Source organism: Vulpes lagopus, chromosome 11 (assembly GCF_018345385.1).
Source record: "Vulpes lagopus strain Blue_001 chromosome 11, ASM1834538v1, whole genome shotgun sequence".
Classification (NCBI taxonomy): Eukaryota; Metazoa; Chordata; class Mammalia; order Carnivora; family Canidae; genus Vulpes; species Vulpes lagopus.
Genome location: NC_054834.1, coordinates 58,957,292 through 59,183,969, shown reverse-complemented (window position 1 = coordinate 59,183,969; position 226,678 = coordinate 58,957,292). Strand labels below are relative to the sequence as shown.

The following is a 226,678-nucleotide window of genomic DNA, read 5'->3' as shown; positions in this document are numbered from 1 at the left end:
CTTCCCTATTAAAATGTAGATCCTTGGGCTCTTAAGATTCAGAATCTCAAGAAGAATGATCAGGTGAGGTTGGAAAGCCAAGAATCTGCAAAGCTCTCTAGGTGATTCCTACATACAATAAGGTTTTAGGACAGCCATTACACATATGTAAATCACACATTCTCGTTGCATATGTTACAATGGGAGACATTCAAAAGTTATAAGCAGGACAATCAGAGTTGCTTTTGCAATTTTTTTTTTTTTTGTAAATAGTATCATCAAAAACTCTAAACACAGGTGCTTACATGGGCTTATCATGTGAGATCAATGACTCACGCAGGCAAGATGTAACAACAGGGAGTAGTAAGACCTGTGGCAAACCCAGAAGCACAAGCCTTGGCTAAAGGAACAGCCACTGTGCAGTTTCAGTCAATTGTTAACAAGTAAGAATTTTTAACCCAGTGCTGTCAGACTGTTGTTCACTTTTGAAAATAAACTGGATCATCCATATTTTAATGTAAAATTCCCTAGTGTTTAAATGGCAACTATGCCAGTAAGGTACTTAGTGGTAAGGATCAGAAAATGATTCTAGATGACTAAAGCAGAAAATACATTTTTTTAAAGCCCCAGGCAGGGCTTGAAACTGTGACTCTGAGATCAAGACTTGAACTGAGATCAATCAGAGTGGAATGCTTAACCGACTGAGCCAGCCAGGTGCCCTGAGAAAAATATATTTTTTGAAAACGATATTTAACAAAGTAAAGCCATTTTGGAAAATTGTTTGGCAAACATTATATATATATATATATATATATATATATATATATATATGCCTTGTGTTTCCAAGAACTTCTTCCCAAGATATATACTGAAATGTGTAGGTATGTTCCCCAAAAGACACATACTAGAATATTCACACAGTGTTATGGATAAATCTTACAAACATAATGTTGAGGAAAAGAAGCTAGAAGCCAAAGAGTACATACTGTGTAATTCATTTATATTTAACACAAAAACAGGCAAAACTAATCCATGCTGTCTGCGATCAGAACAGTGGTTACCCTGCTTCTCCCTCTGCCTGTGTCTCTGCCTCTCTCTCTATCTCTCTGTGACTATCATAAAAAAATAAAAATTAAAAAAAAAAAAAAAAAAAAAAAAGGGATCCCTGGGTGGCGCAGCGGTTTGGCGCCTGCCTTTGGCCCAGGGCGCGATCCTGGAGACCCGGGATCGAATCCCACGTCGGGCTCCCGGTGCATGGAGCCTGCTTCTCCCTCTGCCTGTGTCTCTGCCTCTCTCTCTATCTCTCTGTGACTATCATAAAAAAATAAAAATTAAAAAAAAAAAAAAAAAAAAGAACAGTGGTTACCCTTGGGAAGGAGTGTTGTGATTGGAGGAAACCCAACAGGATGTTTTGAGATTCTCAAAATATTATCTCTTTATCGGTTCTGAATACACTGGTATGTTCAGTTTGTGAAGATTTATTGGGCTATACATTTATGATATGTGCAGGGTGTCCCCGGGGTATTTATTTATTTCTTATAAGAATTTATTTACTTATTTATTTATTTAGAGAGCATGATTCAGGAAGGGGAGGGTGCAGGCAGAGCCAGAGGGAGGGAGAGAATCTCCAGCAGACTCCCAGCACTGAGTGCAGAGCCTGGCACAGGGCTCAACCCCACAACCCTGAGATCATGACCTGAGTGGAAATCAAGAGCTGGACAGTCATCTGATTCAGCTACCTAGGCACAGCCCTAGTGTATTTATTTATTTATTTTTCATTTATTTTATTTATTTATTTATTTATTTATTTATTTATTTATTTATTTATTTATTTATTTATTTTAAGGATTTTATTTATTTATTCATAGACACACAGAGAGAGAGAGGGGCAGAGACACAGGCAGAGGGAGAGGGAGAAGCAGGCTCCATGCAGGGAGCCCGACGTGGGACTCCATCCCAGGTCTCCAGAATCACACCCCAGGCTGCAGGCAGCGCCAAACCGCTGCGCCACCGGGGCTGCCCTAGTGTATTTATTTTTAAACAACGTCCTCCTCCCCATGACAAAATACATTTCAGTAATAATCACAAAATAAAAAAATAGGGGATCCCTGGGTGGCGCAGCGGTTTAGCGCCTGCCTTTGGCCCAGGGCACGATCCTGGAGACCCGGGATTGAATCCCACGTCGGGCTCCCGGTGCATGGAGCCTGCTTCTCCCTCTGCCTGTGTCTCTGCCTCTCTCTCTCTCTCACTGTGTGCCTATCATAAATAAAAACAATAATAATAATAAAAATAAAAATAAAAAAATAAAAAATAAAACTAAAGTAATAATAGCTCTAAAAGAAACATAGATGGTGAAATCCTTTTAAGTTAAATTTTACATGCATGTGTGTTTGTGCGTGTATGTGTATGTATATATGAATGATTACACACATGCACATTATATGTAAGGTTTTAAATAATTGTGATATTGTGATTTATAATAAGAAATAGATGTTTTGGTCTTCAACCCCCCTTTCTGGCATAGAGCTCCTAAAACCCTTGGAATTTCCTGTGATCAGAGGGATAAAGGTGTCTCTTGTTATGTTAATGAGGTGACCTACTGGCTAGGGGATGGTTGCTTGGAGAACCAACCAAACGATTAGAAGATTTGAACTTCCAGCCATCCTCCCACCCCACTTCCTGGGAGAGGAGAGGGGCTAGAGATTGAGCCAGTGGTGTAATCAATCATGCCTTTGTAATGAAGCCTCCATAAATCCCCAAAAGGACTGTTGTTCAGAGAGCTTCCGGGTTGCTGAACCTGTGGTGGTGCTGGGAGAATGGGGTGCTCAGAGAGTGGAAGCTCCTTGCCCTTTCTCTGTACCTTGTCCTACCCATCTATTCATCTGGCTGCTCCGGGGTTATATATCTCTTTATGCTAAACTAGTGATCTGGTAAGTCAAATGTTTCTCTGAGTTCTGTGAGCCACTGTAGCAAATTAATTGAACCTGAGGAGGCAGTCACTGGAAACTCCAATTTATAGGTGGTTGGTCAGAAGCCTGGACTTAGAATTGGCATCTGAGGTGGAGGATGGGGGTGGGGGGTAGTCTAACAGGACTGAGCTCTTAACCAGTGGAATCCAATGGGTAGGTAGGTGGTGTTTAGGTATTGTTTGCTGGTATAAGGAAACCACCCTCTCCACGCTTACATATACACATACACACAAAATTGGTATCAGAATGATATTAATACTTAACAATGTTTAAAAAAAGAAATTTCAGCATTAAAGACATTATTCAAAGTCAGTAAAATCTATTACATATGGGGTAAAATTTGGAAAGTAAAAATTTATGAAAGTATCTTATAGTCTCCTTGGTTTCACTGTTCAAATTTCAAGAACAAAGTAAAACTTTCTTAAAGTAGTCATGGATTGACAGAATTGAAATGATTTAAGTTCTATTTCTCTGTCTTTATGTTCCCCACACTATCAGCTGTTTATTTTGAACCTCTTACTTAAACACAGAAATATGTAGGATTGCAGGAGTCAGAAACACAATCTGTGAGGAAAGGCTGCTCAAAAGATTTCAGACCTTTAAGAGTTACTCTTGAAATGTACACATGTAGCTGAGCCCACATATATCAGGGTCCAACTGTATAACTAGATGTCCTCCAAATTAAATTCCTTATAGAATATAATGCTGTTTTTTTAAAAGATAGATTCATTCATTCATTCAAGAGAGACCCAGAGAGAGAGAGGCAGAGACATAGGTAGAGGGAGAAGCAGGCTCCCTGTAGGGATCCCCATGCAGGACTCGATCCCAGGACCCTGGAATCACGACCTATGCCAAAAGCAGACACTCAACCACTGAGCCACCCAGGTGCCCCTAGAATATAATGCTTCTTAAAAAATAAGAAATAAAAGTGTGCTAATTATCATATATATATAATATATATACAAATTTATCTAATGTTTAAAAATACACATAGTAGCACCAGAATAATATAGCAATGTATTTATACATAAATTAATATATTATTCCAGAGGTTGATATATATAATATGTAAATATATGTATACTTAACATATATACATATTTAATTCAATAATAGCAACACTTATTGCTTAAAACTTCACCACCAAAAGAGTTTTTCAAGGAGGACTATTCTATCCTTGACATTATTTAGAAGGAGTTGTACATGGCAGTATTAAAAAGCAGAATCAGCTTTGTTATTGTTTTAAAATCATCTACAAACCGTGTACTTCCTTATTGTATGTACCTGGGGGTGGACCTCTCCCACGACCCCACTCTTGATATGTTGCCAAATATGTATGCTTTTCTGCATGCATATTATGTTTCAAAAAGTAAAAAGAAAGAGAAGGTATATCTGGGGCAGCTCACAGAAATGTTGGGTGAACTGGACAAATAGACTTGAGGTTGTTCTTAAAACAACACCCCAAACTACATGGCCCTCCTGGCCTACAAAAGCCATTAGAGCTGCTCCTGCCCTAGGGGACATATGAGGACAGGCCAATGGCACTGTAGCCCCTGAAAGTCAAAGGTCTCTGCCACCCCCTTTGCTGAGCAGATTATGCATAGAGTTTTCTTCTTCGAGATATGGGTTCACAAACATTAGATTCAAGTGGGTCTATCTAACTGATGGAGCCTAAGGTCAAAAGTTGGGGAATTTGTTTCCTGAATTCCCCCTCAGGGGAGATAGCAATCAGAAGCCTGGAAATCACAACAAGGATGTCCAAAAAGTGATACATAGTGGGAAATATGAGAAAATCCACTACAACATGCTTCTCAGCTGTTTAATATCGGTATGTCCTTGTTCTATACCCAATAACAACACATGAACAATGACAATAAAATTCTCCTAAGGAACATAATGCAAATATCTCTCATGCAAGTAACATGCTACCTCTCTGTCCAAAAGGGAGAACCTCTTTAAAAAAAAAAAAAATCCATCCAAGTACTACATACATACAGTTCAGAATCTTAGCCTTGTTGATGTGCAGTGTCAGATGTGTCTCCTGGGGGCCATGTGACCTTAACACTAAAAGATATAGGATATAGTGACTACCTCCAATTCACTGAATATGCAATAGAGAAAGATTGGAATGTCTGTAACAACTTCAGTTCAGGAAAGAGGAGAATGGGAAATACCATGACAATCAGCAAACATCAAACACAGTGTTCTGGTAGGGGGATTGAAGACTTCTTGCCTTGGTGGTGGTATAGGATCTTGATGAGCACATCTGATAGCTTCTGGTTCTGCCTTCTGGAGAAATCCTCCTAGTCCATTATCATCCGTGGCAGCCTACGAGAAGAGCTTTGGAAAGGATGCCTTTCCAGGGGTCCTCACAGAACTTCATAGCACACTTCTATCTCGTAGATGTGAGTTTAGGGTCCTGGGGTGGCCTTAGGGGTTGAACAGGTAGAGGCTGTTGCCAGACAAGCCTAGAATTTCTTTGACAATATATTGTTGTGAGACAATTTTTGTTGGGGTTCATGCATCTGCACATATCTTGTATTCAGAAGCACCTGTGGTCTTCAGTTTCCAACTATCTTTTCAAGGGTGTTTGTGTAGAAAACAGTTGTGGAAGATAACAATAGTGTTTCCCTCCAGAACAAGGTCAAGCATGTTCACAATCCCTTATAAAATAGTTGGGTTCCCTAAGCTTGGGGTTCCTCTCCTGTGATGTGCACATTGAACACACACCTGGGCCCATCCACATAATCTGAATTCACCCCTATCCTTTGGCTCTTTGCAGAAAGTGGCAGGAAGTAACCAGCATGTGTCAACATGAATTATATCTACTCTTTTCCTCTAACAACAAGATAAAACACCAGGGTTTATGTCCCAAGAAACAAATGGAGAGAGAATTCCATGGAGAATGTTTTGACATCATATAACAAGGTTCATGCTTTTTCTCGCCTACAAAATCTGTTGTCCCCATTGTCAAAGCCTTCCTTCTCTAAGCCATTACCATATTTTAGGTTCTCTTAATGAAAGCACTCTGCTTCTGGTACCATATTTGTTCAGATTGGTTCCAAGTTCCAAGTAATAAAACCAAACTGCCATACAGTGGTGTAAACAAATAAGGGGTGAATTTCACTCACAAAACTAGAAAATTAGAGGTAATTTTTCCCAGGGCAGAAAAGGTGGTTCCATAATGAACCAGATCCCAGGCTCCTTCTAGCTGTCTTACCCAGGCCTGCTAGCATGTAGAGTTCATCCTCAGCTTGTTACCCTGGGGTTGCAAAGTACTTGGCCCACCTTTAGCAACATGCCTACAACCAAGATAGCAAGAAAGGAAAAAGGCAAAAGCATAAGGGCTCCTGTCAGTCAGATATGCCTCCATTTAAAGAACTGTTGAGAAAGCCCCACATGGTAGCTTTTTTTTTTCAGCTTATCAGTGGAAACATGTCACAGCCCCACCCCCAGCAGCAAATAGAGGCTGGAAAACACAATTCTTTAGGTGGCTGTAGTGCCACCCTGAACAAAAGGAGGGTTCTGCTAGTAGAAGTAAAAAGAGAAAATATGTATTGGTTAAGTTACCAGCAGCGTCCACCACAGCAATTTATTTTTCAAAAAATGCTAATGCTATATAGGACAAAATCTATCTTTCAGCTATACCTGTACAACCTGAGTACGATCTCAGAGAATCAGTGGCCAGACAGTGAAAGTGGATATAGGGAGAACAGATAGGAGATGCCTTCAATAATCTAGACATTATGAGGATCTGAGTAGAAAAGTAAATAAGAAGGATAGAAAAGGTGTTCAGAATTGGAGGATATGGTTCCTCCCTATGCCTGATGTTTCCTTCCAAGTGCAGAGAGCTCTACACCATGTCCCTCTGGTCTCGGCTTCTGCTTGTATTTAATGTGCCTCTGCCCAATGGACAGGGAGTGATTTTTCTGATCAGTGTGTGGGGGAAGAGCAATGAGGCTCATTTCACATCCAGCATTTTCTACTCAGGAGCCAGCCTCTCGTGGTGTGCAGCACCTCCTGTGTTGGCAAACTGGAGGTGTCTTTCTCCACTAGGCCTGCACAGTGGGAAACCAGTCTGTTACTGCCTCTTTTTTCCTCTTGGGCAGGTTGACCATGGAGAGCATAAGTTCAATGCTCCTCTGTGGAGTGAGTCTTACTATGTCTGAGGCCTCCTCATCCAGTCTTGCCTGTGGCCAGGTAGGTAAATCTGCCTAATTCTGGAGTTGAGGTTTACCCAATATATCTAGTTAGCAAGTCAAAAGCCATATGACCTACTTCTATTAGTAATGAAAATGCTATTTTGTCCCCCATCTGCCTCTCCTGGGCATTATTTTATTTCCTTTAAAAAAAAACAATTCTGGGGTGCCCGGGTGGCTGTTGGTTGAGCATCTGCCTTTGGCTCAGGTCATGATCCCGGGGTCCTGGGATCAAGTCCAGCATTGGGCTCCCTGCTCAGCAGGGAGTCTGCTTTTCCCTTTCCCTCTTCCTCTCCTCCTGCTTGTGCTCTCTCTCTCTCTCTCTCTCAAATAAAAAAAATCTTTAAAAAAAAAACCCCACAATTCTGTTGATATAATCCTCATACGATACAATGCACTCATTTCAAGTCTATATTTCAGTGAATTTTAAGTTCATATATTCACGGTGTTGTGCAGTCAGTACCACAGTGATTTGTGGAACACTTTCATCACCCCACAAAGAAATCTCTCACCTTTTAGTTATCACTCCCCATTCTTGCCCCCTCCCCTACCCATGGACTCACACAATATGTGCTGTTTCTGTTTACTGACTTCTTTCACTTAGCATAAGATTTTCCATGTTTACTCATGTTGGAGCATGTATGAGTCCTCCTTTTTACTGCCAAATAAAATTCCATTGTATAAATAGTTCACATTTGGTTTATCCATTCATCAGCTGATGATCATTTGGCTCTTACGAATGTTTTTGGCTGTTATAAATAATGCTGCTATGAACATTTGTGGACATGTTTTTATATGGACATACGTTTTTAATTCTCTGGATATATATTGAGGAGGGGAATTGGTGGGTCATATAACTGCATGTTTAATCTTTTTTAAGAAACTGCCAGACTGTTTTCCAAAGTACCTCCACCACTTTACATTCTCCTCCTCAGTGTATGAGGGCTCCCAATTCTCTACATCCTCATCAACATTTATTACTTTTTATATCATAGCCATTCTAGTGGATGTACAAGGGTATTTCATTTTGGTTTTAATTTACATTTACCAGGTGGCTAATGAATGCTCTTTTGTTGATCTGGATGGTGGTTATATGTGTGTGTTCACAGTGATGATTCATCGAAGTCTGCACTTGTGATTGGTGCATCTTTCTGAACATATACAAAAGTTTACCTAAAAGTATATATTCTGGGGCAGCCTGGGTAGCTCAGCAGTTTAGCGCCGCCTTCAGCCCAGGGTGTGATTCTGAAGACCAAGGATTGAGTCCCATGTTGGGCTCCCTGCGTGGAGCCTGCTTCTCTCTCTGCCTGTGTCTCTGCCTCTCTCTCAGTCTGTGTCTCTCATGAATAAATAAATAAATCTTTTAAAAAAAAGTATATATTCTGCTTCAGGAAAAGATTTCTTACATTCTATTGAAAAATGACATCATCACCAACCAACAAAAAAGAAGAGATAGCTTTAAGGTGAGACAGACTCAGATCAGAATCCATGCTGACCGGTGCTCTGTGTCTCCTGGTGGCAAAGCTCCCTAACACTTCCGAGCCTCTGTTGCTTCATCTTTAAATACAATTTTTTTTAAAAGTAGTAATACTTCACAGTGTTGTGGTTAGTGTGGCTCATGTATGAGCTCAAAATAATGAGTTTAAAAAAAAAACATAAAACTTATCAGCTCATAAAGCTCATTTTGCATTTGCATTGTTTGCAGCTGATAAGCCTCTTGACTAGTGAGTGCATTTTCCCCCTCTGGTATAGACATGCCTTTCTGAAGTTATTAAAAAACATAAATGATGAGTGCGTCTTCCTTAGATTTAATAGATTTATGCATGTTTCAATAATTGGTCATGTCATGTGAAGTGAAGAAGTTAACCTTGTGAATTTTGTCTTACTGCAAACCCTAATGGGAAGATTAATGTTTTCTAATGGTCAAGGTGTTTGAGATTTAAGGCGCTGTATTAGTTTTACTGCTCAATCTATAGCTCAGGTGCAATGCGTTCCAGTGAGTCACCAATCAACTGGCTTTAAAGGCTGTTTCACCTATAAAGTCACTATAATCATATGTTGCATCACTAGCATAAAATTTAATTATTAGCTGTAAATCTCTGAGATCCTAAGATGATAGTGCTTTGCAAATTCAGTGTTACACCACAACAGCACTAAAAGAGATTCAAAGATTCTCACCATACAAACTACAAAAATTTATGAACTTGTACGTATGTAAACTTTTTATTTACAAAATTATGATTTTAGATTTTTTTCTCTCTGTGTCAGTCAAGATTAGGTTCAGCTGCATATAAGAGACATCCAATATAATGATGGACTAAACAAGTTGCAGGTTTCTTTTTGTCTTAAGTAAAACAAGTCCAGAGGTAGGCAGACATGAGTAAGCACCACATCTTTCTGAAGTTAACAGGGACACAGACTCCTTCCATCTTTCCTCTCCATCATGGCTTCCAATATTAAGGCCAAGTCTTGGTTTTAGTTTGGTTGCTGCAATTTCCACCATCAAGTTCATGTTTTAGGCACAAGGAGGAGAAAGGGGCAAGGGCAAAAGAATCAGCTTCCAGGCCAAGTCTGCTCCTTTATTAGAGCTTTCTGAAAAGGTACTCTCAAAATCCCATTTACAGCTCACTGGCTATCCCCAGCCATAATCAGGCTGATAAACTTAGTTGAATAGAAGGGTACATTGCCACCTCTATGCTACCAAGGAGTAAGAAGATGGATAGCAGGTTGACAAGTAGTAGTCTCTGCCACATTTATTTTGAACATTTTTACGTCTTTCTACAATGTTATAATCATCTATTTTTTAATTCACAATTAAAATTTGAAACAATTATCAAGTTTATTACAAATCAGTTTAGCTAACTTTTGTGGTATAACTCACTAAAATAAAAAATATTGAATTTTCTTTGTATCTAACACTTTGATAAGGGAAGAGATGCAAGAACACATCTCACCTTCTTAGATGTCAATGTACATTAATTTAGTAAAAGGATAATGATTATTAATTTAAATGATGCCCATTTCATATAGCTCATCCTTTATAATGTAGTATTACTATTAGTCAAATACATGCACTATTTTAACATAAAAATATACTTTCCTAAAAATATACTTTTCCTTTATCAGATGAATAATTCTACAGTGTTGAGATGCCTGCTGTGGACTTGAAGATAAATTTTAGATATCAGTATGCAAAGCATTCTCCTTAGAGAAAAATTACAGTTTTGGTCCAATAATTAAATTTCAGGTGAATATATTAATATGGCCCTGGCAAATGTGGAGGCTGAGAAAAATTAAGGCCATTCCACCTCAAGTTTAGCATTAGCACAATACAGCCATCTTAGGTCCCTGGGAATAAGAGCTGAACTTTACAGGAAAAACTGCAGATGTCCTAGGCAGGGAATCCCATATCAGAAAGACAATAAAGCTCAGAATACCCTCAGCAGAGAATCCTGTATCAGATCTTAAGAAACTCCCCCACCGTTTCCCCCATATTGGAATGGAAAAAATTCCTCCACCCCTTCTGAAGATCCCCTAGACCAGCCCATAAAAAAACCCAGCTGTAACCCACTTCGGGGTCCAAGTCCCTGCTCCGCTGTGTCAGGTATACTTGGACCCAAGCTCGAGCTTGTAAATAAACCCTCGTGTGTTTGCATCGGTTTTGGCTCCTTGGTGGTTTCTCGGATTCACAATCTTGGGCACAACAGCAAATAGAATAATTAAAAATATAACTAAATCCATGTTTTCTAGAATGTTTAATCAGAAAGAACAAAGAGATAGCACTAGAGGAAAAGCAGACAAATTAAATAATAAAGAACTATAAATATTTTTATTTTTCAGGTAAAAAAATTAGCTAAGAGAATATTTATTGTCTTACGGAAGATTGGAGTCTTGTTCAACTTCTTGGCAATTCAGTTTTTGAAAGTTTCTAGGTATATTTTTAAGAAACTCTAAAGAATATGATAACAGGTTGTTACTGTGGTGGTATAAATGACAACTCTTATTTTATTACCTTTAACACACTAATGACCTGTATTTTATTTCAGGCTTAAGATCAGGTTGAAATCGGCCAGCTCCAATTTCAACTGGTTGCAAATTTCTTTAACTGGCTCCAAATTTATCTTAAATATTTGGAACATATGGAACATGTCATATATAGAAAAATAGACAATATTTCTTATATCACTTGTCTAAGTTAAGGAGACTTAAGTGAAAAAGAAAAAAAGTCCATAGAATACTTATTTTATTTAGCAAAAATAAAGCTGCAAAATTTTTCCTTCCTTTAAAAATCAATCTGATTCGAGATATCTCTTTTTTTTTTTTTTTTAAGTAGGCTCCATGCTGGGTGTGGAGCCTAAAGCAGGCCTTGAACTCAAGATCCTAAGATCAAGAGTCAGCTGCTTAACCAACCAGGTGCCCCATTTCTAAATGACTATAAACCATAGGAATATATAATATATATCTTTTCTCATGAGGTTGATCCCTATCTCCTACTTAAAAGTGGTTCTTTTACCCAGTAGCTATTAGAAATGGAACCTAATTCGCTGTTTTAAAAATTAGGAGGAAAGTTTAGAAAAATGGATTTCAAGCTGAGGCATATAAGCTTCCTATCCCCATTCAAGATGCATCCTTTGATTTTATTCTTTCTGGTATCCCACATACCTAAACAGTACCTGGTACATCATAGATGTAAATACGTATGAATGAATGAATGAGTGAAAGATTAAAGTTTCAAATGATTTTGCCTATGTCCTTCCACCATCTCTCTCTCAAGAACTTCCCTTGAAAGGATGTTCTTTTACTTCATGGACCATAGAATGAAGAAAAGTGGTAAAAAGGAAAAGACTTTGAAACGTTTGATGAAATGGTACATGTATTTTTTTGTATTCTTAGAACTTCTTGGTATTCTTGGGATATAATAAGGTATCTTGGAGGAGGAAGCCAGGGACTATTCTTTCTGGATCAACATATATCTATAGACTACCTGCTGGGTGCTGGGCACTGAGGTGTGAGCAAGGAATGTAGTGTAAACATGACACAGTTCCCTGCCATCAGGTCCAGTTTCTACATCATCAAAGATATTCCATGCAAGAATGAATCCTTTTAAGTTTGGTGTAGCCAACAGTGCCTGGGTGGCTCAGTCAGTTAATGGCTGCCTTCAGCTCAGGTTGTGATCTCAGGCTCCTGTGATGGATCCCTGCATCTGGCCTCTGCTCAGTGGGGAGTCTGCTTCTCCCTCTCCTGCTCCTCCTTCTTAGGCTCTGTCAAATAAATAAAATCTTTAAAATAAAATTTTTAAAAATTTTTTAAAAGTTTGGTCTAGCCAGATTTTTCTATACTTCCTAGTCCTCCTTATTTCCACCTTTACCTGCCATTTTTTATATTGGCACATAATCATGATACCAACAAACTAGATCTTTCAAATGTACTTGATAAATCTCATATACGCTTACAACCACGACACAATCATCACAATCGAGATAATGAACATATCCATACCCGCCCCCCCAAAGCTTCCTTTTTGCCCCTTGGTAATCTATCTCTCCCTCTCCTTGCCTAGTCCCGTGCACCTAGGCAGTAACCATCTACAGTGCTGCTACTTTAGGTTTGTTTGTATTATTTAGAATTTGATATAAATGGAATCATATAGTATGTCTGGTTTCTTTCATGCAGCAAAATTATTTTGAGATTCATTCATGTTGCATATATCAATAGCTCATCTTTTTAAATTGTAGAGTAGTATTCTATCACAGGGATATACAATATTTTTTAAAAATCTATTCAGCTGTTGTAAGAAATTTTGGGTTGTTTACCATTTTGGGCTATTACATATAAAGCTGCTGCCTTTTTGGAAACTAGTTCCTCAAAAAGCTAAACATAATTACCATATAACCCAGCATTCCACTCGTAGGTATTTGCCCAAGACAGATATAAACCTATGTCTGCACAGATTCTCATGCATGGATGTTCATAGAAGCATTATTCATAATAGCTAAAAAATGGAAACAACCTAAGTATGCATCCCCTGATGAATGGATAAATAAAATGTTATAACAATGAAATACTGTTAAGCAATACAAAGGAATGAATGACTGATAGATACAACTTTGAAAGCATTTTGCTAAAACAAAGAAGCCAGACATAGAAGACCATATATTGTATGATTCCATTTATATGAAATGTCCAAAATAGACAAATTCACAGAGACAGAAAATAAAGTAGTAGTTGCCAAGTGCAATTATTCTAGTACCATTTGCTTAAAAGACTAAAGTGCATTTGGATCTTGTCAAAAGCCAACTGAGCACATGGGAATGTTTCTATGCTCTTTATTCTTTTCCTTTCATCTTTGTCCATTCTGGATCCATATCTGGATCCCTATCAGCAATTTATTAGAGTTCTAGTTGCTCTACATTCTTACAGCACTTGATATTGTCAAGTTTTTTCTTTTAATTAGTTATTACGGCAAGTGTGTAGTGGTATCAACATGTTTTAAATTTTCATTAAAATTGGGTTGTTCTTTATCTTATTGATTCTTCCATTATTTTAAAAAAATTTAATTTTCCCTGGACGTCTGGGTGACTCAGCAGTTTAGCGCCTGCCTTCAGCCCAGGGCATGATCCTGGAGTCCCAGGATAAGAGTCCCACATCGGGGTCCCTGCATGGAGCCTCCTTTTCCCTCTGCCTGTGTCTCTGCCTCTCTCTCTCTCTCTCTGCCTGTGTCTCTGCCCCTCTTTCTGTCTTTCATGAATAAATAAATAAAATCTTTTTAAAAAAATTAATTTTCCCTTGCTTCCTAAAAAATAACCCTCCCAGGTGTGTATCATGGCCTTGTTTTCTTGCATTTTCAAGTAAGAGGCAAGCTTGTAATTACCCTAAGTAGTTTGTCCCAGAATATTAGAAGGCATTGGCTTGAATTCAGGACAAAACTTTGGAGTCACCTTGACTTTCTCTTTCTTCCACACCCCACATCAGATCTGTCATTAAATCTTACCAGCGTTACCACTAAAACATCCAGAATTCAGATTCCTACCACCACTCCATCACCTTCTCTCACTCTGCCTTCTGTAATAACTTGGGAGCTGGTGTCACTACTTTGACTAGGGCCCAAATTACCTCAAATTGCAATACCCCTGCCAGGGTGATCCTTTGCCAAAAAAAGTTAAGTTTGATCTCCTCACTTTTCTGCTCAAAACATGTCAGAGACTTCCCAATTCATTAGCCGACACAGCCAAAATTCTCATTTCGGCCTAGAAGACCATGATCTGGCTGGCCATGGCTATTTCATTTTTTTGCTATTCTCTTACTTAGATCCAGCCCACAGGCCTGCTTGCCCCTACCTTGCATCCCTTCCTGGCTGTTCTTAGGATGAAACACTTTCCCACAGGTTTCTTTTTTTTTTTTTTTTTTTTTAAAGACTGTTTATTTTTTTTAATTTTTTTTAATTTTTATTTATGATAGTCACAGAGAGAGAGAGAGAGGCAGAGACACAGGCAGAGGGAGAAGCAGGCTCCATGCACCGGGAGCCTGACGTGGGATTCGATCCCGGGTCTCCAGGATCGCGCCCTGGGCCAAAGGCAGGCGCCAAACCGTTGCGCCACCCAGGGATCCCTCCCACAGGTTTCTTAATTCATACTTTCCTCAATATGAATTGAGCAACTTTTTTCCCTTAAGATTTTATTTACTTATTCATGAGAGACACCACAGAGAGAGGCACAGCTACAGGCAGAGGGAGAAGCAAGCTCCCTGCAGGGAGGCCCAAAGCAGGACTCAATCCCAGGACCCAGGGATCACGCCCTGAGCCAAACAGATGCCCAACCACTGAGCCACCCAGACGCCCGAATGGAGCAATTTTCTTCCATCATCTTATGCACACAAACTTATACACTCCCTGGTTTTCTTTCTTTTTATTTCTTCCCCCCTTCCTCTTAGGCTTTTGCCTTGTTGGCAGTGCTAGTTAAGGTAACATGCAGTAATTCTGTAGTAATAGCTAGTTGCACTCAGGACTCACATTTTTTAAGTGCTTTATCTGCTAAATTACTTAAACCTCCCAACACCGAGGTAAGTACTTAATTATTCTTATTTTTCCAAGAGGAGGCTGAAACACGGATGTTAAGCCATCGCCCTACATCGCACGCCCATCAAAGGGTGCAGGGCGGGGATTCCATCCCTAGGAATTCTAATCCTGAGGCCAGGCTGTCAAAGTCGATGCCCAACAAGGGCTGCCTTTCTCATTACTTGGAGATGTTGGTGTTCCGTGCGCTCGCTGGAATGCAAACTGCAATCCGGAGCTTCTAGTGGAAACTACGGTTATCCCCGGCGCACAGCAAGTCCCCCAATAAACGCGGAAAAGTAGGATCAATGTTAGCTCGGAAAAAAAATCGTCGAGCTCAGAAAAAAAAAAAAAAAGTACACCCTGAAGGCTGTTTTTGCACCGTCCAGAGCCAAGGCTCGGTGGCCGGGGCAGCAACGGAGGCACCAGGCAGCGTGGCCTGGACGGGCTGGCGGGGGCGTGGCTGCAAAGGAACAACTATTTTGAGCACAACTGTTGACCCCGCAAGCTACAGATTTGCGCGGGGAGCTAGGCTAACTGAAGCACAAGACGCGAGCTCAGCGAAGGACGGCAGGCGACACGGTTCCGAACCATGGAAGCGACAGGTGGAGCCAAGACCCGGCGCCGTCGAAGGCGCCCGTGAGGCCCGCCCACGCGCGTGCGCCCCGCCCCCAGCGCGAGGTGGGATTGGCCCCCTGGTCCCGCCCATCTCGGTGACCCCGCCCCGCAAGACGGGCGCAGGGTAACCCGGAAGCGCTTGTGAGGCCGCCCCCCCGCCCCCTTCCCCGGCCCGCCCGCGCGCGCTGCTGCCGCTCTCTTTCCGGTCGGCGTGGGTTTGCGAGCGGAGCGGCCGCCGCGCCCGGGTCTTCGCCATGAGCGTCCCGGCCTTCATCGACATCAGCGAGGAAGATCAGGTGGGCTCCCAGGCCACGCGTGCCTCCAGGGGGGGCGGTTAGGGGAGCCTCGAGGCTGTGAGGGGCCGAGCCTGGACCCCGCGAGCCCGCTCCGGGGCTGAGAGGCGCAGCTCACGCCGCCCTCGCGAGAGTAGGGAGGAGTCCGCGAGGCGAGGCGCTAAGGCCTGGCCTGGAGCCGCGTTAGCTCTCGGAGCGTGGGCTCGGGCGCCGGGCCCGCCGAGGTTTCGCGGCCGGCTTCCTGGTTGGCGTCGCCCTCCCAGGCCGTGTCACTCCTGGTGACACTACTTTCTGACTGACTGGGGATGGTGTCTGCTTCCGTCTCCCCAATGCAGCCACATCCGGAGTGGGAGGTGGCGAATCTCCAGACGACGTAAGCAGTCTCAGGGAAAAATGATTTCGTATTGAAGACGAAATGGTTTTATTATATGATCCCACAGGCAGGGGTGACCCCCTTTTAAATGAACGAAGGCCCTAGAGTGAGGGTTCTGAAACCTGAAAAACAGAACGTCAGTTTCATCCTCATGCTTTGGGGCATACACATGTGGTGAACCATCCTAGTATTTTTTTTTTTTTTTGCAACTCCAACTAACATAAAAATTTGGTTTCCATAGAAGAAAACACCATTACTATTCGAAGATAACTCTTAGAATTACAGATGTTGATTTTTTTTTTTTTTTTTATCCCCCATGGTAGAAGGGCAAATCCTCAGTCTGAAGAGGAGAGGAAGAAGGGGAAATGAAAGGGTGGGGGAGGGGATTAGGGGAGGAGATAAGGCTAGGAAAGGAGTTGAGCTCATTGGAAAGGAAAATGTGGAAGACAAGGGAAAAAAGCATATATGGTTATTAATGGAATCATGTTATCAACAAATTGGCTATTAGATTGCCTCAAAAAAGTATTTGATTTATTTTTTTAAATATTTATTTATTTATTTATTTATTCATGATAGAGAGGCAGAGACACAGGCAGAGGGAGAAGCAGGCTCCATGCAGGGAGCCCCACGTGGGACGCGATCCGGGACCCCAGGATCACTCCCTAGGCCAAAGGCAGGCACCAAACTGCTGAGCCACCCAGTGATCCCCTCAAAAGTATTTGATTTAACATAAAGAAAGAACTTTAGATGTAAGATGTTCTTGTCGTTGGCCTTATTTTAGTGTCATTTCTAGTTAGGTTATGCTCCTCTTGTAATATATCAGTTTGACACCAGCCATTCCTTTCAGGTGGATACGTGACTGCTTCAAAGTTTAACTTTGGCGAAATTCTGTGTTTGATTAGAGTAGGAAATGGGAGTTCAGAATTTTGTCTTTTCCTTTACTTGTCCTACTCCCACAACCACTTGTAGCCAGTGAAGCTGACCGATACAAACTGTTGATTTAATGGTTCTTTTTTTTTTTTTTTTTAAGATTTTATTTATTTATTCATGAGAGGGAGAGGGAGAGAGAGAGGCAGAGACAGGCAGAGGGAGAAGCAGGCTCCATGCAGGGACTCGATCCCGGGACTCTAGGATCACACCCTGGGCTGAAGGCGGCGCTAAACCCCTGAGCCACCTGGGCTGCCCCGATTTAATGGTTCTTAGAAAAAGTTTGCTTTGTATCTACAAAGCAGAAGCTGAACAAATGCTTTTTTGGACCATATTATGTTTCCTGCATAGAAAAACATGTTCCCAGCGGTGTTTTTATGTTCTGACATGGTGACACTTGTTTCATGAAATCTTGTTTGTAATGCAACTCATAGGTGAAGTTATCTGCAAGGATAGCGCCATCAGGGCTACGGATTTAATGTACTTCCTGTAGGTACCCAAGCGTGTTTGTGGGTTTAGAAAATGTCATACCTGTGCATTTACTAATGGTATCCTTTCATCTCCCTGCTTAAGTTTTTCATATTATTATCTTAAATACCATCTACATTCATGTTTGGCTGCCATAAATACCAAGCCCTCAAAAGAGCACCTTACTAAATATATATATATGCATTAGACTAGAAAATGTCTGAATACCTATGTTCAGACCACAATACCTGTGCTACTGTAGTTATGTTTTTTTAGGTCCAAGGGTGCTTTCTGATCCAGATAGGTATTCTAAAAGACTAATTACCAAGTAAATCCAATTTGAAAAGTATTGTATTCAAGACAACATTCAAAGGCATTTTTTTTATCTTTGTGTCCTCCCAAAATGCTTGTCTCAGATAGATTCTCAAACATTTTATTAACAAATAATTACCTTCTTGCCAAGGTAGTGGCAAATGTCTGTAGCTTTTTTAAGTAGCTCTATTATGTACACTTGAGAGCAAAAATATTTCATTTCTTTAAAACCAGTTGAATTTGCTAGGTCAGATTAATTTTCCAGCATACACAGCTCCCTCAGAAACGCTTTGGGATATATTAGAAGCTTTTGCTATGTACTGGAAGTTCAGCAGCATATAGGTGATATGAGAGAAATTCTAAAGGTGATCCATGTGGGCCATAGTGGGTTTGTGTAGTCACTTGGTCTTGTAGAGGAAAACCTGTGGCTTCTGTGGGGTGGTGATGGGGTCTCAGGAGGAGAGGTACTTCAGCATGATAATTTAAAGCTGTTGTTAAGTGAAGTATTCTTATTTTTTAAAAAACAATGGTTTGAGATCTTGAATTTTGGCATTGTCCATTTTATAGATGTATAGCAATCTTATTTGATTCAACAGGCTGCTGAGCTTCGAGCTTATCTGAAATCTAAAGGAGCTGAAATTTCAGAAGAGAACTCAGAAGGTGGACTTCATGTAGATTTGGCTCAAATTATTGAGGCCTGTGATGTATGTCTGAAAGAAGACGATAAAGGTTTGTTTTTAATTTTTTGTGTAATAACTTTTACTACTTATAAAGGACCTACTTCTCCCCCTGCCCCCGGTCCCCCAAGATTTTATTTATTCAAGCCCCTGAGTGGCTCAGTGGATTAAGTTTCTGCCTTTGGCTTAGACCATGATCCCAAGGTCCTGGGATCAAGTCCCATATCAGGCTCCCTGCTCCTCAAGGAGCCTGCTTTTCCCTCTCCATCTGCTGCTCCCCCTGTGTGTGCTCGCTCTCTTTGTCAAATAAATAAAATTTTTTGGGGGGGAAATTATTTATTTGAGAAAGAGAGAGAACGAGAGCACGTGCAAGTGGAAGGGCGGGTCTCTCTTCTAGGACCCTGGATCATGACCTGGAAGGCAGATGCTTAACTGACTGAGCCACCCAGGTGCCCCATAAAGGACCTACTTTTAAATTTTTCTTGTAAATTATATTTGTTTTAGAACTGTTAAGCCTTGTTTTTAATTTAGCTTTGCACATGCTTGAGGTTACTCTCATCTGTTCTGTGAATTAAACCTATTTTGAGAAAACCTTTTTTATGTCATGTTTTTTAAGCATTGTATTTGTATACATTCAGTACTGATAATTCAGAATGAACTGAAGAAAAGTAAAGCTCTTTCCTTTTCATAGGTTTACATTAATATCAAATGGGATATAATTTCAGGTAATCTAAAAGATATTGAATTATTTGGCTGGTTCCCTGTTTATTGACCTAAAATGGGAAATTTTGAAAATTGGGACTCATGTAAGGTTGAGATTGAATCTGTTATATAATTACTATCTTAGACTCAAAAAATAGTGACCCAGCCAGGAATTTGACAACTTTCATTTCTCAGTAATTTTCTATTTGTATGTAAAAGTTTTCTTCAGTTGGGAAAGCATTCTAACCTAAGACCTAACCAATAACTTCCAAATAATTGAATATCTTGCCAGTAAAAATTGAAATCACTTCTCTGTTTTACAGGTTGAAAACCAAATCTTAGATAATGGTTTTCCTTTTCTTTAATACAATGTACAACAGTGCTTTCTGGATGTTAGCTATACAACATAATTGGTTTCATTTGAATTCATGTGTAATATATTTTTAGCATAATGCACACCATTGAAGGAAAAGGGTCCTCTGGAACTGTTTTATAGTAGCCAGCTTGTATCTTTCTAAAGTATCTTAAGTTTAATGGTCTTTGATATATTAAAACACTGGAAATACATACTTAATTGCACACTAGGTATATGATAGCGTCACTATTGTGTTATCCATACATGTGTAGATGTTGAAAGTGTGATGAACAGCGTGGTATCCCTCCTATTGATCCTGGAGCCAGACAAGCAAGAAGCTCTGATCGAAAGCCTATGTGAAAAACTGGTCAAATTTCGGGAAGGTGAACGCCCATCTTTGAGACTGCAGTTGTAAGTTAAGAACTGAAAGAGGCTCAGTTTTTCAAGAGTCTCTTTTTATATCTATGTCATTTAATGGTTGAAAGCAAGAATTCTGGGGCTTGACTGTCAGCTGTGGCTCTTACTAGTTTTGTGATGTTTCTTTGTTAATCAGGCTAAGCAACCTTTTCCATGGGATGGATAAGAATACTCCTGTAAGATATACAGTATATTGCAGCCTCATTAAAGTGGCAGCATCTTGTGGGGCCATCCAGTATATTCCAACTGAGCTGGATCAAGTGAGTTATTATGTGGAATACTTATTCTGCTTATAAATGTAGGTTTATATTATAACTAAAATAGGAAATATGTATGTCCTAAATATTACCTCTTAAATGATGTAAGTATGTTCAGCTGTGTCACTAAATTTCCTCCTTTTGTCAATCCTATAGGTTCGAAAATGGATTTCTGATTGGAACCTCACCACTGAAAAAAAACACACCCTTTTAAGGCTCCTTTATGAGGCACTTGTGGATTGTAAGAAAAGGTATTCAGAATTAATATACTACCTTAAAACTTAACAGGCAATAAAGGTAGTTGAGGCTGTTTAAAAACAAGTAGGGTAAGTGATTTTGCTCTATTCTCCAAAGAATTGCTCTAAATGTATTTCTGTAACTTTCACCTAAGTTAAACATAACTGCAAAGTTTAAAATAGTTTTCCCCATCCTTAAACTTTTTCAAAAGCAAAACTTGCTTTTATTCTAAAAATGGTACAACTGTTAATCCAAAAGCTTTATGTAACTTAAAAGATTAAGTTATTTAATGATGCTTTGATGTCTTAGAATGGGGTAGTGCTACCACTTTTGTTTAATGATAGTTAGGATCTATCAATCATAGTTTCCACAAAGGCTCTTATATTAACAGTACTCCCAGAATTAAATTTTGCAGTAGACTCTACTAACTGAATACCTATTGGGCCTCTACAAGGTTTTAGGTTTCTAAGGCTTGTAATTCAGCCTAGCAAACTTCATGCCCCAAATACTTATTCTATATAACCAGTTTTAGGATGCTTACTAAGTGATAGGTTTGGCTTAGTTTTCAGAACTAGATAATCTTACCCTTTTTTGACCTAGCTTTTCTATTTCTCTTTTCATGTAGTGATTAAATACTTGTAAAAACAGTAAATAGTCTTCCCTTTAGTTTTATTACTGCACAATTTTTATACTGGCTTTTAATGCTGGGTATTTAATGTATTAGGGTCAGCAAGGTTAATATGTTTCTGTTAATTAATGTAAACTTTTTGCAACTACTTAAATTTAACAGTATAAGGAGAAATTTTTCTTGTGAAAGTTGGAATGTTTTATCCTAAGAGAAGAGAAGCAGGGGATCTTGCATTAATAGCTGTTACATTCTGATCAGTGGTTACTGTCTGTTCATGTTAGCAGACTAATGACAGCATTCTAGCCAGTAGTCAGTAAAGTTTTAAGAATAAATAGTTTAGGGCAGCCCAGGTGGGTCAGCGGTTTAGCGCCGCCTTCAGCCCAGGGCGAGACCCTGGAAACCAGGATTGAGTCCCACATCAGGCTCCCTGCGAGGAGCCTGCTCACTCCCTATGCCTGTCTCTCTGCCTCTTTTTCTCTCTGTATACACACTCTTGTGAATAAATAAATAAACTCTTAAAAAAAAAAAAAAGAATAAATAGTTTATAACAGAGGCCATTTCAAATGGAGAGAGCATTAAAAGCTGTTAGAGAAAGAATCCTTATTTCATTCACACTTCAAATGGGCAATCTGTGGAGCCAGATCACTGAGATTCAAGTCTTGGCTTTCCTACTTATATGACAATAAATTACTTACCATCTCTGTAACTCAATTTCCAATTTCACAGTGGAAATAATAGTAGTAATTAGCTCATAGGGTTGCTGAAAAACAACATAATATTCATATACTTTTTAACACAGTGGCTTCATTATTGAGATAGCACTCAGTCAGATTTGGAAGTTCTCACTATCTTCATTTTTCTTTTTTTTTTTAAGATTTTATTTATTTACTCATAAGAGTCACAGAGAGAGAGAGAGAGAGAGAGAGAGAGAGAGAGAGAGAGAGGGGCAGAGATGCAGGCAGAGGGAAAAGCAGGCCCCATGCAGGGAGCCCGATGCGAGACTCGATCCCAGGACCCCAGGATCATGCCCTGGGCTGAAGGCAAGGCGCTAAACCGCTGAGCCACCCAGGAATCCCTTCTTCATTTTTCAAGCTAACTTTTAAGAAGTTAGTCTTTTTTTCTGACAGAGTAAGAGTTTTTAGGTTTCTCTCTGAATGTCTAGTGTTTATCAGAGATGATGACTACTCACTGGATGATTTCTCTAATTGCTGTTTAGTAGGTTCTCTGTCTGCTATATGTAAAAGAGAAATGACTAATGTTCTAAGGAATTCCAAATCTAATTTTTAGAGAAATGGAAATAGAACATCAGTAGCCATCTATACTCTTACTGGACAGGTCCTAATATTAACGTACTAGAAAATACCTGCAGCATTTGTCACAGATGATCACCTTTTTCCTTCTTGAAACACTTTTCTTCAGTTGGTTTTTGGGGCCTCCTTCTCTTCCCCTCTTTTATTGGAGTGTAGTTGACATACAGTATATTAATTTCAGGTGTACAACATAGTGATTCTACATTTATCTACAAGGGGCACCTCTCTCGATTATTCTCTTTTTTATAGATTTATTTATTTATTGAGAGAGAGCATGCATGAGTGAGAGTAGGGGGTGGGCAGAAGAAGACAGTCTTCAGACTCCCCACTGAGCATGGAGCCTGATGTGGGACTCCATCTCAAGACCCATGAGATCATGACCTGAGCCAAAACCAAGAGTCACATGTTTAATCAAGTCAGTCAGATGCCCATCAATTCTTTTCTTCATTCACAGCTTCTTTGTGGGTTCCTTCTTCTCTCTACATTAGGATGACTTATTCCTGGGACTTTCTCTGCTCAGTTTTATTCATTCCTGATGCATGTTTGTTTGTTTTTTGCTGTGAGTTTGGGTGAGGCTGAGTACCAAATGCAGGACAGTTTTTTTATATTGCTAAGTTGTTAAAGTTTAGTATGAGATACTTCACATCCCTGTCCTCACCTACTAAAATGCCAGTGGTGCTTCCCGGTTTCAAGAACAGCTATAACAGCTCACATGCACTTGCAAATGCTCTGGAGGGCACATGGTTTTAGAGCCACTGCGACCTAAGTGCACTCATTCAGTCATGTGCCTTTAAATACTGTTTATATGCTAGTGATTTTCACATTTATGTCCTGTATTTCTCCGCTGAATTCCAAGTATCTATATTCAATCATGTGCCTTTAAATACTGTTTATATGCTAGTGATTTTCACATTTAGGTCATGTATTTCTCCTCTGAATTCCAAGTATCTATTCCTTTTTAACATCTCCATTTAGATACTCAAAAGACATCTCAACGTCTGCAAAAGTGAGCCATTGATTTTTCTTTCTTAATCTGTTTTACTTTCTCCCAACTCAGGAGATGCCATTTCTGTGCTTCCATCTGCCCAAAACTCAAAGCTGGGATTCCTTTATGATTCCTCCATATCTTAATCCAGTATCAAATCCTGTCAGCTCTGACAAATCTGAAGTCAGTCTGACTTCTTACCACTACCATTGCTGTCTTGTGGTCTAAGGTACCATTATTTCTTATTTAGATTTTTGAAGTAGCCTCTTAAATGTCCCTTTTGGGGTCTTGTCCCCTCTATAGCCTGTTTTAGTACAGCTGCCAGAAAGTTTTGTTTAATATGGAAGATCAGATTATGTTTCTCTTCTGTTTCTCTTCTATTCAGAACCCCTCAGTGGCTTCATTGGGAATAAAAGGCAAAGCTAGCTCCAGAGTCTTTAATCCTTCAAATCTGTTCCCTTGTTACTTCATCAGGAAGGTCTTTGGCTGTCTGTATATGTGACAATATTCCCTCCTACACCCTTGCATTGTTTTTTGTTTCTCTCATCCCTATTTCATTATTTCCCCCTTGCACTTCTTACTAACAGACTTAATTATATTTTAATGTTTAGTGTCTGTCCCTGCTAGAATGTAAATTTCCTAAGGGTAGGGATTTTAATTCATTAGTGTCTAATGTACGGTAGGCACTCTGTATTTGTTGGATGAATATTTCCAAAATATGTTAAAGAAGCAGAGATGTGAAAAAGCACATCTGAATTCCAAGTATCTATATGAAGTGGTAGTTTATGGAACTAGAGTATATGCCCTTCCCAAAGGCTTTTAGATTAAAAAATGTTGAAACACCTGTCAAGTATAAGATCCCTGGCTTTTTCCCCGATTTCTGTTTTGGAAATTAGTTTCCAGTATTTGAGTGTTGTTGGTTCTTTGATTTCCGTGAACAGATACAGTCCACTGGTCACTCTATAATTTCTGTTTTCCTTGACCTCTCAGCGCCATGTGACCATGATACCTACTTATAGAAACTTCTCTTGACTTCGGTGACACTTCTCCTTGCTTTTCTCCAGTCTCTTCGGCAGTTCATTCTCCGACACCTTTGTAAATTATTCTTTCTTTGCTCCATTAAATACCTCTATTAAATCAAGATTGTGTCCTGGGTAGGACCCTTTTTCTCACTCTCTCTGCCTGGGTCATCACCTCTGTTCCTGTGGCTTCGTCTTCTACTCTGTGGACATCCATGTCTTTAACTCATGCTTCTCTTCTGTGTGTGGATTTTTATATTCAGCGTCTTTCAACATTTTTCTGAGTGTTTCCACTGAGACACAGCTGCCTCAAACTCAATGTGACCATAAAGAATTTGTCATTTTCTCTCTCTAAATTAGTCTCTGTTCCTTAGCGAGACATCTTGAGGTGTAATCTTCTATTTTCCCCTGTCTGCAATCATAATGATTTTGTGAAATACAAGTTTCATCACATTTTTCTTTAGGACATACTAAAAAATCCATAGCATGTAAGACCTTTCTTACATGGGTTCCTACCTACTAAGGTAGCATGGGCTTGGTGAATGTAGTGATAATCATGCCATTTTTGTATGGTATGTTGACAAACTACAGAAACTTTGTTTAATGGATATTTCTTCCCTCCATTTCCCCCCAATACATAAACCCTTCTTCTTGCTTATCACACCTGAGAGACAGTAAACCTGTGTCTGCTACAAAAGCACCCCGGTCTTTCCCAATCTGAACCAGGGGCTAGCACCTTTTTTGTGTGGTCCACAAGCTAAAAATGGCTTTTACAATTTTAAGTGGTTAAGAAAGAAAATCAAAGGGAGAATAGTATATCATGGCATGTGAACAGTATATGAAATGCAAATGTCCGTCTCCATAGGATTTTGTTGGAACATAGCCATTCTTATTTATGTATTGTCTGTGGTTGTTTTTGCCAAGACTAGTTGCATCAGAGTCTGTATGGCCTACAAAGCCTAAAATATTTACTGTCTGACCCTTCACAGAAAGTTTGCCTACCCCTGATCTAGACTGTTTACATTTAACTTCGTTTCTGTGCCTAAAACACTAGTCTCATGTTGAGGTTAGGTACCTCTCTTCTCCAGCCTTCTTTTATCATGGCACATAACAAACACCCTTTATTTTTATTTTATTTTATTTTTTAAGATTTATTTATTTATTTATTCATGAGAGAGAGAGAGGCAGAGACATAGGCAGAGGAAGAAGCAGGCTCCATGCAGGGAGCCTGACATGGGACTCCATCCTGGGTCTCCAGGATCAGGCCCTGGGCTGAAGGTGGCGCTAAACCGCTGAGCCACCCAGGCTGTCCCATAACCCTTTATGAAGAGGTTTGTGAGGTTGTACCCACAGTGAAGGCTAGGAACCTGATCTGTCAACCTGGATGAATAAACGATACCCACCCTAAGGAAGTAGAAGAGGATGGCTATTTTATTTAAATATTAAATTTCTGTCACACAACTGATTTAAATTTTAAGATTCGGTTTTTGCCCAATACACATAAAATGTAATTTTCTTTCCTGCCTCTGGATTAAAATTCTGAGATTCACCTTGCCCTTTTATTTTTTTTATTATTATTTTTAAAATATTTTATTTCTTTATTCATGAGAGACACAGAGAGAGAGGCAGAGACACAGGCAGAGGGAGAAGCAGTCTCCCCACAAGGAGCCCAATGTGGGACTCTGGTCCTGGACCCTCCGGATCATGCCCTGAGCCAAAGGCAGATGGTCAACCACTGAGCCACCCAGGCATCCCATCACCTTGCATCCCATCAAGCTAACTTTTAAGAAGTTAGTCTTTTTTTCTGACAGAGTAAGAGTTTTTAGGTTTCTCTCTGAATGTCTAGTGTTTATCAGAGATGATGACTACTCACTGGATGATTTCTCTAATTGCTGTTTAGTAGGTTCTCTGTCTGCTATATGTAAAAGAGAAATGACTAATGTTCTAAGGAATTCCAAATCTAATTTTTAGAGAAATGGAAATAGAACATCAGTAGCCATCTATACTCTTACTGGACATGTCCTAATATTAACGTACTAGAAAATACCTGCAGCATTTGTCACAGATGATCACCTTTTTCCTTCTTGAAACACTTTTCTTCAGTTGGTTTTTGGGGCCTCCTTCTCTTCCCCTCTTTTATTGGAGTGTAGTTGACATACAGTATATTAATTTCAGGTGTACAACATAGTGATTCTACATTTATCTACAAGGGGCACCTCTCTCGATTATTCTCTTTTTTATAGATTTATTTATTTATTGAGAGAGAGCATGCATGAGTGAGAGTAGGGGGTGGGCAGAAGAAGACAGTCTTCAGACTCCCCACTGAGCATGGAGCCTGATGTGGGACTCCATCTCAAGACCCATGAGATCATGACCTGAGCCAAAACCAAGAGTCACATGTTTAATCAAGTCAGTCAGATGCCCATCAATTCTTTTCTTCATTCACAGCTTCTTTGTGGGTTCCTTCTTCTCTCTACATTAGGATGACTTATTCCTGGGACTTTCTCTGCTCAGTTTTATTCATTCCTGATGCATGTTTGTTTGTTTTTTGCTGTGAGTTTGGGTGAGGCTGAGTACCAAATGCAGGACAGTTTTTTTATATTGCTAAGTTGTTAAAGTTTAGTATGAGATACTTCACATCCCTGTCCTCATCTACTAAAATGCCAGTGGTGCTTCCCGGTTTCGAGAACAGCTATAACAGCTCACATGCACTTGCAAATGCTCTGGAGGGCACATGGTTTTAGAGCCACTGCGACCTAAGTGCACTCATTCAGTCATGTGCCTTTAAATACTGTTTATATGCTAGTGATTTTCACATTTATGTCCTGTATTTCTCCGCTGAATTCCAAGTATCTATATTCAATCATGTGCCTTTAAATACTGTTTATATGCTAGTGATTTTCACATTTAGGTCATGTATTTCTCCTCTGAATTCCAAGTATCTATTCCTTTTTAACATCTCCATTTAGATACTCAAAAGACATCTCAACGTCTGCAAAAGTGAGCCATTGATTTTTCTTTCTTAATCTGTTTTACTTTCTCCCAACTCAGGAGATGCCATTTCTGTGCTTCCATCTGCCCAAAACTCAAAGCTGGGATTCCTTTATGATTCCTCCATATCTTAATCCAGTATCAAATCCTGTCAGCTCTGACAAATCTGAAGTCAGTCTGACTTCTTACCACTACCATTGCTGTCTTGTGGTCTAAGGTACCATTATTTCTTATTTAGATTTTTGAAGTAGCCTCTTAAATGTCCCTTTTGGGGTCTTGTCCCCTCTATAGCCTGTTTTAGTACAGCTGCCAGAAAGTTTTGTTTAATATGGAAGATCAGATTATGTTTCTCTTCTGTTTCTCTTCTATTCAGAACCCCTCAGTGGCTTCATTGGGAATAAAAGGCAAAGCTAGCTCCAGAGTCTTTAATCCTTCAAATCTGTTCCCTTGTTACTTCATCAGGAAGGTCTTTGGCTGTCTGTATATGTGACAATATTCCCTCCTACACCCTTGCATTGTTTTTTGTTTCTCTCATCCCTATTTCATTATTTCCCCCTTGCACTTCTTACTAACAGACTTAATTATATTTTAATGTTTAGTGTCTGTCCCTGCTAGAATGTAAATTTCCTAAGGGTAGGGATTTTAATTCATTAGTGTCTAATGTACGGTAGGCACTCTGTATTTGTTGGATGAATATTTCCAAAATATGTTAAAGAAGCAGAGATGTGAAAAAGCACATCTGAATTCCAAGTATCTATATGAAGTGGTAGTTTATGGAACTAGAGTATATGCCCTTCCCAAAGGCTTTTAGATTAAAAAATGTTGAAACACCTGTCAAGTATAAGATCCCTGGCTTTTTCCCCGATTTCTGTTTTGGAAATTAGTTTCCAGTATTTGAGTGTTGTTGGTTCTTTGATTTCCGTGAACAGATACAGTCCACTGGTCACTCTATAATTTCTGTTTTCCTTGACCTCTCAGCGCCATGTGACCATGATACCTACTTATAGAAACTTCTCTTGACTTCGGTGACACTTCTCCTTGCTTTTCTCCAGTCTCTTCGGCAGTTCATTCTCCGACACCTTTGTAAATTATTCTTTCTTTGCTCCATTAAATACCTCTATTAAATCAAGATTGTGTCCTGGGTAGGACCCTTTTTCTCACTCTCTCTGCCTGGGTCATCACCTCTGTTCCTGTGGCTTCGTCTTCTACTCTGTGGACATCCATGTCTTTAACTCATGCTTCTCTTCTGTGTGTGGATTTTTATATTCAGCGTCTTTCAACATTTTTCTGAGTGTTTCCACTGAGACACAGCTGCCTCAAACTCAATGTGACCATAAAGAATTTGTCATTTTCTCTCTCTAAATTAGTCTCTGTTCCTTAGCGAGACATCTTGAGGTGTAATCTTCTATTTTCCCCTGTCTGCAATCATAATGATTTTGTGAAATACAAGTTTCATCACATTTTTCTTTAGGACATACTAAAAAATCCATAGCATGTAAGACCTTTCTTACATGGGTTCCTACCTACTAAGGTAGCATGGGCTTGGTGAATGTAGTGATAATCATGCCATTTTTGTATGGTATGTTGACAAACTACAGAAACTTTGTTTAATGGATATTTCTTCCCTCCATTTCCCCCCAATACATAAACCCTTCTTCTTGCTTATCACACCTGAGAGACAGTAAACCTGTGTCTGCTACAAAAGCACCCCGGTCTTTCCCAATCTGAACCAGGGGCTAGCACCTTTTTTGTGTGGTCCACAAGCTAAAAATGGCTTTTACAATTTTAAGTGGTTAAGAAAGAAAATCAAAGGGAGAATAGTATATCATGGCATGTGAACAGTATATGAAATGCAAATGTCCATCTCCATAGGATTTTGTTGGAACATAGCCATTCTTATTTATGTATTGTCTGTGGTTGTTTTTGCCAAGACTAGTTGCATCAGAGTCTGTATGGCCTACAAAGCCTAAAATATTTACTGTCTGACCCTTCACAGAAAGTTTGCCTACCCCTGATCTAGACTGTTTACATTTAACTTCGTTTCTGTGCCTAAAACACTAGTCTCATGTTGAGGTTAGGTACCTCTCTTCTCCAGCCTTCTTTTATCATGGCACATAACAAACACCCTTTATTTTTATTTTATTTTATTTTTTAAGATTTATTTATTTATTTATTCATGAGAGAGAGAGAGGCAGAGACATAGGCAGAGGAAGAAGCAGGCTCCATGCAGGGAGCCTGACATGGGACTCCATCCTGGGTCTCCAGGATCAGGCCCTGGGCTGAAGGTGGCGCTAAACCGCTGAGCCACCCAGGCTGTCCCATAACCCTTTATGAAGAGGTTTGTGAGGTTGTACCCACAGTGAAGGCTAGGAACCTGATCTGTCAACCTGGATGAATAAACGATACCCACCCTAAGGAAGTAGAAGAGGATGGCTATTTTATTTAAATATTAAATTTCTGTCACACAACTGATTTAAATTTTAAGATTCGGTTTTTGCCCAATACACATAAAATGTAATTTTCTTTCCTGCCTCTGGATTAAAATTCTGAGATTCACCTTGCCCTTTTATTTTTTTTATTATTATTTTTAAAATATTTTATTTCTTTATTCATGAGAGACACAGAGAGAGAGGCAGAGGCACAGGCAGAGGGAGAAGCAGTCTCCCCACAAGGAGCCCAATGTGGGACTCTGGTCCTGGACCCTCCGGATCATGCCCTGAGCCAAAGGCAGATGGTCAACCACTGAGCCACCCAGGCATCCCATCACCTTGCATCCCATCACAGATATAAGAATGCTTATATCTGTGGTGCTTGATTATTTTACTTACATTGGTGCTTGATGAGTTCAAATCGAACAGCATTTTTTGAGCCCTTATTATATGTCAGATACCATGCACTTTAAATGGATTCTTTTATCTGACTTTTGTGGATTCAGAGTTCTTTAGCTGGATGATATATTAGGTTGAAGTATACTGTGGCTGCTAAAACTGGAAAATGAAGTGCACATGGACTTGTAGAGAATCATAGGATAATTAACTGAGTAAAACAGATTTTCATTAAAATTTTCTTTTGATTCTTATATCACTATATATAAGATGCTGATTACCACTTAGCCATGTCTGTGTTTACATTGGGTTTTGTTTTGCTTTGTTTTGTTTTTAAGATTGATTGATTTGTTTTAGGGGGTGGGGTAGGAGGGAGAGAGAATCCTAGGCTGACTCCATGACTGGCTCTGCGCTGAGCATGGAGCCTGTTACAGGGCTTGATTCCATAACCCCAAAATCACAACCTGGGCTAAAACCAAATCAGTTGCTCAACTGACTCTACCACCCAGGCACCCTTACATTTGTATATTTTAATAAACCTTTAGTTTGTAGGAAGTTGTAAAATACCGTTTAATTTTTTTATTTATTTTATTTTTATTTATTTATTTATTTATTTTTTTATGATAGTCACAGAGAGAGAGAGAGAGAGAGGCAGAGACACAGGCTGAGGAAGAAGCAGGCTCCATGCACCGGGAGCCTGATGTGGGATTCGATCCCGGGTCTCCAGGATCGCGCCCTGGGCCAAAGGCAGGCGCCAAACCTCTGCGCCACCCAGGGATCCCTTTTTTTTTTTTTTTTTTTTTTTTTATTTATGCCGTTTAATTTTTTTAAATAAGTGCTATAGCTCCTACTGATTTTACCCAAGTTGAATACAGATATGGGGGGGGGGGGGTGTTCAGCGGAGGAGAAAGATTTTTCCTAAAAAGCTAAGCTTTCTATAACTGTCCGAAGATTCATCGATTTAAAGGAAGAAATAAAAGGTGAAGCTAAACGTTTTCTAAGACTTCAAATTGAATGAATGCATTTTGTGCTTTTCACTGCAATTAAAATCAATCATTTGTATAATCTTAATAATAATATAATTGGAAGGGTATTTTTAGTAGTTATTTAAATATATGCTGTTGGCCCAACTTCACCCATGTTGTTCTAATAATTCCTAGGACACAAAACTTTTTTCCCCATCTAAGGCCTCTGTACTTGGTCTTTCCTTTTACCCAGCCTTCTACCACCAACACTTATGATCAATTATTTTGCCGCCTTTAGGTTTCATCTTATGTCATTCCTTCAAAGAGAGACTTTCCCTGTGTAGTTTCCTGTCTCTGCTTGTGTTACTCCTTTACATCACCATTTATTTCCTTCATGGCACTTGTGGGTTTTTTTTTTTAACCACTTTATTTTTTTCATTGTAAGTATACTCTTTAATCCCCCTGCCCTGTTTCACCCATCTCACCACCCACCTCCCATCTAGTAACAGTTTATTCTTTGTAGTTAAGAGTTTGTTTCTTGGTTTGTCTCTTCTCCTATGCTCATTTGTTCTGTTTCTTAAATTCCACATATGAATGAAATTATAAGGTATTTGTCTTTCTCTGATTTATTTTGCTTAGTATTTAGCTCTATCCATGTTGTTGCAAATGGCAAGTTTTTTTTTTCTTTTTTATGGCTGAATAATACTCTGTTGTGTATGTATATGTATTTTCTTTAACCATTCATCGGTCAATGGTCACTTGGGCTGCTTCCATATCTTCGCTGTTGTAAATAATGCTGTTGTAAACAGAGGAGTGCATGTATCCCTTTGAATTGGTGTTTCTGTATTCTTTGAGTAAATACCCATTACTGTGATTGCTGGGTCATGGGATAGTTCTGTTTTCAGCCTTTTGAGGAACCTCCGTACTGTTTTCCACAGTGGCTGTACTAGTTTGCATTTCTATCAGCAGTGCACAGGGGTTCCTTTTTCTTCACATTCTTGTTAACACTTACTGTTTCTTGTGTTTTTTATTTTAACCATTCTGACAGATGGAACATCTCATTGTAGTCTTCATTTTCATTTCTCTTGACAGTGAGGGAGTTGAGCATCTTTTCATGTGTTTTTTGGACATGACCCATTTTTTAATTGGATTGTTTTTTGGGTGTTGAGTTGTATCAGTTCTTTATATGTGTTTTGGATACTAACCCTTTATTGAATATGTCATTTGCAGATATCTTGTATATTCCATAGGTTGTCTTTTAGTTTTGTTGATTGTTTCCTTTGCTGTGCAGAAGTGTTTTATTTTGATGTAGTTTAATAGTTCATTTTTGCTTGTTTCCCTTTCCTTGGGAGACATCTAAAAAAATGTTGCTACAGTCAGCGTCAGGGGAATTACTGCCAGTGGTCTCCCTCTAAGATTTTCATGGTTTCAGGTCTCACATTTAGATCTTTAATCTATTTTGAATTTATATTTGTGTATGGTCCAGTTTCTTTTGCATGTAGCTGTCTGGTTTTCCCAACACCATTTGTTTTTCCTCGTTGGATATTCTTTCCTCCTGTGTTGAAGATTCATCGACCATATAATTGTGGGTTTATTCTGGGTTTTCTGTTCTGTTCCATTGATCTATGTGTCTATTTTTATGCCAGTACTGTGTACTATTTTATTTTTTTAGTATCCTATATTTTAATTACTATCTCTTCGTAAAAATATAACTTGGGCAGCCTGGGTGGCTCTGTGATTTAGCACCGCCTTCAGCCCAGGGTGTGATCCTGGAGACCTGGGATCGAGTCCCACGTCAGGCTCCCTGCATGGAGCCTGCTTCTCTCTCTGCCTCTCTCTCTCTCTCTCTCTCTCTCTCTCTCTCTGCCTTAAAAAAAAAAAAATTTGAAATCTGGAATACTACAGTTTTTTCTTTTTCAAGATTGCTTTGGTTATTTGAAGTTTTTTGTGGTTCCATACAAATTTTAGAATTGTTTGTTCTAGTTCTGTAAAAAATGCTGTTAGTGTTTTGATACGGATTGCATTAAATGTGTAGGTTGCTTTGGCTAGTATAGACATTTTAACAGTATTTGTTCTTCCAACCTATGAGCCTGTGATGTTTTTCCATTTCTTTGCATCATCGTGAATTTCTTTTATCAGTGTTCTATAGTTCTCAGAGTATAGGTCTTTCACCTCTTTGGGTAAGTTTATTCCTAGTTATTTTATTGTTTTGTGTAATTGTAAATGAGGTTTTCTTAATTTCTCTTTCTGTTGCATCATTATTAGTGTATAGGAATACAGCAGATTTCTGTACATTAATTTTGTATGCTCTGGCTTTACTGAATTCATTGATCAGTTCTGGTAGTTTTTTTTGGTAGTGTCTTTCAGGTTTTCTGTATAGATAGTATTATGTCATCTGCAAATAATGAGAGTTTTACTTTTTCCTTACCAATTTGGATGCCTTTTGCTATGGCTAGGACTTTAGTACTCTTGAATAAAAGTGGTGAGAGTGGACAGCCTTGTCTTGTTCCTGGCCTTAGGAGAGAGGCTCTCAGTTTTTCACCATTGTGTATTTTGTTGGCTATGGGTTTTCCATGTAAGACCTTGATCATGTTGAAGTATGTTCCCTCTAGATCTGCTTTGCAGAGGGTTTTATCACAAATAGATGTACTTTGTCAAATGCTTTTTCCGCATCTATTGAAATGATCATGTGGTCCTTACCTTTCTTTTATTGGTGTGATATATCATACTTATTGATTTGCAAATATTGAACCACTCTTGCATCCCTGGAATAAATCCCATTTGATTGTGGAGTATGATTTTTTTAATGTATTGTTGGATTCTGTTTGCTAATATTTTGTTGAGGATTTTTGCATCTATATTCATGAGAGATGTTGGCCTGTAGTTCTCTTTTTATATGATATCTTTATGTGGTTTGGGTATCAGACCTCATAGAGTGATTTTGGAAGTTTTCCTTTTCTGTTTTTTTGAATTCCTTGAGAAGAATAGGTATTAACTCTTCAAATGCTCATTAGAACTTGCCTGTGAAGCCATCTGGTCCTAAACTTTGGTTCTTTGGGAGTTTTTAATTACTAGTTCAATTTCATTACTGGTAATTGGTCTGTTCAAATTTTCTGCTGTAGTTTTGGTGGGTTATTTGTTTCTGGGAATTTACCTATTCCAAGTTGTTCAATTTCTTGGCATATAGATTTTCATAATATTTCTGTTAAAATTGTTTGTTTCTGTAGTATTTTTTTTCCTCATAGTGATTTTATTTGGGTCCCCCCCCCCTTTTTTTGGATGTATCTTGCTAGAGGTTTATCAGTTTTGTTCATCTTTTCAGAGAACCAGCTCCTGGTTTCATTGATCTGTTCTGGGTGTTTGTTTGGTTTAAGTTTCTGTATCATTTCTTTCCGATCTTATTTATATTATTTCCTTCCTTTTTCTGGATTTGGATATTATTTTTTTTCTAGTTTCTTTAGGTGTAAGGTTGGGTTGTTTATTTGAGATTTTCTTACTTCTTGATAAATCTGTATTGCTATAAACTTCCCTCTTATTACCACTTTTGCTGCATCCCAAAGATTTGGGACCATTGTGTTTTCATTTTCTCTTGTTTCCATGTAGTTTTTTATTTCTTTGATTTCTTGGTTGACAAATTCATTGTTTAAGAACATGTTATTTAACCTCCATATATTTGTGCTCTTCCCAGATTTTTTTCTTACGGTTGATTTTTTTTTTCCCCCTTACGGTTGATTTCTAGTTTCATAGCATTATGGTCAGAAAAAAATGCGTATGACTTTGGTTTTTGTTTTTGTTTTGTTTTGTTTTAATTTGTTGAGACTTGTTTTGTGGCCTATTCTGTGATCTATTATGGAGAATGTTTTTGGCACTTGAAAAGAATGTGTATTTTGTTTTAGGATAGAATGTTCTAAATATGTCTGTTAAATCTATGTGGTTCAGTGTGTCATTCAAAGCCAGTGTTTCCTTGCTGATTTTCTTTTTGGATAATCTGTCCATTGATGTCAATGGGGTGTTGAAGCCCCCTACTATTATTGTATTACTATTATTTCTTTTATATTTGTTATTAACTGTTTTATGTATTTGGGTACTCCCATGTTAGGTGCATAAATATTTACAATTGTTAATCCTCTTGTTGAATTGTCCTGTTTACGGTTATATGGTGTCCTAGTCTCTTGCTAACAGATTTTGTTTTTAACTCTGTTTTGTCCAATATAAGAATTGCTACCTAGGCTTTCTTTTGACATCCATTTGTATGTTAAATGTGTCTCTATCCCCTCACTCTTAGGTTACAAGGCATCTCTTGGTTTGAAATGAGTCTCTTGTAGGCAGCATGTAGATAGATGAGTCTTGTGTTTTTTTAATCCACTCAGTCACCCTATGTCTTGATTGGAGTGGTTAGTCTATTTAACATTCAAAGTAATTTTTGATAGGTAAGTATTTATTACCAGTGTGTTATTTATTTTGTGGTTGTTTCTATAGATTTTCTCTGATCATTTTCTTGCTCTTTTTCATGGTTTGTTGGCTTTTAGAAAATGATATACTTGAATTCTTTATTCTTGATATATCTATTTTTTGCACATCTGTTAGTGCTTTTTTATTTCTGGTTACCATCATGGCGCTTACTTGTTCTTTTTCATTAGTTGTTGGGCTTTCCTCCTAGAAGGAAAGTTCCATGATTTTTCTCAGAGTGGGACCGTGTCTCTTGGTCACCATTGTACGTATTATCAGCATAGTGCTTGGCACTTAGTTAATATTTTTGAGTGAATGAGTGACAGTAATGATGTCCTGAAATTCCTAAAGCAGTATTTCTTTTTAGTGATGCTGCCTCAAAAGTCATGGTAGAGTTGCTAGGAAGTTACACAGAGGACAACGCTTCCCAGGCTCGAGTTGATGCCCACAGGTAATGTTAATAAGCCTGCTGTTTGGATGGGGTGCCTGCAGTGTGGAGGCTGAGCTACAGTAGAAATCCTGTTTGCATCTCCCAGGGGACCAGAGCAGTTTGAAATTACGGGCTCTGGGGGGTTCCAGTGTAGATACTAAAATTCAGGATTTGTTATTGGAATAACCATAGATTGGATATGGAAGAAGCCACATGGTATTTTCTCCTTAGGGTATTGCTGGTTTGGGTGTGATAACTTCAACCTGAGAAGTAGAACCTAGTATCAGGTTGATTTTACCTTATGAGGATGAGGAAAAGTTGGTGGCATCCTGAAAGTTAGCCCATTGCTAATGAGAATAACGGCTTCATACAATCTAGGCCAACTTCGTGGCAATAGTAATGGAATCAGTTTTTTAAATCTGAAGTGGAAATGATGACTTCTTTATTGGGTATGGCTTCACAGGGAGCTATACATGATATATGTTGCTATAAAGCATAGTTTGTGAGAAAGATCTCTAACTCTGAGGTAAGACTGCCTACATTCAAATACTCCACCACTTAATTAGTACTTATTGGGCAAGTTCTTTCAGAGCCTGTTATCATCATTGATAAAATGGACGTGATAATACTGTATATCAGAGTGTTGTAAGGATTGAGTGAGGCACTTAACTAGTGTCTGGCATATGAGAAAATGCTGCTGCTGTTTTATTCACTCTGATTATTTTGGTCGTGCTTTCTCTCCAGCTTTTTTAAATCTACTTTATTTATTTTATTAAAACAGATGTACCTGATAAATAGATTTATTGGCCTGTTTTAATTTCAGTCCTGTGGCTTTTTTTATGCTGTGTATATTGAACTCTTAGATATTTAACTGAGTTAAATATATTTTGCAATCTGTAAAAGTTGGTGAAAAGTTCCTGAATCTCAGGACTCTAAGCTTGTATTTTTGTCTTTTAATTAAGGTGTATTGTACGAGCATTGAAAGATCCAAATGCATTTCTCTTTGACCATCTTCTCACTTTAAAACCAGTCAAATTTTTGGAAGGCGAGCTTATTCATGATGTAAGTACTTTATCTAAATGTGGAAAATGTTCTCTTTTCCTAAATGGAAAATACTGAAGCAGAACTCTTTCTTTGTATTCATGAACATGACTGTTAGATCTGGAAAGAGAATTGTTTATTCTTTTTTTTTTTTTTTTTGAGATAATTTTTTTTTAAATTTTTATTTATTTATGATAGTCACAGAGAGAGAGAGAGAAAGAGAGAGAGAGGCAGAGACACAGGCAGAGGGAGAAGCAGGCTCCATGCACCGGGAGCCCGATGTGGGATTCGATCCCGGGTCTTCAGGATCACGCCCTGGGCCAAAGGCAGGCGCCAAACTGCTGTGCCACCCAGGGATCCCTGTTTATTCTTTTTATGTCAGTAACAGAATGAAATTTAGGACCAGCTTTTTTTCCCAATCATTGAATGTACCTGTTCTTTCTCCCTTTCCTTTATCTACTTGCTGGGCTGTTATGAACTTACATGATAAGCAAATTTCTTTTCTTTTCTTTTCTTTTCTTTTTTTTTTTTTTTTTTTTGCAAATTTCTTTTTATATGTAGTGTCAGCTAACCCTAGTTAGGAAGATAAAACTGATATTTAAAAACACATGAACATACTTTTTGAGTACAAGTATAAAATACATTTTGTATTAGTTTCCATTTGTACTGTGCTGTTATCCCTGTCTTTCAGGGTAGATCATTTAGTATTTACTGATTCTTCATCTGAATGAGTCTTAATGAAAGCAAATGGTTTAGATGGTAATTTGATCAAACAGATTTATATTTCTGCACTAAAAGAAGCATAGAGAGTTTTATTGCTGAGAGTTAATGTCTTAATGTCTTGAGTATAAATCTAGATTCTTTATTGAATATTGTATCTTTATTTTCTATCTGTAGCTTTTAACCATTTTTGTGAGTGCTAAACTGGCATCATATGTCAAGTTTTATCAGAATAATAAAGACTTCATTGATTCACTTGGTAAGTTTTGGGAGTTTATTTTTTGTTGGGGTATAAAGAAAGATGGGAACATGCTATTCTAGAACTCTCTTGTACTGTAAGGTCCAGCAAATAAGACTGGCCTTTTGTGTAGATTACCCTAACCAGTGGTGTATGCTAGAACAGCAACAAAAGAGGCCGTTTAAAAGATTATTCATAATGAATTGGGAATGAGAAACCAAAAGGGTGTAGGAGGTAGCATTTGTGGTGGAAAGAGCATGAAACTTGGGAGTTAGAAAACTTGAGCCTTTTTCCCCCCCTCTCTATAAGAGCTTGTTGGACTTCAAGCCCTCCTACCAGGTTCTACTAGACCGTGCTTCTTTGAGGTGAAATTCTAGCAGGAAGCAGATACAGATAAAAACAGTTCCATTGATACGTATGTGGGTTTTGGTTTTTTTTGTTTTTTTTTTTTAAGATTTTATCTATTTATTCACAAGAGACATAGGCAGAGGGAGAAGCAGGTTCCCTGCGGGGAGCCCAATGTGGGGACTCAATCCCAGGACCCTGGGATCCCACCCTGAGCCGAAGGCAGAAGCTCAACCACTAAACCACCCAGGTGTCCTGATACATATGTTTTTAAATTGTGGAATGGAGGGTGGAGCAGAAGAGCACTCTAAGGATCACTATTACTTTGATCATAATGGTGACTTTCAGAAGTACTCATTTTAATAGCTGACAAAATTTGATGACTAAAAGATACTTTATTATTTAAAATAAAACTGTAAAATTCCTTACATTTTTGGTGCTTTTTAAAAAAGATAGTTACATAATTGAAACAGTTTTTTTTTCTTTGTAATATATTTTATGCTTGGTGCACAACCCTTGCCCAAAATTAACAAATTCTAGAAGTATATATATTGTTAAGCAGATCTAAGGCTGTAGATGGAATTAGAAATGGCGTTATATGATGGGAGAAACTTTCTTTACTATGATTTGTTGAAGACAGCATAGTAAGTCTTAGTTTTATATGATTTTAATCTTTGAATTTTCTTTGTAGAGCATGAGAGTTCAGTGTTTGCCAAACTGAATTTAATCTTACCCTCACTGAGCAAATTCCACATATATATTCAGTATTTAATTTCCTTCTGGAGCATGTTTTTAAGATACTAAAATTACAAGGAGAAAAGTTAGAAAATCTGTAGTTGAACAGATTTAAATTGTTCTAAAGCTACCAGTTTTTTGAGCGTGAAGTCAACTATGAAACTAAGGTGCTTTGTTTTCTACTAGGCAATGATGAAAATATCTTAGAGGTTGGTTATGTTTTCTGTGTTAATATTGAATTGTTAGCCTCCTGGTTTGAGATAAAGATGAAGAATACATTTATGATCTATTTTGATTATACTATTAGTCCTCAATTTGGCAGTCATAAATTCCTGTCAGCTGTATATTTTGTGCTGCCATTGGAATTGGGGAAGATTGAATTATTCTGAACATAATAAGGCATTTGAAATACACCAAGATAAAGTAGATGCAAGTGTATTTGTGTAGAATGCTTTGCCAGGTGCACTAGACCCAGAAAACCACATTCTGTCCCAGTTAATTTGTTTTGTGGCATGAAGCTATGTGATGGAATGTTAATGTCAGCAACCTCTTTATTTACGCACCAAGGAAAAAGGAGTAGTAATTAACACTTTGACACTCCCCCATTGATGTGTAATTGACTGTTTCAAAGGAGCACTGGTTCATAAGCTATTGCATGCATTAAAATTACGTTTTCTATATTGCAGCATTTTAAGACAGGGGTCAGTGACAATGCAGAAATTGTTCAATGATGCACATTTTTTTATTACTGCATTAAGGTTTTGACATATTAGTAATGAATAAATGTTTCCATAAAATTAGATTTTTTTATAACTTTAAAATTGAAATATGACACAGAACACTGTGACTTCCTCTTTGAAGGTAATGTTCTAGTTTCATGAAACAAAGCATAGCTTTCTACAAGTCTTTAACTCATACTTCACTGGCTTAATAGTTTTGATTTTGAGAATGAGTTCTAACCACAGGTTTCCTCATGTAACACAGATCATGGTCTTACATAATTCATTCTAGAAGTAATCTTCATTTCTCTGATAAATTCTTTTTTTTTTTTCTCTGATAAATTCTTAAATTTATGGTAAGCTTCTAACTACACAAAGAGTAGCAGTAAAGTATTTTTAACAGTATCAGAAACTTTAGGAATGACTATCAGTTTATCATACTAAAAGAATTTTATATGCCCAGAGAACTGGAATGTAAGGAATTCTCTTGTATTTGAAAATATTGAGGAAAAATCTTCAGTAGTTATTCTCTGTGATAGAAAAAACCTATTTCTAGTTCATGGTGCCACCCAGAAGTCCAATTCCCTTTTTTGCCTTTAGTTTCTTGAACATATAGGCAATTAAGCTATGTTTTATTAGAAATTTGTAAAAGATGGTTTGGGCAAAACATCTTATTAAATATGTGTATTTTTTATTTTACATATGTTAGTAACATTTATTACAACTAAAAGTCTGGTTCAAATGTGCAGATTCTACAGGTGGCATCAGTTTATCAAAACACTTTGTTTTATTAACACTGACAACTTGGGCCAACAGTAAGCATTATCCTGTGTCAACTGAATTGCCCTAACATGTCTACATGTAATCTGGTGTTATACAGTTGCTACCTTCTTGCTTCAGAAAGTTAATCAGCATCTAATTTGCATTTGTTAATTAGGGTTAATGTGCACTAATTGATTTTTTGATGCTTGTAGATTTCCATTAAACCCGGTTAGCAGTACTTACTTAGATACCTCATTCATTTGAGTTATGATGATCATGTTTTTGTTGAATCTGTGCCAAATAGAAGGCCTGCATCATAATTACAGCTAATTAACAGATGATTATGTCCTGTATTAATGGGCTTCCCTTGTCTTCTGCTAATATATGTTATAAATTTCAAGTTTATTTATGGAGTGCTTAGAACTTTTTTAACAATAGAAACTTGAGGCTCTTAATTATTAGAGGGTACGTGATTGATCATTTGCTCAGTTTACATAATTTGAAATATTAGAGAAAAGGAGCGTGTAATTTTAGATTAATTTTAGAAATCTGTTTATATATAATTAGTAAATTAGCATCAAATCAAGTATATATGATACCTGTGTTATTCACTTTCCACTTAAGAACTGGTAATAATTTGGGTATTAATATTAAGGACTTGTAAATATTTATTTGTATTACTAGTAATTTATCTTGTAAGTAAATGCCGTTTTGAGGCCTAGTACTGCTACTCTGACATATAAGACATTTACTTTTATTTATTTATTCATGAGAGAGACAGAGGCAGAGGCAGAGACACAGGCAGAGGGAGAAGCAGGCTCCATGCAGGGAGCCCAATGTGGAACTCGATCCCAGGACTCCAGGATTAGGCCCTGGGCTGAAGGTGGTGCTAAACCGCTGAGCCACCCAGGGATCCCTATATATAAGACATTTAATCTCTTTGCTCTTCAGTTTTCTTGATTTTAAAATGAAAGAATCAGGACTAAGTAAATTAAGTTTCCTTTTGGGTCTAACAATTGTGATCTGAATAATTGTAACTGCATGTTTCACTAGAAATTTTAAGACAAAATATTGTTTGTACAGTTTTCTGTGACCTGAAGGGAAATGGAATGTTTTTATAACTGAAAGTATATGAAAATATTTTAAGGCTTTGTGCCTACTAGTAATACACAAAACAAAAAGTATATAAGGAGTCTTGTGTTTAAATGGAAAGCAAATAGTAAAAATAAACTTAATTACAAAAAAAGTTCTTATGAAATGAACTTTGTACATTTTATCTCCTAAAATGTGTAACTGTAAAAAATGTAAAATGTCCAGAATGTTTAGAGTTTAAAAAATAATCACTTTATAAGCCCATTCTTAACTTTGAACCCGTGACCTGTGGCCCTGTAGTAGTAAAGAAAAATAATTGTAATGTTTCATAACTTGGTTATGGGATCAGTTTATGGTTTGCAAATATAAGTAGCTTTGTCAAAATTACTCTGTAAATGCTCAGTGACTTTTGACACAAGAGCTGTAATTGTGCAGATCTTTAACTGCTATGGATGTTCACCAGGCTTTACCATTGTGTTATTCAGGTCTATTACATGAACAGAATATGGCAAAAATGAGACTGCTTACTTTCATGGGAATGGCAGTGGAAAATAAAGAAATTTCTTTTGACACAATGCAGCAAGAACTTCAGATTGGAGCCGATGATGTTGAAGCATTTGTTATTGATGGTAAGGCAATTAGAACATTTTCATTTTTTCCCTAGAATTTCTCTTTTACCTTGTGGAATATAAGATTTTGTATCTTGGGGCACCTGGCTGGCTCAGAGCATTCAACTCCTGATCTTCAGGGTCATGAGTTACAGCCCCACGTTTGGCATGGAGCCTACTTCTCAACAAAAAAAGATTTTGTATCTTGAAACTGAGTCATATCCTAACAAAGCTAGGTTCTCTTGCAGCAGATGTGTATGTTTAGATTTGCAGATTATATTTGTAGTAGAATGAAAATTCAATGGAAATACAAAGGCCTTTATGGTGTACCATAGTGGTTAAGAGCCTAGGTTTTAGTATCAGACCTGGGTTTGAGGGCCAGGTCTTCCTCTGTGAAACCAGAATGTAGGAGTTAATAATGTAATTGCGAGGATTAAATGAACTAATGCAGGTAAAGCACGTAAGCCCAATGCCTGGCACATAGTCTGTAAATACTAATCATTATCAGTTTTTTCCATTGGCTAGAAATAGGACCTTTCCCAACAATTGCATTATAAAATGATTTTAATTGTTACTCACATTTTTTTCTGGGCTTAAGTTTGAAAGTTGGAGAAATTGTACAATCAAGATTAATAAAACGTACAGAACTATTGACATGGTTTCTTTTTAGTGGTCTAAGTCTCAAACTGTCCTATAAAGGAGTAATATCTTATTAGGAACTTAGGATTTCCCCCCCCCCCCCATGCAGTTGTAAGGGAGAACACTTAGAATAGACTTGCCTAGATGAAAGTATAGGACGAATGTGTGACCTTCCTCTTGGTTCCATCATGTTGCTGTGCTTGTTACTAAATACAAAAAGCCAATTTATAAAATCATGTTTGAGAATTGTAAAGTTTTATTGTGGTTTACTTAGTTTTGTATCTTAGCTGTTTTTCTTGGGAATTTTCCATATAATGTATCATGTAAAACATCTTTTTTCAGCAGTAAGAACTAAAATGGTCTACTGCAAAATTGATCAGACCCAGAGGAAAGTAGTTGTCAGGTAAGACACTTAAGACTTTGCAGTATTTTGTAGAACAATTTAGTTTATTTCGATTATTTCACTTAAATGTTTAGAGAACCAAGGTGGTGTTCTTATCAGTTGACTGTAGTTAAATAGTTGCTATTTATCATAATTTTATTAAAGTTCAGACTGAATGTGATTAGCTTATTTAATGAAAGAGTCCTATTTTCCAGCACATTTCATTTAATGGCTCAGCATTGGCTAGAATACTAATGACTTTTGTGTCTGGTTTATGTAGTTGAGGAAAACAGAAGGAAGTAGGATCAATATGATAAAGATTTTTTTTTAATAATTTAGAATTGTAAGAGAATTAGAAGCCTATGTCTTTCATGTATATTTAACTAGATACAAGTGTGTAGTATTGTAAAAAAAAAAAAAAAAAAAAAAGCCGGGATAAGAAGTTGACTAATAACTTTGTTTTTAATTTTTCAATTTTTAGTCATAGTACACATCGGACATTTGGAAAACAGCAGTGGCAGCAACTGTATGACACACTAAATGCCTGGAAACAAAACTTGAACAAAGTGAAAAACAGCCTTTTGAGTCTTTCTGATACATGAAATTTGGTTCTTTTTGGAAGAAATCTAAATCATAGTAAAACAAACTAAAATTTGACTACAGTCTGGACATTTATTGTCTTAAGTTTAAAAGAAATGTAAAAAGTCACGAATTTCGGAGGATACAAAGTAATGTTACAAAGGGTCACTCATATAATACATAAGTTGTGTTCTGCAAGGAAAGGGGTTGAAAGTGCAGAAAGAGCTTTGATGAAAGGATATATGGAACAAAGCAAACTTAATTAAGGGGAATTGGCTGCTAACGGCAATCTCAGCTATCTTAAGTGAGCATTTGTAAAAGCATAATAGTAGTAATTCCATCACATCAAAAGAAACTGGAAAAGTGAGAATAACTAAAGTTTTGGTGTAACATTTTTGTTCTAGTGAAAACCTTATTGATATTTCAGTTACATCAGTTCATCACTGAAAGCATTCATCAACATTCCTTTAATCTGTCATTTCTTCCAACATGTCTTCTGCTTTTCTTTTCTTAGGTTGGTTGTCATTTTCTAAGCTTAGGGACTTTTCGATTTCATTAATTTGATTTGTTACCAGGCTCTGCCAGTCATCCTCCTCAGTAGAGGATGCAGCCAGGGCAGCAGCGTCTTTAGTCCTGGTTGCCTGAGAATGGCTTTGTAGCAGAGCTGATTCCAGAGGCTTTATTTTCACCTAGGAAAGACCAAACCTGTTTTGCTTACCTTTGAAACGACTCGGTTTTTAAAGTCACCATTAAGAGTTAAAAGAAAATTTATGAATATGTGATAAAACCATCATTTTTCTTGACTGATTTTCAACAACTACCTTAATTTGGCAGAAGAAAAAATGAAGTGTGAATCTGGAGGCTTGTGTGTATGTAGTAGCTCCTAGAGATCCCTAATAGAGCCTAGGGATACCATGAACATTTTCTAAAAGGTCTTGAGCTTTACATTGGAAAAGAGATTTAAAACAGCTGCAGGTCAAAATCTGTTTTATCTGCTGCTACCCCTCTTCCCTTTCCAAACATGTCTATGTTTTGTATCTTCTCTAAAAATGCTAATGGAGGGAGATTGCCTATAGAAACTTCCTTGTACTACAGGTTTCCTCTAGTGCTTCAGGGAACCATTGTTCAACAAACAGGAAAGAGCAGTGAGGTATTTGGAAGCTGGCATGTTTCCAAGGCACTGCATTGGGTCATACTTCTAATACTGTGTTAAAAATACCTAAGTTGCTCATTTTAAGATTTTTTTCCTGATAATAATTGTTCGAAGTTCAGATAATAGAAAAGTATAAAGAAACCAAAATCACTAGTAATCTATCCAGAGAGAGTGGTCAACGTTTTGGTATTGTATGCTACTAATCTTTTTTTTTTTTTTCTTCTATTTTTAGCATATCTGGTCAGTCTATAGACTTTCATATCTTTTTTTTTTCCCCTCTGTGGGCTGTTTCCTAGGTCTTTAAAATTTTTCATAAACCATTGTCAGTGGCTGCACAAAAATAAATTTGAGTTAATTTCTTGAAAAAAAAAAACTTCTGATAAAAGGTTGTATATTTTAGAAATAATGAACAGGGTAAAAATTACCTAAAATCTCACCTACCATTAAACATTTTGATGTAAATATTCTGGTCTCTTCTGTGTGTATACACACTTTTAAGATCTGGATCATATTCATATCATTTTCTAGTCTGTGTTAAAAACAGTTTTAGCATTTTTCCTCTGTTCTTAAAAGTCTAAGAACATGGCTCCATTATATTCCATGTTCCATAATGTAATATGGAACATAATTTTAAATGTTTAAGTTGCTGAGAAATGCTTACTGTTGTAAATTAGGCTATGATGAATGTCATTTGTTGTCAGATCTTTGTGAAGATATTCAAGTACTGCCTTACATTAAAATCTAATTGGACTGGAAAAGGTGGTATATGTATAAACATTTTCAAAGTGAGATTATATAGTAATTTTTAAATGAGCTTAAATGTTTGCATTTAACCTCAGTTCCCTAAGGGTTGCTCCTTTGGGATGGGTTTATTTGGCTCCTGAGAATTCTATAGTCAGCCCTTAAAATCTTAGCCGCTGATCCTTGTGGCGATGCTTTGTTCACAGTTGACTGCCTGTGTTCTTAAGAAATAACAGAAAACACAAGATCAGCACCGGACTGCCCAGAGACCATAGGCAAGTCATTTAAGTTTTGTGGCCTCACTCTTTCCGGCACCATTTAGTTGCAAGATGCTATCGTAGAGTAACTGGTAATGGGTAAATATGTGCATAAGTGTGTATTTCTGATGATGTCTGGTGTGTAAGTGCCCAGGATACGTCCTTTAACTCACATTCATTTTGGCCCTGTAAGTCATCCATGAAATGTGGAGAATAGATCTAGAGAACTATATCAAATCTCAACTTAGGTTGCTAATTTTGAGGTAAACTGATGGTCTGTAGGATTTAATGGTCCTGTTTTGCTCTCACAATGCTTGATACATTTTGGTGCATTTGATACAAAGTACAAATTCCCTAATTTTCCAGAATCCTTGATTTTTTTTTTTTTTTTTTAATCTTGATGGAGAGAAAGACATTTACACATACCTGCTTTAGTTTCTTCCCCTTAACTACCTACTTGGGAGGGGCAGGAGCAGGGATTGGCTGGAAAAACAAGGATGTGTAGTGTCTTTTAAAGTTTACACTTAACAAAAATTGTCCTATTTGGCTTGAGGTTTTGTGGCCTACAGCAATAACTCTAGTTCCAGACATGTTGTTAGATATCTTTGTTCCTTCCTTTCCTATCACTTCTTTTTAAAAATCACTTCCTTACCTCTATACCTTCTCTTTCTGCTTGAGTAAAAAGATCTAGTCTTTGGCCTAAAATTTCCCCCAGGCAGGTTACAAGTCCTGTTTATTTCAGCCTGGGGTAGTATTTTAAAATTTAAATGAACTTAATTTAAAAAGGAAAATAAAATACATTGTTAAAAGCTGTTACCTGCTAAAGGCTGTGTTCCTGCTATAATTTCTATTTTATAGGTGCTAACAAGAAAGTTCTTTAACGTGTACCTCAAAATTTTAAAAATATACAATGACTTAAAATCTGTCACTGTGCAGTTTTTCTTAAGTAATCTTTCCGAACCTTTATAGATTATACCTTTCAGCAGTTAACACCTATGATTTCCTGTTTTTAAGATTTTGAACAATATTGCCTTTTTTGTGCTAGTTTTACCGAGATAAAAATAACTTATAAATTTCACCAAAAGCCTGGTCAGCTGTAGTTAGTTGCATTTCATATGATAAGTGGACTTTTGGACTCCTATAATCTCTACAAATACTTTGCTTAGAATATATATACATCCATACTTGATATTACATATAGTAAGGATATTTGATCCCTTCACATACTATGTCCTAATGGAAATAATTTAAAATAAATTTTTCTTTGCATTAGCTTCCCAAAATGATATAATTACTACTTAAGCACTATCAAGAACAATAGAGCTTTAATTGATTGTATTATTTTAAGGCATCTTTTATTAAGATAAAATTTTAAATGCTGAAATGCCACTACTCCCAAATTTAGGTGACTAAAAAAATAGAAGTACATACATAATACACTACCTCACACTGTCCTTCCCAAAACAGGCTGGATTATATCTATTTGATTTATACACTGTGACTTTTTCCTGCTGTTTTCCATCAACCCTAATTGTGAAAAATGGTGCCATGTTGCCCTCTTGATATTATTTTGGAGATCAGTTAGGTCTTAAAGCATCCAGATGCATACAGTTCTACACATATCTGTAGAATTAGCTCACTAAGGTCTGCTCGGCAATATTTTTAATTGACTTACGTGTTCTGTGGGAAAAGAAGAATCGTAAAAAGTCTTTGCAGTTGCATTCCTCTCTTCACTGGGCTCTCCCTTGGGATCTGGATGGATACTCGAGTTATTCAAAGTGTCAGCAACTCTGTTAATGCTAGTAGTATCTGGTTGACAAAGAGGAAATGGCAACAACTGAATTTTATTCTCCAGGCACTCATTTTAGTGACTGAACTTGTTTTTCTCTGATCCTATCTATGCTTTTGTATTTAAAAAGTAACAATTTCTATTTTGTTTTTACTTTGAACATTTTATAGTTTTCATTGACTTTGCTCTTAATATAAGTTAGACATTTCATTTCAGGTAACAATTTTATTGCTACTCTCTAAAATCTGATTTCACACTAAAAATGAGTGAGATGGTATAATATCTTCTAAAATAAAATAACTCCCATAAAATATTACCGTCATTCCCCTGGTAATTGCACTACCATAGGTGTAAACACATTAAGTGGGCATCTTAACAGTTCAGATAAATGGGAAAAAGTCTGAATCAACTAAAAGCCCAATCTATAGTATGTTTTTAAAAAAACTGGCCACAGAAGACCAACAAACAGCTGACTGGTAGAGTTCACTGAAATTTAATAAATAGATAAAAATTATTTAGAGAAATACGTGAGCTTTGAAGGTTAAAAGATATTTGTATCTTTCATGAGTGGATATTTTTGAAGTTGAATTTCTACAGAATTTTAGATCTCCCCCCCTTTCATCCTTATATCATTGAGATTTAACTTACAAGGCCCTGTGGGAAAATGGTAAACGTGATACCAGCACCTTAACTAACAGCATCTGCCTAACTGCAGCATTCAAGAGATTCAAAATTAATGGAATCTGAAGTTAATATATTTTATTAGAAGAAAAGTTACAGTGTGCAAAATGAGATTTTATGATATTTTGATGTTTTCTATCTTTCCCTGCATTACTTTTCCATTTATGCTAGTACGTATGATGTACGTATTTTGCTTTTAATTCCCAAGTTTTCAAAATTCAATTGGTAAATTGCCATTTTTTTAAAGAAGTCAGTACCTCTGAAGCCTGTTCACAGCTTTGCTTGTAAACTTTGAGAATGCTAATAGCAAAGTAAACTTTTTTCATGAGAATCTTGAACTTGTTCATTGTTCAGTTTAACATGTGTGCAGCACTTAGATGTGATATGTGATTTATTTCTGTTTTTTAAATATTTTGGGGGGTGGCTCAGTGGTTGAGCGTCTGCCTTTGGTTGAGGGCGTGATCCTGGGTCTGGGGATCGAATCCCACGTCGGGCTTCCTGCATGGGGCCTGCTTCTCCCTCTGCCTGTGTCTGCCTCTCACTCTGTCTCTCTCATGAATAAATAAATAAAATCTTAAAAAAAAAAATATTTGGGGGGAAAAACTTCAAATACACAAAAATAAGAGTATGAACTTGGGGACCATCTCCCAGCTTCATTTCATCCATTTACCTCTCATCTATTTTTTATCCTACAGTATTTTTATAAAGTAAAATTTGGACAGTGTTATTTCATATGGTAGTTAGAATACACTTCTCTGAATATTGAACATCTGCATGTTTTAACGTTGGTACCCAACTAGGGGGATTCTATTGAAAGTGAGTGACAAATACCAATGATATGAAATGTATTAATGTTCCCTCAGCAATGCTTGTAAAACGAAGAAAGCTGGATTCTAGTGCTGGTGAACGGAAACCAGAAGTAGAAAAATTAAGTCTTAAGAAAGGAAAATTGGGGAAAGAAAGTGAGGGAAGTTTTTTCAGTATAGAATGAAAAGGAATAAATATGCCCACTGGCAGAAGCCTTACAGAAAACTGCAAGACTAAGTAGTTGTTCCTAATTTAAAATTAATGACATGGACCTGTGGTCGCTTCTGCTTTTTTCAGTTCCTTGGTGAAATTTTTAAATTTTCAATATGCATTTTCTCCTTAGTACATGTTGATATTAGTTGCTCAGATTTAGGTGAAAAGAAATCCACTCAGGTTTAAATAAAACCTTTCCTAGTTTTACATAAATACATATATGGAGTATCTTAGGTCTAGGAGAAAAAAAACCCTAATGGTTTCATTTTAAATACAATCGGTTTGGAGACCCTTTAACAGGAATAAGGATTAGAAATTTAAATTTCAAAAGAAAACATAAATACTTTTTTCTTACCTGGTCCATTATCCTTGATACCATTATGATCATTTTCACAAAGTGTCACTGAAACCGTATTTTTGTTTTCTGATGGGCCTATTGGTCTCTCCTTCAGCAAGAAAGGAATGCTAGAAGTTGAAGTGCTCACTGTTTGACTTTCAATTTGATTTACTTTTGACCAAGGACTGGGGTCTAAGAAATTCACATATACTGGAATTTTCTCAGTTTTTTTATCTGAAGTTGAAAGATCAAAGGGTGACCTTGCACTTCTGTTTACTAAATCTCCAGATGGCTTTATGTGAAATGAACATGATTCTTCCAGCTGTCCTTCACTGTAAATTTTTCCTGAAACGATGTCATTTAATGACTCTGTTTTCTCTGTATTATTTAACAATGAATGCTGTCTTTCATTGACATTCACAAAAAGTAAGAGGTCATTTTTTGTGGCTTCAGTTATCTGATTCTCCTCAATCTGACTCTCTTTATTGGAAGACACTATTTCTGTGGAAGTTTTCGTAGGAACAGCAGTTTTCATGTCTTTGGCTTCTGAAGTATGTATATTCTCATTGTTAACCTGAAGATGGGAAATGGTCGCACTGTTTTCTAAATATCCCAAACAGTTCTTTAGTTGACTAGTGTGCATATCATTCAGATTTTTCCGTATAGTTCTTTCCCCGAGGCTTGAGTTGGGTTTCACCAACATAGGCATAATACTAACATTTTTGTCTGAATTCTTAAGTATTTTCAAATTCTCACTGAAAGCAGGTGAGATGAGGTGGTTTGCTGCTGTATCGGAGGGAATAGTTAATTCAGGTTTCTCTGAAGTATCATTACAGATTTGTTGAAAAACTGAAGTTTGCTTAAATGGCAATATGCCACATTTACTTTTTTTATTTAACGGTTGCATTTGGTTTATTTTACATTGTTTGTCATCTGACATAACATTACTTGACTCCTGTAAACTGTATTTCTGACCCTGAACAGCATCCTTTTTTACATTTAGAGAGGAATCCAGATCTACTTTGATTTGGTCACTATTTGTAATATCCTTCTCTGTGGCATTTTCTTGAATCCCTGGAAGCAATGTGAATCGTTTGAATGATTGATCTTCAGAAACATCTCTCTTTTGATTTGTATGGTGAGCCATCTCACTTAAGATACTGTTAGATGATGTTCTGTTATTTTCAACCTCCAGCTGAACATCTGCATGAAGAGCGAAGCCTTCAGTTCTTTCTAGGTCTGTCTGTTCTGATTCTATCGCCTCTAAAAAAGAACTGTTTGGTGATTTAAATTCTGTACATCCGTGGTCTTTTTCTGAACCCACTTTGTCTTTTATTTCTGAAGTAACTGCTTTTCTAAAGTCATTCAAGGTCTGTCCTTGACTAATTAGTTCTTTTTCTGTGCAGAGGGTTTTGCTTTGGGAGATTTCACTCTGATTTTCATCCTGAGGTATCACAGGATCAAATTCATTCTTGGAGCTTTTTTCAAAAAGCTGTAAGTCTGTCATGATGAGAACATAGTAAATTCTTATACGCTAAAACCTGCTTTTATAAGACCTAATGTATTACGTACTTTGGAAAAAGATATTTAGCCTTAAATATTTCATTGGCTATTCCACAAACCTTATGATACCAATTTTACCTAAATATCGAGTTCACTTGGTGTGTGTGTGTGTGTGTGTGTGTGTGTATATATATATATATATATTATATAGCATACTGCCCATGTTAAATTTTTATTTCAAAAGAGCAAAAGTATTTTTGATTTAAAAAGCGGGTCTGTTACACTGCCTTTTGAACACACAGTACAATTCCATTTAAACACCCAGCTGTACAGATAAAAATGAATTTATCCTAACAAGTTAGACTCTAATTTCTAGTACTACTGTCACAAATTTAACCATGGAAATCTGAAGCTCTAATTGACTGTTAGATGACTGACTGAATCAGGCAGCATTCTATTGAGCAAATAGAAAAGAGCCCTATTGAGCTACAGAAAAGGAAAGGTTTTTAAAGGTAGGGAATGAGTGGGAAAAGGGAATTATTAGCAAAGAATTCACAGTTTTGGGCAAGGTCACCCTCCTACAGGGGAAGGAAGAGGTCTATCAATGGATTTATTATTGCTGACCAGGAAATTCCAGGTTGACTGGTTAAAGGTTACATTCCTGGGGGTTGAAGCTACAGTTTGGTTAGGTATTAAGCTTTGGTTTGCTGGCATGGGGTTCTCAACCAGAGTGACTCCATTTTGGGTCTGTGGTTTTCTTCTTACCACTACCTAGGATCCAGAATTGCTATTTTTTCAAGACTGACAATCCTCAATTTTTTATTCATTGCCTTGTAAGTATTTTAAAATGTGGGGATGGATACCTTTGTGCAAAAGTATAGAATACTTAAGGACCTATATTTTATTCATCTGGGTTTTAACCATAGATTTCAAGTTTTTCCAATAATGTTAAAATAACCCAGAATACAAAATTCAGGACTTGAAGGGCTTTAGTCTTCATTCTCTCTACAACATCTCCACCAAGTGGTTGTTCAGCCTAGGTTTGAATACCTTCATACAGTAAATTTATGGTCTTGAAGCAACTCTTTTTCAAGATGGACAAATTAGTAAATTATTTCAGTGGTTACAAAAAGGCCATTTGAACTAAGGAAAGTGCTCTAGGTCTGATCATCAGATCAGAAGGTTATTGGTAGCCCAGAGAACACACTCTACAAAGCAGTGAATGCAGAAAACTGCAGAAAGCCAAGGAGTAAATAATAAGGGAAGACAAATACAGTTTTCCCCCAAAATAGCTCAGAAGAAGCCTGCCTTAAGACATATACAAATGAAAAAGTGTTTCTTCAAATACAATACAGGATCCCCCAAGCAAAGACTATATAATTGATATTCCCTTAAATTTCATAAATGGCCTACCACAGCACTTTGACAGATCCTTTATTTGTGGAAGAAAAGAGGCAGGGGGACCCTCCATATATAAAATTAGAAAATCTCAATATGGGACACCTGGGTGGCTCAGTTGGTGGGCACCTGCCTTTGGCTCAGGTCATGATCCTGGGATCCGGGATTGAATTCCGCATCGGGCTCCCTGTGAGGAGCCTGCTTCTCCCTCTGCCTGTGTCTCTCCCTCTCTCAGTGTATGTCTCTCATGAATAAATAAATTTTAAAAACCTCAGTATGCTGGTTACCTTCTATAATGAATTCTATAAAGGAGCCTTCTTTCTTCTCCTTTTCTCTGTAGTTAGTATCGAAACAAAAATTCACAGTATCTTTCTTTATTTCTTGCCCAGAATTATATTTCTGTATGATGGTGTTTTCTGATTTTTCCATTGACATTTCACTGTTTTTAGTATTTACTTCTGGAAGATTCTAATGTAAAATGGGAAAAAAATACCTTTAATGTAAAAACATTGTTAAATAGAAGACATCTGAACAAATTTTGCTGATAAAATAATGTTTCAAGTCAACCATTCAGCAATTTTTGAGATCCAAATGACTTTCTTACTAAATTTAATATACTACTCTTTGTAACAAGATCACTTTAACCTCATTTGTATAGTTTATCATATTTAAAGTTGAGATCTTTTTGATGTTTCTATCTTTAGTGAATCAATTCAACATCCTTTTACTCCCCCTATATATTCAGCACAAACACTGCATTAGGCTTTGGGATACAATGAAGAACAATAAGCAGTCCCTGGCCTCAGAAAACTTAACAATCCAGTGAGGAAGATAGGAAAAAAAAAATGCAGATGAGGATTAGGGGGCACTCAAGGGAAAACATGGCATACTCAGGTGCTAAAAGCAAGCAAGATTATAGTCTTCATGGAACTACTCCATTTATTTCAGCTAGAGCTTAGATGCTGAGAGAATGTAGCTAGAGGTAAGCTACACCCAGGTCTTTAAGGGCCAAATATGCTGAAGCGTTCCAAGAAGATCATGTAAAGTCACAAGGGTTTTAGACAAGGCAATAAATATGATCTGACTGGAAAAACCATTCTGGCTACAGCATCGAGAATAGACTGTTTTTTTAAACTTCACTGATTAAAACCTGCAATGAGGAACATTCTACAACATAGCACACTGAATATCTATCTACTCAATGAGATGGCATTCTGCTTTCTATGCTACTTTTATTTCATTTTTTAAAGACTGCTGGTCACAAATTAGTAAACTGATTTCTATGAACAAGCTGCACCTAAAAATCTGAAAAATCCTGAATCAAAGGGCTACAACATGAAGCAGATACATCAGAAGTGCCACAGTGTCATAGTCCAGGTGATATCAGTAAAGATGAAGAACTGAATAGTTACAGGATTTATAAGCTAATCAGTAGGGTTTGATGAACGATAGAATATGAAGAGTCAAGATTGATTCAGAGTTCAGATTAGGTACGTAGAAGACTGGTGGATGTTATTTACTCAACTAGGAATAGTAGCAGGTGTGATGAAAGTAAGGGTTGTTTGAACTTGTTGAGTGTGAAGAGTTAGATACTAAGGTGGAGAGGTTTAATGGACATTTGGATATATGAATCTGGAGCTTATGAGAAAATTTCTCTGGAAATGTAGATTTGAAAATCATTGGTAGATGGCAACTGAAGACGTACATGTTGATGAGACTAACTTATGAGAGCATATTTTGAGGAAAAAAAGAGGTAAAGTATAAAATGCTAGTGAAATCCACAAAAGAGGCGGAGGAAGAGAAACTTGGAAGAACCTACAAAGGAGATTGACAAAAACAGAATGGTAGTTACCAGAAGCTTTGTAATCTTGGATAAATACGAGTTCAGGGCAGCCTGGGTGGCTCAGCGGTTTTGCACCTGCCTTCCGCCCAGGGCCTGATCCTGGAGACCCAGGATTGAGTCCCACATCGGGCTCCCTGCATGGAGCCTGCTTCTCCCTCTGCCTGCGTCTCTGCCTCTCTCTCTCTCTCTCTCTCTCTCATGAATAAATAAAATCTTTAAAAAAAAATACAAGTTCAAATCCTGGCTTCAGTATTTATTAAGTGTGAAATCTTAGAAGAATAACATATTGCTGTGTAACAAATTACTCCAAACTCAGTGGTTTAAAACAGCAATTACTATGCCATAGTTTCAATGAATCAGGAATTAAGGAATGGCTTGGCTTGATTTGGACTCAGGGTCTCATGAGGTTCTAGGCAAGTTGTCATCATTGGAAGCCTTAACTGGAGCTGGAGAGTGCTTCTAAAAAGGCTCACTCAGTAGCTGGCAGCTGGTGCTGGCTGTTGGGTGGAGTGCCTAAGTTCTCTTCTATGTGACCTTTCTTCCCCCTAGGGCCTCTCTTTACAATGTGGCATCTCTAGCAAGATGGACCTTACATGGGCTCAGAAAGAGAGGCACAGAAAGAACGAGTGTGTACACCCAAGACAGACACCATAGTCTTGTTAAAACCTAATCTGAGAAATGATATCACATTACTTCTCCTATGTTCTATTAATTAGGAACAAGCCACTAAATTCAACTCAGACTCGGGGGGGGGGGGGGGTTACAAAAGAATATGAATAAATGGAGGTAGGAATCACTTGAGGCTGTCTTAGAGGCTGCCTACAATACTTAAAACACTGTGAGTCTATTTTCTCATCCACAGCATGAAAACCTGAAAATTAAATTCAATTATGTATATAAAGCATATAACTCATGGTTGCTTTATTAATGGTAAGGATAACTATTATTTCCACTTTGACAAGTAGCTTGAGAGGTGGGGAAGAAAACAGATGAGTGAAACATGACAGGAGGAAAGAAGAAAGGGTATTCAAGAAGGAGATAGCATCAATGTATCAAAGGGACTGAAAAATGTCCCCTGGACATTGTGTCCATTGGATGGGGTGGGAGGGGTGAAGCCACACTGTCCTATGAGGATGAATGAGAAGGAGGGAAGTAAAGAGTGTGAGTTTAGACCACTCTTTGCACGTTTAAAGAGTATGTGTTCAAACCTGATTCTACAGGAGAACAGATTTGTATTTAGAGATGGACACAAGATCAAAAAGGCTTTTTGTGGATTTTGTAAAATGGGAGAAACCTGAATGTGTTTAATTGTAAGTGGGAAAATATATTTATATATATATATATATATATATATATATATATATATATGTAACTAGTAAAATATAAACTAGTAAACTCACAAGAAAAACAAAATTGACAAACATGAAAATAGGTTTAATATAATACAAATGCAAATTAAAACTAAGTATGAAGAGAGTTTGGGTATACAGGTGATTTTAAATGTGGTTGGTGGGACTATAAATATACTATCATTCTGGAAGGCAATCTGGCAATATGTGTCAGAATTATAAGTGAACAAGCACTTTGACCCAGCAATACCAATTCTGGAAATTTATCCTAAGGAAATAATCACAAAAGTACACAAAGATATTTGCATAGGGATGTACTACAATAGAGGAGTGGATAAATTATGGCACACCTCATTCATACAATCAGAACTGGGATATATGTAAATTTCTTCTGACTTAGACATCCACTATTTAAGTAAAAAAAAAAGGGCAGTTCTTCAAAAGGCTTAATATAGAATTGCCATATGACTCAGCAAATCCACTCCTAGGTATATACTGCCCCCAAATTGAAAACAGATTCAAATAGATGGTTGTATGCCATTGTTCATAGCAGCACTATTCACATAGCCAAAAGGTGAAAACCCAAGTGCTTTTAAAAGATGAATGGATGAACAAAATATGGTATATCCATACAATGTGAATATTCTGCTGTAAAAGGGAATAAAGTTCTAATATGTGTTGTAATATGGGTGAACTCTGAAAACCTCATGCTAAGTGAAATAAGCTGGACAAAAAGGACAAATATTACATAGTTCCACTTACATAAAATATACAGAATAGACAAATTCATAAAGTCAGGAAGTAAATTAGGTTACCAGGAGCTGGGGAGGGAGGGTGGGTGGTGGTGAGTCACTGGTTAATGGTTACAGTTTCAGTTTGAGATGATGACAGTCTTGGAAATAGTGGTGAAGACTGCACAACACTGTAGTTATAATTAATTGTAATTAATGCAAACGAATTGTAATTTTAAATGTCAAAAGAAATAGACGATGGATTTAGCAAAAAAAAAAAAAAGTAAAACTTAAAAAAATGTAAAACTTATAAATGTTCAAGAGTTCAAGAATAACACGAATATAATAAAAATATACCCCCCAAAAAGAATCAAATGGAAATTCTAGAGATAATATATAAGTATCTGAAATAAAAACTCACTGTATAGGCTTAAAAGCAGATTAAACATTAGAACAAAAGATAACTGGGCTTCAGAACACAGAATAATAGAAAATCCCAATGGGAAAAGAGAGAAAAAAAGAAAAAAATATGCAGCACCTGATAACCTGTGGGACACTAGCAAGCAGTTTAGCATATGTAGTTGAAGTCCCATAAAAAGAGAGGAAGAGGACAGAAAAAAAATCTTTGAAGAAGTAATGACCACACAACACACAACACACACACAGATACATACAAATATTAAAGAAGTTCTTCAAGCTGAAGGAATAGGATACCAGGTAGAAACCTGGATCTACACAGAGTGCCAGAAATGGTAAAGATGAGTGAATGTAAAAGACATTTTCTCTAATCTTCTTAACCATATAATTAAAAATTTAAAATAAAATAAATAACAATATATGGTAGAGTTGATGACATATATAAAAGTGTATTATAAAAGTAACACAGACCAGGAAGGAGAAAATGAGAATAAAGTATTGTAAGCTTCTTAACTAATCAGAAAATTTTGCATATCATTATTTGAAAGCAGACCATAATCAATTAAACTCTAGAAAAGTACTAGGCAAACTATGGCCAGTGGGCCAAATCTGGCCTACTGTTTTGGGAAATATAGTTTTATTGGTACACAACCATGCCCATTTATGAATGAACTTAATGCCACTGAACTGCACACATAAAAATAGTTAAAGTAGTCAATTTTCTGTATATTTTCCAATAAAAAAATACAAGAAACGGTTCTCAGAAAATGAAAGACTTCTTGTTATTATTCAACATAAAAAAAAGGAATTATGAATATTTTCATTAGAAAAAGTAACAGGATGAAAAGGATATATAATATAAACACTAATCATAAAAGATGGAGTAGATGTATTTATACAAAATAGATTTCAAGACAAGAAATATTACTAGGAAAAAGATGGATATTTCATAAAGATAAAAGGATCAATTAATCAGGAAGTCATAACAATCATAAATGTATATACACCTAATAACAGCTTAAAAACACATGAAGCCAAAACAGAACTGAAAAAGGAAAAGTTCACACTTCGAACTAAAGATTTCAATAGTCTTTTCCCACTAACTGACTGAACAAGTACACAAAAAAAATCAGTTTAAGGATGGAAAAGACTTGAACAACATTATTAACCAGCCTGACCTGACATTTATAAAACATTCAACCAACCAATAACAGAATATACATTCTTTTCAAGGGCACATGAAATATTCACCAAGATAGAGAATATGCTTGGCTAAAAAACAGGTCTTTTTACCCTTAAAATTATATATTTATATTAAAAGGCTAAAAGTCTTATAGAAGAGGCACCCTGGGTGGCTCAGTGGTTGAGCAGCTGCCTTTGGCTCATTCCGGTGTCCTGGGATCAAGTTCCACATCAGGTTCCCCATGGGGAGCCTGTTTTTCCCTCTGCCTCTCTGTGACTCTCATGAATTAATAAATAAAATCTTAAAAAAAAAAAAAGTCTTGCAGAAAATATTCTCTGACCACAACTAAATTGTATTTGAAATCACTAACAGAAAGATATTTGGAAAATTCTCAAATACTTGGAAATTAAACAATTACAGGTCATACTTATACCATGATTTAGCCACATACCCACTGATCAAGGAAGACCTCACAAAAGGAATTTTAAAATATGAATAAGAATGAAAACACTACATATCAGAATTTGTGGGATGAAGCTATAACAATTCTTAGAGGAAACTTTATAGCTTTACATGCTTATACTAGAAAAGAAGAAAGGCCAATAATCAATGATCTAAGTTTCCATGTTAAACAGTTAGAAAAAGGAAAAGCAGGTCAAATCCAAAATGTAATGAGGGAAATAATAAAGTTAACATCCAAAGCAATGAAATAGTAAATAAACAAACATGAGAAGGAAAACAATGAAGTAAAAACCTGGTAAGTTTTTTGAAACTCTGATAAGTTTCAGTAAAACCTCTGAAAGACCAGTAAACTTGAAAATCTAGTTAAATTGATGAGAAAGAGAGAGGGGGGGGAGGACAAGGAGGAGTTAGAGGAAGGGGAAAGGCAAGACAACACAAATGACAGAGGGGACATCAATAAAGATTCTACCCAAAGATTCAGATGCAATGAAACGTCGGGACACCTGCACCCCGATGTTTCTAGCAGCAATGGCCACAATAGCCAAACTGTGGAAGGAGCCTCGGTGTCCATCGAAAGATGAATGGATAAAGAAGATGTGGTTTATGTATACAATGGAATATTACTCAGCAATTAGAAACGACAAATACCCACCATTTGCTTCAACGTGAATGGAACTGGAGGGTATTATGCTGAGTGAAATAAGTCAATCGGAGAAGGACAAGCAGTGTATGTTCTCATTCATTTGGGGAATATAAATAATAGTGAAAGGGAATATAAAGGAAGGGAAAAGAAATGTTGGGAAATATCAGGAAGGGAGACAGAACATAAAGACTCCTAACTCGGGAAAATGAACTAGGGGTGGTGGAAGGGGAGGAGGGCGGGTGTTGGAGGGGAATGGGTGACGGGCACTGAGGCGGACACTTGACGGGATGAGCACTGGGTGTTTTTCTGTATGTTGGTAAATTGAACACCAATAAAAATTAATTTAAAAAAAATAAAAATAAAAAAATAAAGATTCTAGAGAGAAATGGAATAATAAAGGAATATCATGAGAAACTCATGCCAATAAATTCAATTCAGATGAAAAGGATTAGTTCCTTGAGAAAGAAAAATTACCAAAAATGACTACTGTAAGTCTCCAAAATCACCCCCAGGTTCCCTGATTTCCTAAGAAGACTCAGAGGACTTGGTATACAGTTGTACTAATGACTAAGACTTAATTACACCAAAACAATATAAAACAAAAAACATCACAGGGGAAAGGCATTCAGGATAGAAATCTGGAGCAAACCAGGTACAAACTTTCAAGAATCCTATCCCAGGATTCTTGCTGAATTCCTGCAGCAGTGAATTGTGACAACAAATACAAATTTTAATCCACCAGATAAGCTCATTAGAGACTCAGTGCCCAAAGTTTTTTTGGGTGCTGCTCATGCAGGCACCATCTGCCTAACATGTGCCAGAACTCCAGATTCCCAGTAAGAAAACAGATGTTCAGAATAAACCACATTGGTTCACTGTGCCTACACTGTTAGTCAAACACTCTTGTCAGTTAGGAAATGGGAACCTTCTCCAAACCAAAATTTCCAGGTATCATTTAAGGGCCAACTTTACAAGCAGGCCTTTTTAAGGATAGCATTCACAAGCCTCTCTGTTACCTGTTTTCTTCTGAACATCACCACAAGAATAGAGAGTCTGAACTGACCTATAAATAATTAAAAACTGAATTTGTTATTAAAAATATTCCCACAAAGAAAAAGCCCAGATAGCTTCATTGGCAAATTCCGTCTAGTATTTAGTAAAGAAATAATACCAATCCTATACATTATTCTTTCAGGAGGAGGGAACACATTCTAACTCATCTTAAGAAGTCAGTATTACTCTGATATGAAAGCCAAACTGAAAGAATACAAAGAAAAACCAAACAAAACCTACAGATCAGTATTCCTAATCAATGCGAATCCTTAACATAGTATTAGCAAATTACGTAATTGATTTGTAAATCAATTAATTGGTTAATATTAACATATTAATAAGGAAAATATTATCTCAATAAATACAGAAAAAGCATTTCACAAAATTTAATACCCACTCATGATAAAAACTCAGAATACTAGGAACAGAAGGAAACTTCCTCGATCTGATAGAAAACATACAAAAACCTATTACTAACATTATATGAAATGGTAAAGACTAAAACTTCTCCATCTGAGATTGGAGGAACAAGGTAAGCCAGTCTACTGTCACAACTTTTATTTGACATTGTACTAGAGGGTCCTAGCTACTGTAATAAGTGAAGAAAAAAAACAAGATTCATACAAAGCAGAAAGAAAGAAAACTTCCTTTAACTTCATAGATGACGATACTGTACACAGAAAACCCAGAAGTTAGAAAAAAACTACCATTACAATAAATTGTAAAAGGTAATAGGATATAAGGTCAATTTATAAAAATAAAATTTTACTTCTATATACTAGCTAGAAACAATTAGAAAGTTTTTTTTTTGTTTTGTTTTGTTTTTTTTAATTTTTTTTTTAAATTTATTTATTTATGATAGTCACAGAGAGAGAGAGAGAGAGAGCCAGAGACACAGGCGGAGGGAGAAGCAGGCTCCATGCACCGGGAGCCTGATGTGGGATTCGATTCAGGGTCTCCAGGATCGCGCCCTGGGCCAAAGGCACGGGCCGAACCGCTGCGCCACCCAGGGATCCCAATTAGAAAGTTTTTATTTTTAAAATACTCTTTATAATAGAATCCTAAAACATGGAATATTCAGGGATAAATTTCACAAAACATTTTAAAGAATGTTACACAATGAAAACTACAAACCATGTCTAAGAAAGATACTAAAGAATATCTAAATAAATGTAAAGATATATATACCGTGTTCATGAATCAGAGGAGTCAATACTGTTAAGATGTCAGTTCTTTTCAAATCAATCTACAGATTCAACACAATCCAAAACCCCACAGACTTGTTTTTTATAAATTGACAAACTGATTCGAAAAATTATATGGAAATGCAAAGGACTTAAAATAGCCAAAACAATTTTGAAAAAGAAAAAAAAATTCAAGGACTTAACAATACCATATTTTAAGACTTCTTACAAGGCTTCAATAATAAACACAATGTTGTATGTTGACTTAATGATAAACATATAATCAATAGAACATAATAAAGAAGTCAGAAATACATCCACACATATATTAGATCAGCTAATTTTCAAAGAACATGCCAAGGTACAATGAGAGAAAAAGTCTTTTCAAAAAATGTGTGTGCTGGAACAACTGGAAATCCAATGCCAAAAAATGACCCTCAATCCTTGTACACAAAAATTAACTGAAAATATATCAGATTACATGCTTATGCTCATTTTTTAGAAGTTGGGATACTGAAAATATAAAGCAGAGACAAAATCAGTGATGGTCCTAATTTAAATTTTGTACCCCCAAAACACTTGAATTTTACCTGAAACTTCTTGTCTTCCTCAAACTTCTTCTGATCACATAATTCATTGTAATGTTCTTGTAACTTATGAGTTTCTTTAAGTGATGATAACTCATTTTTAATCTCATTAATTTCTCCATTAAGTTCTTCAACCTAATATAAAATTTAACCAAAATGAAAAAAAATAAAAATAAAAAATAAAATTTAACCAAAATGAATAGTTATGTAAATGTGTTTTATATGAGGGTGCCAGGGTGGTCCAGTCAGTTAAGCATCTGACTCGGTTTCAGCTCACATCATGATCTCAGCGTTGTGGGATTAAGTCCTGTATAAGGCTCCACACACACTCAGCAGGGAATCTGCCTGAGATTCTCTTCCTTTCCCTCTGTCCCTCCCCCTTTTTGCATGCTCTGTCTCTAAATAAATCTTTTTAAAAATGTGTTTCATATGAAAATATTTTATTAACATAAGCTTTTGGAAATGGTAAAAAATAAAAATGATCCCAAAGTAATTACTAATACTGAGAGCTAGTATTTATTGAACAGTGCTGAGTACTTAATATAATTTCATACTCTTAAAAGTCCCCAATTTATAGGTGAGAAATGTGACTCACAGATGTTCAAGTAATTTGCCAAGATTAGGTGGACATAGGCAGGATCCAAACCCAAAGCTAAATCTAGGCGTTGTAGTCTTAACTACCACATTAAACAACCTCTTGTTAAAAATGAAAAACTGTTATTTTCAATCATAACAATTCTCTCAAAGCTATATCCTCATTACTTTCTTGAAGTTTTATTTTCTTGTTGCAAATAAGACATACAGGCTTTCTGTTACTTATGCAACAAAGTTCAACTTATTTTCCAATATCACATTCCATACTCTATGCTTTATTCAAATCAGACCGCTTATCACCCTTGAAAGTGCAGTTTTAGTGCCTCCATGATTCTTCTCATTCTTTACTAAATGGAATGCTAACCAGATGGAAAGAGAAGTGCAGGAAAAGGGCACATGTTGTGTGGTGAAACCTTATTTATCTTTCAAGGCCAAACTAGTGTCACCTTTTCTCTAAAACTTTCTCTAACCTGGCTAAATGATATGATTTTGTACTTTCATAGTAATTTTTTAATACTGCTAAAACCTCTCCATGGTATTGTGGTCAATTTCATAATTACCTGTTCATTTGAGTGTGAGATCTTATCGATCTTTGTATTTTAAGCATCTCTGAAAATCCAGTACCTAGAATAGTGCCTAATACATAGATGCTCAACAAATACTGTGAACTGAATTCCTTTTGTGACCTATCCCTCCCCTAAATAATTTCTGAACATCCTTGTTTATTGTCTTTTTGTCTATATATACCCATTAGCTATTTAACTAGCCAAATGAAAATACACAGAACACTGTTCTTTATAATATTTCAATGAATTTTAACTACACTGTCTAAAAATAATTACAAAGTTTTATTTGTACAGTATCTCTTTCACTGTTTTTTGGTTTTATTTTTTTGGAAAATAGCAGTTTTTAAGATTTCCATCTTATTTTTGCCAATATCTTTAAAATTTTTAAAAACCCATCTTGATCCAATCTCAATAGCAATACTCTTGTTCCTCACTCAAGAATGGTGAAAAAGCTGCATAGAGACAGAAATACAACTAAAAAGTAGATCTGACTTCCCATTCAAGAAAACTTTTACATGGTTCTACGCAGCAGCTTTCTCTTATTTAACTATGTTCTATTTAGTACTAAAGCATATGGAAATGAAATGATTGTAGTAGCTAAACAATCCTAAGACAAGACCAATTTCATACAAATTTATAGACTGAGGCCTCCCCAGTAAAATTGAATGCTTATTTTTTTTAATTCAACTGATTTCTCCTTGTGAGAGGAGCATCGTTATGGTCTCAAGGAAAATGAATGTTTAATTTTCTGAGCACAATTAATCTTTTTTTGGCACGGATAATTTATTTAGGTAGATTATCTTTACTCTTTACACTTTTCCCTAATCTGACAATACCATTTCCATGGTTTTTAAACATTAGCAATGGGAAGGAAGAGTTAGGATGCAATGTGAATTTTCTGAAGCTAAAATAAATATTACTACGCATGCTGCTTAATGGTAAACTATGAGAGTAAGCATTTTTAGTATTGATACATCTAACTACAAAATACTTCTTGAAGTTTGGATAAATCTTATTAAATTTATCAGTGAAGACTTGATATCTCCAAAAGATAAATTAAAGGAACATATTAGCTACAAATGAAGTGAAAACTCAAAAATTACTTATATAACAATTTATATCAAACTCATCTACAAGAAAAGGTTTATCAAACTGCTATTTGGATACATATTAGTATAAAATATATTGCATTAATATTAGAAAAATATAGTATACTTAGTATAATAGTGCAAAATATAATCTTTCTTTCCCAAAATATAGTTTTTATAAACTCATAGTGACTTTCTATTGTGTTAATTCTTTTAAAAACTGAAAGGAGCCCTCTCCACCCCCCCCCCCACCACCAGGCCCGGGAGGGGGGGAAAAAAAAAAAGACAAAAAAAAAAAAAAAAAACTGAAAGGAAATGAAAATACATATTAAAATAGAATAATCAATTTTGGAGTCCATCAATCTTTAAGGCAAACTTTTATATTTAACAACTTTAATTTATGCCATTTCATACTTTTATTATCTACTTTACTAAAATGAAAATTTAGTGTAAAATAAATGGATGTGGTTTAAGGAAATAGCTATGTTTATAAAATATCAACTGTTTATGATAAAATGTTAACACTACAGAACTCAACTACTGTACACATGTCCTAAACATGACTTTAATACATTTCAACAAAACTGCTGAGGAAAGCTAAATAGGTCAACTAATACCACTACCTATATAATTATTCAATCATTTACTAAAATACTATGTAATTGTTTTATGAAAAGGTAAATTAATTCTTCTTTGTCACATATGGGAAGTCATTCAAATTATATATATACATATATATAGTTCAACAGTTATATAAATATCCACACATGTATATGTGTGATTTTTCATGCATGAAAGCATTACAGGCAATTTTATTAAATTTAGCTTTTCAACAGCATTCACTTCTTGGAAATACAAGTGCAAGAAGAATATGTGTCTGATTTTATTCTTATATTATTTTTGCAGTATTTTCTTAGCATTTAATAGTTATTTTAAATGTCTACAACTTCTTAAAATATTTTACTATTTTATTACTTAATAAACCTACATGTTTTTTCCAAGTTCCCAGTGCTTTCTCATGCTCATTTTGAAGATTAAGGAACTTTTCTTCATTTTCTTTTATCTTCTCCCTTTGCAGCTCATTATCTCTTTCAAGGGTCTGCAATAAAATTAATTATCCAAAAAATAATCAATACCACATTAATGAATTTTGATGTGTTTTATGTTGCTTGGACCTTTGCTTCTAACATGCTGAAAGTGCCATACAGATCAGTGATAATGTGCTATCTCAACAATAATTTTCATAAATTAACAGAAAGGTGCTTATAGTTTAGTTAACAGGAAATAGGGGGAGGTTATGAAAAAGAAATGGCTATAAAAGGGTATAAAAACATTGCCATTATTCAGTTTCACTGCATAAGTTTTAATGTACTGAAAAAGTAATATAAAGTACAGCACTGAAAAATATGAAATGTAGCATAATCCAGCCTAACTCTACTACAAAATTTTAACTACCACAGAACATTTTTCCATATCTGTTTATTTTAGAAATTAACTGGCTTAGAAAACCCTTAAATACAATTTTAATTTTTAATTTCAAATTAACACTTTTTTAGTAGAGCTTCAGTATTTACCATATTAACTTATTACTTCATAAATTAACATAATATAATCACCACTACACCACCCTCTCCCCCCCAAAAAACCTTTAAAGAGTAAAAATACTACTGTTTTCTAAGGCAAGGGTTTTAAAGCTATTAAATTATTATCACCAATATTTATTAGGTTTCTCAATGTCTGCTGAAAGTCCAAGTTAATTTCCGTAAAAAGAGAAATAGTTAAGAACTCTACCCACATGCCTAATACATCGGGAATTTTTAAGTCCATTTGTTTATCATCAGTAAAGCTATTTACGTTCAGAGTTAACGTTTCAAGCCACACAAAGGATAGAGAAAGAAAGATAAAGTGTCCCTCTATCAGCTCTCCAGGTCTCCTCCACCAGAGGTAACCACTCTAGCAGTTTCTTGCATAGTCTTCGAGAAATTGTCTCTAAGCATACAAGTTTATAAAATACATCTTTTTAAATACACAGGAGACCATACCATACATATCGTGTTCTTCCACAATCTGTTTTTCTAAAAAAAGTTAATATTTCTTGCTTACTTTCCATACCATCAAGTACAGATCTAATTTTAAAGGATTCACAGTATTCTATTTAAAGACTTCTCAATTATATCTAGAATATCAATACACAATGACACAATTATGCAAAATTATGGAAATGTGTAATAAAAAGCATTTGTTTTAACATTAAAATTCTCCTCTAGCACACAATGATTATTATTGCACTTTGATAGCCTTCAATGAATACCTATTTTGACTGCCTCTACTTCAAGATAATGTAAATATTTTTATAGAAGTCATAAGTTCTTAATTTATAGGTAAACAATAGAGTAGTTTCTGAATATTTACAATGTATATATTTAATAGATGCTTACTATTTTAACATTCTACCAAATACCGTATGTATTTATACTGATAACACCATATTTTGGAAGATAAACAAATCAAAATTTAGGAGATGAGAGAGAATGCACTACAGTATCTATCCTAGTAATAATAAATGACCAAGAGCATTACATTCTTAAAACTGTAGTAGATATGTCAACCATTTCCTGTCCTGACCCATACTCTCATCTAAAAGAAACTGCCTACATCAGATATTCTTTGTTTCCACTTTCTGGAGACCTTCCATCCTTCCATTACAATTTGGACCCCTTGCTCTTTCAATCTGCTACACAGATCGGGTGATCTCTGAGGACTGCCTTCTCTTTCTGGGATTGGTCTCTTGTTTCCTAGATTCTACTGTTTCCTCTTTCCTGGTTTATTCCCTTGTCTTGGTAGAACAAACCTTCCATTACTTCTTGATGAAGGAGGCACAGATGGTACTTTTGAGGCCCTGCATGTCTAAAAATATTTTTTTCTACCAATACATATTGATTTGTTTGGCTGAATGCAGTACAATTCTGCTTTAGAAATCAATTTCTCAGGGGTGCTTGAGTGGCTTGGTCAGTTGAACTTGCAAATCTTGATTTTGGCTCAGGGCAGGACCTCAGGCTTGTGAGACTGAACCCTGTGTAGGGCTCTATACTCTGCACAGAGCATCCTTGTCCCTCTCCCTTCCCCTCTGCTCCTCCTCCCCCCTCTCTCTCTCTCTCTCAAATAAACAAAATATTTTTTAAAAATCAGTTTCTTTCCAACCACTGATGGCATGGTTCCATTATCTTCCATCTTCCAGCACTGCCAATGAGAAGTCTGAAGTCATTATGTTGCCATTTTTATTCTAATCATTTGTATGTGAACTAATTCTTTTTTCCACAGAGAGTTTTGGAATCTTCCCTTTTTGTATGAAACTCCATAATAATATGCACTGGTATTGAGCAAAACAAACTCTAATTCTTCAGTTCTAGGTTACCTTCTAGTATTATTTCTTTGGTCATCTCTCCATTTTCTCTGTTCTTTCTGAAACTCACTAAACTTCTTGGATTGAACTCCTAGTGTTCTTTCCCCTCTGTTATCCATCTTCTTGTCTTTTGATTCAACTTTCTAGAAGACTATCTCAATATTACCCTCCAAACCTTTTTCTGTATATTTTATGTCTAAAATATTTAAAGGTTCTCTTTTATTCTGAGTGTTTCTTTCTCTAAAGACTCCTAATTCCTGTTTTTGTGGATTAATAAATGTTTCTCTTAACTGAGTATATTTTCTTAGTTTCCCTGTTTTTTTTTTTTTTCATTACCCTGTTTTGTCTAATTTGCAGGTAGAGACATTCTTCAGGTGCCCACTGATCCTTAACTGTGTGTTCATATTAAGAATGAAGTATTAAAAAGCTGGTTACAAGTTATGTCAAATGATGGACTTCACTGTAGGTTGACCTGGCTGAGCAATTTCCCTGGGAGAGTGTAACTGGAATAACTTGAGCAAGTTAGTTTCCCTACAAAGGAATCTTCAGTCTCCTGCCTGGAAGTGATAAGGCCAGATGTCCTCTAAATGGGGAAACAGAGCAGGAAGGTCTCAGATTTCAGTATTTAGACTTTCCACCCTGTTTTCAATATAATACTCTAACATATTGGTAAACAATTTTTTGTAGCATTTGCCAATTTTAAACATTCCAACCATAGGCAATTTCAAGCCACCACTAGTTTCACAACCAGCTAGCAAAATGACAACAGCTCTAACAACTAGCTCTTCCTGGTATAAGCTGCCTCTAGAACATTATTGGATTTTCCAACTTCAGTTGTCCCTCAAACTCTTCAACATAAATCTCCAATCTTCTGCCAAGTACAAGACAGGCAGTGCCTTTTTGTGCAGGATAGGGAAAAGAATTTGGAGGTATAGTAGCTTCTAGCTTCTTGTATAGACCTTCTCTTCTTGGCTTCAGTTGCACATTCAACTTCTAGAGGCACATGATGCTTGCAATTCCTAAGCATCTCTGCATCTTTGATTTGGGTTTCTATGTTCTTTCATTTGCTAAGTATCTCATTTGTCCTTGAGAATTTATTAACATCATTTTATTGCAGTTTCAGAAGGAAATAGAAGTTAATGTGTAGGTTCAATTCAACATGTTTAACCAGAAGCCCATACCTTGTACTATCTGAACTTACAAAGATTCTAAATTTATTCATTGTTAATCATTCATTAATTTAATAAAATCTGGTAAGCTCTAACTATATGCCAGATACTCTTTTAAGCTTCTTACACTACATGAATGAAACTATTACTATTCTCATGGAATTCAGTCTCTATCAGAAAATTATTTGATATTATTTGCATCTGGATTAACAAATCTAAAAACCATTGCAAAAAAAAATGGATACTGCAGAAAATCAAAGTAAAATCATCTGTTAATGTTTTAATATACCAAAAACTAAGTAATATATTCTGGTTAGTGGCTATAGGAGCAAACTAAGTAAATTATTCATGTTAACACTATGAGTACAGCAGCATAACTACACTTACATTTAGACTAAACTATAATAAAATCATAGCAGAAAATATTCTCTATCATGGGAATTCAGGTCTCTATGCTCCACACCGTACTATTAAAAAAATGAGACAGATGACAGTGTGACTGCAGAGCACTGAAAAAAAAAGGCCATTATGAAGAGTAATGATCCCTTTTAATATAGGTGGAATTAGAAAGCTCCTCGAGAAAACACTTGAGATATCTACACAACATAATCCTCAGCAATAGTTCAATGTTAACATTTTCTTATACTATATATCAGTGGTTCTCCAACACTGTCTGCAAACAAGTACTGATCCATGACAAAATTTCACTAGTTAATGGCAAACAGTCTGTAAGAGCCATCAGATGTCTTTTTCTTGTAAAAGACTGTATCTATTCTGAGATTATATCCTTATATGTAGTGTTAAAATATTCTTTTTTATAAAATAAAAGTGATGACAGATGGTCTTATTTTTAATGTCCAAAGTAAAAAGGTGACAATTCTATCCTGTTCTTGCCAATACTTTGCAACAAAATTTCCATATGGAATTTAGTTTCTCGATGTACCATCAAGCTCAAATAATAATAGTACTAGTTAAAGAGGCATCTGGATTATCTAAGATATTGGCACTCAGAGGTAAAAGATCCTGGAACCATAGTTATAGTCCTTGTTACCTTAAAGAAACACATGACTGTAAGTCTCTGACTACTGTACACTCCACAGAATTCAACAACACATAAACATTGCATTTAGAGCTCATGAAGGGTAATTTAAAAGTCATAGTTTCTGAATAAGTTATCTAACAAAAGTGGCAGGTCTCACTGATCTAGGAAGAGTACATTAACAATGTAATATTATAGAAATAATGCTGGAGTAGAATAGGACAAAAATTTAATTTGGGATTTGCCACTAATTAAGAAGCCTTGAACTCTACTGCTTTCACTTTCTTTATCTTTAGTTTACCAAGAAATGAAATAATTGGGTTGGCTGACCACTAATATTTTGTTCATCCTAACAAAGCTGTTTGAACTCCTTTAAATGGGTAAGAAAACAACCCTGATAACTGCTACTCTTTATAAAGAATTTGGGTAAATTCTATTCTACGTTTCTTTGGAGAAGATTCAAAATATTAGAGAAAGCCCCAGTCGTCTATCTGTAGGGTAGGTAAAAAAGATGAGGGAATACTTGCTTGTAACTGGACTTTCAGAGAAATTTTTTTCACTTGTCTTAGTGGAGGAGGTGAAGAGGTTAAAAGAGGAAGGAAGTGGGATGCCTGGGTGGCTTAGCGGTCGAGTGCCTGCCTCTGGCCCAAAGTGTGATCCTGGAGTCCCTGAGTCCTGGGATAGAGTTCCACACTGGGCTCCCTGCATGGAGCCTGCTTCTCTCTCTGCCTCTCTCTGTGTCTCTCATGAATAAATAAAATCTTTAGAAAATAAAAAAAAAAAAAGAAAGAGGAAGAAAGAATTGACTCCAGCATAATTCTTCCTTCTCCCTCTTCCAGGTCTATGTTTTACAGTATTGGGGACAGGCAAGAGAAATGAAGAGGGCAAAACTCTTCTTTACATCATTAGTCACAGAACATCAATGGTGAGGAGACAAAGCTTGCATTGTTCAAGTTGTTTGGTCCCATTCAATGATGATGAATTCAGCATAATTTGTGGTCTTTACATGGGAGGTAACTGTAGTTTTCTTGAGAAATGTTCAGCTTCACCATCATTACCAAGAATCCCTTCAGAGGAGCATAAATAATCTTCCACTGGCCACCCCAGTGGAACATGTCCCCAGCTCCTTTCCTTGAACTGAACATCCTGTCATTTGGCCAGTGGCGCACAAGGCAATTTTTGTCATTCCACTAACCTTCATGTTCCTTCATGTGGAGCCAAGGAATCACAAAGTTCTCTCTTCTGCACCCTTGTTCCATATAGTATTGTAACAAGCATAATACACTACAAGCCCATTGGTACATATCACTCCAAAAACTTTCCTCCTTGAAATTTCTGGACCATAACTGTGCATTAGTCTATATGTTTTTGGGTATAATCCCAAACTTCAAGAAACATATGCCAATTTCTTCCACTGAATTTACCACATTTTATTCCACTGGCAACACCAGAATGGACCTGCAAGTTTCTAGAGCATCTCAAGCATCCATCTACAAAACGAGATGGCACCTTCTCCTTTTTGTAGCCCAGTCTTTACATGATTTTCACTAGACTCCTTCACTTAGCTTATGAGGAAATGTACTCCCTTCCCAATTAGGGATGTAATAGAAAAGCCTCTCTTATTGAACTCTAACTCCCAAGGCATCAGTGACCATAACTTCCTCCCCTTTCGAATCTTTTTTTTTTTTTTTTTTTTTTGGATCTGCCTTCAATTTCTGGGAGTTCACTAACTGCTCTCTTCTATTTTCAGTTTTGGTCTTTTTTTTTTTTTTTTTTTTTTTTTTTATTTATTTTTTTTTTTTCAGTTTTGGTCTTAGCCACAATTCTAAGACAAAGAAAAAAAAAATCCCATCCAATCTGTTACAAAATTAAGTCAGACACTTGATAAAATTGAACATTTAACTAGTGACTTAAATGTTAAAAAAATATATATGTTTATTATTTTAGACATTGATACCAAGTTGACGAAGAGGGCCATTATCTTACCCCTAAAATTCAAAATGGTCTCAGATAAAGTTGGCAAATAAATGCAACTAGACAGGTAAAGCTCATTAAATGGAAATATATTATCTATATCTCTATATACAACCTGATTATTTTCTTTTAAAACCTTCAATTCTGCTTCCAGTTCAGTGTTAACTTGAGTTTGATGCTGAAGTAACTGCTGCATACGTTGGAAAGAAATGATAATATCCTTTTAAAAAAGTATAAATATGATATATCAGTTGAAAGTATTTTAAGATGTGTTTCTAAATACATCTTAGGTGTGTTTCTAAATCCATTAGAAAATGTCATTTAAGAATGAATTTAGAAACATACCTGCAATCTTAATAAACTACATCTTCTAATTTAATTGTTAGGGTGCCAATGGTCTAAACTATCAATGAAAAAACGGATTTATTTTTATTCTTATTTACTCGTTAAATATTTTAATATCATATTTTTCCAACTTTATTAAGATATAATGGACAAATAACATTCTGCAAACTTAAATTGTTCAACATGATGATTTGATACACATATATAGTGCTAAATGATTACCATAAGATTAATTAACATCACTATCACTTCACATAATTACCATTTTTGTGTGTGTGGTGAGAACATTTAATGATCTACTCTCTTAACAACTTTCAAATATATAACATAATGTTAAAACCATCATGCTGTAAATTAAACCCTCAGAACTTACTTATAACTGAAGTTTGTACCCTTTGACTAGCATCTCCCCATTTCTCAGATTTATGTTTTAATGGAACATATGTGAGACCTGGTTAAAAAAAAAAGGTACACATATATCCATTCAAAAAATCCCAACTGAGTACTTACTATGTGCCAGGAATTGATCTGGACATGATTCCATTTATTACTTAACTTACTTTATTTCCCACATTATACCTGGTTTTAAAAATATTTCCTGGTTCCCAAAATATCTTATGACCGCTTGCCTGTTTTTCTTCTTGAATATGTGTGATTTCTTCATTAATCTTCTTATTTAATTCCAACTCCTTTTAAAAATTGAGTAATTTTAAAGTTATAAAATTCAGCAAATTCTACATTTAATTCAGTGCTCAACACATTTAGGAAAGTCATGACCCCTTATTACCCCAGAGTACCAACATCTGTTTGCTGGTAAAGCAGTGGCTCTAGCAAAATAAAGGTGGTATGAGATACCCATAACAGGCTGATGTGCAAATTCATAAATATTCACATTAAAAAGTTACAAAATTTCTCATCTCCAAAAGCTTTTCTGGAGACACCACTGTATCCTAAGATTATCTGACATTATATTAAAGTGGAAATAAAATGGTCATACACAAATTTTATTGTCTTAAATTCTTGCTGAAAATGGCAAAAATTACCTAATAGGTGAAAAATAATTCACAATATTGTTTTTTACTATTACAGTATATTAACTTTACAAGAGGGGGACATTTTTATATTATAATCCTGAAATTCTCTTTTTACAAAAACATCTATATAAACATGAAGACATTTAATTAAATACCATGTTGAGTCTTTCTTGAAGTTCTTGAAATTTTTGTTCTTTAACTGTTAAATGGATGTTTTCTTCTCCCATCTTATGTTGACACGTGACCTTGGACTTTATCAAGTCTGAGGTAACTTTTTTTAGTTCCTTAACATAAGAAATATAAACACTAAATTCAGTATAAACATTTCATCAAACCAAGGTACTTTTCTGACAGTTTTAAAGTCCATTTTAAACCTATCATTATAATTTACTGTATTTCACATATCAAGATAATACTAATGGTCCATCAAGGTCTATTTCTCCCAGTTCCCTTGTGAAATAATTAGCCAAGGTGGGAATGCTACCAGGATAGAATGTACGATTTAAAAAAGAAAAAAAAAAAAAGACATAGGCAGAAGGAAAAGCAGGCTCCCTACAGGAAGCCTGATGTGAGACTTGATCCCAGAACCCCAGGATCATGACCTGAGCCAAAGGCAGACGCTCAACCACTGAGCCACCCAGGTTCTCCAATTTTTTTTTTCTCTTAAAAAGAGCACACTAACCAAATGAACTAACCAATCAGAAGTAGGGTGTTTTCACTCATTTAACAAAAATCTTCTGAGATAAAAAATAATAAAAGATTATAGGTTTCTAAGTTCATTAGCATCTAATAAGAAAAATTTATGTGAGAAATAATCATAATCTAATGTGATGAGTGCTATATTACAGGAATGTTTTGAAACATACAGAAAGAAAGAGAATGGCATCAAGCAAGCATCACTAGGAAAAGTGGTTTCTGAATGGAGTATTTTTTCTTTTAGATTTATTTATTTATTCAGAGAGAGAGAGAGAGAGAGGCAGAGACACAGGCAGAGGAAGAAGCAGGCTCCATGCAGGAAGCAGGACTCCATCCCAGGTCTCCAGGATTACACCCCAGGCTGCAGGCGGCGCTAAACCGCTGCGCCACGGAGGCTGCCCTGAACTGAGTCTTTAAAGATAAATCTGCAAAGAGGACAAAAAAGTAGACAGCCCAGACAAAAAGATTCTACATGCACAAATGTACAGAAACATGGAAGAGTATGGCACTTTTCAGGGAAATAGAATAGGATATGGCTGGAGTGAACACATTATGAGTGAGAGAGAGGAGTAGAGTATTCATGATTGTGGCTAGAAACTTTACAGGACTCAGATATTGAAAGGATTTGTAGGCCAAGCTAAAAAGAACTTTAACTTTATCCTATCCTATGGGTAATGAGGAATTAATAATTGAAGGATTCTGATTTAATAATTGAAGGATATATGAAAAATAGAAGATTTATAATTCAGAAAATAACTCTAGCATCATTAGATTATTAGAATTGAAGAGGATATTAAAAAAAAGTCTTCATTTGTGAAGTCAGACGTCCACTGAGCTGAACAGATATCATCCAAACACATAATTCTGAAATACCAACTTCTGAGTTGGTGTGTAATTTATTATTCTCCTGTTCTGTACACACTATCTTAAATACTCAAGAATCCAATTTTCACATTCTTAATTACACAGTATCTGAACTCCCTTTGACTTTTGGAAGAATTCTACATTATAAGAGTCCACCAGAGAAGCCAGAAATGCCAGATACTACCTTTATATAGCATGAGGCCAGACTGCTAATCAGATGTACCCATCCTGGATACTGGATCAGGAAGTAGTATTACAAAGAACAGGAACTGCTGCAAATCCATCTGTTGGTAGGCTTTAGGGGCAATGCTAGTAATATCACCTTTGCACGGACAACAATGGTACCACTGTAGCAGGAGCAGCATCCACTATAGTCAACAGTGACAGTACAACCTACAATGTATAATACTCAGGAGTGGAAGCTGGCTTTATGGTGTGGTCTTGGATACTGTACAGCTTCCCCTGTTTCTGACCATTTTCCAAGTCTGAGATGACCAACACCCAAATTCCTTTGTTGACAAATATCATCTTAGAGTTAAGAATCTTGCCTAATATACTTTAGTTTTTAAAAGACTGTATGTAAGAACTGAATAATAACAACAAACAACTCTTTTGTAGGAAAAAAGTTCATTAGGGTGGTGACATTACAGGAAATTGTTATTTTCTTTTTTCCTAAAGTAGACATGTATTTCTCAGTGTATAAGATATACATATACATATACAGCTATGGAAACAGGGGCAATCACTTCTAGTTATTAGTTAGAAAAAGAAGAAAGAAGACAGCAAATGACTGAGTCCTAAAGAATTCCTACACTCACGGATTACAGAAGAAGCTAAAAGAGAATGAGAAGTACAGCCAACTGAGGTAGGTGGAAAATTAAGAGTGTAACATGCAGGAAGCTGAAGGAGGAACAGCAAAAAATAGGGCTGCCAATACCTCTAGAGTTCTGCATAATGTAGCTTCAGCTGCCCACAAAGATACCCAATTACAACTCAATACCTAGTTCCAAATCCAAGACAAAGGAGTTTGTTCACACCTCCCTTTGCCATATGTGCACTGCAGAGAACACTGCTAAGGTAACCACGTGTGGGTCAAGAGACAGGATTTGACTTTTAGAAAAGCACGCAAACTAAAAAAAAAAAAAGAAAGAAAGAACTAAAAAAAAAAAAAAGAAAGAAAGAAAAGAAAAGAAAAGCAGGCAAACTAATAGACTAATAGGCAGCACAAAGATAACCACCAGCACATACTGAATAACAAAAGGAGTCTGAACAAGTAGGCCTTGCTGAGTAAGTAGCATACTGGCTAGCCTCTGACCTGATGCACTCACTCTCCACCCTTTCTGAAACAGCTCTGTCCCCTGTGCTGCTATCTGAGGATAAGGCAAACAGCTTTTTGTGCACTCTGGCTCCCAGTTGGGGGCACTCTTTGGAAGGAACCAGCAAATCAGTATGCCGGCAGGACAGAATGAGGTATTTCTCTGTTTCCTCCCCACAAGGCCACAAAATGACAAAAGCTCTCCACCTTTACCATAAGTCATAGCTTCTGAATTCTGCTTTCTTCTATAGCTGTGCCTCCGGCTCTCTCCAGGTTCCTGGGAGCTGCTTCCTTCCTTGGCTCCCCCGCAGGTTCCCGTGGTATAATCATCCCCCAACTGCTTCTCTCCCTTTGGTGCTTCGGTGTCCCTGCAGGTTTCCCTGAACTCTGCCCACAACCTTGTAAGCAACTTCTTCATCAAACTTTTCTTTTACCTATTCGAATGTGTCCTCTGTTTCCTGACTCAATCCTGTTTAATACAAGTAAATTGAGAGAAGGGATTTTAACTGTGGGGAGGAAATGAGGAGAGCAAAGGCAAAAAGGTAGGAATAATGAAAAACTATGACGATTGCAAAAGGATCTTGCATTAAATACAACAGAAGATGCTTCAGAAGTAGTAGGAAACAACGTTGAAGATGTAGAATGTGGCCAGGCTGTGGAAGCTCTAAAAAGCCAATTAAAGAAGTGTGAGACTAAATCAATGTGTTAATACACCCAAACTTACACAATATTATATGTCAATTATATCTTAATAAAGCTGGAGAAAAATTAGGACTTGATTTGGTAGGCAAAAGAGAACTACTCAATCTACCATTCCCTATATATGTACTAAGTATCTAGCATGTCAGACACATAGAAGCAATGCATTAAACTAGTTACCTAGCAAAGTTAGTTTGGCAACAAGAATGAATAAAAACCAGGGGTGCCTGTGTGACTCAGTCAAGTGCCTGCCTTCTGTTCAGATCATGTGGCACAGTCCGGAATCAAGCCTCACATCAGGCTTCTCACTCAGTAGGGAGTCTGCTTCCCCCATTTCATCTCCCCCTGCTTATGCTTGTTTGTTTTTTTTTTAATTTTTATTTATTTATTCATGAGAGACAGAGAGAGAGAGGCAGAGGGAGAAGCAGGCTCCATGCAGGAAGCCTGACATGGGACTCGATCCGTCTCCAGGATCACGCCCTGGGCTAAAGGTGGCGCTAAACCGCTGAGCCACCTGGGCTGCCCCCCCCCCCCCCCTGCTCATGCTTGTACGTGAGCTCTCTCTCTTGCCTACCTTATCTCTCAAATAAATAAAATCTTAAAAAAAAGGAATAAATAAAAACCAGATAAAAGAATACTGGCTAAAGGGCTACTTTATTAATCTAAGCATGAAATGATGAATGTCTATACCATTAAGAAATGAAGAATGGCAAATATGAGATATTCTAGAGGAGGATAAATAATTGACTAGACAAAGGGAATGAAAGACAAAGATTATTCCAGAATGTCTATGTGAAGCTAAAAGAAATGAAAAGAAAAACCATGAAATCTGAAAAAGAAAGCATGACAAAGGAAAGGAAATGAAAGGTCTGCTTCACTGATGAAATACATGAAAATGTATTTAAGACAAGAAACAAGGGATGAACAATGTTCTGAGACTGTTAAGAAAGCAAAAAAGCACAAATCACTATGCCTGAGCCACAGGTTGTTATTATATTTAAAAAGTCCTTCATTCATGTTCTTTTCAAATTACAAAAGGTTACACATGATGAATTCTCTCAAATGAAGTTTCAATGTCCCAGCAATGGGTCATCTTCACAGTCAGCAAGAGGATTTCCTTTCAAGGAGAGTTCCATGAATTTGGGGAGGTGTGGGGGACAGAAGAAGGATATGGAGAATGAAGAATCAATCCATGTGACCCTGAAATCACAGTAAGTTATAAAAGGAGATGACCAGTTCAAGGCAGTTGAAAATATAGAACTAAGATTAAGTGAAATGTGAGGCTGGAAATATAAAGTCATCTACATGAAGTGAATGAATCATAGAATATAAGAGCTCACTGAAAGAGACGAAGAGTTTTGGAGGAATGAAAGGACAAGGATAATCAGGGAGCCAAAGGAATTTTTATCAAAAGACCCTTAAAAAGTGAACTATCACATACATGTTATAAAATGAACACATTTTATATTTTAAACATCTATTATTTTGTACAAAACATAATATTCTGTAATTAAAAACACAAAGGGTATCAGTTAGGATCCTTTGGTCACAGTAATTTCAGAAAACAATATAAATAATAATAATATTTGTTCTTCCATATAACAGGGAGTCCAAAGTTCTTCACTTTTATTCAACATAGTACTAGAAGACCTAGCTCCAGCAATTAGACAACGAAAAGAAATAAAAGGCTTCCAAACTGGTAAGGAAGAAATAAAACTTTCACTATTTGCAGATGACACGGTACTATATACAGAAAACCTGAAAGACATTACCAAAAAACCACTAGAACTGATAAATGAATTTGTATCCAGTAAAGTCACAGGATACAAAAACAATGTACAGAAATCTGTTGCATTTGTATACACTAATAATGAAGCAGAAAAAGTGAAATTAAGAAAACAATTCCATTTATGATTATACCAAAAACAATAAAATATCTTGGAATAAACTTAACCAAAGAAGTAAAATACCTATATTCTGAAAACTATAAAACACTGATGAAAGAAAGTGAAGAGGATGGAAAGAAATGGAAAGACATTTCATGCTCATGAATAGGAAGAACAAATATTGTTAAATTGTCTATACTACCCAAAGCAATCTACAGATTTAATGCAATCCCTATGAAAATATAGATAGCATTTTTCACAGAACAAGAACCAACAATTCTAAAATTTATATGGAACCACAAAAAACTCTGAATAGCCAAAGCAATCTTGAAAAAGAAAAACAAAATTAGAAGTGTCACAATTTCAGATTTCAAGTTATATTCTATGTAAGCAAAACAGTATGGCACTGGGATAAGAATAGACACAGATCAAAGGAACAGAATAGAAAACCCAGAAATAAATCTAAAATTATATTGTCAATTACTCTTTGACAAAGGAGATAAGAATTTACAATAGGAAAAGAACAGTCTCTTCAACAAATGGTGTTGGGAAAAGTGTACAGCTACATGCAAAACAACTTTGAAAGTGGACCACAAAAAAGAAAGAAAGAAAGAAAGAAACTGGACCACTTTCTTACACCACACACAAAAATAAGCTCAAAATGTATTAAAGATCTAAATGTGAAAGCCAAAACCATTAAAATCCTGGAAGAGATCACAGGCAGTAATGTCTCTGACATCAGCTATAGCAACATTTTTTTTAGATATGTTTCCTGAGGCAAGGGAAATAAAAGCAAAAATAAACTATTGGAACTACATCAAAATAAAAAGCTTCTGCACAGCAAAGGAAACAACCAACAAAAGGGCAACCTAAAGAAGATATTTGCAAATGACATATCCAATGAAAGGATAGTAACCAAAATATATAAAGAACTTATAAAACTCAACACCCTAAAAACAAATAATCCAATTTAAAAATGAGCAGAAGACATGAATACATATTTCTCCAAAGAAGACATACAGAGGGCCCACAGACATATGAAAAGATGCTCAATATCACTCATCATTAGGGAAATGCCAATCAAAATTACAATGAGCTGTTACCTCACACCTGCTAGAAAGGCTAAAATAGAAAACTCAAGAAACAACCAAATGTTGGCAAGGATGTAGAGAAAATGGAACATTCGTGCACTATTGGTAAGAATGGAAGCTGGTGCAGCCACTTTGGAAGACAGTATGAAGGTTCCTCAAAAGTTAAAAAGAGAACTACTCTATAATTTAGTAATTGCACTGATGGATATTTACCCCAAAAATAAAAAAAACACTAATTCAAAGAGAATGGGATAATGCACCTCTATGTTTATTGCAGAATTACTTACAATAGCCAAGATATGGAAGCAGCCCAAGTGGCCACTAACAGATGAATGGAATACTCACACAAACACACACACAATGGGATATGATTCAGCCAAAAAAAAGAATGAAATCTTGCCATTTGGAATAACATAGACAGAGCTAGACAGTATAATGCTAAGCAAAATGAGTCACAGAAAGACACCTTATGATTTTACTCAGGTGGAATTTAAGAAACAAAGGCAAAAAAAGAGAGGGCAGGGGAGAAATGAAAGAAAGAAAGGAAGGAAGGAAGAGAAAGGAAAAGAAGAAAAGAAAGAAAAGAAAAGAAAAGAAAAGAAAAGAAAAGAAAAGAAAAGAAAAGAAAAGAAACCAAGAAACAAACTCAAGTATAGAGAACTAGTTACAAGAAGGGAGTTGGGTGGGGGGATGGGTGAAACAAGTGAAGGGTTTTAAGAGTACATTTATCATGATGAGCATTGAGTTATGTATAGAATTCTTGAATCACTATATTGTACACCTAAAAATAATGTAACACTGCATGTTAACTATACCAGAATTTAAAAATTAATAGTAAAATAAAAATAAGAAAACAAAAAGCTGGGGAGCTTCTTGTGTTGATTGATTCAGGCACTCAATAACTGGGACATTTATTAAAGGCTAGGTATTCGCAAAGACTAGGATATTTTCATTTCTTCACTTTCCATTCTTGGGACTGACCTCTTTCTTCCATTGTTGAGACTATAACAAGAGGCCAATTTAGGTACTTCATAGCACTTCTCTCTTCCTGCAATTCCTTTTAAAGAGTAAGAAAATCTTTCTTTGAATCACTTCCTACTGGCCAGAACCAGATCACAGGCTCATTCCTGAACCAAACACTGGCATGAAAAATAGACTGATCATAAAAGGTGGACTGAATGATGGGGGAATTATCACAATGTCCACTACAAGAAAAATTTCAGCAACACTGTAAAATATACAGGTTATTTAGAATATTACTGACTACATATAGTATACAGTATAATAGAAGATAAATGGAGAATATTTTTTACTACCTGATTGACAATTGAATTAACCTACTTTTTTAAAAGATTTTATTTACTTGAGAGAGCGAGCGAGCACGTGTGCATGAGGGGGAGGGGTAAGAAGGAGAAAGAATCTGAAACAGATTCCACACTGAGCAGAGCCCAAAACAGGGCTTGATCCCACAATTGCGAGATCAGACTTGAGCCAAAACCCCAAGTTTGACACTTAGCTCACTCAGCCACCCAGGCGCCCCTCACTGACTTTAGGTTTTAGTTCCCTTTACAAAAAAAAGGAGAGGTTAGATCCAGTTAACGGTTTTTAAATTGTGCTCTGAGAAGTCCTATAGGTTCCATGAAGACCATTCATAGCTGCTAACAGAATAGAAAGAGCCCCTAGATATATATAGCTCTAGTGTTCCTCCAACTCTTCAAGTAAAAGCAGTTCTACCTTTTTTTTTTTTTTAAGATTTTATTTATTTATTCATGAGACACAGAGAGAGAGAGAGGGGCAGAGACACAGGCAGAGGGAGAAGCAGGCTCCATGCAGGGACCCCGACGTGGGACTCAATCCTGGGTCTACAGGATCACACCCTGGGCTGAAGGCGGCGCTAAACTGCTGAGCCACCCAGGGATCCCGCTCTACCTTATTAAATACTGAGCTTCCACCATCTTGAACTGAGGTTTCTGGAGCTCAAAGACAGAAAAAAGCCAGATGAGATGATCCCTAATGATTCCATGAAATTTAGAGATGACCTGAAGAAGACAGTTTACAGAGAACTAGATCCTATAGAAATAGAAAAATAGTTCAAGCGTGAAGGGAGAAAGAACAGTTGAGTCACAAGAAATTTCTGACTTTCCTATCTGATAAAGGAATTTAAAAGCAAATGAGTCTCTGTTTCAGTTGTCTTGAAAGGCTATACAAATAAAGCACTTAGTCTATGGTGCAGAAAAGCTGAATCTAACAAAACTGCCTTAATCCTAATCTTAACCTAATATTACTTGCAAGTAACAATAATCCTATAAATTTCTATGGCATGTTTGACTTTCTGAAGTGCTTTTTCATGCATTTGTTTTATATTAGTTATACATATGTAAACCAAGAAAGGTAGGGATCATTCTACTTATATTAAAAAGAAGAAAACAAAAGGGAAAAAAGAAAAACAACATCTGTATAGGTCTGAGTCAAGCAGCTCTTTGAGAGGATTATAGTTGAAAGGTTTAGTTTTAAAGAAAAAGGTAAAGTGATGAATTAAGATAAACAGAATAAATTACAAATATTGCACAGAATTATGTGGGGGCAGGAAGAAACTAAAGGACTGGGTGAAGTAATGGGAACTGAAGGACTAGACGTAAAGAGAACAGATTTGAGAGTGTAATGGTACAGATGATAGAAAAGGATGCTCTGGCTGAAGAAAGAGAAGGACCGAATGAAAGAGCCCAAAGGAAGCAGTGTTTTAATGATAAGATTTCAAGGTAGGGACATACAAGGAGCTGGTATTTCAGGAGTATGAGTAGTTAACAATTCCCCTGTTTAATAATCTCCTTTCTAATGGGGAATAAGAAAGGGAAGAAACTTGTGTGGATAAATTGCTTATGCTGCTATTACTATCAGCATGGTTAAGACTGTAGGTTCTGGAGCCAAATTTGTCTAGGTTCCAATTCTGGCTTTATTTTCCTTGTTATGTAACTTCAGATAATTCCTTCTGCCTCAAGTTCCTCATCTGCAAATTGGAAATACAATTTTTTAAAAACAAAGTGTCTGGCATGTAATACTCCATGTAACAAGTATTTGTTGAACATCTACTCACTGTTCCCTATTATTACTACTAAGGTCTATCCAAGGGATTCTAGGTTTGTTTTCTCTATTACTAAAGTAGACTACATTTTATAATTAAATAATCTTTTGTTTATTTAAAGAATTAAGATTCATTCTTTTAGAGCTAAAAACAGTACTAATTTTTCTGTAGACCAAGAGCTCCTCAAAGACAGGGGCCATGTTTTATACTTAACCCTCAGAAGCTTAATACATTCAAGAAATCTAAAAAGGAACTAAACATTATAAAGACTGTAAGAAGAAAAGTAATTAACATTAATAATGGAAAAAATGTGACTTATCTTTACCTAAAATAAGATTTGATGAGATCAAAGGTTGATTTATTCAGGATAAAACAAATGGCATTAAAAATTTGGTGAGAGCAGTCAACGTCAGCCAGGAACAGTAGTATTATTAATGAAACAATAGTTCATAGTCCATTAGCAAGACTGGATAGAGAGTGGTAGGTTTAAGTATAGTGCTGAGGGTTTAATCACTGATTAAAACAGCTATTTTTACTCCATTCAATGTCAAACCACAGACCCACAGATCACCATGTTATAGACAGATGCTCCTAGTTTAAATGTGAACAGACCAGTACAATAATGGAAAAATAAAGCTTAATAGATGGTGAGTCATTAACATTATGTTAACTTTAAAGGAAGGTTTTTTTTTGTTTGTTTGTTTGTTTTTTGGCTAGAAAGTTATATTTTTTGGCTAGAAGTTATGTCTTTGGGGGGCTAGAAAATATCCTTGACTGTTGTAACCAACAGCCCTAAATTTGTGAATTTAAAATAGGTTAATTCTTCATTTTAAGTAAAGATCCAAGAATATGCTAGAAAACAACAATTACAGAAATAAGACAGTATAATAAAACATTACTCTGGAACTAGAGGGTCTTTGACTTAACAAACTTATTGAACAAAAGAATGTATTGACATTATTTCCACCCTGTGAAAACATGGGATGGTAGTTAAACTGACTATGAATACTGAAGGATATAAAAATACTCTAGTAATTTTAGCACTTTAACTTCTTAAAATTTTAGGAGATTAATTCAAAGGAAAAATATCTGTTAGAGGACATCAAAGTTTTATTTTTTTATTTTTCTTAAAGAGTATTTTTTCTTTAAAGATTTTATTTATTTATTCATGAGAGACACAGAGAGAAAGAGAGAGAGAGAGAGAGAGAGAAGTAGAGAGAGAAGCAGGCTCCATGCAGGGAGCCTGATGTGGGACTTGATCCCAGGTCTCCAGGATCAGGCCCTGGGCCGAAGGTGGCACTAAACCGCTGAGGCACCCGGGCTGCCCAACATCAAAGTTTTAATCTCAGTTCATATTTATAGGATGTTTGGCTAATTTTTATATTGTTACTCAGTATTTAGTCAAATATCATCTGAGTATTAAAAAAAATCTTTTGTGCTCAATTGATCCTACTTTTTAAAAAAGCCACCAATAATACTAGTCTTAAAATAAGGTACATCTTTCTTTAGGTGTTTCCAAAAACTTGCTTTCAAGCTGCTTTTTGTGTGCACTAAAATGGTAGCTTTAAAACATAGGGGCACCTGGGTGGCTCAGTGGCTGAACCTCTGGCTCAAGTTGTGATCCCAGGATCCTGGGATCGAGTCCCACATCGGGCTTTCCAAAGGGAGTCTGCTTCTCCCTCTGCCTGTGTCTCTCATGAATTTAAATTTCTCATGAAATATTTAAAAAATAACAATTGCGAGCTTTTAATTTTTTTATATTGTATTTTCCTAAGCAAGATACACCTGCAAGAAATAAATATTCAAACAACTTATAAAGTAAGTTAGATGCCTTTTATACTGGTTTTATACCAGTGATCAATTCTAGGTTCAATCCTAAGACACAATGTTCTACTGATAAAAGTACAATCAAACTGAAGTATATGTTGCTAAAACTTATATTTATATAAAGTGGCTTATAATTCTCTCAATTAAAAAATGATTCAGGGGATCCCTGGGTGGCGCAGCGGTTTGGCACCTGCCTTTGGCCGAGGGCGCGATCCTGGAGACCCAGGATCGAATCCCACGTCGGGCTCCCGGTGCATGGAGCCTGCTTCTCCCTCTGCCTGTGTCTCTGTCTCTCTCTCTCTCTCTCTCTCTGTGACTATCATAAAAAAAAAAAAAGATTCATTTTTCTAAAAGTTATTTTTTCTGAAGCATGAAAAATCAGGGCATCCGGGTAGCTCAGTGGCTTGAGCTCAGCTCAAGCCTCTGCCTTTGGCTCAGGCCATGATCACAGGTAGGGTCCAGGGATCAAGTATCATATCAGGCTTCCCGCAGGGAAACTGCTTCTCCCTCTGCCTATGTCTCTGCCCCTCTCTCTGTGTCTCTCATAAATAAATAAATAAATAAAATCTTTAAAAAATAAATACAAGTTATTTTTTCTGTCAAGGTTACAAAGTGCAACAAACTTCTATCGCTTTCTATACTTTTCAACAACTGAAAACCTGGAGCTGTTGTAATCTGCTAAGTTTTCTAGGAGATACTCTAAATGCATCGATTCCTATTACAATAATTGTTCTGAAACAACAGAAGTGGGAAAGGAGGATAAGAGCAAAAATTTAGCATGTGGCTGACAAAAGTAAAAACTAATCATTTATGTCTTTTTCTCTTTTATATTAATTACTTAATCTTAAGAACATAATAAATTAAAATCAGAGACCTCCATGAAATGATTTTCCACTGAAAATATGCTTTTGATTTTATAGCCCTTATATAGCTTTTAAATATCCTGAACTTTTAGTACATTGTCTGTTTTCTAACCATTTTATTCAAAGCTGTTAGTGCAGCAAGTAAACAGCACATGCTTTGATCTCATTAAATTACAACTTATAGTTCCTAGAGTCATAAATACTGTGTTCTTTTTTCCTTTACCCCTCCTTTTCTGGTACAGGGTAGTCTGTTAAATATCACTATCTCCTTGAGTGCCCTGACGTTTACTCAGACAAATAGCAGAGGTTATGAATGCTGCTCACAGATAGTATCAGGAATTCTTCATGATTGCCATAATGGTGAACCCAGCATTCAGAACTGTAATATCTAGTCCAATCTAACAACTAAGTTTGGTCTGTTTAACTTTGCTCCCCCCACTCCACCCCCCAAAATCCATCTTATCACAAACCACTAGCTTAATTGTTTTGAACAAAATCATAAAACAAAATAAAAATTATCTTTGGGAAAATGAATGATTAATAGTTTTAAATGAGTGATAGAACCAATGTTACCAGTTTTGATTAGCTTCTAAAAAAAGATTCTCCCTCTGCCTGTGTCTCTGCCTTTCCCTCTCTGTGTGTCTCTCATGAATAAATAAAACCTTTAAAAATAAATAAATAAACAAACAATAGAAAATGAAAAAACTTTCTTAAAGTTAAAAATTAAGACTACATACAAAATACAAAATACACGAAAAAAATACTTACACGTAGGATTCTGAAATATTAAAAATGGCTATTAAAATATATTTTTAAATTTTCACTCCTTTAGCCACTTGGAACTCTCAAGGTAATAAAATTCTCTTGCTTTACCCTTTCATTCACTCTCTCTTCCAGAAACAATTTGGTAGCACAGTCACTGACTTAATGCTCTTTAGAGACACAGGCCACTACTGCATGACATATCAGTACATTTAGTTAGCCCTTGCAGGGCTCCAAGACCTGGGGGGAAAAAAGGGTAAGTGTGCTCCTGAGCAACACTAAACTACTTGTGCAAAGAAGGAAACATTCTTTTACCCTAATCTGCTAATGGTGTCTCTCCGTGGATTTACATGAGCCTCGTCTCCATCTACAGGTCAGTCTATATATCAGAAATATAATATTATAATGAAACATTTGTCCTTATTTAATGAAAAGAACCACATAACTTAGAAACTTATGAGGTATAATCCTTTCATAATAATGCAAAAACTGAAAAAAGCATATGAATATTTTAATATAACCACTAAATATGATTAATCAGTTAACTCATGGATAAAAATATTAAAAAAATAAATGAATCAAATAGACATCACTGAAATACATGCTTATTCAAAATTATTTGGTCAGTATTTAGCTATTTTTTTAATTTTTATTCTTAATTTTATTTTTTATTTTTTTAAAAGATTTTATTTATTTATTCATGAGAGACACAGATAGAGAGAGAGGCAGAGACACAGGCAGAGGGAAAAGCAAGCTCCATGCAGGAAGCCCTATGTGGGACTCGACCCCAGGACTCCAGGATCAGGCCCTGGGCTGAAGGCAGGTGCCAAACCACTGAACCACCCAGGGATTCCCCAGTATTTAGCTATTTATATTTGTATTTGAAGTTTACATTGATAAAAAAATGAATGGTCCTTTTAACAATCCTCCAATTTGAGACTACAGGCAAATTTTAAATTACAGCTTCTCTCTTTATATTAAAAAAGCCATCCTTAATATTCTAGATTGTGACTGAAAATAAATGTTTTCTACATAAAAATGGTCTAGTTTGCTAGACAGACTTAAGACTTTTAAGGGTGAGGAACATATGCCTATTACCACCCATTCTTATGTTTTATACTGAGCTACTCCTATGCTCTTCCTTTCTGATCCTTCAGAATATAAAAACAACTTATTGGCAGTTATAAGACCAAAGAATTAGATAGATTAACATTGCAAATATTAAAGGACTTTGGACTCTGGCTTAACATTTAGAAGCCACTTCAATCTTTATTCTAAGTAATCCTGTTTTCCTTGAAATACGCTAAAACAGAAAGTAGTAAAATTTCCTGATTTCTTGAATTATGCATTAAAGTATGTTATTTATCTCATAATGCAAAAAACACTTCTGTTCAATACTTAAATGTTACTCTAGAGCCTTAATAAAATTTTAATTTTAGTAAAATTAAAGTAAAATTAGTAATTTTAAAATTACTAAATTTTAAAAGTAAAATTAAAATTTTAGTAAAATTATAGCTAAATATAAAAACAGGGGGACTTATTTCCAGTCTAGCCAATAAAGGAGCTTAAACTTTGTCCTGACAAGTAAAAGCTGAACAAACTGAAAATCAACAACTCTTCTTAGATCTGTCAGAGAAATGAGGTCATAAGGCAAATAGCTGCCTCAATAATTGGAGAGGTAGACTGGCGAATATAGAGAATTATAAATTACCAGAGTAGAAGCCCACAAACAGAAACTTCTGCAGGAACTAGTGCCACTGTAGGAAAGGCCTGAACTGTAATTGACCAACTACCAGAGGCTCAGTGTAGAAAACTTAGAGAGCTAAAAAATTTCAAGAGGACACAGTCCTAGGGGGAACACTGCCACACATACTTTTGTGAATTTCACTTCCAAGGCTTCTCACTGTGAATGTCAGAAGAAAAAAAATTCCCTCTTGCTTTCAGGAGGAGAGAGGAAAAGGAATCATTTTTGAAATATGCCAGGGAATTCTGTTCTTAAGAGGGCTTGAACTCAGGAAAAATGATTGGACCTGAGCCTAAACTACCTGGGGAAAGGGTAATACTAATACTTAAATCCAGCCCCCTCCAACCATGTTGCACAACCAACAGAGGGAAAAAAAACTAAGAAGTACTGTGAAGTTCACAGTCCAGTGACACAGGCTTACCAAAAGACAGAGACCTAATCATAGGACACTTTGCACTGCCACCCTCCCCCGACCTTACCATTACATTACTAACGGCTATTTAATGCAAGTACTTTCACGTGTATATCATGTCCACCTTTTAACAAAAAATTACAAGGCATACTAAAAGGCAAGAAAAACAATTTGAAGAGAATGAACAAGCATCAGAACCTGTGTCAAAAAAAAAAAAAAGAACCTGTGTCAGTATGGCAAAATATTAGAATTATCAAATCTGGAATTAAAAAAACTAATATCCTAAATGCCTTAATGGAAAAAGTAGACAAAACATAGGAAAACAAATGGATAATGTAAGGAGAGAGAGAGAAATTCTACAAAAGAATCAAAAAGAAATGCTACAGATCAAAAACACTGCAACAGAAATGAAGAGTGCCGGGATCCCTTGGTGGCGCAGCAGTCTGGCGCCTGCCTTTGGCCCAGGGCGCGATCCTGGAGACCCGGGATCGAATCCCACGTCGATCCCACGTCAGGCTCCCGGTGCATGGAGCCTGCTTCTCCCTCTGCCTGTGTCTCTGCCTCTCTCTCTCTCTCTCCCTGTGTGACTATCATAAATAAATAAAAATTAAAAAAAAAAAAAAAAAGAAATGAAGAGTGCCTTTGGTGGGCTCAACAGCAGTATGGACAAGATTGAGGAGTGTCTGTGAACTTGAGGATATGATGGCAAAAATTCAAAAACAGAAAACAAAGAGAAAGACCACCAAGGTCTTTCTGCAAGGAAAGCAGAACAGAATATCCACCAACTGTGGGACAGCCAAACAAAATGTAATATATGCATAATAGAAATATCAGAAGGAAAAGAGAGCAAGGAGAGAAGCAATATTTGAAGCAGTAATGACTGAGATCTTTCCTAAATTAGTGTCAGATACCAAACCCCAGACCCAGGAAGCACAGAGAACACTAATAAGGATAAATGACCAAAAAATGTATTACCTAGGCATATCATATTAAAACTTCAGAAAATCAAGAAGTAAAACAAACAAACAAAAAATACTGAAAGAAACCAGAGGAGCGGGGGGAACACTTCATCTACAGAAGAGCAAAGATAAGAATTACACCTGACTTCTCAGAAAACATACAAGCAATGAGAGTGATGTGAAATATTAATAGGTTGAGAGAAAAAATTATTAACCTAGAATTCTGTATCCTCTGAAATTATCCTTCAAAAGTGAAGGAGAGGGACACCTGGGTGGCTCAGTGGTTGAGCGTCTGCCTTTGGCTCGGGGAGTGATCCTGGAGTCCTGGGATTGAGTCCCACATTGGGCTCCCTGCATGGAGTCTGCTTCTCCTCTCTCTGCCTGTGTCTCTGCCTCTGTGTGTGTGTGTGTCTCTCATGAATACATAAATAAAATCTTTAAAAAAAAAGTGAAGGAGAAATAAAGACTTTTTTTAAGACAAAAATTGAAAGAATTTGTTGCCAATAGGCCTGCCTTGCAAGAAATATTAAAAGAAGTTTTTCAGAGAGAAAGTGATATAGGTCAGAAACTCTGATACCAAATAAAAGGAAGAGCATCAGAGAAGGAATAAGTGATAGTTAAGTATTTTATTTCCTTTATTTGAAATTGATAAAATAACCATTTGTTCAAAAAAATAATAGCAACAACATATTTGATTATGTATGCTTAGGTATTAGTAAAATGAATGACAGCAATGACACAGTGATGGGAAGGAAGAATCAGGATTATTTAGTCATTATAAGGTACATGCATTACCCCTGAAGGGATATTTTATTTGAAAGTGGACTTGGCTTACTGCAGATATACTGTCAACTCTAGGGCTTGCACTAAAAAAAATTTTTTAAAGTATGATTTTAAAGTATGATTTAAAGGGAGAAAATGGAGTCATAAAACCCTCAGTTAAAACCACAAATAGCAGAAAAAGAATGGAAGACAAAAAAGAGGAACAACCAAGGACAACAAATGGAAAACACACACACACACACACACACACACACACACACACACACACACACAAAGGCATATATTAATCCGATTGTATCAATAATCACTTCAAACATCAGTAGTGTAAAATGCAACAATTATCAGAGTGGATCCAAAAACAAGACTAAATCATATGTTGTCTATAAGAAATCCACTTTAAATATAAAAATACAGGAAAAAAATAAAATAAATATAAAAATACAGGGACGCCTGGGTGGCTCAGTGGTTGAGTGCCTGCCTTCGGCTCAGGGTGTTGATCCCGGAGTTCCAGGATCAAGTCCCACGTCAGATTCCTGGCATGGAGCCTGCTTCTCCCTCTGCCTGTGTCTCTGTTTCTCTCTGTGTGTGTATCTCTCATGAATAAATAAATAAAATATTTAAAAATAAATAAATATAAAACCACATATTGATTAAAAGTAAAGGGATGGAGAAGGATATACCATGCTAACACTTATCAAAGTTAGGAATTGCTATATAATTTCAACCAGAGTAGATTTCAGAGCAAGGAAAGTAATCAAAGACAAAGAGGAACATATATAATGAGAAAGGAGTGAATACCCCAAGATGACATAACAAAGAGTACCTGTATTATGTGCCTAACAATAGAGAGTACCAAAATACAGGAGGCAGACACTAAGAACTGCAAAAAAGAAATAAAGAATCTATTCGGAGACTTTATTATTCCTTTATCAGAAATGGACAGATCCAGTAGGCAGAAAATCAGAAGGGTCAGAGTTGAACTTAGCATCATCAATCAAATGGATATAACTGACATGTATAGACTACTTCACCCAAAAGCAGATTACAAATTTTTCTCAAGCTCATATGGAGGATTTCCCAAGATAGACCATGTTCTGGACCAGAAACTACATTTTATGTGTTTAAAAGAATTTTAACAAATTTAAAAGAATAAAAATCATACATTGTCTGCTCTGAGACCACAATAAAATTAAACTAGAAATCAATAAAAGGTAGCTTGAAAAAAAACAAAATACTCAGAGACTAAACAGCACACTTCTAAACAACACATGGGTTAAAAAACAAATCTCAGGAGAGATTTTAAAATATTTTGGGCGAAATGAAAATATAACTTATCAAAAATCTGTGGGATGCAATGAAAGCAATGCTTACAAGGGAACGTATAGCAATGAATGAAGATATTAGAAAAGAAAAAACACAAAAATATAGAAGCAACCCAAGTGACAATGATAGGAGAATGGATAAAGAAGATGTGGCATGTATACACAATGGAATATTAGCCATAAAAAAGGATAAGATCTTGCCATGTGCAAACCACAATGGACCTAAAGCAATTTAAATATTGCTAAGAGAAATAAGTCAGACAGAGAAAGACAAATACCATAAGATTTCACTTACATGTGTAATCTAAAATACAAAACAAATAAAAAACAAAAACAGACCCATAAATACAGAAAACAAACTAATGGTCACCAGAGGGGTAAGGTAGTGGTATGGGTAAAACAGATGAAAGGGAGTAGGGGATAGGAGTATGCTTCCAGTTATGGAACAAATAAGTCACAGGGATAAAAGATACAGCATAGGAAATATAGTCATTGGTACCATAGTAGCATTTTATGGTGATAGATAGTAGCTATAGTTGTGGTATGCACAGCATAATGTATAGACTTATCAAATCCCCGTGTTGTACACCTGAAACTAATGTTATGTTATATGTCAACTACACTTCAACTTAAAAGTTTTTTGAAAATCTAAAATTAAACATCTGAACTTCAAACTTATGAAACTAGAAAAAGAAGACCAAAGTAAATTCAAAGCAGAAGAAATAATAAAAAATTAGAGCAGAAATTAATGAAAATGAAAACAATAAATCAAAGAGAAAATCAAGGAAACCAAAAGCTGATTCTTTAAACAATCAATAAAATCAATAAGCCTCTATCCAGGCTAAGAAGAAAAAAAAGAGGGGGGACACAAATTACTAATGTTAGAAATGAAAAAAATGGATATAACCATTGATCCGTTTCCACGAGCTACCAAGCCATGAAAAGACATTAGACAAAACAACGTATATTACTAAAAAAGCCAATCTGAAAAGGAAACATTCTATATGATTCCAAACCTGGAATCAAAGACAAAATTGTGGAGATAGAAAGGGTAGTGATTGCCAAGGGTTGAGGAAAAGGACAAATGAAAGGGCAGAGCACAGACGATTTTTAGGGCAGTAAAACTATTCCGTAGGACTCTATAATGGTGGAGACATGTCACTAAACATTTGCCCAAACCAGATAAAGTATAAAACCAAGAGTGAATCCTAATGTAAACAATGGAATTTGGATGATACTGATGTTTCAATGTATGTTCATCAATTATAACAAATGCACCACTCTGGTATAGGATGTTAACAGTGGGTCAGGTAGTATATGGGAACGCTCTATACTTTTCACTCAATTTTGCTGTGGAGCTAAAAATGCTCTAAAAATTAATTTAAATAAATAAAAATAGTTAAATTCAATGTATACCTACAAATATAAATGCCTGAAGTGTTTTTCCTTCCATTTTAAAAGCAGACTCCATTTAAAATCAAGAGGAAGATACTGACCCAAAATTTAAATTTTCCTCAGAACTTATGATGTATCTGAACAATATCATCCATATTCATTTATTTATTGTCTCTAAAATACGTATTGCAAACATGACTTGTTGAGATTTGGGGTATAATTCTTGTAAAAAAGAATGTACTGAATGAACCAACCAGCTTATGCAAAAACTGAATTGAGAAGCTTGGCCTCACTAATATGAACACTCTAACCAAGTGCATAATCAGAATCCCAACAAGAAACAGATGGTACATATAAATTAGGACACTTTGAAGATGATTTATTTGTAAAACTGTGGACACAATATAAAGGAACCATAAAATATGGTGCAAGTTCCAGGGGCTAGCAGCAATAGAAATGTCCCCTTGGGGAGCCCCCAAAATAATAAGAAGGTAAGTACTGAAACCCAAAAGGAGAGCATCACACAAAGTAAGTCAATTTGAAAAAGCTAGTGATATGCTGAGACGAGGCCACCCTGAAGTGATCTCAAATGGAGGGGATGAGGGGAAAATATACTGATTCAGTATTTCTTTCCTCCTCTCTCCTGTCCAGACTGCTCCCCACTGGCCCAACTCAACAGGAAGCCAGAAGATATGGGGGCACTGATGGAATCCATATAGGAAAGCCTTACGTGGAGAAGAGCATGCATACATCTGAATCTGGAGGGACAAATGGAAGGTATTTTGCACCTTGATAAATTAACTACAGAGTATAATTTACTAGTAAATATTTAAGTGGCACTCAGTAAACGTTAGTTAAAAGCATTTATTGAGTGTCGGTAAGGATAGATACTTACTTCTCTCAGGAATAGGCAGATGGTCCAAAGTGGAATTGTTTCAGATGGGGGTTTGAAGGGAGCAGGGAAAGGAAACAAGAGGTCATTCTCTGAGAAAAGAAGAACAAGGCCTTGCTACTTCTCCTTCCTCTCATACCACTCTCACCTTATATCAGTGAAGACGTTTTTAGTTGCAAATAATGAAAATTAAACTGGTCCAAATGAAACTAACATAAATAATAATGGGAATTTACTGACTTGTATAACTGAGAAGTCTAGAAATAGAGGAATGGTAGATTTGGTGGATCCAGGAACTCAATAATGTCCTCAAAGAACAGCTTTCTTCACTTCACACCAATCCGGCATCCTCATTGTCAGGTTCCTCCTGTCTGGTTTCTCATGTAGAGAAATGACAGACAACCACAGTCGGGGTTACAGTCTTCCTTATTTATGACCACGAGCTAAGGCCATTTGTCCACTTCTCAACTAATGACTGTGACATGAGGAATAAAATGTTTATGGCCTCCTCCAATTTAGATCTCAATGTCAATGTACTCTTTCACTCACAATGCTCCAGCCATATCAGACTGTCTCCAGTTCCTTACATATACACTAAACTCTTTCCTAGGGATCCCTGGGTGGCTCAGTGGTTTGGCGCCTGCCTTTGGCCCGGGGTGCGATCCTGGAATCCCGGGATCGAGTCCCGCATCAGGTTCCCAGGGGAGCCTGCTTCTCCCTCTGCCTGTGTCTCTGCCTCTCTCTCTCTATCATGAATGAATGAATGAATGAATCTTTTAAAAAATAAATAAACTCTTTCCTATACTTAATCTTAGCCAAAAGTCTGAGAAGTGATTACCAAAACTCTTCTGCCTCAAGGCTTTTGCACATGTTGTTCTCCGTGCTGGAGTATTACCTATTGTGTGATGCTCTCTTTCTGGGTTCCAGTAACACCTTCTTTCTGCTTTTTGGGTCCAGTATGGGGACATATCTGTTGCCTGAAACCTTATTCTCTTCTCTCCCCTATCCCTTTACCTCCAATATAAGAAATTCACCTTTTATATCAGTCTTTACCTTTTCTTCATATCATTTATAACATTTTAAAATTATTTGATCTGTGTGATTATGTATTTTGTGTCTAAGTCCTCCACTGGACTATAAACTTCAAAAAAGCAGGAAAATGTTTTATTTTCTTCAGATCTGTATCCTCAGTGCCACACAGTACCTGACACATACATTCAAGTACTGAAGAATGAATGAATAAATGGTGCTAATGAGATTGACATAAAATAATGAGTTAAACTGAGTTAGAACTGATTCATCACATTTATTGGAATCATAACTCAGTTTATGAATCTGTATTTAAAACATTTTGCTTTGCTTTTTTTTTTTGCTTTTCTTTATACCAAAAATATCTACCCCACTTTTTCTAGAAAAATTTCATAAAAATAATTAGACTATAAACTTACCTAATACTATAAAACTATATTATTAATCATACCTTCTTTAAACTGCATATTTCAGATTCTTGGTTTTTATTTAAAGCTGAAAGTCTTTTGTTTAACTGTATTGCTTCCTGTACTGCAACATGAAAAACATTTATAAAAATATTATATTCAACATTTTAAGGAAAGTATCACTAAAATGGACAGAGAAAATAGCCTCAATGCAATGTATATAATTATTATTGAATTTAAATATTTATTAAAATGTAATTTAGTATTATCAGGACAGAAGTTCAATTTATTCATTGTAAATGAGCTCATTTTATCACTCCCTATTAAGTATATGTTTAAATAAGATAGCACTTACCATTTCGTTCTAACTTTTCATGGTTTTCTTTTACCGATCCAAATTGACCTGTTATTGTGCCATAGTATTTCTCAATTTCATTGAGTTGCTTCTGATGATCTTCTTTAGCCAGAAGATGTAACTGGACTTTTTGTTCCTATTTTGAAGTTATTTAAAATGTTATAAATATATCATACCTATATACACACATATATTTAAACATACATAAAAATGGTTTTTAGTAACTGTTATGAAACAAGCCACGAAAAAGTGCTGAGTACACCATAGGGAGGAAATGTTAGGAGATATTTCTAAACCTGTGTAAAATTAAAGCCCTTTTTTTCTGGTAGCAAAATAGTCATTTAAATTTATACTGCCCTTTATAATTTTTCAAAAACCAACTAGCATCATTTATTGAAAAGTTGATTAGTCCATGCCAGCACTAAGTAAAATCACTGGAATGTTAAAGCAATACTCTTGATAATTTAGGAAAGGAATTTTTTCTCTAAATTTGGGGGCACAATTATGAGTGCAGGGTCAAAACTCAAGTAATTTTCAAGTAATATGGATGATTTAATTTTAATGAGTATGGCCCCTTCTCATTGCATTAAATAATTGAATGATAAGGATAATCTTTATCAGAGACAGGGGCAATACAGTATAGTAGAAAGTCTACTTAAGCTGAGAACCAGAATTGGTAAAAATTGGAGCCAATGTACATTTTAATATGGGCCTTCACTGCTTTCAGCTAAAGAAGCTTGCTTTGTTGTAATTAGAAATAGGACTTTAAATTTTAAAAAGAAATATTATGTTAATAGAATAAATATTTTTTAAAGGTCTTGATCTTGACTTGGCATTGGTAGAATCAATGACTGGTTTCACAACTTGCATTCATTGGGCCACATGCTGCAGCACCTGTGATAAGCAGTAATGAAGGACAGTGGGAGCCCACCGGCCAGCACTTGGGAGTTGTTTCCTGAATGAACTGGTGTTGTCCCATGGAGTTCCATTAGTGCAAATCTGTTAGATTTACCTGGCCTGTACCTGTTTCCCTTCTCCGATATTATCACAATTTCAAATATATACTTCAAGTATTTCCTCCTCATTACAATTTAGTAGAATTGAAATTCATAGGCTGGATTCTCCCCTAGTCAAGTGAAGGGCATATTACTCAAAATAAACCAACTGATTTCTACCTTTTTGGAATTTGAAACTTGAGCAAAACGACTAGAAAGCTAAATAAGTTCAACAGTGATCCTATCCAGACTGATGAGATTTCGGTCCTGGGTTCCTACATCCTGCTGTCTTGTATGGAATTACCCTCGTTCCTGTTCATTCTCAAGCCCATTCTTCACTCTGATTAATTATGAGTGCCACCACTAAATTTCCTTTTGCATAAATTAAACAGCCATTTCCTACTGCTTAAAAGCCAAAGTACAGGCAGTATAGCAAACCAGTCGAAAGCTAGTGAGCCTGTGTTTAAATATTGCCTCTAATTTAGTTGCTGTGTGCCTGGGGAAATTATCCACCCTAACTTTGAAACAAAGATTTTATTTTAAAAAAATATTTTATTTATTTATTAATGAGAGACAGAGAGAGAGAGAGAGAGAGAGAGAGAGAGAGAGAGAGAGAGAGGCAGAGACACAGGCAGAGGGAGAAGCCAACTCCATGCAGGAAGCCCCATGGGGGACTCGATCCAGGGTCTCCAGGATCATGCCCTGGGCTTAAGGTGGCGCTAAACCTCTGAGCCATAAAAAATAAATAAATAAATAAATAAACAAATAAACAAACAAACAAACAAACTGCTGAGCCAGCCAGGGATCTCTAAAAAAACAGAGATTCTAAAAGTATATCCCTTGCAGGTTTGCTCTGAGGTAAAATGAAGTAATATATATAAAATACAAAGAACAGAGCCTGCCACTGAATAAATACAGTACATTAGTGTGTTCCTTAAATGCTAAAACTGCTTTCAATATTTTTAATTAATTTTATTTGGAATAATAGCCCTAATATTAATAATAAAGAATATATTTTACAATTTAAGTTGTACCTAACTATATTATCTTGGAAAATTTGATGATAGTCGTAATTTTTTCAAAGATACTTTCTAATGATTTTAAGCAAAATGATAGTATCATTGGTAATGATCATGATGGATCAATACAAGTTTCTCATGCACTTCTATGGGCTTTTCAAATTTACTACTTAGTCATACAAATTACTCATGTAACAGTTATATCCACAAACAAGCTGACAAGTGTACTTACCCTGGATATCTTATGTCTACCTAAGTAGTCACTATTATCAATAACTAAACAATGAAAAATAATGAACTATATTCCTTCCATTCCTCTAAAATACCACTTAATTCTCTAACCTAGAGAATTACATTTGTTTTCAGCAGATGTGTAGAAAACTAACAGAATTTCACTATTAAATTTCACTATTAAAATTAGTCTAAAGGCATTATTTCAACTCAAGGAATTTTTTTTTAAGTTTTTATTTTAATTCCAGTTAGCTAACATACAGTCTAATATTAGTTTTAGGTGTACAAAATAGTGATTCAAGAATTCCATACAACTGATACTCATCACAAGTACATTCCTTAATCCTCATCACCTATTTCACTCATTCCCCTTACCCACCTTCCCTCTGAAAACCATCACTTCTCTATACTTAAATGTCGGTTTTTTGGTTTGTCTCTTTTCAGAACTTCATTTGTTTCTTGAATTCCACATAGAAGTGAGATGATACGGTATTTGTCTTTCTCTGACTTATTTTATTAGCTCCATCCAGGCCATTGCAAATGGCAAGGTTGCATTTTTATAGCTTAATAATATTATTCCACTGTATGTGGAATACTTGATATAGATTGATGTATGTTTACAGTATACACATATATACTACGTATATATACACATATCATATATATCACATCTTCTTTATCCATAGGCTGCTTCCATAGTTTGGCTATTGTAATTAATGCTGTTAACTGTAAATAATGCTGCTATAAACATAGAGGTACATGTATCCCTTTGGATTACTATTTTTGCATTTTGCGGGTAAATACCCAATAATGCAATTACTAGATTGCAGAGTTCTCTTTTTAACTCTTGAGGACCATACTGTTTTCCACAATGGCTGTACCAGTTTGCATTCCCACCAACAGTGCATGAGTGTTCTCTTTTCTCCACATCCTTGCCAACACTTGTTTCTTGAGTTTTTGATTTTTAGCCACTTGAACAGATATGAGGTAATAGCTCATTGTAGTTTTGATGGGCATTTCCTTGATAACCAGTGGTGCTGAGGATCTTATCATGTGTCTGTTGGCCATATAAATGTCCTCTTTGAAGGTTTATGTTTTCTGCTCATTTTTAATTGGATTGTTTTGGGGTTTTTTTAAGTTCTTTATATATCATGGAAACTAACCCTTTATTGGATATGCCACTCCATTCCAAAGGTTGTCTTTTAGTTTTGTTGTTTCCCTTGCTGTGCAGAAGCTTTTTTAAAAACTTTTTTTTTAAAGATTTTATTTATTTATTCATGAGACAGAGAGAGAGAGGCAGAGACATAGGCTGAGGGAGACACAGGATCCCCATGGGAAGCCTGATGTGGTACTTAATCCCAGGACCCCAGGATCACGACCTGAGCTGAAGGCAGATGCTGAACCACCGAGCCACCCGGGTGCCCTGCTTTTTAAAAATTTTGATGTAGTTCCAATAGTTTATTTTTGCTTTGATTTCCCTTGCCTTGGAAGACCTATCTAGAAAAATGTTGCTATAACTGATGTCAGAGACATTTCCGCCTGTGGTCTCTTTAGGATTTTAATGGTTTCAGGTCTCACAATTAGGTCTTTAAGGGATCCCTGGGTGGTGCAGCGGTTTGGGGCCTGCCTTTGGCCCAGGGCGCGATCCTAGAGACCCGGGATCGAATCCCACGTCAGGCTCCCGGTGCATGGAGCCTGCTTCTCCCTCTGCCTGTGTCTCTGCCTCTCTCTCTCTCTCTGTGTGACTATCATAAATAAAAAAAATAAAAATTAAAAAAAAAACAATTAGGTCTTTAACCATTTTATTTTTGTGCATGGTATAAGAAAGTGGTCCCGTTTTCAAACAGCATTTTTTGAAGAGACTGTCAACAGCTGGATATTCTTTCCTGCTCTGTATAATTGTGGTTTTATTTCTGGGTTTTCTATTCTATTCCATTGATCTATGTGTCTATTTTTGTGCCAGAACCACACTATTTTCATTCCTACAGCTTTGTAATATAACTTGAAGTCCAGAGTCGTGATGCCTCCAGGAATTTTTTTTCTTTTTAAAGATTTTTTTTATTTATTCATAGAGACACACAGAGAGAGGCAGAGACACAGGCAGAGGGAGAAGCAGGCTCCACGCAGGAAGCCTGATGCGGGACTCAATCCCGGGGCTCTAGGATCACACCCCAGGCAGCAGGCAGTGTTAAACCACCGCGCCACCGGGGCCACCCTGCTCTTCTTTTTTAAAATTGCTTTGGCTATTCAGGGTCTTTTGTGGTTCCATATAAATTTTAGAATTGCTGGTTTTAGTTCTGTGAAAAATGCTGTTGGTATTCTGATAGGGATTGCATTAGATGTGTAGATTGTTTTGGGTAGCACAGACATTTTAATGATATTTGTTCTTCTCATCCATGAGAATGGCATGTCTATTTCTTTGTGTCCTTAATTTCATTCATCAGTGTTTTATGGCTTTCAGAGTATACGTAGGTTTTCACCTTTTTGGTTAGGTTTGTTCCTAGATATCTTATTATTTTTTGTGCAATTATAAATGGGATTTGTTTTCTTAATTTCTCTTTCTGCTGCTTCATAATTGATGCATAGAAATTCAACAGATTTCTGTACATTGATTTTGTATCCTGCGACTTTCCTGAATTCATTTATCAGTTCTAGTAGTTTTTAATTGATTCTTTCTGGTTTTCATTACATAGTATCATGTCATCCGCAAATAGTGAAAGTTTTACTTCTTCCTTACTGTTTTGGATGCCTTTTATTTTGTTGTCTAATTGTTGTGGCTAGGACTTCCAGTACCATGTTGAATAAATGTGGTAAGAATGGAGTGGACATCTTTGTCTTGTTCTGGACTTTAGGGGAAAAGCTCCCAGTTTTTCTTCATTGAGGATGATGTTAGCTGTGAGTTTTTCATGATGTTTATTATGTTGAGGTTTGTTACCTTTAAATCTACTTTAAGAGGGTGGTTTTTTTTTTTTTATCATGAATGGATATTGTACTTTGTCAAATGCTCTGCATCTGCAACCCTATGGTCCTCATCTTTCTCTTATTGATATGATGTATCATGCTGATTGATTTGGAAATATTGAACTGCCCTTGCATCCCTGGAATAAATCCCACTTGATCATGGTGAATGATTTTAATGCAATGTTGAATTTGGTTTGCTAGTCATTTACTGAGGATATTTGCATCTATGTTCACCAGGGATACTAACCAGTTGTTCTCTTTTTTACTGGTGTCTTTATCCAGTTTGGGTATCAGGATAATGCTGGCCTCAGAATGAATTTTAAAGTTTTCCTTCTGGGATGCCTAGGTGGCTCAGAGGTTGACCCTCTGCCTTTGGCTCAGGTTGTGATCCAGGGGGGCCTGCTTCCCCCTCACCTACGTCTCTGCCTCTCTTTCTGTGTGTCTCATGAATCAATAAAAAATATTTTTTTTAAGATTTCCTTCTTTTTTCTATATTTTAGAATACTGTGTGAAAAACAGGTATTAACTCTTCTTTAAATGTTTGGTAGAATTCATCTGTGAAGCCAGCTGGTGCTGAACTTTGTTGGGAGTTTTTTCTATTATTTATTTAATTTCTGCTGGTGATCAGTCTGTTCAAATTTTCTCTTTCTTCCTGCTTTAGTTTTGGTAGGTTATATGTTTCTTGGTAGGTTATATGTTTCTAGGAATTTATCCATTTCTCCTAGATTGTACAATTTGTTGGCATATAGTTTTTCATAATTTCAGAGAATGTTTTTTTTTTTAATTTTTATTTATTTATGATAGTCACACAGGGAGAGAGAGAGGCAGAGACACAGGCAGAGGGAGAAGCAGGCTCCATGCACCAGAAGCCCGACGTGGGATTCGATTCCGGGTCTCCAGGATCGCGCCTTGGGCCAAAGGCAGGCGCCAAACCGCTGCACCACCCAGGGATCCCAAGTTTTTCATAATTTCTTTATTTCCTGGTTGACCTATTCATTGTTTAGTACCATGATATTTAACCTCCACATATTTGTGGTCTCCAGATGTTTTCTTATGGTGGACTTCTAGTGGTCAAGGAGTTTTTCAAAATTTCAGTTCATATCAATTTTTATAGTCTTTATGAGAATATTGTCCACTAATAATATTATTATAGGCTTCTTTAACCTTTCCGTTAAAAAGGTAAATATAATAGGCTGTCAATGCCTGCAAAGATTAATAATTCTGTAACTAAAACTATAGCAAAGATTAAAGTAATTTAGTCGGTTTTCTCTATATACATAGAACTCAATATACACTAGAATACATTGTGATATACTCTATTCCAATGTTCTTGTTTAACGTCAATTAAAATGCAATTTCATTTGTATGACATAATTCCGATTTTCAAATACATTAACCTATTCAATGGCCATTATACTTTTATAAAAACTTTTAAATTACATGGACACCCATAACTCATTAGCCTATAGAGGCCCATACGGGACTGTTCATATATGAACCTACTTGGCTGCTCTGATATGGTTTTGATAATGAGATGAAGAGGCCAGTTGTCAAGTCTGCCACTAATTGCATGTCAGCAAATAACTTAAATTCTTTGGGAAGCAACAACAAAAACCGAATGGTAACACCCCTTGCTTGAGAAACCCAAGAACATTTTAAAGAATAATATAAATAACTTTAGTGTGTTATTAAAACTTTAATATTACATACTATATCATAGTAAAGATAATTTTATTATGATGACTAAGAAATAGGTACATATACTGTTTTTGTTCTTTTTACCTCTGAATTTGTTCAAGCTATTTTCTTTTACACAATTTTACTACTAAATGCAAAGACTCTGTCCACAGAGTAGAGAGTGAATGTTAGGATTCACTGCTTTCCTAATACAAATTAAAATTTAACAAGGTTAATCACCGAAAAACAAGATTAAAGGAAATAAAGACAGTATCTGCATAATTAAAAGTGAAGTGTGCAGGTGTGTGCACGTGTGTAGTCTGAAAGATTACTTTAAAGCTTCAAGTCATTTAAATAGGAATAATTATTTATTTATTTATTTATATTTTAGGAATAATTTTTTAAAATAGTATTTACACACTTTTTACAACTACATTGACTAATAAAAGGAATAGCTGCTAATTTCCCTGTTTTCTCATTTCCTTATAGAGACCAATTTGAAAACCTTTAAGAATAAAACTAATTTCCCTTAAAATAATTCATTAAAGTAAATTTTAGAGAAAAAGATAAAAACTCAAAAAGAAACTTCATACATTCTTCAAAATCTATTATGCAACCTCCTTTTCAATTTCTCAAAATGAACTCAAAATAATTTCTCACTTTTTAAACAAACTGGCATCTTAAGATACTTTTACCTTTTTTAATCACAAAGATAAGGCATATAAAACTTAAAAACTAACTTAGTTATACTAACACGTTGTGTGTACAGATATAACTAATATTTACAATTATGAAGATTATTTCCAGACAAGTCTTCATTCTAAAAACATTCTATGAAAGGAAAAAAGGTGGTGATTTTAAATCATATGCAACCTTCAGTACTCAACCTTTTTTTAATTTAATTAAGAAAAATGAATCTTTCTTAAAAGTCTTTTCTTTAGAGGAAAGTGATATACAAAAAAACAAAATGTAAGAGATGGTTGGATATGTTTTTACTTCATTTATTAAGTCCTATCAGCTACTCAGACAAAACAAAGTCACTTAATATAGTAATAATGAGAACACAACAGGAAAGATTTTCATCAATCATCAAATCACAATAACAATTTTATGTTCTATAGTTTATCATTATTTTGTTGCATTCTTTCTATTGGCAATGATCAATATGATCATTTGTTCAATAGAAGGTTAGGGTACTTTTAGAGATAGGTGATTCCTTCAATTCATAATTGTATTAATTTATCCAGAGACATATTACCACCTCTACACAAAAACTAGCTTATTGAATTCCCAAGAGACAGAAATTTACTAGTAATGAAGGGCTCAGTTATAGGAGATCATGAATGTCTTTACAATTTTCTTAATACTATTTTTAAAATTATTTCTTTTTAAACACTTAGCTTTATCAATTGCTTCCCAAAATTCTGCCTTGACAAAAGTGACCATTTTGTTTTCTGTCTTGCCCATAAAGTTACATGAAAGAAAAATGATTGGAATAAAATAAGATTAACTTAAGTACTGAATACAGTACTTTGAATAAAGGTCATCTGAATTATATAGGAATAATGTAAAAAGAATAATGTAAGAATGTTTACAAAAAAAGATTTTTTAACTCTTAAATCAATTATCTAAAATACATTTAATATTCTGCCAGAATGGGCATAAAATATTAATTGTACATACTGATATATAAAATCATTTTAATGCAAAATTATTTAATGCTTTGAATTGTCAGAAAAATACTGTTGCTCTAACTCCAATATCATTTTAGTGAATAAGAGGCTGTCATTCATATTAACAAAATATACAGAAGTGACTAAAAACTTGTTTTCATTTTTTCTAAGATTGTAGGTATCTGATGAAATTTTAAAGTGGAATAAAATAAAACACACTTTATGTTGCCTTTGATCTTTAACTTGTAGCCTTATCTCCCAGGTCAGAGGACACATTATTCAATTTCACTGTATTTTGTGTAAAACCGCTGTAGCGTTGAAGATGACTTTCAGTACAAATGTCATGGTACTTAAAGCTAAACCAGAATCTAGTTTTTCAGCTTCTTAATTAAAATCATAGTTTAAAATAGTCTGACAATATTATCTTTATTCTTTCCAGTTGAACAGCGACAGAATTTTCACATCTTTTATTCAATCAAGCTTAGCAATCTTTCTAAGGCTCTTTTATTTTCTAACACACCAAAAACAATTTCAAGAAGCAAAACAGTTACTTTATTTTTCTGTATTTAATAAAAAGTGACTCCTCATTTCTTATTTCTCATATGTATAATATACAAACCTCACCAAAATTTACTTGTCTTACAGTATGCTCCAAAGAAGGAAGACTGATAGCATAAGCCCACCTAAAAAGCCCTCAGAAGATTTAAGTGGAAAAAAAAAAAAAAAAAAAGAAGAAGATTTAAGTGGATATGGGAGAATTTTGCTCAATCAAAAAACTACAGGGGAAAAAAATCCTTCTGAATCAAATAAGGATAGGAAAAGAGAATATCCAAGTAAATATTCCATAAAACACTATGCTGTAAAAATGCAAATATTAATTTTAATATCCTATAGAAGAGGAAGGCACAGCAAACACTTGTTGAATGGTAAAAAATAAAGGCCATATCCCAAGTGTCGTATTCAAATGCAACTTCATATTACTTTAATTTTTCAGGCAATCATTAATAACTACATGTTTGTATAAATACCTAGAAAAGATAATAAAAATAATAGATTTATTGTTCTTATTTCCTTGTTGTTTGATATTAACATAAGACCTCTATCAATAATCTGGGAACTGGGTTAAATTTATTTTATAATATGTAAATACTACGGAATCCAGAAATAAATTTGTGAAATAAATTCATTTAATCTATATTTGAAATTATAATTCAGTATTTTAAAAGGGATATTATAATATCCAGTTTCAATTTTTTTAATATATAAAAGTCATTTATATTGACAAGATACCACACACATTATTTTCTAATCTGGGGAGTGGGTGTATATTTTGTAATTTTCTTACCATTTCACTTACTTTCTTCAGTAAAGAATATTTAGAAACCTTGAAAAAACAAGGAGAAATTTCATTATAATTCTGCACTTATCTGTTACAAATTCCACCCGATATTAAAATTGTATGCTATAAAATGTGGTGTTTATTTCCCATGCACTATTTTTTTCAAGAGGTTATTTACCATAACTTTCTTCCATATAATAAAAACAATACATTCATTAATTATTCAACACATACTTATGGAGTACCTACCATATACCAGCCACTTTCTTATGAGTCTGGGATACAGCACTGAACAAAACAGATCCCTGCCCTTTTTTAGAAGAGGTCTAGTAGGGGTAGTGGTAGACAGACAATAAAATATAGGTAAAAAGTAGAGGTTAGAGAATGACAACTACTATGAAGGAAAATAAAGCAAGCAAAATAGCAAGAACAGCCCAGGAGAATTTCCTACGTAGTATCAGCTCTTCATTGAAGATAATCTAATAAAGGAAAAACATAGGGTAAAAATTTTACTGATCTCACAACCCAGAAGTAATAATCATTAATACTCTGGTACTTCCAGCTATTTTTCTATGCATTTATACTTTAAGAGAGAGCCAGTAGGAAGTGGGATAATAATATATGTACTACTTTATAACCCATTTTTACTTAATATAGAAGGAACACCTTTCTATAACAAATTAATCTACAATGCAACTTTTTAATGGTTACATAGTATTCTACTATTTAACTTAATACCATAGTTTACCAAATCACTCATTTTTGTAGATTTGCCCAGTATGCATTTTTTTTTAAGATTTTATTTAATTATTCATGACAGACACAGAGAGAGAGAGAGAGAGAGAGGCAGAGACACACAGGCAGAGGGAGAAGCAGGCTCCATGCAGGGAGCCTGATGTGGGACTCGATCTGGGGTCTCCAGGATCACACCCCGGGCCACAGGCAATGCTAAACAGCTGTGGGCCACCCGGGGTTGCCCAGTTTGCAGTTTTCTAACACTACGGTGAAATAAACATGCTTGTACCAGGAAGTATACTCATCTTATCAGAATAAATTCCAAGAAGCAGAATTCCTATTTTCTGTTCCCTTTCATAGACTCTTAGCAATTCTTATGAAGTCCTCTAGAGTGGCTGATCAACTTAAACTCCAACCAGCTGTGTAAGTGCTTATTTTCCTAAATCTATTATTTGCTAAATCTTAAGCAAAAATAATTACTTCACATTTCCTATGAAATCACTCTAGCATACTGCCTTAAGTAAGCTGATAATTTTGGGACACCTGGGTGGCTCAGCAGTTAAGCGTCTGCCCTCGGCTCAGGGCATGATCCTGGAGTCCCGGGATCGAGTGCCACATCAGGTTCCCCACATGGAGCCTGCTTTCTCCCTCTGCCTGTCTCTCTCTCTCTCTCTCTTTCTGTGTGTGTGTGTGTGTCTCTCATGAATAAATAAAATCTTAAAAAAATATCTTTTCCAGCTTAAAATCTGGGGATTATAGAAAATAACACTATAAATAAGTTAAAATATATAGTCTATTAAATATTGAGAATAACTAAAGAAAAATAAATCAAGGAAGGGAATGTGTAAGATACCCAAGAAAATCCTTCCTTCCTGAGATGGCATCTTTTGAGTCAAGACTTGATAGGAGCAAGGAAGAGAATTCAGCAACTGCAAAGGCCCTACGGTAGGAGAACATATGGCATGTTCAAAGAACAAGAAAGAGAAATTGGAGCTTCTTACAAAAATGCATCTGCCCTTATTTCGTGAGCTCTCCTAACAGAATGGCCCCCAATGCCAGTCTTCACTCTGCCTCAAAGAAACTGAGATTGCCTCCTGCCCTCAAGGCAGAGAAGACTTCAACCTCTCAGCACTTGCCAAAGGGAGAAACGAAACTGCAAGAAGCAATTGAACATACTGATGAAGTACAGAATGAAATAGACAATGAACAAGCCAATGAGGAGATTTTTAAAGTAGAACAGAAATATAACAAACTCCACCCACCATTTTTTTCAGAAGAGGTTGGAAGTGATTGCCAAAATCCCAAATTTTGGGGTAACAACATTTGTCAACAATCTACAAGCATCTGTACTACTTGAGAAGGAAGATGAAGAGGTGCTGCATTATCTGACAAGAGTTGAAGTGACAGAATTTGAAGATACTAAATCAGGTTACAGAACAGATTTTTATCTTGATGAAAACCCTTACTTTGAAAATAAAGTTCTCTCTAAAGAATTTCATCTGATCCATCTTCAAAGTCCACTGAAATTAAATGGAAACTTGGGAAGGATCTGATGAAACGTTCAAGTCAAACATACAATAAAGCCAGCAGGAAGAGATGGCCTGAGGAACCGAAGAGCTTCTTCACCAAAGAGCTTCATGATGGTTTACTGACCATCCTCATACAGGTGCAGACGAGTTAGGAGACGTCATCAAAGATGATATTTAGCCAAATCCATCACAGCACTACTTGGTTCCCAATATGGATGATGAAGAAGAGGAAGGAGAAGAAGATAAGGTGATGAAGAAGGATTAGAAGAGATTGAAAAGGAGATGAGGATTAAGAGCGAAGAAGATGATGGTGATGATGAGGGGGAAGAAGAGGATGAAGGAGATGATGATTAATGAAATACTGATAGATTCCAACCTTCCTTTGTGAATTTTTTTACAGTCCCTGGGAGCAAGCTGCAATCTTTCCACCCCCACCTCTTGTGCTTATTCACCCTGTTTTTTGAAATCTCTTTTCTCTCCCTTTATACCATGGTTCTTGACTTATTTTGGGGGGAAATACCTTGAGCAGAATACAGTGGGAAAAGAAGCTCTACTCCTTTCTGTTCCAAATTCATTTTTATCCCTTCCTGTTTCAACAAAAATTTTACAGAATCAACACCCTCGTGCCCTCTGGGAAAAAAACCTTCTGCTACCTTAGCTCTGCTGGAAGCTGAAGGGTGCTAGGCCCCGGTGTAGTGGTGCACAGAATTCTAGCTTTCTTCCCCCTTTCTCTGTATATTGGGCTCAGAGATTATATTCTGCCTCTATGTGAATATGGACAGCTAAGCTAGCACTTACCAACATGTATCTGTCTACTTGTCAAAAAAAAAAAAAAAAAAAGGAAAGAAAGAAAGAAAGAAAATTTTTAAATGAGGTTATAGAATATCAGAAAAATTTGAAACTGAGATGTCTGAGTAGGTTAAGTGGGCATTTTGACAATATGGCTTCTCCTTTGGCATGTTTAATTGTGATTTTTAATGGACATCCTTGTGGTTTAAGTTGATACTTTTTAAATAAAATTCTCTCCAAATGACTTGAGCCTGCCACTCAATGGAAGAATCAGCAGAACTTGGACTTTATTTGGAATTGACATTCTCTATTGTAATTTTGTTCCTATATATTTTTAAATTTTCCTTTTGTTTCACTGGAAAATAAGATGATGCTCAGTTTTAAACATTAAAAGTGAACAAGATGCTTTGTTACAATAAAACTAAATGTGAACTCACAGAAGAACAACAAGAGGGCCAGTGTGACTGGAAGGGAACAAGCAAGGGGAAGAACAGCAACAGCTGAGAGAAGAGTAGGAGGCAAGAGGGGCAAATCATTGTCAGTCTTGTAATGCACAATACAGATTCAGATTTATATACTGACTGAGACAGGAAGACATTCAAAAGTTCCAAGCACAAGTGTAACATAGCCTGACTTAATTTTTGGAAGAATCACACTGTTATGTTAACAGTAACTCACACTGTTATGTTAACAGTAACAGAGTATACAGGTATAAGCAGGTAAACCACTATCCAGATGAAAAAGGATAACGAAAGAGGACTCGGGTTTTAATAACAAATGTAGTGAGAAATGGTCAGATTCTGGATATACTCTGAGGGAAATGCTGAGGAAAAAAAGCTGCAACAAGTAAAAAAAGGGAGCTATAATTAATAAGGAAAGAAAAGACCAAAAAAGTTTTGAGGAGGGGGACATTTTCTAAAACAAAAAAAAATCATGTTCATGACTTTGAATATATCAAATTTCAAGTCAATCCAGGTGGGACTTGGGGCTAAAGATATATATTTGAAAGTGCTTCACACATAAATCCCTTCTGAAAGACATGAGATGGGATGAGATCAGAGTATTTTTTAAGGCATATAGACAAAAGAAAAGTAAAAGGGTAGAAATTATCTAGAAAAATAAGAGGAAAACAAACTTCAGAACACTTTCATTCTAATTCTGAAATCATTATTCACTACTGTAATAGTTAATTTTACATGGCAACTTTATTGGAACAAAAGGTGCCTAGAATAAACATTATTTCTGAGTGTGTCAGTGAGGGTGTTTCTGGAAGAGATCAGCATTTGAATCAGAATCAGTGAAGTAGATTGTGGTACTTCTCTGCTTCCATAAAGGGTAACCCAATTCCTCATAATAAATCTCTTTCTATATGTATATCCTATTGGTTCTGTTTCACTGAAGACTCTTCACTAACACAGCTACCATTTGCCAAAGGTAAAACTCATACACCTAGAGCATATTTACAAAATTATTTCAATTCATTGTTTTTCAGACATTAACACTTCTGCATTTAGTTCTTTCTGAATTATGATTCACAGCTATATTTTATCAACATTTCTAGAGCACTTCCCAACTTAACAACCTACCACATAGTTGCATTCCTATGAAACATAAGTAGAATTTGACCGTAATATAACTAGACTGACATAAAATCTTTTTACGGAGGCTATTATATATAATGACTTTTTTCATTCTAAAATTAAATATAAGTGGATTATAGTATGAGATACAGACATCTTTCTAATACAGGAACAAAACTATACTAACACTAATAAACTTATTAACTACAAAAGACAGTTTCAAAGATAAAGCACAAATGTTTTCCTATTATGGTTATCCCTCACTTTATGGAAAGTTTCATAAAAAGCTACTATAAAATGCATTTCTTTAGAGCAAACCTTATTTTCCCACTATTTTTCCATTAGCGAGCTTTATATTACTTGGTAATAAAATCCTTCAAAATTATATTTAAAAATATTTAACCTTTTCCCCTTCCTGAACAATTCAGTCCTAAGTCCATGGGGTGGGATAGGGCAAGGTTAGTGTTCACAGGGAAGGGATGAAGGGGTCATGGTGGCAGCATTCCAGAATAGGGTGTCAGGCCTGAATGGGGAAAAGAGGATCCCAATGAGAGAGAGGGAAATCTGTGAGGATTTCTTCAAGATCCAAGTAGTTTCCTCAACTACTGTGAGGAGTCAGAAGCTGAGTAAGGTATTATTTACAGATGACAGGATACTATATACAGAAAACGTGAGAGACACCTGGCTTGCTCAGTTGGAAGACCATGTGACTCTTGATCTCAGGGTCATAAGGTAAAGCCCCTGTTGGGTGTAAAGATTACTAAAGAAAAGAAAAAGCCCAAAAGATTCCACCAAAAAACTACTAGAACTGATAAACGAATTCAGGGAAGTTGCAGGATACAAAATTGATGTGGAAAAATCTGGTATATTTCTATACACCAGTAATGAAGCAGCAGAGAGAGAAATTAAGAAAACAAATCCAGGTAGCCCTAGTGGCTCAGTGGTTTAGCACCGCCTTCAGCCCAGGGCCTGATCCTGGAGACCCAGGATCGAGTCCCACGTCGGGCTCCCTGTATGGAGCCTGCTTCTCCCTCTGCCTGTGTCTCTCTGCCTCTCTCTCTCTCTGTCTCTCATGAATAAATAAATAAAATATTAAAAAAAAAGAAAACAAATCCCATTTATAATTGCACAAAAAATAAAAAGATATCTAGGAACAAACCTAACCAAAAAGGTGAAAGACCAATATTCTGAAAGCTATAAAACACTGATGAATGAAACTGAAGAGGACACAAAGAAATATAAAGACATACCATTCTCATGGATTGGAAGAACAAATATTGTTAAAAATGTCTGTGCAATCCACACATTTAATTGCAATCCCTATCAAAATACCAACAGCATTTTTCACAGAACTAGAACCAACAATTCTAAAATTTGTATGGAACCACAAAAGACCCCGAATAGCCAAAGCAATTTTTAAAAAGAAAAGCAAATTCCTGGAGGCATCACAATTCTGGACTTCAAGTTTTATTACAAAGCTGTAGTAATGAAAACAGTGTGGTTCTGGCACAAAAATAGACACATAGATCAATGGAATAAAACAGAAAACCCAGAAAACCCAGAAATAAATGGTCAATTAATCTCTGACAGAGCAGGAAAGAATATCCAACTGTTGACAGTCCCTTTAAAATATGCTGTTGGAAAACTGGACCACTTTCTTATACCATGCACAAAAATAAACTTAAAATGGATTAAAGACTTAACTGTGAAACCTGAAACCATTAAAATCCTGGAAGAGACCACAGGCCATAATGTCTCTGACATTAGCTGTAGCAACACTTTTCTAGAAATGTCTCTCAAGGCAAGGGAAATTAAAGCAAAAATAAACTACTGGAACTACATCACGGTTTTTAAGAAGCTTCTGCACAGCAAAGGAAACAATCAACAAAACTAAAAGACAACCTTTGGAATGGGAGAAGAATATTTGCAAATGACATATCCAATAGAGTTAGTTTCCAATATATATAAAGAACTTAAAAAACTCAACACCCCAAAAACAATCCAATTAAAAATGAACAGATAGTTTTCCAAAGAGGACATTTATATGGCCAACAGACGCATGAAAAGATCTTCAGCACCACTGATTATCAAGGAAATGCCCATCGAAACTAAAATGAGATATCACCTCACACCTGTTCAAATGGCTAAAACTCGAGAAATAACAAGTGTTGGCAAGGATGTGGAGAAAAGAGAACATTCATGTAGTGTTGGTGGGAATGCAAACTGGTACAGCCACTGTGGAAAACATTACGGAGGTTCCCCAAGAGTTAAAGAGAGAACTACTGTACAATTTAGTAATTGCACTATTCGGTATTTACCCTCAAAATGCACTAATTCAAAGGGATAAATGCACCCCTATGTTTACAGCTATGTTACAATAACCAAGATATGGAAGAAGCCCAAGTGTCCATCGATAGATGAACGGATAAAGATGTGGTGTGTGTGTATACAATATATACAATGGAATATTATTCAGCTATAAAAAATAATGAAATCTTGCCATTTGCAACAAATAGTTGGAGCTAGAGTGTATAATGCTAAGCAGAATAAGTCAGAGAAAGACAAATACCGTATCATCTCACTTCATGCAAAATTTAAGAAACAAATAAGCAAAGTTTAGAGAGAAGGAGAGAGAAAAGAGAAAGGCAAACAAAGAAATAGACTCTTAACTATAGAGAATAAACTGATGGTTACCAGAGGGGAGGTGGATGGGGAGAAGGTTAAAATAAGTGATAGTGGTTACGGAATGTATCTGTCATAAACAGCACTGAGTGATGTATGGAATTGTTGGAATCACCATATTGTACACCTGAAACTAATTAACATAACACTGTATGTTAACTATACTGGAATTAAAATAAAATTTATTCCAGTAAAATTCCTGTAAAAGGGCAACCCAGCTCATAGTGCCAGACTCAAAGCAGGAAAAAAAAGGGCATCCAGATTAGGAAGAAGGCATGGCAAAATGCCAAACTGGTTGTATACAAGGTAGTTTATCAAAGAAGTAAAAATATTAAGGAAAAAGAATGTCACATTTCTCACTGTAATAGAAAAGAAATGTATAAGTACAGAAAGGAAATAAACTACAATTAACCTTGTGGTTTTGTATTAAAATTGGAGGTAATGTGAATTTATAGTTTTGATATACACAGGTTGTTAGGAAAATAAACATTATAAATTATACATAAACAAATTATATTTGTGTGTATATAATACATAGATCTCAGTCTACCAAGAAAGTCTGAGAGCAGTGACATACCCATAGTAATGAGTATAACAGTGCCCAGATCTTTGCTTCTACATACCATTTGCCATTAAAAGGAACCAAGGCAACATGGAGAAATGATTCATTCCAGTGCAGGGTCAGAAAAATTACAAAATGATCCTGGCATATTTTGCTTTTATCTAAAAGCAGGAAAATGCTGAAAGAATGAAGACATATCCAAAGAACTCAGTAACTGGCTTTATGGACTTCCACTCACCAAATCAAGGGTGAGTTGAGCAACAAAATAAATTACAGTCATAGATTTTAATCCATTGAAAAAAAACAATGAATCTATACTGATATAAACAAATATACAACTATAGTAAAGTTTTTATTAGAAACAATATTTACATAATTTTAAAGTATCTCCCTGCAAAATACTCTGATTACAAAGGGGAAAAGAGTTCCTTTTCAATGGAGAAAGTTGTCAGATACTACCTTAATCAAAGTGAACATCACCAAACAGTGAAAATGAAATCATGAACTGTCTGATAGGATTCAATTATAAGAACAAGAAATTTCTTCTGTAATATTACTGCCAAAGACATACAACTAATTCTTTTTTTTTTTAAGATTTTATTTTTTTATTCATGAGAAACACAGAGACAGAGAGAGGCAGAGACACAGGCAGAGGGAGAAGCACACTCCATGCAGGGAGCCTGACGTGGGACTCGATCCTGGGTCTCCAGGATCACACCCTGGGCCAAAGGCAGCGCTAAACCACTGAGCCACCTAGGCAGCCCCATACAGCTAATCCTAATCATGAGGAAACGTCATTATAAACAGACATTGAAGGACATCTACAAAATAACTGGTCTGTATTCTTTAAGAGTGTCAAAGCCATAAAAATTACACAAAGACTGACGAACTAATCTAGATAAAAGAAATTAAAGAGATATGACAAACAAATGCAACCCAAGATCCTAAGCTGGATCTTTTTGCTCTACAACACCTTATTAGGACAACTAGTAAAACCTCACTGGGGTATGATAATTAGATTTTAATTATATGGTAATGTTAACTCACTGATTTTGATGGTGTTATGGTTTTATAAGAGAATGTCCTTGATTGTAGGAAAGATAAACTATAGTTTTGGGGATAGTAGGGTATAAGATGGCACACTACTCTTAAATCATTCAGGAAAACGTAAGTTCTTTATATTGTATTTCCAATATCTCTGTAAGTTTATGATTCTCCAAACTAAAAAGTATCCAAATGTCTACCGATTCCTCGTGGATAAATGTACACACTACAGGAATTTAATTTCCCTTGTCACTGTGGTTAGTGAAGGCTTAATAAAATTGTGTTTCAATGGTACAAACAATACATTATTGTATTAAATATGCCCTCAGTTCTGTGGAAGTAATTACTATCTTAATTTATAAATTCAGTAAGTTTAAAATTTAATGAAATAATATGACATAATAGAGCTATAGAGCTGAAAATCTCCCAATCCAGCTTTTACCATCTTCTATCTATGCTCTCATATTTACGCCTCTTCTGGGTGGGTAAATGAAGACCTCTCCCAAATTCCTTATTCCTGACATTGAGAGTAAGGAATGTAGATATGTTAGTGGTTCATGAAGTGATCTTGTTCGGGAAATTCTGTTTGTTTGGGAAATTCTGACATATTTCAATTTCTTCACTTTACATAAAGGAAAATGAGGCTCAGGAAGACAAAGTATCTTATCACAGGATCATGTAATAAATCATTAGTAGGAAAAAATAATTTACTTAAAATCTACAGATAGGAAACTCAATAAAATCAGGAAAATATATGTATGAAAATAAATTCAAAACAGAAATAGAAATCATTTTACAAAGAACCAAAAAAATGTAGAGCTGAAGAATGCAATGAATGAAATTAAAAAATGCAAGAGAGAGAGCTTTATGGCCACACTGAATTGAAGAATCAGTGAACTTGAAAACAGATCATCTGAAATTATTTAATAAGAGAAGAAAAAAGAAGGTTAGAGAGTGAAGAAAGCCTACAAGAGTTATAAAACATCAATGGAATCAATACAAGCATTATGGGAGTCCCAGATGGAGAAAAGAGTAAGGGACAGAAGGAAGCTTATTGAAAAACTAATGGTTGAAAACTTCCCAAATCTTGGGAGGTAAGTGAACATCCAGATTAATGAGACTCAGAGGACTACAAAGAGAATGAACCAAAAGAATACTCTGAAACACTTTATAATCAAGTTGTCAAGAACAAAGACAGAATTCTGATAGTAGCAGGAGAAAAACAACTTGTCATGTATAACAGAACTCTAATAAGATAATCTGTAGATTTCTCAGCAGAAACCTTGCAGGCCAGAAGAGAGTGGGATAATATATTCTAAGTAACAAAAGAAAAATGTGCCAACTAAGAATACTATACATAAGCATTTTTTTATCATTTAAAAAATGAAGGAGAGATATAGTCTTTCCCAGACAAACAAAAACTAAGGGAATCATTTACCATCAAGTAACAAAAGAAAAATGTGCCAAGAATACTATACATAAGCATTTTTTTATCATTTAAAAAATGAAGGAGAGATATAGTCTTTCCCAGACAAACAAAAACTAAGGGAATCAATTACCACTTGACTTGCCTTATAAAAAATACTTAAGGAAATTCTTCAAATTGAAACAACATGCTAAACAGCAATGCAAAGACATATGAAAGTATAATTCTCATGTGTAAAGGTAAGTATATAGACAAATACAGAGTAACTCAAGACTGAATCAGTAGTAAATTACTTTTAACCCTTATATGAAAATTAAAAATAAAAATTTATTAATGAATACACAATATAAAAAAGATATAAGAACACAAAGTTAAGGGGACAATTACAGTGTAGTGCTGTTGTATGCAATTCAAGTTGTTATCAACTTAAAACAGTTATACTACAAGATATTTTATGCGAGACTTCAGATAACCATAAAGATAAAAAACTATAATACATACACAAAGATAAAGAGAAACAAATCAAAGAAAATCATTACAAAAAATCAAGTTTTTTACATTACATTTACATTACAAAAATACCATGAAAAGAGATATACAAAACAATTGTGAAAGAGATGGAAAACAATTTACAAAATGACAACAGTAATTCCACACCTATCAATAATTGTTTTAAATGTAAATATTAAACTTTTCAACTAAAAGGAATAGAGTGACAGGATAAAAAAAAAAAAAAGATCTAGTGATATATAGCTATTCCCACTTATCTGTGGTTTCCCTTTCCATGGTTTCAATTACCCATGGTCAAATGCAATTAGGAATCAGATGACTCAAAAAAAAAAAAAAAAAAAAGGAATCAGATGACTCTCCCTCTAATGTATCATCAGAAGGTTAATAGGAGCCTAATACTGTCATGATGCCTACATCATTCACTACATTTCATCTCATCACACAGGCATTTGATCGTCGTACAGCATCACAAGAAGAGAAGAAGGGTGAGTTGTTTTTTAAGATTTATTTATTTAAAAGAGAGAAGAGTAGGGGAAGGGGGAGAGGAAGAGGGAGAGAGAGAGAATCTTCAAGCAGACTCCCTGCTGAGCATGAAGCCTGACATAAGGCTCAATCCCACCAACATCAGATCATGAACTAAGCTGAAATCAAGAGTCAGACACTTAATGGACTGAGCCCCCTAAGTCCCCCAAAGGGTGAGGTATTATAAGATACTATAAGATATTTTAAGAAAGAGAGAAAAAAGGGAAAAAGAGATCATATTCACATAACATTTATTACAATATATTATAATTGTTTGACTTTATTATTATTATTATTAAACTCTTACTGTGCTTAATTTATTTTATAAGTTTATTTATGGGATCCCTGGGTGGCACAGCGGTTTAGCGCCTGCCTTTGGCCCAGGGCGCGATCCTGGAGACCCGGGATCGAATCCCACGTCGTGCTCCCGGTGCATGGAGCCTGCTTCTCCCTCTACCTATGTCTGTGCCTCTCTCTCTCTCTCTCTGTGACTATCATAAATAAAAAATATATATATATATATATATATATATATATATATATATATATATATATATATATAAGTTTATAAGTATTTATGTATAGGGGAAAAAAACAGTATATTTAGGGTTCAATACCATCCATGGTTTCAGGCATCCACTAGGGGTCTTGAAACATACTCCACATTGATAAAGGGGTACTATCTACTATCTTGTACTATCTACAAGAGTCCCTTTAGATTTAAGGACACAAATAGGCTGAAGAACAGAGATAAATGAAATATACCAGATAGTAACCAAAAATAAAGCAGGGGTGGCTATATTTATAGCAGATAAAATAAACTTCAGGTTAAATTCTGTCTTTGGAGACAAAAAAAGATTATATGATGTTAAGGAGTCAGTTCAACAGGCAGCTATAACAACTGTATATGTACCCAACATCAGAGATAATAAATATAAAATATATATAAATATATACAGCAAATATCAACAGATCTTACAGGGAGAAATGGACAGAAATATAGTAATTATAGGAAACTTTAATACCTCACTTACAATAATGTACAAACATCCAGAGAGAAAATCTACCAAGCAACAGCTGATTTAAACCTCACTATGGATCATATGGACATAACAGACATACACACAGAAGTTCTCGCCCTACAGCAGCAGAATACATTCTTCTCAAGTGCATGTGAAACATTCTCCAGGACAGATCACATTAGGTCACAAAATGAGTCTTAACAAACTTAAGAAAATCAAAATCAGGGCAGCCCCAGTGGCGCAGCGGTTAGCGCCACCTGCAGCCCAGGGCATAATCCTGGAGTCCCGGGATTGAGTCCCACGTCAGGCTCTCTGCAAGGAGCCTGCTTCTCCCTCTGCCTGTGTCTCTGCCTCTCTGTCTCTCTGCATCTCTATGAATAAATAAATAAAATCTTAAAAAAAAAAAAAGAAGATCAAAATCATTCCAAGTATCTTTCCATCTATAGTGGCATGATACAAGGATCAATAACAGTAAGAAAACAGGAAAATTCACAAGTATGTGGAAACTAAACATTCTTGGACAATTATTGTGTCTAAAAAGGGAGAATATAAAAAGCATCTCGAAACACATAAAACCAATAACACAACATAACAAAACTTATGGGATGTGGCAAAAGCAGTACTAGTGGGTATTTTTATAATGATAAATGCCTACATTAAAAAAAGAGAGAGAAATATTTCAAATAATCTAATTTTACAGCTCAAAGAACTAGGAAAAAAGAGAACTAACCCCAATGTCAGCAAAAGGGAATAATAAAAGAACAGAAATTAAGTAATAAATAGGAAAACAATAGGAAAAAAAATAAACACAACTAAGTTATTGTTTGCAAGGATAAATGAACTCTACTAACCCTTAGCTAGACTAACAAAAAGAGAACAAATTCAAATCAATAAAATCAGAAATGGAAGGAGACATTACAATGGATGCCTCAGAAATAAAAAAGAAACAACTACACACCAACATATTGGATAACCTGGAAAAAATGGATAAATTCTTAGAAACACACAATCTGTCAAAACTGAAGAAAGATGAAATAGAAAGCTTGACCATACTGATCACAAATAAGGAAATTGAATCAATAATTTAAAAACTCTCAAGAAAGAAAATCCCTGACCAGATAGCTTCATGGACAAATTCTACTAAACATTTGAAGAATTAAAATATCCCAGTCCTTCTTAAATTCTTCCAAAATGTAGAAGAAGAAGAAGAAACACTCCCAAAGTCATTTTATGAGGCTGGCATCACTCTGATAACAAAGTCAGAAAAAGCCAACAGAAGAAAACTACAGGCCAATATCCCCGATGAACACAGATGCAAAAATCTTCAATAAAATTCCAGCAAACCAAATTCAACACATGTTAAAGGTTCATACACCATGACCAAGTGGGATTTAACCCTGGGATGCAAGATGGTCTGGCATTTGCAAACCAATCAATGTGATAGACTACATACAGAATTTTAAAAATTCACATGTTCATCTCAATAGATGTAGAAATGCATTTGACAAAATTTAACACCCATCCATGATAAAAACTCTCAACAAAATGAGGATACAAGGTAACTCACCTCAACACAATAAAGGCCATATATAAAAAGCCCACAGTAATCATCATCATCATTTCAGTAGAAGGCATGGATACTCATTCTTATCACTTTTTTCAACACAGTGCTGAAAGTCCTAGCCAGAGCAATTAGACAAGAAAAAATAAATAAAAGGCTTCCAAATCAGCAAGAAGTACAATTTTCTGTTTGGAGATAACATGATCAGATATGTAGAAAATCCTAAACACTCAACAAAAACAGTGTTAGAACTAAAAAATGAATACAGTAAAGTTGTAGGATACAAAACCAACATATAAAAATCAGCCTTATGTCTATATACAAACTATCCAAAAAGGAAATTAAGAAAACAATCCCATTCACAACTAAAAATATATTTAGAAATAAATTTAACCAAAGAGATAAAATATTTGTACACTGAATATTATAAAACCTTGATGAAGGAAATTTAAAAAGACAGGTAAGTGGAAAGATATCCTGTGCTCATGGATGGAAGGATTACTATTGTGAAAATGTCCCTATTACTGAAAGTGATCCACCACTTCAATGTAATCTATGAAAATCAGAATGTTAATCTCTACAGAAATAGAAAAAAAAATCCTAAAATTCATACAGAACCACAAAAGCCCCTAAAACCAGAAAATAATAGCCAAAGCAAACTTGAGCAAGATGAACAAAGCTAGAGGTATCATGCTTCCTGATTTCAAAATATATTTCAAAATTACAGTGACAAAAACAGTATGATACTAGTATAAAAACAGACATACTGGTTAATGGATCAGAATAAAGAGACCAGAAATCCATGCAACTACAGCTAACTGATTTTTTTTTTTTAAGATTTTATTTATTCATTCATGAGACACACACAGAGAGAGGCAGAGACATAGGCAGAGGGAGAAGCCGGCTCCTCATAGGGAGCCTGATGTGGGACTTAATCCTGAGACTCTGTGACCACATCTTGAGCTGAAGGCAGACACTTGACCACTAAGCCACCCAGGTATCCCAACAGCTAACTGATCTTTAACAAGGGTACCTAGAATATACAATGGGGAAAAGATAATCTTCAATAAATGGTGTTAGAAAAACTGGATATCCACATGCAGAAGGCAAATTAGATTCTCATCTCACACCTTATACAAAATCTCATACTATATACAAAAATCAACTCAAAATGGGTTAAAGACTTAAAACATAAGGCCTGAAACCATAAAACTACCAGAAGAAAAAACACAGGGAAAAAGCTTCTTGACGTATAGGCAGTGATTTTTTGGATATGACACCAAAAAGCACAGGCAATGAAAGTAAAAATAGTCTACTAGAACTACATAAAACTAAAAATCTTCTGCAAACAAAATAATCAACAGAGTGAAAAGGCAATCTATAGAATGGGAGAAACGTTTGCAAACCATGTATCTGATTGGGGTTAATATCCAAAATAAAAAAAAATCCAAAATGTATCAGAAGCTCATACATTCCTAGCAACAAAACAAAACCAATATAAACACTGGACTGAAGACCTGGATAGACTTTTTTAGAAAGAAGACATACAAATGGCCAACAGGTATATGAAAAGATGCTCAACATCACTAATTATCAGGGAAATGCAAATCAAACCCAAAGAGGTATCTCCTTACACCTATTAGAATGGCAATGACCAAAAAGACCAGAGATAACAAAATTGGTAAGGATATGAAGAAAAAGGAACCTGCTAACTACCTTAATCAACTAAAGAAAGTTTATCATATGCTTAAACAAATTGACACTATGATGTGAGTTACCTAATTAAGGATCCATCAGGATCCTTCCATTAAAAATATATTTTGGCCTTTGTAATCAATGTTATCTATAGATAGTTCAAAATGATATATTTTCTACCCTAACAATCTTTATTTTACTTTGTATCTCATTTTATTGCTTGTCTTCTCCCCCTCTACCCTTGAATGGAAGCTCCATAAAAGTAAAGACTTTCGTCCTTTTATTCATCGCTGTATCTCCAGAGCTTAGAACAGTGCTTGGCATATTATAGACCTTCAAAAAATATACTTATTAAACAATCCTTGTTGTATACCTCTGTATTCTTTCTATATGAGACTGTGAACAACTTAAAGGCAAATGTGATGATTTTGTCATTTCTGTATTTGCAGTTCTTAGCAAATAATCATGACTTGCTTAATGCTATTTTAACATTTTTAAGGACCACAGTTAATCAGTTATAATATATATGCCTGACTTGGTTTTTTCATCTATAAAGTGTTAAAAATAACATATTTAATTATACTACAGTAAGAAATAATGAAGCTAATTTTAATATTTCTTTTTAAAATAAAAGATGAGGAAAAATCCTACTAATTTGAAACTCAAGGCTAATTTTAATATTTCTTTTTAAAATAAAAGATGAGGAAAAATCCTACTAATTTGAAACTCAAGGCTTTCAGGGAAGAACTCCTAAATTGTATACTATATGAATTTTTCTCAGCTTTGTCTTGCTAACCCACATATTTATTGGACATTTTACTAATATAATGTTAAAATACCAAATTATTTTTAAAGCAGTACTAAGTCGTTTTACCTGTAATGCTTTTAATGTTTCCTTCAATCCTTCTATTTCTTTTTCTTTTATTTCTGTAGCAAGTTGATATTTTCCCTTTAGGTAAAAAAAAAAAAAAACAACAACAACTATATTTCAGTACTTTCCAGTGTAAATGGGGAAAATAGAAAAGTTCAAGAACCAAAACCTCTGCTTTAAAACTAACACTTCACACCTTCAAACTTGGATCTGCACCACAATTTACATCCCTAATGACTTCAAAATACCATGAACTTACAATAAGGCCTTTATAAGATTACAAATATCATGGAATAAAAGATTATAGCAAATCACTTTATCAGTATTAAACAAATATTTATAACAAATATTTATGGAGGCCTCGGTCCATGATAATGATTTTATTAGAAGAGCATTCCACAGAATTTATGGACACTATATAATTATTTAATTCATAGAGCTAGAATAAATATATTCTAATTAGTTACAAGTATATTTGTCTTATAAAGATATGGAAGAATTTTTTTAAAGGCCTTTATAAACAGTATGATCACTGATATAATAAAACATGTATTAACTATTAAATAATCAGAGAAAATATTTAATTCCAGGTGAATTTCTAGTTCAGAGTTGTATCTTCTTTTCCCATTGGTCTGCATCCAGATGCAAATCATTTTAATGTTTTTTAAAACAGGTAATTACATTTAAAAAGCATTAAAAATACACTTACTAGAAACATTGCAGTAAAATAGAGCATTAATTTGGAGGCTGAAGAGATCTAAGTTCTAGTCCCAACTTTGCCACTTCAGAATAAGGGCTTTAGCAAGTCATTTAATCTTGCTATGCTTCACTATTATCAACCATAAAATGACAGAGGTAACATAATTTCCTTGGGTCTTTACACTATCTAAGGTTTTAAGCAATTAACAGTCTCCATTTACCTATTGCTAATACTCCTTTTCATTGTGGTGAACAAACTGATCATTAAATGCACTTAACTATGCTTTAAATTATTTTTTTATGCTTTAAATTATTAAAAAATTAATAAATACCTTTTCTTCTTCCAAGGCACACATCTTCATTTGCAACTGATAAACAATTTTAAAAATTAAAATACTGGTAAGGAAATTGTTAACAGTGATTTACACTGGTCAATGAGACTATAAAAAGATTTTACATATCTATACTGTTTGAACTTAATACAATATGAACGTGCTGCCTTTACACTGAGAAAATAAAAAATAATAAAAGACATAAAAGGAGGCAAAAAGCCAGTCATCAAAAAAATGAACAATTTAATCACATGATTAGTGATGCCATCATCCTTGAAAATTTAATTTTTCCTTCCACAAGTTTGTTTTCTTAAACGTTTCAATAGTTTGCCATCTACTCTTCAATAATAACATGTAACATTTTCTGAAGGCACACTTTTTAAATTTTTTTTAAAATTTTACTTTGAAGACACAAAATAAATTTATTTTATGAAATCTGTATCATTTGCATTAGCATTGGCAGTATTTTCTGAAATTTTTTAAAAGATGTATGTAACTGTCTAATAGTGATATTTTAAAACAGAGTAACTAGGGTCAACATGCCAAAGAAAAATAAATATTTCAAGCAACACAGGATACTAGGCAAAACTGACAAGAAATAAAATTTTTCTTTGGAACTTCTCCATCTCATTTTCCACATCCCTCACTTACATTCAAGAATCAAGAAGAGGAGAAGGGTGGGCAGGCGAGGGGAGGAAGGGAAATAAACAAAAACAAGGAGAAAAAAAGAGCCCAAGAGCACTTTCTCCACTACCCTTCAGATACCCAGGCATTGTTATTTTGCCTAAAGTCCCTTGTGAAAAGAGAGACGTAAACTTGCCCTCTCCTAGAAAATACTATATGGTATATTTGACTTCTGCTTCCTAAGTTTTCAATTAAAATTCCCATAACTTTGGTGAGGCCAATCTCAGACTAAAAGGAAGAAAAGTTCATCATTTGCTTCAACAACCCTATACTACAGTGTGCATTACAAATAACCTCAACCAACTAGTAATTTATCTTATGTAGGTATATTTCTTTTTATGCATTTCACTTTCTAAACACACACACTCGTGGGAAGACAAAAAAGAGGGAAGGAAAAAGAAAGAGAAAATGGTGATGCTGGAATGACTATAAGAAAACAGTTGGGCAGCCCGAGTAGCTCAGAGGTTTAGGCCACCTTCGGCCCAGGGTGTGATCCTGGAGACCCAGGATCGAGTCCCACGTCAGGCTCCGTGTACTGAGCCTGCTTCTCCCTCTGCCTGTGCCTCTGCCTCTCTCTGTGTCTCTCATGATTAAATAAATAAAATCTTAAAAAAAAAGAAATAAAAAAGTTGACAGTATTTCTCACGAGCACATTTCTTACACTTAGATTTTCCTCACGAGCACATTTCTTACACTTAGATTTTCTAACGAGGGGCTGAAGAGAAATCTGAAGTTAGAAAGAAGAGCTATACAACTCAAAATAACTTTATGAGGTTCTATTCATTTTTTAAATAACATACATATATGTTTTTCTCTGCTCTTAGTTGCTGATAGTTAATATTTATGGAGGCTTCAGTGCATGATGATCGCATCTCCTCATTCTTCACATCTCCCTCCTTGTATCTCAGCTTTTTATCAGTGTTCTAGTTCTGGCTTGGGTAAAGGAGGAAAGCAGAAAAGGTAAGAGCCTCAGATCCTCAAATCAAAGAGAGAGGGGAGAAGGGAGAGAAGGAACAAGAGCACAGACACATCACTGACCTAATTTATTTAGGAGAGATGAAAATACATCTCAAAAAAACCTAGTTTTCCCAATTTCCCTCCTTAACTCCTCCTACTATATATCACTTGTTATTCAAAGAACTCTATCTCCTGCTTCCATTAATACTCTTGATTTTCAAAGTGATATGCCATAATATTCATATGGGGGCAAGGGGGAGAGATATTTGAAACTGTAGTGTTCACCTATCCTTATAAAATTACCTGCTTTTTAAAAGCTGCCAAAGCTTCTTTATGTTGCTTTGCTAATGTTTCCTTTTGATTCTGAAGAGTTTCCTATTTTAAAAATTATGAAAAGTTAAAACATAAATTTGAGCAACTTCCAATTTTAACTTTTACTTAGGTTCACAATTTAAATAAAAGTTAAACATTTATTGCATATATTACTGTATGCTCTTAAATGCAACTTTAAAGCAATCCTATGATTTTTTTTTTTTTTACCTGTCAAAGAATCAGCATACAATAATTATGCTTTCGGTTGCATCTTCACATTAAAACACATTTCCTTAAAATTTTTAAACTCTAAACATGGCTCAGGGTGCCTGGGTAGCTCAGTTGAGTAAGCATCCAAATCTTAATTTCGGCTCAGGTCGTGATCTCAGGGTCATGGGATTGAGCCCCAAATGGGGCTCCATGCTCAGTGGTGAGTCTGCTTGAGATTCTGTCTCCCTCTCTCTCCTTACCTCTCTCCCCACCCTTCTCTCTCTCTCTCTCTCTCAAATAAATAAACCTTTAAAACACACACACACACACACACACACACACACACACACCTCTAAACATGGTTGATCCCAAAGCTTTCAAGAAAATATTTCATCAAAAGTTATTAAAATTAATAGTACACAAGAAGCCTATAGTCTTTTAGAGTTCCCAAAGAAACCCATTTTATTATCTAAACACAAATGTTCACCTGAGACACAATTCTTTAGATTCACTGAAGTAATTTTTTAATATCAAAATGACCACGGTGCATTTTTTAAAAATCCACATACGTGACTTTTTTTTCTTCTCTCCCTCCTTTTTTGATAAAAGTTGTGTGTTCTGTTCTTCAGATTCAAGAGGACTTCAAACTTTTTTTTCTATGTTTACTGAATGATTCTCACAATTAAAAAAATTAGATCTAAAAGTGGGAACCACTTTGAATGTTTCTGTTATTTGACTCCATGTTTCTAAATATGTGCTGATTTACCAACTTAAAAATTTTATCTAAAAAAAAAAAAAAAAAAATAAAAATTTTATCTGACTTCCTATTATGATAGTTGGGAGTTTGGCTTTCTTGTACAACCATCATCTAACAATCTGAGTTACATAAAAATTGTGACTTAAATCAATCTTCAGCATTTATACTATGACTATGCAATTTTTATTCAATGTTCAGCCATATAATATACCATAATTACTTTCTACCTAACACAGCTTTTATTTTTTCTGAAGTTAGCAATTACTTTAAAAAAATTCTTGGGGCACCTGGCTGGCTCAGTCAGAAGAGCATGTGATTCTTGTTCTTAAGGATCTGAGTTTGAGCCCTGTGCTAAGCACAGAGATTACTAAAAAAGAAATTAAACTTAAAAAATATTTTATTTCCTACAGCTAATTAAAAAAAAATAATACTGCCAGTTCCTAGATCTGTACCAATGGTTCACATTCCCAAATGAAAAAAAAACTGAATGGAAAAAGTAAAGTGAGAAAATCCCCAAAATGCTTAGGAAATCACAAAATGCCCAGGAAACCAGACAAGTTTAGAAAAGCTAGAAATGTTGGACAAAACCTTTCAGAGGTTATTGTCCAGTTTTCTGTGAAAATAAATTAGACTCTAATCCACGCCTGCAAACAAGGAAAGAATTTATTGAAGTCCTCCAGGATAGATTCTTTGAGGAGTACATTCTGTTGTACATGTGACCTCTAGCTTTCTCCTTACTTTTTGTGAAACGCCTTAAGTCTGGAAATAGATGTAATATGCAACAAAAACTGGAATGGGAAATAGCCCCATTGCTAGATCTCCAAAGGCAGATGTTCAAAAAGCTTTAGAACAAAAGCAGAATAAACTGGAGGCCTTACAGATAAAACAACTTAATGCTCCCACCCCAGTCATCAAGCACTGAAGGAGTGAGCCTCTTGGTAAATATCTGTAGATATTTATCATAAACAGAAAAGGCACTGGGGAAAACCTTTCCTGAACTAGCTAAAAAAGTGAAGGGGAAAAAAAACCAAGTGGGCAAATCAATGATAATGTTCTGAGGGCAAATCATGCACCCAACTTCCCATTTTATCCTCACACTTGCAAAGAGAAATTTCTCTAAATATTAAAAGGAACTTTGTAAATATTTTTACACCATATATCCTGCCATCATCACATAACCTCTTGCTCAGTCAATGAGCTACTCAGATAATGAATATCTCTAATAACCCGGAGATATTCCTCCACTGTTTCAGCCTCCAGTTGTTATCCTTGGATCCTCAAGTTAGATATTATTTTCTCCTTTATGACACGATACCCATTAACATAAGATAAAGGAATCTACTATGTAAACAGAACTGCAAAATTAAATTCTTCCCTGATTTTTTTTTCTTTTAGATCCCTGAGGATTTTTCTATTATAATCATATCACAGCTAATTTAGATATTGACTTACTGTTACCTTTGTGTATAATCAAACCAAATAAAGATCTCTATGAAGTGCATTCTTCGTGGACAAAATGTCTTACTGATATTAGCAGCAAACTTCTATCTAACTTTACATAAAATCTTTAAAACCAGAAGTTAAAAACTAAAGCCAGTAGTCTAAAAGCCTATAAAAGAGAAAGAATGAAACACATTTTATACCAGTCTTTGAATACTGTTGTTTCCCAGTCAAGAAACCCAATGGGTGAAGATAAAGATCTGTTCAAGAGAAATAAATAAAATAAGCATGGCCCTAATTCTTTGTGGACTGAGCCCAAATACTATTTTATCTTCAATGCTTTCTGACTCTACATATACTATATATATATATATATACACATGTTCTGCTTTCTATAGTGTCCCTTCAAATCAAGATGGCGTAACCTGTTTGTTTAGTCCTGGGAAAGTCAATTTACCTAGACAGCTATGCCTCAGGGGTTTAATGAGGAACCTTAAGGAACTTAAATTTCTCTGTAACTCTACTTTTATTCAATACATGGGCAAAATTTTGTTGTTCTAAAGATGAGGAGAGCTCTAAGACTGACTCCATTTAACTACTTACTGCTTTAGCACAAAAAGGACATGAAAATTCCAAATAAGTTAAAGAATTTTAGAATTTTATCAGAATAAAATCCCACCTTTATCATTCATTAATTTAGCTTATGATTTGGATCTATTTCTAGACTCTATTATGTTTCAAGGAATACCTATCCACGTATGCTATACTAAGCTACCTTAATTACTATGGTTTATAATATATTTAAGAATCTAGTGTAGCTATTTCATCCTGTTCTTTTTCAAAAATTTCCCAGACACTCTGATATGTTTATTTCCACATAAACCTTATAATCAGTCTAGGAACAGCAAACACCATCTTGGGACTGGATTATATTAAACATACTGATTAACTTAAGGATTTGGATAACTTTATACTGTTGACTCTCTCTATCCAAAAACAGATATGGCTTTACATTTTTAATTTGCTTGGAGTCTGCTTGTACTTGGCGTTTATCTGGTTTTTCCTTGTGCAGAGAGGTTTGAGATCTCTGTCTCATAAAATCCTGCTCTAGTTTAACTTCCATATTCTACACAACCTTGTGGGCCTGTCTGGTCTCAAAATTCCCATCATTTCTAGTTTGAGCTATTCACTGTCACATGAATTCTGACATGTTACCTCCAAGTTCCCGTTTAAATACTGCCAAATAGTGAAGGGGGGGGCGTAATAATTAAGATCTCAATTTTTAGCTATTAAGATACTTTGGTGGAAAGGCATGTGAAGCACTATCAAAAAATGCTTCCATATAAATAAGACTAGAGACTCAGATCTGATGATACTGGTGGTTATGTCTTTGTTTTTGTTTTTTTTTTTAAGTGGGCTCGACACCCAACATGGAGCTTGAACTCATGACACCAGGATCAAGAGTCACAGGTTTACTGACAAAGCCAACCAGATGTCCCTCTGCTACTGAGTTTTTTTTTAAATATTTGGTTATGGTATATAATAACAGCCTGGGAAAATAAAGAGGTTTTACTTCTTAAAAGATATTCTGACTCCATTATAACACATATTGTGTTTCTAAAGTATTAAATAGATCATAGTAGTCTGCAGCACTATTATCAAAAAGCCTGAAAAAAATTTTTCATTCTCAAGGTTCTGGAGGCTCAAATGTTATTAAAAACAGTTTTAGTCAGAATTCTCTTAATACTTTGTTTAAAATAATATACAATCCCCAAATATGTTTAGGAAATTTAAAAATTCAAATTTCAATTAAGTTAGAATACTTCTTTAAATAGATGCTAAAAAGTCTAACCTGAAATAAAAATTAAAATACATATCTTTTGAAGTGCCTGAGTGGCTCAGTACATTAAGCATCCGACTTTGATTTTGGCTCAGGTCATAATATCAGAGTGGTGAGACAAGCCACACATCAGCTCCAAGCTCAGCAAGGTCCGCTTGAGTTTCTCTTCCCTCTACCCCTCCCCCACCACTCAGTGTGCTTTCCCATGCGCGCACTCGCGCGCGCTCTCTCTCTATCTCTCTCTCTCTCTCTCTCTCTTGTAAACAAATCTTTTTAAAAAACTCACCTTTTGCCATTTAAGTTCTTGGATCTCCATAATAATTTTACCAATCTGCTCTTCATATTGAGTTTCTGCTTCCTAAAGCAAAAAGAAAAATGCTAGGAAAATCAGGATTTTAAATCTTTCCACTATATGTGCTGCCGAAGCGAGCACAGATTTTGAAACTTTCCATTTTGGCTCTTTCTAGAGAGATTAAAAAAGCATTCCCTCATGCTTTACAACAAGAAAAAATCTGAACAAACTGCAAATTAAATAGACAAACCCATCAGAGAACTGAGATCAGATCATTCAAGTAATCCAAACTCTGGATAACTCTCTCCTGCAGGGAGAAGAGAACCACAGCATTTGCTTACCTGGTACATAAACCACTGAGTGCTGATGAAAAAACTCAGCTGGAAGTTCTTAATCAATTGCTAAACGCAGAATGTGGACTAGTATAAGAATATGAATTCCCAGGGGCAGCAGAAATAAGGAGGCTTTATACTTTTTACCAGGTTTTTCTTCCAGATGCCCATCGGGTGCTTACAAGGAAGGATAGGAAGAATTCAGCAATCTGAGCTTTCCCCTGCGGGACTGGCTGGGGAAAAGAAGAGCAGTCACAACCCATCTTCTCTATTTCCCTTACAGCTCAAGAATCTTACTCTGTAAGGGAAAGGGCAACAAAAAACTGTATTTAAGAACACTAGTGGAAACCCTCTACAGCTGGGAAAGGGGACCACGAGTCACCACTGAAAACTCTACCAAGACAGACTGGTCTTCCTTACCTCCCCTAAGTTATTGAATAAGGGCCTCATCAATAGGGGAAGGAGCAATAAAAACTACAGCATGAGAACTCCTGTGGAAAGCCACTGCACTGGAAGCAAGCTAGGAAATTAAAATAACAGCTCTACCACTGGGGAAGAAGCAGAAAAACAGCAGGAATACAGTAGGCCTAGCATTAAAAACAAAAGAGGGATTAGAACTCTTGTGAAGACCTCACCCTGAGACAGTTTCATGTAAGTACTGAAATTTAACAAAGTCAGAGAATGCCCTTATTCCCTCCACCTGCAGCCACCACCTGACAAATTAGTATTGAATAAAAAGAATAGGGAGATCAGCTGGGAGGGCTGCAAAGACTCTCAGAGATAGCACAAAGGGAAGACTCACAGTCAAGGAACAAGGTCTAAAGCCACGCAGGAAGCAGTTATTTAGAAAAATCCTCTGATTTTGTTTAAAATCATGCAACACTCCTGAATCAGCCTATACCATAAATACAAGGTATCACTAGGGAAATCTGAACCTTCTGTTGAAAAATTTAACAGGTAGACTTGAAAAGACCCTGTAGTGTTAAAGGTATGCCCCAACATGCATAAAAAGAGCCCATCTGCAAAGCCTGGGAGTTGTTTTAGTTTCTTTTGGCTCTAGGTATTCAAGGAAATCTCTGACAAAGTACTAAGCTAATCATTAAGTTAAGAACACAATGATTTCAGTGGCCACACATGACAGAAACAGCAGACTTCACAAATTTAGGAAAAGTCACTAAACAATGACAACAAGCAGCAACCCTAAAAAGGAAAAATATCTGATTTCCAGAGTTGCCACATATTCAAAATGTCCATGTCCAGTTCCCAACAAAAAACACAAAGCATACAAAGAAACAAAGTGTGATCCTTCCACAAGCAAAAAAATTAAAAAGAACTGTCTTTGAGCAAGTGCAGACACTGGGCTTACTAGAAAAAACTTTACATAAACAATTTAAATATGCTCTAAGAACTAAAAGAAATCATGTACAAAGATACCACAGCCATTAAAAAGTCAATAAGAGAATGCTACAAACAAGTTTATGCTCATAAATTTGACCACTTACAGAAATGGACCAATTCTTCAAAACTACAAACTACCAAAGCTCACTGGAGGTAATATAGACAATCTAAATAGCCCTATGGCCACTAGTTTAAAAAGCTCCCCAAAAATAAATGTCCAGGCCCAAATGGTTTCATCTCTAGGGAATTCTACCAAACATATAAAGAATTAACATAACTTTTACACTCTCTTCCAGATAAGTAAAAGAAGGAGGAATACATCCCAACTCATAAGACCTGTTTATTGTGACACCAAAATTAGACAAAGACAGTACAAAAAAAGGAAACTAAGACCAATACCCCTCACAAGTTTTGATGTAAAAATCCTCAACAACATATTAGCTAATAGAATCCAACAACATATGAAACGTTCTACACCTTGACCAACTAGAATTTATTCGATATACAAGGCTAATTCAATGTCGATAAGTTGATGTATCTCAACATATCAATATGCTAAAGAAGAAAAATTACATGACCATATTAATTGACACAGAAAAGGCAACTGACAAAACCCAACACTCTTTCATGATAAAAACTCTCAGCCATTTTGGAATAAAGAGAAATATCTCAATTTGATAAAGAACATTCATAAAAACACTATACTTAAACACATTTGGAGATAAAAGCCTAGATGGATAGATGGATGGATGAACAGACAGAAAAGGAAAGAGGAAAAGTAAAGAGAAAGACAAGGGGGAAAAAAAAGAAGGAAGGAAACAAATCAGAAGAAAATTGTCTCTATTTGTACATGACCTGATTGTTTACATAGAAAACCCCAAGGAATCTATATAAAATTTCCCAAACCTAATAATTGAGTTCAGCAAAGTCTCAGGATACAAGATCAACACTCAAAATAATCATGTTTCTATATACTAACAATAAAAATGCAGAAAACAAAATTTAAACACAACATAATTTATAATCACTCCAGAGAAAATGAAATACATAGGTATACACTTAACAGACATGGATCAGCATACAGGCTGAGTGATAGACATGGATCTGTATGCTGAGTGACAGAAGCCTTACCTAAAAGAGTACATACTGCATGATTCCATTTATATGAAATGTTAGAAAAAAACTAATTGACAATGGGAAAAAAATCAAAAGAGTGGTTGCCTCTTGGGGAGGGAGTAGAACTGGCCTGGATAGACAGAAACATTTTATATCTTGATAAGGCTTTATATCTTATGGATCTATGATTCTCATCAAATGTACAGCTAAGATTTGTACCTTTTACTGTATATTAATTTAAGAAATAAAAAGCTGTAAACAAATGTTGAACTCTACTTAATGATTTGCAGTCTGAAGTACTCAGAAGGAAGTACACCAATGCCTGAAATTTACTCTGAAATGACCAAAAATGAAGCTGAAAGAGGGATAAATCGATGGATATGTGATAAAGCAAGTACAGGAATATGTTAATGGTGCATGAGTGTTCACTGTCAAATTCTTTCAGTTTTGCTGTATGTTTGACAATTTTCACAATGAAATGTTTTGAAGAGATCAAAAAGTGAATGTTAACAGATAAAATACATGTTTTTGTTCTGAAATATTTTCTTTATGCCTCTCTTACATGTTCTTTGACTTCTACACAAATACGTATTCAAAGATAGGTTTTCATGAAAGTTGTCTCATTTAAAATGCTTTCAGCAGCAAGCAGCAACAACTAACCCCAACTCACAATGGCTTATGGGATTTATCTCACATGACAATGACTTCTAACATTGATTTTCAGTGGCTCAACAGTATCAAGGACTATGGTTCTGCCCATCTTTTCATTTTCCCATTATCTAAGTTATTTTCTTTAGGCTTCTCACCACTTAGCTGCCTAAATTGCAGGCATTATGGTCAGGAAGGGCAATACACTGTGGTAAAAAAGTATAATCTCTTAATAAAAGAATAACAAAACTTTTTCCAGAAGCTTTCCAACACATGTAATCTCTCATTGGCCATAACCAGGCCACATACCCAATCCTAAGTCAGTCATTGGCAAGGGGAATACACTGGACCTTTATGTGTAGTTAAGATCAGTAAGGATCTACCTGAATCACATTGATGAGAAGTGGATCCTAGGCACAGTCAGTGTTCTTCTAATATGGAATAAGGAAGAGAATGTATACCAACAGGGTATGCTATGCAATTAACAAAGTGAGGAGAAAATATAAGCTCTTCCAAAATACGTAACTATGGTCAAAACATACTAAAAAAGAAAATAAAAATATACACATTTGCTTGGAAGCGGGGTACATATTACACACATATCTTCCCAAAGCAGTTGGATTGAAAATGTGCAAGACACTGCTTTCTTCATGTGGGCCTGGTTATACACTTCTCTTTTAAATGGGTTCTGAGATCTTACTGTGATTTAGAAACTCTTCTAAGTACTTTTCCTGTATTGATTAACTTAATCCTAGGTGTAATTTTTTGAGGTAAGTACTTTTATTATCACTATTCTACAGGTGAGGAAACTAAGTTAGCAAGAGAATAAGTAACTTGCCTAAACTCACATAGCAACTAAACAGCAGAGCTAATATTTGAACCTAGATGATCTGTCTCTAGAGTCTCTTAAACACATCATTTCATTATCTTTAGGAGACTGTGGGTGCTGTAGGACAGTATGGATTGCTATGATACACTTCTTTCCTTCAAAACCCTCAGAATTAAAAAAAAAAAAAAACCTCAGAATTTAATCTTCATATCCCACAAAAGATAGAAAGACATTCAAAATTATATTACCTATTTTAAGTATACAAGTACATTCTGAATATTTGGTACATTTCAAAATAACAACTAGAAATATTTCTTGAATAGAAAAACAAATTAAGAATTGCTACAAATTTTCTTAGAATATTTTTCCATTTCAGAAATCTTTGTAATAGACTAAGTTGAAAAATGTGAAAACAGTTTAAATACTACTTAGAAAAGAGGTTTTTTAGGCTATTTCATGTATATTACTGATATTTATCTTGAATACTTTGTAGCTAATCAAACTAAGAAACTATCTGAAAGAATGATTAGTATTTTATTAGACAACACGAGAAATTGAATTGGGCAATTTCGTAGGAGGTGGATTTGAGTTTGAAAAGGAGAATAAAAGTACCCAGTTACAGTTTTGGCTGCTTGGACATGTGCCTGCTATATGTACTATGTCCCTAAATCTGTTCAGGGTCAAGAATTGAAGAGGCCTGACCAATACACAGCACATCTTGTAAAACTACAGCCTGAAGCAAGCACTTTAAAAAAAGCATGACACTTTCTAAAGGTTATAAAGAGTAAATAAACCATCAAATTACTCTTCTTTTATTGTTTTTATAAAAACACTTAAATCCTTGTAGTCCTAAGGCAGATAATAAAAAATGAACACTTCTAAGGTTCTATATTCTTGGATACTTTATTGAAGTTACAGATGGGATTTTCTTACCAAATTTAATATATTTTTCTCATTGACAGTAAGGATTTGTATTAATAACTTATGAAAGCTGCTTGAAGAACTAATGAAAGATAGAAATGAAAAGTTCCAACAGAAAAATAGTAATGTTTAATATAAAAGCATGAAGTTAAATTAAAATCCTAATAGTAAAGATATGTTATAATGTTACCTTTCAGCATTGCAGATAACACCCATTTTATCAGCTTTCCGTGTGGTATAGAGACATATATTCTACAAATCATTATAATTATAAAGGGGTATAATTCTACTCATAGCATAACTAATTTTATAGGGCACTGAAATGAGGCTTAATGTTATTTACCACATATTTCCTTCACAATTTCCTTAGCAAATCATTGCTATTTTAGCATACTCAAATTTCCTGGCTTTTATATATTGCTAATTTAAAATTCTAAAATTTCCTTCTCTTCACATAGTTAATAAATTAATGCATCTTTTTTCTGAACTCCCATACTACTTTTCTTCATAATTTTATCATACATAATATATATGTGTAAGAATATAGTAATTAATTTATATAGTATTAGGTGATGACTGATTTTCAAATTTTCTTAGGGTAAGACTGAGTAGTGGTTTTTCAAAAGTTATCAAATGAATACATATTTTAAGAGTGAAAGTTTTGTGGTAGAGCTCTTTTATCCTCACTGTATAGATGATTTGGCTGAGAAATATTGTTTGTTTAAAAACTTTCAACCCACTTCCTATTTTTAGAATCTAATAGATTTCATATTAAAGTCTGGATTTCTATTTTCTCTTCAGTAACTGGAAGAACTGATAATACAGAACTCACTGTTCTAAATGGCAACAGTTTTTGAAGCTGACTGGCAAATGTAAGTTGAACTGAAGACAAAGGCTCTCCAGTTCAACACAATTCCTATCCTATTCATATCACATGCCAACTTACCTGAATCCTGAAGGAAATTGAATTTGTGACCCCTCTGCCATTGGTTCATCCCTACTAATCAGTTATTATATAATCTGATAAGGGAATCACCAGAAATGTTGTCTAACTTCTAAAAAACATATATTATGGATTCAATATAAATTTATCTGTTGACTCAGATTGTTTATTCAAAGATCATTAATTTTAAACAAATATCTTTAAAATATCATCACCAATTTAGGTCCATACAGAAAAAAATGAGTAACTTTGTTTATTACAGCATAGTTAAGTATATTAAATCTGTAGTTCAGTGGAATTAAGAAAGTTTCTTTGACTTTATTTTATTGTCTATTGTGTTTTGCTTCTTTAAAAAAACTTTACTATCTAACTCTTTATATTATGGCCAAATTTTATGTTGACTGCATTAGTCAGTCCAGTGGAAGAGCTTTAGACAAGGATTAGAGACATCAGAGTACTAGTCTCTTAAAAGCTCTGGGCTTTAGGCTGGACTACAAACTATCTCAGCACTTATACCCCTAAAATTCTACAATTTCATGATCCTGAAAAAAATAATGATCATTAAGAATACAACTCTGGGGGATCCCTGGGTGGCGCAGCGGTTTGGCGCCTGCCTTCGGCCCAGGGCGCGATCCTGGAGATCCGGGATCAAATCCCACGTCGGGCTCCCTGCATGGAGCCTGCTTCTCCCTCTGCCTGTGTCTCTGCCCCCCCCCTCTCTCTCTCTGTGACTATGATAAATAAATAAATAAAATCTTAAAAAAAAAAAAAAAAGAGAATACAACTCTCGGGTACCTGCATAGCTCAGTCTGTTAAGCATCTGACTTCATCTCAGGTCATGATCTCAGGGTTGTGAGATCAAGCCCTCTGTTGTGCTCCATGCTCCACACAGAGTCTGCTTGGGATTCTCTCCTTCCTCTTCCACTGCCCCCTCCACTCCTGCTCTCTCTAGTGTCTCTAAAATTAATTAATTAAAAAAAAACTCTTCTCTCACTATTCCAAAAAATAGGAGGGAAAACTTCTAAATTCATGATACAAAGTCAGCATTACCCTGATACCAAAACTAGACAAAAACACTACAAAAAAAGAAAACTAGAAGCCAGTATCTCTGATGAATATAGATACAAAAAATCCTCAACAACATAATAACAAATCAAATCCAACAACACATTTAAAAAATCATTACCATGACCAAGTAGAATTTATTCCAGAGATGCAAGGGTGGTTCAATACTCACAAAACAATCAATGCAGTACAACACATTAACAAGAGAAAGGATAAAAACTATACAATCATCTCAATAGATGCAAAGCATTCAACAATGTACAACATCCATTCATGATACAATTCTCAACAGTGAGTTTAGAAGGAATGTACCTCAACATAATAAAGGCCATATATGAAAAACCCACAGCTAACATCATACTCCATGGTGAAAAACTGAGAGCTTTTCCTCCAAGATCAGGAACAAGACAAAAATGTCCACTGTCACAACTTTTATTCTACATAGTACTGGAAGTCCTAGCCATAGCCATTAGATATGAAAAGGAATAAAAGGCATCCAAATTGGTAAGGAAGAAGTAAAACTCTCATTATTTGTAGATGACATGATACATTTACAGAAAACCTGAAAGACTCCACCAAAAAACTACTAGAACTGATACATGAATTCAGTAAGGCTACAGGATACAAAATAAATCTACAGAAATTCATTGCACTTCTGTACACTAATAATGAAGCAGCAGAAAGAGAAATTAAGAAAACCCCATTTACAATTGTACCAAAAATCATAAACAGTGAAAAATAAATTTAACCACGGAAGTAAAAGGCCTATACTAAGAAAACTATAAAATGTTAATGAAAAAAACTGAATATAACAAAAATAAATGGAGAGATACTAGGTGCTCATGGACTGGAAGAATTAAAACTGATAAAGTGTCCATAGTACTCAAAGGAACCTACAGATTCAATGCAATCCCTATCAAAATACCAATAGCATTTTTCATAGAACTAGAAAAAATAATACTAAAATTTTTATGGAACCACAAAAACCTATGAATAGCCAAAGCAATCTTGAGAAAGAACAAAGCTGGCAGTATTGCAATCCCAGGTTTCAAGATATACTACAAAGCTGTAGGAATCAAAATAGTATGGTACTGGCACAAAAACAGATACACAGTCCAATACAACAGAACAGAGAGCCTAGAAATAAACCTAGGGATATTTATGGTCAATTAATCTACAACAGAGGAGGAAAGAATGTACAATGGGGAAAGGACAGTCTCTTCTACAAATGGTGTTGAGAAAATTGGACAGCTACATACAAAAGAATGAAACTGGACCACTTTCTAATACCATACACAAAAATTAACTCAAAATGGATTAAAGATCTAAACGTGAGACTTGAAACAAGAAAATACAAACAGTAATTGGCCTTCAATTTTGGCTTTAGCAACATTTTTCTAGATATGTCTCCTCAGGCAAAGGAATAAAGCAAAATAAATTACTGGGACTATAATAAAATAAAAAGCTTTTGCATAGTGAAGGAAACAATCAACAATGCTAAAGGTAACCTCCTGAATGAGAGAAGATATCTGCAAATGATATATCTGACGAGGAGATAATATCTAAAATAAAGAACTTATACAATGTTCCATGGTGACAAATGCATAATACATTTGTGATGAGCACAGCATAAGGTAAACTTGTCAAATCACTATGTTGTACACCTGAAACTAACACAACACTGTGTGTCAACTATGCTTCAATTAAAAAAAAAAGAAAGTATATACCTCAACACCAAAAAAAATAATTTAATTGAAAATGAACAGAAGACCTGAACAGACATCATTTCAAAGACAACAGGGAGGGATCCCTGGGTGGCGCAGCGTTTTAGCGCCTGCCTTTGGCCCAGGGCGCGATCCTTGAGACCCGGGATCGAATCCCACGTCGGGCTCCCGGTGCATGGAGCCTGCTTCTCCCTCTGCCTGTGTCTCTGCCTCTCTCTCTCTCTCTCTCTCTCTCTCTCTCTCTCTGTGACTATCATAAATAAATAAAAAAATTAAAAAAAAAAAGACAACAGGGAGATGACCAACAGATACATGAGAAGATGCTCAACATCATTAATCATCAGAGAAATACAAACCCAAACCACAATGAGGTATTACTTTACACTTGTCAGAATGTCTAGAATCAAAAAGATAAGAAATAACAAGTTTTGGTGAGGATATGGAGAAAAAGAACACTTGTGCACCACTGGTGGAAATGTAAACTGGTGCAGCCACTATCCTAAACAGTAAGGAGATTCCTCAAAAAATTAAAAATAGTAATGCTGTAAAATCTAGTAATTCCACTACTGGACATTTACCTAAAGGAAACTAAAACATTAATTCAAAAAGATGATGCACCACTATATTTATTGCATCATTATTCATAATAGCCAAGATATAGAAGCAACCCAAACGCCCACTAATACATGGATCATGAAGATGTAATATGTATTTACAATGGAATATTACTCAGCCATTCAAAAGAATGAGATCTTGCCATTTGGGACAACACGGATGGGTATTATGCTAAGTCAAATAATTCAGATACAAAAAGACAAATGCTATACAATTTCACTTACTTGTGGAATCTAAAAACAAGAATTCTTTGAACAAAGAAACAGACTCTTGAATACACAAAACAAACTGGTGTTTGCCAGAGGGAAAGTGGGGAGGGATAGGTAAAATAGATAAAAGGAATTAAGAGGTATTAAACTTCCAGTTATAAAATAAGTCATCATGCACCTGAAAATTACAGCATAAGGAAGACAGTCAATAATACTGTAAAAACATAGTATGGTGACAAACATGAACTACATTGATTATGGTGAGCAATGGGTAATGTATAAGACTGTTGAATCAATATGTTGTATACTTGAAACTAATATAACACTGCATGTTAATTATAGTTCAATTTAAAAAACAAAACACAGTAACTTACCAAATAATTTGAGGAGGAACTGTTATACAACTATTCTGTTTCACCTATAAGTTTCTTCCACTAATGTTAGCAATCAGCAGTGGATCTTGCCTGCAGCAATTATTACTCTAATGTTCTAAGGGTAATTTTCTAGTTCTCTTCTTCGTTCTGTCTCCCCCAATCATTTATTTCTATCAGTAGGAAATAATGGATCCAATATTCTTTGGGTTATAATCCAATACTGTAGTTACTTATTTTGTTGCTCAAATTGTTGCAGCTTTGTCCATGAAGAGCTCTTTCAGGCTGGCTTCTGTATCCTTTTACATGTTGTTCCTCCTTACTATCCAGGACTACAAGATGTCCAACCCTGGAATAAGCCATTTCTCCAAGAAGTCCTGGTTTCTTTTATTAAATAAGATTTTTTTTTTTCTTTTTAGATAAGATATTTAGAACCAAGATCTGGGCACTGTAAATGGTTGCTGATACTGTGGTGTCACTATTTCTAGGCCTTTTCAGCAGCTAGAATATACTAATTCATGTACATACATCTGTATTTTTATATCTGTCTATATGCATATAATGAAATCATGAGTTCATAGTGGTATCTCCAACTCAAATCTAGGACCACAGAGCTCAGTCTAGCTTATTTGTAACTTCCTTCAACAGAGAAAAACATTCTACCTAGCTCTCATTATCCACAATTTTTGCTTATTTGTTCAACCCTAGCATACGTATAGTTTCAGCCTTATTCCCATGAGAAACAAATTCACCAACTAAAGAGTGTTTATGCACTTTTTTGGTGTTATCCTTACAGTATCTCGTTAAATGCTGTTTTCCAAAGTTACTTAAGTCAACTTCTCTTCCTACTCATTTCTTTCACTGAAGTGATGTCATTATGTTAGTGAAACAGTTACGTATATTTTCACAGTGTGTATTCCATTTTGGAATTCTTCTGAATCCTGACTGAATTTTTACATACTTCATAGTTCACTGTTTGTGGTGTAGTTTTATGGGCTTTGACAAACATGTGGAGTAATGTTCCAACTACTTTACCATACAGAATGGTCTATCACTCCCAAAAATTCTCTTACACATTCCATTTATAGTCAATGCCTATCAAACCTGGCAATCACTGATTTGTTTTCCATCCCTATAGCTTTGTCTCTTCCAGAATGTCATATAAATGTACCTGGATCTGGCTTCTTTCTTTTTTTTTTTTTTTTTTTTAGATTTTATTATATTTTTAAAGATTTATTTATTTATTTATTCATGATAGACACACAGAGAGAGAGCGAGCGAGAGAGGCAGAGACACAGGCAGAAGGAGAAGCAGGCTCCATGCAGGGAGCCCGACGTGGGACTTGATCTCGGTTCTCCAGGATCACGCCCTGGGCTGAAGGCAGGCGCTAAACCGCTGAGCCACCGGGCTGCCCTGCCTTATTTCTTTCTTTCTGTTTTTGTTTTTTTTTGTTGTTGTTTTATTTTGTTTTTTTAAAGATGTATTTATTCATGATAGACATAGAGAGGGAGAGAGAGGCAGAGACACAGGCAGAGGGAGAAGCAGGCTCCATGCCGGGAGCCCAACGCGGGACTGGATCCCAGGACTCCAGGATCGCGCCCTGGGCCAAAGGCAGGCACCAAACCGCTGAGCCACCCAGGGATCCCCTCTTTTTCTTTCTTTCTTTCTTTCTTTCTTTCTTTCTTTCTTTCTTTCTTTCTTTCTTTCTTTTCTTTTCTTTTCTTTCTTTCTTCTTTCTTTCTTTCTTAAAAAATTTCATTTAAAAATTCAGATTCACACCTTTATTTTTGAGGATATTTTAAGAGAATAGAATTCTAGACCGGTAGTTATTCTTTTAGTACTTTAAAGTGTCACTGCATTGTCTTTGGGGCTGAATAATTATTCCTGAGAACTCCACCATCAATTGTATGTGCCTTTGATGGATCTTTTCCACACTAGCTGCTTTTAGGACTTTCCATTTGGTTTTTCAGTAGTCCTTCTCTGATGCATCTCAGTGTGATTTCCTTTGTATTCATCACACTTGGATTTTGCAGAGTTCCTTTAATCTGTAGGTGGCACTTTATCTTTTGGATATTTTCTACTGTTAGTTCTCTAATTCTGTCTTCTGCTTTTAAGCAGCTGTTACATCTAGGGAGTTCTTAATGGGGAGGGTGGGGTACTGTATATTTTACTTCCAGAATTTCCACTTGATTATTTTAAGTTTGAAGTCTCAGAGAAAATTTTCCATCTCTTCCCCTATTTTCTCAATTTTCTAATTTCTTCAATGTATTAATTATAATATTAAATATCATTTTCTATTTAAAATGCCCCATTTATTTTTTTTAAGATTTTATTTATTTATTCATGAGATACACAGAGAGAGAGAGAGAGGCAGAGACACAGGCAGAGGGAGAAGCAGGCTCCATGCAGGGAGCCTGACGTGGGACTCGATCCTGGGTCTCCAGGATCAGGCCCCTGGGCTGAAGGCGACGCTAAACCGCTGAGCCACCCGGGGCGTGCCCCCTTTCTGTTTAAAATCCAATATCCAAATCATATACTGTTTCTATTGTCTGGTTTTTATATTGGTGTTGATTTATATAGTATTTCTTGGTATACCAAATACTTTATGTTAAATATTTGACTATAAAACATCCTCAAATTTACAGAACAGGTACAAGAATACTACAAAGAACTTTACTCTTCTGAAATAACCATAGCTAATGATGTAATATATATCCTTCCAGAACTGCTTTTTTTGACTATACATTTACTTTAATTTTTTTTTAATAATAAATTTATTTTTTACTGGTGTTCAATTTGCCAACATACAGAATAACACCCAGTGCTCATCCCGTCAAGTGCCCACCTCAGTGCCCGTCACCCATTCACCCCCACCCCCCTCCCTCCTCCCCTTCCACCACCCCTAGTTCATTTCCCAGAGTTAGGAGTCTTTATGTTCTGTCTCCCTCTCTGATATTTCCTACCCATTTCTTCTTCCTTCCCTTCTATTCCCTTTCACTATTATTTATATTCCCTAAATGAATGAGAACATATAATGTTTGTCCTTCTCCAATCGACTCATTTCACTCAGCATAATACCGTCCAGTTCCATCCACTTTGAAGTAAATGGTGGGTATTCATCGTTTCTAATGGCTGAGTAACATTCCATTATATACATTAACCACATCTTCTTTATCCATTCATCTTTCGATGGACACCAAGACTCCTTCCACAGTTTGGCTATTGTGGACATTGCTGCTATAAACATCAGGGTGCAGGTGTCCCGGCGTTTCATTGCATCTGTATCTTTGGGGTAAATCCCCAACAGTGCAATTGCTGGGTTGTAGGGCAGGTCTATTTTTAACTCTTTGAGGAACCTCCACACAGTTTTCCAGAGTGGCTGCACCATTTCACATTCCCACCAACAGTGTAAGAGGGTTCCCTTTTCTCTGCATCCTCTCCAACATTTGTGGTTTCCTGCCTTGTTAATTTTCCCCATTCTCACTGGTGTGAGGTGGTATCTCATTGTGGTTTTGATTTGTATTTCCCTGATGGCAAGTGATACTTTAATTCTTTAAAAAAACAACTTGCGTTTTTCATTTAACAATATACAAGCAGTCCTCACGATTTCAATAAACACGAATTTCAGTTACCTTGTTTGGATAAACACCACCAGTTACCTAACGACATGGTTCAAATTTCAGTTACTATGGTACAGTATCATGAGTAATTGCACAAATTTAGCGCTAAACCGCTAAGCCACTGGGGCTGCCCAATAATTTTTTTAAATAAAGCTAGATGTGTCAATCCAGTTCATACAATAAAAATTTAAATTAATGTCATTTATTCTCCAAAAGAAGACAGTTGTAAACCTTTTAAAAATTAACATTTTATTTATCTTTTAGTTCACCATGAAGAGGTTTCTTTAGAAAATTCCTCTGGTCAACTGGCCAGTTTGCAATACATATTTTCATGCTCCTTTAATTTTAGTAGACACAAAATTCAATATATCTATTTTTTATTTTGACATCTTATTTTTTTTTAAGATTTTATTTATTTATTCATGAGAGACACAGAGAAAGACAGGCAGAGACACAGGCAGAGGGAGAAGCAGGCTCCACACAGGGAGCCCTACTTGGGACTTGATCTCCAGGACCACGCCCTGGGCTGAAGGTGGTGCTAAAGCGCTGAGCCACCTGGGCTGCCTGACTTGAGTCTTATTAATAAAGACTACCTGATACTTGAGCTGATTCCCATTTTTGTGCTTCTAAATTTCATTTTATAATCAACTTTAAGTATTTCATGTGAAAATATTCAAATTTGAATGTAGAAAACATGTCAACAATCTGTGGAATTTTTCTTAAGCTTAAATGTGCTTCTCTAGGGGATCCCTGGGTGGCTCAGTGGTTTAGCGCCTGCCTCTTGCCCAGGCAGGGCACAATCCTGGAGTCCCGGGATCGAGTCCCGCGTCGGGCTCCCGGCATGGAACCTGCTTCTCCCTCTGCCTGAGTCTCTGCCTCTCTCTTTCTCCCTATGTCTATCATGAATAAATAAAATATTTAAAAATAAAATATTTAAAAATAAAATAAATAAATGTGCTTCTTTAGAAGCCTTTGTTATTATTATTTCATACATCATTGTATATTCATCTAAATTATATAGTTTTCCAAAATTGGAATAAAAATCAGATTTAAAAAAAAAAAAAAAGGTGACCATAAGAATATTTACACTGCTGTCATTTGAGAGACTGGAAATGCAGCCAGAAGAATAGAAAGAAGATAAACATCAATTTAACAAAAAGTGATTATAGAAGTAAAATGATTGTGATCAAAAGGATGAAGATGTCCCAGAATTAGTAATGTTAGCAAAAATAGCACACTGAAGGAGTTCTCAAAGTTATCTGACAACATTGAAAATGCAATGGATAAACGGTGGGAAGCTTATCCAAACTTGAACAAGAGTATTATAGTTGTAAAGGCAGAGAAATAATGCTAACTCCATATTGTAAGTGACATGCAAGAATGAGACAAGCACTGTTCAAATTATCTGAATAGGTTTTTCACAAAAAAAAATAATACTTTAATTCCCAATGTATCTGATGTTTTAAATTATAGTATACTGGGCATCCCTGGGTGACTCAGCAGTTTGGTGCCTGCCTTTGGCCCAGGGCGCAATCCTAGAGTCCCAGGATGGAGTCCTGCGTCGGGCTCCCGGCATGGAGCCTGCTTCTCCCTCCTCCTGTGTCTCTGCCCCTCTCTCTCTCTCTCTATGTCTATCATAAATAAATAAATAAATCTTTAAAAAATAAAAATAAATAAATTATAGTATACTAAAGAGAGCCTGGGTAGCTCAGTCAGTTAAGCATCCAACTCTTGATTTTTCACTCGGTCATGATCTCAGGCTCATGAGATCAAATACTGTGTTGGGCGCCCCTATACATTTTTCTTATAGATATAACCTTAGAATCATCCTGCAAAATTCTGAAAAACATCCTCCTGGGTTTTGATTGATATTTCATTAAATTTTTAGATACTGTCTTAATCTGTTCAGTCTTCTATAACAAAATACCACACACTAGGCAGCCTACAAATAACAGAAATTAATTTCTCACAGTTTTAGAGACTGGAAGTCTAAGATCAGGGTGCCCACACGGTCAGATTCTATTTCTGGTGACAAATGCTCCCCAGTTCATAACCTCACATTGCATATGGGGCTAGGAAGCTCTGTTACGGTGCTAATCCCATTTATGAGGGCTCTATCCCTCATGACTTAATCACCTCCCAAAGACCCAACCTCCTAATATCATCACCCTGGATATCAGGTTTCAACATTTGAATTTTGGAGGGACACAAACATTCAGACCATAGCAGATTCTTTGAAGAAACTACAGAAATGAAAAATTTAATCACTGAAATTTAAAACTCTAAGCAAGTTAGGTAGCAAGTAAAAACATTTGAAGAGACAATTAGGAAACAACAAAACGAAACACTCAGAGTGCAATAGAGAAGCAAACACCCAGAGTGCAAAAGAACAGCAAATACAACAAAATGAAACACCCAGAGTGCAATAGAGAAGAAAAAAAAAACTCTTAGAAAAGAGTTAAGAATCATAAAAGATGGGCAGCCTGGGTGGCTCAGTGGTTTAGCGCCGCCTTCAGCCCAGGGCGCGATTCTGGAGACCCGGGATCGAGTCCCACCTCGGGCTCCTTGCATGGAGCCTGCTTCTCCCTCTGCCTGTGTCTCTGCCTCTCTCTCTCTCTCTCTCTCTCTCTCTCTCTCTGTGTCTCTCATGAATAAATAAATAAAATATTTTTTAAAAAAAGCATCATAAAAGATAAAATGACATGGTCTAATATGCTATCTAATGGGAATTCCAGATAGAAGATAATAGAAGAAATAAGAGAGAGGCAATACTCAAAAAGATGACAGCTGAAAATTTTCCTAAGATTCAGGAACCAAAATTAGTCTCAAGAAATGTAAATAAATTCTCATACAGACTCATTAAAACTACAAACCATTAAAGATAAAAAGAAACTCCAGCGAGCAAATAGAAAGAAATGATGGATTACCTACAGAGGGACAATTAAATGAATATCAAACTTCTCAACTGCAACAAAAGAATTCAACAAAATCTCTTCAAAATTCTGACAGAAAAAAAATGGTAACCTACAAATCCATGGCAAAACAAAGACATTTTCTGGTGAGGCAAGAGGAGGGGATAAATAAAAGAGAAAAGAAAGCCTTGAGTTTACCATGAACAGAACTTTCAGTGTTAAAACTTGTTAGAAAAATGGAGATTAGCTGGGCCAACTTCTGGAATACAAAGAAGACAGCATCAGTATTTTTTATCAGGATAAAACTTCAGAGACAGCTGAAATCTAAAATTACTCTTTCTTTATGGCTATTTGTAGCTTTATTATGATTGCATATTTTCTCTCCACTATTTGGAATGATACAAACCTATTTCTATTCACTTACTGATTACTCTGAAAATTTTAATATGCCTACATAACTAAACAAAGTCTATAGTTGGTCAATATGTTACTTCCTGAACAATACAAGGACCTAAGAATCAATTCCATCCAAGCATATCAGTAATTGTAGTCCAGTATTTTAGTTCTACATTTTTAACTTTATAAATTAAATATAATTATTACTTTTGATTGGATCTCAACCTTTTTCTTTTTCCTTTTTTCCTTTTTATTTTTTTACCTTTTTCTTTTTAAAAAAATGCTAAATAAAAATATCTCTTCACAGACTACCAAAGGGAAATATTAAAAATTTTCAGTGAAGATTCAGGACAGCAGGAAGGGCATGTGAGGTAATCAGTATCTCTTAAATAGTTCCCAAATAACATCTTTTCCTGCTTAGCCGTGTCCTACATGTCTGCCCAACATTTTGTACAAAAATATTCATGCAGCTTTATTCATAAGAGCCACCAAGTGGAAACCAGCAAGGCGTCCATCACTAGGATGGACAAATTGTGTTACGGATTTATGTAACAGACTAGTACTCAATCATAAAAAGGAAAAAAACTACTGATATGTAAAATAACAAATTAATCTCAAAAATATCATGCTGAGTAAAAGAAAACTTATACAAAGAACATATAGTGTAATGATTCTATTTATATGAATTTCCAGAACAGCAATACACTAATCCCTAGTGAAAAAAACTGGAACAATGGTTACCTCTGGATACATAAGGATGAGGAATAAGTGAGTAAGGACATGAAGGAACTTTCTGGGGGAGTTAGTAATGTTCTATATCTTAACAAGGATTTGGATGAGACAGTTACAGGCATTTGTTAAAACTCATGAAATGGTGCACTTAGGAACTATACATTTCATTGTATAGTTGACCTCTGAACAACCTGAAGGTTAGGGGCACCAACTCCCAGCACAGTCAAAAATCTGTATATAACTTTTGACTCTCCAAAAACTTAACCACTAATAGCTTACTGTTGACCAGAAGCCTTACCAGTAACATAAACAGTTGATTAATACATATATTGTATGTCACATGTATTATATACACTGTATTTTTACAATAAAATTAGCTAGAGAAAAGAAAATGTTAAGAAAATCATAAGAGAAGATGTGTTTACAGTATTATTCTATATTTACCCAAAAAAATCCTCATATAAGTGTACTTAGGCAGTTCAAGCCCATGTTGTCCAAAGGTCAACTGTATGTACATTTTCTATTAAAAGAAAAATACATAAATATTGAACTTTAGTTAATGATATGCATACTGAAGTATACTAATTTCAAACCAGCATGGAAATGTATCAAAGAAATAGGACCAATGTTATATGGATATATACGAGATCAAGTACAGAATCTGGGTGGTGGGTATATTAGTTTCCATTGCTGCTGTAAAAAATTATAACCAATTTGTTGGCTTAAAACTCAAAGTTATTCTATTACAGTTTGGGAGGTCAGAAGTCTGATATGTTCTTAACTAAAATCAAGATGTTGTCTGGGCTGCATACCCTCTGAAGTCTCCAGAGAAAAATTCCTTGCCTCTTTCAGCTTCCACCTGCATTCCTTGACTTGTGACTTGCTTCTGCTATCTTCAAAGGCAGCAACACAACATCTTCAAATCTCTCTCTCACCATGCCCCCTACTTCTGTCATCACATCTTTTTCTCTGATATTATCCTGCTTCCTTCTGATTCTAAACCCTCATAAATATGTTGGGCCCTCTGAATAATCCAGCACAATTCCTCTTCTCAAAATTCATAACTTTATCACATCTGCAAAATCCCCTTTTTAAAAAAGATGTATTTATTTAAGAGAGGGAGAGTGAGTGGGGGAAGGACAGAGGAGAAGGAGAGAATACCAAGCAGGCTCCATGCCCACTACAGAGCCTAAGGTGGGAATCGATCCCACAACCCTGAGATCATGACCTGGGCCAAGAGTTTCTTTAAACTGAGCCATCCAGACACCACGGCAAAATCCCTTTTGCCATGTAAGGTAACATATTCAAAGATGCAGAATTAAGATTTGGAGATCACTGGGATGCCATTTTTTCTACTCACCACAGTGGGTATATACATGTTTACCATGAAATTTTTTCAACAACTGCGTATTTTTTCATTTTTCCTAATAAAATAAGGGGGAAAAATTAAAATCCCACAATAGGGATATAGTGTTACCACCACAGTAAATGTGAAAATCAATACATCTCCTTTTCCAATAAAAGGGAGAATTTTTCCCCTTCTTAAGAATAAAGTCTTCTTTCAGTAAAGATTATTATTAAAAGTAGTATATATGTGTCTGCATTTAATTATTAAAAACACATTTCCTCTTGCTACCCTGAAACTTTCAAAAGATTTTCAAAGGAAATGTATTTTTTAAGTTGGAAATATAAACAAGATTAAATATAATGCTTAGAACATAGAGAATATGAAATTCTAAATAGTTACCTAAACTTGATTTAACTTAGAAAAGATACCACCTTAAGCTATTCTTACAAAAATTATTTTTTAATGCTTATCCAACATATCCTTTTTTAGCAGGATTTCTTTATTAAATATGCTTTTAATATACAGATAATAAATACCTTTATATAGGATGAACACTGCAGTAATTAAATGTTCTTATTATAACAAATTTCAATATTTTTAAATCCTAGAACAAGATTCACATAATAAAAATGTGGTTTCAGATCTTTTTTCTCACAGCTCATTTTCAGGAAATCACCAAATTCTACTGATTTCCTTCTTGTCTCTTCTGTTCTATCTTCACAGTTATATATAAATCCTAATGATCCCATCTCCATCATTGCAGAAGTTTTATAGTTTATTTTCTTCTCTCCATAATCATACCAACCCCAATCTATCTATCTTACAAAGAACTGACAACATACACTTCAAATTTAGACCCACAATCTCAGAAATGAAATGTTTTTAAGGGATTTTGAACAATAGAGTTCTGCTGAAACAACTTTTATAATTTTATATAGGGGCACATGGGTGGCTCAGTCAGTTAAGTGTCTTTTTTTTTTTTTTGTTTTTAAAGCAGGGGGTGTCTGGGTAGCTCAGTTAAGCATCTACCTCAGGTCTTTTTTTTTTTTTAAAAAAGATTTTATTTATTCATGAGAGACACACACAGAGAGAGGCAGAGACACAAGCAGAGGGAGTAGCAGGCTCCATGCAGGGAGCCCAACATGGGACTTGATCCCAGGTCTCTAGGATCATTGCCCCGGGGTGAAGGCAGTACTAAACCTCTGAGCCACCTGGGCTGCCCCAAGTGTCTGACTCTTGATTTCAGCTCGGGTCATTGGATTGAGCTCCATATCATGTTCCCTGCTTGTCCCTCTCTGCTCCTCTTGCTTGCTCTATCTCTCTTTCCCTCTTCTCTCTCTCTCAAATAAATAAAATATTTTAAAAAATGAATTTAGTGTGTCTGGGTGGCTCAGTCGGTTGGGTGTCTGCCCTTGACTCAGGTCATGATCCTGGAGTTCCAGGATCAAGTCTCACATCGGGGCTCCCTGCTCAGCGGGAGTCTGCTTCACTCTCTACCCATCACCTCACTCCATCTCTCTCTCTCTCTCTCTCTCTCTCTCACTCTTTGTGTCTCTCTCAAATAAATAAATAAAACCTTAAAAAACAAATTAAAAAAACAATTTTATAGAGCTATTTCCTTTTTTTTTTAAAATAGAACTGTTTATAATTCTGCAGTGTTTTTTTTTTTAAGATTTTATTTATTTATTCATGAGAGACACAGAGAGAGAGAGAGAGAGGCAGAGACACAGCAGGCAGAGGGAGAAGCAGGCTCCATGCAGGGAGCCTGACGTGGGACTCAATCCCAGAACTCCAGGATCATGTCCCAGGCTGAAGGCAGGCACTAAGCCACTGAGCCACCTGGGCTGCCCCAGGCTATTTCCTTTCTAATTACCTCAAGAGTTATTAGTTTATTCTTTGTTTTTTTTTTTTTTTTTTTAGTTTATTCTTTGAATCAGAATACTCACTACATAAATTTATTTTGTCACTTAATGTATTGTCCTGTTTCATTACTTAATCATTCATAGACACTTATCTCATAGCCTTTAACAAAAATATAACCTCCTGAAGAGCAGCTCTTTTTTAAATAAGCCAGAGTGTCAGCTATAGCAATACCTATGCACTCCTGGGCACTCCGTAAATACTATCTGACTTACAGAGTATTTAACAATCTAAAAATCCATTTTACTTTCTGCTTTATAAATTCTTCTTTTCCCTTCTGTGATAATGACTAAATCTGTCCTTTTCTCTTTTACTTCATTATCTGGACTATACTTCTATATTTCTACTTTCAAAATAAGAAGTTATTTTGTTTTATCTTTTTTTTCCTTAAACCAAATGGCTGGACAAGATCAAGTTCCCTAACTTAAAAAAGGATTTTAAAAGTGAGCTTACCCTTCTCATACGTAACTCTTCTAATGCTTCCAGTAAACTTGTTTTGAAATCCAATAGCTGAATAGAAAACATGGTCTCCGAAGAACTTTGAAGAGCAAAGGTAGAGGATGATGAATCACTCTTAAAATCATTCTCCATATTAACATTTATTTCCTATAATATAAAAATGTTTTAAATGAAAAAATCATTTATCTAGGTTTTTCAGTAACAGCAGAATTACCACAAAAATATAACAACCTGTATCCCATAATCCTCCAGGTTTAACACTGAATTTTTGTCATCACTCCTATTCTGGATCTTGATACACACAACACTTAGCAACGATGATCCATCCAATTTCTCTGTCCATGAAGCTTTTTCTGTTACCTTAGTACCTCCAAGGGCTAAATTTTTGGCATGTCCCTAGACACCATGTTCTAAAAGCTTCAGGCAAGGTTGACCCTTCGTAAATGCTTCGTACCAAGGCTGCCAGACACTGTGCTTCCTAACTTTGCCTTGATATAAAGCATTCTGCAAGGATGGTATGAATACTAATAGTAAGACAATCTTTAAACACTACAAAGTTGAAAGAGGAAGAATGGAGTAACTGTCTTTGTTAAAAACCAAGGCACTTATATATCTTTTCCAACCCAGATAATGTATGAGTCAGGCTGCAAGAGACTTCTCTTTTCAACTTTTCATAAAAATAATTATCAATTCATAGATAGCTGGAAAGAAATGTGCAGGGAGTCCTATATACCATTCACTCAGCCTCTCCCAACTTTTTTTTTTAAAGACTTTATTTTTATTTATTTACTCATGAGAGACAGAGAGAGAGAAAGAGGCAGAGGGAGAGGGAGAAGCAGACTCCATGTAGGGAGCCTGATGTGGGACTCAATCCCGGGACTTCAGGATCACGCCCTGGGCCGAAGGCAGGCGCTAAACCACTGAGCCACCCAGGGATCCCCTCTCCCAACTTTAATATCTTGCAGAATAATAGTACAATACAAAAACTGTGTATCTGACATTTGTATAATCCACAGAGTTTATACTATATAATAATTCTACCAAGTTATACTTTCACTCATGTGTGTGGGTGTGTGCATAATTCTGTGCAAGTTTATTACATGTATAGCTTCATGTAACTACCACTGTAATCAAAATACAGAATTGTACCATCAACAAAATACAGAATCGTAACAACAAAGCAGCTTCTTTGTTTCCATACCCACTACACTAATTTGTTCTCTATTTCTATAATTGTTATTTCAACAGTGTTATATAAATGGAATCATATATAACATATTAAGACTGGATTTTTTTCAGGGGTGCCTGGCTGGCTCAGTTGGTACAGCGTGTGACTCATGATCTCAGGGTTGTGAGTTTGAGCCCCACACTGGGTATAGAGATCACTTAATTAATACATTAATCTCCCCTAATAAAAAAGTCCAATCTTTTTGTTCATTCATAATAATCACCTTAAGGTTTATCTAAGCACCAATATTTTATTCCTTTCTATTGCTGAGTAATAGTCCATGGTACGTCCTATGTATTATGGTTTGTTTAATATGCACTCATTGAAGGACATCTGAGTTGTTTTAGGTTTGTTTTTATGAATAAAGACGACGCTATGAATGAACATTTCTACATAAGGTAAGCTTTCATTTCTTAGAGATAATGTCCAAGAGTACAACTGCTGAGATGAATGAATAGAGTCCACTTTAGCTTGTGAAAGAAACTGCCAAACTATTTTCCAGAATGTTAATACCATTATCCATTCTCATTGGCAATGTATGAGTGATCCAGATTCTCCAAATCCCCACCAACATTCAGTGTTACCACTATTTTTTATTCTAGTAATTTTGACAGGTGTTTAATTAGTAAGCATTACCCAAAGAAACAGAGCTAATTGGATGTATATATCCAGAGAGAAAGAAATTTATTTTAAGGAATTGGCTCATGTGATTGGAAATCTGGCAAACCTGAAATGTTCAGGGCAAGTTAGCAGGCTGGAGACTCAGTGAAGAATTAATTGATACTGACACTTGACCAAACACAGTCCTGAAGCAGAATTCCTTTTTCCTTGGGGAACTTGAGTCTTTTCCTCTAAGGCTTTTAACTGTTTAGATGAGGACCACTCACATTTTGAAGGGTAATGTGCTTTACTCAAAGTCTATTGATTTAAATATTACTTTCATCTAAAAATTACCTTCACAGCAATATCTAGACAGGTGTTTGGGCAAATACATTTGGTCAATATATTTTCTGTATTTTTTTAAATGAGTTTACCCTTTCATAGCCTAGCCCAACTTGACCCATAAATTAACCATCACAGGTATGTATGCAAGAAACTCTAAAAGGGAAACTTCCATTCCTGCAAATGATGGACTATGCTATCTGGATGAATTCTCCAACTACAAACAATTAATAAATTTGAGTAAAATATTTTTACTTTCTTGGGCAGCCTGGGTGGCTCAGCAGTTTAGCGCCAACTTCAGGGCACTCCAGGGCATGATCCTGGAGACCTGGGATCAAGTCCCATGTCAGGCTCCCTGCATGGAGCCTGCTTCTCCCTCTGCTTGTGTCTTTGCCTCTCTCTGTTTCTCATGAATAAAATAGTAAAATCTCAAAAAATAAATAAACTTTCTTAAAAGTATCAAAAACCTAGCAAGATAATAAAAAAATTATCAAGCAAAATTCTAAATTCTAAAAAGATCATGGAACACCTGGGTGGCTCAACGGTTGAGCAATTGCCTTTGGCTCACTGCATGATCCCAGGATCAAGTCCCACTCCAGGCTCCTTGCATGGAGCCTGCTTCTCCCTCTGCCTGTGTTTCTGCCTCTCTCTCTCCGTCTCTCATGAATGAAAAAATAAAATCTTAAAAAAAAGTAAAAAGATTATGAACCAAGAAATAAACTAAACATAGAAAACTGTTTTTATCTTGTGGGCATTTGCCAAATTGAGTAAAATTAAATAACAGCATTGATGACCTCTGGTTTGAGAGTTAGGGACTGCAAACCTAGCACCTGTCAAAGTAGGAAGTCCAATAAGATACCTACTATATTAAGTAGAATTAAGAAACGTTAAACTCAAGAAAAGATGAAGCAAAAATAACCCACCTCCTATATAATTGCCTACATGCAAAGCAGATGAAACCTAAAAGAAAGGGAATGGGAGATAAGGAGAGAGAAAATAAAAAAATGTCACATCCCAGAGAATTGTAAACAACTTAATTTCAGGTGAGTTTATTAACAAAGGTTGTTTCATAGGATGGTGAAAGAAACTTCAATTTATGAATAGGATTTCAAATGTTTCTAGACTGGTAGTGCCCATATGAACCTGGCAGAAGGAAATAAAAATTCTTTCTGGAGAAATGTAACTGTATTATTGTAGGCACTCAAGAAATATTCACAAATTATCTTTCGAGGACAATAAGTAGCACATAACCAGGCATGGAACACAATATTGCATTATGAGAACAAGCAGGAAAAAAATAGATAATGGATACAAACATACATGTATAGATTTTGCCATTATCACACACAAAAAAATTAAACTATGCTTACTATGTTTAAAGAAACTAAATAAAGGTAGAAACTATCTGAAAAGGAGATTTTTAAAAGATTCTTTTAATTTCTAGATAAGAAGAGTACATAATCAACTGATAACTCAAAATGTTTGGCAAAGACCATACATAGCTAAAGAGAGATTTAGTGTACTGCAAAACAGATTAGGTACATCAAGGATGCAGTGGGAAATATAAAAATAGAAAGTACAGAAGTAATGTTTTAAAACATGGAATATAAAGTGAGAGGCTACATCAGTTCCAGAAAGAAGAAGAGAGAAATAAAGAGACATAAACTATCTTCTGAAGAAGTAACAGCTGAGAATTTTTCAGAACTAAAGAAAACACCAAGCTTCAAATCAAGAAGCCAAGTGAATCCAAAAATGCTTCATTTAATTCTGACTGAAAAGAAAGAAGCGTGTGGGTTACACTGAGAAACTGAAGAGAAAAAAAATTTTTTTGTTTTAATTTCATGTTGAATTAATTGTATTTCATTCATGGCTTACAAACATCTTTGGTCCATGCAAGTCTCCACCTTTTAATATGGTTTTATTCTTTTTTGTGCTTGTTTTTTGATTCCAGTCCAAATCTTTACAGGCCACCCCTAATACATTTGATATGCCTTCCTGAATCTATAGTTATCCTTTTAACATACATAGTATTATGTGTGTGTACATTTAATTCACATAAATTCTATCATGCTATACAGAAAAAAAGAAAAAAGAATTGCTGGGCACCTGGGTGGCTCAGTGGAAACTCTTGGTTTCCACTTAGGTCATGATCTCAGGGTTGTGGGATTGAGCCCTGCATCAGGCTTGACACTCAGCATGGAGTCTGCTTGAGATTCTCTCCCTCTCCCTCAGCCTCCCCCCCCCCACTTGTGCTCTCTCTCTAAACAAAAAAAATAAAATCCTTTAAAAAAAATGAGGGGAAAAAAAGAGAAGGCATAGGAGCCAAGAAACAGAGGTTCTACTACAAGAAAATGTCAGTGGAAAACTAAAGAATGGTTATACATCTGGCTAACCCAGCCAGGATGGAGCAGCAGAATAGATGGATGTGGGAGAGTGATAACTAAAATTTGTGTTTGAAAAATCTAGAAAAATTACTTTTATATGACTGACCTTTTTTTGGAGCATCTGGAAAAAATAAGTGGTAGGTACAAAACAAAAGATATCATGTCACACAAGAAACAATAGGTGTTGACAAGGATGTGGAAAAAAAAGAACCCTTGTGCACTGTTGGTGAAAATGCACACCTGTATCTCTGAGTTTGCTTTTTGTTGCTTGTTGTTGTTTAGATTCCACATACAAGTGAGATCATATGGTATTTGTCTTAGTCTAATTGATTTCAAATTAGCTTAATGCCCTCAAGGTCCATCCATGTTGTTGCAAACGGCAAGGTTTTCTTTTTTTACTGTTTTCTTTATCGGTTCATCCATTGCTTGATACTTGTTTTCATGTCTTAGCTACTGTATATAATGCCGTAGTGAATATGGGATGCATATATCTTTTTGAGTTAGTGTTTTCATTTTCTTTGGATAAATACTCAGAAGTGAAATTTTTGGATCATGTGTTAGTTCTATTTTTAGTTTTTGAGAAACCTCCATACTCTTTTCCATAGTGGCTGCAACAGTTTACATTCCCACCAACAATGCCCAAAAGTTCCCTTTTCTCTACATCTTCAACACTTGTTATTTCTTGTCTTCTTGATTTTGGCCATCCTAACACATGTGAGGTGACATCACTGTGATTTTAATTTGCATTTCTCTGGTGATTAGTGATGTTGAACACCTTTTGATGTACCTGCTAGCTATCTGTATTGTCTTCCTTGGAATACTTTCTATTCAAGTCTTCTACCTGTTTTTAAAAATTAGATTGTCTGTTTTTTGCTAGTGAATTGTATGAATTTTTTTTAAGATTTTATTTATTTATTCATGAGAGACACACAGAGAGAGACACAAAAACGGAGACACAGGCAGAGGGAGAAGCAGGCTCCACACAGGGAGCCCGACGTGGGACTCCATCCCGGGTCTCCAGGATCAGGCCTTGGGCTGAAGGCGGTGCTAAACTGCCGAGCCATCCGGGCTGCCCAATTTTTTAAATACGTATTTTGGATAGTAAACTCTTATTGGATATGACTTGTAAATATTTTCTCTCATTTGGTAGGTTGCCTTTTCATTTTGTTGATGGTTTTCTTTGCTATGCTTTTTAGTCTGATGTAGTCCCATTTTTTATTTTTGCTTTTGGTGTTAAATACAAAAACTGTTCGCCAAGATTGACATCAAGGTGCTTACTGCCTGTTTTCTTTTAAGAGTTTTTTGGTTTCAGGTCTTATGTTCAAGTCTTTAATCCATTTTGTTAATTTTTGTGTGTGGTATAAGATAGCGCTCCAGTTTTATTCTTTTGCATGTGGCTGTCCAATTTTCCAATACCATTTAATACAATTCTTATTTTATATTCTTGGCTCCTTTGTCATAAATTGATTGACCAAAAAGAGTGAACTCTATTATGTTCTATTGATCTATATGTCTTTTTTATGCCAATGCCATACTGTTTTGATTATATAGCTTTGTAATATAGTTTGAAATCGGAACTATGATACCTCTAGTTTTGTTTTTCTTTCTTTTCTTTCCCTTGACTATTTGGGGTCTTTTGTGGTTCTATACAGTTTTAGGATTGTTTGTTCTACTTCTGTGAAAAATGCTATTGAAATTTTGATAGATTGCATTAAATCTGTAGATTGTTTTGGGTAGCACAGACATTTTAATAATAATTCTTCCAATCCATAAGCATGGAATTATTTTTCATTTATTTGTGTCTTCCTCGGTTTCTTTAATCAAGGTCACAGTTTTCAGTGTACAGGTCTTTCACCTCCTTGACTAAATTTATTCATAAGTATTTTATTCTTTTTGATGAAATGTAAATTAGTTTTCTTAATTCCTCTAATAGTTGGTTATTAGTATATAGAAATGCAACAGATTTTTTTTTATATAGATTTTCTATCCTGAAGCTTTACTGAATTAATTTAATCTAATCATTTTTGGTGGGGCCTTTAGGGTTTTCTGTATATACATCATCTGCAAACAGTGACAGTTTTACTTCTTCCTTTCCCATCTGGATGCCTTTTATTTCTTTCTCTTGCCTAATTAGTCTGGTTAGGACTTTCAGTACTATGTTGAATAAAAGGTGAGAGTGGGCAACTTTGTCTCTTTCCTAATCTTGGAGGAAAAGCTTTCAGCTTTTCACCCTTCAATGTGATGTTACCTATGGGCTTTTCATATATGGCTTTTATCATGTTGAGGTACTTGTTTTATGTTTTAATTGTTGTTATTTTCAGCTGTTGATGTTTTTTTCAGCTGTTGATGTTTTTTTCTTTGGGGGGGGGGTGTTATATTGATAAAGGGTTTACATCTTCAATATACTACCAAACTGTTCTCCAAAGTGGTTTTGCCAACTCACACACTGACAGTGTCTGGAAGTCCCCATTGCTTCATTTTTTCAATAATACTTGGCATTGTCAAACTTTAAAATTTTTGCCAATCTGGGGTATATGATGTTAATTCTTGAGAATTTTAATTCTCATATTCTTGATTACTTATGAGACTGAGCATAATTTCCTGTGCATATTGTCTATTTGGATATCCTCTTTTATTAAATATCTGTTTAAATATCTTGCACATTTTTTCTATTGGTTTATCTGTCATTTTCTTTTTATTATATTTAAAATATATTCTGTGATATTACTCCTTTTTTGGCTATATGTGTTATCTTTTCCTGCTTTGTGATTTATCTTTTTATTCTCTTTCAGATGTCTTTTGGTGAATAGAAGTTTGTAATTTTAATAATGAATGTTACTGGTCTTTTGCTTCATTACCAGTGCTTTTTTATGTCTTATTTAAAATATCCTTTCCTAGACCAAAAGCAACTAATATATTCTGTATTATCTTCCAACAGCATTGCAGACAAACCTTGGAGATATTGTGGGTTCAATTCCAGACCATCACTATAAAGTGAATACTGCAATAAAGTTGAGCACTGTGCTGACCATGGAGCCTACCTAAGATTCTGTCTCCTTCTCCCTCTGACCCTCTCTGCTTGTGTGCGTACTCTCTCTCTCTAAAACAAACAGAAACTCTTAGAAAACAATAAGCAAAAGAGAACTTTCTTAATTTGATCAGCAGAATCTACAAAAACATAGAGAATTACAGTAATTGATTTTTAATGTTAAACCTTAGATTTCTGTGATAAACCCAACTTGTTTGTATCATTTTGTCTACTGTCAATTTCACTATGCTATTATTTTGTTTAGAATCAGGATCTACTTTCATTAGTTATACTGGTCTGTAATTTTTCAATCCCATATTTTCTGATTCCTTCTTTTGGTAAAATCACATAGTTTAAGTCCTTTGACATTTAGTTGTATTCTGTTAAGATTTTTTTCATATTTTTTACTGTGATATCTGTAGAAATGGATTTTTAAAATCCATTTTGGATTCACTGTAATTCTTTTTTTTAATTTTTTTTTAAATTTATTTATGATAGTCACACAGAGAGAGAGAGAGGCAGAGACACAGGCAGAGGGAGAAGCAGGCTCCATGCACTGGGAGCTCGACGTGGGATTCGATCCCCGGTCTCCAGGATCGCGCCCTGGGCCAAAGGTAGGTGCCAAACCGCTGCGCCACCCAGGGATCCCCCACTGTAATTCTTTTTTAAATGTTATTCATTTATGTATTTTAGAGAGAGGGAGAGAATGCACATAGGGGGAGGGGCAAAGGGAGAGGGGAATCTCAAGCAGACTCTGCTGAAAAAACATGAGTCTGAGGAGATTTCCGGGCAGAATGCTGAAGTGTCAAGTGGCCTTTTTTTTTTTTTTTTTTTTAGTTGAATATGAAAGATATGAGAAGAGAGATGAATTAAAGAAAAAAACTGTTCTGGTTCATTAAGTCTAATATGTGGAAAATATGAAGAACCCAAGATGTGCTAGGGTAGTAAATTAATGCTAATTCACATTTCTAGTATCTCTAATCATCCAAAATTCTCACACTAAGAAATAGTTCAAAATAAATATCAAACCAAGGGCATGGGTATAAAACCATTTAATGCCTCAGAAAAATATAAGGCAACATTACTATATAAGAATCTCGGGCAGCCCCGGTGGCTCAGTAGTTGAGCACCACCTTCAGCATGGGGTATGATCCTGGAGACGCAGGATGGAGTCCCACATCGGGCTCCCTGCATGGAGCCTGCTTCTCCCTCTGCCTGTGTCTCTGCCTCTCTCTCTCTCTCTGTGTATCTCATGAATAAATAAATAAAATCTTAAAAAAAAAAAAAAGAAAAAAGAATCTCAAGAGAATTATCTCACAGCAGCCTGATATGCCCAAGGTAGAGAGAGGTCAGGATTGAAAAGAATTTTATATGTGACTTTGGAGAGAAAAATTTATAGGAAATCCAGAAAATTTTGTGGAGTATTTTTTCCTGAAGTATAGTTGACACACACTGTTATATTCATTTCAAGTATACAACATAGTGATTCAACAGTTCTATTTGTTATGCTATGCTCACAAGTGTAGTTATTACCATCTGTCACCATACAATATTACACCACTGATTCTAATCCCTATACTATACCTTTCATCGCAGGGACTTATTATTCATTCCATAACTGGAAGCCTGTACCTCCCACTCCCCTTTACTCATTTTGTGTATTCTCCCTATGATTCTCCCCTCTAGCAATCATCAGTTTGTTCTTTATATTATGTCTGTTTCTGCTTTTTCGTTTGTTCATTTCTGTTTGTTCTAACAGTACTGGTAGAAGCACTGCCAGCTTAAACTAAAAGGACTGAAACAAATCAAAATGAAGAGGCTTCTGGGCCACCAAAGTTCTACCGGTAGGAGGCAAGACTGAAACAACTACTCAGTGGCAGAGATGATTTCTTATGAAAAATAAAGAGCCTCTCAAAGAGAGCTGAGCCAAGAATCTGGAGGTAAAGCCAAAAAGAAAATAATGGATTAGAATGAACACCCCCAAGGGACAGAATGGAAACTGTAAAGAACAGCTCTACTGTCTTCCTTTACATTACACACAATACCTCACTTATACTTCTGGTCACCAAATAAATGGGGAGTAAATCCACCATTTCTGTGACACCAGTTGGGTGAACTACAATTTAAGTCAATTCTGACCCTACCTAAGTGGAGATAACATCAGATCAGATCCCAGAGGTTAAGGGTTGAGAGCTACAAGACTTGCCCCCCATCACCACCTCAAATGTCAATTGCACATCCAGGTTGCCACCTATACTTCAAACCAACTGGCTACAAATTGGAGGTTTCCTCAATCCTCCCTTCCTCAGGTTCAATTAATTTGCTAAAGCAGCTCACAAAACTCAGGAAAAGACTTTACTTACCAGATTACCAGTACATTACAAAGGATATTAAAAGTTACAAATGAACAGCCAGAGAAAAGATAACAGGGAGAAATATAGAAGGATTCTAAGCACAAGAGCTTCTGTTCCTATACACTACCCTCTTGGTTCAGAGATGCATTCTTTTGGGAGTGGGGGAAGAGGCAGGAGAGAGAGAATCTTAAGCAGACTCCATGCCCAGCCTGCAACCCGACACGGGGCTCGATCTCAAACCCTGATATCAGAAACTGAGCCTAAAATCAAATTGGATGCTTAACCAACTGAAATCACCCCTGGAGGTGCATTCTTACTTCACTAACCCAGTAGTTCTCCAATTCCCTGCAGTTCAGGGATTTTTATGGAGGTTTCATTACATAGACGTACTGATTACATCATTGGCCATTAGCAACCAAGTCAATCTCTAGTCCCTCTCCCTTCCTAAACTAGGTCTGGTGGGAAGGGGGAACCTGAAAGTTCCAACTCTCTCATCACATGATTGGTTCCCCTAGCAAGCAGCCCCCATCCTTAATAGCTTTCCAAAAGTCATTTCATTAACATAAACTCAGATGTGGGTGAAAGGGCCTGTTATGAATAACAAGACATTTCTTTCACCTTTGTAACTCTAGAGCTATTTTCAAGAACAGAATACAAAAGACTATATACCAACAAAAGATGTTCTCACTGTTCTTATCTTAGAAAATTCCAAAGGTTTTAACAGTTCTATGCCAGAAATAAAATGAAGAGCAAATTTCATTAATACATTCTTATTATAAACCCACAATATCAGAGACCTCTCAGGGAATATTCCATGCCCATGATTACACATACCCACCTGCATTACAGAATTACTATGTACTAATGACTACTAAATGTTCTTTCTCCTCTTTTTAAATGAAAGTGTCTATTGTGGTTATCCTGTCCCTGTCTCATCACTGTATATTGGATTGGTAGGTGAATGACTTTTTTAGTTGGCAGGTCTCTGGATCAAGAGGAGCTATACCTGAGAAGCTGCAGCCCAGGAGCCTCAACCACATTTATGTCTAGTAAAGATCAAGTGATTCTAGATATTGAGCCTGATACTGTTTTGGAGTGAGATCTTGGGAGGGAATGAGCATATTTTGCTTATGAGAGAAATATAAACCAGGTAAATTGTGCTAAATTGTGTAATGGCCACAAATTCTTCCCATTATGCCCATTTGAAATGTGGTATGATCACTTCTCCCTTCCAGAGGCAGAATCTATTTCTCTACAAGGGAATGCCTTAGGATTCACTTTGACCAACAGGCCCTGAAGTCTGAGCTCTCTTAAAATGCTGCTCTGAACCTGCCTTGCCTTGTCTTGTCATGCCTTGAAGAACAAAACTACATGGACAGGGAGAGGCACAGCCCTCCACCAATCTTTTTTTTTTTTTTTTTTAATTTATGATAGTCACAGAGAGAGAGAGAGAGGCAGAGACACAGGCAGAGGGAGAAGCAGGCTCCATGCACCAGGAGCCTGATGTGGGATTCGATCCCGGGTCTCCAGGATGGCACCCTGGGCCAAAGGCAGGCGCCAAACCGCTGCGCCACCCAGGGATCCCCGCCCTCCACCAATCTACAAGCTGAATTGAATGCAGGTGTAAGAGTAGGCCTAAGCAAGACCAGAAAAAAAAAAAAAATCAAACCTGCAAAGTTATGAAAAATAGTCATTGTTTTAAGACATTAAGTTTGGGGGTAATTTCCTATGCAGCCATATATTCAAAAATTTTTATTTTAACATTTTAATTCTGCATTGTCTCTTTTCTACAAGTTCCTTTTTTTTTTTTCTATTTAGTTTTCAACTCTTCCATGCTATTCTCAAATATCTGCTCATCCCTGGCTATCTGTTCATATTTAAAAATAATGCAAATTTCTGGGGCACCTGGATGGTTCAGTTAGCTAAGCATCCAACCCTTGATTTCAACTCAGGTCTTGATCTGAGTTGTGAGTTCATGCTGGGTGTGGAGCCAACTTAAAAAATAATAAAATAAATAAAACAATTTTAAAAATTAATGCAAATATTTTTAATTAAAATAAAAGTACTACTTTAGTCAGTATCAGAAAAGAAAAACACAAGGAGACTGCTCTAGATTAAAGGACAACAAAAAGACTACCAAATAAAGTGTGAACTTTGGTTCCTAGAGTGAATAACAGAATACCTATATAAAAGGACATCTGGGGGACAACTAGGGAAATTGGAATGTTGAGTGTAGTAGATAACATTCGTAGGTTAATATTAGATTTCCTGGATAGCTATGAAAGAGAATGTCCTTATTCTTGTTTCTAAGGAAATACATGCTAAGCATTTCAAAGTATCATGAAGCTTGAAAATTACTTTCAACTACTTCAGGAAAAAGAAGTATATAGAGATGAAGATACAGCTTTTGCAGCAAATTTTTAATAACTGGTGAATCTAGGTAAAGGGTAAGAAGGTGCTGATTGCTCTATTATTTGAATTCTTCTAAAGTTTGAAATCTTCTAAAGTTTGAAATTTGTTAAGATAAAATATTAGGGAAAAATAGAATGATGCTATAATCAAAAAAGACAGATAATAACAAGTGTTAGCAAGGATGTAAAAAACTAGAATTCTCATAAACTCCTGGTGGGAATACAAATGGTACAGCCATTTTGGAAAACATCTAGCAGTTCCTCAAAAGGTTAACCATACAGTTACCACATGACCCAGCAACTCCACTCTTAGATACTTAAGAGATACATGAAAGTTCATAGGAGCATTATTCATAATAGCCAAAAAGTAGAAATAATCAAAATATCCATTAACTGATGAATGGATAAACAAAATGTGGTTTATCCATAAAATGGTAGGTCAGTCAGCAATAAAAAAGAATGAAATACTAATACACATGTAACAGTATGGATGAACCTTGAAAACATTATACTAAGAGAAAGAATTCCCCAAGAACAAGAACAATTTCCCCAAGAAAGTATTCCCCAAGTACAAAAGGTCACATATTGTATTATTTCGTTTATATGAAATGTCCAGAACAGGCAAATCCATAGAAACAGAAAATAGATTGGTGGTTGCTGAATGCTGTGGGTTAGGAAGACTAGAGAGGAAAGGGGAGTGATGCTAATAAATGTGGGGTTCCTTTTTCAGGTGATGAAAATATTCTAAAATTGACTGGGGTGATGGTTGCACAACTCAGAACACACTAAAAACCACTGAATTATACATTTTGAATGAATGAATGGTTTGGTATGTGAACTAGATCTTCATAAAGCTGTCACTTTTCAAATTGGAATAATATGCGAGAAAGCTTGTGGGAAGTCTGGGGGAGGGCTTACTGACTACAGCCTTCATACCAGGTGAAGAAATGGCAAGACAATCTTTTCATCAGGAGACTGCCTCCCCAACATCAATATGTAGACATCTTTTCTCTCAGGCCTTTCATTTTCTCCAGAGAAAAACTCTCCATTCTCCTGTCTTGGAGTGGAAGACAAGAGGATAGAGGATTCTATCTGGCACATCGATTCTGATAGAAGTCTGACAGATAGGAGGTAAGGGTTCCAAGTTCAGTGGGGAGATTTTTATTCAGTATTTATTTGCAAGCCTATGACTCATCTCTGTCCATTGTGTCTGGTATACTCCTGACTGGAACTACAATGGTTCAATGTTTTTCAGAAATTTTTAAATTTCCCATCTTCTGTGGGGAAGAAGACCTGGGAAGGTTCAAGTATTCTACACATAGATTTTCAACAAATCTTTCTTTTTATGCCCAAACCTTATTCTTCTTGCCTTTCAGGTTATTTGGTATTCCCCAAGTACTAAGCAAACTTCCAAACTTTTAAGTCAGTCACTAACTCCTCTATTTCTTTCTGAAAAATGTCCTGTCTCTGCGAGTCAATAACTCTTTTCATGCATTTTAATGACAGTGAAAAACAAATATATGCAGTTAATCCAGCATGTTTAGAAGTCTCAAACAGGATTTCAAAACCCAACTCCTTTATAATTATATAAATTCTGCTGTGCATAGGACATATTGAACAATGTTACTCCTAAAAAAAAATAATGATGAATGGCACAGAGGTGATTAAAACCTCTTTATAGTTCAGTTCCTAGCATACCCCAGAGCACTATGCTAGTTTCTGAGGATATAAGCTCACAACCTAGTTGGAAAGACAGACACAGAAACATAGAAGCATATACAAAATACCTATGAAAATACATATATGAAAGCAATTAATTCTGGGATGCCTGGGTGGCTTAGCAGTTGAGCATCTGTCTGTCTTCAGCTCAGGGAGTGATGCCGGGATCCGGGATCGAGTCCTACATCGGGTTCCTTGTGGGAAACCTGCCTGTGTCTCTGCCTCTCTCTCTCTCTGTCTCTCATGAATAAATAAATAAAATCTTGACGGGATGAGCACTGGGTGTTATATGTTGGCAAATCAAAATCCAATAAGAAAATATACAAAAAATAATAATAATAAATAAGTAAAATCTTTTTAAAAAAGAAATGAAAACAATTGATTCTATCAACAGGACTTACAAGGAATGTTATAGAAAAAACAGTATCTGTGCTAGACCTTAAATATTGGCTGGGGGGGAGAATAACATAAACAAGATGATAACCATATGTTTACAAACTTTATCAATTTACCAACAGAAATGTGTATCACACAGTGCAAGTCTAGATGATGTGTCACTCAGTTCTGAGAGCCACTACTGCTATTTTATTCATTCTTGTCCCCCAGAGCCTAGCACTATGTCTGGCACACAATGGTACTAAATAAATCTCCTACCAGTCCAAAACACAGCAAATTTGTCCCAAGCCTATGTACTTGTTTTTCCTTCTTTAAGGAAGGCTCTATCTCAACATTTGCACAGAATTTCCTTCATGTTTTTTAGGTCTCAGGTCAAATGCTACCTCCATCAAGGGCGCCTGGGTGGCTCAGTCCACTGAGTATCCAACTCTTGGTTTCACCTCGGGTCATGATCTCAGGGTTGTGAGATCAAGCCCCGTGTTCGGCTCTGCACTCAGTGCAGAGTCTACTTGAGATGCTCTCTCTCCCTCTGCCCCTCACCCCACTTGCACTCTCTCTCTAAAATAAATAAATAGGGCAGCCCTGGTGGTGCAGCAGTTTAGCACTGCTTGCAGCCCGGGGTATGATTCTGGAGACCTGGGATCGAGTCCCACGTTGGGCTCCCTGCATGGAGCCTGCTTCTCCCTCTGCCTGTGTCTCTGCCTCTGTGTGTGTGTGTGTCTCTATGAATGGATAGCAAATTCTTTAAAAAATAAAATAATATAAAATAAATAAATAAATAAATAAATCTTTAAAAAATATATTACCTCTTCAATATGCACCACACCTCATTACTCTTCAGGATATCATTCTGTTTTATTTTCTTCATTGCACTTACCATTAACCAAAATTATCTGTTAATTATCCATCTAACTTCATTATATCTCCTTATTTAAAAAATAAGCTTTGGGGCAGCCTGGGTGGCTCAGCGGTTTAGTGCCACCTTCAGCCCAGGGCCTGATCCTGGAGACCTGGAATCGAGTCCCATGTCGGGCTCCCTGCATGGAGCCTGCTTCTCCCTCTGCCTGTGTCTCTGCCTCTCTCTCTCTCTCTCTCTCTCTCTGTGTCTCTCATGAATAAGTAAAATCTTTTAAAAAAGCTCTGAGGGGTGCCTAGGTGGCTCAGTCGGTTAGGCATCCTACTTTTGGTTTTAGTTCAGGTCATGATCTCATAATTACAGGATTGAGCCTGCCACAAGCTCTATGCTCCCTGCAGAGTCGAGATTCTCTCCCTCTCCTTCTCTTTCCTCCTTCTGCCCCTTCCCCCTTTGCACACATACATGTACACACTCACACATGCTAGTTGTCTCTCTCTCTCTCAAATAAATAAAATCTTTAAAAAATAAGCTTTGTGAGAATACAATCTCATCTGTACTGACCATGATATGTCTTCAGCACCTAGGACAGAGCCTGATAACAGAATAATATCCAAGATTACACAAATCTTTATTGAATATTGAATTAATTTACTTCATTTCCCTAGTTCTCAAAGGTATTTATTAGTAACTCTTGCTATAGGCATATAATCATTCAAAGAGTAACAGATTGAGAATCAGATTGATATTAACAGATCTCTTAATAGGTAGTCATGTGATGGCAAACACACTCTTGACCTTTCTGGATCTACTTTTATCTCTAAATTTATTTCCAGCTACACAGTTCTATATAGTGACTACTATGTGAACAATTCCTAATGCATCTTCAGTCATCTCAAAAATACATTTCTTTAACCTCCAATTTAACAAATCAAAATTTGCACTTTTTCATCCTCAAATCTTTTAAATTCCGTCAGTAGTATCACATATTTTATTTAAATCTCCAAGATGAACATTCACAAAATCTTCCATCTCTCTCCCTCTTTTACTTCTCCTTATCCCCTAAATCTAATATCTAAATAGACCTGTTTGTTCTTCCTTTTAATTGGCCCTTAGATTCATCCTTTTTTTTTTTAAAGCAGGGATTCCACTTTATTAATCTTTCCAGATTGTTTTAAATTTTATTTATTCATGAGAGACACAGAGAGAGAGAGAGGCAGTGACACAGGCAGAGGCAAAAGTGGGCTCCCCACAGGGAGTCCAATATGGGACTCAATACCAGGACTCCAGGATTATGCCCTGAGCCAAAGACAGACACTCAACCACTAAGCCACCCAGGCATCCCCCTTAGCTTCATTCAGCATCACTACTCTCACTTCTATGAATCAAGTCAGACCTTTATTCCTTCAGATATGAAATATAATCATCTTTTCCTGTTATCCTTTTACTTAATCTTCTTCCCCAATTTAATTTAATCTGCATATTTCTCCAAAATTATTTTTCAAAATACCACCTAAATCTCATCAATCTCCAAATTCAAGAGGCTTCCACTTATCTACAAACCAAGTCCAAACACATCTGCCTGACTTTTAATGCTTCTCCACTTTCTAGTTTCATCCTCCTTTTCAATTTTCATCATCTTCTACACACAGTAGAGGTCCCAACAAGGGACCAAGATACCCTCTACTATAATTTCCTTATTGTCTCCTATCTAATCATGCTCATTCCTACCTCTATACCTAGAATTTTCAACTCCTCCCTTACCTAAATTCTATCCACATTTTACATCCAATTCAAGGCCCCTTTTCTCCAAGAATCCTTCCCTGACCACTCTAACCCATACAGACCTCTCCATTCTCTAAATCTCTAGTGTGCTTAAATTCAACACAAGACTTAATATAATTTCCCAGTTTTTCTATTTGTGTTCAATCTACTTCTTCAAATGGGATGTTTTTTAAATGCAAGAACTATTCTACACTTCTTTCATTTACAATTCTGCAGGATTTAATACAGTGCTAAGTACAAAGTAAGAACTCAGTGAATTAAATGGCAATTAGAAGAGTTTTTATTTTTTAAGTAGACTCCATGTCCAACATAAGGCTTGAACTCATGACCCAGGATCAAGAGTTGGACGCTCTACCACTGAGCCAGTCAGGTGCTCTTAGGAGAGACATTTTTATGTAACTCCTTACATATTACAAAGCAATTTCAATTTTCCACTTTATCCTTAAATTGCATCTCTGACATGTTCAGGCCTATACTTAAGTAAAAACTTGACTGCTAAAAAAAAAAAAAAAACTTGACTGCTCTGGGAGACTGGGGTGACATAGTAGGTTAAGTGTCTGACTTCAGCTCAGGTCATGATTTCCGGTTCCTGGGATTGACTGAGTCAATTCCCCACTCAGCAGGGAGTCTGCTTGTCCCTCTGCCCCTCCCCCCAACTGTATCCTTTCTCCCTCTTAAATAAATACATAAAATCTTTTAAAAATACAAAACAAAATAAAAAATACAAAAAAATACAAAACAAACTTGACTGCTCTGACAACTATAAAACCTTGGGGCAAAAGACTAATTTTTCTGAGACCCAGTTTCCTAATCTGATAATAAATTTCAAGTTTAACCCAAAACGATAGGCTTATATTTTATGAGATCAGCACTGTTGAAAGACGGAAACATATTTTTAAACAGATTAACAACCCAATGAGTTAAATTAAGAAGTGTGAAGGGAATATAGGAAAAATCTGTAACTATGTCTGATTTTAATTTTTACACTACTGAAACTTTTAAAAATATTATATGTAATAATACAAATGTTTTAAGTATTATTACTATTTTACCAGAAGGCTACACTTCTTTAAATAGATCTTATCTATTACTTATATCCAAATATATCTCAAATGAGAGTTAAGATACTGATTTAAGAAGCTTGCTACATTTTCATTTGTGATTGATTACTAAAGAAGACTGAATTATTTCCATCAGATGCTGCTATTTTATATGGGGAGTCAATGTCAAAATGTTATTCATTTATCAGAAATATATTTTGGGGTGCCTGAGTGTATTAGGGGCTCTGAGTTAAGCATCCAATTCTTGGTTTCAGCCCAGGTCATGATCTCAGGGTCATGAGATCAAGCCTCCCATGGGGCTCCATGCTAAGCACTGAGTCTGCTTGAGATTCAATTTCCATCTCCCTCTGCCTTTCTTGCTCATGCATTCTCTCTCTCAAAAAATAAATCTAAAAAAAAATACACTTTAAGTACATTTATTTAGTGACTCGGTATTTGTTTCTTGCTATATAACATTACCGTTTTTTTTAAGAGAGAGAGAGAGAGAGAACACATGCATACATGCAAGGGGAAGAGTAGTGGGTTAGGGGGAGGGCAGAGAGAGAGGGAGAGAGAGAATCCTAAGCAGGCTCTATACCCAGTGCAGAGCCCCACATGGAGCTCAATCTCACAACCCTGAGATCATGACCGGAGCTGAGATCAAGAGTCAGACACTTAACCAACTGGGCCACCTAGGCACCCCATAGCATTACTTATCTTACATACTCATAGTTCAAAATCATTAGCCAAATATCTACAAATTTGGGAATAATATCTCTACGTTAAAATCAGAAAATTATATTATCTGTTTAATAACAGTGTTAAACAACAGAGCAATGAAATAAATTGGTGGTTCTCAAAGTGTGGTTCCTGGGGCAACACCTAAAGGACTTTTAAAAATACAAGTTCCAGGGCTTCAGGTCTACTGAATGAAGAACTGCAGATAGGGCCCAACAATCCTGCTTTAACAAGTCCACTAAAGTATCAAAACCCATGATGCAAATTAACCTGGGCATGCCATTATTACTCAGTCACTGAATATTTTCTAAATATATAGGAAGTTTAGGTCCTGCCTAGGAAAAGATTTTTTGGCTTGTTTTAATTTACCAAATGCTGATTTAAAGTACTATACAAATACTAATGAGTGCTATAATCAGGCCTCAAAAATGGAAATGAGAAACTTGGTGATAACTCTAAACTTTTATTAAGAATCAGAGAAAAACGGGCAGCCTGGGTGGCTCAGAGGTTTAGCGCTGCCTTCAGCCCAGAGCATGATCCTGGAGACCCAGGATCGAGTCCCACATCGGGTTCCCTGCGTGGAGCCTGCTTCTCCTTCTGCCAGTGTCTCTGCCTCTCTCTCTCCTCTCTGTATATTCTCATGAATAAATAAATAAAATCTTTAAAAAAAAAAAAAAAAGAATCAGAGAAAATTAATGCTAAATACCCCAAATTTGAAATATTTCCTAAATCTGTACCAGGGCATATGATTAAGAAGACTTAACTGTTTCTGCATTCAGTACACTTTTAAAATTTATGATCAGAATCAGGAATGTTGTAGAAGCAGCAAAAAAAGCAAAGCAAAAGAGAATCAATCCCAGGGTCTTAAGTTTATAAATATTGTTTTTTTTTTTTTTTAAGATTTATTCATGAGAGACACCAAGCGAGAGAGAGAGAGAGGCAGAGATATAGGGAGAGGGAGAAGCAGGCTCCATGCAGGGAGCCTGACATGGGACTCCATCCCGGACTGGACTCAATCCCGGACTGGACTCGATCTCGGGACTCCAGGATCACGCCCTGGGCCATAGGCAGGCGCCAAACCACTGAGCCACCCAGGGATCCCCTAAATATTCTGTTCTAACCCAGAGATTTCCAACTGGTGTGGTAGGACAGTGTGCTATGAATAAGTTACTAGGTTTGAGAATAATTATTATTCCTCTTAGTTGTACAAAAGGCTGGGGACAGCCTGGGGAAAAAAAAAAAAACAAAACACCCAGAACTGGTTGCAATTGGACAGGATTAACTTTGTCCAGATGCCCTTCTCCACTGTACAAATACTGTGTTATCATTTTCCAACTGTACCATGACATGAGCTGAAAAAAGTAGGAAGCACTCTCTTCCAACCATTTCTGCTAATTCAATGACTAGAATAACAGTTGCAGTTACACAAAATACAACTCAAACTGGGTTTAAAAAGAAAAGGAAATTTACTGGCTTGTCTGATTTAATACTCTAGAATTAAGTGTGCCTTCAGACAAGCAATGTAACCAAAAATCCAGCACCTGGATTGTTATTCTTTGAATTTTTGCCTATATTACCCTGATACTGGCTACATTCTCAATAGGCTATCATTTTATAATGACAAAATGGCTCTAAGCAGTTAGCAGAGTTATGTATTTCCTTGTTCATTCTTCCCACAAGGAAAAGAGAGAGTCTTCATCATGATAAAAGTCCTAAGGTTACCTATTTGGGGCTGCATAGGTTATCTTTCCAACCCTGAACCAATTACTGAGCTCAGGACTGATGCAAGCACAGCTCAACAAGTTCAACCTCTGGAGCTAGAGGTAAAGTCAATCCAGGTTAATCTCACAAACATCACTATGCCTGAGAAAGTGAGGACTATTTAGGGAAACGTCAGACACTGTTAGGAGGAAAAAGGAAGAATGTATGGGAGTCAACAAAAACAGCTTTCCATAATAGCTTACCACATATCTCTAAATGAGTTAAATACAAAATTAAACTGCTTTTTTTCTTTGGATTAAAGGCAAGTGCCACTCTTAAAAAAAAAAACTATATTAAAATAACATTTTTACTTATCAAATTAGAACAGATTTTTTTTTTTTAACTAGTACCAAAGGGCGCCTGGGTGGCTCAGTTGATTAAGCATCCAACTCTGGATTTCAGTACAGGTCATGATCCCAGGGTGGTGAGATCAAGCCCTGCACTGGGCTCCGCACTCAGCAGGGAGTCTGCTTGAGATTCTCTCCCTCTCCTTCTGCCCATCCCGCCTCTCACATGCATGCTCTCCCTCTCTCTCTCTAAAAATAAAGAAATCTTTTAAAATGACTATCTAATACTATATGTTGGCAAATTGAGTTAAAATTTTAAAAATGTAAAAGAAATAAAAATAAAAATTACCATCCAGTACTAGTAAAGGGATGGTGAAACTGGCATTCAATCAGTTCTGGTAGAAACATAAATGGAAACAATCCTTCGGAAAAAAGTTGAGAATGTCTCAAGAATCATAAACTATACAGATGTATACTCATTTTACTTCTGAGAATCTACTCAAAAGAAAAAAATCTTAAATGTAGAAAAATTTCCACATTCACAGACATTTACTGGTAAGTAGTAGTAAAACAAGAAAAAATAATTAGAGACAACCTAAATGTCCAGGAATAAGAAAATAGTCAATTATGGTATCACTACCTGGTACAATATATGCAGCCACTTAAAATGAAAATAGCTAATATGCATTGAGCTCTTACCATATGCAAGACATTCTTAACATATATTTAGTTCTCCAAACAACTCTGAGATATTTACTATTAGTATTTCCCTTTCAGGAATGAAAAAACTGAGGCATAAAGAGATTAAGTAATCTGCCCAAGGTTACACATAAGGGATAGAACCAAGATATGAACCCAGTAATCTAGTCCCAAGCCTGTATTCTTAACCACTACATTATATTGCCTCTCAATACTGTGTTTGTGTAGTTTATAACAAAATGTTACGTTATAATGTTTTTTTTTTAACTTTTTTTTTTTTTTTATGATAGTCACACAGAGAGAGAGAGAGAGAGAGGGGCAGAGACATAGGCAGAGGGAGAAGCAGGCTCCATGCACCGGGAGCCCGACGTGAGATTCGATCCCAGGTCTCCAGGATCGCGCCCTGGGCCAAAGGCAGGCACTAAACCGCTGCGCCACCCAGGGTTCCCTTATAATGTTTTATAAAAAGCAAACAATCAACAACAAAAACAGAATTTAGAGTCTTCCAGTTAAAGATAGTGGATTAGGGGTGCTTAGGTAGCTCAATTGGTTAAGTGTCTATCTTTGGGTCAGGTCATGTACCCAGGGACCTGAGATCAAGCCTTAGCAGGGAGTCTACTTCCCCTTCACCACCCTTTGTCCCTCCTCCCTCTCGTGCTCTTGCTCTCTAATAAATCAATAAAAAACTTTTTAAAAAATAGTGGGTTGAACACAAGTATATAGTTTAGCCCCACTAAAACAACAGCAAGCAACTTAAGGCAGAAATCTTGGGCAAAGCAAATGAGAAATGTGACAAAAACAAAAACCATAGTTTTTTGGGAAGGAGACAGAGTAGTAGTATTTACAAGACCTAAGAAAGCAAAGCTAGTAAACAAAAAACTGGGAAGCAATTGACTTACATCACTCACACCCCTTCTCCACACCACTTCCCTGAATCCTCCTCCTCACCCATGCAAAGGTCTAGAGATACCAGAACCTCTCAAAGGGAAGGCAAAGGTGAGGCCAAAAACAGGACAATTCCTTGAATGTCTATTTAAGAAGAAGTTAGACCAAGATTTCCTTTCTCTTTCTGGTTAACCAGATGGCTACACTTTCCTCATCTGGACAGATTAGAAGTTCTAAAGGTGATAAAAGCAGAGAGTCTACAATAAGAGACAACAGCTCAGGGGTTGGGGGGACCTACTATACTGAAAAGTGTACATACCAAATGTTGAGACAACCCTGCATGACCAGCATTCCTCCTCTAACAGGGCTCCCAAAGCTACTGACAGCCAGCCAGTTCTCCAAGCAAGACTGGAAGTGTGTTTTTAAGGGAATTTGGGCCAAGAGAAAAGACATAAGTAATATGACAGTGGGAGCTTACTCACAAAATATTTTAGTCGGATTATCCTAAAATAAAGACCATAGTCCATAAACTATACCCATACATTTAGAGCTTCCAATCCACTTTTCTAGTGCCTAATTCTTAAACAACAGCAGAGAGCTAAAGAACAATAGACTTGAGGGTAAATGTCTAATTTCAAACACAAAGACCAAAACAAACAATAAAATTTTTAAATGCAATTTAGAAGAAACAAAGATTAAACAGAGGGAACACTTTCAAAAGAAACATCTTTAATATTCTCACTAAAAGATAAGACCATAGATTGCATTTATTAAAAAAGAAAGATGCGGGGATCCCTGGGTAGCTCAGCAGTTTAGCGCCTACCTTCAGCCTAGGGCATGATCCTGGAGTCCTGGGATCAAGTCCCACATCAGGCTCCCCGCATGGAGCCTGCTTCTCCCTCTACCTGTGTCTCTGCCTGCCTCTCTCTCTCTCTCTCTCTCTCTCTATGTCTCTCATGAATAAATAAATAAAATCTTTAAAAAAGAAAAGAAAAAAGAAAGATACTATGATAAAAGGAAGAGTCACAGAAATAAACAGGTTTTTTTTAATTTAGTGGAAATAAAGACAAAATTGAAAAAATCTTACAAAAAGAACAAAAGCCCCAAAAAATACAGAATTGAAGAAAAAAGTATTAGAGGATTAATTCAGAAAGTCCAATAATTATACCCTAGAAGTTCCAAAAAAAGCAAATAGAGAAATTAGAGAATAAATCATGATAAATTTTCAAGACTGATTTTCTCAGAACTAAAAAATATGAGTTTGCAAAGAGCTCATTAAGTATCGACACCAAGACATATCATGGTGAAATAATAGAACACCGGAGAAAATGGGGGGTCCTGAGAGCTTCCAAAAAGGAAAAAAAAATCCATACAAATGATAACACATTAGAGCTTTCAATATTTACAATAAAATGTAGAATAAAGAAGCTAAGTCTTCAAACATAAGGGAAAGTTATTACCAAACTGGAATTTTATTGCTATGCCAAGTGTGAAGGTAAAAGATATTTTCAGGCATGCAGTGCTCAAGACAATTTACCTTCCATGCATCCTTTCTCAGGAAGCTACTTAAGGATTTCTTCAAGGAAGAGAAAGATATGAAATCCAGGAAACAAGGGACTCTAAGTGAGAGAGAAAGGAAACAAAAACCCCTGGGATGGGGAAGGGAGCTTGTACAGCAACCAGTCCAGATTGGTGTAATTTAGTAGGCTCTGGAAAAAAGCTCCTCAATAAGATGAACAGATTACTGTTTTAAATCACTAGTAAGAGTTGTACATAAAGGAGAAAAGTCTCATTTACTGAGGTTAATTCGTAATGAACACATAAAAAAGTAAGCAATGGAAGAAACAAGACAATCGTTGGGGGGATGTTGTACAGGAAAGGAAAAATAATCATAGCATACTACAATGATTCAGTTATGAATAGCATTTATGCAGTAATAATCATATAACTCTAAACACTGATATAGTCAAGATTATGATATAACTATCATAAGATGGATAGCATGTGACGGGGGAAAGGGTGAGGTACAAGATGAAACAAAGTTAAATTCTCACCTCCAATCATGGATAGTCATTAGATAATGCCTAAAACTGGAAAATCAAGAATCAGCAACAACAAATATATTATTTAGATATGTGGAAGTAAATGGCTAAAGAATAAGCTGAAATAGCTTAAAGTAGTTGCTGTGGAGGAGAAAACGGCAGGGTAAATTACTGTTTTTCTAAACAAACCTTGAAATTTTTAAACTAATTACATTATGTACTCATATGACTGATAAAAGTACATACTAAATTCTTCAAAATCAGGATTCAAGTGATTCAGTCAGTCTGACTCTTGATCTCAGCTCAGGTCTTGATCTCAGGGTTGTGAGTTCAAACTCCATGTTGGGCTCCATGCCCAGCATGAAGCCTACTTAAAAAAAAAAATAAATTGGGAATTCAAAATTACATAAGTATCTTGGTTAAAACCAACCATACTCATATAAATTTCATCAAAAAAATATTGAAAGGGAATACATCAAAATGATAACTGCAGTTATCTTTCAGTGATCAAAGCACAAGTGATATTTTCTCCATCCTGCTTTCTATAAAAAATATCCATAATGGAGGAAAAAAATTTGTTTTAAGTTGTTATAGAATTACTTCAGTTGATATTTCTTGGAGAGATATGAAATCAGTTTAGTTGCAAGCATCATTTGTTATGAAAGAAAAGAATAGGATAGATTAGACTTTCTTTTAAGATTTATTTATTTTAGAGAGAGATCAAGTGCATGAGAGAGAGTTAGCAGAAGGACAGAGGGAGAGAATACTCAAGCAGACTCCCTGCTAAACATGGAGTCAGATGACATGGGCTCAATCCCATGACCCCTGAGATCATGACCTGAGCTGAAACCAAGACTCAGCTAGTCAACCAACTGAGCCACCCAGGTGGCCCTAGATTAGACTTTATCCGTAATCTTCACATGTAGCAAGTTTCATTAAACTTTCATATTAATTTTATGTAAATACAAACATATGCATGTATACTGGACACAATATAAAATGTATTTCTTACTGTGGGCCAGAGTCCAAAAATAGTTTTGTTTTTTTTAAAGATTTATTTTAGGGACGCCTGGGTGGCTCAGTGGTTGAGCGTCTGCCTTCAGCTCAGGGCATGATCCCAGAGTTCCAGGATCAAGTCCCACATTGGACTCCCTGAAAGGAGCCTGCTTCTCTCTGCCTCTCTCTCTGTGTCTCTCATGAATAAATAGATAAAAACTTTTTTAAAAATTAGGCAATTTATTAAAGTCCTGAGATAAAGAGATTCAACTGCTAGTGAACAAGAAACAATAATGCTAATATGGAAAAAACATGCCTTTTTGGTCATTTATAAAGAGACAGGAAATATTTAATTTGAGGCTTCATTTACTTTTCACTCTGTAAATCAAAATACTTTCATATTTCAATATTGCTTTTATTACAGCAATCTCCAAAAATACATATGCTTTTCCCTATTTTGAAACACAACTTGAATAAATTCAAATAATGATTCCATATAGGAAAGAAGTCATTAAAAAAGGCTGACTATATCTTTATTTTTAACATTTGGCTCCATAGTGTTAATAACAAACTCTTACAAATAGTTCATTTATTTATAGTAATTTATAAGTTTATTATTTATAATACTTAAGTATGTATAATAAATATACTTATAAATATATTAGTTATACTACATTATTTAAAAGTCTTAAAAATAACACCAATAGAATAAAATATTTGAAGCATTACCTCCACATTCACCATATCACTGATTTTATATTTTGCAAGTACTGCCATTTTTTAAAAGAGTTTTCAAAACTACATAATAAAAATCTATATTTTACCACAATTTAGGAGTTCTAAAGGCTTTTATATCTTTGCAAGTATTTATTAAAAATTACATCTTAAATACTCTACAGAGGAAAGGAAGTTAGCCTATAATCCTGATAGGGGTCAGGGTAATAACACAAAATGGACAAATTACACTGTCATTCTACTTAAATTATTTAAGTTATTTAATTTGACCTGTAGATAGTCTCTTGTCTTCTCATCATGCCTGACTTTTAAGTGGGAGGTCTTCATTCATGATGATCCTTTAATAGAAGCAAAGCTTTCTCCATTTAACCCATGCTGTTATCAATCATGTACAGGGATAAATGAGCCTGTAAGATTTTGCCAGTATCACAAATGACACTGTGACCTGAGGCCAACATCTTTATTTGCTTCTCCAGTGATTCACTTCAGCAGATATTAACCAATTTTATAATCCATGAAAGGCAAAATTAAAGGACACCATCCATAAAACAGAATAATTCCTATCAGCAACAAAGTGATGTGTGTATTATCTTATAAATTATATGGCCATACAGTGTGGTAATGTAATGAAGTAAAGATGGTAATAATCAAATGCCTAGGGCAAACGCTAATATGCATTTAATCACACAGCATGAAGCCATTTGTCACTACAGTTGAATGCATGTGTACATAAAATACATGAGTCACGTCCTTATTGTTATACTATAACAGCATCAATTTCACACTATCATTTCACATAATAACAATTGGTAGGCTTTGACATTAGCTAAAACATTCAAAGAGTATAAGCAAAATCATCAACAAGAGCTTTACAAATATAAGAAACAATTTAATTTCTCAGTAACAGAAAGAATTTTTCCTCCAAAATTCTTTGTTAAAGAGGCAGAACTTCCAAGTTTCCTTTTCTTCCTTAAATAGCACTTAAATTGGTTTCATCATATTGCCTTTTATTCTTAGGAACACTCATGACTTGAACTGAGTGCTAAATCAGTCTCAAAAGCCTATCTCCTTCATAAGTAATTATTAATTTTTAAATGTAAAATATGGGTGACATTTGTTACAAAAAGTAAATGTGTGAAAAACTGTATTCATTAATTATACACACAGTGGTGTGTGTGTAGATTGGAAAAGATTCAGAAAAAAAATGCCATAACATGATCTAAAAATATATAAACACTATTTAATTATATGATCATGGATTGAGACACCTATTGGGAAACCACCTAACTCCATCAAAACCCTTTATTATATTACACTTCCTAGAGTGTATCCCTCTAAAAGTGAAGGACCAAAGGGTCTTTTATGTATAGGACAGTGCCAAGTAGAAGTGAGTACATTTGCACTCATATTCTATCTTGTATTAGCAATGGTTATGTTAGCCATTATAAATTCCTTAACTAGTAGCCAAGTCTCTCTCATTTCTGTATCCTCACATTGACTAATACAATGATTTACAAAACTCAGGCATTCAATATGTGTTGCACTGCATGTTGCAATGAATTGACTACTAACTCCTACCCTTTGGAAAAGGTGGGGAGGATAATATTTGGAAACCATGAGTCAAATAAGTTAGGATGTACAATCAGTATTTCCTGTAACTGGGATTAATTTTAAAAGAAATATATCACAACTCTAGAAAAGACATATTGAAGAATAATTGTGTAATGAAGGAAAATGGAAAATGTCCACAGATGGATTTTAAGTAGACTTTAATATAGAAACAATAAAGAACCAAGACTAATATAATTTAACACATCTGTTTAAGAAACTGCAAATGATACAAATCTGAGTTAATGATCTTTACCTTCAAAGTCTAGAAAGGTAGATAGATAAAGCATTCATTCAAGTAAGTGTAAGCCCAAACATGATAACACTAGGCATGATATAAGACACAGATAAAAAAGGGTAAAGTGTTCAAAAAATTCAAAGTACATAGCGCCCAAGCCTTAATTATTTAATCTAGAAAATAAAGACACTAAACTAGTTATAAGTACAACAGCAAATTGGAGTACATGATGTCTAGCAACACTTCTAGCAGTAAAAATCAGATTTAATTAATCTATGAGGAAGAGATTTTAGGCTATTGAAGAATTCAAGAAATAGTTCGCAAAAAAGGATTTTGAGACAGACCCTTAGCAAAGGAAAATCAAATCTGGCTGAAAGATAGGAGGGTAGGTCTTACACAAACTGATTTAGAAAGAAGTCACTGAGTAATTTTCACAAAATGAAGTGGGAAGTGAGATATTACACAGTTTAAGGTCATAAGTAATCAAGTAAAGGTAGGGGAAGGAGAAAATTGGAACATTTTACATTTTACAGAAAGAAGTCAGTAAAGACAAGGAATTAAATGAGAAAACAGAGGGGATAATTGAAGGAGTGATGTCTAGCAGTTGAGCAGAGGGGAAATAATATGATGAATGATTAGCTGTACTTAGGTGGGGGAAGAACATTCCTTTCTTTCTTAGAAAGCAAAGTGAAAAATAAAGTGAAAGGGGCAAAATACAAAGACTACTGAGGTTCCAGAAAGGAACAGGACATGATAAGATTAGGCATAAACCTGATCTTATTTAATGAATTTCAAAATATCAGAACCTAAGGAGAATCTTGAAGTCTGAAAATATTAATGTAAACAAAGGAAAAACATTCATTCATTCAACATTTATTGAACCCCTTCCATATTCAAAATATAATTATTAAAACAAAACAAAAATATAGGGGCACCTGGATGGCTCAGCGGTTGAGCATCTGCCTTTGGCTCAGGTCATTATCCCAGGGTCCTGGGATAGAGTTCTGAATCAGGCTCCCCATAGGGAGCCTGCTTCTCCCTCTACTAGGTCTCTGCCTCTCTCTATAACTCTCATGAATGAATGAATGAATGAATGAATAAAATATAAACAAACAAAACATGCAGAGCCCTTGTCCTAAAGAACTCTAGTAAGGAGATACAGATATATGCAAATAATTATAATACAATATGGTCATGTGCAATGGTAGAGATCCTTAGAAAACACTATGATAGTAGAAAGAAAGGGCTTCTAATCTAGCAAGGGAAAAAAATCAAACAATTGAAAAGGTGTGAGACTTCCTGGGTGACCTCTGGACTGAGGCTTAAAAATCTTAAAAGTTAAGAAGTTAGCAAAATGAAAAATGAGGTAAGGGTACTTTTTTTTAATTTTTTTATTTATGATAGTCACACAGAGAGAGAGAGAGAGAGGCAGAGACATAGGCAGAGGGAGAAGCAGGCTCCATGTATCGGGAGCCCCATGTGGGATTCGATCCCGGGTCTCCAGGATCACGACGGGGGCCAAAGGCAGGTGCTAAACCGTTGCGCCACCCAGGGATCCCCCGGTAAGGGTATTTTAGAGGGGAAAAACAGCATAAGCAAAGGCACAGATGGACACATCATCATTTTAAATGAGGAACTAAAAACGGATTAAGATTATAGTTTAACATGTAAGGCTGGAAGAAGAGATGAGGCTTGAGAAACACACAGGTTTTAGGTCTTCTGTTCCATGTTAAGGAGCTTGAACTAATTAATACTTTCACACCTCTGCTCTCTCACAGAGGATGCCTTCCTCTATCTTTTCTGTTTAAATGCAAATCAAAAATCAGATCACATTTCATCTCCTCTGTGAAACTTTTCTTGTGAATCCAGTTTATACCATTTCTCCTTTCCTGAACTGTACTTGTTGCCCATATCACGTGATTACTGTATTTATTGCCCCATTCTTACTGTCTGTTACACATAATTTTTCACTTTATTATGTCAATTTATAATGCTACCATAAATGTTTTTTTTTCATTAAGTATTCAATTTTGTAGGTTTATTAAGCTCCAGAGGGAAATGCACTTTGGGAATACCTGATAAATAATATCTTAAACTACTATAAATCATGTATAATTATTAAAACACTTTTTCTTGAAAGAAAATGTTTTACACTATTATAAGTAAAATTTTCTCTATTTGCAGTAAAATCTTTGCCATATTGCTCCTTGTTTTAAGAAAAAGAATAGGGATTCCATATATAAATTTTAGAAATGTAATGCTTAAATTCTAAAAATGAACAGTCTGAAATATATGAAAGAAATGAAAGAATTGGAAATTCTCTCCATAAGGTCATTATATGAAACCAAACATAAAATATGCTATTAAAAATACTATAAATTCAACTAATCTAAAGCAATATAACAGAGATCTTTGTATTAAATACATAAACACTAATTTTGGCCACCTTATAAATAAAATCTAAGAAAATCCTTTAAATATTTCTTAATCACTTAAAATCTTTAATTATACTAAACTCCAAATTTTTCCAAATATGAAAAAACAAGAGTAAATTTCCAAAATATCCTAAAAGAGGGATTCTAATATAGCTGGAAATTTATTGCTTATTGAATTTAAACTGAAAATAAAAGTTGTAGTTTATATTAATCAGTGCCAGAGAATTCCATAAAGGCTTTTCTTATTAACAGAGAGTTTCCATGGATCATAAGAAAACTAAGAAAGCTGAACAGCTTCCTGACATAACTTTTGTAACATCCATATTAGCAAACAGAATAAATTATGAAAATTGCATGAATAAATTACAGTAAAAATTCTCACCCAAAATACATACAACAAAAATATTTTTCCTTAATTATCTACATGATCATTTTCCAAAGTCTAGAGGGCATGAGGTCCATAAAACAGAGCTCTAAAAATAGGTTCCACTGTCAAATAAATCTGGGAAATGCTGCATACTAACTTCCCATCTTAGAGATTAACAGCACCATTAGCATAGTTAGAACCTGTTTAAGTTTAACCCACCCCAATTTCTCAAGTTTATCTTAACCATGGAACATTTTTCTTTTTAGATAACTCAAACTGCAAACTAATATTCTGGGGAATATGTGTTCCAAGGAATGTATTTGGGGAAATTCTAACAATTCTCACATGAAATCATTCTCATGGTCTTACTTTGCTAGTGGCTTTTTTTTTTTTTTTTTTTGACAGAAAAAGTGCCTTTTATTGAAAGATGGGAAAGATCTGGGCATGTTTACTTGTTAGAAACCAAAGGCTATGTGACATTTTGAGAAGGTGAAGATACAGGAGGTGAGCCCTAGGGTAATGGGTTGGAGGGGACCAGACAAATAGGTAAGGTTCTTCAGTCCTCTCAGTAATCGAGAGCAGGAGACAGTACAGAGGTGGAGAGATTTATAGATGGAGGCTTGAACTGATTATAAAGAATTAAGAATTCTTATTCCCAATAAAAAAAAAAAAATGTGTTCATTCAACTGTTACCAGGACTAATAGAAGAATATTATCTTCAACAAAGACATTTATCACTTAAAAATAGACTAGAAGGGCAGCCTGGGTGGCTCAGCGGTTTAGCGCCGCCTTCAGCCCAGGGCGCGATCCTGAGGTCCTGGGATGGAGCCTGCTTCTCCCTCTGCCTGTGTCTCTGCCTCTCTTTCTCTCTGTGTGCCTCATGAATAAAAAATTAAAAAATTAAATCTTAAAAAAAATAGACTAGAAAAAAATAAAATAGAAAAAAGCATAAATTGCTCATACTAAAGTAGTTGCTTCGTCTGCCTTATTCAGTATTTCAGGTGTATATACACACTTATACTGACCTGAATGTAAAATGTATTTCTTAATGTGAGCTATAATTAGAAAGTTTAAGAATGCTACGAGTTCCAAAAATGCTAATGAAAACACTTAGGTCAGGGGCAGCCTGGGTGGCGCAGCAGTTTGGCGCCTGCCTTTGGCCCAGGGCTCGATCCTGGAGACCGGGGATCGAATCCCACATCGGTCTCCCGTTGCATGGAGCTTGCTTCTCCCTCTGCCTGTCTCTCTGCCTGTGTGTGTGTGTGTCTCTCATGAATAAATAAAATCTTTTAAAAAAAGATAAAATGGGTTTCAGTATAAAAAAAAAAACACTTAGGTCACCAAGTATAAGATTGATTTTCTTTAGGGTTTTTTTTTGTTGTTGTTGGTTTTTTTATTTATTTATTTATTTTTTTATGCTAGGCACACACACAGAGAGAGAGAGAGAGAGAGGCAGAGACACAGGCAGAGGGAGAAGCAAGCTCCATCCCGGGGATCCCCTTTTGTTTTGTTTTTAGTTTTAAATAAGATAGTGTTCATAAAGCATTTAGTCCTGTGTCTGGCATGTAATAAACTTTCAACATATGAAAGATGTCTATTATTATCAGAAAAACATTATTACAGCCCCAGTAGTTATGAAACCCATAGTCAAAGCTAAAGAAACTAAAAACGCTATGCTGCCACCCAGTGGGCATTATTATACAGAAAGTGATAACCAGGTTTCTTCCGGATACTATGGTATGAAGCAGTATAAAAATTAAAACAGGGATCCCTGGGTGGCGCAGCGGTTTGGCGCCTGCCTTTGGCCCAGGGCGCGATCCTGTAGACCTAGGATCGAATCCCACGTCGGGCTCCCGGTGCATGGAGCCTGCTTCTCCCTCTGCCTATGTCTGTGCCTCTCTCTCTCTCTCTATCATAAATAAATTATAAAAAAAAAAATTAAATCACTCGGGCAGCCCCCGGTGGCCCAGCCCTCAGCCCCGAGTGTGATCCTGGAGACCCAGGATCGAGTCCCACATCAGGCTCCCTGCATGGAGCCTGCTTCTCCCTCTGCCTCTGCCTGTGTCTCTGCCTCTCTCTCTGTGTGTCTGTCATGAATAAATAAAATCTTAAAAAAAAAAAAAAAACCATATGCTCTAGAAAAAAAAATTAAAACACTCAATAATTCTTATGAATTCAAGACCTACTGGGGCGCCTGGGTGGCGCAATCAGTTGAGCATGGGACTCACGATTTCATCTCCGGTCATCATTTCAGGGTCCAGGGATCAAGCCCCCCTTAGGGCTCTGCCTGAGTGAACAGTCAGCTTAAGATTCTCTCTCTCCCCCTCCGTCCCTGCCCCCACCCCCGCTTGCACTCGCGTTCTCTCTCAAGTAGATAGATAATTTAAAAAAAAAGTGGAATTGAAAAACTACTTCAAGTCAACCCTGAAACCAGGGTGGGTGATGAACGCAAAAATTGGTTTTCGAAAAGACAATTGTGGAGGACTGTAGAATAAATTCCACCCAAATAATGTTTGCTGATTTTCAGGTTGTAATATCTCGTAAGGGTTTTTCCTTCGAGGTTCAAAACAAAGAGCCATTGGCATTTATCACAACTAAGGCAAAACAGCAAATAACCTAAAGTAAAGGGATCTCATTAGTCTAAGTGGAAGATGCTTAATGGAACCTTCACGTATCCTTTCTTTTTTCTTTTCTTTTCTTTTTTTTTTTTTTTTTTTTTGAGATTTTATTTATTTATTCATGAGAGATACAGAGAGAGAGGCAGAGACACAGGCAGAGGGAAAAGCAAGGTCCCTGCGGGGAGCCCGATGTGGGACTCAATCCCGGGACCCCGGGGTCACACCCTGAGCCGAAGGCAGATGCTCAACCGCTGAGCCCCCCAGGCGCCCCCCACATATACTTTCTAAATGAGTGTACCGATTGTAAACGTTCCCATAAATGCCTTGAGAGTTGTCACTACTTCCAAAAGCAAAGGTAATTGGAAGATAAAACAATGCCATGAATAATGTAAATCTATAATTCAGCACCAGGGAGACTGGCAAGCCATTTTATTCCCAGGGCAATTCCACTTCAGTTTGCTTGTGCAAGGCGCTTCAGAAAGAACAACATCACTCTGCGGATAAAGGACACCGGAGAAATTTCCCTTGGAGATTTACACACTTCGGCAACTGCTTAGTACTGGCGGAACTTGGCACCACGCTTCAAACTTTCTGCAAAGTGACATCCACCCAAGAAAGTCGAGATTCACTGCTAACGGGTTGAAAACGCTGCAAACCGTGAGCCCCAGGCTTGTCTGAAATTTTTTCACCAACCTTATTTATTCATAACGCAAACATGAGGTTTAAAACCAAGTAAACAGGGGATCCCTGGGGGGCCCGGCGGTTTAGCGCAGCCTTTGACCCAGGGTGTGACCTTGGAGACCCCGGATCGAGTCCCACGTCTGGCTCCCTGGATGGGGCCTGCTTCTCCCTCTGCCTGTGTCTCTGCCTCTCTCTCTGCGTCTCTCATGAATAAATAAATATTTTTTAAAAATAAGCAAAACCTAAAGCATACGTATAGGATGCTCCCGCGCGTCTCTATAGGAGCAGACAAGACTCATTACTAACCAGCAGCCTTGACGCCGCTTCAGGAAATGCCATGAGAAGCCCAAGAAGCAAAGACAGCGAGGCCCAGGGGTGAAGGCCTCTCCCTGGTCGGCGTGAGTGTCGAAGATTCCAGACACCGCCGACGCCAAGTCAGGAGACTTCCGGGGAAGTCAACCCCTGGACGGCCGGGCAGAAGAAGGAAAGGTCAGGCGGCCAGAAATACAGGCCAACCCCTTAATCGGACGGCTGGACGGAAAGATCAGAGCGGCCTCTGAAAGCCCACTTGCAAGCTAGACGCCGCGGCAAGTTACCTCAGCGGTGCGCGCGGCGGCGGCTCACTCCCCCAGCTTCCGGTTCACCTACCCGCCCCGCCCACCCCGCCCGGCGGAACTTCCGGTCTCCAGACCAGCTAAACGGGCCCCTGGGGCCAAGTGGCATTGACTGAAAACACAAACCAAAAAAACCACAACGACAGAAAAACTAGCTCCTGGAAAGTTTCTCTGATTGTTCGAGCTTTTTCTCTGTGGGCTCTAAGTAAACTACTTATTGGGGGATCCCTGGGTGGCTCAGCGGTTGAGCCCCTGCCCTTGGCCCAGGGCGTGATCTTGGAGACTCAGGATCGAATCCCACATCAGGCTCCCTGCACGGAGCCTGCTTCTCCCTCTGCCTGTGTCTCTGCCTCTCTGTGTGTCTCTCATGAATAAATAAATAAGATCTTTAAAAAAAAAAAAAAACTACTTATTGGTTTATCTATTGTATTGAAAAATATATTTTTTTTCTTTTTTTTTTTTTAACGATAGTCACAGAGACAGGCGGAGAGAGAAGCAGGCTCCATGCACCGGGAGCCCGACATGGGATTCGATCCCAGGTCTCCAGGATCGCGCCCTGGGCCAAAGGCAGGCGCCAAACCGCTGTGCCACCCGGGGATCCCGAAAAAATAGATTTGTAAAGATGAAGAAAAATCGAACGTTTTACCTGTTAGGAGCAAGAGGAAGCGTGTGGGTGGGGATGGGAAAGACAGGAAGAAGACCTCACTGAACACACTTTTTCTATACTTTCTTATGTTGAATCATATGAAAACGTTATGGCACAAAAAAATTAAGTGTTGATTTTTTTTTGAAGTGAAAAAATTAAGAGAAAAACTATAGCTCTGAGCATACTGAGGATCAAAATAAATAAACACACATGCTGATGATTACACCTACCCCAGCACCTAATACAGAATGGAATATATTTCAGGCCTCCTGCATAGTTTTTGCTGTGCTATCAAAATCTGAAAGAAATGATCGCTGCCCTCAAAATTTTAACCATATATCCTAGTACATTTCTGTCTGGACTCTTTTTCTTGGCTCCCTTCCTTCCGGTCTTTGCCCAGATGTCACCCTATTAGAATTCCCCTTGAGCACTCTCTAGAAAGAAGTAACACCCATGCAACATACTTGACCCTCGCCTTGCTGTATTCTCTGTAGCACAATCACCATCTAACACAGTATCTGTTTATCTGTTTTCTAGAACATAAGCTCCATGAAAATAGAAACTACTTTTTTTTATTTTTGCATGCAAAATCCTAGCACAAGGTGGCGTAATAAATGCCAATAAATATAACCTTTCAATTTGGCGTATGCTAACTATAACAGCTATACTCTAACAATGACAAATATTTACTATTTACTGTGTCAGACAGTGAGCTAAATGATTTACATATATTATCTCCTTTTAGTATCTACAACAACCCTATTATATTATCATATTGTATACAATATTATTATTATATTTTATTATACTTTTTGCACATTAGGCAACAGTGGTGTAGAATTTAACGACCTCTGATCCCCTTCTAATTCTATGCAAATTTTCCAATGACTGGTAAGTATAAAATATAACTTGTTCCTAGAAGAGAAATTGAAAATAATTTTTAGAATTTTTTTGTTATATCTCTTTTACTAAAATATTCATTATAGACATGTCTGGCTCAGTGGAAAATATCCTGGTTTCAACTAACGTGACTATTTTAAAATAAGAATTTCGTTAATCATGTAAAAATAACCTCATCATTATGTTAACAAGAACAATAATACTAAATGTATCTTTTGACCCAGTAATCCCACTTTGGAGATAACATTCCAAGAGAAATAATCAACTAGAGATGGGAGAAGGAAGAATAACAATTTTTACAAAGGTGTTTGTAACTGAGCTATTTATAGTAGTGAAATTTTTGAAATAATTCTGAAATACCTAGATATTTTTAGAAGCTACATGGTATATCAATACATTCAGATCCTTCATAATCTATAAAAAAAATAGATTTCAATGCACAAAAATGTGAGAAAACTCAAATATAAAAGGCAGAACCCAGCAATAGGTAGCATGATTAAAGCTACAAATCTTTATATCTCTATCTATCTGTGAATTCTGAGAAGGATCAGAGAAGACTTTTGTACAACGTAACTCATCATTTAAATTCATGATTTTTTTTTAATTGTTAAAGTACTTAACAAAACTTGATAAATTCTAAAGCCTTATTATTTCAAGTTACAACTATGTAGACTTGTTTTAACCTGTAGTAGAAATTTTCTTTTACACACAGTGATAGAAACGATGAAATGGGATCCCTGGGTGGCTCAGCGGTTTAGCGCTGCCTTCAGCCCAGGGCGTGATCCTAGAGTCTCTGGATGGAGTCCTGCGTCAGGCTCCCTGCATGGAGCCTGCTTCTTCCTCTGCCTGTGTCTCTGCCTCTCTCTCTCTCTCTGTCTCTCTGTCTCTCATGAATAAATAAATAAATAATCTTCAAAAAAAAAAATAAAGGAAAAGAAACAATGAAATGATCACCCTGTGGTTCCTCAAAGAATTTCAAGTCAAAATAAATGAGATATTAATTTACTTCTATTATATTAGCAATTTTTATTGTTACTAAATCATAATACCCATTGGTGAAATATGTGATTAAATTGGTCACTTATATTTTTTGGTGTCTATAAATGTCACAATCTTTTTGGAAAGCAAATGGTCTCTCCTAACAAGAAGAGTTAGGGAAAAAAAATTTTTTTCTCTCACGCCTAGGAATTTATTTAAGAAAATAACATGGGGAAAAATATGTGTGCAAAGATATTTATTATGACATTATCTATAACAGACTGAAATTGAAAATAACCTAAATATCAAAATAAAAGAATGATTGAGTAAATTACAGTGCACTGAAATAGTATTTCAAAGATTACACAAAATAAGAAAATTATTGTGAAGGAACAGAACCCCTTTTTATTGTGATCATAACATTGTTATTATATAGAATTTTTATTTATCATATGATTATCATGATTTTTTTAATTGCATTATTATCATATGATTACTTAATGGACTCATAGAACAATGCTACCTACCCCTTAGTATCTGCCAATGATCTAATTCATGGGTTAAGTCAATTATGTGGGGAAAAGGAGAGTCTAAAGACTAAAAGAGAAAAATCCTAAAGGAAGGCTCTACTCTACCCATCTGACCCTACCCCAGGATTCTTTATGAAAGGGCCTATAAAATTTAGAAGAGCCAAGTGAGAACTCCTTTTAAGCTAGACACCCTTCCCAAGTAGAGATTTTCTCTCATATATCTCAAAGATAGAAGCCTTAAGATGTCATTCTGTAATATATGTTGCTGACCTTGCTTTTTCCTCCCTGAACACTAGAATTTTCATTCTGGTAGCCAGATAGTAACTACCTGGTCCAAATATCTTTGTCAAAATACCTAAAAGGTATTTTAATAGAATATATTTTAATATAATATAAAATGGAAACTATGGGCTTTTTTATTTTTTTTAAGATTTTATTTATTTATGAGAGACACAGAGAGAGAGAGAGAGAGGCAGAGACACAGGCAGAGGGAGAAGCAGGCTCCATGCAGGGAGCCCAACATGGGACTCGATCCCGGGCCTCCAGGATCATGCCCTGGGCTGAAGGCAGCGCTAAACCGCTGAGCCACCCAGGCTGCCCTATGGGATTTTTTAATGTCTGTGTATACAATGCCCTAAAAGTGATATCCACAGAGGGAAAATAATGGTTGGGTAGATCCTTTAAATTTAAATTTTTTTTAAGTTGTTATATTTTATGGATCCCTGGGTGGCTCAGTCGATTGAGCATCTGACTTGGTTTCAACTCAGGTCATAATCTCAGAGTTGTGGGATCGAGCCCCAGGTTGGGCTCTGCACACAATATGGAATCTGCTTGAGATTCTCTCTCTCTCCCTTTACCCCCCCTCCTCTCTGTCTCCCTAAAATAAATAAACAAACAAACAAACAAAATTTTAAGTTGTTATATTTTATAGCAAATTCCATTTAATGAATAGGTTATTTTGTCTTTGAATAAGTTGCTAAAAGAGACATGCTCTCTGAAAGTTAGCAAACATATTAAAAATGTTTAAAATTCCACATACTTCTGCCACTTGCCTGGTATATTCTTGTAGTCCTCCTCCTGGCTCTCCCTACCCACTACCTCACCACACCCTGAAGTTCCCTTGGTGTTTGCACATGCTGCTCCCTCTCCCTTTCAATCACTCTCCCTGCCTAAAAATACCTTATTCCTTAAATCCTAGCTCACAAGTTCCTCTTTGAAATTTCATCAACTCTCCACTCCCATCTAAGCAGAATTAATCATCCTCTCCTTGGTATAATTACTGTACTCTATATATCTTTATTGTAGTATTTATCACACTGCACTGCAATTATTTGCACTTTCTTTCTCCTGACAGACTGTGAACTCCTCGAGGACAGGGACTCTGATTATATTTACTTATAAATCTCTTACAGACTAGCACAGTGAATGGCACATACATAGTGGTTAAGAAGAACAAATGGCTTGATACAAATCCTGACTCTGCTGTTTACTGCTCATGACTTTGGGCAAGGCACTTAATCTCTCTGTGCCTCAAAATCCACATCAGTCAAATGGGGATAAGGATAGTACCTATCCCTAAGGTGTAAATGTGATAGATAAGGTGCATAAAGTGCATCATACTGTGTCTCGCAAGTAGTAAGTATTTGACAAGTGTTGACTGTTATCATTATCATTTTTATTACTACTGTTATTATCATGACTACTGTTTCTAAGAACCCAGTAAATATTGATTGAATGAACTAATGAATAAGTGAGCTGTATTTTAGGTGACTATCAGGCATCTAAATCCAAGCCCAGTCAGTGGTAAGATCTTCCTCTTTCTTCTGCACTTTCCTATTTTTGCCTTTTATTTTTAAAAAAAATTTTTTTTGAGAAAGATTGGAGGAGGTGGAAAGGGGTGAGGGGCAGAGAGACAAGGAGAGAGAATCCTAAGCAGTCTCCACACCCAGCACAGAGGCCATCGCAGAGCTCAATGCAGGGCTCAATCCCATGACCCTGAAATCACAACCTAAACCAAAAATCAAAAGTTGGCTGCTTAACTGACTGAGCCACCCAGGTACCCCCCTGAGGATTTCCTCCTCAGTCAATCTGATATAACTTTAACACATATGAAAAAGTGAAACCTTTCCTCACTACAAAGTCTGTGTTCTTTTTTATAATGTAGAATAATTTTTACACTTGACGTAGATTAAGGCTTCTAATCCGACCCTAACCATAATTGTCAGAGAGTGAATGTATGTCATTTTTACCTAATGCAGCAAAGGGAGTGAGCATATTTACATGTCTCCCAAACTAGGTTCTCTATAATCAGAGTTTTCATATCTTATATTAATAGGCCTGGAGCTACTTAGAACCTGTCATGAATAAGCACAATGACTCCCTTGGAGAATAATAGAAGATAATATCTGCATCAAAGAATAATGTTATATGCACAGAGTAAATGAACAGATTTCTACAGCCTATGGTAGTAAACGTTATAGTGAAAACAAGTGCTTATAACTCGTTACAGCTACAACATTTAACACATTTCATTATAGTTATTTGTTTCCATGGTTGTGGGAAAGGATTGTATCTTATTTGTCTTTGTATCTTGCAACCTGAGCACAGTGCTTGGCCCATGATATACATATAATAAATGTTTGTGGATACATACTAAAATTTAAAGTCAAAGTTGCATATACCTCAAAGAATTTCAAGTAATGGTTGGTAGTGCCACAGATTGTGATAGAAATCTCTCTAAATTTGCTGGATATGATTTTTCACTTTGACAATATGTAAGACTGTAACATATCCATCAATTGTTGAATTTTAGGTGTCATTATCAGGATGATGGATTAATCAACCACAAGATGTATTACATATATTACATATGCTGTGGAAGAAGTTTATTCTGGGCTTCTGATTTGTTTTTATTTAACTTTATTTTATATATGCACTACATAGAAGAAAAATAAGTCATTTATATTCAAAAACTTGCATTTTCTACTTAAACATATTCTCCCCAAGACTTTTTTTTCTAATAAACTAAGTTTTGTTTTTGTTTTTTAAGATTTTATTTATGTATTCATAAGACACAGAGAGAGGCAGAGACACAGGCAGAGGGAGAAGCAGGCTCCATCACGGAGCCTGATGTGGGACTCAATCCCAGATCTCCAGGATCACACCCTGGGCCAAAGGCAGCACTAAACTGCTGAGCCACCAGGGCTGCCCTATACTAGGTTTTTCTTCTAACTGCTAATTCAAATTGTAATGAAAAGCAACGAAACAAAGTCAGCAAGTTTATGAAATTTATCCTGTCTGCCCTCTGAACCAGATCCTCTTCCTGTCCCCTTTACTTATATCATGCTGTTATCATTGCACCATTCTCCCAGTTAATTAGGATAGAAACTTCAGAATAGGGCAGCCCGAGTGGCTCAGCGGTGTAGCGCCGCCTGCAACCCCGGGGTGTGATCCTGGAGACGCGGGATCGAGTCCCATGTTGGGCTCCCTGCATGGAACCTGCTTCTCCTGAACCTGCCTGTGTCTCTGCCTCTTTCTCTCTGTGTCTTTCATGAATAAATAAGTAAAATGTTAAAAAAAAAAGAAGAAGAAGAAGAAGAAGAAGAAGAAGAAGAAGAAGAAGAAGAAGAGTATTCTAACCTTTCCCTCTTACTCCTCTTCTCCAAGTTTCAGTACTGACTGATGGATTTTGGGTGAAGTAAGTGAAGGGAAGTAAAATCATGAATCCTGGAGTTTTCATTTGAGCTACTAGATAGATCATGTGGCCATTAAAACTTCATCTCCAATTGAGTTAATTAACAGATATCAGGAAGTTAATCTCAGATAACAGGAAGTCAAGAGGAAGACTTCAAATTCGGGGTTTTAAATTTTTTTAATTGTATTTATTTATTTGAGAGACAGAGCACAAGCAGGGGAAGGGGCAAAAGGAGAGGAAGACTGAGCAGGGAGCCTGATGTGGGGTTCAATCTCAGGACCCCGAGATCATGACCTGAATCAAAGGGAGACTCTTAACGGACTGAGCCACCCAGGCACCCCAGGACTCTAGATTTGATTTGTTAAGTCTTCTGCTCTACTTTTCAGTGGTTCTCTTTGCTATGCTTACCTCTGGTATTGGCTCCATTCTCACAGTGGTAACAAGATAGCTTTCAGTTCTTATCATATCCAGAGGACAACAATATAAGGAGGAAGAAAAGGGACATATATTGTCTAGTAACTTCTTGGAAGGGAGAAAAATCCTGCCAGCAGACATCTCTCATTAGCTCAAACTCACATGCCTTAAACCTATCACTGATGTGAGAAATGAGATCATCATGGCTGGCTTAGATCAATTAAGATCTACTTCTAGAATGGGAAACAGGATAGTTTTCCCCTGAGCCATATGCTGAGGACGGGTATAGAACACCCAACAAAATCAAGACTCTGACAGTAAGATAAAAGGAGGAAAGAGAGTTGAATAGGCAACCAAAAGCATTGGCTACAAAAACCAATGATTGTTTCTGCAAAAATTAAGTTTAAGATATCTGTGAGACATCTAAGTGAAAAATCAAGAAGACATCTGGAAACCTGAGTCAGAAGCTCAGATAAAAATCTCATTTGGTGATATAAATTTTGGAATCAACAGCAAAAAAGTGTTTTACCCTGGGGAATATAGATTGGATCACCCAAAGTATAGAGAAAAGGGTCTTAATTTGGTCATATTTAAAGCATAGGAAAAAAATAAATAAAGCATAGATAATAACATTACCCATCTTTTTGGATGATTATGAGAGTCAACCCAGACAATAAGCATAAAGCACTGGATGCATTGCAAACACCCAGTATCTTTAATCATATGTTAACCAGTATCTCTGATGACACATTTAAACCACAGAAAAACACAATGGAAAGTTATTTTCTATTAGGCAGGACTCCCAAACATCAGTTCATGGATGATTGCCTACTGTACTAACATTTATTATTCTCTCTTTCTCTGGTGTGATTGCTATGTGGAATATCTACCTATTTCAATATTCTGTTTATAAAGAGTGACTAATATCATAAACGCCCAGCCAGTTTTCAAGCACAGTAAAATGTGCTTAATATCAAGACACATCAATCATAATTTAACCTGAATGACTCAAAATGTTACTGCTGTAATAATTACTCTTGTGCCTATCATAGCTTCAGATCATTCCCCTTTTTCTGTAGCTTTATTTGCCATAGCAACTTCTGATCCTAGTTTGTCTCCACTGGTAGATTAATACACTAAATCACATGAATATCTTATTGAATATTAATGATCACTTATTAAGTTGGTTCATATAATTCAATCTTTTAGTCAGATCAATTTCATGAGAGAACAGATAAAACTGAATTTTTGCACCTTTAACTTAAGAACTAAACATTGAACTTTGCATGTTGCCTTTATATTACAGCTATCCTGTGTTGCCATGACCCAAATAGTATCCATTAATCGATTCTCCTAGATATTATAATATGACATAATGCTATAGATTTATCCTTATATTTGTAGATTAGCTTCTAGTTATGACTGTCTCTCTTTAATTCAAGTACAACCTGAAAGTCCATTATGTGACCATTTAATGGGTAATTCACTAGATATGGTATTTTTGTCAAATTAAAGATCTCATTTCTGCTATCTCTTCATGGTCATAAATTCACTAACTAGAGCTGCTTAAAATTCCAGAAAGGAGCAGAGGATTTGAATCAGTTTCATGTTCACCTTGATAATCAACTAACCCAGAGTGGAGTTACCTTTTGCCTAGGACTTTTGTAAGCCAAGTATTTTCCCAGAAATGGTGTAGAGAGTTTCTCAGCCTTCCACACTTTCTTCCCTCTTCTTTCATGCTGTGGTTAAAATTTTAATCCATAACCTCAAAACAAAGGTTTACTTAAACCCCATCTGTGTTAAATACCTTTGATGTATGAAGTACGGATATTCCTCACTGAGTATTTACATTGAGATAAAAAAGAGACCCCCCCCCCACTTTTGCTAAATAATAGTATGGAATGTTTATCTCTGCCCACTCCTTTCTTCCTCCAGAACTAGTTGTAGAATATAGATAAAACATCTACCCATTTTTCCCTGACTCCAACTGTGAGATAAAGGAATGGATGCAGAAACAAACTATCTTAAGAGGATAGGAAAAAAAATTTTTAACCAGGAAAAAGTAGTTCTGGTCTTGCAACCCTGTATATACCAACTCAAACTTAAAGAAACTTTTTTCTGAGAGAAGGCATTTCTATTACCCAACCTGAATAGCAAGCTTCTCTTAATACTCTGTCCCAAATTTAAAATGAAACAATGAAGTGGCTACCCAGATAATTAATTCAATTTTTCCTTCAATTCTCTTCAGTTGCTAATGTAGACATATCTTCAACATCTTACTTTATTCTGTTCATTTAATGCTATTTAAACTTTTATATGATGTTCATAAATAAGTAATACCATTTATATGCCTATAGACTGCTTACAAACTTTTCAAGGACACAGACTTCCTTCATTTCAATCACAGTAATACTTTATGACATTAATAGGAATTCCACACATGTAGGAAAAGGATGAAAGGCTCTTAAAATGAATACTGCTATAAAATATATTAATATGCTTATTGGGCCCTTTTATTCATAGACCTCAATAAGTCAATCAAGTGTATGAAACTGTATCCAAAACACAGATCTGTGTCAAATAACAAAATAAGACACAAGGCCAACTGGAAGTAAGTTTCTGAAGAAAATTCTTCACACAAAATTTATCTAACATAAAAATTTGTGCTCTAGCCAAATGTGGCTTGAAACATCCTTATCAAATCAGGTAGGAACAATTTCACAAGACCTAGCAAGAGAGACTTGGATTAGTCCTGGGGGGAAAATTGTGCTATTTTCCAGTTAATTTCTATGTCTTTACCCCTCTCTACCTCCCCCACCCCACCACCCCACTTGTGAGTAGCCCTGTAAGTCACTGCAGGCAGTGCTGTAGAGACTCATAGGGAGCTGACCACTATTACAGGCTCTAGGACTGCTCAAGAGTACCATTAAAGAATTTTTTGGCCAGAAAGAAAGAAAATTCTCAATTTCAATTATAATTCTGATGGTAAGGCCAGGAAATTCAATTACTTTTCCCAAAGTCAAATAAACTAATACTAATTCCAAATCTGTGGGTCATTCTTATGGCCTACTTAGGGCCTAAGATTCATTTTTGGAAAGTCTTCTTTTCTTGTTACAAAATAGTAAACTAATTTTACCCAAGATAATAATAATGTTTAATTGCCCTTTGTGAACTTCCCAATATGCATATATTTTATGTTGTGAACATAAAACCAGGTAAAGTTTAAAAATTCAAGTTTATTTCAGTTACTGATCGTAGTTATTTATATCAAGCCAAAACAGCATAAAATAACATTTTAATTCCTATCGGTCTGTGTTAACAAAGAGGTGAAATCAGCAAAGGCATGGAGAAAAAAAGATAGTAGACTTTAAGAAAAGTTTAGTGGAGGGGGGGGGCACCTGGGTGGCTCAGTGATTAAGCATCTGCCTTTGGCTCAGGTCGTGATCCGGGGGTCCTGGGATCTAGTCCTGCATCAAGCTCCCCACAGAAGGCATGCTTCTCCCTCTGCCTATGTCTCTGCCTCTCTCTCTCTCTCTCTGTGTCTCTCATGAATAAATAAATAAAATTTTTTAAAAAAAGAAAGAAAGAAAAGTTTAGTAGACTTTTTCTAAGCAAGAGATTTCACATATCCCCATTCTCCAGGTTCAGATCACAGAGCTGTCCATACAGGCAGAATGGTGAGGGCCTCTTCAGGATGGTATGAACAGTAGATCCAGAGCAGTGTGAGGAAGAAAGACGGCGCAACACAGACACTGATTCTGTAGATCTGATGTGGGGCTGAGAGCTGGAAAAATTTGAAAAGCTCCTTTCCCTATTTGATTCTGGTACAAACCCTTTGTTTACAATATTATTGATATCCAAATAAAAAATCTCTGGACCTATAAAAACATTATGAAATTCAAAAATAAGAAACCACCTAGAAAAGGGATTCAACTTTTCCCACAAAGGACCTTATAATAAATAACTTAGATTTTCCAAGCTATACAGTCTGTGGCAACAAGACAGAGTCACATTGTAGCAGGAAAGGAGCCACTGTAGCCTATATATTGCAAAAGCAGCCAGAGATGCTATGTAAATGAAAGAGTGTGGCTATATTACAATAACATTTTATTTACTAAAACAATCCCCTGAGAGCTGTAGTTTGCCTACCCTTGACCTAGAATAATCAGGGAAATGGCTCCCTCTAAAATAAATTCGCCTCAAAAACCAAAGTTTAGAATATTTTCTATTTCTTATTCCCTAGCAGGTCAAGAATAAATTGTGTTTAAGATATCAAAATAGGCATTCTGAAAAATGAAACAATTTGAGAATAGAAAAGATTGGATTTAAAACATGATCACCAAATTTAAAATTGCACTGAAAGCTGTACACAACAAAAGTTAGAAGCAGAATTTGAAAAGTAGGAAGCAAACTTAGAAATTTAACCAAAATGGGGACGCCTGGGTGGCTCAGTGGTTGAGCATCTGCCTTGAGGCTCAGGACGTGATCCTGGGGTCTTGGGATAGAGTCCCACATCAGGCTCTTTGCAGGGAGCCTGCTTCTCCCCCTGCCTGTGTCTCTGTCTCTCTCTGTGTGTGTCTCTCTTGAATAAATAAGTAAAATCCTTAAAAAAAAAAAAAAAGAAAAGAAAAGAAAAGAAAAATGCTCAACAAACTTGGTAGATTCCCCTTACACATTTCTACTTTCTCTGCAGTTCTGGGCAAGGATTCTTATCTCTCCAACCCTTGTCCATACAGCACTAGCTTTGCTTCCCCTCTTCTTCCCTCTTTTACCATTCAGACTTATTTCTTCTGCTTTGACTTTAGTCTCAAAGCCTGTTCTGAGTTAGGTTATTTTTTGAAAAGCTGGTTTCTATTGGAAAAAAAAAAATTGTTATAAATATCTGTGAGGGTATAAAAATTTAAATGACTCACAAGTTACACAAAACACTGGGAACACATATGTTAAAAAAGGGGGGGATTTGTTAAATTATGGTACAACTCATACTTATTGAGCACTCTTTACAGGTATTTCCTACGTGATTGTGTTCACTTCCATGGTTTTAAATATTGCTTATGTGCTGACAACCTCCCGATTTATAGCTCTAGCACAAATCTTTCCTTTGTGCTCTAGATACATATTATCTTACTCCAGACTGATATCTATACTTGATATCTCCACTTGATGTCTCATACACAGCTCAAGTTTATCATGTTTTATTTTGTTTTGTTTTTTAAGATTTTATTTATTTATTTATGCAAGACACAGAGAGAGAGAGAGGCAGAAACACAGGCAGAGGGAGAAGTAGGCTTCTTGTGGGGAGCCCAATGCAGGACTTAATCCCAGGATCCCAGGACCATGACCTGAGCTGAAGGCAGACACTTAACCAACTGAGCCACCCAGGTGCCCCAACAAGTCTGTTTAGAATTGTCTTCAAAATATAGTCATCAACTCCTCTTCATATTCATTGTTACCCCTACTCCAGAAGGAATTTCCGCACAGAAAGCACATGATGTGGCCCAGAGATCTAAGAAAGCTGGATTGTCCAAGAAAACTACAGATGTATCAGGGTGGTAGGTCTATCTGTTTTTAAGAAGATGAGGTGGTGGAGAAGGATACTTTTCTTTCTATGTTTGTAGGATAAGAACTCTTTTTTCCTATTTTTGTAAATTTTCATAAGAAACAATTTTTAAGTAATTATAGGTTTTTCATAATTATGATAAATACATGTTAAATTTTTAATTGTCAAAATAAAGCACAAAGAAGCACTCTAACCTATCATCCCACTACCCAGATGTTACCCCATCAATATTTTCATTGTCCATCCCTTTATTACCTTTTTTTTACCCAGATGTATGTTTATAAAATTAAGATCATCTTATACATACTGCTTTGTTTCTTGCCTCTCCTTCCTTGATACAATGAAAATACGTTCAATCTATTATTCCATTTTAATTTTTTAATTTTATCGATTAGTCCAGTAGAAAAATATGTGTTTGGCATTATTTTAAAGGCCATACACACAGATTTTTTTTTTAAGATTGATTGATTGATTGATTGATTTATGATAGACATAGAGAGAGAGAGAGACAGAGACAGAGACACAGGAGGAGGGAGAAGCAGGCTCCATACCGGGAGCCCAACGGGGGACTCGATCCCGGTACTCCAGGATCGTGCCCTGCCTGGGCCAAAGGCAGGCGCCAAACCGCTGAGCCTCCCAGGGATCCCCCACACAGAATTTTTTTGATTTCACAGTCAAGCTTCAATTAATATGGTAGAAAAAATTTTAATACAAAACTTAAACATCTTTAGTATATAGGACAACTCAATGATTAAAATAAAGTGTCTTGGGCAGGCCGGGTGGCTCAGCGATTTAGCGCCGCCTTCTGACCAGGGCCTGATCCTGGAGTCCCAGGATTGAGTCCCATGTCGGGCTCCCTGCATGGAGCCTGCTTCTCCCTCTGCCTGTGCCTCTGCCTCTCTCTCTCTCTCCCTCTCTCCCTCTCTCTCTCTCTCTGTCTCTCATGAATAAATAAATTAAATCTTTAAAAAAAAATAAAATAAAGTGTCTTGAATTGAAGTAAGACTAAGAAAATCTATGTTCTCCCAGGCAAGCAATTGAAATCAAGTCTGGCTAACTTAAGCAGAAAAGGAATTTGTGGAAGGGGATTGAGCAGCTCACAAAAATCAATGAGAAGCCTGGAGGAGACTGGAAAAAGAGGCAGAAGCCAAGGAAGACCAAACAGCAGGAGCCACAACCCAGAGAAAACCAGAGGAGCAGGTTACTTAAGACGCTGAGAAGAGTCACACCACAGGACCCAGCTGACATCAGACACTTAACACCATTGTAGACTCTTGCTGTCTTTGCTATTACAAGTAATTCCTAAATTGTTTCTGCATCTGTGTGTTACTCCCTCAGGATTCAAAACTTTGAGCTGGAGTGCCAAATTCTGGATCCTAAAGTGCCCTTACCCTGGCTGCCCCAAGCTTGGGGAAAGAGAAGGTTATTCCTCTTTGGTTTTAGTAGTAGAAGGCAGGCCCTTGCATCCCACTAAGTTTACACACAATAGGGAACTGCCCCTCAATAGGAAGTGGATGGGGGAGGAATATATATATGAGAGAGAGAGAGAATATAATATATGTATATAATATATGAAATATTGTGTGTGTGTGTGTATATATATAGAGAGAGAGACAGAGAGAGAGAGATCTAGCCTTAAAATTCCTCACCAAAAAATGGCTATATGGTCATGACCTACTCTTTGACTTTTAATATTCTCCTCTAAATTATGAGAGTAATATTGATCCTACTACTTCATTAATATGTTGTAAAGATAAATGATTTAATATCTGCTAACTACCCTGAACACCTTAGGAAAAGAATGCATTATAGATACAAGTGATTTTAATTAGCAAAACTATAATTAGTAGAGTTCATAATATCTGATGTGCTTCAGACTTAGACAACACTCAATAAATGGTAGAAAGTCAAAGATACTGGAAACTGCAGGCATTTTGCTCTAACTACGTTACTATATATAAACTAAGTTAAAACTGCACTAATTTTTAGTTAACTTTTTAAACTTTGTTTATATAAAATACAGTTCTAGGGTTTAGAATTGGAGAGGGGAAGAAAGATGCATAGACTGTTCAGTTGGCTGGATCTGTTACATTAATTTCACAATCTGTGAAGGAGTGGATTGCCCCTTGAATGGTAATGGAAAATTAGTTTCTTTATTTCTTCATTAAGACTGTGGGAGGAAAATTAATACTCTCTTCAGCTTTTCCAAATTAATAGAATATATCTTTATTAAAATGATGAATGTACATGCCCACTTTCTTTTTGGTTGAGAGGCTCTCTAACTCATAGAGACTGAATGTAAAGCGCAGCCTTAGAAATCATCTTGTTAAGCAAACGGAAATCCAGTGAGACTAAATTAGTAACCCAAGGTCACACAATTAATTAGGAACAGGGCAAAACTAGAAACTTCGGTCCCTGACTCCTATCCGGTACGCTTTCAAATTCATCAAGCCCTTTAAAGGAAGAGAAAAGAAAATTCTTTTATTATGCTTTTTCATATTGTTAGTGTGTGTAATGTTTTCAGTTCCCATGCCCTCAAGAGGTAGAAATCTCCTGTGCAAAATAACAAAAGAAAATTTGTACATTTTCCCAATTTTCTTTTTGTGAGGTTCAGGTGGAAAGAAATATAATTACATTTGAAGAGGCCAACCTTTGGCAAAACTCTGAAGTCAAGGCTTTCTTTGATCCCTCCCTTCCTGTTTGATATCTCCTTCCACATTTGATACTCCTACCAGGTTCCCAATTAAGTCTTTCCCCTCTCCTCTGTCCTTCATGAAAACTCCTCTGAGATTTTATTTCACTATTTCATACATAAACAGTGTGTTTGACACACACACATGCACACACACACACACACACATCCGGGTGTACCTACTTCTTATTTTAGGAAATAAAACATACCATTGGTATATCACCACTTCTTGATCCTTCCTGAAATTCATCTTCTCTCTCATGCACAGAAGTTAACCAACCACTCTCCCATCATTTCTTCTTTTTCTATCATTTCTTTGGTTTTCTTTACAGTTTTACTAATACGTGAATGTACCCCCATTTAATATATTGTCTAGTTTGTGCATGCTTTTAAACCTTATGTAAGTTGCATAAACATAAATATATTCCTGTAACTTTCTTTTTTTATTCAACATTTCCTTTGTTGAAAACTGTTTTATGTTACCTTAATGTTCAGCTGACCTTGAACTGTGTTGGTCCTCTTATATGTAGATTTTTTCTTTTTTATTTCTTTTAAAGATTGTATTTGTTTAAGAGAGAGAGCATGTGGGCAGCCCTGGTGGCACAGCAGTGTAGCACCGCCTGCAGCCTAGGGCATGATCCTGGAGACCCTGGATGGAGTCCCACATCAGGCTCTCTGCATGGTGCCTGCTTCTCCCTCTGCCTGTGTCTCTGCCTCTCTCTCTCTGTGTGCGTGTGTGTGTGTGTGTGTGTGTGTGTGTATCTATGGATAAATAAATAAATAATCTTTTTAAAAAAAAGAGAGAGAGAGAGAGAGAGCATGTGCACGAGCACAAACAGGGGGTTGGGGTGGTGGGGAGGGCGAAAGGGAGAGGCAGGCTCTCCCGGGACTCCTGGATCATGACCTGAGCAGAAGTCAGGCACTTAACCAACTGAGCTACCCAGGCACCCCTATGTAGATTTTTTTTTTCGATAAATATAGTACACTACTATAAATGTATTTTCTTTTGTGATTTTCTAACTAACATTTTTCTTTTCTCTAGCTTACTTTATGTATGTAATGCATAGAACATACAAAATATGTATTGTTTATGTATTGGTAGGGTTTCTTCTGGTCAATAATAAAAGCTATTAGTAGTTAAGTTTTTGAAGAGTTGAAAGTTATATGCGGATTTTTGACTGCAGGGGGGATGTAACCCCAAATCTTGTGTTGTTCAAGGGTCAACTGTATTTGTTTTCAGTGCTGTATTGGATGGCATTAGATGAATATACCAAAATGTATTTATCCATTCTTCTGTGAATGATCAACTCAATTTTTTTTTACTATTACAAACAAATTGCCAAGAATATTCTTTGTACCTCTATTTTGTTGCATGGGGATAAAAGTACTTTAATAGTGGAATCACTGAGTGGTAAGGTTATATGCATCTTTAAATTTGAGATATAATGCCAAATTGTCTTCTGGAGTTCTTTTTACGAATTTTACTCTACCAAACGATGATACGAGTTCCCATTGATCTATATCCTTGCTAACACTTGGAAATGTAAGATTTTTTTATATCTTTCAATTATGTGGTAGTTTTATTTTACATTTCTCTGATTAATAATGATATTGAGCATGTTGTCATATATTTATTGGCTATTCCAACCCCCTATGAACCTTTTTTTTTGGTTGTCCTTATCTTATTGATTTGAAAAAAATTATTAAAATACCAATTGTTTATCAATTATCTATTTTGAAAATACCTCTTATGAGTTATCTCTTCAACTTTTTTTCATTATATCTTTTGCTGAAAACATTATTTCATTTATCAATATTCTTCTCTGAGGATGTGTTTTTTATGTCTTCCTTAAGAAATCCTTCATTTCCAGGACACCTGGGTGGCTCAGTGATTCAGCATCTACCTTTGGCTCATGTAGTGATTCTTGGATTCTAAATAAAATAAAATAAAATAAAATAAAATAAAATAAAATAAAATAAAATAAAAAGAAATCCTTTCCTTCCTTGATGTGATTGATGATGATATGTTCCTCGATATTCTTCTACATAATTTCTCAATGTTTTAAATTCTGGTTTTTATTTGTAAATCTTCAAACAGCCTAAAATTTATTTTCATGTATCATATGAGAAGTGAATTTTTTCCTCATATGAATAACAAATTGCCCCAATACCATTTATTGAAGAGTCCTTTTTATCCTTATGATTTGCAATGACATATCTATTTGTATATTAAGTCATAAATTTCCCATGTTTCTGTTACTGGCCTCTAGATTCTGTTCCACTGATCTATTAGTTTAATATCACACTATCTTAATCACTATAGCTTTGCAAGTCATGTGATAATCTGGTAGGGGAACTCTCCTTCTACCATATTCTCCCCGAGGTGTGTCTTGGTTATTTTGGGGCCTCTGCTTTTCCAAATTAATTTCTAAAAAAAAAAATTTAAGACTTTATTTATTTATTCATGAGACACACAGAGAGGCAGAGACATAGGCAGGGGGAGAAGCAGGCTTTCTGCAGGGAGTCTGATGTGGGACTGCATCCCAGGACCCCAGGTTAATGACCTGAGCCAAAGGCAGATGCTCAACTACCCAGCCACCCAGGCGCCCCCTCAAATCAATTTTAGAATTATTTTGACAAGTATCCATAAATAATCCTGTTGAAATTCTTATTGTATTGTACTGAATTAGATTTTATTAGGGAGAACTGAATCATTGTAACCTTGAATATATTATTTCTCTTCATTTATTTAGGCCTTCTTTGATGTCTCTCAAAAACATTTAAAAATTTTCCTCATAGGGCAGCCCGGGTGGCTCAGCGGTTTAGTGCCGCCGTCAGCCCAGGGTCTGATCCTGGAGACCTGGGATCAAGTCCCATGTCGGGCTCCTTGCATGGGGCCTGCTTCTCCCTCTGCCTGTGCCTCTTCCACATGCTCTCTTTCTCTCTGTGTCTCTCATGAATAAATAAAATCTTTAAAAGATAAAATAAAATAAAATAAAATTTTCCTCATAAAGTTTATGTACCTCTTTAGTTAGATTTGTTTCTAAATCTACTTCTGTATGGAATACATTATATTTTGCTCTGAAAGTCAACATTCAAAATTAAGTTATGCCAAATGACTTTAACCAGGACCTGCAAATTCAATTGTCTATGGAGCCAGATTAAAAAAAAAAAAAAAAACCAATGTGGAAACCAGACCAAAATGTAAGACAGTAGAAAATGATGATCACAAGGCCCCTACTCCACTATGGCCAGTTGTTGCCCAATACTGCCAAACTTTCAAATATTCCAGGCTTGCTAGAAATTTTCTGATCTTTAAAATATTGTGTGGGCTACCAGTTTCAATCATATTCAGATGACTTAAAATAAAGATAAGTGAATATCATTTTTCAGCCAACAAGTGAGAGCAGAAAGGAAAGCAAGCCATGATAGTGGCTATAATATAAAAAGACAGACAATAACAAGTGTTAGCAAAAATGTGCAAAATCTGGAATCCATTGCTAGTAAGAATATAAAGTGGTTGCCACTTTGAATACACTTTGGTAGTTCCACAAAAAGTTAAACACATAGTATGAATAATACTATTGCATTGTAATTATCAAACTCAATAAGACAATAGATCTTGGTTATTCCTACCTCAAAAAAGAAGTGATAAAAAAAAAAGAAGTGATAATTATGTGATGTGGGAGAGGTGCTAACTATTGCTACAGTGGTAATCATATTACAATCCATAAATGTATCAAATCAAAATGTTGTACACCTTCAATTTACATAATGTTATACATCAAACACAATTCAATTTTAAAAAAAAGAAAGCTGGAGGAAAAAAGTTAAACAGAGTTACCATATCACTCAGCAAATCCACTTCTAGATATATGCCCTAGAAAAGTGGGAACACAGTCCACACAAAAATTTGTAAACAAATATTTATTGCAACATTATTCCCCAAAGTTAAAAAAGTGGAAACCACCCAAATGCCTAGGATGGAAATATCCATAAAGAGTGTTCAAGAAGTATGAGTTGTACCATAATTTGTTTAACAAATCCCCTTTCTTTTTTTTTTAACATATGTGTTCCCAGTGTTTTGTGTAACTTGTGAGTAATTTTTATACCCTCCACAGATATTTATAACAATTTTTTTCCAATAGAAACCAAGTTTTCAAAAAAGAACCTAACTCAGAACAGGCTTTGAGACCCAAAGTCAAAGCAGAAGAAAAAAGTCTGAACGGTAAAAGAGGGAAGAAGAGGGGAAGCAAAGCTAGTGCTGTATGGATAAGGGTTGGAGAGATGAGAATCCTTGCCCAGCACTGCAGAGAAAGTAGAAATGTGTAAGGGGAATCTACCAAGTTTGCAGAACATTTTTCAATTAAAAAAAAAAAAACCTGTCTTCCAACTTGCCTATGTAATCTTTAGTAAATCCAACATTGCTAACTCACTGCAGTGAGTTCTCTATAGTGAATTAAATGCCGAGTCTTGACACAGGTGGGATGGCTTTGAGAGGAGAAACTGTACAGCCAGTATCTGGGCTACATTTGTTTTTTTGTTTGTTAGTTGTGGGTTTTTTCTTTTAGCTTTTATTTATTTATTCATGAGAGACACAGAAAGAGAGAGAGGCAGAGACACAGGCAAAGGGAGAAGCAGGCTCCTTGCAAAGAGCCTGATGTGGGACTCGATCCCAGACCCCCGGGATCATGCCCTGAGCCAAAGGCAGACGTTCAACCACTGAGCCACCCAGGAGTCCCTACATTTGTTTTTTAAAATGGCATTGCAATGAACACCTTTAGAACTATATCTTTGCATATACTCAGGATGACTTTTTTAGCACAAATTTCTAGATCCTGTATCAAAAAGAATAGACCACATTTTAAGGCTTATTTTTTAAGGCTTTTTATAGATGTTGCCAAATTGCCCCCCAGAGAAGTTGAACTAATGTATCACCAACATAATTTTAGAATGTTCATTCCCTCTCACCTACATTTTAATCGTTATCAAATTAATCAGAAAAAGTGGTAGGTCCTTGTTTTAATATGGCATCATCCTTACCCATTAAATTTTTTAATATGACCCTGAATGGTCTCCTTGTTTCTAATTTTTTTCCATGTCAATTCATTCTGTATGCCACTCCAAATGATTCTTCTTCTTCTTCTTCTTCTTCTTCTTCTTCTTCTTCTTCTTCTTCTTTTTAAGATTTTATTTATTTATTTGAGAGAGAGCAGGAGTAGAGTGAGTGACAGTGGAAGAAGCAGACTCCCTGCTGAGCAGGAAGCCTGATGTGGGGCTCCATCCCAAGACCCTGGAATCATGACGTGAGCTGAAGGCAGACGCTTAACAGACTGAGCCTCCCAGAAGCCCCCAGATTAATTTTCTTATAGGATTCCTATGACACGATTTCCTGTTCAAAAATCTTTTTTTTTCCTGTTCAAAAATCTTCAATGATTCCTGATTATCTACTGAATTAGGCATAAACTCTCCAGTCTGTCATTTAAGACATCCTGCAATATGGCTTCATCACATATTTCCAATCTTGTTTTATCCTCCACTTTCTAAAGGTGTTCATCCCCTCCAATCCAGTTAAAATCATATGGTAGTCATTGTTTTCCAGAACATGACCCATAATTTCTCATCTCCATGTCGTAATAGTCCAGTGATGAACACTCATATCACGAGTGCTTCAAATCTCCCCTCCCCTGCCTTTAGGAGATACTGCTAATTAATCATCATACTCTTTCCCACTGAGATGGGACACAATGTCTCAGCACAGTGCTATAGACAATCACTACCAGTGACCAGGAATTGGCAGGTGAAATGCAAGTAACCTGCCATCTCTGTAATGGTACTTTCACCTAGTTGGCCCTCACCCCAGTTCTTCTTGAATTGGTTGTCATACATTAAAGTTCATTTCAAATGTTTCCTCTCCTAGAAAACCTTACCTGGTTCCACTCTCACCTCCATTTAATTCTCTAAGCACATTACATGGCTTTTGCATGTCTTCATTTCACCTTGTTTTCTTACTTGTGGGCTGTTTTCTACCCTATTTGAACCATACATGTCTTAAGACAATAAGGAAAGAGTTCCAGCTTCAGGAGCCACACTGTCTTAGTGCAAATCCTGGATCTGTCCCAACCACCTTGAACACTGAAACAAGTTGTTTCGTATCTTTAAGTTGCAGTGCCCTCATCTGTAAAATGGACATAATACTTGGACCTACTGAAGATAGCTATGAGAATTCAACAAGACGGTATAAGTCAAGTGCTTTGTGAAGGGGCACACCATATGAAGCTTTCAGAAATATTATATACTTCTCAAAAATTTAAACATAGAGTTACCATATAACTTAGCAATTCTACTCCTAGATATAAACCCAAAAGAATTGGAAATGTGTTCACACATGAACATGGATACATGAATGTTCAAAGAGGCATTATTCACCAGTCAAAAAATGGAAACAACCAAATGTCCATCGACTGATGAATAAACAAAATGTGGTATATCTGCATAATGGGATATTACTCAGCCATAAAAAGGAGTGAAGTGCTGATACATGAAAACATAATACTACATGAAAAGTCAGTCACTAAATATCATACATTGGGCATCCAACCGTTGGTTTCCACTCAGGTTGTGATCTCAGAGTCATTAGATGGAGCCCTGAGTTGGGCTCTGCACTCAGCATGGAGTCTGCTTGAGATTCTCTCTCCCTCCTCCATTGCCTCTGCCCTGCACCCAGCATGCATGCATTTTCTCTTTCTCTCTCAAATAAATAATTTTTAAAAGACCATATATTGTGTGGTTCCATTTATATTATTTTTTAAGATTTTATTTATTTATTCATGAGAGGCACACAGAGAGAAGCAGAAATATAGGCAGAGGGAGAAGCAGGCTCCCTGTGGGGAGCCCAATGCGGGACTCCATCCCAGGATTCTGGGATCATCCCCTGAGCTAAAGGCAGACGCTCAGTCACTGAGGCACCCAGGTGCCCCTGGTTCAATTTGTATTAAATGTACAGAAGAGGCAAATCTATAAAGACAGAAGTAGATTAGTGGTTGCCAGAGGTGAGGAGAAAGGGAAATAGGGAGTAACTGCTAGTGGCCATAAGGCTGCATAGGAATGATGAAAATGGTCTAGAATTAGTGATGAGGGTTTGTTTGCACAATATTATAAATATATGAAAACCCATTGAATTGTACATTTTTAAATGTTTAAAATGATTCATTTTTGTGTAAATTTTAAAATTTTATTTACTCTGTGAATTTTATCTCATTAAAAAAATGTTATTTGGGGCAGCCCGGGTGGCTCAGTGGTTTAGCACCTGCCTTCGACCCAGGGCCTGATCCTGGAGTCCCAGGATCAAGTCCCACATCAGGCTCTCTGCATGGAGCCTGCTTCTCCCTCTGCCTGTGTCTGCCTCTCTCTCTCTGTGTGTCTCTCATGAGTAAATAAAATCTTTAAAAAAAATGTTATTTATATTACTACTCATCTTTGTATCCTCTACAGTGCCTAAGGAGGAATCATTAAGAAAGTGATTTTCTAAAAGGAAAAGATATTTAGTATGGCCCTAAATGCAAAGGTGAAATGATATAAGTAACTTCTATAAATTATAATGATTGCAATTTCAATACAAAACAAACCATAAGTAAATGGTAATTTATTGCTCTGTGAGAAAATTCAATAGACTAGGTCCAACTAAAACAAAACAGTTCTAACAATCTTGGGACTACACTTGGCTAAAATATAATCTAACAAAAAATATTAATAGGGAACTCAAAAAAGAACTGTAAAAATTTATTGAGTATGGGTTTTTTTTTTTAAGTTAATTAAAATGAGGCTATTTTAAACCACTTTCTAAATGTTAAGATCTACCATCCACAATGGGAACTTATGGTCTGGCTTGTCATTTCCCATTATATGTAGATAAACATATACATTTATAACCGTTTCTAGAGTTAATTTGACAACATGTTTAATACAGACATATATTTACGGCTAATAAAAGACCTGGAATGATGACTCCAAGTGCTACATTGGAAATAGAATTAAACACTTTCCCCCCCTTGTCCTTATCCCCTACATTCTTTTTTTTTTTTTTAAGATTTTATTTATTTATTCATGAAAGACACAGAGAGAGAGGCAGAGACACAGGCAGAGGGAGAAGGGAGTCTCCAGGCAGGGAGCCTAATGTGGGACTCAATTCCAGGACCCCAGGATCACGCCCTGAGCCAAAGACAGATGCTCAACCACTGAGCCACCCAGGTGTCCCTAACCTCCTATATTCTTCTACAATAAACGTAAATATGCTCTTATAATAGTAAATAGTACAAGCATTTCTTAACCGGTTTGCTTTGTTGAAGCCAGCTTAATTTTTTAAACACTTTTATGAATAAACTAGAACTTTAATGAACTTGTGATATATCTAGAAAACAATAAATATAAAATATGGAAACACTGAGGAGATATTAGACCTGCAATTAGAGAATGATTCATGAGACATTATCTTTACAAATCAGAAATGCAAAAGTGCAATAGTTAGGTCGATGAAAATGGATGAGTCAATAATCTCTTGTAATGTTTAAGGACAGAATCTCTACCCTTATTGAAATGAGTTGCTAACTTGCCTTCTAAAACGGTTATTCCACTAGTGAGCAGAGAATGGCCTTCTTACCACACCCTTCTCAGTACTGATGCAACCAGAAAAAAAAAAAAAAGTCTCATTTTACTTCCCATCTCTTTGATCGTTAGTGAAACTGAATATTTTCTAAGGTTTATTTACCAGCGGTTCATATTTCTGCTTTGAGATGTTGTCTGTTCATGTGCTGCATGTTTATTAAGTAATTTTTTCCTTGTTAATTTGTTATGACATTTTTTTAAAGATTTTATTTATTTATTCATGAGAGACACAGAGACAGAGAGAGAGAGACAGAGACGCAGAGACACAGGCAGAGGAAGAAGCAGGCTCCATGGAAGGAGGCCGACTTGGGATTTGATCCCAGGTCTCCAGGATCACACCCCAGGCTGAAGGCAGCACCAATTTTAATGGTGTCTTATAACATGTAAAAATATTTGATTTTTATGAGGTAAAATATATTAATTTTTTCTTTGTTATTTTTGCTTTGCTTTTATTCTTAGAGTCCTTCTCAACTTTAGAGGTAGATATAATCCACCTACCTGTTCTTCTAATTCTTCTATGGGTCATTTTTTTTTCATTTAATTCTTAAAGCCATTTGGGGTTTATTTGGGAGTAAGACATAAGAGAGCCAACTAACTCTTAAAAACACATTTTTTTAAAGATTTTATTTATTTCTTCATAAGACACAGAGAGAGAGAGAGACATAGGCAGAGAGTGAAGCAGGCTCCCCGCAGGGAGCCTGATGCAGGACTCAATCCTAGGACCCCAGGATTATGACCTGAGCCAAAGGCAGAGACACTCAACTGCTGAGCCACCCAGATGTCCCAAAACCAAAATTTCTTGTGACATAAGCACTTAAACAGTTCTTCAGAGTTATTTTAAGAAGACTAAATTCAGTGTGCCCAATGGCTCTGTTGGTTAAGCATCTGGTAGATAGATGATCAGAGTCATGGGATTGCTCCCTGTTCAGTGGAGGGTCTGCTTCTCCCTCCATCTGCCTCTTCCTCTGCCTGTGTTCTCTCTCAAATAAATAAAATCTTTTTAAAAAAAAATAAAAAGGACTAGGTTCTATTGAAACTTATTTTAATAGTGTTCTTTTGGAAAAGGACTCTTTATTAACTAACTTCTATATTATTTGGATGTTTTACAAAGGGTATGTATTTCTTTGCTGTCAAAAAATTGGAAATTTATTTTTTAAAAAAGAAACAAAAAGTATGCTCTTCATTACATGAGAGGTTGATGCCATATGTCAGAGTCAGATCTTGAACTTCACCTTTTTGTGACTAGAAGAACAAAAGATTCATGATTCATAGGGCGTGAATCATAAGTGCTAGGTGATTAAGTGAAATTCTAATACCAGTGGGGTGAAGTGGAAATCCTACTGGGGAGAAACCAGAAATCCTAGTTTCAATGCTCCCCCTGATTCACTTACTAAATTTCTTTAGACAAATTTCTTAAAATTTCTGTACTTGTTTGTCAATACATTAAACAAAGATCTTAGTTGTTAGAGAAGATGAGCTTATGAGTTAACATAGCAAAGTACTAAAGGCAACTTGAATAAAAATCTTCACTGACAGTGTTAGCAATTCTAGTCATCCAGGAACTTAGGAAACCTAAAATGTTTCCTTAATTAATAAGCCCTCTCCTAAGGGCTCAGCTGTTATTTCAGTGTTCATAAATTCTCAGAGGCCCATTGAAGGGGATGAATTATCAGAGGTGAATGTTTTGGGAATAACAGACATTTCATGTCTGTTCATTACTGCTGATGAGATTGAAATAATATTGTGTTTTTAAAAACCTACTTTAATTTCTGTTTTCAATTTCTGCTACTTCTCTTTTAACATATTTCAGCCAATTGCATGTATATATTTGTAAACACAAATGCTTCTAAATACATGTGTAATCCATAAATTTATGTTTACTAACAATCGCACATATTTTTATATGATAATAGTGATGTGGGTAACCACATGCTTGCTCATAAGCATATCTTCTGGTTTATCTCTAGCACATTGATGAGAAAAAAACTAATAAAATCAGGCAATAAGCGAATCTGGTAAGATGTTTAAAAACTAAGTCCACAATTGGTACAGAAGCTCTCTGTCTACTGTTATCTAGGCCCTTAGAAAAAGGAGGATTTATTTATTAATTCATTCAACAAATATGAATTGAGTATCTGTCCTGCACTGTGCTAGGCACTGAGGAAAACTATTAAGTTGAACCACATGAAATCCCTGATAAGCATATTTTTTTCACAGCAATGGTAATTTCATATGGTTCAACCTAAGAAAGTTACAGAGATTCCTAAGAGAGGGGAGAAATAAGAAAGAGTTGAAAACTATGAGAAAAACACATTTTTTCCAAATTAACAACTCAGATGAAATAAGAGAGAATGAAAGGAAACAGATATCACTGGGGAATAGAAAAAGGGAACATATAAAAAAAATAGAAGAAAATGGTAAAAACATACAACAATAAAAACTAATATAAGTTATTTTTTTATTTTTTTACTGAGGTATAATTGACATACAACATTACGTTAGTGTCAGGGGTACACACAATGATTTAGTATTTGTATACATTGTGAAATAACCACCACAATAAGTCTAGTTAACATCCATCATGATATATAGTTACAAAAAAATTTTTTTCTTCTGATGAGGACTTCTAAGATCTATTCTCTTAGCAACTGTCAAATATGCAATACAGTATTCACTATAGTCACTGTGCTATACTTCACTATACTTCATGATGTAATGAAGATGTTTGTAGTTTTTGACCCCCCTTTTCCCATTCTACCCACCTCTCACCCCTTGCCTCTGCCAACTAACAATCTGTTCTATCTATTAGTTTGAGGAGTTTTGTCTGTTTGAAAAATGAATATATTCTTAATAATTAAATTAATTCATCCAGTGTGTACTGAGTATCCAACACTATATAGCTAATTTCATGAAAGGCACCATATGTGCCTCAAAAAAAAAAAAAAAGAAAGAAAGAAAATATGGTTCTCCTTAACAAGGAAAGATAAACCAAAGTGCCCCATGTTTTTAAATCCTAAATTCTGGGGGAAAAAAATTTTATAATATTGAGGTGGTAGGAGAACTATAATGGAAGAAACTGCAGTAGAAATATAAAATTATATATAAATTCAATACAAATCTGATAAAAAGTTAGTAAAGTTGAAAAGAAATAAAACAGGAGTTCAGCAGCAATGTCACCTGATAACACAAAAATGAAAACTATAAATCAAGTTATCAGACTAGAGATAAGTCTAGAAATGGTTTAGTATCTCTTTTGCCACATAGAAAAATATATTAATTTCCCATTTTGTATAATTATGGGTTAACAAATTATAAAATACATAATTTGTGTATACAGCCAAATTCTAACATTTATTAATGTGATTACTTTCCTTTTAAGTAACATAAGTTATATAAAAGCAAATCATCCAAGACTATCTATAACAGGAAAGAATAATTAGAAAATTACTTAAATAGAGGCACATAGCTGGCTCAGTCAGCAGAGCATGCAACTCTTGATCTTAGGGTTATGAGTTCGAGCACCACATTGGGTGTAGAGATTACTTAAAAATAATTTTTTGAAAAAAATTACTTAAAGCCCCCTTTACCCTTCTATTATTAAAGATGTTCAAAGAACCATAGGATTTTAGCATGGGAAGAAATCTTAGAGTTCATTCAGGCCAAAACTTCAGTGTCTCAGAAGAGACAGATTGTTCAGAGAAGCGATTTGTTCAAAGGAATATAGCGAGAGAAGAATTCTTTCATTTACTCAGCAGTCAGGAAAGCCTGCTATGTGTCAGGTGAGGTACAGAGATTAGTGAATTTCGTTCCTGGATCCCAAGGACCTGTCAGAGTGGCAATGGTCAAAGTAGATAAAGGAGAGTCATAAGCTTTACTAAAGCCATTAGTGTACATCAGTAAAAGAAATAATACTTTAATATTCACATTTTGTATGTCAAAATTCAGCTATTGAGAACTCTTATTTGAACATTTCAAGCCAGGGTGGTCTATAAAATAACAGAGGAGGGGACACCTGGGTGGTTCAGTGGTTGAGGGTCTGCCTTGGGTTCAGGTCTTGATCCCGGGGGCCTGGGATCAAGTTCTACATCAGGCTCCCTGGAAGGAGCCTTCCTCTCACCCTGCCTATGTCTCTGCCTCTCTCTCTGTGTCTCTCGTGAATAAATAAATACAATATTAAAAAAATAAAATAAAATAACCAGAGGAGAATCCTTCACCAAAGAAGGATAAATAGGATCCTGGTTTCTAGATTTCCTAACGTGTGTTTTTCATCTCTACCAGCAACATCAACACTGTGTTATTGATCCTTCTTTGAAGCAGAATAAATGAAAAATACTTAAACATCATCAATTGTATAGCTAAAAATGAATGATTTGTTTGAATTCCCTTTTCACACATGTGCACGGAAAGTATGGTTTTGCAATTGATGTCACCTAATGTTGTGTGTTTACTTAGAACATCATGATTATCTGAACATGGGTTTACAAAAGAAGAAGAAGAAAAAAATTGTGTTATCAGTCAGAAAGAAAGATTATGATGATGAACTGAGTCTGACGAGTGACAGAACTATAATTGTAAAAATGCTGAAGTCTGAACAAAGAGTGAGAGTTTTGTGACCAACTGTGACACAAGTCCCTGTCACAGGCCCCTGAGGGCAGCTTGGAAACACACTGATTCAAGTTCGAATGTGCCCTGTTAGGACTTTAAGGATTACAATTTTTTTTAAAGCATGACATATAGCTCTTATTACTACCCACAGCATGACGCAGAACCAGATGACCATGAAATTGGATTACCTTTCACACCGTTCTTGATGTGATTTAATTTTGTTATTAATCATTGTTCTTAAATGATAGAGTTATATATGAGCTGTAGTCAAAAGTTCCTGTAGAGGGTTTTAAGTAAATATTTAAAATTAAATCTTTAGTCCCTTTGCCTGTTTGTTGAATCCAAACATACCTGCTCTCGGATATAGATAATCAACTTTGAACAGGAGGAGTCTTACATTTTCCACCTACTGATTTTACTGGGATAAATTAAAACAGCAAACAATTGCTGTTGAAATGTCAAGGCTAAAATGTCACAGAAACATCAAGTTTAGTAAAGTTACATCTCCTGCTCCAAGTAGGCTAATGACACAGTCATCGATGTGTCTTTAAGGATGTGGATGCGACCTTACATTGCAAAGCTTCATGGCTGCAGCCTTCACAATTCCTGTCACAGTCCTTGAGTCAATCCTCATGCCCACACAGTAAAGTGAGTTTCCATTTCATTCTTGAGTTCACACAGGTAAATGGGTAGGTATATGCTCAAACTCAGAGATTCATTATCACATTAACCCAAGTCCGTTCATCTCATGGCTCTGTTTTTTTCTTACTTCTTTTGAAATCAAATAATGCTTTACCTACTGCCCTCCATTGCTTGTTAGTAACTCAAAAAAGCACTGGGTAGAGTCAAAAGCCGGGTGACTACTTGGCCAATGACTATTCAAGACCCTTCACTTCTTCATGCTTCAGTATCCCTCTTTGCAAAATGAGAATCATAATATCTGGCCCAATTCCACAGGTGGCCAAAATAAAAGTACTTAAAATTTTTGGAAGAAAAGCATAGGAATACCACGCCTTTAAAAGGAAATGGCACAAAATAAGAAAATGAACACAGCAAGTAAATAACCGAAATCGGCAGTCATGGACAATGTTATTACTTATATATTAATGTTATTACTTATATTCTCTTTTCTTTCTTTGTTATCTAATCTCAAAATCTCTTGCAATTCTATAGTGGCTGAAGTTTGTATGCATACTGCCAAATGCTATAATATTCTTTAGGATCCAATATTACAGGGAAACATGCAGGGATGTAATTCACCACTGAGAAACACTTTCATTTCTGTATGTGACTCCCCTCTCAGACTATAAACTCTGATATTTGATGAAAGCACAAAGCCTCATTTGTTTTGGTCCAAATATCCAGATATGTGGGTGGATGCATTCTACCAAAGAATGTCACCAAAGTTCACATCTGCTTATTCCGCAGCATGAGGCATCTGACCATTTGCCTCTCCCAATATAATGTGAAGCACTTTTCCCACATGAAAATAAACTGCTTCCATCCAAAAAAAAAAAAAAATGTATTGAGCATGAACAACATAAAAGGCGCTCTGCTGGGTACCATGGAGGATATAAAGATGAATAAATCAGTTCTTGCCTTTATGAGAACTTTACAGACCCACATTCTTAGATATAGATTTAGATTAAATTCTTCTCCAAAACAGACACTGTGGTATTTATCTTTGTATCCTCCGGGCTTAGTGATGTAGTTTGGCTAAATGAATAAGTAGAAGAATGGGTGCTCTAATAAAGATCTTTCCTGTTCTGGGATGTCAAACACAAGATATCATTTCTTGTCTCTTCTCCTTCTGATTCCAGCTGCTTAAAAACAACAAAAGGATTGAAAGAGAGAAAGATCTATCATGGAAACAAGTTAGAGACAAGGTGGACAAATGGAAATCAAAGAGGAAGAGATTAGGAGAAAGGAAAAGGAAGAACAGTAGGTTGAAGGAATCCTTGAAGACAGAAATCTCTGCAGAAAACTTAGGAAGAATTCACTTAATTCCAAATAATTAGAATAAAACAGGCAATATCCTTTGTGAAGAGGAAAAAGAATCGGGTGGAAGCTGAATTAAAAACTAGAAGGGGGTTGGGAATCCATGGATGGCTCAGCAGTTTAGTGCCTGCCTTCTGCCCAGGGCGTGGTCCTGGAGTCCCGGGATGGAGTCCCACATCCAGCTCCCTGCATGGAGACTGCTTCTCTCTCTCTGCCTCTGTTTCTGCCTCTCTCTTTGTGTCTCTCATGAATAAATAAATAAAGTCTTTAAAAAAAAATTTTTTTAATTAAAAAAAGAACTAGAAAGGGGAAAAAAATGCTTCCTCTGATTTCCAGCAAGTGTCAAGCCACTTAGGGTCAAAGCACAGAATCTTAAATTATGTTCCAAAGAATTGTTAACAAGTCATTTGGACAAGGAAGGACGTGAATATTACTTGGCATGGATCCTCTGTCCACAGGCTGCCTTCATTACTTGAGGCAACAATTACCAAACTCTTAGGTCTCAGGACCTCTTTACACTCTTTAAGGCTATCCAGGGCCCCAAAGAGCCTTTACTAAGGTGAAGTCTATCTAATGGTATTTATCATATTACATATTAAAACTGGTTTCAAAATATAATCTCCAATCAAGTCAATAAAGTGTACTTTTTTGTTCCGTGTCCACATAAACTCAAAGTTCAAGATTTCAAGATAATTATTTGAAAATAATAAGGTCATGGTTATTCTGGCAGGAATGATCAAAGGCAGCTAATTACAAAAGTTCTGAGAACATATAAATTTTATTAATCTCTATAAAAATGTACATAGTGAGGGCAGCCCAGATGGCTTAGAGGTTTAGCGCTGCCTTCAGCCCAGAGCCTGTTCCTGGAGACCTGGGATCGAGTCCCACCTCAGGCTCCTGCATGGAGCCTGCTTCTCCCTCTGCCTGTGTCTCTGCCTCTCTCTCTCTCTCTCATGAATAAATAAAATATTTCTTAAAATGCACATAGTGCTATTTAAGCCCGCTACCATAGAGCATACTAGAAAACACAAGAATGCCGGTTCTACTAGCAGAGTGATGACATCATTCACGTCAAATGGGCCTGGAAATTTCCACTGTACAGTCATGAGACGATGAAAGCGAAAAAAAAAAAAAGGCAAATCATGACTTATTACCCCACTGGAAATAGTTTTGACCTAGGAGACCCCTTCAGAGGACCTTGGAGACATCCCAAGACCTGGCGGGTCACAGTTTGGGAACCAAATGGAATCGATTGATTCTAAAGTCACCTCCCATTTCTTAGGACTCACGAAGCGTGTGTGTTCTCGGATGACTGTCCCGTCCACATCCCCAAACCGCCCTTTGAGAACCGCCTGACCTAAGGTAACCTCTTAGGTAACCCCTGAGCCCAGTGAAACCCAGAGCGAAAAGCCCGCGGGGTGCGCCGGGGGCCTCCTCCTCGCCCTGACCCCTGAAAATACCCCCCAGCCCCAACTCTCCAGCCACGCGGGGAGGAGAGAGTCCAAACCCTGCCTCCCGCGCCGAGGCGGGGCCAGAACTGGCGGCGGGACCCGCCCGAGGCCGGGGCGCGGGAAGCACCTGCCGCCCGCCGCCCGCCGCCCGCCGCCCGCCGCGCGCCGCAGGTAGGCCGGGCCCCGGGGGAGGAGCGCGCCCAGGTGCTCGGCGGGGCCTGCGGGACCCGGGCTGCATCTTCCGCGCGCGCCCTCGGGGGGCCCAGGCGCCCGTCCGCGGACCCCGGGCGCTTCCCCAGCAGCTCCCGGGACCGTCGCCGCGACTCGGGGGGCCCGGCGGCCGCAGGGACAGCCAACGCCGGGGCTGCGGCCGGGAGCTGCTGCAGCATAGGCGCCCGGAGCCGCAGGTGCGGGGCCCGCGGCCGGTGGGGCGGGTTCCTGGGGAGGGGGAGGGCGTCTGCCCCGGCCCCGCCGGATGGGAGGGCGGAGGGGGCCGCCCGCAGGTGCCCGCAGGTGCCCGCAGGTGCCCGCTCGGCCGGCGGCGGGGCCCGGGGCGCGGCTCTCGTGCCCCGGCGCTCCCGGGCTCTCCGGGCCGGGCCGGGCGACCGAAACCCGCGAGCCGGGGCGCAGGCGGGCGGTTGTTTGGGGCGCAGCAGGCAGGTCGGTGACTCAGGCCGCTCCGGAACTCAGAGCGCTGAGCCAGGGGCTTTCTTGACCTTTTTTTTTGTTGCTATTTTGTTTTGTTTTAGGTGGTTTGACAGTTACCAGACTATGTTTACCCTGCTGGTTCTGCTCAGCCAACTGCCCCCAGCCAGCTTTGCGTTTCCTCATTGCACAAGAAGTCCCAAGGAGTCCAGGCATGCGGGAGAAGAAGGTGAGCACACCCGGCTCGGGTTCCCGGGCTCCCCCCCCCCCCCCCGCCCCAACCTGGAAACCTGAGCCACCTGCGGCAGAAGTCCAACCGGAAAGTGTAGGCTCTGCAATCGCACGCCCCCCATCCATCGCAGAAGCCTTGAGATACCCTTTAGTTGAATTTGTGGTCTATTTGGCAATGCTGTGGTTATGTTAGGTACAATTTATACAAATCTATTGCTGTGAGTTACTTTTGATGAGCATGTATTTTAAGACCTGGTTTGTGGTTCACTGAATGGAAAACCCATTTCAACTTCTGAAAATCAGTGAGTGCCGTTTTTCTGGATGAGGCTGTGTGGGAATGATAATGATCATAATTACTTGTTTTTCCTGGAAAGATGGACGGGGAGTTCCAGGATCCAGTCTGGACTTGCTAGGAGACACCCCCCCCCCCCGTTAAGTTACTTAACCCCTTTCTGCTTGAATTTCTTCCCCTATAGAAATGATGGGGGTGGGGAGTAGATTGATCCCCGAGGTCCTTTTGGACAACGAATTTTCTGGTTATTTGGATAAAGTCAGATGGTTATGGAAGATTAGGTTTGGGGCTTCCTAACCTAGAATTTCATACTTTGTGGGTTCCAAGTCATAAACAGACTGGTTCCTGCCTACCTTAAAAAAAAAGTCTAACCTAAAAAAAAAAGTCTAACCCAGAAAATAGAACCAGAAAAGAAAAAAAAATTGGCTTTGGCTTCAGCATCCCTCTCCTTGCCTAGTCATTGTGCTTCTCTATCCCCACACATTCCTGTCTCTTAATCCTTTTTATCAGATCTACTCTCAGCTCATTCTCACCTGGGAAAGATCTGTTACACTAATACTCCTGGACAACTTATTAATGATTAATACAGCTTGGTGTATTAAACCTTACAGGAGGGTGTGCATATGTGTGTTTTAAAACAGAGATCTTAACCCAAAGGAATAGGTATCTGAACCAAAGGAATCAAACCGTGATAGCAGAATTCTAGGCAGTTGGATAAGCTAGCTAATGAGAATAGGGAGAGATTTTAGAAGGAGATCCTTTGGGGCACCTGGGTGGTTCAATGGTTGAGCATCTGCCTTTGGTTTGGGTCGTGATCCCCGGGTCCTGGGATTGAGTCCCACATGGGGCTCCCCATGGGGAGCCTGCTTCTGTCTCTGCCTCTGTCTCTGTGTCTCTCATGAATAAATCAATAAAATCTTTAAAAAAAAAAAAAAAAAGAAGGAGATCCTTCTGGTGACCTCCCAAATTACATCACACGTGTAAGTCCACTTATATATAAGATTGAAGGTCCATACTCAGTGGGACCAGATGCTGATCCCCAGAATGCTGGTGAGTGTATTCGTTCACATAATGTAGACAGAAAAGGCATTCTTTCTCTCTCTCTCTTTTTTAAATAGTTTATTTATTTATTTATTTATTTATTTGAGAGAGAAAGAGGGAGAAGCAGACTCCTTGCTGAGCAGGGAATCCAATGTGGGGCTGGATCCAAGGCCCCAAGATCATGACCTGAGCTAAGGCAAACACAGCTGACTGAGCCACCCAGGTGCGCCATAAAAGAGATTCTCAAGGACCTCACAAGCTATGGAAGGAATTCAGGGATCATACTTGAGTGCAGAAGGCTGGAAATATCTATGGGAAATGTAAATGAGGAATCCTATATATTTTAAAAGCTGATTTGTTCGGTTTGTAATCATTTTATTAATACATACTATGTGCAAGGCCCTAATCTAAATACTGGAGGTATAACAATGAAAGACTGTAATCCCTGCCCTGGAGGACCTCTTCATCTGATGAAGGGGTGAAGTGTAAAGAATTAATTTCCGTAAGCTCTGGGACGGAGGTAGAAGTAGAGAGCTCAAGAACAGAGTAGCAGTAACTCTATTTCCAAAGAGTTGTATGGCACAGAAGCCCATAATAAGTGGAGATAAGAAAAGTAACTAGGAAAATAAGGGACCTTCAACTAAATTCTGATAAACCTCAAGGGTAGAGTTCAAGTGACTCAAAAGGAATTTATTTAGAAAATGTGGAGGTCCATCTGGGTGGCTCCGTGGTCTGCCTTTGGCTCAGGTCATGATTCTGGGGTCCTGGGATCCAGTCCTGCATCAGGCTCCCCACAGGGAGCCTGCTTCTCCCTCTGCCTATGTCTCTGCCTCTCTGTGTGTCCATCATGAATAAATAAATAAAACCTTAAAAAAAAAAAAAGAAACATGGAGGGTCAGGAAAAATGAAGAGAATGGAATATCTGGGTTGGTGGGTTTGAAATAGTGAAATGTACAGCCTCTTAGGATGGCCTAAAATGGGAGAAATAGAAATGGGAGGAGAACCTGAGGCAAATGCTAAAGTACTAAGAACAGTGCATCCTCCAGCAGTGGCCAGGGGAGAAGTTCAGGATGCTCCAGGACAAGGAGGTTTGCCTCTTTGGATAACAAACAAATTACTTAGGATCCCAGGAGCAAAGGACAGTACAGAAATAAAGAGATAATCTAAGATCAAAAGGGAGACAGGCAAAAGTTTAACAAAGCACTGAAGGTCTAACGTCAACCACTGACTGAATCAGAACCTTCACAGTCAGGCAAGTGGCAAACAGCAGCCCCTGGAGGGCACATTTAATTCAGGAGTGAAGACTTTTACTGGCATAATTATTTCAGGAACAGTAAAAATGATGATGATTCTCTCTTTGAGAGTAGTTGAAAGTTGAAAGTAGTTCTATTGGACAGAGTATTTTTATAACTCAAATAACCTATTTGAAGGGAAGACCAACAATGAGAAATTTGGCACTGCTTTCTTAGCCGATAAAATGTAAAGATCTTGCGTGATGGAGACATAGCAAAACAGAAGCAGATTTCTAATTCTCCATTCTGAAATTAGATTTCACATAGTAAGTATAGCTAAGTGAGGCAGGCCATGAGTTACTTCAGCACTAGTTTAGTATTTTAAACCTACAACAAGGGATCCCTGGCTGGCTCAGCAGTTTAGCGACTGCCTTTGGCCTGGGGCACGATCCTGGGACTCCAGGATTGAGTCCCATGTCTGGCTCCTGGCATGGAGCCTGCTTCTTCCTCTTCCTGTATTGTGTCTCTGCCTCTCTCTCTCTCTCTCTCTCTCATAAATAAATAACTAAGAAAAAAAGAAAACCTACAACAGGGCGCCTGGGTGGCTCAGTAGTTAAGCATCTGCTTTTGGATTAGGTCGTGATCCCGGGGTCCTGGGATCAAGTCCCGCATCAGGGAGCCTGCCTCTCCCTCTGCCTGTGTCTCTGCCTCTCTCTCTGTGTGTGTCTCTCATGAATAAATAAATAATCTAAAAACAAATAAAAGTAAACCTACAACAAACTAATACCAGACTCTACCTATGAATTGCTCTAACCAGTAGAATTTAGGTCCAAGAGTTTCTTCCCAATGTAGAAAAGTTGAGTTCATTCATTCATTCAGTAAATAGTTTTTTGAGCACCTCGTATGTGTCAGGCACCACATGCCGTCTTTAATGGAACTTTTTCTTCCAGTAAGGGGAACAGAGTGGTGACAAGTGGTAACATGGGTGGAACACCAGATGGTGGCAAGTGTGATGGAGAAAAACCAAGTATAGTAGGGGACAGGGAGTGCCAGAGGTGGGTCGGGGCTGGGGGGATGAGGTTTTAAGGTAACGTTGAACAAAAGAACTAAAGAAGGTGAAAAAGCAAACTGAAAGAAGAAAGTTCTATTCAGGGGAAATGGCAAATACAAAGCCGGGAGAGAACCAGGTGCGTTGGAAGCCAGTGTAGCTAGAATACCGTGTTAAGAACAGAGTATAGGGGAGCAAGGTGACCCCTTAGAGGGCCATTATGTGAATCCTAATGATAATGGTGACTTGGGAATTTTTTCATTTTGTCTCCATTTGGTGGTAGCATAAAATCTACATGACAAGGGAGAAGAAAGAATAGAAAGATTTTATCACACTGGTTCATTGCACTGTTCTTAAAACAGCTATCACCAGGGATCACATTCTAGCTTCTCCCTTGATTCAAATAGCTCATATATGTTATTTATAACATAGAAATGTATATGCTGGGATAGTGGAGGCTGATAGAAATATAATGTAAACCTCATAAATAGTTTTAAAATTTCCAACAGCCACATTAAAAAAGTAAAAAGAGGGGCACTTGGGTGGTGCAGTTCGTTGAGCATCTGACTCTTGGTTTCAGCTCAGGTCTTGATTTCAGGATCATGGCATCAAGGCCCACATCTGGCTCACCCTCAGCATAGAGTCTGCTTGAGACTATCTCTCCCTCTCTCTCTGTCCTACTCCCTGTGCTCTCTCTCTCTCTCTCAAAATAATTCTTTTAAAAAGGTAAAAAGAATTGGTAAAATTATATATATACTATTTAATATTTAATATTAATAACCATATTTAATCTAACCCATTATATCCAAAATATCATTTCCAAATATAAGCAATACATTGAGATAATCTTTTTATTAAGTCTTTCAAATCAGTGTATATTTTACATTTATAGCACATCTCAATTCAAACTAGCCATAGTTCAAGTGCTCAATAGCCATATGAGCCTAGTGGCTACTGTTTTGAACAAAACAGCTCTATGAGATTCAGACCTGTTTGGAAAGGTGATTGACTAGTGGAAAAAAATATCTTGGACAAGATGTGACTGTTCTCAAGGGGCTAAGTATAAATGGCCAAGCTAAGGTCATTCCCAAATCAGAATTAATCTTCCAGGCCATGCTCTCTCATCAGTCCTGAGCTGTCTTTCAGTTACCTACTTTAGTATATTCTTCCTTTATTTTTTATTTTTTTAACTTTTATTTATTTATGATAGTCACACACAGAGAGAGAGAGAGAGGCAGAGACACAGGCAGAGGGAGAAGCAGGCTCCATGCACCGGGAGCCCGACGTGGGATTCAATCCCGGGTCTCCAGGATCGCGCCCTGGGCTAAAGGCAGGCGCCAAACCGCTGCGCCACCCAGGGATCCCATATTCTTCCTTTATAGTACAGGTTAGCAGTGTGACATACCAAATTCTTTTAAGCATTTGTTGTAGTTTTCAGAGAGCTTCTGAATTCCAGTCTCGGTAATGTGACCTGGAACAAGATTTCTTAAGCATTCTTTGTGTGCAACTCGAATGAGTTTAAAGTTTGTGGGTTTTGAAAATACTGCCATGGTGGGATATTTTGGTTTTGTGTTAACCTGTGTGTAACTCTATCGTGCTTACCATTTACGTTCCTGGAAAAGGTAGAGGGTGTCTTATAAAGCATTGTAGACACCTATGCAGGGGTTGAGTAGAGAAGGAAAGTTATTTCTTTAGGAGGGGCTGAATGTCTCTTAATTAACCTTATAATTACCTTATAATTTTGCAAACTTAGAAGTTTAAAATTTTAGAAATTTTTAGGATAAACTTGCTCTAAAATTTTTAACATAAATGTATTAATTAACAATTTTAAAACATAAGGAGATCTTAGTAATTGTTTATTTTCTAATTTTACAAATGAGGAAATGGCAACACAGAAATGTTAGTGATTTATCACAGATGAACAACTGAGAGCTAAGTCAAATCACAACCAAGGATCTCTGTCTTCTCTTAGTACAATAATCTGTCCATTACACCAGACTGATTTTTCTCAGTCAAGATAATAGAGAGCCAACCCTTTATTATTATTATTTTTTAGATTTTCTTTTTTCATTTGAGGGAGAGAAAGAGCAGAGCATGAGGAGCGCCAGAGGGAGAAGCAGACTACCTGCTGAGCAGGGAGCCCAGTATAGGGCTTGATCCCAGGACCCCAGGCTCATGACCTGAGCCAAAGGCAGACACTTAACTGACTGAGCCACCCAGGTGCCCCAAGAGCCAACGCTTTGAAGTAGAAGAGTCTAGGGAAAAGTGATATTTAAATAATTTTCATTTATGCTAATAATTTTGGACATAACCAGGACAAGTATTTTATGGACTTATGCTAATATTTGTATTTCATATTTAGCAGACATTGCTTTTACTGATGACATTTCTTTTCTTTTTTTTTTTTTTACCGATGACATTTCTTATCATCAGAATTTAAAATCATACAAGGGCACCTGGGTGGCTCAGTCAGTTAAGCAGCTGCCTTCGGCTCAGGTCCTGATCTCAGTCAGGGTCCTGGCTCCCTGCTCAGCAAGGAGTCAGCTTCTCCCTCTGCCCCTCCCTCTGCTTGTGCTGTTTCTCTCTCTCTCAAATAAATAAAATATTTTTAAAAAGAATTTAAAAGCATACAAAAAATTTTGGTATAATTTTACATCAATTTTACATTCACTTTTTCCATAATTAAAACAGAAGTGTTCTCTATTTTATCAGCCTTTGAAACCTGTTTCTTTATTAGTCTTCACAGCAAAAGAAGAAGCAAACCTTTTCATACATAGACACCTGCTATATAATAGATTTGATTTGGAGCTCTTCACGCCCGGTGACCTAGAAAGAGAGTGCGAAGAAGAACTTTGCAATTATGAAGAAGCCAGAGAGATTTTTGTGGATGAAGATAAAACGGTAATTTGGTTGACAATGTCAATTGGCTGGAAATTTATGAAATCATACTTAAGAAAATGGCACTTTCAGTCATCAGAGATTTTATGCTTTAAATAAAATCGAGATTTTATACCTGTTATCCCTTTCTACTTCCTTAAAATGCTTATTAACCTATTTATACTTGGCTTTATACTTAATTAAATGGACTAAGAGTAGTTAGCAGATTATCGACTGTGTTGTGATTTTGTGTGTGTGATGTTAATTGTATTTAAGAACAATCAAGTACTAGAGCGAATTAAATTTTACGATATTATTTGAGTTAGTCCTCGAGTCAAGCTTCAATCATTCTAGACTCAGTGCAATTTTTCCTACCAGTGACTTTATCTTTTCTGACTACTGTATTTATTCTCAATCTACTATGTGCCAAGTGCTCTGCCAGAGACTGAAGATACAAAATATCTAGTCTCTGCATCCAGGAGTTTATTGTTTGATATATCTGTGTAATTGCAGGGAGAAACTTTTAGAAGTTCTCCTTTGAAATGTAATTAAATCCTGTCTACCAATCTTGAGACAGTACAAAACAAACGAACAGCACAGTTCCTATTATA

The 226,678-nt window shown here is 36.2% G+C and overlaps 3 protein-coding genes and 1 pseudogene across 4 annotated transcripts in view; 3 read left to right on the top strand and 1 right to left on the bottom strand.

Moving 5' to 3' along the window:
* Positions 1-15,953: 15,953 nt before the first annotated feature.
* On the top strand, positions 15,954-44,373 carry EIF3M (eukaryotic translation initiation factor 3 subunit M). Its single transcript, XM_041722782.1, has 11 exons — positions 15,954-16,111; positions 18,785-18,917; positions 20,195-20,333; positions 20,476-20,599; positions 20,753-20,847; positions 36,373-36,456; positions 37,398-37,497; positions 38,374-38,455; positions 42,573-42,716; positions 43,677-43,737; positions 44,198-44,373. The coding sequence occupies exons 1-11, from the start codon at positions 16,070-16,072 to the stop codon at positions 44,316-44,318; spliced, it is 1,125 nt and encodes a 374-aa protein (XP_041578716.1). The 5' UTR covers positions 15,954-16,069; the 3' UTR covers positions 44,319-44,373.
* Positions 44,374-44,762: 389 nt separating this feature from the next.
* On the bottom strand, positions 44,763-151,857 carry CCDC73 (coiled-coil domain containing 73). The gene is made up of 17 exons (XM_041722780.1): positions 151,720-151,857; positions 130,162-130,233; positions 125,620-125,691; positions 123,676-123,711; positions 122,648-122,722; positions 106,123-106,161; positions 96,222-96,357; positions 95,911-95,990; positions 73,994-74,122; positions 73,434-73,493; positions 72,575-72,679; positions 65,863-65,973; positions 62,630-62,761; positions 53,462-53,642; positions 50,292-51,773; positions 48,122-48,255; positions 44,763-44,984 (listed from the first exon to the last, which is right to left on the bottom strand). Exons 1-17 carry the CDS (start codon positions 151,855-151,857, stop codon positions 44,763-44,765), a joined length of 3,204 nt encoding a protein of 1,067 aa, XP_041578714.1.
* LOC121471899 lies at positions 107,894-108,734 on the top strand (annotated as a pseudogene).
* A 66,914-nt stretch (positions 151,858-218,771) lies between the features above and the next one.
* Positions 218,772-226,678, top strand: part of PRRG4 (proline rich and Gla domain 4) — a 17,380-nt gene continuing 9,473 nt past the window's right edge. The window contains exons 1-3 of one of the 2 annotated variants that reach the window (XM_041773527.1): positions 218,772-218,872; positions 219,451-219,575; positions 225,928-226,091. In XM_041773527.1, the coding sequence (XP_041629461.1) occupies positions 219,473-219,575; positions 225,928-226,091 (267 nt within the window). In that variant the 5' untranslated portion in view covers positions 218,772-218,872; positions 219,451-219,472. Of the gene's footprint in view, positions 218,873-218,892; positions 219,109-219,450; positions 219,576-225,927; positions 226,092-226,678 lie in introns of those variants that run through there. The other variant, XM_041773526.1, reaches the window with a different exon arrangement.

Bases quoted from the DNA above. Each gene is read 5' to 3' on its own strand.
- EIF3M (XM_041722782.1), top strand. From the start codon at position 16,070: ATGAGCGTCCCGGCCTTCATCGACATCAGCGAGGAAGATCAG. The intron at 20,334-20,475 runs GTAAGTTAAGAA...TTTGTTAATCAG, and splicing joins CCATCTTTGAGACTGCAGTT to GCTAAGCAACCTTTTCCATG. The intron at 38,456-42,572 runs GTAAGTTTTGGG...TGTGTTATTCAG, and splicing joins AGACTTCATTGATTCACTTG to GTCTATTACATGAACAGAAT.
- CCDC73 (XM_041722780.1), bottom strand. From the start codon at position 151,857: ATGGAGAATGATTTTAAGAGTGATTCATCATCCTCTACCTTTGCTCTT. The intron at 74,123-95,910 runs GTATGATTAATA...TCTTATGTTAAG, and splicing joins AAATATGCAGTTTAAAGAAG to GAACTAAAAAAAGTTACCTC. The intron at 65,974-72,574 runs GTTGTATATAGA...ATTTTATTGCAG, and splicing joins TTTTAAAAGAAAATAATCAG to ACCCTTGAAAGAGATAATGA.